The 288358-nt window shown below is 42.0% G+C and overlaps 2 protein-coding genes across 3 annotated transcripts; one reads left to right on the top strand and one right to left on the bottom strand.

The window, feature by feature from the left end:
* Positions 1-24991: 24991 nt before the first annotated feature.
* LOC147612519 (trihelix transcription factor GT-2-like) lies at positions 24992-29474 on the bottom strand. Its single transcript, XM_086783154.1, has 2 exons — positions 28255-29474; positions 24992-27175 (listed from the first exon to the last, which is right to left on the bottom strand). The coding sequence occupies exons 1-2, from the start codon at positions 29019-29021 to the stop codon at positions 25624-25626; spliced, it is 2319 nt and encodes a 772-aa protein (XP_086639280.1). The 5' UTR covers positions 29022-29474; the 3' UTR covers positions 24992-25623.
* A 133716-nt stretch (positions 29475-163190) lies between these two features.
* On the top strand, positions 163191-272566 carry LOC147612518 (importin beta-like SAD2). 2 transcript variants are annotated; one of them, XM_086783152.1, is made up of 22 exons: positions 163191-163478; positions 164127-164259; positions 164357-164438; positions 205286-205444; positions 218612-218774; positions 219049-219233; positions 219378-219551; positions 219817-219962; positions 220107-220230; positions 220405-220585; positions 220725-220884; positions 221094-221135; positions 221236-221354; positions 222604-222802; positions 222887-223018; positions 224571-224674; positions 224770-224949; positions 260806-260945; positions 268596-268744; positions 268901-269052; positions 269137-269263; positions 271950-272566. In XM_086783152.1, exons 1-22 carry the CDS (start codon positions 163389-163391, stop codon positions 272111-272113), a joined length of 3105 nt encoding a protein of 1034 aa, XP_086639278.1. In that variant the 5' UTR covers positions 163191-163388; the 3' UTR covers positions 272114-272566. The 2 variants fall into 2 exon arrangements, with proteins under 2 accessions (XP_086639278.1, XP_086639279.1); XM_086783153.1 differs by having other exon boundaries at positions 163291-163478; positions 163570-164259.
* The last annotated feature ends 15792 nt before the right edge of the window (positions 272567-288358 follow it).

The following is a 288358-nucleotide window of genomic DNA, read 5'->3' as shown; positions in this document are numbered from 1 at the left end:
GTGATGAAAAGGAGCCAATGATTATTGAAGAAAACACTCGGGGGGGTCACTCGTATAAATATATAAGTATCACGTGGGTTCAACAGAAGGACATTTTAAATATTTAAAACTTACAGAAATATATTTATAGAGGGGATTTATTTATTGTATTTTTTAAAAAAAATTACAGATTTGAATAGGAAAGGATACATTATATTCACTAAAAAATTCACAGATAAGGGACTTTTTAAATAGGCCTTGAACGCACGTGATATAGAGGATTTACATATAGTGACCCCCCCGAGAGAAAACACCACCCCACAATAAGACCATGGATATAAAGCATGGCACAAAGGAGCCAAAAGGTGATATATTAGTTGTCAATCAGTGTGATAGGCTCTATGATTGTACACATATAGGATACATAAACACCTAAGGAGGCTTGAGGAACCTTAGGAAGATGAACAATACAAGCACTGAAGCTCGAAAGATGTAGATAAAGCAAGAGATACATAATGGGACTAGAGAGAAGTTGAGTATAAATGATTACTTGGTGAAGGTTAAAGGGCTTATAGAAGCCTTTTCTTCTATTGGATATGATGATGATATTGTATCGATGACCTTGAATGGTTTTAGCAAGGTATACAACCAGTTTCATACCTCTTTTAGAGATTGAGAGTACTTTCTTGATTTTCAGGAACTAATTGCTCTTCTCATATGTGAGGAGATGAATCTTGGGGGAGGTCCTCTAGAAATTCACATGAGGAGGATTTCTACTCAAATACAGGTAGATGTAGAATGTTATAGAGAGGACATGGTGTGGTCAAATTAAAAATCAAATCCAAAGGCAACAACAACAAAATCAATCTCATACTAGTGGAAAAGGCCACACTAGAGGTAGGGGGAGCTAGAGAAGCCGAGATGGTTGTCAAAGAAATAAAAATGCAAATAGCATGGAGTGCTATTACTATGAAAAACTAGGGTACATTACAATGGAGAGCTATAAAAAGTAGAATGATATCAAAAGCGAAAAGTTACAACAAGGCAACTATGAAGTAAACAAGGTGATAAGATAAAATTGAGCTGATCTTTATGATGCAGCATGATGTGCAGTTTCATGATAGGAGATGTGTCAAGATCGAGAGATATTTGGGTTTTGATGGCTCTAACTACATGACCAACCATCCACCCCATTGAGCATGTTGGTAAAGCGCCATTGTCTATGCAAAAAAAAATTGGTTGAGTAGGGAGGTTCAATCCTAACCACTAACATAAAGAGATAAGAGTATAAACTCAATGGAAACTACTCTCGTAGTATAACACATAAAGGTCATTCCATAGTGTAAACCCAACTACATGGGCTAGTGCTATAACTATGATATAACTGTAGTACATCAAAGTGGCTATCACACAACCATAATTGTAGTACAAAAGTGTCTATCACACAGCCAATAAACCACTCGCAGCATATCACCCATAATCTCACCAACCATTCTAGTAGCGGAAGTGTGGAAGTTATCACCTAGGCAGGTAATCAATGTCCACAACACTAATTGAGCTCGATATCTCTATAATGAGCCCATGGATACAGTAGTTATTATTTATTTTGATAACATGAGCATTATACAATTAGTAGCTAGTAACCTAGTGTATCATGATAGGATAAAGCACATTGAGGTGCATTATCATTTTGTACATCATGATTTTGTTAGGGTAGCACAGGTAAAGTGGAGTTGGTATATTTGAGCACCACACAGAGGATCAGGTATGTGACATCTTCATTGAGAAATTAGATATAGAGAATCTCCTTAGGTTCAGGAGCTTACTTGGAATACAAGGTATGGAGTTGAGCTTAAGGGGAAATGTTGAGATATTAAGCTCAACTAGTACGAATATGGATAATATTATGCCAAGATGACATGTGAGGATGACATCTACACAGTTATGAAACTCGCATGGTTGGTGAGACTACGGATGATATGCGGCTAATGGTTTACAAGATTTATGATAGCCACTTCAGTTTACTAGAGTTATGGCATAGTTGTAGTGTGCCAACTCATAGTCAACCAAGTTCACACTATGGATCGACCTTGTATGTTATTTATAGTAGGATAGTACTTTCCCATATAGTATATACTCTTGTCTTTATGTTATGGTTGTAGAGAATAGAAGAAAATTCAGGTGTCCATCTCTCTTGTGTGCTTGTCTACTCTCTGTTGTGTGTGTGTGTGTGTGTGTGTGTGTGTGTGTGTGTGTGTGTGTGTGTTTTCTTGTAAGGCGCTCAAGCTCACCTTCTTCCTGTATTCTTGTGTGCTTGTCTACTCTCTTTTGTTTGTGTGTGTGTGTATTCTTGTAAGGAGCTCAAGCTCACCCTCTCCCTATAGTATTTTCCCACTTTAATGTGAAAAATTACTAAGGTGGTATTTGGCCATTTACAAAATTGCTATTTAGTAATCACAAGGAAAAGGAATAGACTAGGGAAGCTTATTGTGTTCCTATCGGCATCTTATTTTCGTTGTCTCTTTGAAAGTCCTTATGCATAAAAGGTTGTTCAATTGAAACTATATAATGTAGGTCAATTTAGTGTAGAAAAGACGAGGATGGAACAACTTGTCTTATCCTCACTTACATCATTAAAAGGTTGTTCAATTGAAACTATATAATGTAGGTCAATTTAGTGTAGAAAAGACGAGGATGGAACAACTTGTCTTATCCTCACTGACATCATTAAATATCTTAGACAATTTAGGTTGTAGATCAAGTATTATGAGATGCTTTTATGCACGATGATTCAAGGTCCATAATATGTAACTGCATTGAAAGGCATAATTTTTATACACTCCATGACAAATTCTATGGAAATGTGCTTTTTGTACGTAGGAAGCTTTTTTATCTTCATCACTGGAAATGTGTAGAATCTAACTTAAATGTAGAGGTACTTTGTGTTAAATTTTGGTGATTTTTATTTGCAAGTATCTTTTAAAATTTAATTTTTTTCTTAATCTAGCACTAGTCTATTTTTCTTAGATAGTGAATGGCATCAAATAGGGTCTATTGAAAGACAATTCATAGGGTTCATGTTATTTGAGATTAGTACTAAATATTCAAAGCAAAAATTGGCTATAATGGCTATAACATTTTCCATATAAAGGACTTTTCTTTTCGTAGTTCTTGATAACAACAATTAGTAAACATTGATGTATTCTTGCATTTTAGTGATAGATAATGCTATTCTTTTTATCTTGATTCTTTCTTAATCATTGAACCACGATTTTTTTAAATGATTTTTACAATAACTTTAAGGTAAAAAAATAACTTTCAAGATAATAGAAACATTTAATTTAGTGAGTTGTACCTAGTCTTTCATGTGATGTGTAGATGCTTTTAAGAAACAACTTCTTCATCATTTTTTGGAGTGGAGCTTTATTTATACTAGCTATCACTCTTGGTAGAAAAAAAGAAGAGATAACTTTGGTTTGGGGATTATTTTGATATCTCTAAACTTGAGGCGTATGGATGGCCTTTAGGCCTTTAGCTCCCACAACTAAGTGAATTTATCTCAAAAGTCTTCCTTGCTAGATTATGGCAAACATATGGTAATTGTGTTTAATTATAGCTCATATATAATGAAATCTTGAATAAGGAAGACCACAAGGATGCCATATTATTACAATGTGGCCTAATTGATTATTAAAAAGTTAACTTTATTTAGGTTTTACATTTTCAAAGTCTAGGTGGCCATTCAATAGAGGTAATTAGATTAGAGATCTTGTATAAATAATTTGTTTTTTTATGTAAGCATTATTTTTCTTCTTGTGTGTGGTATGACAATTTTATTTGTTTATTCCATAAAAATAGTTAAGAATATTAGGTGGTGTAATTATTTAGCCTATTAAAAGTATCAATCAAAATAAGAAAATGAAAGGGATGTATTCACAATATGGTGGTAATAAAAAGTTTGTAGCTCAGCACTAAAGTGCACAAGTGTGAACACATTGATGAGGGTTCAAATCCCATCCTTCTCGCTTTTGTAAGAAGGGTGGACACCTTGACTAAGGTATATAAAAATCAATTACCCCACTCAAAAGCTAACTCATACTCTTAGAAACGATTCATGGAACCCTATTAATAATTACCAAATTAAAAGAAGATGTACATATTGTTGTTACGATGTAGATGTTTTTTTCTTGACACATTATGATATGGTGGCTTGTGATAAAATAATGTTTGCTTTTTCTATCTATCTTCTAACATTACAAAGACTATCTTTCTATGCATATACACCTTTCATATGGATTTAAATTTACTAAGAAAGAGAGGAGCCCATAAAGTTTTGTATAAATATCATATCTCCTATGTGTGGGGACCTATACCATAGTGAGTTTGACATATGGAAAGCTTGTAAACTATTCCTAATTTTTTATGTGAGGGAAAATATGCCATAATGAGTGTGACATTTGGCAAGCTTTTGAATTATTCCTATGAGAGAGAGAGAGAGAGAGAGAGAGAGAGAGAGAGAGAGAGAGAGAGACTATTGCAACATGAAATGAAAATTGGAGGTAAGAAGATGTACTTATATTTTAACAAAACTAATAGTAAAGAGACATACTCCAATGCAATGTCCTAGCTCCTATCCATTAAACTTTTTTAAAAATGTGAGAGGGTACTAAAGTTGCATGCCATCACGTCCGTTTACGAGAGTAGGTAGATTGGAACCCAGCACCTCCATGTAGGGAGGTGTGGGCACTACCACTCGGCTATAACCCAAGAGGTGAGGAGAAAATTATTGTGTGGAAAGTGAATACAAGGGTGAAGCTACAAGCCCGGCATGCACTAAAAAATATGACTATTTTCTTTTGAGACCAATAGTTACACATAAGAGAGAATTGTGCCTTTATATACATAGTTATACATAGTTATAAATAGGTTCTTCAAATTGTGCCTTTATATATCCCTTCATAAGAGAGAAGTGTCTTCACACGTTTGAAAAAATATATGCACGGATTTATTGAATAGCATGGATTAATTAGTGTCTCTAATTTGTTTTTTTTTTAGTTAAAACAACGGAATATATTAAAAAAATGATGATACAAGATCCCATGATACAAAAATGATTAATTAGTGTCTCTAATTTGATGAAAATGCTATTAGCAACTCTCAACATCGAGGGTTCCAAATTCAAGGCATCGTTATTATAGTGCACATGGATGGTGGACTTGCTCCCCTTATATCATAGCCATGTGGCATGGAAACGAGAGAGAAACAAATGTGGTAAAGTTAATGTTTGTCTATTAAAGATAAGGCAGCCGTGCGAGGGTGTAAAGAGGCTTACTAAAGAGGGGTCGGTTTCATGCGAGAGGGGGTCCTCGAAAACGAGGACGTGTGAAAAGGTTAACCAACTGTGGGGCATATCTGTGTGTTGGGGCTTGGAGTGTAACGGCTGCCCCACTTCGTCCCCACCAAAGTGTGCAGCTCGTCCATCTATATCAAAAATCATCTCCATAATGATCTCTCCCAAGCGTGCGCTCCACACGTGCTCATGCCAGCCATTCAACTTACTCCTTCGTAGGTTCAACCTTACCATCATAAAAGTTTGGAAAAAACGTAGGAATTAGCCATCAAGGTTTCATTTCTAGTTAGGAATTTGCTCCAAATATGCCAACAAGCATGCCCTCTTACTCTAGTGGGACATCTACCCTAAATGTTTTTATAAATTTCAATGGATAAAATGACTTCAAGACAAATTTGTGGTTTCTAAGCTCAGACTCTTGTCGTAACTTGCAACCCAATGGTTGGCGAGATGAGACTTGATCATGCCAAGTAGTGGGAATGCAATTGTTTTGCACCACAAACTAAATGTGTGAGGGTTTTCCTTCAATGAACTTCACAAAAAGTGAAGGTAGATGCTAGAGAGAGGTGAAAAACTAAGAAAGAATGTGAAAACCTTATTATTATAAGTAGACAATAGTGTTCATACACCATAAATGACCATCAAAGTGGGCTACAAAATTAATGGAGAAGGTCATGAAGGGTAGGTTCGATGTCTTTGTACAACCTTCAAGAGGACGTAATGTCTGTACATATATTTTAAGATCCCCTAAAAGCATGATGGTAATGACAAGTGCACATGCTATTTCCTTGATTATTCAAGGTTTTAGGTTGTCCGATTTTCCTCTGCAAAACTATCCTTGCTCTTCACCATGCCCATTCAAATCTTGTCATGGTAATGTGAGAATGAAAAGGAGGTACATTGATATAAATTACTTATGATATACACTAGTATAGAAAAGGAGGTACATTGATATAAATTACTTATGCCATACACTAGTATAGACAAGGAATTCCCTTCAACTTACAAATTTTATATTTATGTTAATAGTGGAGAGTGTAATGCAAGAGGGAGGAAGGTGGAGATCATTATGTAAGGTGGGGTTCACTATGTAAAATTCTAACATAGGAGGGAGGAAGGCGAGGTTTCTATGTAAAATTCTAATGTAGGAGGGAGGAAGGCGAGGTTCACAATGTAAAAGTCTGATAAAGCATCTTACTTATGTATTTTCATAATTTTGATACCCCTTATGCAAATTTTGAGATGATAAAAGTACCCCTTATGACTCAAGAAAAAAGGTAAGCTACTTCTATTAAGCTCACATGATATTACATTTAGTGCACAATCTTTCCTCTTCCCACCCCCACCCCCACCCCCTGCCTCTGCCCCTTGCCCCCTCTCCTCCTTCCCCTCCTCCTTGAGTGTTTGTATTAGTAGTGAAGCTTAGAGCGGCACTATAGTGGTTGTTAGTAATGTGCATTTATGCATTCACAAAGGTGATTTTTGATATTAGGGAGTATTTTTGATATTGTACCACAAAGTGAATGTGTGAGGGTTTTCCTTCAATAAACTTTATGAAAAGTGAAGGTAGATGGTAGAGAGAGGTGAAAAACTAAGAAAGAATGTGAAAACCTTATTATAAGCAGACAATAGTGTTCATACACCATAAATGACCATTAAATTCGGCTACAAAATTAATGGAGAAGGTCATGAAGGGTAGATTCGATGTCTTTGTATAGCCTTCAAGAGGACGTAATGTGTGTACATATATTTTAAGATCCCCAAAAAGCATGATGGTAATGAAAAGTGCACATGCTATGTCCTTGATTCAAGGTTTCAGGTTGTCCAATTGTCCTCTGCAAAACTATCCTTGATCTCCACCATTCCCATTCAAATCTTGTCATGGTAATGCTCTAGTAATGTGAGGATGAAAAGGAGATACATTTATATAAATTACTTATGATATACACTAGTATAGAAAAGGAGGTACGTTGATATAAATTATTTATGACATACACTAGTATAGACAAGGAATTCCATTCAACTTACAAATTTTATATTTATGTTAATAGTGGAGAGTACTGCAAGAGGGAGGAAGGTGGAGATCATTATGTAAGGTGGGGTTCACTATATAAAAGTCTAACACAAGAGGGAGGAAGGCAAGGTCACTATGTAAAAGGCTAATGCAGGAGGGAGGAAGGTGAGGTTCACAATGTAAAAGCCCGATAAAGCATGTGCATTCAAGGGGAAATTAAAAAATCCCTTACCTATGTATTTTCATCATTTAGATACCCCTTATGCAAATTTTGAGATAATAAAAGAACCCTTATGAAAGGGTTTTCTAAGACTCAAGAAAAAAGGTAAGCTACTTTTATTAATCTCACATGATATTACATTTAGTGCACAATCTTTCCTCTTCCCACCCCACCCCCACCCCCTCCCCCACATCTACCTCCACTCCCTGCCCCTGCCCCTGCTCCTCCTTCCCCTCCTCCTTGAGTATTTGTATTAGTAGTGAATCTTAGAGCCCCACTATGGGTGGTTGTTACAATACATGTGCATTTATGCATTCACAAGTGGATTTTTGATATTACGGAGTATTTATGCCAAAAATGTGTAGACTCATGTATATCACATTCATTTTATGTGGTGTATATTACGGTTTGTCTGTTCGTCCCTCTGTGGTTAATTGGGGACGCCTAATTACCACTATGTTAGCATGGCACTTGGGTGATTCCGAATATTCCCTATATAGGACATATGAGTTTAAGGATGGCTAGAACTAAGTGTTGGATTTAATGCTTATGTTGTTCTATTGTGTAATTTTATCATGTGTTGCTAATGTGTAATGTGTTTGAATGGACAACTTGTACGAGCTTTGTGCCCATAAGCCGATATGGCTACGACATGATGGCGGTGATTTAGCGTTAGTAATTATCGAAAAGGTTCTCATTTTTGGTATTTTGGTCGTAGTATTTTCTACGAGATATTTTGTACTATTGTTGGCCGCCCACTTTTGTTATACTTGGGCGTGGCGTGGACCTATTTATTTTGTTGCACGTGAATAAGCCCTTGGGATTCTTTATGTATTTTTCCTTTAGTGGTTTATATAGGAACTTGGAAGGATTTATCTAAGCTTTTGATAAAAGAAACTCCGATTTTTGTAAAGGGCAAGCCCATGCACACACTCATACAAACCCTAGAAGAGAACAGACACTGGGTGAGAGGCTGAAAATTCTTCTTCTCCTTCACACAACAAAAGAGGTCTACACAGAAGATAAAGTGACCAACGCAGATACTAGAGTATATACAAGCGGTCCATAATGTGAACACGCTAAGTGGAGTGGATAGGTGTGTCCAGTTGTAGAATCTCTGGCAAAGATATGTCAGTGCCAGCTACCAAACTCGCCACAGTGATGTAAATGTCAAACGGTCATGCAGGCGCCTCGTGAGTGTCAACTCATGTTGAGGTTGATATCTCAACACCCCCCCTCGCAAGCTCAACTCCATCTCGTGAACTCCAAGCATACCTCAAAATCTATGGAGCTTCTCAGCTCCCAAGGCCTTCGTGAATATGTCAGTGACCTGATCATGTGTGCTGATGTAGACCAAGTCGATATTGCCTACCAAAACTCTCTCTCTAATAACTCGTAATGTACCTTAATGTGTTTCATCCATGCATGGAAGACTAAGTTCTTGTCCAACTATATACTGCTAAGATTGTCATAATATATGACAACCTTTCTCTCCACATGCAACCCCAAAATTAACAAGTGGTTTGCGTAACCAAGCTACCTCACACGCTGCCACTACAACTCTTCTCTATACTCTGCCTCTGTACTTGACAAGGCAACTGTGGGCTGCTTCTTGCTACTCCATGTCACAGTAGCACTCCCCAATGAAAACATAAATCCACTCGTAGATCTCCTATCTAAGATGCTACCTGTCCAATCTACATCTATGTACCCATATAGCTCTAATGGTAAACTTGTTGCATAAAACAATGCATAATCAACAGTGGCCCTCAAATACCAAAGTGTACATCACACACTGTCAAGATGTGGTTTGCATGAAACCTGCATAAACTAGATCTCTAAGCAAACAGTGTAGCTCAAATCTGGCCTGCTGATCATGACATAGATCAAACTCCTCACCATCGTCCTATACATAGTGGGGTCCTCCAACACATAACTTGCATCCGTACTAAGCTTGCCATTTTGATCCAATGGCACTGAAATTGGCTTACAACCAACTATCACATACTTGGATAACATGGCCCAAAAAGTAGCGCATATCTCCCAAATCCTTCATCTCAAACTTCCTTTTGAGAAGACCTTTCACATGGTAAATCTCTTCCAAGCTATCACCCCCAACAATAAGATCATCTACATATATGGTGATGCCCTCTTGTGCACATACAAAGAGTGATTTGCATCTACCATATGAAAACCAATAGTGACAAAGATACTTAACAACCTTGTCATGCCATGCTCGTGGAGCTTATTTCAGCCCATACAAGGCCTTACAAAGTATACATACATACTCTGGGTAACCTATATCCTCAAAACCAGGTGGCTGATCCATATACACTTCTTTTGGCCACATGAAAGAACGCATTTTTTACATCCATCTAATGTAAAAACCAGCGTTTAGCTACTGCAGCCCCCGCAATCACAGCTCTCTTAATAAGATAGGCCTCGTGGTGTATACAAGACCAAAAAAGATTTAAGATCTTTTAAAGGACAAAACTTAAAGAAATTGGGATAGATATCTTTTAAAAGATTTAAGATCTTTTAAAGCATAAAACTTAAAGAAATTGGGATAGAGAACAACACTATATTACTAATGTTTATGACACATGCGAGAACTAAACTCTTGTTCTCTTATGAAGGTAGAAAATGTATTCCAAAAAAAATGTAAGGTGAAATACACATAGAAGGTAGAAAAGTAGTGCAAATTTCTATACAAACAACCTTCGTAAAACCATTCTCTTGGAAGCCCTCCACGGTTGGCACATGGTAGAGGTTAATTCATATAATCATTCTATGTCCAGCAATGAATAATGAAAATCACATGGGACCTGCAGTCATGTCTCACCTTTGGGGTTTATTAAAAGTTGTCTAGGCACCTATTTGGGTCTCATAATCCAAGGTTTGGGTGCTTTGAGAAAAAAGCCTACCTTGTGCATCGTCTAATATGGTGTGGTTTGGGCCTCTTTGAGAAAATAGCCTACCTTGTGCATTGTCTAATATGGTGTGGTGGATATTATTCAAAATATGGCTAGGGAGGATCATGGCAAACTAATAGCTTTACAGTTGATTTTTAAAAAAAATATTAACATAAGGTATGGTCAAAATAATAATCATAAGTTTAAAGAAACAATTATAAAATTGCAAATCTCTCACACAAACACCCGAGCTCCACAGAAGACCAAGTGAGCAAGAAAGACTGTGATTTTATAGCTCAAAAGAGCATCTCATGCATAATCTCCGAGAAGGGGCTCACTTAAAAAAATGTATGATATCACCCGAGTTCCATGGGATACTCACGGGAGACCTATTTCAAAGTAGGCCAGTTACAAATTTACATTTACAATAGATTGTCCTTTTTATTAGTTGGTATTTGAAAGAATGTATATATGCAGGAACTATTATGTATATTCGCAAAACCATATACTTATTTTTTAGTACCTTCCACACATAGATGGTATGGGGGTTTTCTTAAGGGTTAGGCCCTTAGATATGTAGCATGCCACCTACACTTATCCATATTGCCAACCAATGTGAAGCACCATATGGCTATAATATTGTTTCATATATATCATCCATGACTTAGAGAATCAACACCATATGGTTATGATATTGTTCCATATATTGTATCATCCATGACTTAGAGAATCAACACCATATGGTTATGATATTGTTCCATATACTGTATCATCCATGACTTAGAGAATCAACACCATATGACTATGATATTAACATGCTCCTCCTCAATTACACGATGTATATTCATACTTTCCTTTTGTGGAAAAGTTCCTTGAAGCTTGATGAGTGCCTATGCCTGTACTCCACAGTTCGGGTTGAATGTTATCTTTGAACACCCTCATTAATAAAGTGACACCCTTATACCCAAGGTAAGATAAAATTTTAGACAGAGGATTTGTTCCATGTCCTTACATAAGTCACTTGCTCTATGAGCACCAGGACATGCATACACTCCCCACCCAAGGTGAGACTATCAAAAAAATCAAGCTAGGATTTACTTTAAGATAAGAGCAATTGGAGAGCAGGCATAGGCCGCGAGACAACCAGCTACACGAGCGGTGCGGTGGTGCTGGGTGGCGAGACCGACTGTGAGCAAACGGTCAGCACCATCCGGGGCAGCTCAGGCTGAGAGCGGGGGATTCCAGGCGGCGGTATGTGGCGCGCAGCATGGATTAGCGGAGCACTGATCGGCGTCACAGTAAGAAGCAAGAGGCTCAGGGACGGGCAATTCAAAGCATCATCGACGGCTATAGCTGTTAGTTGAAGCATCCACACGGTGGCACGGGCACTGGAAGGCAGAAGCATGGGCGCATCGAGCACAGGACTGTTCCCACTGTGGGTGGTCCTTCCCGGTACCAGGAGGCTCACGCGGTAGTGAATGGTAGATCTCTGGCATCCACGGCGACAACGCCATCATTTTAGTGTCTATCGTTGCATGCCGCAGAGGAGGAGATCGGACAAATCTGGGCGAGGGCGATCGAGTGTTTTGAGCGGTAATCGAGTGATACGAGGAAAGAAGTCCGAAAAAAAAAAAAGATACAGAAGAGGTACGTCTGAAGAAGAGAAGGTAGAATGAAGAGAAGTGGAGGGATGAAAGAAGAGAAAGTAAGAAGCAAGAAGAGGGGAAGAAGAAGAAAGTAAAGGCAGCATGAAAGTAAGAGGCTAGAAGAGGGGAAGAAGATGGCAGGGAGTAAAGAAGAGTATAGCCGCGCAAGGATGAGACAGAGTAGTGAGAGAGGGCATGCATGCGCATGGTGGCATGGCTATAGTCGCACATATAGGATTTCAAATCCCATGCGTGGTGCCGCTACATATCTCATCTTCTCCTTCTAAGGAGGTTACAGCTTGATTATTGTTGTTTGCTGCAAACCCTAGCCATGGTACCCTACTCCCTTGGCCCTTGCTATGATTCCCTTCTCCTTTGCTATGATGCCCTTGTCCTTGCCCTTCTCACAAGCTTTCTTCTCCTCTCCTCTTTTCACAACCATAAGCCCTCTCCTCCTTGCAAGCCAAAAGCCCTCCTCACTAAGCCTCTCCACTCCTCACACAAGGAAAAGGCCTCTCCCCACAAGCCTCACAAGCAAGCCTCTCCTTCCAAGGAAGGTAAGGTCTTCCATTACTCTATGCATGTTTTTTTTTTAATCTATTGGATTGAATGCATGCATAACAAAATATATCACCTAATTCTTACGAATCTCTTCTCTTGTGGCTACGTTAAGAGAATTCATTCTTTGGCTACTTGAAGCTCTCTCAAGCAACAGTGTCTTCGTGCAAGCATTAGAGGTAAGCACCTTTCTTTCATTCATGTTTTCATAACACCTCCTGGTGTCGGGGATTTCTTTTTCTTTTAGTAACTTTTTGTTTGAAGCTTATGCATGCATGCTTTAACAGGAGGATTACGTTACCTGAGCGGGATTTTCCGAGCGAAGGGAAAGTCTAGCGAAACCCGTCAAACAACCTCCACGCAGAAAATAATAGCATCACATCCTAAACAAGCATTTTCCATCATGATATTTCATTCTAGTTGGCACATGGCACCGTCTGCCCCACCAACTGCTTGATACAACTCCAAAGAGTAGCATTACATTCTAAACAAGCACATGCCAGCACGAAATTGCATTATAGTTAAAAACAATAGTATTAAATCCTATCAAAACCATGGCCACTACAAAAAAAGAGTAACTTAAAGATTCTTTACTCTAGCGATCAAAGTGCGCCCAAGTAAAGGCTAATTAGAAAAAGAACCATCGTTAATGAAATCAAAAGGCCAAATCGATTATGTTGCCACATGGCATCGTCTGCCACTAAGTGCTTGAAATAACTCCACCTTAGTTAGTGCTGCTGCCTAGTGCATGAAATCGTGAGCTACTGAACCCAATCCGTGCAAGTAAACAAACTACAAGTGCTTGCATGGTATGTATACCAGGTGCTTGCTCTCCCGTTTTTGAAAACATTCACTTGTGCAATACAAAAAGTCTTTTATTTGATACCGAGTAGCTCACACCCAATGCTCTCGACCCCTCAGTACTAGTGAAGAAGATGTGGAATTCATTGCACAATATGCCTCATAAACAACATGTGCAACCAAGGTCCTTTTCTTCTCTACACTCTTATGAAACTCGTTAGTCAGTCGGGCTCTCCACTTAACAATCTTGCCATCCCTGTATTTTGGATAAAAATCACTTGTAATGTTTACTGCATTTGCGCCGCTGGCTTGAGCTGTTTGCAGAGATGGTCCTCCACCTTGAAGCATAAATCCATTTGTTAGGAGCATTTGCACCTCCACAACCTGTAGACATGTCCCCTCGTCCACTGGCCATACCCCAGGAGCCGGACTAGGTGTGCCAATCACATGGATTTCATTAATATCCCAAGAGTGAGTGGGAGCCGAGTTACAAAACCATACAAACCCCCTACTACACCGCCGGGGTATTTTCATCTTCCCCACTATAGCAGGAACCAGATATCCATTGGTGGCCTGATGTACCCACATCTGCTCATGGAATTATCGGCGTCCCGAGTTACCCATATCAACATAGAGAGTCATCAACGTCTCGATGAGTCACATATGTCCATCCGTAAACCATCAGGTTGACTATATAAATCACCTAAAGTATGAAACTAGAGAAAGAAATGCCAACAAAGGAAAAATCCATATCAACATAGAGAGTCATCAACGTCTCGATGAGTCACATATGTCCATCCGTAAACCATCAGGTTGACTATATAAATCACCTAAAGTACGGAACTAGAGAAAGAAATGCCAACAAAGGAAAAATCTAAATTTTCTTAATCCGAACACAACAAGATAAACTCGTTGAACTCTAAAGAAAGAGATTTCAACAAGTGAAAATGCCGACAAGATTACACTCATCAGTACATGCAGGCTAAGATAAAAGAAGTTTATTTAGAGAATGCCCACACAATAACTTTAAATGAATTCAGAAAATGAGATTGTCTTTGAATGTTGAGGTCAACATGCTAAGTGATGTTAGCAAAGTAACAATCTTGAGCCCAAATTATCCCATAAGATAATATATGTGAGGGATCGCTAGAGTCCCATACCACCATGATATCACCCATACATACCTTACCAATTTGAAACTCTCTAGTATGCCGTCTAGGAAATATGAATAAAATCCTATATAAAAGGAATAAGATGGCCTTATCCTAGACTTTCACATACTAAAACCTGTCTCTATATACCTGAGACCATATCAAGGAATAACTCTTTTCGAGTACATCATTAGAAAATAAATTGAATTATTGGCGCCTTTCTAATGATAACTACCCAATAAACACAATAAAGCTAGGGTAAAAAAATAACTCACCTAGATACATAAACAACTAGGTATCTGAGTTGGAATATGTACAAGAGTACAAGGAATATACTCCAAAATTACGTGCAAAAAAAACGAAGGCAAATGCTACCTTCAAAGCACATGAAATTTATCCAAAAGATCAAAAGATCCTTATAAAACCATGGATAAAAGCATAGAAGCTCCTCGAGTCCATGAAAACCATAGTTGATCATAAGAATCAATGCATGCCATCTAATGGACATTAATCATGCCAAAAGAAGCATTAAAATTGGTGGCCAACTCATCAATCCGGAGTATATGAACGTGGTGCCATTCAAGCAAAACTCCAAAATAAGCAAGTGAAACACATATGTATAGCACTCATTAAAAACCCCTAGACACAAGTGATCTAGGCAGAACCTAATGAGTCCATTCAAAACTTTGAAAAACATCCAATAAAATCCACCAAAATAAACAGATCAACTAACCCATGATAGATTTTGTCTTAGACTTAAGAAATTAAGCATAGACCACACTTAAACAAGTGCAAAATAAATTATCATGGAAAAATGTCAAAGGTGAGACACACTTTGAACGTAGATTCTAGCCATCAAAAGTATGGAACATGTTCAAAAAGAATGGCTAAGCAATGGTAAAAAATCATGAAAACATAGTAATTATAATTAAAATTAATAGCTCAAATAGCTATTTGATAGATTATATAGCTATTAAAGCCCTTAAAGTTATTAAATCTTTTAAAGCTTATATTAAATAGCTATATAATAGCTTTAAAAGCTTAAAAATCTTTTAATAGCTATTCAAGCTTAAAATCTTAAATAGCTTAAATAGCAAATAAAGATATTCAAGCTTGAATAGCCAATAAATCTTGAATAGCCAGGCCCTACGTTTAAAAAAAAATGAAGTCTCCTAAAAATTTGAAAAAAAACAAACCCTTTTGCCCTAAACATTTTTTTTTTGGTTCACACTGTCTCCTCCTACGGTCGCTATGCCCCGCCTCCTCGTGGCCCCCTCAGGTAAGTTCGAGTAGCTCCCTCTATTTGTTTTTTGCTAGCTGCAAGAGGCCACGCCAGCGCGGCCTCCCCGGAGTAAGGAAAAATCACATTTCGAAAATCATTTATATCTAATTTGATCAATGAACGTTTCGATGTATTTAAAATTTATGTTATGTGTAGGAGGCTGTGCCGGCGCGGCCTCCTAAGAGATGGGGAAAAAAAAGAAGAAGCAATAATATCATCTCTAATACAAGGTAACATAATCGATTAAACATGTTGTGGTCGACCAAGCTCGTGTGCATAAAGGTCTGGTTTTGCCTATGCGCAGGAGGCTACGCTGGCGCGGCAGGCTAGAGCCTTACGGAATCTCCCATAATGGACGGGCATATGTGCGTGGGTTTTGTGTCCGCTCTTGTACTATAGTGCGAGCTCCCTTGTGGGCATATAGACCTGCGTACTAGCTGGCCAGCGTAGATAAAATAATATTTGATTTTGCTCATTTTCTAAATATTATTTGATTTTTCCACCCAAATACGCGCTAAATTCTTCTCCCAATATATTTATGAGATGGATGTTTTAGAGTTAAAGCTGGCTCAATATCTTTAGAAAGAACTCGGAATCCTGCTACTTTGAGAAGCTGAGAGCCAGTTCACCGAAACCCTGTGCAAATTTTATATATAATAGACCCACTGTAAGATACTGGTAAATAAAACCTTTTTGAAATGTCAAAAATCCCAGACCCCCCCCCCCCCCCCCCCCCCAACAACAACTGCATAAGCCGAATCGCCTTCGTTGGCATGGTTTACCACCGGCAGACAAGATCCTACATCCTTTTGAATGCCGCGCCACCTCCTGAGAGAGGTGAAAAAAATGATTTCCCTCTCTTTAGAGCTAATGGAACTAATTAATATTGGGAGGGTTGGTTTTGTAATCCAAGGGCTAGGATAGCATTTCAGCTTTGATTCTTTTGTTTTTCCCTAACCTTAATTTCTTCGAGATATTGAATCTTAGGATTTTTTATACTTGTTCCAAAACTACTGCTCTACCTTGCACCTCTCTATGGAGCAATGAAGCCTAATCAATCTTAGATGTTGTAGATTTAAGTCCAAATCATCATGCACAACACTAGATATTTTCTTAGGATAAAACTTAAAATATTTACACATAAGTCCAACTATATAAGTGCTACCTTTGGGATTTTGTAATTAGCCAAAGCTATCGGAATGCTTTGATGTTTATTTACATTCCAATTTTGAATTCAACAAGTTTTTTATATTTGAATTGTTTCTATCATCTAGGGGAGGTAGAGGCAAGAGTGGCAGAAAGGGAAGAGGAGCAAGGAATTTTGAACAAGATCAGTTACCCTCAGAGAGTTTGGAGGATATTAGTAGAGTGGTTGAGAAAGATTTCCAAGATGGACATGATGTGGATGAAGAGGTTGATAGTCATAGTAATGTTGATCGTTTTGTTATAGGTGTAGCAGTCATGAGATGGATGATGAGCTTGCACCAAAAGAGGGTAATATGCAAATTGTTCCTTATGTAATGAGATCTGAGGTTCCTCTTCCTCAAGATGATGACAAGGATGAGAACAAAATTTATATGGACAAGGGGAAAGATATAATGCAGAAGATCAAGCTTTTCAGTTTTTTTCAATGTCCAATGGTTCCACTATGGAGGCTTATTTGTGAACTATGCATATATTTAGAAGTTTACTCAATGAATCTAAAATGGTTGTCTTTGAGTATATGTATAAGGTGTGACCTTGTGTCTCATAACATATGGATGGGATTACTTTTGAAAAAAGTTCATTTTGGGATCTTGGTCACCAATGAGAAATTTTATTTTGTTTCTAGTTCGAAGACACATTCTTTGATTTTGGGACAACCTTGCGAGATGAGATAGTGAATTGTGCAAACATTGTGCTACAAATCACGAGGACTACTTAAAGATAGGAGATTGATAGCACAGATTAGAAGGAAATACACTAAGGGTGCAGAGCCATGGTACCCTCTTACTCGCAGATACCTTGGAAAGGTTGTAAACAATGTGAGTCATTACTATGATGCATGCTTTATTAATGTGGTACGGTTTTCTTCTTTGTTGCATGCTTAAATCTTCGTTGATATTTAAGGTTCAAATCTCGCAATCATTAAACAAGAAGCTCGACCAAGCAAGATTGACATTGTCTAATGATGAGGTCAATAAATTAGAGGAGAAGAAGACAGAGGAATTGGCCTCAAGATATGGTGATAGAATTGGGAAGGTAAAGAAAAGTTGTCACTACCTTTTTGGAGAGTTTTCAAGGAAAGCATGATTAATGTGTGGTGTTTTGTGTATTGTTTGCAAACCTTTAAAACAGAGGATGACTTTTGAGCAGGGGCTTTTTTTCGTGTGTCCATGTGCCATGTTTTTTGTTTGTTTTAGATTCTCAATATAGTTGACCCCAAGCATGGTGATGAGTGGAGTGCCAAAGTATTATCTCTGCAATGGGGAGCAAATAGCTATGCCACATTGGAGAAGTTAAACCTGCTTGCCTTGTGTGATGTTCCCATTGGGTCTAAAATCTATTGGTTGTCTTTGTTGGAGGCAAACAAGACCACTAAAATTATGTTTGACTTTTTTCAAAGAGATCACATATATAGACAGTAAGTTGTAGCCTTCTTTTGCTTTTTAGCTTGGCTCATGGCTTACCTATTATATTAGATCAATCCATTTTCTTTTCACAAGTTCTCATTTTGAGATGTGGGTTGTGTATATATTTGTTTTTGTTGTGTAGTTGGCTTCGGAGAGAAGTGACTCTGGAGAAAATATTGCATAGAGCTGAAGAGCTATTAAGAGATTTTCACGAAGCTCTTGGTGGTGTTGTGGTCCCCGAAGATTGTTTGTCGTGAAACTACTATGAAGAGGTGAAGATTGAGAAGAGGAAACACTTGTTTCCATTGGAGACTCGCGGCGGGGAGATAAAGGACAGAAAGGGTGATGCGATTGCTCTGACCAAGCTTGATTTGATCCAGATGGCAGCCCAGAGAATAGTCTACAGGTAACATCTTGTGTGCGTATAGTATTTTTGGTGAATGCAATGGAGTCTTTTCTTATTCTAAGTCTATTGCCATAATTGGAAGAAACCAAATGTGATTTGTGTGCATGTAAATACATGAAGATACTTTGTTTTCTTGTTGAAAGACAAGGGTCATTTTCACACTATGCCAGTTAGAGCAAAGCAACGGTTGATGATTGCAAATGCTGCCACTAGTATGTAACCTCCACCTATGCATGGACTCCTGAAGTGGGAGATCAAAAATTGTCCATGGTGGATAGACCTAGAGAGGGGTCACGTGTTGGACAGGGAGAAGGAGCTCGAACTCCATGCAGAGGTTTTGAAAGAGCAACCTAGGATCATTATGGGGAGAAAAATGAATCAATGGATCGAGGTAAGAAAAGCATGGTTTCCTTTAATGGTACTTTGTGGGTATTGCTTGACTAAAACCTCTAACTTAGTTCTCTAAAGTTCGTGGTGGACAAGGAATGCAAAAACATGGTGATACGGTCAATGAGGACGATGATGCTGGGGGGGATCTGAAAACACAGCATCCAAACATTCAGTGTCATTTATGGATTGTCAACTTTTGTTTATTATTTCTTGCAGCCATCACTAATTCAAAAAATATATTTTGGGTTTAGGTGTGGGTGAGGTTCAATGGTGTTAATATAGACAAGGTCATTTCAAAGCGAGGTTTAGGTGTGGGTGAGGTTCAATGGTGTTAATATAGACAAGGTCATTTCAAAGCGAACGACCACTTATGTATATATCAATTAGACCGTACACTTGGAGAGGATTTCTTGGGGGATCCCATGTGCTTGGCTCTAGTTGGTGACTACATATCTATTGGCAGGGATTTTTTGCAAGAATGAAAAATCCAACATACACAAGTATTCATGAGCATATGCAGTGGTGTCTGTCTCGCAGGGTCGACAGTTTATTAAAAAGGTGAGGTCCGTGCCTTGGGCAACAAGTTTGGGTTTTTGAACCTCCCTTTTGGAGGTGTTCTACCTGGTGCCATGTCTAGGCCTCCTTGACACTATCACAGAGGACCATGTGCGATATGGAGTTTCATTGGCTACCTCGACACTCTCTAATTCAGGGTGGTGGTGCTGATTATGGCATCCATGGGATTCTACCTTTCTACTTGGTTTGAGTGGTTTGAGTTGTTTGATTTGGAAAGGGTTTTAATGCAATGATCGGTTTTGCAATGGGTTATAGGGGAGACTATTGGTTGGGTTGATCGGTATTGCCATATATCAGATCTAGAGATATGGCGGTGGATTATTGTCCTGCATCACTCTCCATATGGTCACCATGAGTGTGGTAGATTCTAGACAGAGGTACTACTGTGAGTTTCTCCTGCAACTCTATGTGCAATGAGGCATTTTATTTTGTTTGAGCGTTTGTCTTTATTGATTTGCAGTGCACTTCGTCTATTGTGTTTGTGGTTCGTAGACAAGTGATGGTGCCTCCTTTGTTTTTCTTGAAGAGTTCGCCACTCTTTGAGGCTCTACATATGCGTCCTTTGGATTTAGTGGCTTGCCACCATTTGCTTGAGATTTCACGCAGTAGAGTTCCTGTTGCCGGGGAGGATATTCGTGGAGCCTTGGAGAGGAGTGTTGCATTTATGGCTTGCTTTCTTGAGTTATTATGCCGTCATGATGGTATTTGCCCTGAGTTGGGATATGGTATCGCCCCTATTCTCAAGGCATGTTTGAGGACAAGCCGTGTGTCTGCCTCGATGGATAGTGATGATAGACTTATTGCATCATATGTGTTGCCCCTTCTACTTGCTAGGAAGCGAGGAAGGCATGCAGAGGCTAGTGGTTCACAGGCTGGTGATGATGAGATTGACACACATGCGGGAGATAATCCGTACCATCTGCACCTTTTTCTTAGTTTTTGTGGGGTGACTTTTTGTTTGGATTTTCCACCTTTTTCTTAGTTGCAGGTTGTGGATTTCACATCAAGTTTGCATTGTGGTTTCAATGACTATGGATATGTTACGATTCTGGTTGTAGATTCCTATGATTTTTTTCACTTAATGATCAGCATAATTGTGCTGTTATAGCCTTATAATGATGCCAAGATGCTAGTTAAATATGACTACATAGGGATAATGGATTGGTCGTACCTCTATTAAGTTGTGGGACTGGAATGTTCTAACTTGTTTGTGATGCCGTGAACCTATTTTTATTTTGATTTCGATGTGAAGTCAACTTCCCCAATATGCGGAGGAGATGGCAAGGACAATGGTTGGCGACCCAAGATTTGAGACGAAACATAAGGAGCGATGCCACGTCGGCCATTTGTTGATGATGAGTGAGAATCTGCATGATTGCCTACCATTGATTTTTTGGACATTGCCATCCATTGTTTTGCCAGCTACTTCAAAGGTTTCCCCAAAGGTTTCATGTGATTGTTTCTGTTCATGAGCCTTCACGGCCATTTTTTAAGCTGCTCAATTGTATGGAAAACTCACTTACAATTGTACATGTGTTTGTTCATTCTCTCTTCATGTAGTATGTGTCCATTAATTTCGGATGTCACGAATTGATTTTGGATGTCATGAATTGATTTCGGATGAAAAAATTCACAAATTTATTTTGGATGAAAGAACCACTTCTCAATTCCCCTTTCTTTTTGGGGTCTCCTTTGCCACGCTCCGCTCGATATTTTTTTTCGCTTGGAAGGACTCGCTCGGAGGATGGTAGAACCTGCTTTAATAAACCATGCATCCATAAGCCTTTATTAAGCTTTATGCATGGACTTATGCATAAGCTTTATACATGAGCTTATACAAAGGCTTTATGCATAAAGCCTAAAAACCTATGCATTAAGCTTAATGCTTTAAGCTTATGCAATCTTAATGCATTAAGCTTATGTATAGTTTTATGCTTTAAGCCTATGCATTAAGCTTGTGCTGCATAGGCAGCATTGGAAGCTACCGGCATGTGGCTTATTCACAAGTCTCATTCATGTGGCTTATTCATAAGCCTCATGCATAAAGCTTATGCATGAGCCTCATGCAAGAGGCTTATGCATATGGCCTAATACATATGGCTAATGCATAAGGGTCATGCATAAGGCTAATGCATAAGTCTCAACCACGAATTGGAAGCTACCAACATACATTGGTAGCTCTCGGTATGCCTAGGTAGCTACCAGCATGCCTAGGAAGCACCCGACATGCATTGGAAGCTACCGGCATGCCTAGGTAGCACCCAGCATGCATTGGTAACTACTGGCATGCCTAGGAAGCACCCAACATACCTAGGTAGCTACCGGCATGCCTAGGTAGCACCCGGCATGCATTGAAAGCTACCGGTATGCCGGGTGCTACCAACCTACATTGGAAGCTACCGACATGCCTAAGTAGCACCCAACATGCATTGGAAGATACTGGCAAGCCTAGGTGGCACCCAGTATACCCAGCATGCATTGGAAGCTACCGGCATGCCTAGGTAGCTACTGGTCACCTACATTGGAAGCTACCAGCATGCCTAGGTAGCACCTAACATGCATTGGAAGCTACCGGCATGCCTAGGTAGCTTCATGCATAAAACTTATGTATAAGCCTCATGTATAAAGCTTATGCATAAAGCTCATGCATAAGCCTTATAAGCCCGATATAGTCTTATGCATAAGCTTATTCATAAGCCTCATACATAAATCTTCTACATATGGCCTTATGCATAAGTTCTCATGCATGAGAAAGGCTTATGCATAAGCCTCATGCATAAAGCTTATGCATATGGGTAATGCATAAGTTCTCATGCATGTAGCTAAGGCATATGGCCATCTCTCTTGAGAGAAGCATAGCTCTCAAAAGGCTATCCATAGAGCTCTCAAAAGGCTATCCATAGAGCATGGAAAAAATGACAAACCCTAATCTTAAAAGCCCTAAAACTTATAAGCTCTATAACATGTAAAAGCATAAGAGAAGAAACATACAAGAAAGAGATCTCTTACCTTATGAGGCTTGTATGCGTTGAAAACCTACAAAATCAAACCAAACTAAGAACATACAAGTAAGAGATACCTTGTGAGGCTTGTATGTACTGAAAACCTACAAAATCAAAAAGTATTAAGAAAAATCAAGATCTCTGACCATTGGAGGCTTTAATGGAGAGCTCTTAAATTAGGGAAAAAGAAGAAAGAAAAGTACTCTTGATCGTTAAGCTTCAATAAGAAGGAAAAAAGAAGAAAAGAAAAACTTAAAAGAGAGAAAAGAGAAGGGAAATACTCACAAGAAAGCTTTCATGGAAAGAGAAGGGAGATACTCACAAGAAAGCTTTCATGGAAAGCTTGTTTGCGTAGGAGATAAGGGAAAAGAGTAGACATACCTTGCTTGAGCTTGAGGAGGATAGGGTAAGAGAGGTAGAAGTGATAGATTAGACATAAACCTGTAAAAAACTCAGAGCACCAAGTTAATTGCATTCAAAAGATAAAAACTACGCGACAGCAAAAAAACATGATATTTTTACAGTATAGTAGCGTTTTTTCACTGCAAAGTAGCTGAGCAGTGATTTTTCACTGCACAACTGGTATTTCGCCTGCTAAGCAATGATTTTTCACTGCACAACTCGTATTTCGCTATTGAGCAGCGAGAAATCACTGCTCAACAGCTTTAAAACCCCCGATAGTTTCCTTTTGAAAACGCTACTAAAAACCTTGCTGTGCTACGATGTGTTGTAGTGATTGTGGTGGACGAAAGTCTGGTCTACGGTATGAGCCAATGCATGGATTACCTTAAAAGGCGCATGTATATGTGATGTTCTTATCAATAACCAAACCCTTAAATAAAAAACCTCATGAAGAGCCCCTCATGTTTTTCTCTCAAACAAAGTGAAGAAAACAAAAATAAGAGTTGAAGAAAGCATATTTTTCACATGGAGGACACCTTCAACCTCCTCATAGCCTAGATACAACACCTACATTACTCATAAGGACTTTACATTTGAACACAAAAATATATTGTAATACATTGGTACTCACAATAGCTAGCACTTTTACCAACCCTCATCATCGCGACAACCATTTATGTACATCTATGGGATGGGGGCCATGCTAGGTAAAACCGTGGTCCATGGTATGACCAATGGCTTGGTCCATGATTCGACCCATCGACCTATCACCTGGATCCTCTTTGAATGTTTAGGAACCTCTAAAGATCTCCAAAGGAAACAATTCCTTTGGATCTTCATTGGACCATTTTCCTCTTCTTTGACAACCTCCATTATTATAACAAAAACCTCACCACACTAAGATGCAATAAGAAACAAAGAAGTAGCGCATTCTTCTAGTTCATGGGACTAGAAATCATACCTTGTCGTGCCAAACAATTCTAGACCATGTGGCCTTAGTGTAGGAATCCCCAAAGAACACCACATGTCGTCTATGTTCATTGAGGCCCAAACAACTCACAACCCAAGAGATGGGGCCTCACATCAAGAATTTTCTTGCCCACATTACACCACATGCATGAGAAGAATGCAGGGGAGAGGGTGAGCTTGAGCTTCTTGCAAGTAAACACACACACACACACACACAAGAATAGACAAGCATACAAGAGATATGGATAGTTGAATTTTCTTCTATATTCTTCTCTTCTCTATAACCATAACATAAAGATAAGAGTGGTAGTGGCTCTTCCTTTTGTTGAAGAAAGCACCATTTATAAGCTCTACATGCATGTAGAGCGCTCTGGTAAGTCACTTAAGTCTTGCCTTTTGGGGTTATGGCACAACGATAGTGGCCCATCCCTTTGTTGAAGAAGGCACCATTTGTAATGCCTGCTTAACTTTTGTAACATCCTCTAAGAGGGATTCGATTCGATCCTAGTGGCACATAATTTAAGTAGTAACACTCACAACATTTCAAAAGAAAAGTCACTTATGATGACACTTGTTTTTTTTTTTTTGATGCAATGGCATTTGGGCTACGCGCGCGCGCGCGCATTACAATATCAACACATGCTCAAGCCTGCAACCTCGCGATCAAACCTGTGGGAAGCCAAAGCAAATTGTTGGCTGCATGCAGCATGTAAATATGCCATTTATTTTGCAGGGGTTCTCCGCCTGCCGGGTTTTTTCAAAACCTTATTGGACAAAACAAAGTACATCATTAACTGTACGCCAGAAGCTTTAATGAATAATCACTCAAATATTTAACTGCATGCTACGTGCAAGAAGCTTATCATCTATAAGAAGCTTAACACCTTAATAACCTCCGGTACTAATCTACAGCGTGCAATGCATGGAACAACCAGTATATCCGATAATTTTTCGCCCTAACCTAGTTATCCTATTGATATACCTAGATGAGATATACATTTGCTACACACCAACCCTGTACTATACACATCTGCATGCAGTCGTCTACTACTACATCCTAGCTTTGTAATATTTCTCTGACTCATGGTGGGGTGCAATAGCTTTGCTGAAGGCCCTTGTAATGTTCATTGGTTTCACCAATATGAGTTATCCTCTGTGTTTTAGTCCATTACTACTGCAGCTTCAATGCACACTTCTTACTGCTGTTAACTTCTTCATCAATGGCCAACTTGCATAACCTGTTGATGGGATTAAGGTTTTGAGACTGAGCTTGTTCTTGTGCTTGCCCGCTGCTTAGTAGCCCCTGATCAGCTTTTTGAAATATTATTTCCCTCCAAAATGACAGAGAAAGACTTAAGTGGTAGCTGGATGATTGGCACTTGCAGAATCAATAGTGGGTTGGCTTTCTTTGGATGGCATAGCCTTCTTAACGCTTGCATTATTATCCAGATTATCAGAACTCATAAACAAGTGCATTGCAGCATCATTGCTAACACTAGTTGTACTGGGAACTGTGCTGAGAGTGGTGGCGGCGGCGGCGGCGATCTGTGTGGGATTCAATCCTGGGCCTTCAATTTCTCCTGCTGGCAAGTTCTCTGAATCACCTTCTTGTGCCTGCCCACTATCCTCCCTAGTGTTGCTTGTATTTCCTTGCTCCAGCACATCCTCAGACTGTTCTTCCCCTTTCTCTGTCATCATTAGCTGCTTGGTACTCATACTGGAGCCACCACCACCAAGGAGCCCTTCCTTGTACAGGGCATTAAGATGATGGAAATAAGGGCATGTTTTTGCATTCTCAGGCCTCTTCTTGTTGCTCTCTTTGGCCTTCTTGAAGTACTTGTTGATGTTCTCCCACTTCTCCTTGCATCGTTTCGCCGTTCGACTAAAGCCCTGGGAGGACATGCCTGCAGAGATTTCTTCCCACAAGACAGCTTTGGATCCGGGCTCATGAAATTTCTGATCAAGGCTGGTCCTAAGCTTAATCAAGCCCAAAACCTCGGGCTTTGGCCATCTTTTACTGGTGGGATCATACATCTCCTTATCATGGGGGTAGTCATCATGGATGTAGTCAGCAGGGATGATGGCAGAAGAGGGCTGGTCGTTGGAATGCAAGGCAATAAGTGGCAGAGTGAGGGTCTGGCCAGTTACTTTCTGCAAGAAGGCGACGAGGGATGAGTCACGAGACGCTGACAGCGCTCTCTCCTGGGCCCTCAGGTCATGCTCCCTGTTGAGCCTGGCCATCTCCTGCCTCTTCCAAGCCTCCTCTCTTATCATCCTGTCCCGATCCCTTCTCTCCAGAGCTTCTAGAAACTTGTCCTGCATCTGCTCCTGCTTATCCAGAACTTTCTTCATCACTTTCTCAAAGAAAACAAAGTACTTCTTCATTGATTTCCTCTTCCTTTTCCTGCTTGTTGGATTCTCGGTGTCATCAAACTCATCATCTTCTGATGATTCAAAGGAGAAATTAAGCCCACTGCTGTTATCTGAATCATGTTTGAGAGACTCCACTCTCTCCAAGGTCCTTGCTATATGTGCTGTGGTAGCAGCAGCTGTTACTGCTGCTGCTGTAGTATTACCAGTAGAAGGGAAAGCTGGTGATCTGTTATTATTTCTTGCTGCAGCAATCAAACCTAAGCCAGCACCACCATCATCACCATTAATATTTGCTGCAGTTAATAGGACAGCAGGGGTAGCATCATTAAGGCTCTTATGGCTAAGGTTAATTGTATTATTGCTGTCTCCAGTTTTACCATACAAGGCCTCCAGCTGACTGAAAAATCTGTAATTTTTTCCATCCTGTCTTCCAGCCTTGCCATCTTTGGTTCTCTTGTAATATTTGTGCACATTTTCGAATTTCTCCTTGCACTTCTTCGCGCTTCTGTGGTAACCCATTTCCGCCAGCTTCCTGATTCAAAAAGAAAAAGGCATAAAATAGCTTTTAAGGATTAAAACAACAAGAGTAATTAATATTTCGTGAAGGTAATTAACCATCCTAATTACTTCGGCGGGTCAGCGACCACCTTAACCACGTTAATTTGATCACAGTTAATGATCTTCAAATTACACCAATAATCTGCATTTCCGTAAAATGGTTAGCGTCAAACTCGCATCAGATTAAGATGCAAGAACTGAACGAAGGAAAATCAATCAAGAAGTGAGCAAGCTTTCACGTCATTGCAGTTAGCTTGTTAAGGATTGATGATGGGAAAGAGTTTACCATAATTAACCCTTAATGCGTCGATTAACAGAAATCTCTGTGTTTGGGTGCCATTAAGAGTGTAAATTACTAGATTTATTTTGTCGGTGGATCGCATCAAGGAAGGAATAGCTGAATTTGACAGGCTAGTAATACAGAATGACAATAGTAAATAATGATGATGAGAATAAATCGGAGGTCATAGTCTCAATTCTTATGTACTTGGAGACAACAGCAGCTGCTGAACTAATGCACTAACCCTAATGATAAATTGAGCTCTCGATTACGAGCATTGATCTACCTCCGTGAATCATAGTAAATGAGTCAAATCAAATGCGTGACGTGATGTACTTCTGATTGATAAAAGGCAGTGTAATAAAGGTTAAAATTTCAAAGCTTTTCTTGACTAATTATTGGAAATTACTGTTAGGGTTATTAACGTAATCATTCGTAAATCAAACATTAACGGTCCAGTGATGAGTAACTAATTGCTAATTAACTGACTAATTTTCTGCTTGTGAAGGAACGGCTCCTGAATACTTTCATTAACTATCATTAACAAAGAATGAACCCAGAAAACGTAATTATAGGATCGTAAAGCTCAGTACACTAATTAATTGATATATTAGCAACTCTAGATCTATATCATGTGTTATGCGATCTACAATCAATTATGAGCAATTATATAGTGGATTGCAATCTAGGGTTAGTCAGGAAAAAATGTTAATAGGTCAAAGGGACCTTAGGATTTGATGTGCCGAAGAGGAGACCTTGGTAGAAATTAATACCTTGAGATTTCTTCCCATAGTGGGCCTTTGAGGTTGGAGTCACGGAAGACTGCATCCATGTCTGACCGGATCTTTAAGAGGGCAAAGGCCTCTTGCCTTGGCCATCTGTTTCCTGCACCCCCTTTCTCTCCTCCTTCACCTAGCATATCTTGCTCTTCCCCATCAAGAGACTCCTCTCTCGTCATTAAACCCTTGTTTAAGCCAGGATTAAGAGCTTGAGGAGGGCTAGAATCAGGTTCCAAAGATGTCTGTTGCTGCAACATAGTTGATTGTTGATGTACTTGATTCCTTTGTTGCACATGATCTCCTTGTTGTTGTTGTTGCTGCTGCTGCTGATGATGATAGTTGTCAGCTTGTACTTGTTGCTGTCCTGATTGCAATGCCTGAGATTGCTGCAGTTGATGCTGCGGCAAAGGTGGCGCCTTCAGTGCATTCATACTCATGCCAAACCCATGCTGGGTTTGCTGATGAGACTGAATGAATTGAGACTGCTGCTGTTGATGCTGTGACAAAACCTGTTGTTGTAGGTGAGAGTGGTTAAGTTGCTGCTGATGATGGTTTTGCTGTTGCTGCTGCTGTGGTTGAGAGTGCGGTGAATGAGAAAGAGACAGACCCTGGCCATGTCCATGTCCATGGCTGTGGCCGGAAGACGGCGAGAGAGACATCTCATGAGAGAGATTGAACATATGTCCATGGGAGGGTGCAGCCCTAGTACTCACATACTGGGCTACATCAGCAGGTACCCCATATTGCCCAGTTGCTTGCATACTTGGAAAAGGAGGGGTTAAGGCTGGCACTAGTTAATCAATTCAAATAAATACCACCAGACTAAGCAAAAAAAACTTTGAAACAGGATGCTACATGTTGGAGCTGGATAAGCTGAGCATTTTCTGAGATGCTGCCCAACCACCAGTGTGAAAGGTGAAGGCTAATGGTGGAATAGGGTATGGTGGGGGAAGTGGTTAGAAAGACCAAAAAGGAAAAGCAAGGTGGGAGGGGTTACTTGCTCAAAGTGGCTAGGAAAGGGAGGAACTGTGCCTGGTGTGGAGAAAAAAGGTTAAGGAATTCCTTGGAGAGGTGATTGTTTTTTGTGATTATTGATCAGAGGGGTGGAAAGGAGATAACAAGGGGTGTTGTGTACTGGGCATATGAAAGGGAGGACAGGAAGCTATTCACTAGCGGGGGGGGTGGGTGTGTGTGTGTGTGTGTGTGTGTGTGTGTAAGTAGTACCTGTGATTATACTATGACTGCAAAATTTGTATTGTGTAGGTTTAAGAAGAAAAGTGAGAAAGAAGAAGCAAAAGCTATGTTGTGGTGGAGGTGATGAAAGAGAGGGGTAGAGAGAGGACAATGACTACTACCGAATGATTCCTTGTTCTTGGGAAATGAGATTTGATTGCAAATTGGCAAAACATAGGCGATGCACACACACACACACACACACAGAGATCATCAGGTAAGAAAAAGGAAGAAAGATGATTGTAGAGAAAGTTTTAATTGATTGGAAAAGCTCAGAAAACAAGGCGTTTAGAAGAAAGAGGAGAAGGTCATACTACTAGACAGATTTTAGATCAATTGGAGTTGACTCTCTCTCTCTCTCTCTCTCTCTCTCTCTCAGAGCTTCGTGAGAGGAACTCTTCTACACGTTGATAGAAAAAATCAAGGTTTATCTTCCATTTCCTATTTGATATTTTAAAGCCACATATTCAAAGTGGGCTCAAGTGAATATATATATTTATATAGCTTTGAATTAAAAATGAAGCTTCTTTTTCCACCTTTCCATATTTGTTTTTTTCCCCCCTTTGTCTTGGGCTTTTGATGAAGGACAGAAAATTGTATATATTGTGCTTTTTTTAACCTCTTTTCTCCTTCCGTGTCTAATTATATTTTTGAGATTAAATCATAGGATTAATTTATACAGGCGTGCAGGCTTCATTAATCACTTTTTGGAAGTTCTCTCTCGAGTCGACCGGGTGTGTGGGGTTGGTCGACAAGAACGAAGACCGCTTTGATGAAGATGACCAATTGGCAATGACCATGCTTCCCCTCAAGGGGTAAAATTCAAAGCATAGCCTTGTTACTCGTTAATGTTACCCTTTACTCCATCAATGATGACTTTCATGGTAGAGCATGATTTTAAAATTTACACCATCCTCTCCCTCTCCCCCTCTCGCTCTCTCTTCCCCTAGTGACTTCGTCTATCACAATCTAGGTTGCTTTTTGACGGGCGTCAGGCCCGTTTTTGGGCATTTTCGTCGTAAAATACAACCACTTATTTTGAGTGACCTGTAGAAAAAAAAGGATAAATCGTCATAAAAATGGACATTATTTCTACAAAGCCCGTCATTTTGAAGGGTGACCCAAGCCGTCAAAAATCATCCTTGAGATTCACAATGATCTTACACCATCTCCTCTCTCTATCTCTATCTCTATCACAATTATTTTACTCCATCCCCTCTCCCTATCTATCACAATTATTTTACACCATCCTCTCTCTCTCCTCTCTCTCTCTCTCTCTCTCTCTCTCTCACACACACACACACACACATAGTGACTAGTCCTAAAGTGTTAAAAATAGTATTTTTTCCACCCAATGAAACAATGAAGCGGTACTTACCTCGGCCAATTCCTCCTCCACAAACCTACACATCAATTAGTTTACAACTAAATCTCTCAACATTATCTGCTAATTTCAAGGCAAAGAAAAATTTCATTCCTTTTTTTCCAACTTCAGCAGCTATTCTCAAGGTTTGATGAAAAAAGTGACAAGGAGTTAAAGACAACTTGAAAATCAAAGTCATAAAGAGTTAAAGACTACGTGAAGATCAAAGTGCAAGTTTACTATATAAGGGTTTAGATTAGAACAAAGCAAAGATTGATACATAACCTTTTAACACCATCGATATTTGAACCACCCCTTTCAACGACTAATTCAAATACCACCACACCGCCTCTGATGGGCCACAGTAGGAATTTATCAAATCATTAGAAAAATTTGTTAGCCGTGAACAATACACTAAAGGACTTATTTAAAAAAAGTAAGCATTAGCCTACCACTTAAGTAGATCTTGTAAAGATAGGTAAGTGCCCAACTAATAGACAAAAAGAGTTTTCTTCTCTTTAATTGACGGTAGCTAGTATATACCATAGCTCATCATTTCTACTCCAAAAATAAAAGTATCCATAATTCACCTAGTGACTAGCCAATGCTTTAAAAGGCAATAAATATTTTACAAATAGACTTATATTATTACTAATCTTTACTATGTTGAAGAGTTATTTGAAGTTCGACCTCCATGTAGCAAACGTTCCAATCATTATAACTCATTGCTCTCACCCTTCACTCAAGCCATAGTAATTCTTAATTCTTCTCTCACAATTTTTGCAACGTTGTGCAACTATTTGTGATACAAAATGCATCCAAAGCACCAATCGCAAGCTGTGTGCAAACATATTAGAGATTGTTTGGATAGGGTTTCTAGCTCTCAAAAGAGAGTAAAACTGAGTTAATACACCTAAGTCTGAGGCCTCTCAAAACAAGTAATGCACCTAAGTCTGAGGCCTCTCAAAACAAGTAATGCATCCCACACTAGCCACAACTTGAAAAAACAATTTGTGAATGTAGTGAATTTACTGCTCTTTTTAATTGTTAGTTTTTGAAAATATGTTGGAATATGCAATGAAGCATCTTGTTAATATCATTATGGATAGCTCTTTCTCTTTTTCAAGTAGCAGAAACAGAAACGCCAATGACAAAGTAAGACTTAAAAGTTGCAACTTCCTAGGTTCCCCATTATTGTTTTCTTCTAGGCTCACTTTCTACTTTCTAGGTAGCAACACCACCCATGGGTCATGCACATTGTTGTGAGAGAGAGAGAGAGAAAGAAAAGTGGGGTGTGGAAAGGCTAGGCTAACAAGTAGTTTTCATCACTCCCAATTACTTTTCGAGCTTCAAAGTTGCAAATATACCATGGTCAAAGCATTGGTTAAAAAATTTGTTGCAAATATACTATAGTCAAAACATTGGTGTTAAATTTTTTTTTTTAATAGACAAGAAGTGAGAGAAAAGACTCTTGATGGGTTTGTTTTTGGAAGGGCCAAGGATGAAAACAAGAACAAGTAAGGAAAACACTATTTGTCGTAAACGATTGATTTCCCCAAGGTAGGCCTTTTTCTCCCCTTTCAAAACACGGCTCCACCCTACTACAGTTAGATGTAATGCTAATGGAAGAAAGATTATTGGATACAACACAATGCTAGTAAACAATAATTTTCCCACAACTAGTCAAAAGCAAAGGATAAACCTTCATCTTGGCCCTTGTCTTATCTCAAAAATCTACACATCAACTTCTTTTTATAACTAAAATGTCAAAAATCTACACATCAACCTCTTTTTATAACTTAAATTGTCATGGAATGGAGCCATTAATTTTTCCAAGGCTAACCCATTTTTTTTCCATCTCTCAACCCCAAAATTACACTAAACGACATGTAATAGAAAAATCTATTCAAAGCTAGGTTTGTAACTAAAATTGCCAAAATATCATCCATCAATTTCAACCAAAAACTTACCATGAAAAATACACTAAAGGACGGCTTTTTTTTTATAAGGTTGATACATACAAAACAAATGGCAATTCATTGTAATTGATAACTATCGTGAGGACCTAAATAATTTTAGGGTATTTTTTTAGAGTTTTCTTGGCTCTAGTGATTTACAATATTTGATTTTCTTCTTTCTACCGGGTCTTTTTTTTTGACAGTATGTTTTATTTCCTGCCATATGATTCGATTCCGTTTCTACTAGCTTGATTGAACTTGAGCCACTTGAATTGATCGATTTTTTTTTAAGTCCTTTTTAAAATTATTGGATAATGGACTATGGATCAATCCTCATCATGGAGTCATGCTAGGTTTTTTAAAATATGGAAATTGTTATATTTTAGTTTGCAGTGGGCCTTTTATTCTATTTATTTACTATTTTATTTAATAGAGTAGCTGGGTCAACAGCACACATAGGGTTAGGCACCTATGATTGCAGGCTGTGGTGTGTTTTGCCGGCCCGTTAACCGAGGGCATATTATTAAATTTCCTTTTAAAAAAAAAACTTTGCTGGTAGATTCACAAAAAAAAATTACAGGTGTAAAACTCGTCACCCTACGTACATTAAATATGCATGCATGCACGTGGGGTGGTGAATTTTCTAATTGATAACGGTTGCCACCCAAACTACTTTTAATTCTTTTTATTATATTATTTAAGTGGGGGCCATTCCACACTACCTCTCTTTGACAAAGGTACTGCAATCTTTTTCACCGCCCAGTTTTCCCGTCTTTAATTAAAACCCTCAAAAAAAAATATACTTTTCTTTTTTGGGAATAACCTAAAAATATTCCACCTTTCTTCTCCATTTCAGAATAACTAAAATTGAAAGTGTCGATAATTTAGTTGCTTTTTGACAGGACTCTGTTTTGTGCATTTTGGTGGTAAAATACTTACAAAATTTTAAAAACATGCCCTTCAAAAACTACACGAGAATTTTAAAAAAAATTGTTATATTTCACCAAACCTTTCAATACTAAAATTAAAAAAATATAGCTTCAAAAATTATACTAAATTTTTTTAAAAGAACTTGCTCTATTTTATCAAACCCATCAATTTTGAAAGGCAACTATGCGCCAGTGTTCAAATAATTCAGTTTGTAATGTAATTTTACCGGTTGAAATTTAAAAATCTCAGTTAAAATTTGATTAAAATTTACACATTTGAGTTATAAATGAGGACATTTGTACGATTTTCAAGTCTAAATCCGGGTTAAGTCTTCATTACCTTTAATTTTAAAGGTTGAAGAAAACAATTTTTTAGAGCACTGGGTAAATAAGCTCTGTACAATTTTAAAAAACGATAAATAGCTACGTTTCTGCTCAATTATTTCCTTTTCTTGAGTTTTTAGTCATCAATTCTAGTCATTGTTGCTATCCAATTATATCCTGTGTGTTGATTAATCTTTTCAATCCTTTGATTTTCTTTTCCATTTCATCTTTTTCTTTGAGGGATCTATGTTGCGTAGAGCTCGGGATTTATTTCTGGTTAATTTTCGTTTTACTGGGATTTCTGGCACAGCGACGAGGATGCCCATAATGATGAAGAGGGTAAAGACATGGAAGCCAATGGGAAACTAGCTACATGCGCCACTTTTTGGTTGTTTTCCCCATCATCATGGGCGCCCAGAACTAACTGATTGTGGCACCTTTGATAACGTGTTCACATGCGCACGGAAATGTGATTGCTCTCCTCATCCTGTCTCTCTCCACCTAGAGTTCATGTCGCCTTTACTCAAGGTTGGTCTACTATGGCATCACACACTTTTGTTTTCTATGCACAAGACATATATTACCTTGGCCCATTGATTTGGAGGGTTTGAATTAAAACGCCTCGGGCTACCCAAGATATTTGTATGGCATGCATTGTTGTGATAAAACCTTCTCATCCATATTCATCAATTACACTCAACAAGCCTAATAAAGTGCCCTCCTCCCCCCCCACCTCTCCCCAAGCCAAAAAAAAAACACGTGCATGTGGGCACACACACACACACATAAAAAAGAAAGATGAGCATTGATTTCCTACCTACTACTACCTATTGGATGTTGCACCCAACCAAGAGTGTCATAAGAAAGTCTTAAATGGATGGAGAGAGAGAGAGAGAGAGAGAGAGAGAGAGATGCCTGAATTTTGGATGTTGCACCCAACCAAGAGTGTCATAAGAAAGTCTTAAATGGATGGAGAGAGAGAGAGAGAGAGAGAGAGAGAGAGAGAGAGAGAGAGAGAGTGTCATAAGAAAGTCTTAAATGGATGGAGAGAGAGAGAGAGAGAGATGCCTGAATTTTGATATCTTGTGATAGATAACCGGAGCTCTTGAGATTTTGTATGATAGTGCTCTTAAGATTTAGACATTTTTAGCTACAGAGGATGCAATTTTTTCCAGAAGATTTTTGGGTTATAGGAATCCACATGGACATGGACAATAAGAGGTTGATGCCATGTGTTGGGTGAGCTTAGTGCCATGTGGATGCCATTCAAAGTGTGGAGGACATAAATATGGCAAAGCTCCCAAGGGAGCTTTGTCACCAACAAAGTTCTTGCTTATGCCAACACTACCAAAATTGGCAGATCTAGGTTTTCCCCTTCAAAACAATGCCCATTTACTAGATTTCCTCATTTGAAATACTCAAAGATGCTCTTATTTTAATTCTACAGACAAGGGCTTCATTAAATAAATCTTTTAACAGAACCCCATTGTGGGAACTCCCCTATAAGAGCCACCATCTCAACATAACGGTACAACCAAGGGCTTCGTTAAATGAAGCTTTTAAAGAAGCCCCATTGTGGGAGCTCCCCTATATGGGCCACTATCTTAACATGGGTGCTAGATGAGTTTTGATCAATCTTCATTTCACTTCACTTGCCTGAAATGATTGGTAACCTTAGCACATTTATCACCACATCTATATCTAGTGTGAAGTATATACTTCTTGTTTAGTATTCCATAACTTACCGATGTGGGTGACCTTTTATAGATGCTACCCTATTGTATGTAACAAAAATAATTTTCAGCTAAATGGATTTGCTTTTTTTCCCAGCCCTCCAAGGCCAATCTTTTGCATGTATGGTAACACTCAAAAGTCTTAAAGATGGAGTAGCAAACTATTATATGGTAGCCACACGCTACTCCTTGTTGCCATTATCCTTTATGAATGTGTGGAAGAATTAGGCTCTTAGGATAACACCCATTAGTGGCCCAGCTAGGATTGAGGTTTTGTAAAACGTCTTCTCATACAACTCATATGGCACTACAAATGCTGACCACTTCTTTATTCGTGTTCTCTCCTCTATCTCAGAGGTGTGGCTTGAGGAGGAGACCATATTACTCTAGTTCTCCTTGCTTGTTACTTTTAAGCCCTTAAGGAATTTAATTTTCCTCGCTTGTTGCTTTAACCCCTTAAATAATCTAGTATAATCACACTTGTATAATCACACTGCTCAAGGTTTGTGTGATAAAATTGGTAATGTGTAGGTCACCAAAATGTGAAGAAAAGTATCCCTTCTTTTTTTTTAACGAGGTTGTGATAGAAAGTGATCATGGGCTTGGTGATGGACAAGACGGTGTGAAACTTTTGCTTGTTATGTGTATGGAAGTTTTAGGATAAATTTTTTTCTAGTTTTGTTCCTTTTTTATTTTCACTATTAAAAAATGGGTGTTGGCCTTCATATAGATGCTATTAGATTACTACATTGTAGTAATTAGTCATATTTCTTTTTTATTACCTAGTTTATAGTGATTGATTACTATAATCATTGTGTGCTTCAAAAAACTACTACATACATAATAATAATGATAACTATAATGTAGCAGTGACTTGTGACTACTATAGCCATAGTTGTCGTAATTATATTCGGCATTTTTAATTACAACTATAGCCATAGTTGTAGCAATTACATTAGGCATTTTTAAAAATTTCACCCTAAGTTTATTACTACATTATAGTAATTACCTTAGGCATTTTTTATTCCTATAATGTAGTAATTCATTACCACATTGTAGGAATTACCTTAGACATTTTTAAAAACTTGCATCCGTAAGGTAATTACTACATTAGTCATACCTAAGGCAGCTAACTCATTAGTTCATATAACACACATGTCTCATCGTAATTGTTAGTAGGCAAGGGCTTGTAATCAAAAACAAATTGTTGCTAATTTAACAGAGTACTTTAATGACAATGGAATCAAATTACTTGGAAGGTTTGAAAATGAGGAAGAGCATAGAGAATTCCATGTTAGAACCCACTTAGATGTGAGCAACAGAGCAACTGCCAATGCTACAATACTTCAAGAACCTATCAATGAATGTCAAACTTTTCAGGAACATAGAGATATGGCATGAGGCCCTGTTCCTTTTGATTTTAATGAGCTACCTATAGATGAGACCGCTCCTATTGATAATTTTCAATCTATTTGTTGTGCTGTTGGCAATGTGAAAGGTATTAAATCTGAATGTCACTCTATAAGGTGTGTGTTTTCATTTCCTCGAGATGTTAAGCACCGGTATATTCTAGAGATTGTACTCTTCACTCGTTAGGAGCCCTTTCTTATAAGTGCCATTTTTGTGGTGCTCTAATTTGGAAATGTGAGGCGTCAAGAAAGCTTGGACAATATGTGGGCAAATACTGTTGTGCAAGTGGAAAATTTTCTTTACTGCCTTTAGTAAACCCTCCTCCTACATTGATTGGGTTGTTACTTGATAATGATAATGCAAGTAAAGAATACAGGAAGAATATGCGCTCTTATAACAATGCCTTGGCATTCATTTCACCGAGTGCTCACTTGGATAATCAGTTCACTAGGGGGGAGGAGTATTTAATTTTTGAATCCATGGAACTACTTATCATCATGTTGATTCTATAATACCTAATGAAATAGGAGATGCAGCTCCCAAATTTGCCCAATTATATGTATATGATACGAAACATGAATTGGAGAATAGACTTCATCGGATGCCTTCTTTAAATCATAACGTGTTTGAAAGGTTGCAAACAATGATGTATGAACATACGCCTATGCATGTTAATCCTATTTTGGATTAACAAACATGATCCTCCAATTGAGAACATTAATAAGTGTCATGAAACAGCACTATAAAAGTTGTACATTATGAGATATTGACCACCCAAGGCCTAGTAAGTAAGTTTTGGGCACCCAAGTGTGAATAAGGACCAAATGTATATAAGGCATTTTCGCATTAATGAGAAGACACAATACCCTTTGTGCTATATAGAGCTCTCCCTTGTGTCTTGAGAGAGAGAGAGAGAGAGAGAGAGAGCATTCTAGCATTGTTGTTCTTTTATGCTTGTGTGAGAGAGTGAGAGAGATAGTGATTGCCTTATGCGGCGACGGACTAAAAACCAATAGCCGTATATTTAAAACTGTTATAGGCAAATTCCATCATTGGAAGATATTTTTCCCAATATGATGATTTTCTAAAGACATATGCAAGAAGCATATACTCTACAATCTGATTCATACACTCTGTTTGTCCATCAGACTCTACGGATGATCAGAGCAATTCACATTCAAAGTAACTTCCTTGTTGTAAACCATTCGGCATAAAGTAGGAAAACATGGCATTATAACAGCAGAAACCAGGGATTCATCGACACCCCGACATACCCACATCTACATATGGAATAATCGACGTCTCGAGTTACCCATATCAACATACAGAGTCATCAGCGTCTCGATGAGTCACATATGTCCATCTGTAAACAATCAAGTTGACTATATAAATCACCTAAAGTACGGAACTAGAGAAAGAAATGCCAACAAAGGAACAACCCAAATTTCCTTATCCGAACACAACAAGATAAACTTGTTTGAACTCTAAAGAAAGAGATTTCAACAAGTGAAAATACAGACGAGATTACCCTCATCAAAACATGTAAGCTATAGATAAAAGAAGTTTATCTAGAAAATGCCCACAATATAACTTCTAGTGAATTTAGAAAATGAGATTGTCTTTGAATGTTGAGGACAACATGCTACGTGATGTAAGCAAAGCAACAATCTTGAGCCCAAATTATCCCATAAGATAATATATGTGAGGGATCACTAGCGCCCCATACCACCATGATACCACCCATACATACCTTAACAATTTGAAACTCCCTAGTATGCCATCTAGTAAATATGAATAAAATCCTGTATAAAAGGAATAAGATGGCCTTATCCATACTTTCACATACTAAACCTGTCTCTATATACTTGAGACTACATCAAGGAATAACTCCTTCTGAGTACATCATTAGAAAAGAAATTGAATTATTGCCACCTTTCTAATGATAACTACCCAAAACACAATAAAGTTAGGGTAGAAAAATAACTCACCTAGATATATAAGCAACTAGGTATCCGAGTTGGAATATGTACAAGAGTATAAGAAATATACTCCAAAATTATGTGTAAAAAACAAAGGCAAATGCTACCTTCAAAGCACATGTAATTATTCAAAAGATCCTTATAAAACCATGGATAAAAGCATAGAAGCTCCTCGAATCCATAAAGACCATAGTTGATCATAAAAATCAATGCATACCATCTAATGGACATTAATCATGCCAAAAGAAGCATTAAAATTGGTGGCCAACTCATCAATCCGGAGTATATGAACATTGTGTCGTTCAAGCAAAACTCCAAACATGTGTGTAGCACTCAATAAAAAACCCCTAGACACAAGTGATCCAGGCAGAACCTAAGTAATGAGTCCATATAAAACTTGAAAAACATCCAATAAAATCCACCAAAACAAACCGATCAACTAACCCATGATAGAATTTGTCTTAGGCTTAAGAAATTAAGCACAATCCACACTTAAATAAGTGCAAAATAAATTATCATGGTAAAGTGTCAAAGGTGAAACACACTTTGAACGCAAATTATAGCCATCAAAAGAAATTAAGGAACATGTCCAAAAAGAATGGCTAAACAATGGTAAAAAATCATGAATACATTGTTTAGAATTAATCCAAACATAAATATCTATTAATACGAGATATAATCGTATTAATAATATGCGAATAACCCGCATCTATCTAATGTCAGCACGAGAAAACGTACTTCAACATTAAATAACCCTCGAAAATATTAAATCCTCGAGAAAAAGAATTATCATGATTTTTTTTCTAATTTTTTCTAATTTTATAGGGTCTCAAAATATGATAATTTTGAATTCCACCAAACCTATCTTATGGCATTCCAAACATATATTTTTTCAAAAAAATTTAGCAATTTAATTTGCCAAAATACCATTGATATTTTAAAAATACCAATTTTTAGGATTTTTAAAAATAATTTCAGAATATTCCTAATTTTTCCTGAGAATCCCATCATTCACGAAATTTCCAATTCCGCCCGACAATTCTCAAATCCAATGAAAAATTTTAATTTTAATGGATTTTTTAATTTTTTGGGTCAAAAAATATATTTTAAAGGAATTTGAATGGTCACGAGCATCCGAATGGACACACCACATGCCAAACACCAACCCCACATTTTCCAAAATTTTAAAATAACCTTTGTCTAATTTTCCACTAATTTTCAAGAATTTTTTGAAATTTCTAAATTACCACGAACGCATTTAGAATACGAACGGTCAAAAAATTTTGGAATTCCAACGGCTTTCCCGGAATACAAAAAGCCAAAAGTTTTGGGAAAATGAAAAGACAAAAAAAAAATCGGAATGTGAAAGGTCAAAAGTTTCCGGAATACGGAAGGTCAAAAGTTTTTCCGGAATTCGAAAAGCCAAAAGGTTTCGGGAAAACGGAAAGCCAAAGGTTTTCCGGAAGATGAAAAGCCAAAAAGTTTCAAGAAGAAATTTTCAAAAAAAAATCAGAGAATTTTATCTCAAATCCCATAATTTCTCACTATTTTTCAGGCTTTTTTCAAGATTTTTTTGAAATATTATCAAAAGCTTTTTTAATATAAAAAACTTATTTTTTTAAAAAAAATAAAAAAAGCTTAATTAAGCTTTTGTGGGTTTTGATTTTTTTAAGGGGGGGTAAATTTTTCGCCAGCGGGCGGCTGCAGCGCAGCCCCCCCCCTCCCCCGTGTTCCGTGTTGCACCTGATGGAGGTGATGGAGACGGAATTCTCCCTCTCCCCTCTCTCCTTTCTTTCTCCATCCAAAATACAATCCTCCTCTCCTATCTCTCCTCTGTTAACCACAGGGAGATTAACTTTAATCTTTGATTAAAGTTTTTAATTAAACAATACTTAAAAATTCTAAAAAATTAGTGAAAAAAGAAGTTTATCTAGAAAATGCCCACAATATAACTTCTAGTGAATTTAGAAAATGAGATTGTCTTTGAATGTTGAGGACAACATGCTAAGTGATGTAAGGAAAGCAATAATCTTGAGCCCAAATTATCCCATAAGATAATATATGTGAGGGATCACTAGCATCCCATACCACTCTGATACCAGTGTTAAAACCCTAAGACCCCCAAGCCCAAGGGATGCACACATGAATTATAAATGAAATACATTATACCTCTACCTTGATGTCCCATACCATCAAGAGGTATAACTCCAATCCAATAGCATGTAGCTATAGTGTAAAATGGTAGATGAGTAGATATGGACCTCTACACAAGAGACCATAGCATAAACCTCCAAGCCTCCAAGCCCCCTTGAGTGTGCATTGAGATCATTCGCACACCTGACGGTATTTGGTTGTCGCGCAGAGACAAAATGTATTGGACATGTCCACAGTTAAGAGCAAGGCCATTACTCTATTGTGCCCACTATGTAAAGTTAGAAAATCATGACACTTCAATGTACAGATATCTAAGATTTCAAAATGTTGCACAACTACCGGCACTTAGAGCTCCATTGGCTTTACATGCGCCACCTGTACAAATCACCCCGCTACTGTTGCACAACCCAACTCTTCCTACTTACCTAGGGGGATATTCCAGGTACAAGATGCTTCACCTATGCCACCACCATTTCTACCATCACAGCCACCATAGGCAAAAATCAATCAAGTATTGATTGAAGAGCCATCAGAAGATGTTGATATTGTATGGGAAATAGAACTTAGCAGAGAGTACTATAAGGAAACGGTGGAGGTTACGCAAGAATATTACGTCCTACTGAATAACATGCCAGTACCTGTGTTTCAAACCACGATACAATGGAAGCGCAAGGATATGAACTCGAACCTGAGAAGAAGACTGCTACAATGTTTTGGCTGCGGAGGGCTGCATTGAGTCGCCGAGTGCCCAAACAAGAATATGGTTCATACACACCAACCCCAACAAGTGGCGCCTACACCCAATGACATGCTAGTACTCACCTGTACTAAATGTGGGATTGATAATTTAACCAAAGATTGTCCATACCGCCTAAGTGGTTCGACTTCTACTGCCAATCATCAGGCCACCACCTGGACCATTAGTGTATAGCCTGGGAATATCACACCACTCAACGTCTTAACAAGAGCTCAAGCTCAATTAGGAGACAAGGGAAAGAACCGAGCGGATGCAACTGTTTCCAGAACTACCCGCAGGAGAAGAGTGAAAGAAGTGGTCAAGGGTGACACAAGGGTCACAATTCAAGATGGATCCGAAGAAGATACAATCGACACTGGATCCACCCAATCGAAGGAAGAAGGGGGTCAAAGGATCAATCACGAGGGGTCGGACCAAGAAGAGTAAAGGGAGCAACCAACAACTCCTAAAGGGGTCGGTGAATACCCCAATGCTGAGACGAGGAAATAAGAAAGCTCGAAGACACCACGGCCTTAGTCGAAGAGTGCCAACGGCTTCATGAAGCTAAGCTAAGTGCCAACCAGGTCAAGGATAGAGCCACCTGGGAGAAAATTTACCTCTCTGGCTGTCTTAAAGTTCGTTGGAAACTGCAAGAATAAAGTTAGTTCAGGAGGATATTATTGCACGGAAGATTGTTTGGAGGGAATTAGAACCTTCATCTCCAATTTCAAAAGACAAATACAAGCCTTCTCTCACCATAGCCAGTCATATTCTCTCACCATAGCCAGTCATATTCTTTCACTCTGCATCATATAGTATACTTACTCTTTCCTAGAATACTCCAATGGAGAACAACCATGTACACACTCATTCTATTGAAGAGTCTAATCATGAAAGCATTAAGAGAAAGTACCATCTACACATTAATCTAGATAGTGCGTATGCGCCCATTCAAAAACGCAGAAGTGGACAACTATTTGCTCTCATCATATGTTAAAGATCATATGAGGTTGTCAGGGAAGCAACACATAGACCTTTGGTGTGATGGCTCCATCTATCCTATTGACCTCCGTACTTCTTCACATCCTCCCTTTTCAAATCCCATAACTCTCTTATGTTTTGCAGGTGATGGCGCCACAGGCTTACTAGGATATTGCAAGTCAATTTCTTACATGCAAGAAAGAGAAAGGCATTATTCACAACACTTAACAAATGAGCTTCTTGGCTTGTCTGGTGAATGCAAGACACAGAAAGTAAGATTGGAAGAACAAGAATGTCAAATCAATAAACTAAGAAGTGACCTCCGCAAATATAGAGAAAAAGATACAATCATTGGACAGTGCATACGTCAAAGAAAGCTCAAAAACGTCGAGAACCTGAGGCTCGGTTCTGGAGGCCTGAAGAAGAGAATCCAAGCCATAAGGTAAGATTGCACTGAATGCATTTCCATTCATATGTCTTTTGTGTTAGCATTTAATATTATTTTATTTGCTGGGCTTCTTTGGGATTTACATGTTCTCTACATTAGTAATGAGTAGTGCTGTATTTGTAGAGTTGTCATACATCTTGACAAAGAGAATATCAATCCCAATCTTAATCCAGCAAAGCAACTAAAACCATTCGTGACATCAAGAATGGCAAGAGAAATGATAAAAGAGAAGAAGTTCAAGGTGGTTCAACGAGATATAGTGGATGAATTTGTAACCAACAATATAGTTTCAATTGCGGATATTCAATCCACCATGGATTCAAGTGGAGTTAGTCGTAAGGGTTATAGTGCCATCCAAAAGTCAGTGTCACCTTCAAAAGTTTGGAGACATAGGGAGGAATTAAACACAGAACAGCTTCACTATGTTGGTCACTCATACCACATTGTAGGAGAGTTTAAGGGAGAAGGTGGTAGCATATTCTACAATGAACACAATAATATATTCATGGACCTGGAGCTCTTGCAAAAGAGAATGGTGGAGTTCTATGATATTACATTTGAGGAGATAGGAGGTGTACTTCAGTTTGTCATCAACCTTGATGAGTGCAAGATTATCAAGGAGAAAAAGATGGAAAGGGTCACAATAACACTTATGAATAGGGCTCTTTGTAATTGCAGTAAGGATGATCCAAATATTTTAGTGTGTAGTCCGAGACGAACATCTGGTGTGGCTAACACAAACCTACAAAGTTAGGAAAGCAATATACAACAACCTACACAAGTCGAATCGAATACCAATAGTGGAAAAAGCTTCATAATGCAGTGAAAGACCATGAAGGTGCTTCAAGGAATGTCAAAGCAGATGTTTGGCATTCAATTGATACTCTGTTCCAAATGTGTGAGAAAGTCAACTACTCCTCCCAGCAAGACAAAAAGAGCTTTCAAGATAACTTACAAGCGTTCAAACAAGCATTCAGAGCTGCTTGGACTAACACCAACATTACACACTACATGGTATGTTTCTATCTTACTGTTGTTTCCTAGCCCTCGATACTAACTTACATTGTATGTTTTCTTATGCAGCATATTCTCTACAACCACATGCCTTACTTTATCAACAAGTACAGAGATCCTAGCATTTGGAACACACAAGGACTCGAGAAATCACACTATATGGCTCGAAATGCATATTTCAGGCACACACAACATGGTGGTGGAAAAAGTAAGGCAAACAACCTAGAAGAAGTGTTCCAATGGTTCTATAGAAGGATACTACAGCAACTACATAAAAAAGAAACCTTGAGGTCATGCAAACTGATGCAGACACTCAGACATATGAAAAGGAAGAGATTGAAGTGTTCCGAAGCATTTAAAAACTCAGATGCCATAGAAGCACAAAACAAATGGAGAGAACAAAATATTTTTGTTAATAAATGTTGGATGACAGATAGATGTAACACATAAGTCTTTTACAATGTATCTTTCCATTCTAATAACTTTGGCAATTCTAGTGAATCTGGCTTTCGTTTATACCTTAGCAAACGTGTTTGCCATACTCTTCTAGTTCCTCTGGGTTCTCTATGCCTAGAGAGAATGCTACTGCAACATATGTATGAAAGTAACCCCTTCGGTTTGCTGGCATAACCAGGGTAGCATCCAAAAATTTCTAAGGCAGTAGACTTCTCTATTAAAATAATCTTCTCATAACTTTTAGGAATAATCATTGCACCTAGGAACAGGGACAATGTCTTGAATACAAAATTTGCAACTTTCCCTTCCTAGCTCATGGCATTGTGGTAGATTATAATCTTTGCCTTGGACAATTTGCTTAGGTAGTGAGACAGAGCTATGTCTCGGCCACAGTACTCTCTTTTATGCCGCTGCAAGAATTCGTCTTTGACTTCAAATGTACTCTGCAAAACAAAATAATTAAGGAAACATAAGTCTACATATCTCATTCACACACACATACACAAAGAGAGAGAGAGAGAGAGAGAGAGAGAGAGAGAGAGAGAGAGAGAGAGAGAACCCAAGTCTCATCTGTCATGAACAGTTGGTCTTGCCAAAGGTTAATAGAACTTTAAGTATCTTCATCCACTCCTTTGTGGAGTAGTAGAACTTTTAGTATCTTCATCCACTCCTTTGTGGAGTCATTCAACTTATCAAAGCCATATTTGGCCTGCAGCTCCATGAAGGTTTTATCATCTGGCACAAATCCATCCTCTTTGAACTTCTGTGCTTTGCCCAAACATATACTGAGACACTCTTTACTATTGTAATTTTCCTCCAATGCTAAGTCATCGCTATCATCTTCCGAGACAAAACCACTACCCTCTTCTTGAAAATTGGCAATAGCACATAAAGCAAAATCTTCCCTAAGACTGGAAAATATTCTGAATGTCAGACAACAGTACATAACGTTTGTTATCAACAACAAATTTTGGTAGCACTGGCAATACTAGACCACACTGGTCCACTTTGGAGAGATTTACATCCAGAGGTCTCTGTATTGTTGATGTCTTAAGAGCAACAATATCCATCGACTTCGCCTCCTCTTCCTCCTGTACTAACTCAATCTCTTCCTCAAGTTCTGCCTCCCCTCAGAAGGTAACTTATCTTCTAGGGGAATTTCATCTTGAATAGTATCTTCATACGATAGTTCTTCACCCCTTTCAGGAAGCTCTTTATAGAGGCATTGCAAGTAGCAAAGGAATCCAAATGGCTCATACAACAGCCTGCAGCAACTTAAGTGCAAGGTACACCAAGAAGGCTTGTAGGAAGATGGGAGTTCCTGGTACTTCTTATATAGAAAACTGTTTGCCTTCTTGCTTAGTGCACAATCCAGCAAGTGCACATAAGCTAGATTGTTTAGCAGCAGCCTACCTTTGGATACTAATTTTTCGAAACTGTCCTTGTGTTTCAACAGGTACTCTGCATGTTGATCCAAAATTGACTCTACTTGCAAAGGCTTATTAAACATCTCAGCAATAATGTGAAAGTCGTCGGCAGCTCCCGCATTACAGACAAAATCAAAAAGTTTCTCATCAATTAGAGCAAGATCATTGCTCTCAAAAATTTCCTCCTTCTTTTCCTTCATGTCAGTGCTAAGACGCTCCTTCTTCTTCTACTTCTTCCTCTTTGGCATCTCTTCCTTAGCCTCCATTGAGAAATCAAAATCCCTCTTAAACAGAGACACTCTGGAGCAAGTCGCTTAGAAAGGGACACCAAAATAAGAACACCTACTTTCTCCTGTTCATCTGCCTCCATATCCTGGTCTTCTAAATGGGGTTCCTCATCACTATGATCCTTTACAAAGTAAAGGAGGTAGCTTGATTCTGTCGGTTCCACCGTTGGAAACCCTTGATCTTCTGTCTGTTCTCTCACAAGCTGTGGCTCATCTATCCTTGCCATAACCTTTGCAAGGTCATCAGTTGTCGTTGTGAAGTCAATAGATCTTTTCTTTGTGCTCATCAATAGCCTTGCAGACTTCATCTACATGTCGCTCCTACCTGCACAGCACTAAACTCAGAATCTAACATAGTGACTCCCCACTTAAGCTTTCTTTTTTCTGATTAAGACATTGGCATGAATTAGAAAAGGAGAGAAACCCCTTCTTGTATTTGTGCAATTTGGCGCGATAAATCAACTCCATTACCCCCTAAAAGAGCCATATCGCGCCAAAATGCACAAAATTCTCTCTCTCTCTCTCGTTATGGGTGTACTGTGTGTGTGTCTATGTTGTATATGGTTCTCTCTGTGTGTGTGTGTATGTGTGTGTGTGTGTGTGTGTGTGTGTGTGTGTGTGTGTGTGTGTGTGTGTGTGTATTTGTGGATGTGATATAAGTGTATATGTATGTGTTTGTATGTGTGTGCAATTTGGTGCAATAAAGCACCTCCATTACCCTTACAAGAGCCATATCACGCCAAACTGCACAAACTTCTCTCTCTCTCTCTCTCTCTCTCTCTCTCTCTCTCTCTCTCTCTCTCTCTCTTTGTGAGTGTACTATATGTGTGTGTCTGTGTTGTATATGGTTCTCTCTATGTGTGTGTGTGTGTGTGTGTGTGTGTGAGAGAGAGAGAGAGACAGACAGACAGAAATAGATTGTGTGTCTGTTCCTGCATGTCTGTGTGTCCGTGTGCGTGTGTGTGTGTGTGTGTGTGTGCGAAAGATTGTGTCTGTCTGTGCATGCATGTCTGTGTGTCTGCGTATGTGTGTGTGTGTGTGTGTGTGTGTGTGTGAGAGAGAGAGAGAGAGAGAGAGAGAGAGAGAGGAGCAAGCAAACTTACCTGTTGCCATTGCTTTCTGGTTACGTGGGCATGGATGTTGGATTCTCTCTCTGTTTGTGGGTTCTTGAAAAGAGTGGATGCTCTCTCTCTCTCTCTCTCTCTCTCTCTCTCTCTCTCTCTCTCTCTCTCTCTCTCTCTCTCTCTGTCAAATACAAGAATCGTTAATAGTGGCGTGGGGATTAAATAACTTTATACAAGCCCGTGTGTGTAGTAATAATGGACACGTGTGATGTTGACAATTGACACGTGGGATTTGTGAATATTAAAAATGACTCTTTTTTTATTCTATTTGTAACGGTGCACCTTAGAGAGATAGAGAGATCCATCAAGCAACGACAGCGATCCATCAAGCCATCAATAGTTTTGGTATGTGTTTCCCTTGCACACACTTATGCACACACACACACACACACACTCATGTAGGAACACATAGAGACACACACACACTCATGCACACACACACTCATGCACGCACATAATGCGACACACACACACACACACACACACAAGGAGAAACACATACAACACATACATACACATCCAATAATGCTACAGAGAGAGAGAGAGAGAGAGAGAGAGAGAGAGAGAGAGCGCATCGTTTTTGTGATTTGGAATGATAAGGCACTTTGAAGCCAAACTGAAGAGCTCTATCGCACCAAACCGCACACACATATACACTTACATGACATCCACAAATATACACACACACACACACAAAGGGAGATAGAGGGAGAGAGAGAGAGAGAGAGAGAGAGAGAGAGAGAGAGAGAGAGGTATTTTTGCGGTTTGGCGCGATATGGCGCTTGCATGTCTAACGCAAGTTTGATATCGCTCCAAACTGCACTTATTATTATAGAGGCCTCGCTGGTGCGGTCTAACACAGGACATACAGAAACACACACACACACACACACACACACACACACACACACACAAGCACACACACAGAGAGAGAGAGAGAGAGAGAGAGAGAGAGAGAGAGAGAGAGAGAGAGATTGTGTTATGTCTCTTTCTACCAAGCTAATTGGTAGATCATGGAGAACAAAGTGTTGAAATTTGAGCATTGTGATGAGCTATGGTGGATCAAACACTAGAATCAACATCATTAACAAAGTGATTAGCAAATAATTAAGATATAATTAGTAGATAATTAACAAATAGATTAATGTAGGCATGGATACTCAAAAACCAGCAAATTCTCATTAGGGCAATGCCTCAATTTATAGAGTTTACATCAAGCATCAAATCCCACTGATTTCTCCATGATTCACTCCACCTCTTTTCCCTGATTCTCTCCACCTCTTCACTTTTCCCAGAATATCTCCCACAATATCTCCACACTTCCTAAATCTTCTCATGCTATCCTTTATTCTCTCCCAGTAGATTCTTCTCACCTTTTCACAGGTTCTTTCACATTTACTCATTCTCTTTTACAGCCTCTAACCAAGGGCTTGTTCCTGCACACACCCTATTCACTTGTATTTTCAACACCTCCCCTCAAGTGAATACTCCTAGTACACCTAGACCCTATACCAAGTTTGCCTCCCCTTACTTGATAGTCCGCGACTAGTGTCTACACCTCCCCTCAAGTTTTCTTAGCACACCTGGACCCTGTATCAAGTTTCTTTCTTACTTGACAGTCCATCACCAGTGCCTCAAGTCCCTTACTTGATAGTCCGCGACTAGTGTCTACACCTCCCCTCAAGTTATCTTAGCACACCTGGACCCTGTATCAAGTTTCTTTCTTACTTGACAGTCCGTCACCAGTGCCTCAAGTCCCTAAACTACATAGCTCACCTGGACCCTGTATCAAGTTTCTTTCTTTCTTACTCAAGTCCCTAAACTACATAGTCCTTGACACTCTCTCTCTCTATGTGTCCAATGCTACTATAAGTGCCCGTGACCTTGACTAAAGTGCTCACACATACATCTATCTATCGCGTGGCCTACATCATCGGTGGCTCAGAGGTGGTTTTACTTTGTTGGGACAGGTTACATTGGGTTGTGGGGTCTCTCTCTCTCTCTCTCAGAGATTTTCACATGGCTCCTCACTCTTTGGAGCCTCACATCTCTTTTCTTCAGTCTTCTTGTCGTGGCAGCATCTCTCCATGCGTCCGTCTCTTCTTTCAGTCTTCTTGGGGCAGCTTCTCTTCTTGTGTGGCAGCTTCTCTTCTCGTGTCCATGTCTTCCTTCAATTCTTCCTTTAGATCTTCTTGGTGTGGATCTGCTTCTTGGAAAGAGATTCTTCTTCTTTCATGGCTGGGGCCATGAGCTTGTCCGTCAGGTCTTTTTGCTCCATGTGAGCAACATGTTTCAATGTTTTGCTGACAGTTTCTTTGGGCTTTAGATGTTCATCTTGTATCATTATGCAATGCAAACCCAAATTTATGCTGGAGGGCTTACCTCTTGCCTTATTCTGGGCAAGGGCAGTGTGTGATCCCATATTTACACTGATGCAATGTGCCAAATACATAATGCGTATAGCATCCATTCTCATGCACATTCCAAAATGCAACTCTGGCTGTGAATAATCTTGAATTTTAGTGAGATTTACAGGCATTAACCAAGGGTTAAATGCAAAATGATGATTATCACAATTTTCTCGGAAATTACATTAAAGGGTAACCAATTTGTACGGGATGGTTGGAGTATCAAACCATCTCCGATTTACAATCTGAAGTTATAGGGATCTGTATCAGATACCTAATGGTTAAATTTGAACCCTCAATTGCACCAAAATATAGTGATTAGTACTGATTAATCACTGATTAGTAAATTAATCCACTGTTTTGTGTGCAAAAAACAGAGTATGCGGGGAGTCCAGATCTGGTGCCTTAGACTTCAAATGAGCTCAAATGCTTTCAAAGCCATCAATAGCAATGAGTCTAGTAGAGGATTAAGCCAATAAACACAAGATTTGACCAAATATTGAAAGCTTAATCTTTGTTTTACCAAAGTCACCTGCAGATTTGATGAAGAGCTTGGATCTCACTATAGACTTGATGAAACTAAATTCTGTCTTCACCAGCTTGTAGAGCATGCTTGAAAACACCTTGGGCTAAGAGGAATTAGAGACCTTTGATCTATGGAAGTAGTAATGTCAAAAACAGCTCAGAAAAAAGGCGCCAACAAAATCGTCGATTTCTCCCTCATCGCTTGGCGGTTTGCGCTTCTGTTTGGATAGGCTTGAAGAGCTATGGGTTGGCTACCATGTGCTAGAAGGGTTTGCCTTAATTTTATGTGTGCAAGGTGAATGAGATCCTCCACTGGCTGGGTGTGAAGAGGTGAAGTGAAAAATAACTAAAATTTTGATTATTTTCTAATTATCTACTAATCTTGATTAATTAAATAATGGGCTCATAAACCTGATGGATTCTAGGCATGGCTCTGATACCATGTTGAAATTTGAGCATTTAATGTAGGCATGGATACTCAAAAACCAGCAAATTCTCATTAGGGCAATGCCTCAATTTATAGAGTTTACATCAAGCATCAAATCCCACTGAATTCTCCATGATTCACTCCACCTCTTTTCCTTGATTCTCTCCACCTCTGCACTTTTCCCAGAATATCTCCCAGAATATCTCCACACTTCCTAAATCTTCTCATGCTACCCTTTATTCTCTCCCAGTAGATTCTTCTCACCTTTTCACAGGTTCTTTCACATTTACTCATTCTCTTTTACAGCCTCTAACCAAGGGCTTGTTCCCGCACACACCCTATTCACTTGTATTTTCAACACACAGGCCACTGCAAGGAGACAGGGTAAGGGGCCTGGATTGGCCACAAAGGCTGCCTCTCAGAAGAAGCCAAGGAAAGGAAAACCCAGACCAAGGAGATTTTTACATTCTGAGAGAGATCAGGAAGGCGCAGAATTGTGTAGAGTTGTGTTCCCAAGCTCCCTTTCCAGAGGGTGTGCAGGTCTATATGTGAGAACTAGAGCCTATCCGTAAGGTGGAAGAGGAAAGCCTTGCTCTATCTATAGGAGGCTGCTGAAGACTTTCTCATAGAGTACTTCAATGACCTATGTGTTGTGTGTGCCCATGCACATAGGATGACTATAATGCCCAAGGATAGTGAGACACTGAAGAGGCTTAGGTGGAGGTATGAGAAGCTTCTACACCTTGCAGAGCTTATAGACCTAAAGATGAAAAACATCCTCATGATTCCACTAGCAAGAGCTCCTCAGGATAAAATAAAAATTGTAGAGATTACACATGATATTAACACAAGAGCCGGGGCAAAACAAGAGGTCAGACGGGAGGAAGAGCAGAAGGCAAGAAAAGATAAGAATCAACAAGTAAAAACAAACCACCAAAGAATCTCCAAGAATAGTACATCAAAGAAACAAAAGAGTTGGAGTCAGTCAACCTAGAGATAGTACATCAAAGAAACAGAAGAGTTGGAGTCAATCAACTTGGAGATACTAAGGAGCTTGCAGAGGGGCATTTTTGTCTTCGTGAATATGGAAGATGGGAGCGAGAGCTCTCTCTTGACATCGTGGATGTCATAACTTTGATGGATAGGACATCACAGATCACAGATTGCATACCTACCCTATACGTCTGTTTAAAGAAAAGGACTCCTTGAGTAGGGATTACAACTTGTTCATCATCAAGAATATGATCGAGACTGGGTACACAAGGTTTTAACAAACTTACATAAAATACATTGTGTATTTGATATGGGCTGGGAGTTGGAGTTTATAGGCACTTTTACCTAGACACTTGATAACTGTATAGGGACCACAATACCTTGGGCTAAGCTTCTTATATTTCCCAAGTGATAGAGAACTTCATATGGGTCGCACTCTTAGAAGAACTTTGTCTCCTTCCTTGAAGATCCTTTCAGACCTCTTGGTGTCAGCATAATGCTTTTGTCGATCTTGGGCAGCTTTAATATCCTTTTGGATTACCTTGGTTTGTTCCTCCATCTCTTCGAGCATTTTCCTGGATGCCTCAACTCTTATGGTCGGATCAGAGAAATTTAGAGGAGACAAGCATTCTTGCCCATAGAGTGCTTTGAATGGTGGCATTCCTATGCTCTGATAATAATAAGATGCATTGTAAGCAAATTCTACCAGAGGAAGGTATTGAATCCACCTTCTTGGTTCCCATCCACAATATGCTCTGAGAATGTCTTCAATTACTTGATTGACTCTCTCAGTCTAGCCATCGGTCTCTGAATGATAAGCTATGCTAAAGCAAAGTTGAGTTCCCAGGGCTTGAAATAAGGACTCCCAGAACTTTGAAGTGAAGTTAGAATCCCGGTCACTTACTATCCTTTTTGGGAGACCATAAAGTTTGAGGACATCCTTGATGAATATTCGAGCAATATCAGAAGCTTTGAAGGTCTTCTTTGCTGGTATAAGGTGAGCTACTTTGGTAAGTAAGTCCACTACTACCAGAATGGAGTCATATCTTCCTTGAACAGTGGGGAGACTTGTGTGACAAAATCCATACTAATGCACTCCCACTTCATTTGGGGAATATCCAAGGGTTGAAGTTTCCCAAGCATCTTGACTCTTTCAACATTGATCCTTTGGCTTAAGAGACATTGCTTCAAGTACCAAAGGACATCATTTTTCAAGCCTGCCTAATGAAAGCTCCTTCTTATGGCATTTAATATTTTTGCATAGCCTGGGTGTCCTACAGCAGGACTATCATGAGCTTCATGGAGGATTAGTTTCTTTAAAGCAGGATCCTTAGGGATACATAGCCTATGAATGAAGTAGAGGCTTCCTTCATGAGTGGAGTATCCCTTGATTAGATTCTTCTCTTTCTCTGAATTTCCCCCTTCTTCTACTAACTTCATCATCCTCTGATAATCTGGATCATGAGATGAGACTTCTTCCACCTTGACCAGTATGGGATTATTTGGCATCGAAATTGCACTCACGAAAGATTTGCAGCTAAGTGCATCTGCTACCACATTATCTTTCCCAAGGTGGAATTTGATGTCGAAGTCATATTCTTGTAGAATTTTAATCCATCTCCTTTGCCGTATGTTGAGGTTATGCTGGGTGAAGATCCACTTCAGACTTTTGTGGTCAGTTACAAGCTGGAATTTGCCCCCCAAGAGATAATGTCTCCATAATTTGAGGCAATGAACAACTGCTAAGAGCTCCAAATCATGAGTGGCATAATTTGCTTCATATTGCTTCAGCTTTTGCGGGAAGTATAAGCGATTGGTCTTCCTTCTTGGCCTAAGACACCACCAAGTGCTAGACTACTGGCATCAATAACCACTTCAAATTCCTTGGTGAAATCAGGAAGTTTCAGGACTGGGGCAGAAGTAATAATGACCTTGAGCTAATCAAAACTGTTTTGATGGATTGGCAGCCACACTATTTTTTTGCAATCCTTCTTAAGAAGATCCGTCAAAGGTGTAGCTACCAAGGCATAATCTTTGATAAAATCCTATACCATCCCATGATTCCCAAAAACCCACGAACTTCACGAGCTGATTTAGGGGGTGGCCACTCCAGAATATCTTTGACCTTGGCAGGGTCTACTGAAATGCCATCTTTGGAGACGATGAACCCAAGATACTCAATTTGATGAGTAAAGAAGGTACATTTGCTCTTCTTGGCATAGAGTTTGTGTCTGCGCAACAATTGCAGAACTCAACGCACATGCTCCTCATGCTCTTCCATTGATTTGGAGTAGATTACGATGTCATCAAAAAAAACAAGCACAAATTCATCCAAGTAAGGACGAAATATATCTTGCATTAGGCGGTTGAAGGTTACAGGAGCATTGGTTAACCCGAATGACATTATAGTAAACTCATAGTGGCCATAACGGGTATTGAAGGCTGTCTTGGGTATATCTACTTCCTTGACTTTGATCTGATAGTAACCAGACCTCAAATCTATTTTTGAGAAGACTTTGGCCCCATGAAGCCTGTCAAGAAGTTTGTCACTGCTGCGAGGGATAGGATACTTATTCTTGACAGTGACTTGATTTAGTCCTCGATAATCTATGCAGAGGCGAAGAGTTTCGTCCTTCTTTTTTTGGAAAAGAACAGGTGCCCCCCAAGGAGAGCTATTGGGGCGTACGAATCCTTGTTAAAATTACAGCAATGTGATGAGCTATGGTGGATCAAATGCTAGAATCAACATCATTAACAAAGTGATTAGATGATAATTAAGATGTAAGTAATTAACTAATAGCTTAATGTAGGCATGGATAATCAAAAACCAGCAAATTCTCATTAGGCCAATGCCTCAATTTATAGAGTTTACATCCAAGCATCTAATCCCACTGATTTCACTCCACAAATTTTGGTTGATTCTCTCCCAGAATATCTCCACACTTCCTAAATCTTCTCATGCTACCCTTTATTCTCTCCCAGTAGATTCTTCTCACCTTTTCACAAGTTCTCTCACATTTATACATTCTCTTTTACAACCTCTAACCAAGGGCTTGTTCCCGTATACACCCTATTCACTTGTATATTTCAACACCTCCCCTCAAGTGAATACTCCTAGCACACCTGGACCCTATACCAAGTTTCCCTCTTACTTGATAGTCCACAACCAGTGCCTCAAGTCCCTAAACTCATAGTCCTTGACACACTCTCTCTCTATGTGTCCAAGGCTAGTACAAGTGCCCGCGACCTTGACTAAAGTGTTCACACATACATCTACCACGTGGCCTACATCATCGGTGCCTCAGAGGTGGTTTTACTTTGTTGGGGCAGGTTACATTGGGTTGTGGGGTCTCTCTCTCTCTCTCTCTCTCTCTCTCTCTCTCTCTCTCTCTCTCTGAAAAGATGATCCGACTCCACTTCCTTTTTGGAGCCTCCATGAAGTTTGCCGATGTCATTCCTTCTCCACTGTGTAGCAGTCTCTTGCCATGTGTCCTGGATTTCCACAGTTGTGGCAAGTGAAGGTCCTTCCTCCTACTCTGCCTCTTCCTCGTCCTCGAGAGAATCCTCCTCAGGTGAAGAATGCTTTTTCTTCTCCTGCTATTGAGTTGAGCCATTTCTTCTCTTTGCCTCTCTTCTCTTGCTCTAGTAGAGCTTTTTCTATCTCGTGTAGCTTCAATTCAAGTACATTCTTTAGTGTTGCTACAATATTTTCATATTCACCTTTGTCCACACTCTTCAGAAGCACTGCTAGTGCCTCATCATCTTCTACCTTTTTGCCAATAGCTATCAGTTGTTGCTTAATGCTTTTATATCTATTCAAGTGTGTGATTAAAGGTTCACTTTCCTTCATATCCAATTTGTAGAATTGCATTAACAAATTTATCTTTGAATTTTTAGCTTGTGTGCCAAATAATTTATTGAGTTCATTCCATGCATCTTTTGCCCATTGTATCCCTGTGATGTGATGAATGATTTCATCATTTAAACTGAGTGCAATAAGTCCCAATGCTTTTTCATTCCTGCTCTTCCACTCATTTTCCTCTCTCACCTCTGGGCATTCATCTCTTCGCTCAACTAGCCCCCACAGATTTTTCCTCATGAGCAGATACATGGTTTTTGTCTGCGATGTGTAAAACTGCTCCCCATTAAATTTGGCTATTTCTTGTGCTGTACTCATGATGATGTGAAGGGGGTCTTACCTCTTAATCCAATTTCAAGATTCAAGGGTAGTGTCTACCCTTTTACAACTCAATCTGGTGTTTAAGAGATAATTACAACAAATTTATCAGCATAAAATCACCAGAAATTACATTAAATCAAGGGTAACCAATTTGTACGGAATGGTTGGAGTATCAAACCAACTCCGAATTGTAATCTGATGTTATAGGGATCTGTATCAGATACCTAATGGTTAATTTGAACCCTCAATTGCACCAAAATATAGTGATTAGTACTGATTAATCATTAATTAGCAAATTAATCCTTTATTTTGTGTGTAGAAAACAGAGTATATGGGGAGCCCAGATCTGAGGCCTTAGAGTTCAAATGAGCTCAAATCCTTTCAAGGCCATCAATAGCAATTAGTCTAGTAGAAGATTAAGCCAAGAAACACAAGATTTGACCAAACATTGAATGCTTAATCTCTGTTTTACCAAAGTCACCTGCAGATTTGATGAAGAGCTTGGATCTCACTGTAGACTTGATCAAATCAATTTTTGACTCCAACTTGTAGAGCATGCTTGAAAACACCTGGGGCTAAGAGAAATTAGACCCATTTGATTTGATGAAGTAGAGATCACTGATTTGCTGTAGAAAAACAACGCTTGAAAAAAATGCAATTTCTCCTAGATGCACGGGCGGTTTGCGCTTCTGATTCGACAAGCTGGAGCACAAATGAGTTGGCTATGTTGGGCTAGAAGGGTTTGGGCAATGGTTGAGCCTACAAGGAGAGGGAGCTCCTCCACTGGCTAGGGGTACAGAAAGCTTCTTGAAAATAACTTAAAAAATTTGATTATTTTTTAATTACCTACTAATCTTGATTAACTAGATAATGGGCTCATAAACTTGATGGATTCTAGGCTAGGCTCTGATACCATGTTAAAATTACAGTAATGTGATGAGCTATGGTGGATCAAATGCTAGAATCAACATCATTAACAAAGTGATTAGATGATAATTAAGATGTGATTAGTGATTAGTTAACTAATAGCTTAATGTAGGCATGGATAATCAAAAACCAGCAAATTCTCATTAGGCCAATGCCTCAATTTATAGAGTTTACATCCAAGCATCTAATCCCACTGATTTCTCCTTGATTCACTCCACCTCTTTTGCTTGATTCTCTCCACCTCTCCCAGAATATCTCCACACTTCCTAAATCTTCTCATGCTACACTTTATTCTCTCCCAGTAGATTCTTCTCACCTTTTCACAGGTTCTCTCACATTTACACATTCTCTTTTACAGCCTCTAACCAAGGGCTTGTTCCCGCACACACCTATTCTCTTTTACAGCCTCTAACCAAGGGCTTGTTCCCACACACATCCTATTCACTTGTATGTTTCAACAATCCTTGCTCAATGAGTTGGGTAAGTTGCTCTTTAAGTTTAATGGCTTCAGGAAGGGACATTTTATAGGGCGTTTTTTAGACGGGTTGAGCTCCAGGGATCACCTCGATTTCATGATCGACTTCTCGAGGAGGCGGTAGCCCTGTAAGCTCATCAGGGAAGATGTTAGAGAATTCTTGGAGCCAAGAGGGTTCTGTCTCCTTACTAGGTTCAATGGCTTTGTTGAGCTTGACTAAGAAAACTAACTTACTGACCCTTACGTGTTCCCTTGAGAAGATGTTTTGCTTTGACTACCCTAGATTTAGGTTTTGCTGTTATCCCCTGAACAGATATTACTTGGCCATGCTCATTTTCAAAAGTGATACTCCCTTGGTTACAATGAAATCTAGCTTTGTTTGCAATTAACCAATCTATCCCAAGGATTTCATCATAAATTCCTAATGGCAAGACTCAAAGTGGCCATGAGTTCCAGCTCAAAATCAAGGTTTCCTATAGAGTGGCGAGATACTACTTCTTTCCCACTTGCTGACTCTATAGTTATTCTTCTAGCTATTTTTTGACCCAAGTTTAATTTTTGCAAACACCTAGGAGAAAGAAATGAATGGATACTGCCACAATCAAAAGCTGGAATGGCTTACCGTGATGAGTGGCTAGGGTTTGGATTACACCAAATTGTTTATTTGGACCTTGGTGTTCTACTGCCGCATGGACGGTGGCACACTCTTCTTCAGCCATTTCCAAGGTCGGTTCTTCACTTGCCATTTCCAAGGTCGGTTCTTCACTTATAATACAGGCGGTCCTAGCAACTGCTCCTCTACTACGGCCTCTGCCACGCCCACCGCCTCTTGCACCTTGGTGGATAGGGGTTCCACAGCCTTGATTTCCTCTGCCACCTTGGGGAAATGATGTTGCCATCTTGGGACAGTTGGCCCTAAAGTGTCCCGACTCATTGCACTCAAAACACAGAGGGCCTTCTCTGGAAGAAGCAACATACGAGCGGGGGACAAAAGAGTTACTTTGTCGCCCTCTGTTGTAGTAGGGGAAATTCTATTGGGGTTTCTTATAGGGTTGATCTTTAAGATTTGCCTCAGGGTAAGATCTCTTTTGAGGCTAAGATTTGTCAGTCCTCATTTCTTTCACAAGGGGCTTTGCTCATATGAGAGCATCCTGTAATGTGCTTCAAGGCGAGAATCTAAGGGTTCATTTAACCCTTAGCAGAAACGAGCCACTTGCTGGGAAGTAGTCATAGCTGGGGCATACTTTCGAAGAGTGATAAATTTGGAATAGTAGTCCACAAGATTTAAGCTGCACTGCCTAAGACTAAAAAACTCATTCATCTTTATGGATTCATGGGATGGGGGAAGATATCTTTCCTTCACGGCCTGCTTGATGTTTTCCCACGTTTGAGAATGCTCAGTGACTCCCTTGTCATGGCACCACTATTTCCACCAGAGTTTAGCATCTCCGATGAGGCAAAACTGTGCAAGCATAGACTGATTTGCTACTCCAATACCGACGACGACAGAGAAATAATCATCCATCGCTTCAATCCAGACTTCAGCATCCTTCTCAATCTTTGAACCTTCTCCTTTAAAGGAGGGAGGTTGCATTTGCTTGAGCAAGAGCTTCTTCTCCTGGATATCAGTGTAAAGTGCATTGGAAAGTGGAGGCTGATCATCCTGGATATCAGTGTAAAGTGCATTGGGAAGTGGAGGCTGATCATCCTGGCCATCATTGTAAAAACAATTTTAAGATTGCAAGATTCACACTTACACAACACTTATTTTGGAGAGTAAAACATTGAAATTATTTTATTTCCAAATATTTACAAGGACGATTTTTATTACAAATATCTGAGACTAATATAATTAGTCTTATTTGCCATCAAGGGAAATTCCTAAGCTTGACTATGACATAAGGGTAGAGCGGTCCACATAGGTGAAATATGGGGGTTCCGCTGTAGTTTCTAAGACTCTAAAAACTAATGGTAAGGGTAGTAGACTCTGGATTGGGGTAGGTCCCAACACAGGTACTCTATTAGTAGGTAAGATTTGCATCACTTGGTCATACGCCCAGCGATTCTGAGGTATGCGAATCCCATCTATAGTCACAGAGGTGTCGGCCCGGGGGGTACCGAGACGAACCAAAATAAACGGATCATCTTCAACTTTTTAATCCAACGAATCCGCTTTAGGTCGGTGGTAAGGTTCCCTATTCAATCTGCTCGGATGAAGAAATATCTCGGCCCATGACTCCAGAAATCTCTGCCCCATCCTCTTTCAATACATCTTCTCTAGTATCTGCACCATGGTGTCACGGAACTCAAAATTTGAGGAGTGACTAGCAGTCTCGAAGATGCATTGGAAAACTAGAAACTTTGAGTAGGCATCTTCCTCTTCCTACAATCATTCAAACATCAATTCAACTTGTTTTTTTAGTAGGATATTTTTATTAATTAGCATTATGTTAGGTAAAACATTCATTGTAAAACAGTCCTTAAATGGCAATTCCTAGGAGCTAAGATCAGCTCTGAGACCAATTGTAAGATTCCCCCCTTCTAAAATAGGGGAAACACTTAAGATAGTCCACTAAGTCTTAACTTAGAGAAAATCTCCTATTTATCGACACCTTGACCATGTAGAGATTCAAGGATACGATTCATAGGTAAGACCTAGTCCTATCCCGCAAGGGGAACATGATCTTCTAAAAATCAAATCACCCATAAGGTAATTGATCATAAATTGGGCACCTACTAGACTTGATTTCTAGAGGCAACACTTTTTTCCTCATCCATGATGCAAGGCACAGCCACTGGCCTAGTCTTCTAGAATAGAGTTGCCCAAGAACCTATTTATCTAGCGTAGGGCTTTCACTTAATCTGTTGGAAAGCTACCCGACTAATCGGGTCCACCCGTCTCCCGGAGGATGGTGCCGTCTCGGGGCATTCCATCCTCCCACTTTTCACCCTACTCACGCGTCAATTTATTTTCTAATTAATCCTACCACACTGTTTGACATAAATAAACATGTTCCTTAATTAAGGTCCTTTTCACAAGGTTTGTTAAAACAGTCTTTTTCCACAATACAATAATGCTAAAGACAAGATATATAAAAAAAGTTTATACATGAATCAATTTCATACAAGCCAAACCAGCTCTCTTATTCTTTTCCTTTATACTGCCGATGATCTAGAATTCGGCCTTCCAACCTCTACATGCTGGGCAAAACCCTACGGGACCATACACCTCATCCTCGGCCGTGTGGCGCGACGAGGACTCAAGCCGGCCTGTCGTCCTCTCAAGCTCCATCGCTCGATCCTCCCGTCCCTCAGAGGGATGTCTACACACTAGGGTGGGCTTATTCACCGCACTAGCCTGGGCCCTCAGAACTAGACAGCATCATCATCTCTCGCCTCAATCGACGAACCTTATTCTCCCAATGGTATGAGGGATACCTTGGGCCATTCCCTGGCTTTGCTAACGACGCCGCTCGGCTACACAAGCATGGAACGGAGTTAGCGTCGAAGCCAGGAAAAACTTACACTCTTTAAAGATAACAATTTTCAATACAATTCATTGAATACATCATCACTCAATTCATAACTTCATACAATTTTGTCATTATTTTAGAAGAAAAATATACACATTTATTGACACTAATATTTTTAAAAAAAACTCTTCTTTAAAAGATGACCAAGCTAACCTGGCCACCATTTCCTTGAGGAGCTTGTAAAGGGAGGGTTGATCGGGAGCATCTTCCCTAATCTCGTTGTTGCACGCTCCTCCCGATGTAATATTCTGACATTTCTGGGAAGGGGCCATCTTGGAAGTCATCTTGTAGGGCTCGTTGTCGCGATCGAAACGCTCCAGTCAGATCTCAATTCTGAGATCGTTTGCTCATCGTATGAGCAAAAGACCACAGCACATGAACCCTCTCTAAGGCTAAAACCTCTTGCTAAAGTCCATGCAAATGGGGGGGGAGGGGGAATTGTGAGATGTCCTTAACACAAAAACGTTTTGCTGAAGGGGAGAAGGGTTGCTGTACCAGCAAAGACTGTAGATCTATGGCCTACATGGCTCAGGAGGAAAGATACGGTGTCGGTTAATAGGGAAAGGAGTGGTACGCATGTACCTTATCTGGTCAACATGGGTGTCCACGGTAGCGGTACGTGTGGACTACACAGTGGGTGACCATCCTTTGGTTCTTGTGTGGCCATCGTACGGGCACCTTGGTAAGTGTGTACGGTCCAAATTTTGGGGCGGGGTTCCCAAATTTGGGACACCAACCTCGATTTGTGTGTCGGACCGCCCTGAGGGGTGATTTTTTTTTTTTGTCCGAGATGTTCTCCTGGTCGTTGGGGTGCAGACCATTCATCAATCGGACACCCGATCGTGCATTTATTAAGGTTTAAAGGTCGTCGTTTTTAACTAAAAATGACTGAAATTTGCGTATAAGCTTGATCCGGTGTCCGTTTTGGATACTGTAAAATCCTATATTAGGGTAAAATCGCATGCAAATTCTAAACTTGGGCTCAAAATTTGAAGATTCTAAGTAAAAATGACTCATTTAATAAAATCATTGATTTTTATACCATAAAAACTCATAAACTTATCTATTACATGGACATTTCTTTATTAGTGAAGATGGGTATGTTACAGTGATGGATGCGTCACTAGACTAATAGGTCCAACAAAATGCAATCCTCCATTTTTTGAAAGGTTGTCTTACAATGACAGGGGTGAGTGGCATCCTGTCCCTTTGTTTACGGGGTAGAAAATTGCTGACATTCTTTGCACCTTTTGACAAACTCTATGGCATCCCCAAATAACGTAGGCCACCATAGTCCTGCTTGAAGCACCTTGCGAGCCATAGTCTCTCCAACAAAATGTCCTCCGGCTATCCCTCAAGGGGTTCACCTTAAAAAATGTTAGTGTACCACATGAGTTCAACCAAGAGGGATTTTTTAATTAGATACATTGAGAAAAATTAACACGATTACATTAACAAGAGGGGTTTTTTAATTCAACTTTAGAAAAAAATCATGTTCATAAGTAAAGAGGGGTTGTTTTATTAGGAAAAAAATTTTAGTTAAGGGGTTTTTTAAATACCTCTTGAACGCATGTGATACCTAGGGTTTTCTAGTGTAGTACACCCCCTGAGGGCTATCCCCGAATGTGCTTCATCCAATATCGTGAGACAAACTCATCTTCTCTCACGCATCTCCTTAGGACATTGTCCTACCTAGCTTGTATAGTTTTCCCACAATTAATTGATAAGGTGCAGCAAGCTTAATAAGCTACCGCATTTTATTTTTGTTCAAGGGTTGTTCTTGCGAAAAACCATAAGCTAGAAAATTGGATATTTCCTAGCTCCATTCAGGAACCATGTCCAATTTGAACAAACAAGCATCAAGGAGGTCATCATCAACACCAGTTAGCCGGTTCCTCATTTGGAATTCTCGACATATGATCAGCCAACACATGCTGTGTCCCCTTTCTCACCGTAACTATGAAGTCAAATTCTCATAGTAATAGTAACCAGCATCATGTGATTCTTCTCGTGGTGCAAGGCTTGTTCACCAAATATAATAGGGCCTGATGGTCCATGAAGAACACAAATTTGTTGGCCAATAGGTAATATTGATACTTCTTGATTGCATAACCCATGGCCAACCCTTCTCGCTCTATGGTAGTATAATTCACCTCTACATCATTCAATTGGCATATCGCAGACTGGGTTGTCCAATTTGAACTCACCAGGCTGTGCCTATACGCATCCAATAGCAAAGTTCGATTCATCCATATGCACATGAAATATAAGGTCCCAATTAGGTGGTCTTAGAATTGGCACGCTAGCCAGTGCTTGCTTCAATCTATCATATGCTTCCTGGTATTCTTTAGTCCATTCAAAGACAATGAGTAGCTTATGTAATGTCATGACAATTTCAGCATAGAAGATTATGAAGTGGCAGTAATACCCAACGTGGCCCAAAAATCTTTTCACACCTTTGTAATTAGTGGGTGGTGGCAGTTCCAAGATCAACCTGACCTTGCTGTCATCTGTGGGTATACTGTTCTTAGAGACAATGTGTCCCAATATCACACTATGTTTGACCCAAAATTCGCACTTTAAAGGATTTAAGGATATACGATACAATCAACATCTCTCATCAAACACCTTCCTTAAGCAAGCCAGATGGTCTGTCCACCATCGAGAGTGTGCACACAGATCATCGATGAATACCTCCAGCCACTTCTACAAGTAGTCTTTGAAGGCTGTGTACATTAATCGCTCGAATGTTGCTGGGGCATTGGTGAGACCGAAAGGCATGAATTTGTAAGCAAACGTCCCCCACATTGTATTGAAGGTTGTCTTATGCTGGTCTTCGGGTGCTATAGACACCTTATTGTAGCCTGAGAATCTATCCAAGAAGCTGTAAGCTTCTTAGCTACTCTCTCCAAAACGTGTTCCATATAAGGCAATGGATAACGGTCCTTCTTAGTAGCTGTGTTTACCTTTTTAAGATTGACACATACCCTAAGTTTTCCATTCTTCTTTGGCACTATTACAATTGGTGACAACCAATCTGTATGTTCTATCTCATAGATGAAATCCACAGCACAATGAGCTTATCGATTTCCTCCTTTACAATTTTCACATATTATTTAGGATTCATCTGGTATGGTTTTTGCCTGGTTGGTCTTAATCCTTCCATGATTGAGATCGTATGTTGCACCACCTCAGGTGGTACACCCTTCATCTCTTTTTATAGTTCCAAGTGAAACAATCCTTAAACTCCTTAAGGAGAGTAACGAGTTCGTTTTCTTCAACCGGAGTCAAGTCCTTATAGCGATATAAACATGTTTGGTTTCCTCCCTTGGTTTCGCAATATCAACTTCCTTGACTTCAGCTGGGCTCTCGTATGATGTGGACAACCCATCTTCTTTAATTCTTTTTGCCGTTAGTGAGACCACCTTTCATTCATCAATTGTGTAGGTTTTGAAATGGTCTAATACTCAAAGCAGGTCTAGTTTATCCTAATTCTCACTTTTTGTTTTAGCCATAACTTTCCTGGCCTCTCGTTTAGCTTCTGCCAAAGCTTTGTTTCATTTTTGGCACGCAGCTTTTGTAAGCTTAGGCATTTCTAGTTCTTGAAGGATGACTTCCTCCCTATGTTTACCTTCAAGTGATATCTTACTCAATTCCTCACCCCAATCCTTAGAAAACTCGTGCGTATACCTTAGTGGCTTTGAGGTATCTCAGCCACCACTGGGTATCCGTGGGTTTTCTTTGTAGTAGGAAATTTTGTCGAGCGATATATCATTTCTTCTTTCGCCATCTTCTAAGGCGTTGTGGGCATTGGTATGGCCCTGTGATCCAGTCCCTTCTATGCTAGAGACCTCATTTTCTGATTTCTCATCAATGGTTTGCCAATTGACCATACAGACAGAGGTAGTGGGAATAGTTCCAGATTTCACATATTGGGTTCCTCGGGGTTGCATCACATCTATGGTAGCTATGTTGAAATATATAAGTGAATAGGGTGTGTGCGGGAACAAGCCCTTGGCTAGAGGCTATAAAAGAGAATCTGTAAATGTGAGAGAACCTGTGAAAAGGTGAGAAGAATCTACTGGGAGAGAATAAAGGGTAGTATGAGGATATTTAAGAGGTGTGGAGATATTTTGGGAGAGGTGGAGAGAATCAAGCAAAAGAGGTGGAGTGAATCAAGGAGAAATCAATGGAATTAGATGCTTGGATGAAAACTCTATAAATTGAGGCATTGGCATAATGAGAATTTGCTGGTTTTTTATTATCCATGCCTACATTAAGCTATTAGTTAATTGCTCACTAATTACGTCTTAATTATTATCTAATCTCTTTGTTAAAATGATGTTGATTCTAGCATCATTTGATCCACCATAGCTCATCACATTGGTGTAATTTTAACATGGTATCAAAGCCTAGCCTAGAATCCATCAATTTGTGATCCCATTATCTTGCTAATCACCTAGCTAATTAGGATTAGTAGATAATTAGTATTTTTACCTCTTTTCAACTAGCCCATTGTACCCCCAGCCAGTGGAGGGGCTTGATCTTCCTCCAGGAGCAACATTAGCTCAAGCCCTTCTAGGCATACATAGCTAACATCCTTGTGCTCTAGTGCGTTCCAAACAGAATCGCAAACCGCCAAGCGTAGCTACCAATTTTTGCTAAATCACTGGTGCCTTTTTTCTAAAGAAGATTTGATATCTCTACTGCTCCACATCAAATTTCTCTAACTCCTCTTAGCCCTAGGGGTTTCAAGGGTGCTCTACAAGCTAGTGAAGTCAGAATTTGATTTGATCAAGTCTACAGTGAGATCCAAGCTCTTCATCAAATCTGCAGGTGACTTTGGTAAAACAGAGATTAAGCATTCAATGTTTGGTCAAATCTTGTGTTTCTTGGCTTAAACCTCTACTAGACTAATTGCTATTGATGGCCTTGAAAGCATTTGAGCTCATTTGAACTCTAAGGCCTCACATTTGGACTCCCTGCATACTCTGTTTGTTGCACACAAAATAGAGGATTAATTTGCTTATCAATGATTAATCAGTGCTAATCACTATTTTTTGGTGCAATTGAGGGTTCAAACTAACCATTAGGTATCTGATACAGATCCCTATAACTTCAGATTGTAATTCAAAAATGGTCTTGTACTCCAACCATTCCGTACAAATTGGTTACCCTTGATTTAATGTAATTTTTGGTAAAATTATGCTGATAAATTTGTGGTAATCATCATTTTGCATTTAACCCTTGGTTAATGCCTGCAAATCACACTCAAATTCAAGATTATTCATAGCCAGAGTTGCATTTGGGAATGTGCATAAGAATGAATGCTATATGCATTATGTATTGGGCACATTACATTAGTGTAAAAATGAGATCAGACAACACTGCCCTTGTCCAGAATAAGACGAGGTAAGACCTCCCACATAGATTTGGGTTTGCATTGCATAATGACACAAGATAAACATCAAAAGCCCAAAAGAACTGTCAACAAAACATTAAAACATGTTGCTCACATGGAGCAAGAACTGATGGTCAAGCTCATGGCCCCAGCCACCATGAAATAAGAAGGACATCTCTTTCCAAGAGGAGGATCCACAACGAGAAGAAGAGCTAGACAAAGTATTGAAGGAAGACATGGACGCGTGAAGAGAAGCTATCACAATATCCATCCCTAGGGAATGAATGGATGAACTCATCGTGCGCATATTCCTCAAACATTCTTGACATCGGGTTTCCTTGAGATCCCTCTTCTGTCTCTTCTGGAATTGGAGTCGGTCCAATTCCCTTTCCCTTGTTGGTTTGTTTCTTGGATACATTGTATCCCTGACCCAATTAGCCCTTAACTTGGCTTCGTGAGGTCATTGACACTCTTCTACTAGGGCCCTGTCTTCTTCGAGCTTCCTTATCTCCTCTTTGGCATTTGGGTATTCACCAATTCCTTTAGGGGTTGACGGTCTTTCCCCTTGCATCTCTTGGTTAGGCTCTTTTGGTTTGACCGCCACCTTGATCCCTTTCTTCTATTTATTGGGTGGATCCGATGTCGATTGGATCTTCTTCAGATCCATCTTGGATTGTGACCCTCGTGTCACCCTTACCCACTTTTTTCACCCTCCTTCTCCTGCCAGTTCTAGAAGTGGTTGCATCTGCATGGTTCTTCCCTTTGTCCCCCAATTAGGCCAAGGCTCGTGTCAGGACATTGAGTGGTGTGATGTTTCCAGGTTGCACACCTAGTTAGAAGTAGAAGTCGAACCACTCGCGCAGTATGGAAAATCTTTGATCAAATGATCAATCCCACATTTAGTACAAGTAAGTACTTGCATGTCATTGGGGGTGTAGTCAATTGTTGAGGTTGGTGCTTATGAATCACATTCTTGTTTGGACATTCAGCAATTCGATGTGGTCTACCGCCCCCGCAACCAAAACATTATAGCGATCCTCTCCTCATGTTTGAATTTATGTCCTTACCCTCTCATCATGTTTGAATTTATGTCCTTACCCTTCCATTGTACCGTGGCTTGAAACACAGGTACTATCGTGTTATTTTGTAAGACAGAATTCTGGTGAAATTTCCGTAGCTTCCTCATAGTACTCACCCACTAAGTTCTACTTCACGCACCATATCCATATCTTGTGATGGCTTTTCAACAATCAATACTTGGTTGATTTTATCCTATGGTGGTTGTGGTGGTAGAATAGGTGGCGGCAGAGGTGAAGTGTCCTGTACCTGAAATATCCCTCTAGGTAAATAGGAAGAGTTTGGTTGTCCTGCAAGCAGCTGTGCAGTGATTGTGGCACAGGTGGTGCTGGTAAAGCCAATAGAGCTCTAGGTTCCACAACTATGCTACTGTTTGGAATCTTGGATATCTGCACATGGAGGTGTCATGATTCCCTAATTTACACAGTGTGCACAATAGAGTAATGGCCTTGCTCTTAACTGTGGGCATTTGGTGGTAGCGTGATTCAATTTGTACACACAGAGCACCACACCAATTCTCTACGAGGGTAAAGATGGGTATGCCCATGCCCAGATGTTTCTCTTCCATCCTTTACCTTAGATTTTTCCAGTATTGCATTACTGAGTTCATCCATAGTCATGTTCCCGACTTGCTTGCTTCGAGTTAGCTCCTTGGTTCTCGTCATGGTCTCTACTTGGAGTAATTGGTTTTGTTAATTTGCATGGTACACAGCTAGATCAATGCATTCTAGCTCTACCACATGGTAGAGCTAGACCTCAAATGCAATTCTAGATCCACCACATGGTAGAGCTAGACCTCAAAGCATTCTAGCTCTACGATGTGGCCTAGGTAGAATACAGTCCTACCTCATGGTAGAGCTAGATCAAATGCAATTCTAGCTCCTTGGATCTTGTCATGTGAAGTAGGTCTCTTCTTGGAGTAATTAGTTTTGTTGATGTGTATGGAACACAGCTACATCGATGCATTCTTGCTCTACCACAAAGCTTTCTACCTCTACGACTCTAGCTCCACCACATGGTAGAGCTAGACCTCAAAGCTTTCTACCTCTACGACTCTAGCTCCACCACATGGTAGAGCTAGACCTCAAATGCAATTCTAGCTCCACCACATGGTAGAACTAGACCTCAAAGCATTCTATCTCTACAATGTGGTTTAGGTAGAATACAGCTCTACCACAGTTACATTCAACCTCAGCCACTTACATTCAACCTCAGCCGGTTACATTCGTTGAAGTCTAGCTCTACCACATGGTAGAGCTAGAAGAATGCAATTCTAGCTCCACCACAGGGTAGAGCTGGACCTCAAAGCATTCTAGCTCTACGATGTGGTCTAGGTAGAATACAGCTCTACCACGTGGTAGACCTAGATCCAATGCAATAATTCTAGCTCGTTGGTTATTCTCATATGAAGTAGGTCTCTTCTTGGAGTAATTGGTTTTGTTGATGTGTATGGAACATAGCTAGATCGATGCATTCTTGCTCTACCACATGGTAGAGCTAGACCTCAAAGCTTTCTACATCTACGACTCTTGCTCCACCACATGGTAGAGCTAGACCTCAAAGCATTCTATCTCTACAATGTGCTTTAGGTAGAATACAGCTCTACCACAGTTACATTCAACCTCAGCCGGTTACAAGCAATTCTAGCTCCACCACATGGTAGAGCTAGACCTCAAAGCATTCTATCTCTACAACGTGGTTTAGGTAGAATACAGCTCTACCACAGTTACATTCAACCTCAACCGGTTACATTCATTGAAGTCTAGCTCTACCACATGGTAGAGCTAGAAGAATGTATTTTAGCTCTACCACATGGTAGAGCTAGATTTCATAGCATTCTGGTCAATACATTCATTAATCTTGCTCTGCCACCTGGTAGAGATAATATCCATTGAAAAACCAGCACTAGAATACTTTGAAGTCCAGCTAGAATGCATTTATCTAGCTCTACCATGTGGTAGAGCAAGACTAATAAATGTATTGAGAGCTCCAAGATGGAGTAATTGAGATAGAATGCTTTGAGTTCTAGCTTTACCATGTGGTGGAGCTAGAATTGCACTTGAGGTCTAGCTCTACCATGTGGTGGAGCTAGAATTGTAGAGGTAGAAAGCTTTGAGGTCTAGCTCTACCATGTGGTGGAGCTAGAATTGTAGAGGTAGAAAGCTTTGAGGTCTAGCTCTACCACAGTTACATTCAACCTCAGCCGGTTACATTCTTTGAAGTCTAGCTCTACCACATGGTAGAGCTAGAAGAATTCATTCTAGCTCCACCACATGGTAGAGCTGGACCTCAAAGCATTCTAGCTCTACGATTCTAGCTCCACCACATGGTAGAGCTAGACCTCAAATGCAATTCTAACTCCACCACATTATAGAGGTAGACCTCAAAGCATTCTATCTCAGTCGGTACATTCATTGAAGTCTAGCTCTACCACATGGTGGTAGAGCTAGAAGAATGCATTCTAGCTCCACCACATGGTGGAGCTGGACCTCAAGCATTCTAACTCTACAATGTGGTCTAGGCAGAATACAGCTCTACCACGTGGTAGAGCTAGATCAAATGCAATTCTAGCTCCTTGATTCTTATCATGAGAGGTAGGTCTCTTCTTGGAGGAATTGGTTTTGTTGATGTGTATGGAACACAGCTAGATCGATGCATTCTTGCTCTACCACATGGTAGATCTAGCCCTCAAAGCTTTCTACCATGTGATAGAGCTAGATCAAATGCAATTCTAGCTCCTTGGTTTTGTTGATGTGTATGGAACACAGCTAGATCGATGCATTTTTGCTCTACCACATGGTAGAGCTAGACCTCAAAGTTTTCTACCTCTACGATTCTAGCTCCACCACATGGTAGAGCTAGACCTCAAATGCAATTCTAACTCCACCACATTGTAGAATGCTTTAAAGTCCAGCTAGAATGCATTTATCTAGCTCTACCATGTGGTAGAGCAAGACTAATAAATGTATAATTGAGAGCTCCAAGATGGAGTAATTAAGATAGAATTCCTTGAGGTCTAGCTCTACCATGTGGTGGAGCTAGAATTTCAGTTGAGGTCTAGCTCTACCATGTGGTGGAGCTAGAATCGTAGAGGTAGAAAGCTTTGAGGTCTAGCTCTATCACAGTTACATTCAACCTCATCCGGTTACATTCATTGAAGTCTAGATCTACCACATGGTAGAGCTAGAAGAATACATTCTAGCTCCACCACATGGTAGAGCTGGACCTGAAAGCATTCTAGCTCTACGATGTAGTCTAGATAGAATACAGCTCTACCACATGGTAGAGCTAGACCTCAAATGCAATTCTAGCTCCACCACATGGTAGAGCTAGACCTCAAAGCAGTCTAGCTCTACGATGTGGTCTAGGTTGGATACAGCTCTACCACGTGGTAGAGCTGGACCTCAAATGCAATTATAGCTCCTTGGTTCTTGTCATGTGAAGATGGTCTCTTCTTGGAGTAATTGGTTTTGTTGATGTGTATGGAACGCTAGATCGATGCATTCTTGCTCTACCACAAGGTAGAGCTAGACCTCAAAGCTTTCTGCCTCTACGATTCTCGCTCAACCACATGGTAGAGCTAGACATGGTAGAGCTAGACCTCAAAGCTTTCTACATCTACGATTCTAGCTCCACCACATGGTAGAGCTAGACCTCAAATGCAATAATAGCTCCACCACATGGTAGAGCTAGACCTCAAAGCATTCTGTCTCTATAATGTGGTTTAGGTAGAATACAGCTCTACCACGGTTACATTCAACCTCAGCCGGTACATTCATTGAAGACTAGCTCTACCACATGGTAGAGCTAGAAGAATGCATTCTAGCTCCACCACATGGTGGAGCTGGACCTAAAGCATTCTAGCTCTACGATGTGGTCTAGGCAGAATACAGCTCTACCACGTGGTAGAGCTAGATCAAATGCAATTCTAGCTCCTTGATTCTTGTCATGAGAAGTAGGTCTCTTCTTGGAGTAATTGGTTTTGTTGATGTGTATGGAACACAGCTACATGGTAGATCTAGCCCTCAAAGCTTTCTACCACGTGGTAGAGCTAGATCAAATGTAATTCTAGCTCCTTGGTTATTGTAATGTGAAGTAGGTCTCTTTTTGGAGTAATTGGTTTTGTTGATGTGTATGGAACACAGCTAGATGGATGCATTCTTGCTCTACCACATGGTAGAGCTAGACCTCAAAGCTTTCTACCTCTACGACTCTAGCTCCACCACATGGTAGAGCTAGACCTCAAATGCAATTCTAGCTCCACCACATGGTAGAGCTAGACCTCAAAGCCTTCTATCTCTACAGTAAGGTTTAGGTAGAATGCAGCTCTACCACAATTACATTCAAGCTCAGCCGGTTACATTCATTGAAGTCTAGCTCTACCACATGGTAGAGCTAGAAGAATGCATTCTAGCTCCACCACATGGTAGAGCTAGATTTCAAAGCATTCTGGTCTCAATTCATTTATTAATCTTGCTCTGCCACCTGGTAGAGATAATATCCATTGAAAAACTAGCACTAGAATACTTTAAAGTCCAGCTAGAATGCATTTATCTAGCTCTACCATGTGGTAGAGCAAGACTAATAAATGTATAATTGAGAGCTCCAAGATGGAGTAATTAAGATAGAATTCCTTGAGGTCTAGCTCTACCATGTGGTGGAGCTAGAATTTCAGTTGAGGTCTAGCTCTACCATGTGGTGGAGCTAGAATCGTAGAGGTAGAAAGCTTTGAGGTCTAGCTCTACAACAGTTACATTCAACCTCATCCAGTTACATTCATTGAAGTCTAGATCTACCACATGGTAGAGCTAGAAGAATGCATTCTAGCTCCACCACATGGTAGAGCTGGACTTCAAAGCATTCTAGCTCTACGATGTAGTCTAGATAGAATACAGCTCTACCACATGGTAGAGCTAGACCTCAAATGCAATTCTAGCTCCACCACATGGTAGAGCTAGACCTCAAAGCAGTCTAGCTCTACGATGTGGTCTAGGTTGGATACAGCTCTACCACGTGGTAGAGCTGGACCTCAAATGCAATTATAGCTCCTTGGTTCTTGTCATGTGAAGTAGGTCTCTTCTTGGAGTAATTGATTTTGTTGATGTGTATGGAACACAGCTAGATCGATGCATTCTTGCTCTACCACAAGGTAGAGCTAGACCTCAAAGCTTTCTACCTCTACGATTCTAGCTCCACCACATGGTAGAGCTAGACATGGTAGAGCTAGACCTCAAAGCTTTCTACATCTACGATTCTAGCTCCACCACATGGTAGAGCTAGACCTCAAATGCAATAATAGCTCCACCACATGGTAGAGACCTCAAAGCATTCTATCTCTATAATGTGGTTTACCACAGTTACATTCAACCTCAGCCGGCCGGTACATTCATTGAAGTCTAGCTCTACCACATGGTGGTAGAGCTAGAAGAATGCATTCTAGCTCCACCACATGGTGGAACTGGACCTAAAGCATTCTAGCTCTACGAGGTGGTCTAGGTAGAATACAGCTCTACCACGTGGTAGAGCTAGATCAAATGCAATTCTAGCTCCTTGATTCTTGTCATGAGAAGTAGGTCTCTTCTTGGAGTAATTGGTTTTGTTGATGTGTATGGAACACAGCTAGATCGATGCATTCTTGCTCTGCTACATGGTAGATCTAGCCCTCAAAGCTTTCTACCTCTACGATTCTAGCTCTACCACATGGTAGAGCTAGACCTCAAATGCAATTCTAGCTCCACCACATAGTAGAGCTAGACCTCAAAGCATTCTATCTCTACAGTAAGGTTTAGGTAGAATGCAGCTCTACCACAATTACATTCAAGCTCAGCCGGTTACATTCATTGAAGTCTAGCTCTACCACATGGTAGAGCTAGAAGAATGCATTCTAGCTCCACCACATGGTAGAGCTAGACGAATGCATTCTAGTCCTACGATGTGGTCTACGTAGAATACAGCTCTACCACATGGTAGAGCTAGATCAAATGCAATTCTAGCTCCTTGGTTATTGTAATGTGAAGTAGGTCTCTTTTTGGAGTAATTGGTTTTGTTGATGTGTATGGAACACAGTTAGATGGATGCATTCTTGCTCTACCACATGGTAGAGCTAGACCTCAAAGCTTTCTACCTCTATGACTCTAGCTCCACCACATGGTAGAGCTAGACCTGAAATGCAATTCTAGCTCCAGCACATGGTAGAGCTAGACCTCAAAGCATTCTATCTCTACAATGTGGTTTAGGTAGAATACAGCTCTACCACAGTTACATTCAACCTCAGCCGGTTACATTCATTGAAGTCTAGCTCTACCACATGGTAGAGCTATAAGAATGCATTCTAGCTCCACCACATGGTAGAGCTAGATTTCAAAGCATTCTGGTCAATACATTTATTAATCTTGCTCTGCCACCTGGTAGAGATAATATCCATTGAAAAACCAGCACTAGAATACTTTAAAGTCTAGCTAGAATGCATTTATCTAGCTCTACCATGTGGTAGAGCAAGACTAATAAATATATAATTGAGAGCTCCAAGATGGAGTAATTAAGATAGAATTCCTTGAGGTCTAGCTCTACCATGTGGTGGAGCTAGAATTTCAGTTGAGGTCTAGCTCTACCATGTGGTGGAGCTAGAATCGTAGAGGTAGAAAGCTTTGAGGTCTAGCTCTACCACAGTTACATTCAACCTCATCCGGTTACATTCATTGAAGTCTAGATCTACCACATGGTAGAGCTAGAAGAATGCATTCTAGCTCCACCACATGGTAGAGCTGGACTTCAAAGCATTCTAGCTCTACGATGTAGTCTAGATAGAATACAGCTCTACCACATGGTAGAGCTAGACCTCAAATGCAATTCTAGCTCCACCACATGGTAGAGCTAGACCTCAAAGCAGTCTAGCTCTACGTGTGGTCTAGGTTGGATACAGCTCTACCACGTGGTAGAGCTGGACCTCAAATTCAATTATAGCTCCTTGGTCCTTGTCATGTGAAGTAGGTCTCTTCTTGGAGTAATTGGTTTTGTTGATGTGTATGGAACACAGCTAGATCGATGCATTCTTGCTCTACCACAAGGTTGAGCTAGACCTCAAAGCTTTCTACCTCTACGATTCTAGCTCCACCACATGGTAGAGCTAGACATGGTAGAGCTAGACCTCAAAGCTTTCTACATCTACGATTCTAGCTCCACCACATGGTAGAGCTAGACCTCAAATGCAATAATAGCTCCACCACATGGTAGAGCTAGACCTCAAAGCATTCTATCTCTATAATGTGGTTTACCACAGTTACATTCAACCTCAGGCGCCGGTACATTCATTGAAGTCTAGCTCTACCACATGGTAGAGCTAGAAGAATGCATTCTAGCTCCACCACATGGTGGAGCTGGACCTAAAGCATTCTAGCTCTACGATGTGGTCTAGGCAGAATACAGCTCTACCACGTGGTAGAGCTAGATCAAATGCAATTCTAGCTCCTTGATTCTTGTCATGAGAAGTAGGTCTCTTCTTGGAGTAATTGGTTTTGTTGATGTGTATGGAACACAGCTAAATCGATGCATTCTTGCTCTACTACATGGTAGATCTAGCCCTCAAAGCTTTCTACCTCTACGATTCTAGCTCTACCACATGGTAGAGCTAGACCTCAAATGCAATTCCAGCTCCACCACATGGTAGAGCTAGACCTCAAAGCATCCTATCTCTACAGTAAGGTTTAGGTAGAATGCAGCTCTACCACAGTTACATTCAAGCTCAGCCGGTTACATTCATTAAAGTCTAGCTCTACCACATGGTAGAGCTAGAAGAATGGATTCTAGCTCCACCACATGGTAGAGCTACATTTCAAAGCATTCTAGTCAATACATTTATTAATCTTGCTCTGCCACCCGGTAGAGATAATATCCATTGAAAAACACTAGAATACTTTGAAGTCCAGCTAGAATGGATTTATCTAGCTCTACCATGTGGTAGAGCAAGACTAACAAATGTATTGAGATCTCCAAGACGGAAATACTCTTCATCTCCTCCACAGTGTTTTCATGGATATATATTGTGATTTTTGAATATGATATTGTAAGTTTTTTTTTAAAGTGTAAGAATACAATAACTATAATTAACAATTGTGGTTTTTGTTGTAGGTGAAAGATGTCTCAGAAAAGAAAAGTGGTGGAAGTTCCGGACAGTGTTAACTTTGCCTCTGCGGATCAACGACGACAGTGGTACTTAGATATTTGGGGTCTTCAGGGTTCACAATTTAACAAAATTCATCTATTTGTTGCTAGTGATGTGGGCGTGGATACTTTTGAGGATCTAGGACCAATGACTCTATCTTATATTTCTGTAGTTGATTCTCATCCCGATATTGAATGCATAAATATTGGGGTACCTGGGATCCATGAGTATCAACTAGATCCCAAGGCATTCATTATTGAACGAATAGTAAGAGATAAACAAGATACTATGTTCTCTCGAGGGTGGAAGTTAGATTGTGCAAGTCAAGAAATAACTCTTGAAGAGTTGCAAGCTTCCATTGCTTATTGTGTGAAAGGCAAACAAAAAAAAGAGAAAACGCCCTCTAAAAATCCAGTTCAAAAAAAGGCAAAAAGCAGTACAGGTATTATGGATGTAGATGAAGCAGTTCTTAAATCTACAATAGAGAAAACAGGCTTGGAAAATTCAACAAAAATAAGATTTGTGGATCCCAAAGTTTTGGAAAATGAGGTGCAAAAGGCACAAAAGAGTGATACAGGGGGTATGGAAAAATACTCTAAGTATTTTCCATTCAAGTATAAAGAGTATGAGATCCCTGTAGATCAATGCTGGCTAGCTCCTGATCACTATAACTCCCGTCAAATAGAACCTCACCGTGTGGATGAATGCGTGTTATTTTTTGGTGCAAGTGCAAACAGGCCAGGAGCGTGTGCATACTTGATGCCTGTAAAGAATGCTGGCAAGAAGAAAGGAATTCCAATGAAACTAAGTGAGGTAACAGAGGAGAAACTCACTGAGTATTCATATTGGATTATTGATGGCCAACATTCCATCTATGCTGCAAAATTCTTACGGTATCAAGAAATGGAAAAAGATGGTCGTGCTCAAGATCTGATACAAGTGTATGAAAAAAGGAAGGCTCGAATTGTTGTAGATCCAGAGCCACAAGTTGCGACGGCCATATCTGCTATAGCTAATGAAGAGGCCCAATCATTATATGTCAAACAACCATACTATGATGTCTTGCAGCACTTGAGGAGTCAGTGGATCTTCAATAATTCTCCGTCAAGGCCACCATCTGGAGTAACAGAGGGCTCATCATCTCGTGTAGACTGGGATGTATGTCCATATCCCTTGCTCTCTTGTAATTATAAGTTTTGAAAAAAATACTTGATTTTGATCTTTTTTTCTTTTATTTCTTTGCAGAAATTTTTACGAATGGCTAGAATTACGGTGGGAGCATCCTTCATTTCAAAGCAGTCTCACATGGTCATTTACTCTGATGAAGTTTTCAAAGGCTGGCTTGAAATCATGGAGAAGCAAAACAAGAAACCAACTGCCACAGTTTTCAGATGTCTTGCTGGGCTAGATGAATAAGAAGTCAAACAAATACAATCAGAAATCAGGTCTGGAAAAATTGTTCTTTCAAAGGGTACTAAGGATGTAGATGTGATTGACATGCCAGAGCGTATCAAGCAGCTCAAGCAAGATAAAATTATTCAAGATGCATTGCTTGTAGAGTTCAACACTCTGAACAAGGACAAACAATGTAAAGATTGGTCAGAATTGACTATCACCTATAGCATCAATGAGGTTGTATACTCAGTTCTTTTGAAGTTATGTGATGTGTATATAAAGTCAAAGCTACAGGTTGGATCAAAGAAGATTGATTTTCCAGTAGAAGCAAGGCAATATGTGGAGTGGAATATCAGCCTTAGCAAAGAAAGTTCAACCTTGTCCTTGGATCTTCCTTGGTGTATTTATGCTGTGAGTCTTCCATTCGACGGGAGTTACTACTTGAAGCGCCACCTCAACAATCCAATTTCCATTGGGTTATGTGTTCTGGATAACACTGAAGATTTGGGAAGAAATATGCATTGGGATGTGGAATCATTTTGCAATCTTTTGAATGGCATTATGATTATTACAGCAGCTGGTAGATCTTTGCCATCCCAATATGTGTTGCTTACCTTTCTAAATATTACAGATTTTATTCACTTGCAAAATGCTTTAAAAAATTTGAGTGGCATAGCAAAGGAACAGTATAATGGGGCATTGCATTTTCGACGTGACAACCGATGCATTGGTGCAATAGAGTTCTTCACATCCTTAGTGTTTTTCAGCAAGGGAGATGCCTTTCAAGGACTAGCAGATGTTCCTGATCCAGGTACACAAGCGACAATATTGGATACTGGACTTCTCGATATAGATAATGAAGATGTTAAAACTATCCCAGACATTGAGTTTCTAAGAATCAAGAAGAATCTTTTGATCAAGCAATGTATTCGAAAGTATTGCAGAGAAGGCTGCAAGCTTGTTGATCTTTTCAGTAATGGCTACATCATCGAGCTAGGGCTAGCACTAAATAAGGAAGTGATTTGCCTAGTGGAGAGTATTGAAGATCAAAGAAAGATGGGAACAAGGCTTCTTGACTTTGCAAAGTCAAGAAATGAGCAACCAGTACCGCCTATTTCTAACAATCCAAGGAATACCACGGAAAGATCGAGCCATGGTGAAGTTCGTTCAGCTCGAGATTTTTTGGATTTTGAAGACAGTATGTAACTTCTTAATGGGCTTTCCTTGTATCTTCAATACTTTGATTTGGTGATGTTTTGACTTGTTATATCCTTGGTTCATTTTTTAGTAGTATTTTTGTAGCTCTCTCCAAATTGGGCTTTGGAATCTAGAATCACCAAGTTATGGATCCTAACATGTTCATTGACAAATTCACTTTTTACATAACCAATTGGTGAATTTGGAAAGCCTACTTAGTGGTCGCACAATGGCCAGTTGGTGAATCTGAAAATCTTGCTTATAAATCTAAGATGATAGAGCTAGAGATCCTCTCATTTACTTCAATCCTATCCTGTGGTAGATCTAGATTTCAATAGGTCTACAATTTGGTGGAGCTAGCTACCTCTTCAAAGTGGTGGACCAAGAATCCATTAAAGTCTAGCTACCTCTTCAAAGTGGTGGAGCTAGGCCAATGCACCCCCCCCAAAGATAGTTTTTGCAGAGCATCCATTTAAGTCTAGCTCTACCATATGGTTGAGCTAGGCCAATGCATTTCTAGCTCCACCAGAGCTAGTTCAAATGCAATTCTAGCTCCTTGGTTCTTGTCACGTGCGATGAGCTAGAACCCATTGAACTCTAGACCTAGAACCTATGGAAGTCTACTAGCTCCACCCATAAAGAAGCTATCTTGATCCCCAACTCAACCACGTGGTAAAGCAAGACTTATAAATTTCAGCTCTACCATATGGAAAATCAAAAACATCTAAAATTTTAGCTTTACCATATAGTTGAGTGGTTTTGTGTTTCTCACCTCCACCTACTCTTGGAGCTCAAGAGTGGATCAAGAGTGGATCTCAAGGGCTACTTCCAACAAGAGCTCCCTTGCAAACTGGCTCTACCAAACGGTAGAGCTAGAATAATGGGTGTATTTGGAAATCCATTTTAAACCCTCCAATTCTAGAGTGAGCAACTAGAATTTATAATTGGTATCCAAACATGATTTTCTTTTAGATTACACCAATAAACATGTGTTAAGAGTGAGTGTTACAATTGTAAATTCTTTTAGTTTGAAAGATTGTTGAGTCAATGTTACTTTTTTTTCTTTTAGATCCCGAAATTGAGATAGTAGCACCAAGTGAAGTAGCTACGGCGGAATGCCACAATCAAACTGTGGATGAGAGCTTCTCCCACACATTCAGTGATGTCCATCCAGAAGGTTTAAAGACAAATGCTGACAATGAGATTGGGGTACCTAAATCTCCAACAAATGAAGCAATGGGTGAGAGTTTCCAGCCTGAAGAAGAAGTACCAAGAAGTGCCGACACTGCTATCTCCAAGAAATCTGTGTTGACAATTGTGTTGGACCTGAATGGTCTACTACTGAAACGTTGTCAACAACAACCATCTTCAATACATGAAACTATTCAAATGGATTCAAAACGATATATTGTACTAAGGCCAGGATGTATCCAATTCTTGAAGATTTTATTAAAAAATATTAATGTTGGGATCTGGTCAACAGCGACAGAGAGTAATGTTCTTCAAATATTGAGAACATTACAAGACAGAGCAGGAGAGATATTGCCTTTTTTTGTAGTTTGGGCTCAAGAGGCTTGCGAGAAGGATAAAAGTGGTAAAATAGCCAGACCTGATAATCCAACAGTTCAGGCAATGTTCAAGCCATTGTCAAAAATTGCTTCATGTTTTGATTGTGATGCTCGTAGAACGGTTCTTATTGATGACTCTCCATACAAGGGATGTGCTTCTCCTGATAATAATTGTATATATCCTGCAAAGTTTGATGAAGAAAGGATGGTCGACAATATTCTCATTGATGAGCTGCTCCCTTACTTATTACAGCTTGATGAGAGTGAAGATGTGCGTGAGATCATTGGCTCTAATCGCTACGGACAACCTCCAGTATCCAATGAAAATGAATACAGAGGTGTGGTAGATTTTTGGAGAAAGCGCAATTTAAATTGGTCACAGAAGACAATCTACACTGATAGGCTACCACTATCAGAGATTATACAAAAGTATGTCAACAATCAAGAGGTATTAGGGAGACAATATGAAAACAAAAGAGAAGAGATAATAGAAATTATGGCAAAAGAACGAGTCAGTATTGCTAGCATGAGGGGACCACAAGTGATTTCTCTAGCTAGAAAATTGGGTTCTACCACAACACAGTTGAAGGCAGCCAATGCAAGGGCTTTCATAAACAAGGTGTTAAATGAGTACAATCTTCTCCAACGTGATAGAAATAACTAAGGTACTATCCAACATAAATGATAATTATAACTAAATACATGATTTTATACAACAATTGTGTATTCACAATGAAGAAACTTAATTTATGATGGTTTCTTGCAGATTTATTTCAAGGATATTGTTCCAAGGAGTATTCACTTAAAGAAGCCATTTGTCACCAAGGATTGTATTTTTTTTGGAGGAATTTTATCTTTTTGCAATCATGAATTGACAAGAAATTTTGTCTTGTTTTTAAAGTAGTGGCAAATGTATTACTCTTCAAATAATTTTATAAATGTTGGAGTGCACTCTACTATAAGGGGCCTCCTAATTTGAAAATGCATGGAAGCTTGATCTTTGTCTTATGATTTTAATTCCTACATATATGGACTATGGTAGAGCTAGATCAATGCCTTCTAGCTCCACCTCATGGTAGAGCTAGACTTCAAAGCATTCTACCTCCACGACATGGTAGAGCTAGACTTGAAAGCGTTCTAGCTCTACCATATGGTAGAGCTAGATCAAAGCATTCTACCTCCACGACATGGTAGAGCTAGACTTGAAAGCGTTCTAGCTCTACCATATGGTAGAGCTAGATCAATGCATTCTAGCTCTTCCACGTCACCACACATGGTTGAGTTGGACTTCCAACCATTCTAGTTCTACCATGGGGTCTATCTAAAATATTTTGATACAGCTCTACCACGTGCTAGAGCTGGACTTCAAATATTATTTCTAATTTTGCCATGGGATCGAGCTAGAATACTTTGATATAGCTCTATCACATGGTAGAACTAGATTTAAAAATATTCTAGCCCTACCACATGGTTGAGCTAGAACAGTGCATTCTAGCTCTACCACGTGGTTGATCTAGATCAATGCATTCTAATTTCACCACATTTTGATACCTGCTAGCACATTTTGTCGCGTCTTTTTAGAATAAAATGGAAAGAGTCTTTGCATCTTGAGTCATTTTCTAATGCAACTAAAGTCAACATTTTAGAACAGTATATAGTTTAATGTTAGCGTGCATAGTCACATTTGTTTTGTAATTGTTTAAAATCTATCTTTGCATAAAAGTAGTTGTAACATGCCTTCCCCCACATGCACACCTTTATCATTAAGCATGCTCATTTTTTTCCAGGTCATGTGATTGATTCTAATTGGCAGAGGCGACTTCTTCGTCACAGAGCATTAGTACGTCACATGTCCAAGAAAATCCAGAGTGTACGAAGACAGTTGGTTCAGCGCCGTCTTGATCGTCTACGGGAAATTGATGCAAGGTTGCGCTTTGTGCATCCCTCCGAGGGGGTTATCATACTGACATGGTATTCGTCAGACCCAATATGCGTACCCCTACGCAAAGAGGATGATAGGAGGGCTATTATTCTAAACCTTAACGGTTTGTTGTGCCATGTTGTCGAAACCCAATATGATGAGAAGGATCCTCCTTATAGCAACGAGTTGGTAAAATATCCAATTAACCAATATCGTTATGTCCTATGTCACAAGGATGCACATGAGTTCTTAGATTGGTGTATTCAATTCTTTTATGTTTTTATTTGGAGCGCATGTAGGAGAACTAAGCTCTCTGGAATAATTGACACAGTATTTCCACAACAAAAGCCCAAGTTTGCAGGTGTTCTCTCACAAGAGCATTGTTCAAAATCCACATGGGTTGTGCAGAATAGACAAGTTTTCTTTAAAAAGCTTGAGACCTTTTGGGGTCTCCATCCTTTGTACAACAAGAAAAATACATTGATAATTGATGATAGCTACTATAAGGTGTTTAAGAATGAACGAGGAACCTGGTTAATAGTCCGAGAATTATACCATCAACCTTCCAAGGAAAGGTATAGTTTTTTGACAGAAGATTTAAGAAATTGGTTGTTTTTATGGCTACAGAATGAAGATCGGCAAGAGTATACATGGGATAATGCCTTTGAAGAAAAACCTAACCAATTCTCAGATGATGTGATGAAGAAATGGCTTGAAGAAGAGAAATTGAAAGTAGAGAATAGGAAAAAGGCAGAGGTGTGGAAGCAACAGCAGGAGGTTGATGCTGAGGCAGAGAGACAGGAACAACTTGAAATTCAAAGAAAGCAAAGAGAGGAGGCTGAAGCTGAGGCAGAGAGGCAAGCAGAGAGTACAAATCAAGCAAAGCAACAAGAGGAGGCATCATGAAAGTAATACACCACCATGAAGCTCATTTTGTTTGTCCCTAATATAATCAAATGTAGAGGATACAAGTATTTTGGCCTTTTTTTAATGTAATAAAAAGCCATATATTGAAATATGATATTGTAATCAGGCCTCTTATGGAGCATACTGTTCAAATGTTTGCCTTTGCAAAGCATTGAACAAATTCTAGCACAAGCAATAAATTCATGTTCATTTACAATGTCTTATTATAATTGAGTCATAAATGGAGTGCATCCTTCTCTAAGGGGACTCCTTTTATCCTTTTATCTTTTGGTCAAAGTTTGCAAATTATTATTTTTTTAGTAAGAGTAGGTGAAGACTTTTAACTATCATTTTGACAAAGGTCATCCTACTGCAAGGAGACTCTTTCTATCTTTAGTAATGTTAATTTATAGTAGTTGTGTATATAAGGAAACTTTCACCATGTCAAATTATAAATTCTTGTTTCAAATTATTTAGTCTTTGTTCATTACAATGCAGTCATAAAATTGGAGAGTGCATCCTACTCTAAGGGGACTCTCAATATACAATCTCTTGTATCAATGTTTTTACTTGGGAGTCTAGATTGAACAAATGGTAGATCTTGGTTCTTTCAATGCGTTCTTGCTCCACGTTGGTAGAGCTAGCATTCTATGTCTATATCTACCATGTGGTGGAGCTACCATCCATTGAAGTCTAGCTGTATAATTTCATGGAGCTAGCTAGCTCCACCATGTGGTGTCTTATTGAGCTCTAGCTCCACCATGTGGTGGAGGTAGCAGCCATGGTCTCTTCATGGAATTTTGGCCTTACCAGATGGTGGAGCTAGTATCCATGTGTGGTAGACCTAAACCTTTGGAAGTCATAAAATACGACTAGAATTTTGAGTCTAGATCTACCGTTTGGTGGAGCTTGCATCCACTGAAGTCTAGCTCTATAATGTCCAAGTGGTGGAACAGGATCTAGAATGGATAAGTCATGGATCAAGAAATCCTTTTCAGCTCTATAACAGACAAGTGCTAGATCTAAAGTGAAGAGATAAAGTGATTGATGTTGGACTGCTAGCCCATGCTAGCTAGACACCTCAATATGAGCAACAAGTCAAATATCTCGCTACATTGTCCATTTCAGATAAATAACTACACGAGTTTTCTTCAAAAAAGTTCATTTCTTTTGGGGTCTCCATGTTTTGTACAACAACAAGAATACATTGAAACTCGATGATAGCTACTACAATGTGTTCAACAATCAAGATGATAATCAAGATAATAATTGAGAGAATAATCTAAGTGTGTAATCTTGTGAGTACACAAAATGAACATGCCAATACACCCCCATGACACTAGTACATTTTGTTACTCCCTTTTGTAATTGAATGTAAATGGTCTTTGTAAATGGTCTCTATTATAATAAAATATAAAGGGTCTTTGTAATCTGGCCATCTTCGCGAGCGTGCTGTTCAATTGTGTGCCTTTTGCAAGGCATTGAACATATTTTAACACAAAAAAATAAATTCAGTTTCATTTACAATGTTTTATTATAATGGAGTCGTAGATGGAGTGCATCCTACTTTAAGGAGACTCCTTTTATCTATTGACAAAGTGCATCATACTTTAAGGGGACTCTTTAGTAGAATAAGCTTCATCAAAATGAAATCTTTTAACCGTAATTTTGACAAAGTGCATCCTACTCAAGGAGACTCTTTCTATCTTTAATAATGTTAATCTGTAGCGATTGTATATATAAGTATAATACCTTCACCACCTCAATTTATAAAATCTTGTTCATTTTGTCTTGTTCATTACAATGAAGCTTTAAAATTGGAGAGTGCATCCTACTCTAAGGGGACTCTCAAAATGCAATCTCTTGTATCAATGTTTGTAATTGGGGGTCTAGATCAATCAAATGTTATATCTTGGTTTCTTATGGACTGTAGAATGGCCAAGTGGTGGATCTAAAAATCTTTAAATGCTCCTCAATGTGTTGTAGCTCCACATGGTAGAGCTAGCTCAAAATTCTAGCTCTACCATGTGGTGGAGCTAGAACCCCTTAAAATCAAAATTACACCCCCATGATACTAGCACATTTTGTTACTTCATTTTATAATTGAATGTAAATGGTCTTTGAATATGGTCTCTAGTATAATAAAATATAGAGGATCTTTGTAATTTGGCCAACTTTGGGAGCAGACTGTTCAATTGTGTATCTTTGCAATGCATTGAACAAATTTTAACACAATAAATAAATTCATAGATGGAGTGCATCCTGGTCTAAGGAGACTCCTCTTATGCATCCACAGTGCATCCTACTTTAAGGGGACTCCTTTTATCCAGCTATCTTTTGGTTGTTAATGCAAAAGTTTTATTATTTCTTTAGTAGAATTAGCTTCATCAAAATGAAAATTTATAATCGTAATTTTCACAAAGTGCATCCTACTCCAAGGAGACTCTTTCTATCCTTAATAATGATAATTTGTAGTGGTTGTGTATATAAGGATACCTTCAAGTGGTGGATCTGAAAAATCTTGAAACCTAAGTTTCTATTTCTAAGATCAAGCTAGGTTCGATCTAGTAGCACTTCATAAAGCAAACCATTTTTAAATTTTTTATACTAGGTTGAAGAAGGTAGATTCTAGATTAAATGCATACAATTTTTCAATGTGGGAATGGGATTTTTCCCACTTTACCTAATACGGTCTTTCTATGAAACAAATACCAAGGCACGTAAGATACAGTTGAAGAATGAACTTCATACTGTGGAGAAAAAGAGCATGTCTGTAAATGACTATGTGTTGAAGATAAAGGGTATTGTGGAATCCCTTGCATCTATTGGTGTGTCAGTAGATGATGATGATAAGGTGGAAGTCTGTCTACGTGGTCTCGGGCCACAATACAAGGCGTTCAAGACGTCTATTCAAACTCGCGAATACAGTAGATGATGATGATAAGGTGGAAGTCTGTCTACGTGGTCTCGGGCCACAATACAAGGCGTTCAAGACGTCTATTCAAACTCGCGAATACATTCCCAACTTTACAGATTTGGTGTCTATGCTGATTATAGAAGAGAAGAGCTTGGGTGAAGACCAACAGTCTTCACAAAACAAAAATAGTTCAGAGCAACATGCCTTCTACACAAGAAGAAGACAAATAGAGGAGGCCGTGGACGCGGTAAAGGAGGTGGCCAAACAGGTAATCAGAATTATGGCTAGCAGCACCAATAACAATAGTCCCAGAATTCACAACAACAACACACAGGTGGAAGAGGCCAATTCAGAGACAGGGGGAGTCAAAGAGGCCGTGGAAATCGGCAAAGGCAGTATAATGATGCACGTGGATGCTTTTATTGTGGTAAGCCTGGACATGTGTAGGCAGAGTGTTATAAGAAGTAGGCCGACATGCAAAATGGGAAATTGCAGCAAAACAACTATGCATCCTCGAGCAGAAACAATGAGGATAATGAAAGGTTGTGTGTTATGCAGCATGTCATGAATGCCATGTCTGAAAATGTTGAAGCAACACAAAAGGATGATGTATGGTATGTTGATTCAGGTGCTTTGAACCACATGACATCATGGGGAGTGGTTCAAGGAGATGAAAAACCCAGAAAGACTAGGTTTTGTGGAAACAGGGGATGACACTGCTCATCCAATTGCCCATGTTGGAGATGTGCCATTGTCTATGCAGGATGGCAAAGTGAAGTACCTTGCAGATGTACTTCCATTTAAGTTGGCCAGATGATTGAGCAAGGTTTGCAGGTTCGGTTTAATCCTGATGGTTGTTATATTGAAGACTTTAAAGACAAGTGCAGGTTGGTTGCAAAAGGCAACAGAGGAGGCAGAATGTTTACGTTTAATGTAAACATACCTGAAGTGAGTGCTGCGATGTTTGCAAATGTTCTGGAATTGTTGCAGACATAGACATTTGGCATAAAAGGATTGGACATGTGAATGTGCAGAGATTGAAGTCTATGCAAACTAAACGAATTGTCACAGGGCTGCCAAAAAGTGGAAGATATGTAGAGAATATGTGAAGCATGCCAATTTGGGAAGCAAACAAAGCATGTATTTCCACATAACAAATATGTGAGCAGAAATGCACTAGATGTTGTGCATTCAGATGTATGGGGTCCTACGAAGACCATATCTATGGGAGACTGCAGGTATTATGTGACGTTTATTGATGACCACACAAGGAAAGTGTGGGTATACTTCATGAAGGAGAAGGGTGAGGTGTTCACTCACTTTCAGAATTTTAGAGTTATGGCTGAAAAGCAAACAGGAAAATATGTAAAGTGCCTATGGGAGACTGCAGGTATTATGTGACGTTTATTGATGACCACACAAGGAAAGTGTGGGTATACTTCATGAAGGAGAAGGGTGAGGTGTTCACTCACTTTCAGAATTTTAGAGTTATGGCTGAAAAGCAAACAGGAAAATATGTAAAGTGCCTAACAAATATGTGAGCAGAAATGCACTAGATGTTGTGCATTCAGATGTATGGGGTCCTACGAAGACCATATCTATGGGAGACTGCAGGTATTATGTGACGTTTATTGATGACCACACAAGGAAAGTGTGGGTATACTTCATGAAGGAGAAGGGTGAGGTGTTCACTCACTTTCAGAATTTTAGAGTTATGGCTGAAAAGCAAACAGGAAAATATGTAAAGTGCCTAAGGTCAGATGGAGGGGGAGAGTACTTCTCCAATGAGTTCTCTGAATTTTCGAAAAAGAATGGTATTCGGAGACAGTTCACATGTAGATACACTCCGCAGCAAAATGGAGTTGCTGAGCGAAAAAACAGGCACATTGCTGAGATTGTGTGAGCATTGATGGAAGAGAAGAATATGCCGCATAGCTATTGGGCTGAGGCTATTTCTACAGAGCAGTTTACATCATGAACAAGACACCAACTGCAGCCATACATGATGTAACTCTAGAGGAGAGATTTACTGGCAGAAAACCTGATTTGTCTCATCTGAAAGTTTTTGGATGCATTGGATATGTGCATGTGCCAAATGAGCTGAGAACTAAGCTGGATCCAAATTTAGCTGAAAAATGTGTGTTTATTGGATATTCCCTTGAGCAAAAGGGATACAGGTGTTATAACCCTGCTACACGTGAGTTGAGGGTAAGCAGGGATGTTGTTTTTGATGAGAGCAGAAAAATAAGCTATTGGGGCTGGTGTGAGTGTAAGTGTGGTTGCACAGAATGCAAGTCAGCAATCACAATCTTTGAGTGGACCAGGAGATTCCTCTTCTAGTGGGTCTGTTGATAGACCATGGAGTGGCAGTCTACGTCATAATACCAGTCCTGCAAATGTGGTTAGTACATCACATAAAGGAAAAGAGAAAGTGGTTGAGCCCCTTGGTATGCCTGACATTTTTGCAGGGCATTCTCATGTTAATGGAGAGTCTAGTGGCTCAGAGATGAGCCTTGATGAGGAGCTTGGGATCCCAGCTATGAGAACACCTGGTGTAAAGAAGGCTATGGAAGTCATGAATGCAAAGCTACGAAGATGTGGGAGAGTGAAGAATCCTGTGCAGAGGTTTACCTATGATGGTTATGTGGCACATCACTATGCATATATGGCAAAGGTTGTGCAGGTTGTAGAACCCACATGCATTGATGAGGCTGTTGGAAATGTGTGTTGGGAGAAAGCTAAGGATGAGAAGATGGATGCACTATATGGAAATGAGACTTGGGATTTAGTGCACTTGCCTGAAGGCAAGAAAGCCATTAGATGCAAGTGGGCATACAAAGTAAAACATAACAGTGATGGAAGCATAAACAAGTACAAGGCTAGATTGGTAGCCAAAGGATATGCGCAGACATATGGCATTCATTATGAGAAAACTTTCAGCCCAGTTGCCAAGATGGCAACAGTGAGAGTTGTGATACCAGTGGCTGCGTCAAAGCAATGGTCTTTACATCAGATGGATGTAAAGAATGCATTCTTGCATGGGGATTTGCAAGAAGAGGTGTATATGTTGCAACCACCTGGTTATGAGGATGTGGGTCACCCTGAGCATGTTTGCAGGTTGAAGAAAGCCTTGTATGGCTTAAAACAAGCACCAAGATTTCTGAATATCTTGTCACTATTGGCTTTCATGTAGCCAATGCAGATTTCTCGCTGTATGTGAGACATGGTGATAGAGCAGTTGTGCTTGTTGTCATCTATGTAGATGACTTGATCATTATGGGGGACCATGATGCAGAGATCTTTGATGTAAAGATCTTGCTAAGATAGAAATTTGAGATGAAGGATCTGGGGGAGCTCAGATATTTCTTGGGCATTGAGGTGATTAGGTCACCACATGGTATTGGATTACTGGAGAGATAGTATGGCTTGGACATGTTGTCCAAGTATGGTATGACAAGCTATAAGCCTATCTCAGCGCCATAGGATCAGAATGGCAAGTTGAGTGCAGATTCAGGAGTCTAGATTTTGGAGGACCCTACTATGTATAGGCGCATAGTAGGAAGCTTAATCTATATGACGATCACCAGACCAGATTTGAGCTATGCTGTTGGGTTGGTGAGTCAGTTTATGTAGGTTCCACGGAAACCGCATTTGGATGCATTGAGATGCATACTGAGGTATGTGAGGTCTACTTTGCATTGTGGACTATTCTATGAGACTGGGACAGAGATTGTGTACATGGGTACACAGATGCTGATTGGGCTAGTAGTATATCAGATAGGAGATCTACTAGTGGATTCATGTTTTCTTTGGGGAGTGCTGCTGTGACTTGGAGTAGCAAGAAGCAGCCTACGGTTGCTCTATCCAGTACAGAGGCCAAGTACAGAGGAGCTGCTATGGCAGCATGTGAGGTAGCTTGGTTGAGAAAGCTACTTGCAGATTTGGGTCTATCAGTGGATAGACAAGTTGTCATTTTCTGTGACAACATTAGCAGTATACACTTGGCCAGGAATCTTGTTTTTCATGCTCGTATGAAGCATATAGAGATCCACTACCATTTTGTTAGAGAGAAGGTCTTGGCAAGAGATCTTGACCTTGTTTATGTCAGCACAGAGGATCAGGTAGCTGACATCTTCACCAAAGCATTGGGTAAAGAGAAGCTCCGCAGATTCAGGGCTTCGCTTGGTGTACATGAGATGGAGTTGAGCTTGAGGGGGAGTTTTGAGATATTGAGCTCATCTAGTGAGGCGGTGGACACTGATGACCCACCTGGGGGATAGGCCCCACAGTTACACCACTGGCATGGTTAGTGAGATCATGGGTGATATGCGGCTAGTGGGATGATAGGCTGTGTGACAGCCACTCTAGAGACTGGCATAGTTATAGTACCAGCTCATTTAGTTGGGTTCACAGTATAGAGAACCCTTGTATGTATTGGTTGAGTACCTTTCATATTATGTGTACTCTTATCTTGTATATGGTGTGTTGAGTGTTGAGTGAAGAAGGAGAAGATTTTCAGCCTCTCACCTTGTGTGTTCTCTATTAGGGTTTTGTGAGTGTGTGTGTGTGCTTGCAAGAGCTCAAGCTCTCTTCCCCCCTGCATCTTTTCACTAACCACTGTAGTGATGGAATCCAATTAAGAATTTGGTTAGGTTTTATCCCGGGTACCAGGGAAAAGAGTTCCCAAGCCCCCTAGCCGGATATTCATGCAAACTTAAAACTAATCACACCACTTACACACCCAATATGAAATTGCCTTTTTCTCAGCATGAGCTATCTTTAAAACAATCATTTAATGAAACCATTGTAAATGATCACAATCCTCAAAATCTCCGGTTGTATCCTTATTTCCAATCATTCCTTCATCAGTGTACCTATGGCATCATTGGCAAGCAGAACGCTCACCACCTATTCACTCAGGGGCCTTTTTGTCGATAGTTCCTAGCTCATAGTAACCAGCAATATATTCACATATCAAAATGGAATCTCCGTTGAAGATCAGCAAGATCAACCAACAAATCCATATAAAAGAGCCATGGACTCATCCGTTGAGGACCAGCAAGGTCAACCAACCAGCCGAATTCAGAAAACAACTCTTACTCCTTGTTTCAAAATCTTTCCCGACATACGTGTGGGTATCTTTGGCGACCCAGAGCCCAAGCAGCGTATGGTCAGCACCCTCTAGGATCCTTCGCAAGTCACCTAGCGCTTCACTCATAGGCCGCTTCCTTGGTCCCTCATCCACTGTACCGGAAGCTCACCATTTAAATCAAACCGAGGCTGGTCAAGACCTCCGCCGACCTTGCTACGCGAGACATTTTCTGTTGACTCTCTGTCATCAACAGTTGCAACTTTAACAGATAGGTCTCCCCACGACCTCATTCACAAGATGGTCAAAATGCTTCCCCAGCATTCTTGACATAAAATAGTCCTTTAAAACAGATTTCACATACAAATACAGTTCCAACAATATTTCCATTTTTTCTCATCACTCCACATCCTTTCACATTAGTCCCCATCTTTTCTCATCTTCCCACATTTTTTTTTCATTGATCCCTATCACATCACATCATTCGGACCACATTAAATCACATCCAATCGCATCATCCACACATCAGTCCACATCATCCATACATCCATCCACATCATCCACACCAATCCACATTATCCATACATCCATTCACGTCAATCCACATTATTCACACATCAATCCATATGATTCATACATCCATCCACATCAATCCACATTATCCACTCATCCATCCACATCAATCCACATTATCCACTCATCCATCCACATCAATCCACATTACCCACACATGAATCCACATTCATTTCATAAGTATTCCCATTCTCATTTAATCACATCTTTTTCTATCTCATCACTTATTTCCTCATTTATCCTCATCAAATCACATCTACTTGTTGCATCTACCCATAAATCTCATCAGATCACATCTACTTGCATCTACCCATACATCTCATCACTTCACATACACTAACATCTATCCAGTTTACATCGCATCTTATCACATCCATTTCACATCACACCTCATTCACTCACATCCCGATTCACATGCTAACACATTCATTCACGTCCCTTATTGTTCATTCACATCGCGATTCACATGTTATCACATTCATTCACATCCTATATCATTCATTTACATCCTGATTCACATGACATCACATCTCATCTATTTATTCACATTTATCTAATTTGCATCCATATCATCACATCTATTTACCTTTCATTCTCATCACTTCTATTCTCATCACATCAATCCATCCATTTATTCCCATCTATCTAACTCGCATTACATCTCATCACATCTATTCACCTCACATTCTCATCACTTCTATTCTCATTGCATCCATCCATCCATTCATTCCCATCTATCTGATTTGCATTACATCTCGTCACATCTATTCACCTCACATTCTCATCATTCCTAATCTCATCGCATCCATCCATCCATTCTTTCCCATCTATTTGATTCGCATCCCATTTCATCACATCTATTTACCTCTCATTCTCATCACTTCTATTCTCATCACATCCATCCATCCATTCATTCCCATCTATCTAATTCGCATCACATCTCATCACATCTATTTACCTCTCATTCTCATCACATCCATCCTTTCATTCATTCCCATCTATCTGATTCGTATCCCATCTCATCACATCTATTTACCTCTCATTCTCATCACTTCTATTCTCATCACATCCATCCATCCATTCATTCCCATATATATGATTCGCATCCCATCTCAACACATCTATTTACCTCTCATTCTCATTCTCATCACATCCATCCATCCATTCATTTCGATCTATCTGATTCTCATCCCATCTCATCACATCTATTTACCTTTCATTCTCATCACTTCTTTTCTCATCACATCCATCCTCTATTCATTCTCATCTATCTGATTCATATCACATCTATTTATAGAATGTAAGAGAATTCTTTTTTTTGATATAAATATTCTTTACGCATCTATTTATGCATAAGAACAACTTCAGTGGAAAATAACACTTTTATAAAAATCCGTTTATGCATCTATTTATGCATAAATTCAATTTTAAGGAGAATAACACTTTCGAAATAAAATTAAAACTTTTTTGCATCTCTCTATGCATAAATTCAATTTTAATGAGAATAAATCTTTTGAAATAAAAATAAATTTCTTTATGCATCTTTCCATGCATAAAATCAAAATTTATGAGAAAAACTCTATTGAAATGAAAATAAATTTCTTTATGCATCTTTCTATGCATAAAATCAAAATTGATGAGAATAACTCTTTTGAAATAAAAATAAATTTCTTTACGCATCTTTCTATGCGGGTGTATGCATAAATAGGTGGACTTAATACCTATGTCCGGGACACTGATAGTAACCATCTAATACCAAGCAAAAAGTGGGTTGTTTAAAAAAAGAAAAAGAAAAAGAACCGTTTTTCGGTTATGGTCAACCACTCCCCACGTCCTCTCTCTCTCTCTCTCTCTCTCTCTCTCTCTCTCTCTCTCTCTTTGCTGTGAACAAGCTTCCATGGTGACTTCATGTTTGTGTGTGTGTCTTGTGATTGATGGTAAGGCTTACCCTCTATAGCAAAATCTCTCTCTCTCTCTCTCTCTCTCTCTCTCTCTCTCTCTCTCTCTCTCTCTCTCTCTCTCTCTCTGTGCCGTGAACAACCTTCGATGGCGACTTCATATGTGTGTGTGTGTGTGTGTGTGTCTTGTGATTGCTGGTGGTAAGCCTTCCCCTCTATAGAAGAATCTCTCTCTCTCTCTCTCTCTCTCTCTCTCTCTCTTTGCTTTGAACAAGCCTCCACGGTGACTTGACGTTTGTGTGTGTTTTTGCATTGCAGGTTTCCTGGATTTCTTAACATTATATTAGCATCTGAGGGTCTATCTGTCTCTCTTAAGAGCCTCATGCTATTCACAAAGTGAGCACATTCGACTTGTTAAACTGATCAAAAGGAGTTTTTTCAACATGGAAATAGTTCCGATTGCACAAGCAGAAGATGTTCAAAGCAGCTTATGTACATGTGCTGGCTCCTTCAAGTGTGCACCATGCAAATCAAAATTAATCAGGGAGTACAAAATAGGCCGGAAGCATGCTTATTGTGAGAAGTTAAAGTCAAGGAAGTCACCAATGAAACAAGTCAGGCTCAGCATCACAAAACAAAAGATGATTACTTCAAAAGTGATTAAGTGTTTCATGGAATACACACAGGGTCTTGACAATAAAGCAAAGGGTGAGATCGTCAGAAGTATACTCAACCATCGAGCTTTAAGAGATGTACAATTTAATTGTGCATCTCTTAATTGTCACAAAGATGAGGAATCCACACAGGATTATAAGTTCTTGCTCCATGGATTACACAATACCCTCAAGGATGTCAAAAGACCAAAAAGCTCTAGGGAATTGTTTGTTAAACGGGCAAGTATCATGATGGTCATGAATTCCACAAGTAGAAAACCAAATATAGCAGTTGCATCAAGGCTACTTGGAGTTCATCGAAGGAATTTTTATGCAGCTAGATCTCAAATGAAGCAACATGACTCACAGCTGCCATTGCATTTGTGTGAGTGACAACGACAACTTAGAAGTATAATCACAGAGGAAGTGAAAGATTTAGTCATTACATATTGGAAAAACAATACACGTGTGTCGCCGAAAAAAGGACGTATGTCGAAAGCGTGTTGGACGAAAGCTATATGAGAAGTTTCTAGAAAATGCAAAACAAATAGAGATGCAGTGCGTGCTCAGGTGGATTTTGTGAAAGACATGCAGGCAACAAGGAACAAAGTGTTCCTATCCTTGCCAACACCTAAATTACCATCTGCAGATCTGGGCTTATCGGATGCGCACAATATTTGTTTTGCTTGTGGATTGGTCATGTATGATGCAGATGGTCTTTGCATGTTTATACTTCCTTGTGGTCATGCTTATCATATTTATTGTTTTGCTCACCTTGCTACAAGCAAAGAGATTTGCATGGCTATGGGATGCACGCAAATGATCTCGCGTGCTACAAGGTCTTTGGTGATGCTTGGCCACATTGATGCCCCCGGATATGCAAGGGAGTCACGAAGCACAGTACCCTCTGCAAGTGCTACCTGCTTGATACCATATCACTATCTTCTACTATCTTGGTGCTACCTAGGTGCTTGTAGCCTACTACCAAGTGCTACCAAGGTCCTCTTGCTAGGTACTGGTATAGTGGTATACTTTCGAAGCTCATTAATTGTGCATCTTGAGCAATATGGTCATGCCACATCATAAGATACCATATCACTATCTTCTGCTATCTTGGTGCTACCTAGGTGCTTGTAGCCTACTACCAAGTGCTACCAAGGTCCTCCTGCTAGGTACTAGTATAGTGGTATACTTTCGAAGCTCATTAATTGTGCATCTTGAGCAATATGGTCATGCCACATCATAAGACCCATAGTGTAAAAGAATACCTTGACATGTATGGAATGTGCCAGTAAGATTTACCATGTACCACGATTTGAGCATCCCTAAGAAAGATCAGGCAAGTTTAATTATCATTCACAGATGCCGCCCACAAGCTTGGTGTGGCTCTTGGTAATGCTTGCCTACAAACAGATTAGCATGAGTAGACGAGGATCCAAAAAAAATAAGTATGTCCAAAAGAAACAGCTTGAATTATTTTCAGCAAGCTATACATCAAAGGGAGTGCTATTGTAAATAGCCTCATATGCTTCTGGGGAAATAAAAAATCTCATCCCACATCCTTGAACCTTCTCCATTGGGAACTTGATGGATCTTACAAGGTGGGATGGCAAAATAGCTTCAGGCTTGCGCCGTAATAGCTTATACTCATAGGGATTTCCTTTCGCTTGTTTGTAGCATATTCCCTTGATAATAAATGAACCAGCAAGGCAAACATTCCCCCAGCCATTTGTTAGCTTAGTATCAGATTTTTGCTTTTGAGCTGTGCATTTCAAGACATTAAAATCTGCAAGCTCCTCATTGTCATGAGGAGCTATGACAGCAAAATTGTCACCAATGCAAAGTGCATCACTCAAAACATCATGGTGTCCTTCGTATGCAAAATCTTCAACTTCATTAGCATCTCTGACATCTTCTGAAGGTTCAAGGGTAACATACTCCCACTTCTTGACATGTGACTTCCTAGAGCACCTCCTCCAAAGGCCTTGCATACAAGAATTGCAAAAGCATGATAGTTGCCTGCATCTGAGAGCTTTTCCATTTGTTAAAGAGTAACCTGAGACACAATGTATCCCAGGAGCGCCATCCACAGATTTGCAGTCCCACTTCTTGCTTCTATCCACGTCGCCTTCCTTAATTTCCCAAAACACCTTGGTAACTGGTCTTACTTTGGTGGATGCATATGTGGCAGCAGCGCCATCACACATGGTTTCTCTTAAAAAGACAACCACATCCTCTGCACATTGTAATTTTCTATCGTTTGGCTTAAGTTGCTCTTCTTGAGTCAAATGTCTTTTGATAACAGCACCTGCACCATCATGTTCACCCTTCCCATGACCAGATCCCAAGAAATGATGTGTCATCTTTAACCATGTGAGAGTCCCATACCGGGCAACCGTAAGTAGAAAGGCCTCTTTGCCTTAAACTGTGAGGCTGCCCCATCTGACCACACCCAATGCTCCTTGAGGGATAAGCCTAGCTCTTTCAACCATCCATGATGGAGCATGAAGCAATGTTGAACAAAAAGAGTATAATGAGTTTTATCATCAGAAATGTAAAAATGATAATACTTTTGAAGACTTCCTGCAATCTGCACATATGTGATATGGACAAATATTGTAACTTGGCAAGAAAACCAATGCCTTGATTGAATCTCATTTTGTTCTTTGAATGTATAATTTTCAGCAAAGTCTTCAATTAAAACAACCACATCGTCAGGAAATACACGTAGGTCTACACTCTTTAAATTGCTCAACTTGCCATCTGTAGATAAAGTTGTGCTTTATGAACTTTTGTAAGTGATCCCTAAAAGAGGTCAAATAGTTCCCCAGGTTGCATCTCCTTGTGGGAGAGAACTTTTCTTTTCTTTTTCTTGCCAGAATCTGTTTCACCAACTTGAATGTCTTCAAAAATCTTCACCTTTATTGTGCGTACGCTACTTGATTCCTCCATAGGACACGTCGATAGCTTCTTTGAGGGTCCACAAGATGGGCACTCTCCCATCAAACACTTCAAAGCAAAGAAGTCTGAATTGCTAGGCTTCAAACACAATACGGTCGGCTGATATATATCCGTTATCTGTTACACTCTCATTTATCTATTGCATTAACGCACGCTCGCTCGCTTCCTGATCATCGCCGCATGCATACAGGGACTTGGCACAAAACTCTCTCACAGGGCCCATTCCCATGGAGCTCGACAGTCTGAGCAGCATGCTGGGCGTTTCTCTCCAATTTAACCAGCTCTCCGGCACCATACCAGCAGAGCTTGGACCGCCCTATGTAGATGACCTGATCATTACGGGGGACCATGATGCAGAGATCTTTGATGGAAAGATCTTGCTTAGACAGAAGTTTGACATGAAGGATCTAGGGGAGCTCAGATCTTTCTTGGGCATTGAGGTGATTAGGTATATATATGTATATATTTACACACACACACACACACACACACACACACACACACACACACACACACACACATATACATATATATACATATATACAAGGGATCCTTCCGAAGCATATAAATTCTTGAGCTTCTCCTATATTTTTTCCACTGGATGAGTTATTAACATTATAATATATCAACAAGTTCATTTACTATAAAACATTCAACACAAAAAACCATTAATGTCATTATCATGCTTCATCACATTCACCATCACATCATCTACATCACGCCTTACCACACACATACTACCTCACCCTATATGACATAGAAGGAAAAAGGAAACACTATATAGGACATAAAAGATGAGACAATGCCAGAGCATATTGGGCATAAAAGGGGAGAGAGAGAGAGAGAGAGAGAGAGAGAGAGAATATATTCACATAATGAAATATGTGAGGCCATGCATAACAAAATATGATATATATATTCACATATAACAAAACATGCCAAGGCCATGCAAATGGCTAACTATGCATTGTTGGGCTATGCATAAGTCTCGCTATGCATTGTGAGGCTATGTGTTGACCGACATTATCACGATATGCACGATATGTATGCATAATCAAACTTATGCAATTTTGGGGGCTTATGTATTGTCGAGATTATATTATGCATTGCTAGGTTGTGCATAAGCTCGATTATGCTTACCAACAAATTGTGGGTAATTAAACTTGACAGCTTCTGGGCTTGCAAGATTATGGGCTTACCAACTTACTAACTAGCTTGTGGAAATTTGGGCTTACCAACTTGTGGGCTTGATGGCATATGGGCTTCCTAGCTTGCTAGCTTACGGGCTTGCCAACTTTAAGGGCTTGTGGAATTGTAGACTTGCCATCTTGTGGAATTATGAGCTTGCAAGCTTATTGGCTTATGGGATTGTGGGCATATGCGGGCTTTTCTCAGCTTGCAAAATGTGAGCTTGCATGCTTACATACTCATAGGCTTGTAGCTTTTATATTTGCACACTTTGTAGAGCATATTGGCTTACTAGTTTATGGGCTTGCTAGGTTGCCAACTCGCATGCTTATCAGCGTGCACATGCACAGATGTACTCACGGGCTTGCAAGCTTACCATTTTATGAGTAGCTTGTGGACCTTCCTGTCTATAGGTTCATGGGCTTATAGGCTCATGGCTACACCATTTTCAGGGACATATTCATCACATAGGTGATGTTTATACCATGCATGAGTCTTGTAGAGGCTTATGTGATGATTCTCACTTGGTATGATTATTATTGTTTAAATGTAATTGTTTTGTTTTCAATAGAGTTTTATATATTTTTTTGCTCGTAGTTTTTTTTAAAAATGTAAAGGTCACATAGGCTAGATCGCCTAATTATTATGCCTCCAACTCCAAATCCTCTCATGATAAGCAAAGGAGGAAACTTTCTACTAAAGGATGTGAACACATCACTCCACTGCCACACAATTGTTTTGACTCAAGATGGATGTGGTGTTATAACCAAGACTTTTTGGAGAGACGACTGGAGACTATGAGAAACCCCTTTATTTGGCATCTTTGATGTGGTCTTATGATCTTAGATCGGTTGTGGTGCTTAGATTGGATAGGATCTTCCATTTGATTAGAAGGAGTTCAATCATTGGGAACCATTGCACGATTTTTTATGATGACCATGCTAGTAGTTCCCTTAGCTTCCATTTATTGTTTATGATGATAGTGCCTCTTTAATGGGTCTTACCTAGTTATAATGCTAGATGATGACCATGCAAGTAGTTCCCTTAGCTTCCATTTATTGTTTATGATGCTAGTTCCTCTTTGGGTCTTACCCAGTTATAATTATAGATGATGATTTACCATGTGAACACTAGTTAGACTAATAATGCAAATTTATGCTTAGTATAGGAGTTTTTAATCATTAGTTTGAGGCATTTAATCTTGGCACTTTAAAATGCCCAGTCTGATTCCATAAAATTGGCCGCACTGGTGGATGCCTCACATAAAGGCAAAGAGAAAGTGGTTGAGCCCCTTAGTATGCCTGACATTTTTGCAGGTCATTCTCATGTTGATGGAGAGTCTAGTGGCTCAGAGATGAGCCTTGATGAGGATCTTGGGATACCAGCTATGAGAACACCTGGTGTAAAGAAGGCTATGGAAGCCATGAATGCAAAACTGTGAAGATTTGGGAGAGTGAAGAATCATGTGCAGAGGTTTACCTATGATGGTTATGTGGCACATCACTATGCATACATGGCAAAAGTTGTACAGGTTGTAGACCCATATGCATTGATGAGGCTGTTGGAAATGTTTGTTGGGATAAAGCTATGGATGAGGAGATGGATGCACTATATGGAAATGAGACTTGGGATTTAGTGCAATTGCCTGAAGGCAAGAAAGCCATTGGATGCAAGTGGGTGTACAAAGTAAAACAACATAACAGTGATGGAAGCATAAGCAGGTACAAGGCTATATTGGTAGCCAAAGGATATGCGTAGACATATGGCATTGATTATGAGGAAACTTTCAGCCCAATTGCCAAGATGGCAACAGTGAGAGTTGTGATAGCAGTGGCTGCGTCAAAGCAATGGTCTTTACATCAGATGGATGTAAAGAAAGCATTCTTGCATGGGGATTTGCAGGAAGAGGTGTATATGTTATAGCCACCTGGTTATGAGGATGTGAGTCACCCCGAGCATGTTTGCAAGTTGAAGAAAGCCTTGTATGGCTTAAAACAAGCACCAAGAACATGGCCTGACAAGATTTTTGAATATCTTGTCACTATTGGCTTTCATGTAGCGAATGTAGATTTCTCGCTATATGTGAGACACAATGAGACAGAGGGGTTGTGCTTGTTGTCTAAGGCTTAAGTAAGTTTGTGTGTGAGCTGTGCATTTTTCTCCAACACCACAAATGTTACATTGACATATATACTCTTTTCCATGCACACCTAGACTAGCTTGGCGTAAATGGTTGATAGCATCTCGTAAGAATGACATCTGGACATGTGTGATGCAACAACAAGTGTACCGATCTCGAAGCTTGCGTACAAAATAAGACTTCAGCTTTTCAAATGCTCTTTGGTGAATCTGTACCTCTGGATGACTCTGTTTGAAAGCAAGAAAGAATTCTATCTACAATAAATCAGGACAATAAATCAGCCTATGAACAACATATATAGCTTATAGAAGTTAAAGAATTAGAACTAACTTGGTAATTTAGAAATTTTTCATGCCAGAAATGAACAATAGCTTTTAGGTTAAAGGTTTGGAACAATAGCTGTTGTGTTAAGATTGGTGGCTATTTGGTAGAGTGGGCACCACCAAGTAGATAAGGTAGCAACCATGTTAAGAGTGGAAGTTACTAGGTGAACAATGGTGGCTTTTAGGGACAGAAAGGTAACTACCAGCTTTGGAACAGTAGCTGCCATGTTAACAGTGGTAGCTACCTATTAAGAGTGAAAGCCACCACGTAGGTAAGGTAGCAATCATGTTAAGAGTGGAAGCTACTAGGTTGACAATAGTGGCTTTTAAAGACAGAAAGGTAACTACCAGGTTTAGAACAGTAGCTACCATGTTAACAATGGTAGCTACCTGTATAGAGTGAGAGCCACCAGCTAGGTAAGGTAGCAACCATGTTAAGAGTGGAAGCTACCAGGTTGACAATGGTGGCTTTTAAAGACAGAAAGGTAACTACCAGGTTTGGAATAGTAGCTGCCATGTTAACAGTGGTAGCTACCTGTATAGAGTGAGAGCCACCAGTTAGGTAAGGTAGCAACCACGTTAAGAGTGGAAGCTACCATGTTGACAATGGTGGCTTTTAAAGACAGAAAAGTAACTACCAGCTTTGGAAGAGTAGCTGCCATGTTAACAGTGGTAGCTACCTATATAGAGTGAGAGCCACCAGCTAGGTAAGGTAGCAACCATGTTAAGACTGGAAGTTACCAGGTTGACAATGGTGGCTTTTAAAGGCAGAAAGGTAACTACCAGGTTTGGAACAGTAGCTGCCATGTTCACAATGGTAGCTACCTATATAGAGTGAAAGCCAGTAGGTAGGTAAGGTAGCAACCATCTTAAGAGTGGAAGCTACTAGGTTGACAATGGTGGCTTTTAGGGATAGAAAGGTAACTACCAGCTTTGGAACAGTAGCTGCAATGTTAACAGTGGTGGCTACCACCACTCTTAGCATAGTACCTATCATCAAGATACCACCTGAATCACTCCCAGCCTCATGCCTATGAGCTCCAAGCTTGGTAACTGAGCTCCAAGCCTGGGAGCCACCACTCTTAGCATAGTACCTACCATGAAGATACCACTCTTATTAGCTCCCAGGCTTGGAGTTCATTGGTATGATAGAAATCCTAACTTGATGCTTCTAGCTGCTAGCCTAATAACATATCAGCTTGAGCAAAACCTTTGCTACCAATCTGTGAGCCTACCACCACCTTGGTGGCTTCCTTTGCTAGCCACCTTTATGAGGATGAAACTGTAATTGAAAGTGGTAGCTATTTATCTACAAGGGTTACCATGGTAGACTAGTATTACACACTATGAAGCTGGTGCCTAACTTCAGCCCTGCACTACCGACCAATGTACAACCAAGAGGTAATTAGGGACATTTTAAAAGTATGGCATAACAAGGAAGACAAACTTGAGTTTGTTCAAGCAGATATTGTCCCATAACATTAAAAATACATTCTACATTGCTAAAAAAGGTGGGACGTGGCAAGAAGCATATGTTGTTTACAGGTATGGCATGGAGGCATGGGATGGAATCCTCTCCTAAGGGTGCAAAAAAGTAATGCAAGTGTGTTTAGAAAGGTAGTATGCTAGACACTCTTTGATAATACCATTCTTGACAATTCGGATCTAGAATTGGTGTGTTGGTGTCACGTCAACTGAGATCCATTGCGCAAGGCTTATACATTAGACAAAGGAGTTCTAAAAACCTTGTGCTTTCATGCATTCTCTTTGTATTATTGTGTGCTCAACTCTTCATCTTTTTTAGGGTTTTTTTATGAAATATGTGGTATGCATATGTTGTATGTGTTAGTATGGTTTTAATATTTACTATACTTGTGGGAGTAATATTTTCCCAATAGGCTCCCACTTTGCGTGAACATAAGTTGTCATGGAGAAAAAAAAAATTTAGGGATACAAATGTAGAAGTTGGTTGTACACTCCCCTTTCTGCTTCTCATCATCGATGGACTTCTCGAAGGGTGATGCAAGCCTTTTGAAGTAAATTTGTGAGGATGATGTAGGTTGGCACAATAGTAGTTGACATCTAGTTGTAATGGTGGCAAAGGATTCTCATAAGACCTAATTAGGACTATGGGTTCTTCTTTTGGAGGAGATGTGGGTTCATCATACAAAACCTATGGAGATAAGGGTCAACTTGCTACATGTGAAGCCTCTCTTAGTGAAGAACAAGTTCTGCTGAAGTGGAATCATCCTTTTCTCCCCCTTCCCAAGGTAGATTCCAATGTTTGAATGGATTTGGGAATCGAAGCTTTTTGAGAGATGGATGGTAAGGGTTCAACATGATCTTATTTCCCTTTTCTGAGTTTGGGTGGATGGATTTACAAGTTGTTGGTAAGGCTTGTGTAGTAACTAGCTTCTCTTTGTATAAGATTCCTCCCCTAGCCCCTCAAGATGTCCAGTTTCTCCCCCTGTAATCAATCCCCTTTTCAGAATAATAACAGATCTTGTTTCTATATGTTTTGGCTTAGAGAGAGGTAATTCAGTTTCTAGATATCTTTGGATGGAAAACTATCCCTTCTTATTAAAATGATTTCCCCTAGAACATAAATTCAAAAGAACTTTCCAGTGTACAATTGGAATAAATTAAAAATAGGTAAAAAGGACCTTAGCCTGAGGGTCCAGATTTTTTGAAATTTTTGGATTAAAGTTCCTATGGACATTTAAGATTAATCCAAATGTAGGGAGGAGATAAATTGAAGAATAAAAGAGAAATCTCCCAAAAATGAGTAAATACTCACATAAGATGAAGAGTTGACTAAGGACAAGGTTATTAGTTAAAAAAGAAGAGATATTTAGAGGAAATGATGCATTTTTGACACCTCAATGTGGGGAATTTCCCTCATGAAGGAGGTGCCTATTTCACATGTGTAGATGAGTTTTAAACTCACAAATAATGAGATATTATCATCTCTCCTCTCTCCTGGTTCAACTAGAACCAAAAAGTAAGCTAAACTGACCTAAAAATGGTCAAAAAAAGTGACCAAACTCATCTGGAAAATTCTAGAATTAGTTTGCTTGGTTAGAGGCTCACTTTTTCCTATAAATAGAAGCCTCCCCATTTGTAAAGGTTAATAGTGTTTTATGCACTGTTACTCTACTCCTCCCAAAGTAAAAAAACATTGAATTCATTGATAATTCACTTGTTTTTTACTATTTCCTCTACAAAGAATTGGTGGCCACTCTTGATCCAAGCAAGAGTAGAACCCTCAATCCCTCAATCCAAAGGATATCTCACAAAACTCCATGTAAGTTAGAAATTCTACTTTTTTCTAATTCTATTCTATGGTTTTATGATTTCTTGCTTCTTTTCAATTGAAATTGGATGTTATGCCTTGATGTTTCGGCTTCCCCCTTCTCTTCATTGAATTTAGCCCTTTTTTAACCAATATGTGTAATCAAATAAATAGAGTTAAACTTTCTGTATTGTTTTCTCTTTAAAAAAATGGGAATTGATTAAATTAGAGTGCTAAATTCATCTTGGGGTAAATTCTAAGTAGATTTAGAGTGTAAAAATTGAAAAATGTTTCGCCATACAAAGGAGGTTATGGAAAAATTCTCTTAAATTTTGTGGAAATAAGTTTTATCTTTATGTTATTCAAAAAGAGTAATCCCCTCCATTTGTGTATTCTAAAAGTGTTATTTTAATTCTATGCATAGAAAGATGCATATTGGAAATAATTTTTATTTTAAAAGCATTATTTTCATTAGAATTAATTTCTATGGATAGAAAGATGCATATTCGAAATATTTTTATTATAAAAGCGTTATTTTCATTAGAATTACTTTCTATGTATATTGGAAATTCTTTTTATTATAAAAGTATTGTTTTCATTTAATTTTGATTTTATGCATAGAAATATGCATAAAGGAATTTATTTTTATTTCAAAAGAGTTATTCTCATTAATTTTGATTTTATGCATAGAAAGATGCATAAATGAATTTATTTTTATTTCAAAAGAGTTATTCTCATTAATTTTGATTTTATGATTTTATGCATAGAACGATGCATAAATGAATTTATTTTTATTTCAAAAGAGTTATTCTCATTAATTTTGATTTTATGCATAGAAGGATACATAAAGGAATTTATTTTTATTTCAAAAGAGTTGTTCTCATTAATTTTGATTTTATGCATAGAAAGATGCATAAAGAATTTTTTTTTATTTCGAAAGTCTTATTTTCCTTAAATTTGAATTTATGCATAAATAGATGTATAAAAGGATTTTTATAAAAGTGTTATTCCCACTAAAGTTGATTTTTACAAAAGAATGAGTGAATGGATGAGATGTCATGTGAATAAGGATGTAAATGAATGATATGGGATGGATGTGGATGTATGTGAAAGGATAGATGTGGATGTATGTGAAGAATGGATGTGGATGTATGTAAAGAATAGAAGTGGATGTTTTTGAAAGAATGGATGTAGATGTATGTATGTGAAAGGATGGATGTAGATGTAGGTGAAAGGATAGATGTGGATGTGTATGTGATAAGTATGGATGTGGATGTATGTGGAAGAATATATATGGATGCGCATGTGATGAATATGAACGAGAATAGAGGCGATGAGATGTGATGTAAATTGGATAGATATGAATGATAAGGGATGTGAATGAATGATATGGGATGTGAATGAATGTGATGGCATGTGAGTCAGGATGTGAATGAATGATAAGGGATGTGACTGAATGTGATAGGCTGTGAACTGGGATATGAATGAATGTGATGGCATGTTAGTTAGGATGTGAATGAATGTGATAGCCTGTGAATCAGGATGTGAATGAATGATAAGGGATGTGAATGGATATGATGTCATGTTAATCGGGATATGAATGAATGATATAGGATGTGAATAGATGTGATGGGATGTGAATCAGGATAGATGTGAATGAATGTAATGTGGTCTGAATAAGATGTGATGTGAGTGAATGTGATGTGGTCTGAATGAGATGTGACGTGAGTGAATGTGATGTGGTCTAAAAATGAGATGTGACATGAGTGAATGTGATGTGGTCTGAATGCAATGTGATGTGAGTGAATGTGCTGTGGTCTGAATGGATGAGATGTGAATGAATGTGATGTGATGCGATGTGGATGGGTAAATGCAAGTGGATGAGATCTGATAAGGATATTTGAGGAAAGAAGTGATAAGATGAAAAATGATGTGATTGGATGAGAATGGGAATTCATATGAAATGAATGTGGATTAAGTAATGTTGATTAATGCGGAAAGACAAGAGTTCGTTATAGAAATTATATTTATGACCTGTTTTTAAATGACTGTTTTATGTCAAGAATGCTAGGGAAGCATTTTGACCGTCTTGTGAATGAGGCCGTGGAGACCTAGCTGATAAAATTGCAACAGCTGCTGATGGAGAGTCAACACAGAATGTCTTACATAGCAAGGTTGGCCGAGGTCTTGACCAGCCTTGGTTGGATTTAAATGGTGAGCTTCCAGTACGGTGGATGAGGGACCAAGGAAGCGGCCTATGAGTGAAGCGCTAGGTGACCTGTGAAGGATCCTAGAGGGTGCTGACCATAAGGTGCTCGGGCTCTGGGTCACCGAAGATACCCACAAGTACGTCGGGGAAGATATTGAATAAGGAGTAAGAGTTGTTTTTTGAATTCGGGCATGGATCTGGTTAATTGACCTTGCTGGTCCTCAACAACGGATGAGTCCATGGCTCTTTTATATGGATCCGTTGGTTGATCTTGCTGATCTTCAATGGAGATTCCATTTTGATATGTGAATATATTGCCAGTTACTATGAGCTAGGAACTATCGAAAAGGCCCATGAGTGGACAGGTGGTGAGCGTTTTGGTTGCCAATGGTGCCATAGGTACACCTGAAGGAACAAAGATTTAACCAGAGATTTTGATGGATTATGATCAGTGACACAATGGTTTCATTAAATGATTGTTTTTAAAGATAGCTGATTGTGTGAAAAAGGCAATTTCATATTGGGTGTGTAAGTGGTGTGAATAGTTTTAAGTTTGCACCAAATTCCTAATTGGATCCCATTACTACAATGGTTAGGCGGTTGGCTAACCCATGGGGCTGAAACCTAACCAAATTCCTAATTGGATCCCATCAATACAATGGTTGGCTAACCCATGGGACTAGATGGGGTTAGGCTGGACTGATGGATCCCTAAAATGAGACTCAATTCTATTATGGTACGATAGATAAAGTAAATCTCGGATAAAAATTGTTCTATGGAAAAGAATCAACGGCTGTGCCTCTCAATGAGGAAAAAAGTATTGGTCTCTATGATCCAAGTGCAATCTTTTCCTTGATTTGACTTTGACACTACGGGTTTGGTCAGATTAGTTCAGTTAGTTAAGGCTTTTGACTATGTTAGAGAAAAGTTATCTTGGAGGATTTGCCCGTGCTTTCCGGGCAAGGGAAGTTTTTTCGGGTTCGGTTTTGGAAGAACCGATGGATTAGACTCTTGTCCGGATATCCGTGGGGGTGAGGTCCCGAGTGTGGGACCCAACCCCATGCAAGAAGTGCTACTTCCACTACTAGCACCCCTGAATTCTTTGCACAGTGGGGACAGGGATCTTACACTTTGGATTATTAGGGTCTGCTTTGGTACTTGTTGCAAAGAAGCCTTAAGCTTGAAGAGATGAATGGGAACCCACCTTGAAGTAAACTGTCACGTAGGCTGTAACGCCTGACCGACGGCGGCAGACCGGATGGCCATGTCCGGGGTTCAGTGGGAGAGGACGCCCATGCGGAGTCATGGGCGGCCAGGCTAGTGTGGACGGCAGGCCACACACTATATAGCCTGGGGGATGAGGGGCAATCCTTATTCTTCCTCTATGGGCTGGGTGGTGAGCCAGAGGCCGTCCCCTCTTGTGGTAATGCCCGTAGCGGCGTTACGGATATCTAACACTGGTATCAGAGCGTGGTTCGATGGGGGTCATCAGGGTCCGCGCGTGACCGGAGGACCGGAGCCCACTCAATGGTTTTCAACCATTCATCTCCTCATCCTTATCTCCACAATGGAGTGTGTGGAGGGAGGAGGCCAAGAGATTTTTGAAGGGAAGAACTCTCTCTCTCTCTCTCTCTCTCTCTCTCTCTCTCTCTCTCTCTCTCTCTCTCTCTCTCTCTCTCTCCCTGTCACACACAGCAAGCAAATTGATGGTAAGCATCTTGTTTTTTTTTTTCCGTTAAGCTTGTCTGCGAAACAATTTGTCGGTCGTTTGAGGGGGGGGCAAAGAGCCACCCGTAGACTGTGTGTGGGGGTGGGAGGGCGAAGAGCCACCCGTAGATTGTGTGTGGGGATGGGGGGCGAAGACCAGCTAGCCCCACGACAGTTTGTGGCAATGCAGCTCGTGTAAAGGAGGCGGCAATGCAACTGTGTGTCTGAGGGGGGCGAAAACCAACGAAGAGTCCTTGCGTGTCCTTGCGTGTGCGCCGTCTGAGGGGGTGAAGATCACCCATGTGCCGTTTGAAGAGGGCGAAGAGTCCTTGCGTGTCCTTGCGTGTGCGCCATCTGAGGGGGGTGAAGAGAGCCCATGTGCCGTCTGAAGAGCCTAGGCGGCCAGCCCACGCGGCCAGCCAGGCCAGCCAGTCCAGGCGGCGGCCAACCAGGCGGCGGCGGCCAGCCAACGAACGACGGCCAGCCACCAGGGGGGGCGGCGGCCAGCCAGCAATGGCCAACTGGGCGGCGACCCAGAGCACAGGCAGCCAACCAGCGCATCAAACGGCCACGAGAGGAGAAGAAAAAGTTAAAAAATAAAAAATAAAAAAATCATTTATATATATATATATATATTAATTATTCATTTTTAATTTATTAAAAATGAAACTAAATTCAAACGAATCCTCTCTCGGTTGGGGAGGAGGGATAATCCCGGGGGAAGGGATAATCCGAGTTTTTCAAGCACAACTTCCCGAGCGAATTAAATTTTTTATGAGTTGCAGGCATTTTTTCTCGTGGATCGAAGCATCCCGGACTAGCGACGCTTGTAGAGGCTCGCAGGAAACACAAATCAACAGGCGACCGTAAAGGGGGGTGACTATTCTCTCTCCACCACTGCTCATTTTATTAGCGTTTTTTTTAGTAATTTTCGAGTTCTCGCATTGTTTTTGGCAAGAATTAAAGATGTCTGCTAGGTGTAGTGTGTCCCCACCGCCTTCTACTTCTCTAGGTTTTTCCGGTCTCTTGTCCTCGGTCACGGGTTTGACCCCGACCGAATTGTCAGGCGTACACGCCTCCAGAGTGCGCTCGTCGATCACGCGTGATCCGCCAACGCCCTCCTCGACTATTGACCCCGCCTTAGGACCCAGTGAGCCTGCAGGACCCAGTGGCCGCATTAGGAGATGACCCCTTTCTGGCCGATGAGCCAGAGGACATGAACACCGACGTCGCCGAGGGGACCGAGGAGGACCTCTTGGAGTACGACGATGATGATTATGACCTATTGGACCCTGCTGATGTCCTGACAGAGACGGAGCTCTCTAGTGGACTATTTAAATATCTTAATGCCAAACTAAACAATATGGGTAGAGTCCAGGCTGATTTAGTCACGATGCTACAGAGCATCTCCACACGGTTAGATGCACTGACAGCCGCCTCGGCTAGTACTCCGACTCCTCGTGGTAGCCGAGCTCCTACGGCACGGGTGAGCATCGCCTCGCCAGTGGTTGCAGGAGTACAGGCCGATGCGCCTGCGGGAGTACAGGCCTACTAGCGACAGCTTCGTCATTATTAAAAGACTTAAAGCCGCCTAGTTTTGGTGGCGTGAGAAGAAGGAGAGAAACAAGGACTCGGTCAATATGTTTCTAGCGAAGTGGTCAGATTTGCATGCGCTGCGACAACAGCCTAGCCGTATACAGCCCGTAGAGGCTAGCCTCTCATTAACCGGCAAAGCGTACAAGTGGTGGATGAGTTTGACAACTCGTCCTGCCACTTGGACGGAGTTTGAAACGATGTTTCGAAAAGAATTTTTGCCGGTTAATGAGGCAGAGAGAAGCTGGGAGTTATGGGATAAGTGCTCGATGGAGAACAAATCCCTAACTCAGTACATCTCAGACTATAGGAAGATAGTACTCAAGCTAAAGGGAATCAATGCATTCCACACATTGCGAGGCTTTAAGAGAGGCCTCAAAGATGATTACCTTGAGTACATAGAGCCCTTACAGCCTAGAGACTTAGCAGAGGCAATTAAATATGCGCAGATATTTGATGACATCAAGCGCCGTAGTGCGCGTGGTGGTTCTAGTAGGGCCGAGGGTAGTGAAAAGAGGAGGTCATGCCTTAAAAGAAAAGAGTTCCGCAGTGATAAACAAGGGGATAGGACGGACCAGGAAGGACAGGGTGGTCATTGGTCTAAAAAACCGCGACCATCCAAGAAGAAAAGAGACAGCGAAATCCAAAAGAAAGAGCAGTATATTAAAGCGCGAAAGGAAAATCGCTGCTTTAATTGCAATGAAGTAGGGCACACAAAGGCTGAGTGTCCAAAGCCTAAAGCCAGCACGAGTGGTAACGAGCCCAAAAAAGATGGTAAACCTTCTAGGCAGTTGCATACAGTGCAGAGACTCCCTCTCAGTTTCGCAGAGTTCAGAGAGGTGACAGTGTGTCATTGTGATGAGCATCACGCTTGTTCAGTGACACCAACGATGTGGCAGCCTACTGTAGGTCCACATGACATGGTGCGCATGTATGGCACCATAGGTGGCCGTAGAGTCAGTTTTTATTGATGATGGAGCTAGTCACAACTTCTTGAACTACTCGTTAGTCAAGAAGTTGGGGTTGACTGAGACCCGGAGTGATCATGAGTATACTGTTGGCCTAGCCAACGAATATAACAAAACGGTATGGAATACCGTAGTATTGGGGGTCCCATTATCTATGCAGGACTACGAGGCTCCCCTTGACTTTCAGGTCATGCACTTAGCCAGAGCAGACGTATATCTAGGCAGGGAGTGGCTATATGGCTTGGGCCCTAGTCTAGCTCAGAATTACTTACATAATACGCTATGTTTTGAGCACGGAGGTAGAGTCATTACCCTGTACGGCGACCGTACTATCCCTGCCACACCACTTATTTCCTCCATGGAACTGTGTACAGCGGTTCGCAAAGACCAGATAGCAGAGGTATATGCTTGTTACCCTCTTTTGAATTCTGTTTCCGTAGATGAAACGATAAATGATGTTTGCGTAGACAAACAAGGAAAACAAGATAGCCTTGGACGAGACCCACTGTTTGAAAACCCTGTTTGGCATGCATGTGATTCAAACAAGAAAAAATCCAAGGTGAATGAGACATTAAAGAAAAAGTACGTAGATACTTTAATGAATTTATTAGAGGAATTTCAGGATGTTTTTCTTGATGATTTACCAGATGGTTTACCACCATCTAGAGAAGTAGACCATGGCATCGAAGTTATGCCAGGATCAAAACCTATAAGCAAACCTGCTTATAGGTTAAGCCACTCCGAGGCACAGGAGGTGGAAAAACAATTGACGGAATGTTTGAACAAAGGCTTCATTCGGCCTAGTTCAAGTCCGAGGCTTTGCCTATTCTTCTAGTAAAGAAGAAAGATGGATCTATGCGGATGTGCATAGACTATAGGGCTCTTAATCAGATAACGATTAAGAACAAATATGCAATGCCACGCATGGATGAGTTGTTTGATCAACTCTATGGATCGAGATACTTTACAAAAATAGACCTGAGATCTGGGTATCATCAGGTTAGAATAAAAGCAAAAGATGTTGCGAAGACAGCATTTAGGACCCGTTTCAGGCATTTTGAGTTTTTGGTTATGCCATTTGGGCTAACCAATGCTCCAGCGACGTTTATGATGCTGACAGTATTTTATGTCCATATCTAGGAAAATTCGTAGTAGTTTTCCTATATGATATTCTTGTGTACAGTAAGACACAGAAAGAACACATAGAGTATTTGCGTCTAGTGCAGGGATTTCATTAACGTCTTCACAATTTCGTGATCACGTTAACAAAACCTATTGTTAACATATTAAAACTTGTGATCACATTGTATATTCACATGACCTGAGAAATGACCTGCCGGAACCCACTATTCCAGTAACACCTCCAGGCTTCTATCATTCCCGGCAGGCCCGCCGGTGTACAGAGTTTTCCCGGCGGGCCCGCCGGGAAAGGTAAAAGCCCGGCGGGCCCGCCGAGGAAAACAAAAAACACCGGCGGGGTATTATTCTGTATATAAACACTGCCCGACACCCGTCGTACAACTTTTGGGAAGATAGTCCTTGTTTTGGGGGCGTGATATCTCTCCTCAAAGTACTTGTAGAGCTCTCGAGTTGCTAGAAGTGTCCTCTTGGGAAGAACATCCTTATTTTAGGGGCTGTCGTCTTTCCTTGTAGGCACTCCTAAGGCTATTGGGCCACTCGTCCTTAGTTCTTTGAACTGGGGGCAGGGTGTGGTTCGTAGCTAATACTTGCGGAGATTTAGGGACAAATTTGGAGTCATTCAGCTTTGCATTTGAGCCACGTACGTAATCTACCTCATTCTGCTTTATGAATGGTTTGATGGAGCCAAGAGTCCTGCTTAGGGGCTTGTATTGGTTCTTGATACTTTATATAGTTTAGAGTAGACAAGGGTCTATTGTCCTATACTAGAGTATTGGGCAAGCATAGATCTTTGATTTTTTTTGTGAATGTTAGAGAAGGTCTATTGTCCTATACTAGAGTATTGGGCAAGCATAGATCTTTGATTGTGTAAAGTATCCTTAATTGGGTACAAAAGGCATCCTTCATTGGGGGTGCAATGTGCATGATAGTTTCGAAGTAGTTTTGTAGTAAGACCTTGCAAGATAGTTTGAAATAGTTTTGTGTTATGTGATGATCTTTTGTATTTGTCAAGATAGTTTCGAAGTACTTTGTCTGCAGAATTATGTTTTGTTATACGTGAGTGATTTGTTGTTTTTTCATTTGTGTATTCATTGTTATATGGTTGGTTGAATAGGTTATTTGTTGAGATGGAGGACAATGTTGGATCCAGTGATACCTCCAATAGAGTCCAAATTTCAAATAGCAGGAAAAAAAAGGCACCTGGGATAGAGTGGCAATATGCAATTAACGTTGGTGATCGATTCATAGATTGGGAGTGTAAGCTATGCCATGCAGTAAAATCAGGTGGGGCGCCTCGACTAAGAGAACACTTTTTAGGCGGACCGAAGAAAAAGTCATGTACCCACCCCTCTGCACCTATCGTGGCCAAACGCATAAGAGAAGAAATTCAAAAGAAAGATTCAAGAAAACATGACACTCCTACCGTTAATGTATCAAGGCAGCAAGAACACTGTTGTTCTAATCATCAAACTCCCGCTACATCGCCTACTTGTACCCCGAACGGCAATATGCAGCCAGAAAGTAATCTACCCAGTGCATCTTCTTGCAAGCAAAACTTTGACGTAGGAAATATACCCATGCGTCAAACTTCATTGCAAGAAAGCCTACGTCAAGGTCGACTCGATGATGCACAACTCGTCCTTGCTGAAGCGATTTACTTTTCTGGGAGTGCTATGATGATGGTGGACAGTGAGCATTGGAAGAGAGCATGGAAGAAAATTGGTGAGTTTGGACCAGGGTTTTCACCGCCTACGTACCATGCTATGCGAAATGATCTATTAGAGAAATGTTATGCGCAGGTAAAAGAACGTGTACAAAGAATAATTCTTAGCAATATAGAGCTTTCTGGATGTAGTATAGTAAGTGATGGATGGTCTAATGTGCAAAGAAAACCATTAATTAATGTAATGGTTATTTCACCTAGAGGTGAGACTTTCATCCGTGCCGTGGATTCAGCTGGTTCAATCAAAACTGGGACTTACATTGCTCAAGTCATTAGCTCTGTGATAGAGGAAGTGGGTGCCAAAAATGTAGTCCAAGTCGTCATGGACAATGCAAAAAATTGTAAAAATGCATCCAGAATCCTACAGCGACAATATCCACATATTTTTCCGGTAGGCTGTAATACTCATAGTTTGAATCTTGTATTAAAAGATTGGTATAAATCTGATGATACCAAATGGTTTGCCTCAATCGTCGACACTGCTCGCCAGCTTGTGAAATTCATGCTCAAGAGACAGAGAGTTTTGGATATGTTTCGACCTCGCATGTCAATTATGTTAAAGCTTCCAGCGGAGACTAGGTTTTGCACTCACTTTTACACTTTTGAGTCTCTTCTTAGAAATAAAGATGCAGTTTGTGAAACATTTACATGCATGGCATTTCATGACTGGGAGAACACTCAACTTGAAAAAGTGAAAGAGAAAATCAAAGTCTTGAAGGGAGCGCTTACGAGAAGAATTGGTGGAACAGTGTGATGGATGCATACCATGTAATGATGCCTGTTATGTATGCTGTACGAAGCCTTGATCAAAGAGCGCCTAATCTCGGAAAAGCATGGATGCAATGGTGGACTGTCCAGCGGAGTTTAGAGTGTCCTGAGAAATTAGAGCATTCAGTGGTGGAAAAGCAATGGCGTGTACCATTCTCTAGTAGACAAAGAAAAGTTCTGTTGAAGTACTTTCATGCTAGATGGATTGGAGCGCATTCACCACTGCACAGTGCTGCTTACATGTTAGATCCTGAATATTGGAATATGGATTTGATGTCCAACGTTGAGGTGGTGCAAGATTTTTATAAAGTGGTAAACACTTTCTATAATAATGATGATGATCGTGTACAGTGCATAAAGGAGATGACCTCATTTCGGTTGAAAGAGGGTTTATTTTCCAACTCCCTTGTTCAACAAATGGCTAAAGAGCAACCTGCATGGAAGTGGTGGATGATGAATGGTGGTGAGCATTATGCTTTATTGCGCAACCTTGCGATGAAGGTTCTAAGTCAGTGCTCTTCAAACTCGGGCTCAGAAAGAAATTGGAGCATGTATAAATATATTCATAGTACTATTCGCAATCGACTTCTTGCAGATCGAGCAGATAAACTTGTTTACATGTACTGCAATGAAAAGATCTTGCAAGACATCGAAAGCGAAGAGTATGAAGAAGATATGCCCAGATGGATGTACAATTGTGAAGATGTAGTAGTCGAGAACTTTGATGTTGGACGTACGTTGTGCACCACTCTTGAGATAGAAGACAATTTAGACATTGACTTAGATGAGCTTAATTTAGCAGACGAGAGAGTAAACGGTGAAAGAATTTTGGAGCAAGATACTGACATAGAGGAAGAAGTCACTTCATTAATTTAATAAAAAGTACTTGTACAAATGATCATATTTGGAGAAATTATCAATACAAAAGTAGAATTTGTTTTTCTTAGCTCTCATCTTGAAATAAATTGCGAATTGCACTAGGAGTTGCATCTAAAGGTCCTGGTGGTTTATATTCGCTAGCCATGCCGAACACTGTATAAATACCTTGATTTATTGGGACATTGCACAATGCACATGTGGAAGTATTTTGCATTTGTCTCACTAAACATATTAAGTGGTAGTAGTGTCCACATGGTAGTATATACTGGCCGCTCCACCCATCGAATACTTTGTAGCATACAGGACATTGGGGGGTGGAGGAACTTGTAGCCTCAGCAGAAACTCCCACAAGATCAGGATGTATCAAAAAATGAGAGATGTGGTTTCCTTGGCGCACAGGAGCAATACGTGAAGAGATGCTCTGCACGTCTTGGCTGATCTTTGTTAGCTGCTCTTGAATCCCTCTATTGGCCGGGGGAGGAGTTGACGCTTGAGTTAATCGGTCAGCTTCTTTCTCCTTCTCTGCTAGCTGTGCTCCTAAGCTTTCTTTGACCTGGTTTAACTCCAGTCCGGCGCCCTCCACCATGAGAGCAAGTTCTTCTCTTGTGAATGTCACTGTCTCTTCACGTATGTCGTGGGTGTTGACAGTGGCCTCTCTGGAGGCGAAGTCCACTGGAGTTTCCAGGATAAAGTGAGCATATAGCATTTTAGCAAAATACAGTGGAGCGTCGGCGTTATGGAGAGGACGGCCGTACACCTCCAAGAAAATGCGCTCGGCATTAGTTTTGATATCGTTGTGAGTGCAGCGAGAAATCTTCCATCTTCCCTTCTTAATCTCGCCATCTGGACATGGCCATATTTCCTTTATCATCTCTGTGGTTACCCGTTTGTTTATGTCTTTCCATTGGGCATAAGTTGGATTTGTCCACTTCGATAATCTGCACGCTGTTCTTGTTGCTTCGCGGGCTGTCAGGCCATGTGCAAGGGCCTTCATTCGCTCGTATGCCTTCTTGGCTAACTCCTGATGCTCGTTCGCTTGCGCCTGCTCCATATCTGCATGAACGTAAACGACTTTAGGATTTTAATGAACTGTAAAGATCAACGTAAGATAAATTGACCATTACTCTCAAAATCTTGAAGTCAAACACAACGAGAGGAGATATGTATTGCAAAGACTCGATGAGAAATATCCACTTGACTCCAAAAACACTTTAAACAATGCTCGCATATCAAATTTTGAAGAGAAAACATAAACTTAAACACCACAAGAGGAGAGAGATATTGCAAAGACTCAATGAAGAGAGAAACAAAATTTTGAAACAGTGGACACATCAAATTTTGAAGAGAGAAACAAAATTTTGAAACATTGGACACATCAAATTTTCAAATTCCTGAAACTTCATCTCTTGATACTGTATCATTACAAAGTCGGGGTGAATGCCACCGATAGCTCTACAAGAGGACGTTGTGCCCTCGTAGGGTCAGTATTTAGTGATCTAAAAAATTCAACTACTTGCAAAATTGATTTTCGCTCATCGCGATTAGGCAGAAACATCCAAGTTTTGACTCTATGAATAATAGTATCCATGGTAACTTTGTCATGGGAACTATTATCCATCCACAACTCTTGCACTTTCTTCCAAAAGTCATATAAAGTTTGTAATAAATATCCCAAGGCAAAAACATCAGATGCAGGAGTGTATGCATCTGCCAAAAATGGATCATAAAGCTCTGGGGCTATCCACGGCCGTTTATTTCGCTCTCTGTCTGCGTAGGAGACTGCCTGTGCCACCTTCTCTGGGTTCTTGTCTGCTTCAAAAACAAAATTGAGAGACACCCGTTTTTTGGGCGCTCTCAGCAGCAACCCCCAATTGATAATACCTATGCGTGGCTTTAGCTCTTTTGTATAATCCAACACTACATTAAAAGAATGTAGGTCGGTATGTACAATACCTGCCATATGTGCTGCCGCTAGACCTTCCACTAGGGCATGCATAATATGTGGCATGTTTATTACTACCTCTTTTATTTTTGAGAGTTCTAGGTGACTCAAAGGGATATTATCAGGCGGGGGTTGTCTCCATCCTCGATCCAAACGAAAAATCGCTCTGGTGAACTCACTGAATCTGAAGGCAACCTTCAGAAGAGTATCACTGTGAGGTCCCTGTTCCCACCGAGCATTTGATAGATTAAACCCTAGGTCCAAATGCATGAAGAATAATTTTATGAGTGTTGTGAGATTGTGCCATATGTAACAGTGATTATGGTAACAAAAGATAAAGATAAAGAGACAGCTAAGTCAAATCAACATAGTCTTCTAGATACCGATACATATATATCTCAAGATATTCCTAGAGTATCTAGTGAGAGATACCAGTCTACTTATATACGTGATACTTTTCCAAATTAGAATTTTAAAAGGGAAATCCTTATTAGTAGGTTCTCAAGTAGAAGGATTTTATTTAGAGGATTTCTAAGATGTTGTAAATAAACATTCAAGTGTTTTGGCATGGTTCTATAAAGACTTAAAAGGAGTTAATCTATCAACATTATATTGACTTAGATCCTGAAGCAAGACCTGTTTGTCAACGAATAGATGAACGAACCCAATGTATGTAGAGCTTGTTAAAGCTGAAGCTCTTACGTGCAAGGTTTATCTATCATGTAGCTTATAAGTGAATGGGTTTCAACTACTGTGATAGTCCCTAAAAAGAACAAAAGGATATGCATCTGTGTGGAATACCGGCAATTGAACAATAAGGCAAAGAAGGATCATTTTTCTTTGTCATTTAGTGACAAGTCCTAGATAAAGTAGCTAGTCATGAGCTATATTACTTTATAGATGGCTTTAGTGGATATAACCAAGTGTTAATCCATCTTGAGGATCAACCTAAAAATGTCAAATTTGAGGGATTCTTGTGTGTGTGTGTGTGTGTGTGTGTGTGTGTGTGTGTGTGTGTGTGTGTGTGTGTGTGTGTGTGTTGTTGAAAAAGGAACTGATTTGCAGCCCTTGAACCACAAAATTAGCCCATTGAAGGAGTGCATGCTAGGAGACGCTATGTGTGTGTGTATGTGTTCTGTGCATTGGCAATTTTAGCACACAAAAGCTATCAACAACAAGCTGCACATTTCAACAAAAGGAGAGCCATAGTTGTGTGTGTGTACTGCTCTGTGAAAAGGCATCAGTAGGAGAGCACCCAATTACCATCGGGTTGAGAGAAAGAACATAATTTGGGGGAGGTTCCCATAGAACTTAACCTTGCACATTGATTGTTTTTCTTTTTAAAAAAAAGTATTTGGGGAGGTTCCCATAGAACCTAACCTCGCACATACTTTAAATGTGTGTGTGGGGGTGTAAGTGAGACACACACACGGTGACATAAGCATAGCACATGTAGCCATGTGTGGACAGTTTTGGGAGTCAGTTCCCATGCCATGAGTGCATAGCCACACAATGTATGTTTCGAACAAAAGCTCTTCTGGGTGCATTGGTAATTACCTCCAGTTTTCTAGTTCATGTGTGCGAAGTCACACACAAATCTAGGCACACAAAGGATGTTAGCTTCCATTATTGGGATAATGCATATCAATCCATTGCCCATTTTTGTCTTGCATTTTTGGGTCGTGATGTTGTAGCCTAGCCCGTAGAGGCTTAGTGAATGTTGCACTTAACAAAGTCAAGTAGGAGAGTCTGACGGTGCTTGTATGGTCCTAGATTCATTTTTGGGTCATGATGTTGTAGCCTAGCCCGTAGAGGCTTAGTGAATGTTGCACTTAACAAAGTCAAGCAAGAGAGTCTGACAGTGCTCGTATGGTCCTAGATTCATGAGACGATCTCTTGGATGAGGACATACTAAACAACCTAAATGTTGTGCTACTTAAAAACCAAAGCGTATTATGCAAGTGCTCGTGCATGGTCCGTAGAGATTAACCGTTCTAAGATTTGTAGTGATCTTAGAGTGAGGTCCGTATTTGTAGTGATCTTTCAATTTAGAGTTTACTACGGAGCTACTCTACCCACCTTTGGAGTATGTCATTTCTCCTTTCGTTTGATAAGATGGGAGTGTCCATGTAAGGTCTTGCTCTAAAAGCTACCTTGTGGCTAGTCTTTAGACCTTCCCTTGTTACTTCATACTCTGGCGGCTTGATCAGCAGTTTATGTAATGGGTCATTGGGACATTGTCGGATAATTCTCATAAATACTCCAGATTGAGTATCTGAGGCTATGGAACTTGATATAGTTCTTAAAGTTATAGCCGTGCTAAACTTTGGAGAACAGACTCTGCATGGTTTGTCTAGTGCAAACACTCATGGTATGTAGACATCCATATGCTTGAGATTTTGTTTCTCAAGGAGAGGAAAAGAGTCTACTTATGTGTCACAGTAAGCTTCATGCTCATTTGATGGTATGGGACATCAAATGTTCATGAAGGTCATGGTGGTCTTGGTGGTATGGGACACCAAGGCTTATATGCATAGGTTGACCCTTTGATTGTTTATATGCTTGTTCCGTAGTAATCAAGTGTTGGTATACTTGTTCCGTAGTGTGATCAAGTGTTTGGACAAGATTGAGCTTTGAAACTCACTTGATAACCTTTGTTGGGGGAAGAAATCCAATGATAGAGTTCAGAGAAGCTCTAGGTAGCATAGCCATGATCAAATACTATTGCTGGCAGAGTGGTTTCTAGTTTGAGAATGCTATAGATCCATTGCTGAGCAGGGAGACTAGTATTGTCGAATGATTCTTATATGTGGGGGATGCCTTACATATATTCAAGGAGTGTAATCTCGCCTATATCCAACACTGGTGGCTACTACCGTACAAATCATGGAAGTATGGAATGACTTTCATAAATTAAAAAAGTAAATTCTTAGTTTTCTTGGACTATTTAGTATTGTATTGTCCTTATAGAACCTACTAGCTACAAGGCACTGGGAAATGAGTGGATCATTACTAGTATGTGATGGAGTTACTACACCTGGTTAAATTGATAAGTACTTCACTCCAAATGAGCATGGTTATTTTTTGGTCATTATATCCAACATAGTTTTATAAACCATGACTATGTTTGTTACAAAGAATTCTAAGACGGGGAGCTTAGCGGAGTATTCTAACATGTCTGGCGAGTTTAGGACTGAACACGGTGGTTCAGAAGTAAACTCAAGGTTTGAAGCTAATCTGAAGAGATTAGAGGTAAACCACACTAAATTTGGCATTAATCTGGAGTGATTACACAAATCTTGATCTTGATGCTAGTATGGAATGCATAGTAGTTATCTTAATCATTTTTTATACTTTGGCATGGTATTGTTAAATATGCGCGCACTTTCCAACTATCATCGCCTTCCTCATTAGAAAGGTGTGCTAATCCAGAGTGATTAGTCGAGGTTTTACGAGAAGAAGAGTGAGCGCTGATCCGGAGCGATCTGACGAATCTTTTGGGTTATGCACTGAGATGGAGCACTCTCAGGGGTAGACCTTCATGCTCGCTTAGCCTTGTGTCAAATGGGGGTGATAAATTTATCAGAAGAAAGTGATAGATTCATTTAACCGATATAGGTGTTGACTTCTAAACGAGCTCAAATTTTATGGAAAGTCACAAACCTTAGGTTCTTGTTATTCTAGATAAAGCCCTAACCTTGTCAATTTGGTACTAAACGAAATTGGTAAGAGTGTTTAGTGTGTAGTTGGGTATGTGTGAAATTGTTTTCATGCTATGCTCAGGTATGGTAGATGGCCATGAGGTGGTACCACAAAGTTTTGAGCAACTTCTTAAAGAACTTTACTATTTGTATTCACACTTAAGCCGAGTCTAAGGCATCTATCACTGCCTAGTGGGACTTATATTTAGATATTAAACTGTAGAGTTCAAAGATTGGCATAATTATTGATTAGATGTTGGATCAACAATAATTTGATGCTGGAATGTCCTATACTTTGTGCCGTAGTGCCAAACATTTTGAGTCAATCTAGATAAGCACTTCATAGAGTAAGTGGCTCAAGCGTCTTGTTAAAGACGGCTCTATAAATATCCCAACTTAAGAAGGGTATATTCATGGGTACAAAGTTATTGTTAGAGGAGTACGGAGTTACTTTTACTGTTAGAGGAGTACGGAGTTACTCAACCAAATCGAGGGAAAGATTTGGTGTTTTGCTAGACAGGGTAAAGTGGATGTTGTTCCTCTTTACTTCGCTAGGGAAAAGAATAATCATACACATTTGTGTTTTGTAATATGTTTATAAAGTGCATACATGACCCATTATTTTTTGTTGTCATCGGTTACAGTTGGGTAGTATATTGCCACCTATAGGTAGGTAGTGTATTGCCACTATAATGAGGAAGCAACAAAGATTTGTTATATGCCAGACTACATATTAATATTGAACACAAATTGGATGTTATGTTATTCATGGCAAAGCAGTCTCAAAGCACAGAGATTGATTTTGTTTGTCTATCAGTGTAAGGTGTGTTGAAAGCATACCTAATCCACATATCATAGCATATGTATATACAGACTGGGTAAGAGATAAAGAGTTTCTCATTTATTACTTTATAGTAAATCATTTCCCATAGTTAAAATGGATTATGATATTGTTTCACATTAGTAGAGGTGTCCAATGAGACCACACTTGTAGAGGTGTGTCTAGATGGTGCTATTAACTTTTGGTCAAAGAAGTGAAGGGGAAATTCTAGAAACAGCCACCTTGTTGAAAACCCTTCATAATCTTTCAACACACAACACATGCTTGGAAATCCTTAAACTAACCATAAAAGTTCTTTGAGAAAACATTATATGGATGTGAAAAACCAGACTAGTTTTTCTTATTAATATGACTACCTCTAAAAAGAGAGCAAATGCCCAAAACCACTCATTTAATGACCCCCAAAGCTTAAATTTGGAGTTTTGACCACCTAGTTTTTGGTGTGAAAATCTCTGATTTTCATGCCTCTGAAAAACCAATGATTGGGTTTTCATGCCAACCTACCATGATCCAAACTTATCAAAAAAGGGTTGTACACATAACTTCTCTAACACTCTTACTAACATCATATTTGCAAGAGTAGGCATGTGGATAGGTATGTATCTACTCGTGGGCTGGGAATGATACTCTTATTAGTTCACGTTACACTTGATTTTCTAGTAGTGTGTAGACACTATACATCACATAGATACTATCTATGTGAAAATCATCTTCATTGTTTGCAAGATGTGTAAACAATTCTTGGAAGAACGCAAGAACTTTTAGAGAGAGGAAAGTGTAGCTTTCCTTAAACTCTGTGGTCAATTGAACTTTACCACATTAATTATAGAACAAATTTCTAAAGACTTGTATAATAGTTACGCAAATTTGTTGAATTAAAGTCCATGTGGTTTCCAACCACAAGAGGAAAACATCTTTGAAGGTAGACTATGCAAAGGAATTCCTTGAATGTCGAAGCACATTCATTTATGAGGTTCTTGAGGATTTGAGAACTTTTGGTGTATACTAAAGGAATTATATTATTCGATGCCTTAGTAGCAATTTGTGTTTTATTGACATCTAACATAGTTGCCACTTTGGTTTGATGTTCCAGATGAAACACGAGTGTTACATGTTTCCTTGGTCGTAGTACTTAAGGAAAATATGTGATGTGTGTCTTGCTTTCCTTGTCGTAGTACTTAGGAAAGTTACAGGCGTATATGACCATATGGTCTACACATAGACACTTCTTTACAACTTTCTAAGCTGTTTCACAGGCGAAAACTCTTCTTGAAGGGAAAAGTAAAATGGTCAACACTTGACCAACTAATAAGATGTGAAAACATATGAGTTTGAAAGGTTCTTTATCAAACACCTCTACAAACTATATGGCCTACCCACAGATATAGTATTGGGTAGAGATGGAAAGTTTAATAGTCATCTTTGAAAGAAAATCTTCAAAGATTAAATATCACTCTAAGTAAGAGTGAGATTAACCATCCGTAGATAGATGGTGGTCAAACTAAAAACCCAACGAGGTTCTAAAGCATATTCTTGTGCATAGATGAATAACCTAGTGGAGAGGAGTACCTCTAACATTTGGAATCTATTTTTTTGTTGTTCATGACTAGATTTTCTCCATTTATGTTGTTTTATGGACTCTAGTCTAGATCTCATATGGCTGTAGAGCTATGCAAAGAGAAGCATCAACAAGTTGGTAGCATAGCATGGTAGTGTAGGCTACAAATACCCAGTATCATAGTCTACAAATGTTTAGTAGCATAGTCTACAAATGGTTAGTAGCGTAGTCTACAAACTTGAGTTGCCGGAGAGTTCTCGAGTACACCTAGTTTTTCATGTCAATGGCATGTGAAAACAATGTATCACCAAGACAACATAGTTTGTCTTGAAGTTGTAGTTGAGCCCTTGGAGTTACCTCACTTCCACATGAACCAAGGAGAATTCTTAGGTTTAAAGACCGGAACATGAGGTGTACTATGTACCAACAATGAGAAATTGTTAAGTGGAAGGATAGGTTAGAAAAGGTATCAAGTGAGAAGAACAACTATATATGCTTACCGACAACTTTCCCTAGTTTGTTTTCACGGATGAAAACTCTTTAGAGGGGGGATAATGTCACGTAGCTTGTAACAGCACATGGGAGCTCGACCAGATGCGGAGTCCGTATGCCAGAGCATAGACGGCGGGTGCATTCCGGGTCTAGGGGTGAGGGCACCCAAGTTGGAGCACTTGGGCGGTTGGGCAGGCTTATAGGCACCTATAAGTGCCCACCAAGAGTGCGATGTTATCCACATTCTCCTATATGGTTGGGTGGTGACTAGAGATCCTTGCCCTCTTTGGCTATGGTGGCAACTATGGAAATATAACAGAATCGTAGATTTATGTCCAATGTAGACCTTCCCGCAGCAGGAAGCCCATCTTTACTTGGAGTCATGTGCTTAGAAGCACCATTGTTTACTATCCATTCCCTAGATTCTATAGCTCAGATTACCATCTCATTATCACTCATGGCTTCATCCGAATCTTCTAGATACACAAACGTAGGCAACTACGCTACCGATCCAGTCTTCTTCTGAGATTTTTTGTGAGGGCACTATCTCTAATAATGGCCTTTCTCTCTCCACTGATTGTTCTTGCAGGTTCTTTCCTTCTTCAAAGCATCACGCTTTGTATCAGCATCAGACTATTGTGAGTTGGAATCCTTCTCCTCCTTGACTTGATGAGCCTTCCATTTGCCCTTGTTACTATGGTTATGGTTACATCTCGATGGTTTCCTTGTAAGGGCTTCCAAGATCACGGGAATAAGCTCCTCCCAAGTAATGGCAATGGAAGAATAGAACCCACCAGACTTCTATGGTAAATGGGACAACAATGTGATGGCCATATCCTCGAATGAGATATCCTTCCCAACCTGAGGCACCTCCTACTACAAACCTTGCGACTTATTGACGTGATCATTTATTAATGCAGACTTCACTGGATCAAGATTCCGCATCTGCACCTCCAAGGATGCTCTCTTCATTGGGGTCGTCCAATTATACATTTGCTCCAGATGAATCCAAATGCTCCTTGCCACCACAGACATATGCTTAATGTGTCCAATTACCTAGGGAGTAAAATTCAAGAAGATGAACGATTGAATTTGTGCATTGAGCCGATCCAGAAACCTACCTCTCTTTTTCTTCTACTCTTCTTGGGGCTAGAAGAATTCTAACTTCGTATGGATTTTGTCTTGGAACATCCTTATGTACCATCAAGACCAATTCATAAGTCTCCAACACAGACTCCGTCATGACTTTCCAGATGCCAAAATTATTTCCATCAAGCTGCCGATCAGTTGGGGTTGTCTCAGTAGAGTAGGTAAGAACTCCTACAACTCCATCTCCTTGCCTTATTCAGACATTGTTTCTTATTAGTTGTGTGAAAAGGATTGATTGGCGATTAAAACAATCACCAATACCAATCTTCATATATCCAATTGCTTACCGATCTCCGATCTTGATCTGCCAATCACTAAACTTCAATCTGCCAACTAATTTGCTGGTTCACTTATTCAACACCAAAATGCAACTTATTCTCATCTCTTGTGCTTCAAGCTTCAATTACGGCAATTAGAGAAACTCTCGGCTCTGATACCATGTCAGAATGGGCAACAAAAAAATGATGATAGAAGAAGCAAATGCAAAACACATGAGAGAGAGAGAATGACAATGCTAATCAATAACTCAAGAATCTACTGAGTACAAAGCCATACAGCCCAAGCAAGGGGGCAAGGAGGACCCGTGGGTATGGGCTCACAATGACACACACAACATCTACAACCATACACAACACAATACACAACAACGATAACAAAATGACAAGGGGAGGGTGCTCCTATATACACAACAACGATCACAAAATGACAAGGGGAGGGTGCTCCTATATACTTACCATGAATGTGAGTCGGCACCTCCACAACTACTCGACACAAGACAAACTAACATGGGAAAATGACTACTTGGCTAGACACAAAAAAAGGCTCCCCGGACATACAAAATGGGGACCTAAAGTCAATGACATAGACATAGATCTGACATGCTAATAAGCTTGGTGAGGATAAGTGTAGCCAACTCAATAGGGGATAGGGCAGCACACCCATTGTTGTTGTCAGAAGTAAACTTGGCCTTTATAAGGAATTATTGCATAAAACTGCTAGTAGGAAATAATAAACTGTAGAGTTGCCCTTGCAAAGTCACTTCTTGCATTGATGAATCTTGAGCATAAAGATCGTCCAATTTGGACCAAACTTGATGTGCAGTGCAAGATTTGCACGGCCAATGAGACCTCCTTCATGGTGGCCCACACAAGCAAGCACTGAGTATGCTTTTGAATCATGATCTTCCTAGTCTTTTAATTCTGCAACGAATTCATCCTCCTGAACGTGGGTCCAATGCCTCAAGTTTTGAGGATGCTCGGGCTTCTTCTCACTACCCTGAACAGTCTCCCACAAACCCTTATGGATGAACCAGATCTGCATATTCAGCTTCTTAGCATAGTTGGTTCCGTCAAACTTGTCCTCCTTATTCATATAGGGGGTGCCATATCCACAACAATAAAGTATGCCACAAAAACATAAATCTCAGCACTACTCCAAGAATCCTCTTAAGCACTTTCTAGTGGAGCTTTCCAACAGAGCAAAGCATGAGGACCAATTAGCCCCCTCTCAAATCTAAGAAAGAAAGAGGCTAGATAGTAGCAAAATAGTCCACCAAAATACACTGATAAAAACACCCAACCAGAGGGAGGGGAAGCCAGGGAAGAAGTAGGGTGTCAGATTGCACCACACGACATGAATAAACCACCTCTAGAAGCTATCCTAACTATAAAACAATAGCCACACTACACCAACCACCATCGGGACTTGCACCTTGTCGCCTTACAAGGGTTGGATGGGGCAAGAGAACCTCCAAGAGAAAAAAAGCTAATGTGAAGAGGCTGAAAATATAGATTCATTAGAAAACACAGCTAATAGATGAGAAAACATAGCCACCTCTTGAAGAAGCCATAAATGCAAGAGAGAGAAGGGGATGAAAACGCAGATAGGCAACCAGGACCTAGTCGTCTAATACCATGTTGGAGCATGAACAGGTGAAAGCATAGATAAGAAAAGAGAGAGAGAGAGAGAGAGAGAGAGAGAGAGAGAGAGAGAGAGAGAGAGAGAGAGAGAGAGAGAGAGAGAAAGAAATTGTTAAAAAGATCACCTTTATTAATCAAAAGACTTTTACAATGGTAATAGCCAACAAAAGAGCATTATAATATGTAGGGATTGGATACAATAATAACGCTGAGGGAGGCCCTTATATAGGGAGGCAAGGAAGCTGGCCGACTGCACACAAAGCTACCCAACTGGCCTAAATGAAAAGAAAAATACATAAAATCCCAATAAAGGCACAGTTCCCAAAACACTAAGATGCACAATATTCTAATAGTTTATACGACCCCCATTATGAGGAGTAGCCATGTTTGATGAGCAACTCGGGTGTTTGTGCTGACATTCTTATGTTCACACGAAAAGGTGGCCTAAGAGGCCAAAAGGTTTAGAGATGGCTTAGATTAGATTTAGCACATTGTTAAATAGGCTATATAGTACACTAGACCATTATCTCATACCACTCCACACATGAAGAAGGTAGTTGTAGGGCTCAAAGGGGGGGCAAGATGAGCTTGGATGGCCCTGGGAGGTAGTAGCAACAACTATGACTATATCACATCTTTTTTATAAGTTGAGTTTATGCCACAGACGATGGCAAAGACTATGACTATAGCTCTAGGAGGTGTTAAATAGGCTATATGGTACACTAGACCATTATCTCATACCACTTCACACATGAAGAAGGTAGTTGTAGGGCTCAAAGGGGGGGCAAGATGAGCTTGGATGGCCCTGGGAGGTGGTAGCGACAACTATGACTATATCACATCTTTTTTATAAGTTGAGTCTACACCACAGACGATGGCAAAGACTATGACTATGGCTCTAGGAGGTGGTAGCAACTATGACTATATACATCTTTTTTATAAGATGAGCCTACACCACGAACGATGGCATAGAAAATGACTACATGCCTACATGGTTTTGTCGTAGCCTCAACTTGCATACAAGCCTATAAAGATACATGGCTAGCCTCTTCTCCACACAATTCATTAGTCATCAGTGTGAGTTTACTCCCTAGCTTCTACTAGCATACAACCACTGTCTAAGAAATTCTAGAACATTCAATAAAGCTCCCTTCACAAGAGCACACGGGTGTGAGGCTTTGCCATCTTTTATATTACTTTAGTAATATTATATTCTTCTCTATCTCCATTATTGTGCAATATTGCCATGTTTTGTATCACTGTAGTAATATTGTGTTCTTCTCTATCTCTATTATTGTCCAATTTGAGTTTTAAAGCTTTGTGATGTGAAATATCCTACTTCTTTGTGAGTTTTATTTTGTATTTAATCTTACATAATATTAGAGCTCCGGCTCGATACAAAGCTTTTTTTCTAATTACTATCTAGTAGTTCCTTAGAGAAATGGCATCTTTCACAAGACTCCTTCACAACCATTTGGTGCTGATGGAAAGCTTAATGGAGTCAACTATCCTCTCTAGAAGTTCAAGCTTAAGGCTATTATTTCCTCCTATGAGCTTTGGGACCCGATCATTAGTGTTGATGTTCACCTACCACCAACAAGGGATGTAAACAATAACTCTGTACCTCCTGATATACCGACCTTATCCAATCTTGGAGACGAAGGGATTTAGACGATCTCTATGCTATCATTAAGCTAGAACATGTTGTGTGGACCATGGTTTAGTATATCTCCATGGTTGGCAAAAGCATGGACCTTGTTGTTGCAAAGTAGCCATTACAATATTATAAATCCCTCAAGGACTTAAAATCTCAAAAATCGGCTTCAACAAGAGAAGTGAATGAAGATGAAATGGTGGAGGTATTTCTAATTAGAATCAAAGATCTCTGTAACCACATGGTTACAATTGGCATGAGTGTGATCGGCATCATGAGTGTGAATATGGTGTCAAGCTTACTCCTCTCACATTCAAGGAGTTTAGGTCATTGCTTTAAAATAAGGAGATGAGGATGCAAAATTGTAATGGTGGGGTGACCAAGCTTTCTCTGCTAACGCAAAGAAGAAGGGTCAATAGGATGGATGGATCACCACAACTATCCTCTCAAAGAAGAAGGGTCAATAGGATGGATGGATCACCACAACTATCCTCTCAAAGTTAAGCTTAAGGCTATTCTTTCCTCCTATGGGCTCTAGGACACCGTCATTGGTGTTAATGTGTTCACCTATCACCAAGGGATATAGATGGCAACCTGTACCACCTGCTACTATTGACCTTGTCCAAGCATGAAGACTAAGGCATTGAGATGATCTTTATGCTATCATCTCTCACGAGCATGGAAGATAGTGTGGTGACCATGATTCAACATATCACCATAGGTGGCAGAAGCATGGGCCTTATTGTAAAGCTAGTACAAGACCACAAATCCATCAAGGATTTAGAATCTCAAAAAGCATCTTCAACAAGAGAAGTTAAAATGAAGGTGAAACAATGTAGGTGTTTCTCACAAGAATCAGTGTTTCTCACCAAAATCAAGGATCTCAAATCAAATGGCTATAATCGGCATCAATGTGCTCTCCCTTGATTTTGCTCATGGTGGTGAAGGGTGTTACCACCTATGTATGATAGTTTTATTGCATCTTTAAATGTTCGTGTCAGACCTACTCCTCTCACATCAATCTATGTGGAAAGATTGTACTTGGAGGTTCTTCCTAATTTTCACATTGATAGATGATTATATTAGGAAGATTTTGGTGCATTTTCTTAAGCAAAAGTTTGAGGTTTTTGGAAAGTTCTAAGGAATGGCTTACATTGGTTGAATCTTAGATAGGAGTAAAATTGAAGTAGTTTAGAACAGACCAGGAGGAGAATTCATGCTTGATGAATTCTTAGGTTTCTACAAAGAAACTGGCATAAAGATGTAGATGACTACTACTATGCTCACACTTTGTAGAAAAATGGTATTACAAAGCCTAAGAATCATGCTATTATTGAGATGGCAAGAATCTTGCTAAATCCTTTGGGTTAAGGTAGTTAACATGACTATGTACATTCTTAACAAGAGTGCAACAAACATATCAAAGATGACTCCATTTTAGGCCTACTGTAGTAAGAAACCTTCAACTACACATTGAAAGTTTTGGGGTGTGGATGCTATATATATATGTTCCAAATGCTCAAAGGACTAAGTTAAATACATGACTATGTACATTCTTAACAAGAGTGCAACAAACATATCAAAGATGACTCCATTTTAGGCCTACGGTAGTAAGAAACCTTGAACTACACATTGAAAGTTTTTGGGGTGTGAATGCTATATATATATGTTCCAAATGCTCAAAGGACTAAGTTAAATTCTAAAATCTAGAAATGCATCTTCTTGGGTTATCGCATGAGTCAAAGGGATATTGGCTCTATGAACCTCAAGTAAAGAAGATCATAGTGAGTCATGATATGATATTCTAAGAACAACCACATCAAATGGAGGAGGAGCTTCGTTCTTCTTCAACATGTAATAGGGAAATCACCAAAGCAGCACAACCTCCACATGCAACATGGGCAACCCACCCCATTTCCTATGGTTCTGGATTTTGAAGATGAAGAATAAGAGCATGATGTGCCGTAAAACGGTATCCCTAAGTGGAAATTTTGGATGGAGCAGAACCTCTGGCCATCGAGGATATGCCTTAAGATGTTCATGGAATGTTCATAGATCTAGAACGTTAGAGGAGAAAAATAGAGCTCTAGAGAATCTTGTCATTTTTCTCTTATGAAAGAGATACTCAAGATTCATGAGATTATCACCTTTGTTAAAGCATAAGGAGATTCAACATGGATGGCAACCATGTAAGAAAAATATGACTCCAGCCTGAAAAACCACACTTTAGACCTCCTAAATCGTCCTCCAAGAGGTAAGGTAATTGACACTAAGTGGGTTTACAAAGTAAAATACAGATATCTTGATACTTTAGACAAGTACAAGCAAGTATAAGCAAGTACAAGCATGGTTGGACATCACCAAAGGTTTTGCAAGCTTTGACTTTCACAAAAACTTTTGTTCCTAAAGCCCAAAGCTAACCACAATCCACACCGTTCTTGCATTGGTAGTGCAAGGGGGATGTCTTGTTCTCTAAATGTATGTGATAATTACTTTTCTCAATATATGTGGAAAGCCAGTTGGGTTCATGCTTTCTAATTCCAATTTTCAATTCCAAAAGCAAAGTTTATAGTTTACGTAAGGCACTCTATGAGTTGAAAAACACACCCCACAAGAAAGATACCATAGGATTAATGCTTGCTTTGTGTGGCCTCTTATGCAGTCCTTTAAATCCAAATCTATATGTATTTCTAATTCCAATTTCCAATTCCAAAATCAAAGTTCATAGTTTACGTAAGGCACTCTATAAGTTGAAAAAAACACCCCACAAGAAAGATACCATAGGATTAATGCTTACTTTGTGTGGTCTCTTATGCAGTCCTTCAAATCCAAATCTGTATGTATTTTGTGAGAAGAGGAAGTATATGGTCATTGTTCTCTATGTAGATGACCTCATCTTGCCAGAAGGTCTTGAAAAAGATCTCACAAACACAATAGATGCTTAGTATACATTTTGAGATGACAGATCTTGGTCTCATGCATTATTGTTTTAAAGATTAAGATCTAGAAAAATCTATATAACATTTTCATCCCTTAGGAGAAATATGTAAGTGAGATATTCAAGGTATTTGGCATGACCAAATGTAAGATAATTGGTACCACAGTGGAGGTTGATCTAAAGTTGTCCCATTGCCACTGTCAAAGATGCCTTAGACCTAAATGAGAAATATGTAAGTGAGATATTCAAGGTACTTGGCATGAACAAATGTAAGACAGTTGGTACCACAATGGAGGTTGATCTAAAGTTGTCCCATTGCCACTGTCAAAGATGCCATAGACCTTGTGAATGAGACCTTATATAGGAAATTGGTTGGTTAGTGTTATCTTCTTGTATAATACTAGACCGTACATCAATTTAATGTTAGTGTTTGAGCAAGTTCTCCAAATTCTCCAATAAGCCCCGAGAGAATCATAGGAAAGCATGTATGTGGGGTGTTATAATACATCCAAGTTACTCAGAAATACGGCATCATGTATGTTTGCAGTAGGCAAGACCCTCAATGGCTATTGTGACTGAGATTAGGAGGGTGATTTGAACACCAGGAACTTAGTTAATAGGGTATTGTTTTTCTCTTGGTTCGAGATACATTTCTTGGATCAATAGTCCACTATTGCACTCTCTTTGATAGAGGTTGAGTACAAAGCTTCATTGTGGCTAAGGAGGATTCTACACGATATGGGAGTGGTGTAGAAGGAGTTTACAATGCTGTAGTGTGACAACCAGAGTTGCATGACCATTACTCAAAATCTTGTGTTTACGCTGGCACGAAACACAAAATCTTGTGTTTCATGCTAGCATCACTTTATGTGCAAAGCTCGTCATGTTCAAGGAGAGGTCAAGATAGTCTACTCCCCAATGACATTTTTTATGAGAAAGATTCATTATCACTTTATGTGCAAGCTCATCATGTTTAAGGAGAGGTCAAGATAGTCTACTCCCCAATGACATTTTCGATGAGAAGATGAGGGTGTAGGGTCGCAAATGGTAGAAACCAGGATTTCTCCACTAATATAAACAAGAACGGTAAGGATTTTAACTCTTTAAAAATCAAAAGAGTTAATCAAAAGAAACCAGGATTTCTCCACTAATATAAACAAGAACGGTAAGGATTTTAACTCTTTAAATCAAAAGAAAAAGGTTGAATACTTTTATCGTTACAAGAAAGGGAGCATAGCCGAAGAATATAGAAAGAGGCAAGCAAATGCCAAGAATTGCGCTCTAAAGACCAAGGAAGAATCCAATCATGCTATAAAAATAGAGTTGTTTACTAACATTAAAGAAGTGTACAATGAGAGCTAATATTGCAGACATGTGATATGATTCTTGAACCATCAACAGTGGGACCTCTAGGCACATGACTAGTCATCGCAAAGGATTGTTATTCATCCCTAAGGCGTATGGAAGATGACATCATGATGATAGTGGGCAATGATGCAAAGTGCCCACCAATAAAATGTTCGGGTACTATTTCACTTATGTTTAAAGAAGGTTTTACAAAAAGTCTTTCAAATGTTCTTTGGGTTTTGGATATAAAGAGAAACCTCCTTTCTATCTCGACCATCATGGATCGTGACTTGTGGGTCCAATTTGACAAGTATGGTGCAATCATTCTTGATGGAGATGATAAGGTCATTGCAAAGGACATTTGGAGGAACAACTTGTATGAGCTTTGGACATTTCCAATCCAGACCGACTTGAGTGGTTGTCATCATCTGGTGGTCAAACCCAACACTTCAATGGTTCCATGCTATCCGATTGTGCCCAATACAATCTACAAGAGCCATCTTAGTTAGCTTCTTGATGTATCTAGACTAGAGTTTAGATAACATTCAAGCTATGTTGACGAGATGAGAGATAGAAGCACGAAACATACATTAACATTTCACAGATCTTGGGCATAGAGAGAGAGAGAGTCCATGAGCATGAATATTATATAAAATGCCCAAGAGGATTAGTACACAAAGCAACACAATAAAATACTCACTCTCCAGATCATAAACATGCCATATAGTGCAAGGAACTTCTAGTTTTCATTCATACCAAGTAAGCCTAAGAGGATTGGTACAAGAAGCAACATAGTAAAACACTCACTCCCCATATCATAAACATGCCATATAGTACAAGGAACTTCTAGATTTCATTCATACCAAACCAAGTAAGCCTATCTATTCAATATAAATGTCATTTAGGCTAAAACTTCCACATTGTCACTTGGATGCATTCTCTCTTTCACTACTTCTCACGTCCCCATACATAGATGGACTCAACTAAGTCCTATGTTGGCCCCCAAGATAGTTACATAGATGGACTCAACCAAGTCCTACATTGGCCCCCAAGGTAGTTACAAAGAGAAAACTATTATCCCAGTAGGATCTCTTGATCATGATGGGCCATCATGGCATCACTAGAGACCATTAGTGTTGACTTGGCATACCATTGGGGTGGTGAACCGTAGAGCCAGTTCACCACTACACACTTGAGGGACAAAGCCCATGCTTTGCATTTTTTACATGTTCCTAGGTTGGGAGGCCTTTTCGGATATTGTTATGCTATATCCCAGCCTAGGTGGCTAGGGTCCTCCTGATTGTTGCCTCCAGACACGAATTGCATTTTTGTGGTTGGACTATATCTAGAGCCATACATCCTTTGCCTTTTCCTTAGCACTTGTCTACTATGATGGCCTTGGTGAATTGTCCTTCACCTTTTTTCTTAGCTCCTTCAGGGTATCTTTATACTTTTCTTGCTGCTCCTTGAACTCTTTGATCAATCCATCCAGGCCTTTTATATGTGCCTGGAGTGCTTGTTCTTTGTTTGATTTCTCTTCCAACAACTGCATGGTAGTGGCCATGACATGCTCTCACAGCAGCAACTCGTTCTTAGGTATATTATCCATTGGTGTGTTTGTCTTTCTAAGGTGTCTTTTCCTACTATATAGCTACCCCTGCCGTTTGCTTTTAAGCTCTTCAATTTTCTTTTCCATTCTTCCACTTCTCTTTGCAACAACTGCCTTTTCAGCTCCTTAAGACCATGTGGATTTTTTGTGTCAGACACTCCTTGAAAGTTGGATGCCTGATTTTCTCTTAAGCATTCCCCACCTCCAAATTCACGGGTTGCGGCATTTCCTACTGTCCTTTGTCCTAGTTTGGATTCCTATCATCTTTCTTGAAAATTACCAGCTCTCTACAGGTGGGGGTGGTGGGTGCTTCCAACATGGCTTTTAGCTCGTCGAAGTATTCCTCCCACACTACTTTAAGTTCTTTTGGCACATGATCCTCCCATTCTTCCATCTTGATGGCATCGAGCTCATACACTACTAGGGTGGTCTCTACATCAAATACCACCAATCTACCCTCCACTTGGGCTAGCTTGACTTGTTCTTTGTTGTCTCTCTCTTGTATGCTTCGGCACTGCTAAATGCGCTTTCATTATATTTTATCTACTCTTTTTGGCCTCTTTTACTTTGGTGGTGGCATCAGCTAGGCCATCCTTGATGATTCAAGTTTCCTGCTCCTACTTGGCCATAGTTTCCTTGAGGTTGGCTAACTCTTTGGTTATGTTCTTGTTTGTTTCCTGTAATCTTGATGATTCAAGTTTCCTGCTCCTACTTGGCCATAGTTTCCTTGAGGTTGGCTAACTCTTTGGTTATGTTCTTGTTTGTTTCCTGTAATCTTGCCACTTGTTCTTTGAGTTTTTGACCTTTTGCTATAACTCAATCTTTATCATCAATAACTCTTGTTGGGCTCTCCCGAAGCTCCCTATCCCTCTACTTCTATAGGCTCATCCTAAGGTTCTAAATTTTTCTTGGGCCCTCTGCAATGTACTTCTATAAGTAACCAAGCACCTTTTGCATCCATCTAGCCTCTAATGCTTGGAAATAATGAAGTTCTAGTGGGTGTTACAAGACTACCTCAGAAGTTGTATATGCCAGGAGAGAGATACCTTGAATAGGGCTTCTAGAGACGAGGGTTGTCCCCAATTATTTGTTGGACTTCTTGACCCATTTGACCCATGGCAAGGATATCTTGTATAGTTTTTTATGTCGTAGTTACCTCCCTCTCCTATAGTCTCTACTACTATCGTTTACTACCTCTGTGCTAGGCAACCCGGTCTTTTTATCTCCAAAGTTAAACTTCTTTTTTTTGTGAGGCTCTAGATCCCATGGATTATGTCTTTTATGGGACTATCCTTAGGGATGGCAAAGGGGGGGATTCCCACCATAATGATGGTGAGACCGGAGCTATTACCACTTACTACCACTATGGGTTCTGGTTGGGTATTCTTCAAGCTGTTTTACTCCTCTTCTCCTTGGATCTAGCTTCCTTCTCCAATGTTTTCTTAATGTTCTTAGTATGGAACGGGGGTATCATGTTTGTCATGTTGCCCTTATTGGGCCCCTGTTGAGCGTTTTTAGATGTGCCCCTATCTATGTCTTGTTGCTCCTCAAGTTGGCCATATCCTCCTTAAGATTGTTGTAGAGAGCTTATGTCCATGAAATCTTGGCCCCTAATTCTGTTGCATAGATGATCCCATAATTCCTCTAGGACATACAATAAGGCTTGTGCACTAGTTGATCATCCCCACCACCACCACAAAGCACCCGTACTTTTGCTTGTCTTCATCTAGATTTCATGTGATCTTGTATTCCTTTATTGTTTTTAGATCCCTAAAGTGCCTTATTAAGTCCCTTTCCTCTATCGTCGGGTATGTCTATCATGCCCTCTATAGGCAGCTTGAATATTTTTTGCCGCATAATATGGGACTATTTTGTTGGAAGGTAGCTTGATGGTTTTCCTCTTTTGCAACCTCTCCACCTTTTAATTAACATGGAGACTAATTTATAGCTCTCCCCATGGCAGTTTCGAAAACTCCTTCAAGCCAACTTTCTCCAACCACCACTCCTCATGCCTTTTTGTTCACAAGGTTAGAATGCTTTATAGAAATATTCCTAAAAAATCACTACCACATCTTCCGAGAGTAATAGAACGCTTGGCTTACAAAGGTAGACTATCTATCCACCCAAAATCCATGCAGCTCATGGCATGCTAACACTAGCACCTTTCTTTGTTTCCTAACTTCCTCTCTCCTCACACTACTTTCCCAAGTAGGATCACCAAAACTATCACCGTCTGGTCAAACCAAACACTTCAGTGGTTTTGGGCCACTCAGCCGCAAAACCATCAACACATAGCCGTGCTATCCAAATGTGCTCAATGCAATAAGGTGGTGGATTTTCGAAATTGCCACCATCTCATCAAACTTGATAGTTTAGTGGTTCTGGACCACTCTATCGCTCGCATCATCGGTATCATGTAGCCATGCTATCCGAATGTGCTAATGCAATAAGGTGCTAGATATCACCACACCAATCTACATGAGCCATCCAATCAGCTTCCTGATGTCCGGACTAGAGTGTAAACTATATCCGGCATGTGCTACTACAAGATGAGAGTTGGAAGCACGAAACATACATTGACATTCCACCACTCTTGAGAGCACAGAGAGAGAGAGAGAGAGAGAGAGAGAGAGAGAGAGAGAGAGATTCCATAAGTATGAATATTACAAAAAATGCCCAAGAGCCTCAGTACAAGATGCAACATAGTAAACTACTCACTCTCCAGATCATAGAGACATGTCAGACAGTATAAGGAATTTCTGGATTTCATTCATACCAAACTAACTAAGCATGTTTGCTCAATACAAATGCAAGACTGTGTCATCTAGACTAAACTTTCCACACTCTCTCTTTCACTACTGCTCCTATCCCCATACATAGATGGACTTAACTAGGTACGACCCGTTGGCCCCCAAGATAGTTACAAAGATAAAAACTATTATCTTGGGGGCAAGAGCTCTTGATCGTGATGGGCCATTACGGCATCACTCACAACTTGGCATTTATGAACTCAAAGATGTAAAAAGGTAAGCAAGTTGAGTATTTGCCCCCAATTTTTGATAGTCTAGATGTATGTGAAGCTTGCATGATAGGTAAGCAGCACAGAAAACCCCCACAAGAGGCCAATTTTAGGGCCAAGGCTCCTCTCTTTGGCTCATACATGATACTCTCTCTTGAACAATGAGTAAAATTGCACTTGGAGGTTCTTCCTTTTTTTTGCATTGGTAGTATTATTATAGTAGGAAGAGTTTGGTGTATTTTCTTAAATAAAAGGCTCAGGCTTTTGGAAAGTTTAAGGAATGGCTTTCATTGGTTGAAATTGAGATAGAAAATGGTTTAGAGAAAATCGAGGAAGAGAATTCATGTCTAATGAATTCTTAGGTTTCTGCAAAGAAAGAGACATAAAAAGTGGCAGCTCAGTACGACCTCACACTCTGTAGAAAAATGGTGTTGCAGAGCACAAGAATCGTGCTATTGTTGAGATGGCAAGAAGTATGCTTAGTGCCATGAATCTACCTAAATACTTATGGGTTGAGGCAATTAACATGCATGGTTGTGTATATTATTAATATGAGTGCAACAAAGGTTGTCAAAGGAATGACTCCATTACAAGCCTCTACTCGGGTAAGAAACATTCATTTGCAAACTTGGAAGTTTTGGGTATAAATATTATGTGCATGTTGCTCAGAGGAACAAATTGAATGCCAAAATATAGATATACATCTTCTTGGGTTATAGCATGGAGTCAAACGGATATCGAAAAGGATATTGGCTCTACAACCCTCAGGCAAAGAAGATCATAGTGAGGTATGATGTGATTCTAGAAACAACCATGTCGGATGGAGGAGGAGCTTCATTCTTCTTCATCATGCAATAAGGCAATCACCAAAGCAACATAAACTCCACATGCAGCATGGGCTTCCTTGCATTCTGATGAGTAGCCCGCCCCATTTCAAAGTCCATGTCCATTTCCTATGGACATGGACTTTGAAGATGGAGAATAAGAGCATTATGTGCCACAAAAAGGTAAGCCATTCCCTTAGTTATACATGTAACTTTTTGATGGAGCAAAACCTCTAGCCATCCAAGATACGCCTCAAGATGTTTATAGATCCAAAAGGCTAGAGGAGCATAATAAGGCTCAAGAGAATCTTGTGAATTTTTATTAAATTCAACAATTTTGTGTTAGATGTATGTAAGGTGCAAAGTGCAATGGTTATGTTCTATAACATGGCATTTCAAGAATGTGGTGGTACACTAAAGTTTGTATTAAAACTTGATAAATGCGAGATTGTCAAACCAAAGTGGATGGTAGCCATGTAAGTGGAATATGACCCCATCCTAAAAAACCACACACTTGGGACATTGTAGATCATCCTCCAAGACGTAAGGTGATTGACACTAGGTGGGTTTACAAAGTAAAATACAAATCTTAGGGTACTTTGGAAAAGCACAAGGCATAAGATTCCCAAATACACATGTGCACCCCTCCTATACACATTAGAATTAGAAAGAGAAATATGATATTAGAAAATATTAAGCAATAAATAAATAAGTTATTTCAAGTAAATTAAGTAATTTTTTTAATTTCTCAATCTTGTCATGATGGTCCGATGGTGATCAAACTTTGTAATTATGTGTGGGGTACCCCTCCCTACACACTTGTAAAGTTTGGTCACACCATTAGACATCATTCGAATGAGATATGGTGCTCCATCTCACGTTTTCTACATAGTTTACTATTCCAAGAGGGCCCAAACACATAAAACTTGGGTTTTCTTGATCCTGTCATATCTAAGCGTTTGATGGTGGTTGAACTTTGCAAGTATATGTGGGGTATCCCTCCCCACACACTTGCAAAGTTTGGTAATAAACATCGGATATCGTTCGAGCGAGATATGGTCATATCGTTCAGGCAAGATATGGTCCTTCATCTCACATTTCCTATGTTTCATGCTATGAGTTTCTCCAAGAGGATCCAAAAGCACAAAATTTGGGTTTTTTAATCCTATCATGTCCGAATGATGTTCAATGTAGCGATACTAAACTTTATAAGTGTGTGTGGGGTACCTCTCCCCACACACTTGCAAAGTTTGTTCACCATTAATGGACATCATTCGGGCAAGATATGGTTCTCCATCTCACATTTTCTACGTGGGTTTCTCAAAGAGGGCCCAAATGCATAAAATTTGGGTTTTCTCAATCCCATTGTGCCTGAACGACGTGCAAGGTGACCTAACTTTACAAGTGTGTGTGGGGTAACCCTTCCCACACTTGCAAGGTTTGGTCACCATTGGATGTCATTCTTTATGCAAGTCATAGTGCTCAATCTCACGTTTTCTATGCGGATTTCTCAAAGAGGGCCAAAATGCAAGGACAACATAATAGCCGAAGTGCAAATACATAAATTAAGAACATCAACTAGAATGCAACGATTCTCAAAATGAAGATATAAAATATAAACATCAACTAACTACATGATAATTTGAGCCAACCTAGCTATTCAAGGTTTAATCATTGTCTCAATAAATCTAAGTACAATGTAAGTGAGCTAACCCATCTAGTCTGATTTTAGTCACCATCAATAAATCTAAGTACAATGTAGCTATTCAAGGTTTAATCATTGTCTCAATAAATCTAAGTACAATGTGAGTGAGCTAACCCATCTAGTTTGATTTTAATCACCATCAATAAATCTAAGTATAATGTAAGTGAGCTAACCTAGTAGTCTGAGTTTAGTCACTATCAATAAATCTAAGTACAATGTAAGTGAGCTAACCTAGCTAGTCAGAGTTTAGTCACTCTCAATAATACTAAGTACAATGTAAGTGACCTAACCTAGCTAGTTAGAGTTTAGTCACTCTCAATATATCCAAGTACAATGTAAGTGAGCTAACCTAGCTAGTCAAAGTTTAGTCACTATCAATAGGTACCCAATCAATATTATTGTCCCCCTTATTAGTGGTCAATGTGCACGTCGAGGAGCCTATGCCAGCTACCGCTAGGGTAAGCAAATATCTATGAGTAGGTCTACCTTAAAGGTAGGATCATGGGCTAGTGGTGGTGTAGTTAGGGGCTCATGACTCCTAAGCTAATATAGCAATTAGTTATGGTTCGTGCCTACCACTCTGCACATGTAAATCCTCTGATGTAAGGACACATGCTGCTCATATAAAGCAACACTCCAACCACCATCATGGCCCGAGGTGCCACTAGAACCAACACCACACCCACGCACTCGTGTGTGCAGTAATCCTCCTTTCTTGAAGGACTCTTTGGTAGGCATAAAACTTATATTATGCACTCAACTCAATCTCCGGAGGCACCTCGGGCTTTTGTACTATGTCCTCGGTAGTAGTATCAACTCCTATTGATGTAAAATCAAGAGGCCTACCAGTCCTAGTATCAACGCAAGTGAAGCCTGGTGGAGGTCAGGAGGTCATCAATGCCAAAAACTATGTACGTCACCAAGTCGAATATTTCTCACTAAGAGGGACATGCTCACAAACCTGGAAATATGTCAAGCCATGTGATACTGGAGCAATACAACGATGATGTGATATCCACTAATCTACATAAATTTCATCGTGAAGGCTAAGATGAGATAAGAGCATCATCTCCAAGCTCGATACGATATGTAAAGTAGACGGTGTATCTCTAGCACTCTTAGGGATAGCTGATAACTCAGGGTCTATCTTTGCAAGGGCCACAATAGATTTACGACCCTCCTCGCATGACTCCGTGCTAGCCCCTAATCCTAACACAAGCGAGCAAGTGCCAATGTGAAAGATCCAATGTGATTAGTGTTAAGAAATCACTAACTAGCACTAATTAAGCGTTAAAGAACCACTAATACTAGATTCAAACACCAATATTAGCACTTTCAATCCAAGAGAGAACACGAAGGAAGAGTGAAAAAGTGAAAATGATGGAAGAGAATGAGGGCAAAAAAGGCCTTTTATAATCTGGATTAAGCTCATGTGACATAACTTTTAAGATTAGCAAAATAAACGGCTTAGATTGGCAAAATGAACGGCTCTAATTAGTTGGAAATATCTCGATTGAGGTATATGGATGACTCTCATTCCAACCATGTATCTTGATTGAGATACATGAACGGTTGAGATCCCATCCACATATCTCAATCAAAATACATGAACAACTGAGATCACATCAATGTAAATTGATCAAGATATCCAAAAGGTAGAGATCCCATTTCCATATCTCGTTCCAGATATATGGATGGTAGAGATTGCAATTGGGTATCTTGATCGCAATTGTGTATATCTGGACGGTTGAGATTGTAATTGTGTATATCTGGACGATTGAGATTGTAATTGTTTATCTTGATGGCAATTATGTATATTTGGACGGTTGAGATTGCAATTGAGTAACTCGAGATTGCAATTTTATATTTGGACAGTTGAGATTGCAATTGAGTATCTCAATCAAGATATATTAATAGCTAGGATCCCATGTTGGTATCTCGATTTAGATACATGGTCGCTATTAATTTTTAATACAAAAAGATAAGAAATTTATAATTTATGAGCATTTGAATATTATACCTTCTAAATTTGAGCTTGAGGGTACTTTGCAATGGGCAAAAGTTTTAGCCTCTCCCTTCTTCAAAAACCCACAAATTTCTTTCAAAGTTCCAAGGTCGTTAAAAACTCCAAATTCCCACCTCTTACACCTCAATTGACTACTTTAACCCTTGATAATGTTACCTTTGAGTATTACACTGAAATCCGAGCAAAATGTACTCTTTAGCTTAATAGAAAATACTCTTTTAGGAGGGGGGCTTTTGATAATTGAATTCTTTTACTTCTTTTGGAAAAAAATCCTAATATATCTTTATTGTTTTCTTCCTCTATTTTTAACCTCAATGTGTAGGGGGGGATTGTACACAAGTGCATATAGAAATCTTGAACTTAATTTTTGCACATGGTAGCTTAACTACTTTTATTTTCTAATTTCTCAATTTCTTAATCTTCCAAATCTCTCATTAAAAAGGCTCATCTTATTAAATTATCATATTCTCTCACTAGGAATATACATCAGAATCTATTTTTTCACATATATCAAGATAAGGGAAGAGGGATCTTACATTTTGACTTGGATATAGAGGGAGGGTGCTCAATGTGGCATGGCTCATCCTCCTCCTCTTTAGGTTCAGGTGTGTGGACTCTTAGGTTCCCAGTCATCTAGTCGGCGGATAAGTCTCTCCAAAGTTCAGAATTTTCTTATAAAAGAGAACTACTGGGACTCGAACCTCTAAGAGTGACTGTTGGAATCATGGACGCTCAAAGTACACAAAGAATCTTATAGTTCAGGTTACAATGACATGTTAATGATGAGAAATTAGCTTAATGATAAAAGTTTAACATAAACAAAGCATACTGAGTAGAATGAGAGAGATGATTTCTATTAGATGTGTGCCTCTTATATAGGCCGAGGACAATATGATTAGGCCAATGCTAATCAAGCTTAAATGCTAATAAAGTTCCATGATTCTCTTCCAAATTCTCTCCATGATTCTCTCCCTTCAATCTCTCCATGATTATAATCTCCACATACCCTAGATTCTAGCTTCCAAAGTCAACAAAAGAGGCTGCTTTTAATGCTCCTGGCTCCTAGTACACCTCTTGGATTCTTTCACCCCTTGTGACAACGTACATGACCCCAACCTAGAACTCACTCTACGCCTCATGTGAGGCCTCAACAGTATTGTCTTCACCTTCTTCTTGATTGTCTTCTTCCACGAGGTTGGCAGAGATCCTCTTCTTGATTCCTTGCCATTTGCTATGCTCTGCAAACCCTTCCTCATAAAAGTGACCTTGACCTTAGTTTGCTAAGTATGAAATGAGCAGTCTTTCTTCAAGTTTGTCTATTTTAGTGGAGGTGGCCATGTGCAAATGTGAGGGAAGGTCTAACCTTCGAGTAGTTATCCTAAAGACAATGTCTAATCCCTTTACAAATGGATTTAATTAGTGATGAGCACAATGATTAAACAATGAATGTCAAACACACTCTCAAAAGCATAAAACACTGAATAGACTGATTTGGAATGAGTGTTTGAGGCACCAAATCAAAGGGCTTTTGCAATGTGAAGTAATATGGGGCTGTTAGTAGGTGCCTAATGTCAAGGTTGAACCACCAATTGCACCAACAAGTAACTGAGATTAGGTTTAATTAAACCTTGATCATCAAGGTTAGCTCACTATTAATAATGCAAAAAATAGAGCATTGTTGGAGCATTAAATTGATGGGGTTATGCTATGATTAAGCTCAAATACTCTTAGGCCTTTGAGGAGAAGTGTATTAGCTCTGGTGTGAACCCAAAATTGATGGCATTAAGAAAATTTAGCATGGGTTAAAAGCTTCATTACCAAAACAAGTCTCTATTTTGTGGAGAGAGTTCACAGTAGCTGTTCTTGTCATTTTTTTAAGAAATATGATGTTGTAGGCGTGTCGAGCACCCCAAAAAACCCCTTGTGGCTATGAAGAATCAGCCTATTTTGCCAGATGATGACGGGATCCAGCTTTTTGTCAAGAAAAATAGCACCGTTTTCTACGAGATTTTTAGGTGATGGAGAGCGAATCCCGCTGGGTCCTTTGAGGTGCTGTAGGAGCTTTGAAAGAGCTTCCTTTTGATGTAAAAACCTTGGCATAAGGTTCTCTATAGAGTGAGAATCAACAGCTCCATTGAAGTGGGTATGGAGAGAAGAGAGAAAAAAATGGATTATAGATTAATTAAGATTAAGCAAAGGTGATTAGATATTAATGTAAGCATGGCTAATGGATCAAAAAGGCTTTGATACCAAATGTTGGAATCATGGAGGCTCAAAGTACACAAAGAAGCTCATAGTTTATGTGCCAATTACATGCTAATGATGAGAGATTAGCTTAATGATAAAAAGTTTAACATAAACAAGGCATAATGAGTAGAATGAGAGAGATGATTTCTATTAGATGTGTGCCTCTTATATAGGTTGAGTATAAGATGATTAGGTCAATGCTAATCAAGCTTAAATGCTAATAAAGTTCCATGATTCTCTCCCTAGAATCTCTCCATGATTGTAGCCTCCACATGCCTTAAATGCTAATAAAGTTCCATGATTCTCTCCCTAGAATCTCTCCATGATTGTAGCCTCCACATGCCTTGGATTCTAGCTTCCAAAGTCAACAAAGAAGGCTGCTTTTAATGCTCCTAGCTCCTAGTACACCACATGGATTCTTTCACTTTTATTAGCACAGTGTACAACTACTACGAGATTTTAACCTTTGACAAATGACCTAAGGCTTAAATTCTACATTCATAAATTCCAAGTACATTAATTTGTCCAATAGTGACAACACTTTTAATGGTGGTAATTGTACACAATAAGCTTGTAGTCAAAAATCATGGATACGATTTCAAATCATATCCACAGTTTTGATCACATTGAAAGATAGCAATGCCTTAAATCACTGAAAGTTGCTTTAGCAATGCTTCTCTTGCTGTTAGATATTCCATTCTATGTTGCTCGAGGATACTTGAGACACTCGTACCATGCTAGTATTTTTTATCATGGGTGACACCACATTAATATGCATTTGGGACCACGCTAGAGTTATTGATATTACAGGTGATTTACCGTGTTAAATATCAAGCTAGTGTATTATTGGTGTTATGTGTTTGTGCTTATGAGTGCAATCATGTTGGGATTAATTGTTGAAGACTCAAATTAAATGTGCTAAAAAATGTGAGTAATAGGTTAACCAGTGTGAGGGTACCGATTAAGGTATCCCAAGGATATCAGTCTAAGCATGGTGTGTATCATCATGTCACATGGAATATCTATGGTAATGCGCCAATTCTCATATTTAACTAACGTCATAATTTAGCTTGGTTGGGCACATTGTATTTATAATGGCAATTAATATTTCATGGTTAGCACATCGTAGATGTGTAGGAGACTAGTATATTTATTGTAAAGGTAGTACACAAGGCACTAAGGTTTATTTTTGTAAAGGCAGTACTCAAGGCGCTAAGGTTTAGTTTTGGAAAAAAAGGACCCAAATTTGGATGAAGCAAGCTTTTATTGGCTCCATGGGTCTATTTTTTAAATAAAAAGATATAAATACTCCCGATGGGGAGGGGAGCCACCATCTGGAGGGGGCTGATTGGACCCGTTGCTGTGTTGTGAGTTTTCTTCTTTGTTTTGGCTCTTCAATTTCTATTTGTTGTTGTACATGAAGGTCGAGCCTAGTCATAGTGCTATCAAAGTGTGGCTATGCTCATGGGAAGAGCAGACACATAAGAGTTTGTTTGCCTTTTGAGACAAGAAGCATGATGGAAAGCAGTGAAGCCTCATCACATATCGTCTTCATTGTGCCCATTGCTACTTGTACGTGCACAGCTTGTAGCTTCGTAATTGCTAGAGATCACAAAAACTTTGCTTCTTGTTTTTCTCCATCATTCAGGCTAATACATCCCTATTTGAACATCTCCATCTCCAGCTTCTTCTTCTACATCAGCACAGTAGAGCAAACATATAGTTTCACAATGAAAACCGAACCATAACCTAAAGGCTTAGCCTGACCTTAACCCTTACCCCAACCTTCATACATATACATGCATAGATTCTCTAAAGCAAAACCCTAGCTTCATTAAGTGATGCCTAAGCGTTTCCAACTGAGCAGGAGATAACCCTGACCTCTTCCGTGACATCCAGGCACACAAGACTAGAGGTGTGTGACTAGGGTTCCAGGGATTTTGCTTTTAAGCTCTTCAATTTTCCTTTCCATTCTTCCACTTCTCTTTCAATTTTCCTTTCCATTCTTCCACTTCTCTTTGCAACAACAACTGCCTTTTCAGCTCCTTAAGACCATTTGGATTTTTTGTGTCAGACACTCCTTGAAAGTTGGATGCCTGATTTTCTCTTAAGCATTCCCCACCTCCGAATTCACGGGTTGCGGCATGTCCTACTGTCCTTTGTCCTAGTTTGGATTCCTATCATCTTTCTTGAAAATTACCAGCTCTCTACAGGTGGGGGTGGTGGGTGCTTCCAACATGGCTTTTAGCTTGTCGAAGTATTCCTCCCACACTACTTTAAGTTCTTTTGGCACATGATCCTCCCATTCTTCCATCTTGATGGCATCGAGCTCATACACTACTAGGGTGGTCTCTACATCAAATACCACCAATCTACCCTCCACTTGGGCCAGCTTGACTTGTTCTTTGTTGTCTCTCTCTTGTATGCTTCGGCACTGCTAAATGCGCTTTCATTATATTTTATCTACTCTTTTTGGCCTCTTTTACTTTGGTGGTGGCATCAGCTAGGCCATCCTTGATGATTCAAGTTTCCTGCTCCTACTTGGCCATAGTTTCCTTGAGGTTGGCTAACTCTTTGGTTATGTTCTTGTTTGTTTCCTGTAATCTTGCCACTTGTTCTTTGAGTTTTTGACCTTTTGCTATAACTCAGTCTTTATCATCAATAACTCTTGTTGGGCTCTCCCGAAGCTCCCTATCCCTCTACTTCTATAGGCTCATCCTAAGGTTCTAAATTTTTCTTGGGCCCTCTGCAATGTACTTCTATAAGTAACCAAGCACCTTTTGCATCCATCTAGCCTCTAATGCTTGGAAATAATGAAGTTCTAGTGGGTGTTACAAGACTACCTCAGAAGTTGTATATGCCAGGAGAGAGATACCTTGAATAGGGCTTCTAGAGACGAGGGTTGTCCCCAATTATTTGTTGGACTTCTTGACCCATTTGACCCATGGCAAGGATATCTTGTATAGTTTTTTATGTCGTAGTTACCTCCCTCTCCTATAGTCTCTACTACTATCGTTTACTACCTCTGTGCTAGGCAACCCGATCTTTTTATCTCCAAAGTTAAACTTCTTTTTTTTGTGAGGCTCTAGATCCCGTGGATTCTGTCTTTTATGGGACTATCCTTAGGGATGGCAAAGGGGGGGATTCCCACCATAATGATGGTGAGACCGGAGCTATTACCACTTACTACCACTATGGGTTCTGATTGGGTATTCTTCAAGCTGTTTTACTCCTCTTCTCCTTGGATCTAGCTTCCTTCTCCAATGTTTTCTTAATGTTCTTAGTATGGAACGGGGGTATCATGTTTGTCATGTTGCCCTTATTGGGCCCCTGTTGAGCATTTTTAGATGTGCCCCTATCTATGTCTTGTTGCTCCTCAAGTTGGCCATCTCCTCCTTAAAATTGTTGTAGAGAGCTTATCTCCATGAAATCTTGGCCCCTAATTCTGTTGCATAGATGATCCCATAATTCCTCTAGGACATACAATAAGGCTTGTGCACTAGTTGATCATCCCCACCACCACCACAAAGCACCCGTGCTTTTGCTTGTCTTCATCTAGATTTCATGTGATCTTGTATTCCTTTATTGTTTTTAGATCCCTAAAGTGCCTTATTAAGTCCCTTTCCTCTGTCATCGGGTATGTCTATCATGCCCTCTGTAGGCAGCTTGAATATTTTTTGCCGCATAATATGGGACTATTTTGTTGGAAGGTAGCTTGATGGTTTTCCTCTTTTGCAACCTCTCCACCTTTTAATTAACATGGAGACTAATTTATAGCTCTCCCCATGGCAGTTTCAAAAACTCCTTCAGGCCAACTTTCTCCAACCACCACTCCTCATGCCTTTTTGTTCACAAGGTTAGAATGCTTTATAGAAATATTCCTGAAAAATCACTACCACATCTTCCGAGAGTAATAGAACGCTTGGCTTACAAAGGTAGACTATCTATCCACCCAAAATCCATGCAGCTCATGGCATGCTAACACTAGCACCTTTCTTTGTTTCCTAACTTCCTCTCTCCTCACACTACTTTCCCAAGTAGGATCACCAAAACTATCACCGTCTGGTCAAACCAAACACTTCAGTGGTTTTGGGCCACTCAGCCGCAAAACCATCAACACATAGCCGTGCTATCCAAATGTGCTCAATGCAATAAGGTGGTGGATTTTCGAAATTGCCACCATCTCATCAAACTTGATAGTTTAGTGGTTCTGGACCACTCTATCGCTCGCATCATCGGTATCATGTAGCCATGCTATCCGAATGTGCTAATGCAATAAGGTGCTAGATATCACCACAACAATCTACATGAGCCATCCAATCAGCTTCCTGATGTCCGGACTAGAGTGTAAACTATATCCGGTATGTGCTGCTGCTGCACGAAACATACATTGACATTCCACCACTCTTGAGCAAAGAGAGAGCGAGAGAGAGAGAGAGAGAGAGAGAGAGAGAGAGAGAGAGAGAGAGGGATTCCATAAGTATGAATATTACAAAAAATGCCCAAGAGCCTCAGTACAAGATGCAACATAGTAAACTACTCACTCTCCAGATCATAGAGACATGTCAGACAGTATAAGGAATTTCTGGATTTCATTCATACCAAACTAACTAAGCATGTCTGCTCAATACAAATGCAAGACTGTGTCATCTAGACTAAACTTTCCACACTCTCTCTTTCACTACTGCTCCTATCCCCATACATAGATGGACTTAACTAGGTACGACCCGTTGGCCCCCAAGATAGTTACAAAGATAAAAACTATTATCTTGGGGGCAAGAGCTCTTGATCGTGATGGGCCATTACGACATCACTCACAACTTGGCATTTATGAACTCAAAGATGTAAAAAGGTAAGCAAGTTGAGTATTTGCCCCCAATTTTTGATAGTCTAGATGTATCATGATACTCTCTCTTGAACAATGAGTAAAATTGCACTTGGAGGTTCTTCCTTTTTTTTTTGCATTGGTAGTATTATTATAGTAGGAAGAGTTTGGTGTATTTTCTTAAATAAAAGGCTCAGGCTTTTGGAAAGTTTAAGGAATGGCTTTCATTGGTTGAAATTGAGATAGAAAATGGTTTAGAGAAAACCGAGGAGGAGAATTCATGTCTAATGAATTCTTAGGTTTCTGCAAAGAAAGAGACATAAAAAGTGGCAACTCAGTACGACCTCACACTCTGTAGAAAAATGGTGTTGCAGAGCACAAGAATCGTGATATTGTTGAGATGGCAAGAAGTATGCTTAGTGGCATGAATCTACCTAAATACTTATGGGTTGAGGCAATTAACATGCATGGTTGTGTATATTATTAATATGAGTGCAACAAAGGTCGTCAAAGGAATGACTCCATTACAAGCCTCTACTCGGGTAAGAAACATTCATTTGCAAACTTGGAAGTTTTGGGTATAAATATTATGTGCATGTTGCTCAGAGGAACAAATTGAATGCCAAAATCTAGATATACATCTTCTTGGGTTATAGCATGGAGTCAAACGGATATCGAAAGGGATATTGGCTCTACAACCCTCAGGCAAAGAAGATCATAGTGAGGTATGATGTGATATTCTAGAAACAACCATGTCGGATGGAGGAGGAGCTTCATTCTTCTTCATCATGCAACAAGGAAATCACCAAAGCAACATAAACTCCACATGCAGCATGGGCTTCCTTGCATTCTGATGAGTAGCCCGCCCCATTTCAAAGTCCATGTCCATTTCCTATGGACATGGACTTTGAAGATGGAGAATAAGAGCATTATGTGCCACAAAAAGGTAAGCCATTCCCTTAGTTATACATGTAACTTTTTGATGGAGCAAAACCTCTAGCCATCCAAGATACGCCTTAAGATGTTTATAGATCCAAAAGGCTAGAGGAGCATAATAAGGCTCAAGAGAATCTTGTGAATTTTTATTAAATTCAACAATTTTGTGTTAGATGTATGTAAGGTGCAAAGTGCAATGGTTATGTTCTATAACATGGCATTTCAAGAATGTGGTGGTACACTAAAGTTTGTATTAAAACTTGATAAATGCGAGATTGTCAAACCAAAGTGGATGGTAGCCATGTAAGTGGAATATGACCCCATCCTAAAAAACCACACACTTGGGACCTTGTAGATCATCCTCCAAGACGTAAGGTGATTGACACTAGGTGGGTTTACAAAGTAAAATACAAATCTTAGGGTACTTTGGAAAAGCACAAGGCATAAGATTCCCAAATACACATGTGCACCCCTCCTATACACATTAGAATTAGAAAGAGAAATATGATATTAGAAAATATTAAGCAATAAATAAATAAGTTATTTTAAGTAAATTAAGTAATTTTTTTAATTTCTCAATTTTGTCATGATGGTCCGATTGTGATCAAACTTTGTAATTATGTGTGGGGTACCCCTCCCTACACACTTGTAAAGTTTGGTCACACCATTTCATTCGAATGAGATATGGTGCTCCATCTCACGTTTTCTACATAGTTTACTATTCCAAGAGGGCCCAAACACATAAAACTTGGGTTTTCTTGATCCTGTCATGTCTAAGCAACATTTGATGGTGGTTGAACTTTGCAAGTATATGTGGGGTATCCCTCCCCACACACTTGCAAAGTTTGGTAATAAACATCGGATATCGTTCGAGCGAGATATGGTCATATCGTTCGGGCAAGATATGGTCCGCCATCTCACATTCCAAAAGCACAAAATTTGGGTTTTTTAATCCTATCATGTCCGAATGATGTTCAATGTAGCGATACTAAACTTTGTAAGTGTGTGTGGGGTACCCCTCCCCACACACTTGCAAAGTTTGTTCACCATTAATGGACATCGTTCGGGCAAGATATGGTTCTCCATCTCACATTTTCTACGTGGGTTTCTCAAAGAGGGCCCAAATGCATAAAATTTGGGTTTTCTCAATCCCATTGTGCCTGAACGACGTGCAAGGTGACCTAACTTTACAAGTGTGTGTGGGGTAACCCTTCCCACACTTGCAAGGTTTGGTCACCATTGGATGTCATTCTTTATGCAAGTCATAGTGCTCAATCTCACGTTTTCTATGCGGATTTCTCAAAGAGGGCCAAAATGCAAGGACAACATAATAGCCGAAGTGCAAATACATAAATTAAGAACATCAACTAGAATGCAACGATTCTCAAAATGAAGACATAAAATATAAACATCAACTAACTACATGATAATTTGAGCCAACCTAGCTATTCAAGGTTTAATCATTGTCTCAATAAATCTAAGTACAATGTAAGTGAGCTAACCCATCTAGTCTGATTTTAGTCACCATCAATAAATCTAAGTACAATGTAGCTATTCAAGGTTTAATCATTGTCTCAATAAATCTAAGTACAATGTGAGTGAGCTAACCCATCTAGTTTGATTTTAGTCACCATCAATAAATCTAAGTATAATGTAAGTGAGCTAACCTAGTAGTCTGAGTTTAGTCACTATCAATAAATCTAAGTACAATGTAAGTGAGCTAACCTAGCTAGTCAGAGTTTAGTCACTATCAATAAATCTAAGTACAATGTAAGTGACCTAACCTATCTAGTTAGAGTTTAGTCACTATATCAATATATCCAAGTACAATGTAAGTGAGCTAACCTAGCTAGTCAAAGTTTAGTCACTATCAACAGGTACCCAAGCAATATTATTGTCCCCCTTATTAGTGGTCAATGTGCACGTCGAGGAGGCTGTGCCAGCTACCGCTAGGGTAAGCAAATATCTATGAGTAGGTCTACCTTAAAGGTAGGATCGTGGGCTAGTGGTGGTGTAGTTAGGGGCTCATGACTCCTAAGCTAATATAGCGATTAGTTATGGTTCGTGCCTACCACTCTGCACATGTAAATCCTCTACTGTAAGGACACACGCTGCTCATATAAAGCAACACTCCTACCACCATCATGGCCCGAGGTGCCACTAGAACCAACACCACACCCACGCACTCGTGTGTGCAGTAATCCTCCTTTCTTGAAGGACTCTTTGGTAGGCATAAGACTTATATTATGCACTCAACTCAATCTCCGGAGGCACCTCGGGCTTTTGTACTATGTCCTCGATAGCATCATTCCTATTGATGTAAAATCAAGAGGCCTACCAGTCCTAGCATCAACGCAAGTGAAGCCTGGTGGTAGGCCTCTTGATTTTACATCAACTCCTATTGATGTAAAATCAAGAGGCCTACCAGTCCTAGCATCAACGCAAGTGAAGCCTGGTGGAGGTCATCAATGCCAAAAACTCTGTACGTCACCAAGTCGAATATTTCTCACTGAGAGGGACGTGCCGAGAAATATACTAGCTCTTAAGACTAAAGCAAGACAAACAAAATGTTTGCATCCAAGAGCATATCCATTAGTTACATCCATTTTCTCAAGACATTGAGTATAGTAAGCCTTGGAAAAAAGAAGTGGTGGTGCATCTTGAGAGATAGGTCATCGAAAAACCTCCATACAAGATATGATATAAAGGTAGGTTTACGACAGTGTCATGTTAGAGGACCTACATAACTCATAAACATGCAAAATCAACTTCACTCTATGCTAGACAATCCTCTCCATAATCATGTACTGCTCTACCTGCATTCTTCAGCTCTGCCCTAGCTTGTTAAAGTTGTGTCTCCATCTCATGTGAACTACTTTCTCAAAAGTAAAGGACATATAAAACTTAATTATTCTCTCTAACTATTAGGTACAACTTAAGAAATTCATAAGTTTAGACCTTAATTATAAATCTTTTAATTATAAAGAGAGAGACGTGCCATATGGACATCAATGTCTCTCACACCCAACGCTCTGTAGTGGTTGCGTCTACCGTTTGCAATGCTTCTCTAAGATGGTTAATCTTTACTCTCACCTCTTACAACTCTTGTATGAGTCTCTTGCAGATGTGGGACCCTACGCAAATAATCAACCACTAGTAGTTTAAATAATATAGAAAAGTAGATATAAAGATGTAAATAAAAAAATAGTAAACTAAAGAAAACTATGAAAAATCTATAGAAACAATGAATATGTATAAATACCACAACATTTGTCAGTATTGATCGTGAACAAAAAGATGTGCTCTCAGTGGTACTACGCATGTCGATCCCCACTTGAGTGTCTAGTGCCTCGATTAGTAGACAAGGGTACAAATGGTGGGTTTACATTAGCAACTGCACGTAGGACTAGTGGAGCCACCTCCCTTGGTCCTAGATGACCTTGACTAACACCACCACCTTAACTGAAGTCAACCTACCTTCCCAAGACAAACTTTGCATACAATGGCTTTGCAAAATAGATGGAATCTGGCAGTTATTTAACATCCTCCCATATGTGACAACATATCAACTATAAATATGTGTCACCATACAAGGATGTGGACACCGTGAAATAGTAAGGGGCTTTCCTACCCCAGGCCACATCCCACAGCTATGAAGAAAAAGGCCCAAGCCTACTCTATCTCTGATAGGGCCAAGCTCACAAACCTGGAAATATGTCAAGCCATGTGATACTGGAGCAATACAACGATGATGTGATATCCACTAATCTACATAAATTTCATCGTGAAGGCTAAGATGAGACGAGAGCATCATCTCCAAGCTCGATACGATATGTAAAGTAGACGGTGTATCTCTAGCACTCTTAGGGATAGCTGATAACTCAGGGTCTATCTCTGCAAGGGCCACAATAGATTTACAACCCTCCTCGCATGACTCCATGCTAGCCCCTAATCCTAACACAAGCGAGCAAGTGCCAATGTGAAAGATCCAATGTGATTAGTGTTAAGAAATCACTAACTAGCACTAATAAAGCGTTAAAGAACCACTAATACTGGATTCAAACACCAATATTAGCTCTTTCAATCCAAGAGAGAACATGAAGGAAGAGTGAAAAAGTGAAAATGATGGAAGAGAATGAGGGCAAAAAAGGCCTTTTATAATCTGGATTAAGCTCATGTGACATAACTTTTAAGATTAGCAAAATAAACGGCTTAGATTGGCAAAATGAACGGCTCTAATTAGTTGGAAATATCTCGATTGAGGTATATGGATGACTCTCATTCCAACCATGTATCTTGATTGAGATACATGAACGGTTGAGATCCCATCCACATATCTCAATCAAAATACATGAACAACTGAGATCACATCAATGTAAATTGATCAAGATATCCAAAAGGTAGAGATCCCATTTCCATATCTCATTCCAGATATATGGATGGTAGAGATTGCAATTGGGTATCTTGATCGCAATTGTGTATATCTGGACGGTTGAGATTGTAATTGTGTATCTTGATGGCAATTATGTATATTTGGATGGTTGAGATTGCAATTGAGTAACTCGAGATTGCAGTTATGTATATTTGGACAGCTGAGATTGCAATTGAGTATCTCAATCAAGATATATTAATAGCTAGGATCCCATGTTGGTATCTCAATTGAGATACATGGTCGCTGTCATGCGGGGCATGGTTGCATTGCATGGCATTGCAGTACATAGTTAATCTACATCCGAGTGACAATTAAATTGAGATCCCTTGTGGCATTGACATGGATCCCAATTGACTAGTTATCTCAATCGAGATTCCCAATTGGCAGTGATGTGTTGTAATGACATGAATCTTGATCAAGATATGTGAACCCTCCTAAGGCTATTGGCATGGCAATGCTTGGGATATTGATCGAGATATTGGGCTATTAGCTCGGGAGGCATGTGTCATGCTATGAGTGTTGTTTATATCTTGATCGAGATATGTCGCCCGCGACTTTACTCGCTTGCATTGATGTCCTATTTCCCTTGAGAATGAATGAAAGTGATCATCCTTACCATGCATCTACCCCACTTCCACTCTAATCAATGGATCGAACCAACTCAATGGTATTACACAATCTTATCTCTAAGGTGTCTTACATGGACTCATCCCTATGTTTTGATGATGAGATGCATGATAGGCAAATTCTATGAGATGTGAATAATTCATCCATCTCTTGGGTTCCCGTCAAGGTTCCCATCAATAGAATGTTCAAAGAATGTCTTTGATTACATCGTTCACTCTCTCTATCTGGCCATTAATTTTTGGATGATAGGTAGTACTAAGATCTAGAGAGGTTTCCATAGCTTCAAAGAATGCAGTCAAAAAGTGGAATGCGAATTTAGCATCTCGATCATTGACTCCTTCTAGGCAATCCATGAAGTCTTAATATCTCCTTTAAAAGGAATTTAGCAACATCAAGAGCAGTATAAGTCTTTTTCACTAGAATCAAATAAGTGAGTTTTTTCAAATAATCTACCCTGACTAAGATGAAATCAAGAGCAATATCAATCTTTTTCACTAGAATCAAATGAGTGACTTTTTTCAAATAATCTACTATGACTAAGATGAAATCATATCTTGCATTAACCAAAGGTACTCTAATAATGAAAGCCATGCTTATGCACTCCCATTTCATATGTGGAATGTCTAAAGGATGCAATTTTCCAGGCATTTTCCTTTTAACCTTAGTCTTCTACTATACTAGGCACTTAGGAACATGCTATACTACATCCTTTTTTAAGTCTAGGCTAAAAGAAACTCTTCTTTATAGCCATGAAATTCTTCACATAGTCAGGGTGTCCTATTATAGGGCCCATCCTTTATACCTTGCTTTTGAGGTACAACTCTACACTTGATTAAAATACTCACAATCTCTTGATTTATGGGTTAATCAAGACTTTCTCTCTCTAAAAATATGGCTTTCTTGGGAGAGATTGAATTAATCTAACCATATTTGATACTCTCTCTAACTCTTTGGTTTGAACTTACAAGGAATTTCTAATTAAACCCTAATCTTATTTTCTCTCTCTCGGCCTAACCCTAAATTCAAAACATTATAATTACTCATTATTTATCCTAAGAACTAATCTAGATTTGGGCTTATGTCAAATTAAGGTATTTAGATTGATTTTCTCTCTCTATAAATAGATTTGGCCTAAGGTTTTTCCAAAATTTGATAAATTAATAAATTATCATATGGTTGGAAAAAGATTATCCCAAGATCTATGTTTCTAAGGTCCAAGATGTTAAAAAAGGGTTTCACAATTTACTAAGGTTCTGCTAAGTTTTGGGCATTAATTAAGGCAAAAAGGGATAAAGGCTAGGTCTTAGAGGTCTCTGGTCTAGGAAAATGTGCAGCAATTATTTAATTATATTTTTAATTTAACACGGTCAAAATTGTGCCTAGATAGACATCCATTGTCTATAGTCTACCTAGATCACCATTTAAGCTCCTTTGCTGCTCTTCTACATGCACGAGTGGCATTAGTTTGTGACTTTGGTTTGTAATAATAATTCAGCATTCTCTCTTGAGTAAGTTCCTTTGTTTTATGATCATTTTGTAACTTGGTTTGCAACAATAATTCAGTATTATTCTCCATCTTTCTTGGAGTAAGTTCCTTTGTTTTATGATCATTTTTTTGTGATAACATTTTTCTTACACATAATTATACTTATTAATCAAGACCACACAATGAGCATGGGATTACATCAATGAGAGAGCTATATAGGATGCTAAAATATCTCCAAGATTCACTCCCTAAACTACTTTAATGTCATTCTTTGCCTCGAGAGGTTTATTCCAGAGAAATCAATATATCATGTGCATGAATTTAAATCAAAATTATTAATTTTTAATACAAAAAGATAAGAAATTTATAATTTATGAGCATTTGAATATTATACCTTCTAAATTTTTAATACAAAAAGATAAGAAATTTATAATTTATGAGCATTTGAATATTATACCTTCTAAATTTGAGCTTGAGGGTACTTTGCAATGGGCAAAAGTTTTAGCCTCTCCCTTCTTCAAAAACCCACAAATTTCTTTCAAAGTTCCAAGGTCGTTAAAAACTCCAAATTCCCACCTCTTACACCTCAATTGACTACTTTAACCCTTGATAATGTTACCTTTGAGTATTACACTTAAATCCGAGCAAAATGTACTCTTTAGCTTAATAGAAAAAACTCTTTTAGGAGGGGGGGCTTTTGATAATTGAATTCTTTTACTTCTTTTGGAAAAAAATCCTAATATATCTTTATTGTTTTCTTCCTCTATTTTTAACCTCAATGTGTAGGGGGGGATGGTACACAAGTGCATATAGAAATCTTGAACTTAATTTTTACACATGGTGGCTTAACTACTTTTATTTTCTAATTTCTCAATTTCTTAATCTTCCAAATCTCTCATTAAAAAGGCTCATCTTATTAAATTATCATATTCTCTCACTAGGAATATACATCAGAATCTATTTTTTCACATATATCAAGATAAGAGAAGAGGGATCTTACATTTGGCCTTGGATATAGAGGGAGGGTGCTCAATGTGGCATGGCTCATCCTCCTCCTCTTTAGGTTCAGGTGTGTGGACTCTTAGGTTCCCAGTCATCTAGTCGGATAAGTCTCTCCAAAGTTGAGAATTTTCTTATAAAAGAGAACTACTGGGACTCGAACCTCTAAGAGTGACTGTTGGAATCATGGACGCTCAAAGTACACAAAGAATCTTATAGTTTAGGTGACAATGACATGTTAATGATGAGAGATTAGCTTAATGACAAAAGTTTAACATAAACAAGGCATACTGAGTAGAATGAGAGAGATGATTTCTATTAGATGTGTGCCTCTTATATAGGCCGAGTACAATATGATTAGGCCAATGCTAATCAAGCTTAAATGCTAATAAAGTTCCATGATTCTCTTCCAAATTCTCTCCATGATTCTCTCCCTGCAATCTCTCCATGATTATAATCTCCACATACCCTAGATTCTAGCTTCCAAAGTCAACAAAAGAGGCTGCTTTTAATGCTCCTAGCTCCTAGTACACCTCATGGATTCTTTCACCTTTACTGGCATAGTTTACAACTACTACAAGATTTTAACCTTTGATAAATTACCTAAGGCTTATGATCTACATTCATAAATTCCAAGTACATCAATTTCTCCAATAATCCCCCCTTCAAATTGATGATCCCAAACCCTAGCAGTAGTCCATGGGATGCTTCATGACTTGTCCACCCCTTGTGTGACAACGTACATGACCCCAACCTAGAACTCACTCTACGCCTCATGTGAGGCCTCAACAGTATTGTCTTCACCTTCTTCTTGATTGTCTTCTTCCACGAGGTTGGCGGAGATCCTCTTCTTGATTCCTTGCCATTTGCTCATAAGAGTGAACTTGACCTTAGTTTGCCAAGTATGAAACGAGCAGTCTTCAAGTTTGTCTATTTTAGTGGAGGTGGCCATGTGCAAATGTGAGGGAAGGTCTAACCTTCGACCTAACGACAATGTCTAATCCCTTTACAAATGGATTTAATTAGTGATGAGCACAATGATTAAACAATGAATGTCAAACACACTCTCAAAAGCATAAAACACTGAATAGACTGATTTGGAATGAGTGTTTGAGGCACCAAATCAAAGGGCTTTTGCAATGTGAAGTGATATGGGGCTGTTAGTAGATGCCTAATGTCAAGGTTGAACCACCAATTGCACCAACAAGTAACTGAGATTAGGTTTAATTAAACCTTGATCATCAAGGTTAGCTCACTATTAATAATGCAAAAAATAGAGCATTGTTGGAGCATTAAATTGATGGGGTTATGCTATGATTAAGCTCCAATACTCAAGCTCCAATACTCTTAGGCCTTTGAGGAGAAGTGTATTAGCTCTGGTGTGAACCCAAAATTGATGGCATTAAGAAAATTTAGCATGGGTTAAAAGCTTCATTACCAAAACAAGTCTCTATTTTGTGGAGAGAGTTCACAGTAGCTGTTCTTGTCATTTTTTTAAGAAATATGATGTTGTAGGCGTGTTGAGCACCCCAAAAAACCCCTTGTGGCTATGAAGAATCAGCCTATTTTGCCAGATGATGACGGGATCCAGCTTTTTGTCAAAAAAAAATAGCACCGTTTTCTACGAGATTTTTAGGTGATGGAGAGCGAATCCCGCTGGGTCCTTTGAGGTGCTGTAGGAGCTTTGAAAGAGCTTCCTTTTGATGTAAAATCCTTGGCATAAGGTTCTCTATAGAGTGAGAATCAACAGCTCCATTGAAGTGGGTATGGAGAGAAGAGAGAAAAAATGGATTATAGATTAATTAAGATTAAGCAAAGGTGATTAGATATTAATGTAAGCATGGCTAATGGATCAAAAAGGCTTTGATACCAAATGTTGGAATCATTGAGGCTCAAAGTACACAAAGAAGCTCATAGTTTATGTGCCAATTACATGCTAATGATGAGAGATTAGCTTAATGATAAAAAGTTTAACATAAACAAGGCATAATGAGTAGAATGAGAGAGATGATTTCTATTAGATGTGTGCCTCTTATATAGGTTGAGTATAAGATGATTAGGTCAATGCTAATCAAGCTTAAATGCTAATAAAGTTCCATGATTCTCTCCCTAGAATCTCTCCATGATTGTAGCCTCCACATGCCTTAAATGCTAATAAAGTTCCATGATTCTCTCCCTAGAATCTCTCCATGATTGTAGCCTCCACATGCCTTGGATTCTAGCTTCCAAAGTCAACAAAGAAGGCTACTTTTAATGCTCCTAGCTCCTAGTACACCACATGGATTCTTTCACTTTTATTAGCACAGTGTACAACTACTACGAGATTTTAACCTTTGACAAATGACCTAAGGCTTAAATTCTACATTCATAAATTCCAAGTACATTAATTTGTCCAATAGTGACAACACTTTTAATGGTGGTAATTGTAACACAATAAGCTTGTAGTCAAAAATCATGGATACGATTTCAAATCATATCCACAGTTTTGATCAGATTGAAAGATAGCAATGCCTTAAATCACTGAAAGTTGCTTTAGCAATGCTTCTCTTGCTGTTAGATATTCCATTCTATGTTGCTCGAGGATACTTGAGACACTCGTACCATGTTAGTAGTTGGTATCATGGGTGACACCACATTAATATGCATTTGGGACCATGCTAGAGTTATTGATATTACAGGTGATTTACCGTGTTAAATATTAAGCTAGTGTATTATTGGTGTTATGTGTTTGTGCTTATGAGTGCAATTATGTTGGGATTAATTGTTGAAGACTCAAATTAAATGTGCTAAAAAATGTGAGTAATAGGTTAACCAGTGTGAGGGTACCGATTAAGGTATCCCAAGGATATCAGTCTAAGCATGGTGTGTATCATCATGTCACATGGAATATCTATGGTAATGTGCCAATTCTCATATTTAACTAACGTCATAATTTAGCTTGGTTGGGCACATTGTATTTATAATGGCAATTAATGTTTCATGGTTAGCACATCGTAGATGTGTAGGAGTCTAGTATATTTATTGTAAAGGTAGTACACAAGGCACTAAGGTTTATTTTTGTAAAGGCAGTACTCAAGGCTCTAAGGTTTAGTTTTGGAAAAAAAGGACCCAAATTTGGATGAAGCAAGCTATTATTGGCTCCATGGGTCTATTTTTTAAATAAAAAGATATAAATACTCCCGATGGGGAGGGGAGCCACCATCTGGAGGGGGCTGATTGGACCCGTTGCTGTGTTGTGAGTTTTCTTCTTTGTTTTGGCTCTTCAATTTCTATTTGTTGTTGTACATGAAGGTCGAGCCTAGTCATAGTGGTATCAAAGTGTGGCTATGCTCATGGGAAGAGCAGACACATAAGAGTTTGTTTGCTTTTTGAGACAAGAAGCATGATGGAAAGCAGTGAAACCTCATCACATATCGTCTTCATTGTGCCCATTGCTACTTGTACGTGCACAGCTTGTAGCTTCGTAATTGCTAGAGATCACAAAAACTTTGCTTCTTGTTTTTCTCCATCGTTCAGGGCTAATACATCCCTATTTGAACATCTCCATCTCCAGCTTCTTCTTCTACATCAGCACAGTAGAGCAAACATATAGTTTCACAATGAAACCCTAAGCATAACCTAAAGGCTTAGCCTTACCTTTACCCTTACCCCAACCTTCATACATATACATGCATAGATTCTCTAAAGCAAAACCCTAAGCATAACCTAAAGGCTTAGCCTTACCTTTACCCTTACCCCAACCTTCATACATATACATGCATAGATTCTCTAAAGCAAAACCCTAGCTTCATTAAGTGATGCCTAAGACTGAGCAGGAGATAACCCTGACCTCTTCCACAACATCCAGGCACATAAGACTAGAGGTGTGTGACTAGGGTTCCAGGGATTTTGATTTTGTGGATTTTGATAATGATGATATGTAGATAAATTCCTTTAGGACATGCAACAAATTACACCCCAAAAAAACTATGAGAACTTGAATGTTGCATATCAAGAGCTAGGACGTAGAACGCTTGCAAAGTAAGAAAAGAACTTTTGCACTAGTCTCCTTTGAACTAAAGAAGAACATAAGTTTTGAACTAAAGAAGAGTATAAGTTTTGAATGGTGCAAGAGGGTATTTTCCAGGTCTCAAGGCACAAAGAAGTCCATGGGATGGGCTTAATAGTCTTACATAAGACATGTGCAAATTAGTACTATGTGTGTTAAAAAACAATCTTCTAGTGGTTGATGGGTTTCAAGGGGACATGGTGTGCAATACCTTGGGATGTAGTCTCTTTATACTATACCAAGATCACCTTAGATAAAAACATAATCACCAATGTAGTTGAGAACTTGGACTAAGCGACGATAAATAATTAGACCCCCATAGGTTAAAAAAATTAAATTCATGCTCTCCAATAGATGAAAAGTCCTATTATAGATACGATAGCATGTAAAATGGTATGCATAGTTTTATTTAAATAAAAAAATCTTTTGAGATTATTACTTATTAGTCAGTTACATCAAATAAAAAAGTAAAGATTGCATTCTTTAGAATCAAATATCTCTGTAGCATTAGAGTCGTCAAGTCCTTTAACCTTTTCACTCTTAGACTATTACGAGGAGAAAGGAGATTTCTTAACAAAACCCTTGTTAAGGGTGGGTATTAATGTGGATGATTCAAGCATATGGGTGCCGCCACCACACTTAGGGAACAAGAAGGTTTCACACTACAGATTCAACACATCTAAGATGGATTGGGCATCTATATCAACTAGAAACCGCTTCCCAATGATAAATGAGTGGAAACAGGCTACATGACAAGTAGCCTATTTGGCCTTGTGTCCATCGATTAGTGGGTGATAAGTAACACTAGTAGAAGCCTATGAGATGACACTAGGGTATGCCCATGATGTGTGTAGGCTTAATACTTTGTAGAAAAGAAAGGGTAGAGAGCTAGACTAAGGTATAAGTGTGTGTTGGGTGTAGGACAAGTATGAAATGCCCATCACTTAGCTTATCCATTTGTATATAAGTCACTTTCTTTATTAGACAATATTTTGTAGAAAATAAATGGTAAAGAGCCAAACTATGGTGGGTGTAGGACAAGTATGAAATGCCCATTAATTATCTTATCCATTTCAATTTCTCTTTTGGACCACACATTGTGTATATAAAACAATGAACTAACCTCTTGCTAATCCTTCATGCTATGCTCTACTGTGGTGAATATTCTTTGTGATTATGTGTTCCATTGCAAGCATGCATGTCTTTGCTTTGTTGTAAGCTTGGTTATGTGGCCACACAGCACTTGCATGAGCTAGAGCCATGTGGCACTTGCACTTGCACAAGACAATGCCACATGGCACTTGCACGATCCAATGACACATGACATTTGTACAAGCCAATGATATGTGGTACTTACACAAGCCAATAATGCCACATGGCATTCGCACAAGAAATGCCACACGTACTTGACTCTGAACTGTGAGTCAAAGTCATCCATCCTTGAACATCAAGTGAGTACCGAGTCCTAGTCCCAAAATTCTTATAGGGTATGTACATTAGGTAGGAGAAGAGGGTGTGAATTAGTAGGAGTAGGTATCATCATGTTCTTGTCAGTGTCCACGATAAATTGGCACTGGTGATAGCTAGAAGTGGGAGGAACATGTCATCCTAGCACCCACTTGGATGTCTTAGGCCTTGTCCATTTGCACCACAATAGTGTGTAGTCGCCTCGTGACTAGTGATTACAAATTGTAAGAAATATATTTGTGCACTTGTAATGATCGGGTTAACAATCATGTCACTAAAAACTACCCTCCATGTGGGAAGCTTCATTCTGTGAGTCTTTAGACCTCATTTCTTAGTCAAAGGTAAAGTCTTCCATTTAATGTGGTGACGATGGTTTTAAAAGAACCCAAACTTAGCTTCGATTTTTGTCTCACAAAAAAGCACTCTAGCTAGTTTCCTACATAAGGCGACCAGGGGTTAAGTCAACCCAGGTTTAAAAATACCCGGTTAACCAACCAGGGTTAGGTTTACCCGTATACACCCTCGTGTGTCTGCTGCTGCCATGAGCTGCTGCAGGTCACCATAGACAGCCGGTTCATCGAGCTCATAATATTTTCTTGCTGATATCTTCCCTCATCTCACCGCATCTTCTGGTTCGTGCTTCGGCATTGATTTTGCGCAGCAGATATGGACCTTCCCACTCTCGCCTCCGTCTTGCAGCTCGCCCTCAGCCCCAATTCGGAAGAGAGAAAGCTTGGCGAAACGCGGCTTAATCAGGTTTTCCTCTGAGCTCATCATCTCTGTGTTTTTTAAAACCTTTGAAGCTCAACTTAGGGTTACCTCAGTGTTGGAAGCTCGCCCTGTGCAGAGGATCCTTCTGTCTGATTTTCCATCAGCATCAGAGATGTGATTCTACCAATCCAATCTCCTTGACTAGCAAATTATTCTTCAATATGCGTTCTTGAAGAAATTGTAAATTTTCATTAATCTGGCATGGATCTCATCACCACACCTTCATTCTACGTTCTCCAGGAAGCTCTGGTACCAGTGTCTTTTTCTTTTTGTAGTGTTTAGGGATAAACAGCGATTGCGTCCAGAGGGTGTAGCTAGCAGGGTTCCAACGTGGGTCCTTACCCTGGTAGGCAAATGCACTCACCTGTAGCCTACAGGCCCAGCTATCTGGGTTCCAACCTGGGTCCTTATCCTGGAAGGTGAGTGCATTCACCTGTAGGCTACAGGCCCGTGGACTTATTTCTGCAAAAGTCTAATGTTTTGATCGGCTCAGAAGACGGATTATGGTACTTTCGTTGCTAGATCACATGTATTCCACACAAGCATTCGTTGGTGAAAGATGGTTATGCATTTGCTACTCCATTGGGTGTGACTGGTTTTCTGTGCTAAGCTTCTGGAGTCGGTTTCTTTCAGTGTCAGCATGCACCTGGGCATCTCGTAGGTCTGCTGCAAATTGTTGTGACCACCAGTGTGGACATTTCCGTACGCCAAGTTGCAAGCATACAATTCAAGAATTTTATTGGAAGACACTGGTCAAGTGACACACGTAACTAGATACTTTACCCTTGAGGGCTTTGGATGCTGGTTTTAATCAAGTGTTGGAACAGAGCTTGCATTTATTTATTTGTTTTTTCCTGTTATAGTCGTTCAAATCTCTCACAGTGACAGGAGTGCAGTTCGTGAAAACCTTCTAGAGGCACTTGTGCATGCCCCTCCCATAATCAGGTATGTTATGCCTTATTGAACCTTGCTAATAGGAACTATGCTAAACTTGCTACTTTGTGTTTGGTCGTCATCATGTTGAACGATTATCATCACTCGCTTTAGAGTGTGTTGCTATATTTTTTTGGAAATGGGAAGAGAGAAAGAAAGAAAGATTTTATTAACGTCTACCAACAACGAGAGAGAGAGAGAGAGAGAGAGAGAGAGAGAGAGAGAGAGAGAGAGATTAATGTCTTCAAAAGATCCAGAGGATCCATGAGGCCAGAAAGGTACTACAATGTATTCATGATGAACACTGAACCATGGAAAAGGAAAAACTGTACAAAACTAGCTACATAAGCTAAAGTATCCATGTGATGCTTCATGATGACAATGGTCATACAGAGATACCATCCTCCGCTTGGATAGAATGTGAAGCAGCCAGTCTCTGTGATGGGAGCTTGCTATGTCATTGAAGGATATCCTAGAACTGCAGCGGCCTGAGGCCTCTGAGAATTAGGGTGTTTGGCTCTCAGAAGGAATTGCGCACTCACTAGTGACACCCTTGTGTATGTGGGCTAGAGGATCATGTGTCCTTGTAGGCCATCGTGGACTTGGTTGGTCCTGCTGCTCCTATTGGGCCACTATAGTCGGTGGTGGTGACTTAAAGAAATCTGTGATGGAGGTTTGGGAGGCGCCTTGCTCGCCTTGTCTCTCGGAGAGTTGCCTGAGCGACGGTGAATGACCAGTAAATAAATGCCTGAACATTGTTGGCCCTCATGCTGCATGACCCATGAGGGGGGCCGAATCTGTCTTGGAAGAGAATGAAATCTCGCTTGGATCTCATAGTAGGGTGGGCATTTGAATAAATAACGCTTCTCGTTCTCCACCTCACCGATGGTGCATACTGTGCATATACGTGCATCTCGTGGGATGCCCTTGGCTCTGCCAGACTCAGCTCTATGGTGATGAGAAGATACCCTCAGCTGGCCAATGACTATCCACATGGCATGTGACATGTGCATCTGTAAGTACACTGGGCCCTCAATGAAACCATCCTCAAAAAGTAAAAAAATGCTTTGGGGGATGCTCATGTCCCGTTTGTGTGGAGCTTTAGTAGGTCCAACTGAATTAGATGGTTCTCTAACCGTGAGAGATCTAGAAACGAATGATCTAGGCTGTAATGAAAGGGAGAGAGGTGGTCCACTTGGAGCCAGGCTGGAGGCCATGTCCATCAAACCAATCAGTCACATGAGAATACCACTACCTGCCATGTCCAAAGTTATTGCATCGACGACTCAAGGGCCAATCTCGGGAGGCGCTCACTGTCAAGTGTTTATACATGATAAATATAAGAAATGGCTTGAAAGAGTGCATTTATGACCAAAGGGGCAGCTCCACACTTTGCTAGCACAACCTCCTGTGGCATAGATAAGAGCATTGTAGCATACGCCAAGCTAGGATCGTGTGAAACAACGAGGCCTCCTTTGAACCTGAGTTTAGTGAGTCTTTAGCAATCCTTTAAACAACATACACGAATCTGAAAGATGTAGTTGAGACGACACCTGATGGGGTCCCAAATTACCCACTGAAGGGCCCCCTCTGCAAGCAAGAGCATTTACTTTATTACTTCTTTTGGAGAACTGAATACAAGCTGAAGTGTGTCCACAAGACTGAGTGGACAAACTGATTGACTGACTGCCAAACGCAAGGACAAAGCGACCAAATGTTGGGCAGAATTGTGCGTAAGCTGTAGGTGACTGTGAAGCTATCTTTGAAGAGGATACACTGGCAAGGTTGCCCCCTCCTTGGGGCTAGCCTTAGGGCTGGCCCTTGCTATACAAGTGTAACTAAATGCTTTTAATGACTTCCACTCCTAAGATTGACATCTACATGCACCTACATGATGATCACTTGTTGAATTCTCCAAAGTGGGTTAAGAGGACTAACCTGACACTGACGTGATACCTCTATGGCTGGTAGACTGACCTACGTAGCTCATGCCTGACATGTCCTAGACTCGGGCTCACAAAGGGGTCACGGCATACGACAAAATATCCTAAAAAGGTACTACTTCTATACATGATTCTTGCACTTTTGATGATCAGCCAGTTTGTCATTGTGTAGTGCATGGGTGCACGTGACAAGCATCACCTGGAGTCTCTCTATGCTCTTTCGGGTTTCCTCGCTGAGATGTCCCTTATAGTCTGTACTCCATGGTATGCATTGTTTGGCAGATGCATTCAGGGGGGGATTCTACTTGCCCACATGCAGTTGGTGATGCCTCAGGGTCACTTACGCTTGTTGACCCTTATGCTGGTCTATGCTAGACGCTTTCTCTCATGTGATGTCTACTGGAGATGCCTTTTATGCTGTTTTCCCTTGCAGCAGAATTGTTTCTACAGTGTTGACATTGTCACTTTCTCACATGTGATGTTTACTGGGAGTGCCTTTTACACACTTGGCCAGTGTTGGCTTGCTCTCATGGTTTTGACATGTCACATGTATATTATTCATTGTGGGATTATGCATCTTTACACTTGCCATACATGCCACTGATCATGGCATTGCTAAGAGTTTACATATTCTCTCATAGCATTGGCTGATGCCCGCCTCGAGCCCCCACCCTGTTACGACCCTGTGTTTTTCTCTGGACAAGTTGCAGATGTGCACGGGGACATGGTGGACAGTGTGAATGGCATCAGGTGGGAGTGAAGATGGAAGCCCATGTGTGGATAACCCTATGTGTGAAAGAGGGCAAAGAGACATTAATTAAAAAGGTTTTATAACCTTTGGTGGCCATAAAGTTAATGTTTTTAAGGTTTCAAAACCTTAGGAGGCCACTAAGCAATATTTAGAGGTTACTCCACTTTTGGAGGCGCTGGTCTCTCTCTTGCTTCTCTCTCTTGCTTTTGGGGAGGCGTGCAACTTCTCATGCGTGGCAAGGAGGAGAAGTGGGTCGACTGCATGTTTGCTGCAGGTACAGGCTGCGCATATCAGGCTGCTGCTGGTACAGGCGGCGCAGGCAGGTCTGTACGACTGTACGGACAGCTGTACGGACAGCTGTACGGACAGGACAGAAACTGGCGCTGGACAGTTCTGCTACAGGCGGCGCTGGCCAGATTTGGTTGTGCAGGTACAGGCGCATACAGGCAGGTGTACGACTGCAAGTACAGTTGTACGATTGCAGGTACAGCTGTACGACTGCATGCACAGGTGTACGGACAGGTACAGCTGGTACAAGCGGCTGCTGTACGACAGCTAATACAGGTGGCAGTTGCACACTATTGGGTACGGGTGGCTGCTGATGTTGACCTGTTCGGAAAGGTGGCTGCAGGCGTGTGCTTTTTGGAGGACACTGTGTTTCTACAGAAAGCTAGTGCTGTTTTTCCATGAACATAGACATCATGACGATGGCGTTCATCAGATGGAACTTTCAGCCTTTCTGTGCTTTGATTCAGGACTGCTTTGGGACAGTCTATGGGCTGTTTTTGTGTGGCTGCAAATTCAGCTATGTGCTTGGGTTTTTGGCTGCAAGTACAAGGTATTGTGGTTATGTTTCTTGGCATGGGAGTGATGCAAGCTCGCATGGCTGCGTGCTCATGGAGCAGATTGTTTTCTCTTGCTAGAAAGGAACAGTGGGAACTACAGCTATGGGCATCTCTATGTTGCCAGATGTTTCATGAGGGAACAGGTAACTAGATGTATGCCGTTGTTGGCGAAGAAACATGTTTTTGGGTTTCTCCAGGAGATAGGTCACATGCAGGCAGAAGGTACAGGAGTGGACACATGTTTGGTACAGCCTTGCTATTGATAGGACAGGGGGACAGGGAATCCATACAGAGATGGATAGTACCCTTGGATGGTAGAGAGGGTTTGTACAGGTGTGTCAACTGTATGGTATGCTGGCTGTGATGCGAGTTCTCTTTTGAGAGACAGTTTGGGAGTCTGTGTTGTGATACAGGAGCACTGGATGTGTCAGGGTGTGATGCTGTTCATAGTGTGAGAGGCTATGGATGGATGTGGCAGCCTTGATCATGGGAGAAAGCTTCTGTATGCAGACTCTATGTGAAGGGACTTTTGATATGAACAATGGCTGGACTTGTTTGTGGATACCGTGTGGACAAGAAGCCAGATGCAGGTTCTTTGCAGGCTTCAGGGGTTCCATTTTGACGGCTGAATTACCAGCCTTATATTGTAATCAAAGCTCTTATAATCAATTAAAGAAATACCGCAAGGGGCGCCACTGCGATTTGGGGCCAATCGGTGTCCGTGTACTATTTGCAGGAGCACTCTAGCTCCCCCTGTTTGTTTTCCTTTTCTAGGTCCTCAATGGTGTTGAAGTGTTTTATGTGCAAATGTTTGTTCCACCACCCTTTGGTATATCAGAGGCCGGTTTACAAGGTTCCGTTGCCGGGACACATCGTCGACTTTCTCAAGGAGGCGAGTCCGTGGTTGCTTTGGTTGGGACAATCGCCAACTTTCCTAAGGGGGCGAGCTCGTGGTTGTCTCATGAGAGTCACATCAAAAGCTTCAACATGAGGAAAGTGAAAAGGAAGTGCAGGACACAGTACAGGATTTTGTGTCTTTGCCTATATGAGGTGAAGAGCAAGAGTTGAAGATGAAGTTCAGGAGAAAAGACACCAAGGACAAGAAGTAGTCGGCCAGGAACAAGAAGTAGTTGAAGTGTCATGGTGCAGGAGATGCGTTGAAGGCTATGGCTTTCGACAGTTTGTCACCGGTGGTATCTTCATAGAGGCTTCATGGGTTCGGAAGACAGTTTCTTTGTGGTGATCTACTATGCTTCATTGAGGACTTGTGGTTACCACTTGGGTGGAGTGCAAGCAGGTTTTGGGTGCCTGAGGATGTATCAGATGAGGCTCAGACGGAAGCAGAGGAACTTGACGAGGTTCTTATTCCCGAGCAGATACTGGCACATTAGGTACAGGGTAAAGTTTCCCGTCGCTATCCTGTGAAGTTCAAGAGCTGTTCACTGATGGATACGAAGTGGATGGAGGAGGTTCACTGATGGATGCGAAGTGGATGGAGGAGGGTGACTTAGCAGATTCACCTCAGGAGTTGCAGCTTTATCTTGATGCCTATGAGTTGGAGTCGACTCTTGTTACGGCTCGTTCAGGTTCAGCAGAGCATGGGTCTGGAGCATTGCCTGATGCTCAAGAGGGGGGTAGCACCTCCGCTCCCTTGTTGTTACAGACAGGCTCATTTGTTATCTAGGAGTCGCTTGGTGACATCTTTGTATTCACCCGAAGGTACTGAGGCTGACAGTACATCTGCTTATGGGACTTCTATGATATTGTGTACTAGTCACAGGAGATGGTGGTTGAGTAAGGTTCACAGTCGCGCGCACCTGGAACTATAACTGCAACTATGGATAACTCTATGGAGGCCAACATAAGTCTTGCGAGCAGTCCTAGAGTTGGTTTGGTTCATGGAAATATGGATCGAACTCTGTTTGTGCATGTATGCATACACTTTTTTGAGGTAGAGGTATTTTTGTATTCTGGTGCCATTGGATCCTGGTACCATTGAGAATACATTGGGAAATACTCTGCATTGTGTCATGTGCTGCATGTACGTTGGTATGATACATCAAGTGCTTTATTATGTTCATGGATGCACCATTGGGTGTAACTCCTGCGGGATGGCCATGAGACATATGTGGGAAAGTACTTACTGGATGTAGTGTTTGGATGCATTGAGTGCTTTCATATGCCCATGTTTTACCTTCAGTCGTGGGTCCTGCGGGATGCCCATGGGCGTAAGGCTTGCGAGCAGCCCTTAGACTGTTACTTTGGAGTAGGTAGAGCATTTTGAGGAGCATATTGTTTGCGAATGCATATGTGTGTCATGCATATGTGTGCCATATGTAGAATGATGCATAGTTTTGTTTTTGGCTAACACAGTTAACGTGTTTCCATTTGGTTTTAGACTTTTGCTGTAGGTTCTGAAGGAACAAGCAAGAGGACAGTGTGGCTTATTGTGCAGGATGATTATTTTATCACCCAGATGCATTGGAAGGCCATTGTTTTTGTCATATGGGGTGTCTTTGCTCATGAGATGCTTTACTGTGCCATTGAGTGCAATCAAAGACGCTTGCCATTTTTCAAGAGGGGGGTATGTTACGACCCTGTGTTTTTCTCTGGACAAGTTGCAGATGTGCACGGGGACATGGTGGACAGTGTGAATGGCATCAGGTGGGAGTGAAGATGGAAGCCCATGTGTGGATAACCCTATGTGTGAAAGAGGGCAAAGAGACATTAATTAAAAAGGTTTTATAACCTTTGGTGGCCATAAAGTTAATGTTTTTAAGGTTTCAAAACCTTAGGAGGCCACTAAGCAATATTTAGAGGTTACTCCACTTTTGGAGGCGCTGGTCTCTCTCTTGCTTCTCTCTCTTGCTTTTGGGGAGGCGTGCAACTTCTCATGCGTGGCAAGGAGGAGAAGTGGGTCGACTGCATGTTTGCTGCAGGTACAAGCTGCGCATATCAGGCTGCTGCTGGTACAGGCGGCGCAGGCAGGTCTGTACGACTGTACGGACAGCTGCACGGACAGCTGTACGGACAGGACAGAAACTGGCGCTGGACAGTTCTGCTACAGGCGGCGCTGGCCAGATTTGGTTGTGCAGGTACAGGCGCATACAGGCAGGTGTACGACTGCAAGTACAGTTGTACGATTGCAGGTACAGCTGTACGACTGCATGCACAGGTGTACGGACAGGTACAGCTGGTACAAGCGGCTGCTGTACGACAGCTAATACAGGTGGCAGTTGCACACTATTGGGTACGGGTGGCTGCTGATGTTGACCTGTTCGGAAAGGTGGCTGCAGGCGTGTGCTTTTTGGAGGACACTGTGTTTCTACAGAAAGCTAGTGCTGTTTTTCCATGAACATAGACATCATGACGATGGCGTTCATCAGATGGAACTTTCAGCCTTTCTGTGCTTTGATTCAGGACTGTTTTGGGACAGTCTATGGGCTGTTTTTGTGTGGCTGCAAATTCAGCTATGTGCTTGGGTTTTTGGCTGCAAGTACAAGGTATTGTGGTTATGTTTCTTGGCATGGGAGTGATGCAAGCTCGCATGGCTGCGTGCTCATGGAGCAGATTGTTTTCTCTTGCTAGAAAGGAACAGTGGGAACTACAGCTATGGGCATCTCTATGTTGCCAGATGTTTCATGAGGGAACAGGTAACTAGATGTATGCCGTTGTTGGCGAAGAAACATGTTTTTGGGTTTCTCCAGGAGATAGGTCACATGCAGGCAGAAGGTACAGGAGTGGACACATGTTTGGTACAGCCTTGCTATTGATAGGACAGGGGGACAGGGAATCCATACAGAGATGGATAGTACCCTTGGATGGTAGAGAGGGTTTGTACAGGTGTGTCAACTGTATGGTATGCTGGCTGTGATGCGAGTTCTCTTTTGAGAGACAGTTTGGGAGTCTGTGTTGTGATACAGGAGCACTGGATGTGTCAGGGTGTGATGCTGTTCATAGTGTGAGAGGCTATGGATGGATGTGGCAGCCTTGATCATGGGAGAAAGCTTCTGTATGCAGACTCTATGTGAAGGGACTTTTGATATGAACAATGGCTGGACTTGTTTGTGGATACCGTGTGGACAAGAATTCAGATGCAGGTTCTTTGCAGGCTTCAGGGGTTCCATTTTGACGGCTGAATTACCAGCCTTATATTGTAATCAAAGCTCTTATAATCAATTAAAGAAATACCGCAAGGGGCGCCACTGCGATTTGGGGCCAATCGGTGTCCGTGTACTATTTGCAGGAGCACTCTAGCTCTCCCTGTTTGTTTTCCTTTTCTAGGTCCTCAATGGTGTTGAAGTGTTTTATGTGCAAATGTTTGTTCCACCGCCCTTTGGTATATCAGAGGCCGGTTTACACACTCTCTCTCCCCATTTTCAGCTTTTCCCATTGCTGAATTTTTACTTATATCAGTCCGACCATTGCTGATTTTTCCTCATCGGATCCTCCATTGATGAGTATCACTTATGCAGCTTACACTGCATGTCTCACAGGCATGACTTCTAGATCGTGTTGCCTTTACACATGCGTATATCTGCTACCTCTTCTTATGCTTATCACTGGTACAGTTACAGAGCATTGATGTGGATTACATGCAGTTCAGCTTGGCATTTGGTAATTGCCTTCAGGGGGGTATTATGCGATGCCTCTTGATTTGATGCAGTTGATGTCCACATGATCTTTGCCATGCATTTCTGGTGATGCATTTATGTACTCATGTGCTCTAGCATTAGCACTATGACATTAGGGATTCTCCTTTTCCCCGTCATATAGTGCTTGCTTTTTCCATTGGCACTGCAGTTCACTCTTACTGTGGAGCATAGTGCAGGGCAACATTCACAGCTTTATCACCCTGTTGCTACCCGACACAGTTTTTTTCCCCGTGTGAACACACTTATGTGTGTTGGGCACTTTGCCCTAGGCCTTTTAGTACTCACTTGTACTTTCATTTCATATCATTATTGAGTACACCTTTTCCAGCACTCTCACGTTTCTCTGTGCTTGAGGTTGTGTGTGTGTGTGTGTGTGTGTGTGCAGGCTAGCTGAAACCGATCCCGTCAAGTGGGTATAGACTCCGTTGGACACCCACACGCGTAATAGCACAACTTAAATATCACAATATAAATGGACAACTCAATAACAACTGAAAACTGAAATGAAATGAAATGTTGATCAATGGACACCAGCACTGGGGCCGGAACGAGCCGACCCCCCCTCAATATATGATATATTATTGGGAGTATTTAAGTGATACAATGCTCCATGGGTTCAATGAACCAGATGATGTCCATGTACAACTGAGATGAATACAGTTACCAAACAAGAGACTTGAAGTAGAGAGCGATCCACTTGAAGAAGTCTAATCTCTACGGTCGTGTGCCTTCACTGGAATCCGCAGAGCGCCCCACTCGTGTTCCAAGACCACGCACAAACAGGCGCTCCCGTACTAACGCCTGGCTCTCCCGATCTCGGCACCCATGGACCGTGGTTCTCCAGAAGCTTGGACTACTCGGCACCGAACGGGTGTTAGCAGCAGAGAGTATCCCTTGTAAGATTTACACCAAAGACCTTTGCTTAAATCTCAATCCACTTACCTTGTAAAATAATGGATATGGCCTTCAGAAGTACTAGGCACCCACGTGTGAAAGGAGAAGTCTCTATTATTGCTGTTGCTGCCAGCCTGCAAGTGAGAGAGTCGCCTGTAACTCGCTAGTGGGAGAACAAGTATCAGAGGCGCTTGAGTGCAGCTGCATAGGGGCTAGAGAAGGACACCTGGGCACAGCCGCCTACGGGCAAAATAAGGAGGGCATGTGCGCAGCCGTCTGCAAGCAAGAGAGGGTGGCGCCTGGGCGCAGCCGCCTGTGGGCAAGTGACAGAGGAGACCTGTGCGCAGCCGTCTGTGGGTAGCCAGATGAAGAGGTCGCCTATGCGCAGCCGTCTAGTTACAGTCGCCAGGCAAAGCAAGAGAGATGGAATCTACGCAGCCGCCTGCAAGTTGTACAGCCGCTTGTAAAGGGAGAGGGATGGGAGGACCTGCGCACAGTCACCTGCAAGGCAAGAGGACAGCCGCCTGCAGAGCTAGATGAAGAGAGACCTGTGCACAAGAGTAAGCAGAGTTGCTTGTGGACCAGCGTTGAATCAAAACTTGGGTGCAACCGTCTTGTGGGTAAACGATGGAGAGGTCGCCTGGCGGCCAGATGAGAGAGAAGGTGGCCATGCATAGCCGCTTTTATGCAAGAGAAGTATTACCCCTGATTTGCATGGAGGGGTACATGACCAACAGCTGGCCGGCCCATCTTGATTGCATGGAAGCGGCCAGCTCCAACGTTCCCAAGGGGGGTGGGTAAGTGGCCATGCACCCACCCCCCCACACAAGATTAAGGGAGGAGTTCTCTCCCCACCATGGCCCATTCGTGGGTGCCCAAAATGGGTGCCCACCCTTCTAAAGGTACCATGAGATATTGGGAAAGGTGCCTACTCATTAATGAATGTGAAACGGTCTCTTCCGAAGCCTAGCTTTCTCAAATTTCAGCAAAACCCAATCACCTTCTTTGACTTGCATGTCCCTTCTATGCTTGTCCGCAGCCATTTATGCTTATCTTGTGACCTTTCAATGGCTATCCGTACATGTGCAAAGGTTACATCCAAGTCACGAACATACTCATCAGCTGCAAAAATCTCATCCTTTGTATGAAGGATGGGTGGCAAAACCACTCTGCCATAAATAATCTCAAACGGGGCCTTTCCCGTGGAGGCATGGACCGTATTGTTGTAGGCAAACTCAACAAGTGGAAGATATTTCTCCCATGCAGTCTTTTGATCTGCCACATAACACTTCAACAAACCCAACACGGCTGAATTTGCAGCTTCACTCTGGCCATCCGTTTGGGGATGATAAGCTGATGAAAACTCAAGTTTAGTGCCCATGTTATCAAATAAAGCCCTTCAGAAGAGGCTCGTAGTCTTGGGATCTCTATCCCCAACAATGGACTTAGCATACCATGATGCTTGAAAATGTTAGCAAGAAAAAGCTTCACCATATGATCAACTTTAATGGTTTTCTTGACAGGCAAGAAATGAGCTTGCTTGTTAAACCTGTCCACAATGGTCCAAATAGCATCATTCCCATGCTGGGATCTAGGCAAGTCCATAATAAAGTCCATAGTAATACTATCCCATGGCTGGGAGGGAATAGGCAATGGTTGAAGCAAACCTGGAGGCTTTTGCCTTTCAAATTTCACCTTTTGACAAGTAAGACATGCACGTACATATGCCTCAATGTCTTTACGCATGCTTGGCCAAAAGAAATATCTCTCAATCATGCGTGTAGTAGGCATGATACCTCTATGACCAGCATAAGGTGGAGCGTGACATTCCTCCATAACCTTTGGACGCATATCCTTCACTACACATAAGCAATTATCCTTCATAAGATAACCCTCTTTGATCACATAAGAGGCATGTGAGTGACCAGCCATCAAATCAGTCTATATATGGCAAAAATCAGCATCCAAACGATACAAATCTCGCATAGCAGATAAGTCCCCATGAGAGGCCACTGAAACTGCAGCCACATAAGGTCTCCTGGATAATGCATCTGCCACCACATTTTTCTTTCCCGGAGTATGCACAATCTAAAAATGAAACATGGACAGAAAGTTTGCCATTCTCATCTGCTTCTTTGAAAGCTTTGTTTGAGATAGAAAGTATCTCAAGCTTTGATGATCTGTCTTGACTACAAATTCAGCCCCAAGAAGATAATGTTTCCATATCTTTAAGGCATGAATTACAGCCAAGAGCTCTTTCTCATAGATATTCATATGAAGCTCAGCATCATGCAAACGACGGCTCTCATATGTAATTGCATGCTCTTCTTGATTTAGGACAGCCCCTATCCAATCGCCACAAGCATCACATTCCACTATGAATGACCTTTGCAAGTCGAGAACAATCAATACGGGTCCACATATGATAGCATGCTTGAGTTGCAAGAAGGCATCCTGCTCCTTTGGAGTCCATTTGAAAGTGGTTTTCTTCTTTGTGAGATCATGTAGAGGGGTGGCTATCATAGCAAAATGCCTTATGAAACGCCTATAGTATGAACATAATCCCAGAAAACTACGTACTTGATGTACATTTTGCAACTCTGGCCAATTTCGAATGGTTTCTATCTTTGCAGGATCCATTGTTACTCCATCCTTAGATACAATGTGACCCAAATAATGTATCTCTGAAAGAAAGAACTCACTTTTCTTGGCATTAATGAAAAGTTTATGCTTCCGCAACTCTTCGAACACTGTGACCAAATGAGTTCTATGTTCCTGCTCATTCTTGGAGAAAACCAAGATGTCATCAAAGAATACACCTGTGAATTTGCGATGGGGTCGGAATATCCTATCCATCATACGATTGAATGTGGCGGGAGCATTGGTGAGACCAAAAGGCATTACCAAAAATTCATATAATCCAAAAGTTGTCCTGAATGCAGTTTTGTGGACATCTTGTGCCACCACTCGTATTTGGTGATAACCACTCTTCAAATCAAGACAGCTGAAAAAAGCCGAGCCATCAAGCTTATCCAAAATGTCATCAATACGCGGGATTGGGAATCTATTCTTGACGGTGAGCTTATTTAAAGCTCTATAATCCACACACATGCGGAATGACCCGTCTTTCTTTTGAACAAGAAGCACGAGAGAGCAATAAGGTGAGGAACTTGGCTGAACCAAACCTTTCTCTAAAAGCTCATTTACCTGCTTCATGATCTCTTGTTGTTGTGCGGCACTCACACGGTATGCGGGTTTGTTAGGTGGAGAACTGCCTCGCATAAGATCTATGCGATGATCCTCGGGCCTTTGAGGAGGTAATTCACCTGGCAATGCATCAGTAAAACAATCGTTGAATGCATGAAGAAAATTCAGCCTATCGTGAATCAAAGCATCCACATTTTGATGACTTGGGTCAATGCTATCACGAACAAAAACCAAGTATGCAGAAAGACTCTTTTTCATTGCTTTATTAATCTAGATGTGAGATACAAGTGGGATAGAATCCCCTTCCTTGCCGGCATCAATGATATGCATGCGGCCTCTATGCATAAAAGAAATCATGTTTGTCTTGTACTCTTTGCGGGACTCAAGCCTATGATGCCATGGCTTGCCAAGCAAGGCATCACATCCATTAAGTGGTGCAACTAAGAAATGCTCATGATCAAGGTAACCCTGGATATGTATGCGCAACTTCCTTATTAGTGGGGTAACTTGCACCTCTTTACTAACAAAGGCAGCTTCTGCTTCAATTTGAGGTCCCATGTTCTCAACCTCAATACCCAAGGCAGCTGCCATCTGAATAGAGATGAAGTTATCGGTTGCACAATCATCAAACATAAATAAGGCGGGCTGATCCTTGATTTGACCCCATGCTTTGCATACCATCCACTCTTTTGCATCATGTTTTGTGTTTCCCTGCACATCGGGAACTGCATGCACATTAGCCTTGGTTTGCTTGTCCTCATGCCTTGGTTTGCGGTCAGGGCATTGTCTAAACATGTGCTCTTTGCTGCCACAAGAAAAACATTTCCCCTCCTTGGCATATTGCTCCCTTTGCTCGGGGATCAAGCCAAATTTGTTCTTCTTTGGCCCATGATCTTTAGATGAGGTATTTTCAGCTTTACCTCCCTTCTGGATCTCCCGGAAGCTCTTTTTAGGTGGCTGTCCACCTTTTTGCAGATTTGGGATAGCCTTATCTTTGCTCTTTGAACCCCCTTGATCTTGCTTAATTTTGAGCACCAATTGCTCGGTAGCAAGAGTAGAGGCTATAAGCTGTTGCAAAGTGTGTTTCGGGTGCAATTCAATGCCCGAACGATAAGTTGGTTGCAATCCGGAGCGAAACTTCCTCTTTCTTTCATCCTCAGTGATTTGCATAAAAGGAGTCACCTCAAGCAACACTTTCCAAAACTTATTAACATACTGTTGCACACTTTCATTATCTCTTTGCTCAAGTCTATCCCACTTTTGGGTGAGAGTTTGCTCCGCATTAGGTGGAAAGAACTAGGCATAAAATTTGTCCTTAAACTTTTTCCAAGTGCAAATGGAATCTTTGGTGGTCTTTTCAGTGATCCACCAATGAGCGGCGGTCCCCTTGAAGAACATGCTAGCATGGTGTACTTTAGACTTCTCAGTGAAGTCCTCATCACTAAAAGCAATATCAAACTGTGCCACAAATGCTAACACCTTGGAAGCATCATGCTCTCCATGAAAAACATCAAACTTAACGGACTTGTCACCTGCTTTGAATTCCTTGAGCTTTCTGGCATGAGGCTCACGGTCTTCTCTTTTTCTTTTCCCCTTATCCAACGGGGCAGCCCTTTCTGCATGGGCTCCATGGGCCATCATGGAGGTTTCATGAAGCACGGTGGCATGTGCTCCACGAACCTGAAAATCAGATGCATGTGACCTTCCTGCATAAGGCAATGTCTCTCCGTGAGACAACTCAGTAGGCAAAGCTCTTCTAGTGGCAGACCTGTCACCCCCTTCATGGGATACATGCCTTGAATGCATGTGACCATCATGCCCTCCATGAGCACTAGCATACATATACCTGTCACCCTTTGTGCCTTGTGGAGAAGATGCATGACGAGAGGTGGCTGTCACCTCTTCCCTTTGCATTAATGACCTCAACCTTTGAGATGCGGGATCTCCCTGCTTCAAGCGAGGTGGATTTTTGAATTTCAGCTCTCCATCTTCCCCCTCTTTGATGTCACCTTTGCGGAGGAGGTAGGAAAGTGCCAACTCTCTTGGCTTCTTACCCACTTCTCGTGCCATGGACTCAAAAGTCATGTCCACCATTGCATCGGCTTTCCTTGCTTCAATGGCACTTTGCACATGGGGACCTTCATGCAAGAATTTCAGCTCTTGCTCTTTTGCCTGCAAAAGCTTTCTCATATGCTCCAATTCAGCCCTCAATGCATTAGGCTTCTCTTCTTGCATAATTGTCTTTCCACCAGACGGTTGTCCCCTCAAATCACTATCATTCACCCTCTCAAGGGGCTTGTGCCTCCCCTGCAAAGCATCAGAACCACGCGAGGCACTTGATTGGTCCCTCGAATTAGGCACTTCAAAAGGGTTGCCTTGGCTATCCATTGTGTTAAATGTGCTAGAAGCGGGGTGTCCAAAACACAGGTTCGTTTTCCCACTAAGAAGAGGGAAATAACTGTGCTCTAATACCAATGAAACCGATTCTGTCAAGTGGGAATAGACTCCGTTGAACACCCACACGCGTAATAGCACAACTTAAATATCACAATATAAATGGACAACTCAATAACAACAGAAAACTGAAATGAAATGAAATGTTGATCAGTGGACACTAGCACTGGGGCCGGAACGGGCCGACCCCTCCCTCAATATATGATATATTATTGGGAGTATTTAAGTGATACAATGCTCCATGGGTTCAATGAACCAGATGATGTCCATGTACAACTGAGATGAATACAGTTACCAAACAAGAGACGTTCGAAGGAGAGCGATCCACTTGAAGAAGTCTAATCTCTACGGTCCTGTGCCTTCACTGGAATCCGCAGAGAGCACCCCACTCGTGTTCCAGGACCACGCACAAACAGGCGCTCCCGTACTAACGCCCGGCTCTCCCGATCTCGGCACCCATGGACCGTGGTTCTCCAGAAGCTTGGACTACTCGGCACCGAACGGGTGTTAGCAGCAGAGAGTATCCCTTGTAAGATTTACACCAAAGACCTTTGCTTAAATCTCAATCCACTTACCTTGTAAAATAATGGATATGGCCTTCAGAAGTACTAGGCACCCACGTGTGAAAGGAGAAGTCTCTATTATTGCTGTTGCTGCCAGACTGCAAGTGAGAGAGTCGCCTGTAACTCGCTAGTGGGAGAACAAGTATCAGAGGCGCTTGAGTGCAGCTGCATAGGGGCTAGAGAAGGACACCTGGGCACAGCCGCCTACGGGCAAAATAAGGAGGGCCTGTGCGCAGCCGTCTGCAAGCAAGAGAGGGTGGCGCAGCCGCGTGTGGGCAAGCGACAGAGGAGACCTGTGCGCAGCCGTCTCTGGGTAGCCAGATGAAGAGGTCGCCTATGCGCAGCCGTCTAGTTGCAGTCGCCAGGCAAAGCAAGAGAGATGGAATCTACGCAGCCGCCTGCAAGTTGTACAGCCGCCTGTAAAGCGAGAGGGATGGGAGGACTTGCACACAGTCACCTGCAAGGCAAGAGGACAGCCGCCTGCAGAGCAAGATGAAGAGAGAACTGTGCGCAAGAGTAAGCAGAGTCGCCTGTGGACCAGCGTCGAATCAAAACTTGGGTGCAGCCGTCTTGTGGGTAAACGATGGAGAGGTCGCCTGGCGGCCAGATGAGAGAGAAGGTGGCCATGCATAGCTGCTTTTATGCAAGAGAAGTACTACCCCTGATTTGCATGGAGGGGCACACGACCAATAGATGGCCGGCCCACCTTGATTGCATGGAAGCGGCCAGCTCCAACGTTCCCAAGGGGGGTGGGTAGGTGGCCATGCACCCACCCCCACACACAAGATTAAGGGAGGAGTTCTCTCCCCACCATGGCCCATTCGTGGGTGCCCACCCTTCTAAAGGTACCATGAGATATTGGGAAAGGTGCCCACTCATTAATGAGTGTGAAACTGCAACCTTATGAAAACAAAGGTTTAAAAGAATGCTATGAAATAAACAAATGTAATACACTTACCACCTGTTCACACGCAACAAAACTCGTCAGAAGACAGAGCAAACTTCACGACTCACTGGTAGGCGTCCCCGCTCAGTAAGTGGCACGTCAAACAACCAAACACAAGAATACAAGTCACGCGAAGACAGTTCCAGGCATGCAAAACATGAATGCATGTGCAAACAGTATCATGGACATATCTCCCGTTCATGGAACAAGTACTAAACATTTCTGTCGGGCACAATGATGGCACGACAGAAAACATAAATCCCAGTCTTCCTATGGAGTGACAGTCCCATAGGTAAGACACAGATCCAGGCACGAGCCTCCCTATGGAGTGACAGTCCCATAGACAAGACACGGCACAAATACTGGTTCTTTCATGGCGTGACAATCCCATGGATAGAACACAGTCCAGGTCATACACGGGTGGCACCAGTCTGGCTCCCGTCCATACGACACCATCCTGCTAACACACGGGTGGCACCAGTCTGGCTCTCGTCCATGTTATGCAAAATACTGGCCCCTTTACATGAGACACCGGCCTGGCCTCAAGTGAACGAGACAAATTTGGAGATGAACCAAATGGTCGGCCAATTGGTGACACTAGCTTTCCTCCTACCCAACAGCTTTAACCAACTGATGTGAAACACATTGTGCATAGTCCAACTCGGAGGTAGCTTTAACTGCATAGACACCTCATTAATCTTCTTTTGGATGGAAAAAGGTTCGAAGCTCTTGAAAGACAACTTTGGGCATCGCTTGCCTACCTGCTTCAACCTTTGCTTCATAATCCGAAGATAAACCCAATCCCCTTCCGAAAACTTCATATCCCTTCGGTCTTTATTGGCCTGTCGAGTGGTAGGCCTCTTGCGCTTTAGCCAATCTGTCTTTTACTGACTCTAAAATCTCCTGGTAAGACTCCATCACTCTGTTCGCTTCAGGTACTGAAGACGAGGTCTTGGTCAACAATGACTGGAAAGGTCTTCCGAATGCTGCCTCATATGGAGTCCTGCCAATAGCTGAAGAAAATGAATCATTCAAAACAGCTTGAACAAAAGGCATATAAGTGTCAGAATATGCAGCGGAGATGATGACCAAATCTGGGAACACAAGAGCAAAAACGCAGGCAGAAAAAACAGCACAAAAAGAGAGAGATGTAGGCGTGTAACTCTGCTCTGATATACACAAGAAGATCCCGAATATGATACAAATGAGGTATGGGGGCTGAGGACATATATATACCTCCCATAGAGGGCAGTCGGCCAGCTACAGAAAAACCCACGACTGCTGAATATGTCCCACGACTGCATAAATGCAGTCGGCCAGCAAAACAGGTGCCCACGACTGATCAAATCCAGTCGGCCAGCAGCCCTGAAGCCCACGACTGATGAAGATCAAGTCGGCCAGCACTGGGGTGCTCCTGGCATCATCTGGCAGCCCTCCCAAGCCTCAGAAAAATGGGAAAAAATAGGGGAAAAATGCGGAGAGTGGGGAAAAATGGGAAAACACCTCATAAGGGCGGGCACACCCACAACAAAGGCCCTGGTGTATAAAACTGGACAAGAGATGACTTCTAACACCCCCTCTCAGCTCCTGGCTGTGTGACCAACCACTGGGAGCTGGGGTGCCGCCTGAGCAAATCCTGAGAGCGACTTCGTGAAGAGGTCCACCGTACTGTCCTCCGTCGAACAGAACTCCAGCAAGATGTCATCAGCAACAATCTGTTCACGAACAAAGTGCCTCTGGATGACCATGGGTTCCTCCAGTGGAAGCCCAAACCTGCAATGTAACCTCCTCCTGCTCCGTAAAACTGCTCCTGGGCCATAAGTAGATCCCCTCGTGTCCGAATCTCCTCCCCAAACCGAGTCACTCCAACCGCGGAGTCGAACTCCATCCAACAATCCCCCTCCTGTGTACAAGAGTCCATGATCCTTCGCATGTCGCAGAAACCACAGGAAACGCAATCCTGCCTCACAAAGAGACATCTGCAACCAAGAGCTCAACTGCCTCATCAGGAAGCTCCCGTCCAATCCGGTGTCCATCAACCAGATCCATGAACCATACAGCTTCTGAGTCACAGAGACATCACACTGCTCACAAGGATCAACACCTGTTACGGTGCACAAGCAAGTCCTGGAAACCTTCTGAAGACCACGAAAGGCCTTCTGAAACCTGTCAACCACCCCCTCTGAATCCGGAACCACAAAGCCTGGAGAAACCACCTCCTTCTGCAAGCAAACACCTGTCACCTGCCTGGCTTTCCGAAAGGTCCCCGTGGAAAGAACATCCTCAACTACTGGAAGTTCTATGTCCCGAACACTACGAGACATCAGAGCATAAGTGACCTGTTCAGCTTCCTCTGACTCACGAACACAAGAACTACCAACCTCAGTACTGGAAAGTTCCTGCCAACTGCTGCCATCTACTGGTAAGCTATCCCCCACCTGGTCTCGGAAAGCCTGTACCTGCAGCGTATCCACACCTGAGTAGCTATTACCACACTGCCACTCATCACAATCTTGAGGACCTGGGAGAGAGAGTGCTGAAAGCCTGTAGACTCCATTCTCCACTCCACCTTCCCAAACCACTTGGCCTGTTGCTTTGTCCCGGAGAGCAACAAAATGCTCATCAAACTCCACCCGTACGCCAGTCTTGCAAACCTGATGCACTGACAACAGATGAAAACCAAGTGCCGGAACATACAACACCTGGGAGGAATGCTTCCCCCCTCTGCCATCGGGAACTATCTCCATCCTGCCCTCACTGTGAACTGGGATAGTGGACGTATCCCCAGTAAGAATATGACCAGAAACCATGCAGAGATCCTGTAAACCGGAACGGGAAGGAGTCATGTGCCTGGAAGCACCACTATCGAGAATCCACTCCCGAGTATCCATTGCGGAGAGTCCTCCAATCTCCTCCCTGCCTGAAGAAAATGAAACATCGGTGTCCATCACCTCCAGGTGCACAAAAGCCGGAGTCTTCGTGATTGCTGAGGAGTCTTCACCCTTCTCGGTCTTCCGCTTGGGACACTGCCTCCAGTAGTGGCCTTTCTCGCCACAATCATTACAGGTCCTCTCTGCCTTAAGCTTCTCGCGGTCAGCGTCGGACTTCTTCTCAGAAGACTTCTCCGATGAAGCCTTCCCCTTGCCCGAGTTACGGCCTTTCGACCGTTGGCCAGTAAAGGCCTCCGAACCTCCACCCTGAGGAGGGTTCGTGAATCGTTCCTCCTGGTCCAAGACCATTGGCACAAGCTCCTCCCACGTGATGGTGCTGAGCCTGCCACTGGTAATCAAAGAGGAGTAAAATGCTGAGTACGAAGAGGGCAAATGTGACAGCAACGTGATGGCCATGTCCTCTGACGATATCTCCTTCCCAGCCTGGAGAACTTCCTGCTGAAGAGCCTGCAGCTTGTTAATATGCTCCCGCATCGTCGGCGACTTTGCAGGGCTCATAACCCGCGTCTGTACTTCCAAGGAAATCCTCTTCATGGGCGATACCCTGTTGTAAAGTGAGGCCAAATGCTGCCATATACCTCTGGCCAGCGTCATATGCTTTATATGATTAATTACCTGTGGTGTGCAGTTGAGGAAAATAAACGAACGGACCCTGGCGTTGACGCGATCCCACATCTGCGTCTGGGCCTCCCGGTCCTTTCGGGTTGACGGTAACTCCCCTTCCTCTACTTCCGGCCGTGGAACACCAACAACGACGAAATCGGCGAGATCGTAGGACTCCAGAACGGATTCCATCATCACCTTCCATATGCCGTAGTTGCTCCCGTCCAACTGACGGTCCACCGGGAACGTGGGGAGTGTCGGGATCTTCACATGTCTCTCGGCCATCTCAAACAGATCTGCCATAGCGGGGATGTACTCTGAAAAGGGTGGGTGGGTGGGAACAAAGAAGAACTGATACCTGCAAGTGGCTGTCCAGCAAATCAGCCCGCCTTCCTCTTGCTTCTCCTCTTCCCGAACAGTCCAAAACAGTCCACCAATCAGCCACAAAACAGTCCCCCTCTTGCTCACACAAATCCCAAGACCTATCTAGAGCCTAGGCTCTGATACCATGTCAGAATATGCAGCGGAGATGATGACCAAATCTGGGAACACAAGAGCAAAAACGCAGGCAGAAAAAACAGCACAAAAAGAGAGAGATGTAGGCGTGTAACTCTGCTCTGATATACACAAGAAGATCCCGAATATGATACAAATGAGGTATGGGGGCTGAGGACATATATATACCTCCCATAGAGGGCAGTCGGCCAGCTACAGAAAAACCCACGACTGCTGAATATGTCCCACGACTGCATAAATGCAGTCGGCCAGCAAAACAGGTGCCCACGACTGATCAAATCCAGTCGGCCAGCAGCCCTGAAGCCCACGACTGATGAAGATCAAGTCGGCCAGCACTGGGGTGCTCCTGGCATCATCTGGCAGCCCTCCCAAGCCTCAGAAAAATGGGAAAAAATAGGGGAAAAATGCGGAGAGTGGGGAAAAATGGGAAAACACCTCATAAGGGCGGGCACACCCACAACAAAGGCCCTGGTGTATAAAACTGGACAGGAGATGACTTCTAACAATAAGATCCCTACTTACCTTGCGGATCGTGGACAACACACTTCAGTACATCAAACTTTCAAAGGCCAACTGGTTGTATATCTTTGTCTGGCCGTCCGTATGTGGGTGGAATGCACTGGAAAAATTCAATTTAGTACCAAAGTTATCAAACAATGCCTTCAAAAATGACTGGTAAACTTGGTATCTCGGTCTGACACTATGGTCCTAGGAATCCCGCCAATCGGGTAGCAAGGCCAAATGAACAATTGGGCAACATCCTCGGCGGTCACATTGGCCCTGCAAGGAATAAGCATAACAAATTTGCTAAATCTATCAACAATAGTTAAGCATTGCGTATTACGCGTACTTGGACTGGGAGGCAAATTCATGACAAAGTTCATTGAAATATCTTGGAAAGGACCCTCAGGAATTGGCAAATGCTGTAACAACCCTATCTTCTTTCCACGAGGAGCTTTCACCTTTTGACAAATATCACAGCGTTGTACATATGTAAACACATCTCGCCTCATCTTTGGCCAATAATATTGCCGTTCTAATTTCTCCAGAGTCGAATTCGTGCCTCTATGACCACCAGTAATGGCGTCATGGGCATCATGGAGAAGAGCTTCCCTGAATGACCTCATGACACATAGCCGGCCTTTGTAGAAAAGCCAACCATCGCGTATCAGAAAGTGGCATGGTCTTGTGTCATCCAATGCGTGTTCCCACTATGTACCGAATTCCTCGGAATCCGCGTACGTGTGCTTCATGTCATCTAGTCCTGTACCAACAAGATCGAGTCTAGTAGTTTGAATCGAAGTTACTTGTCCCTTCCTACTCAAAGCATCGGCCACTGGATTGGCCTTTCCTGGAAGGTACTCAATCACACCACTAAATTGCTGGAATATTTGGCTCCAGCGGTGTTGTCGATCACTCCATTGTGCACTTGGCATTGTCTGAATCCAGCGTAATACATGATGGTTGGTGCGAACCTCAAAGTCACGGCCATACAGAAAATGTTTCCAATGTTTCAAGGCCTGTATAACTGCTAGGAGTTCACGATCGTAGACTGAGTAGTTTTTCTCTGTGGGCAATAACTTACGAGACATGTAAGCTACTGGATGACCATTCTGTTGTAACACACCTCCAATTGCGATGTTACTCGCATCGGTGATCACCTGAAATGGCTCGTCCCACGAGGCAAGTGTTAAACAAGGCGCTTCTGATAAAGCCACCTCGAGGTTCTTGAATGCCTCCAACGCTCGTGGAGTCATTCGAATCCGTGAGATCTGCCAAGAGGTCAGAAAACTTATCTATGTGGGTGGAGTATGCCTGGCATATACCCACAAAGAATCTGATGTTGTAGGCTGTCTGAGGTATTTCCCAATTGACAATCTCGGCCACGTTAGCCGGATCAAGTCGAATGCCTTTTGCACTAATTATGTATCCCAAGTAATGCACCTGGAACAGATAAAATTTCGACTTCTTTTCATTGACGTAGAGCTCGTTGCTTTCCAGCAGCTTAAGGACTTTCTCCACATCAATGTCATGCTGCTCAACCGTAGCTGAAAATACCAGTATGTCGTCCAAAAAAATGAACACACACTTTCCTATCAAATCTCGGAATACACGCATCACCATGCGGTTAAATGTAGCTGGGGCATTTGTCAAGCCAAATGGCATGACCACAAATTCATAGTGGGCTCATTCTGTACGGAAGGCTGTCTTGGGGATGTCCCCCTCCACAATCCTCACCTGGTGGTACCCACTCTTTAAATCAAGTTTCGAGAACACCTTTGCTCCATTCAGCCTCTCGAGAATATAATCTATTCGAGGCATCGGGAATCTACTCTTGATAGTCAGCTTGTTGAGTGCACGATAATCGACACACAAACGGGAAGACCCATCTTTCTTCTTGACAAATAAAATCGGTGCTGCAAATGGCGACACGCTTTGGCGGATGAAGCCAGATTGCAACAATTCTTGGAGTTGGCGGTCCAACTCCGATTCCATTGCCTTGGAAAGGCGATACGGAAACTTGCTCGGGGTTCCGAGCCTAGGAGGAGGTCAATCTTGTGGTCCTCCGGTCTGGACGGGGGGAGCTGAGGAGGGAGACTGTCCCGAAGAAAAATCTTATGGAACTTTTCATGGAGAGCCGAGTACTTCTCGGAAGCATTGGCCACCGTCTGGGCTGTCTGGATGTATATCATCGCACATTGTGCGCCTTTCCTGAATGCTCGCTTAGCCTGCAAGTGGCTTACGAGCGGAAAGTTCGGAATTCCTGGCTCACACTTAATGGTTGACACATTCCGATTGATCGGGAACGTGTGCTTGTCCCACTTGACATCAGGAAGAAACTTGTGAAACCTCTGAATGCCCAAAATTATGTCTTGCTCCTACAAGAGGGGCAACCATAAAATGACGCACAAATTCTATGCCCTGAATAACTAACTTAGCACCTAGAGCTTCATACTTGACGCTCGTTGTCATGCTTGTGCTAAAACCCTCAACCTGTTTGTCCACCGAAGTCAGGTCGAAATGGGCACGCCTAGCGGCCTGTTCCGTGACCACATCCTCCGTGCTGCCGCTGTCAAACAAGACGACGACTCTCTGGCCACCTATGTAGCCAAAGGACTTGAGCAATTCGTTGCGCTCATACTCCTGGTCATAGGCGCCCTTCTGCTTATCTTCGAGCTCCCGGCTAATAATTGCTCCAACTGAAGCATCGGGATTTGAAGAACTAGGGGAAGCCACTGGGGTCTGTGTGGGAGCCGAGCTCACCATGGAAGCTGTGGAGGCAGCGATGGCGGGCTTTGGAGGCTTCTTAGGACACTCCCGAGAAGTATGTCCTTTTGTATGACAAAAGAAACATCTACCCTCCTCCTTGTACTAGCACTTAACTTGCCACCTGTCTTGCCTGCCGTCGCCGCTTTCTGGTCTGGAGTAAGCTTAAATGCATTGTTTGAGTTCTTGGAGCCAGAGGCTCCCGGGCTCTATCCTGGGGAAGACCCCGTTTGGTTCTGGCCTTTGCCCCCCGAGGCGGTAGCCTTGGGAGAAGCCGGCTGGGAAATCTTGGGCTTGCCACCATTATACTTCATTTCTACACTCTACGCAAGCGAGAGTGCGTCTTCGAAGGTGGCTGGCCTAAACATACGCACCTCCCATTGGATTTGCGTGTCAAGGCCATACAAAAATTGCCCTTGTCCGAATCAGATAAGCCTAATTGCAAACATAAAGTCGAAATTCTATTGGCAAACTGAAGGACTGGTGCGCGTTCCGACGCGCTTCCCTAAACTTGTCTTCGAGTCGCTCAAGGTAGTGGGGCGGTAGAAACCGTTGCTTAAGGTCGCGGACACACTTGTTTCACACATAAGCTGCCATACCTAATCTGGTGTGGGCATGAGCCCACTGAGTCCACCAAGGAATGGCCTCACCTTCCAAGTACCAACTGGCTAAGATCACTCTATCAGTATCTGTCTTTCTAACTGCTTCAAAGTAAGCTTCAAACTGATGCAACCATGAATAGAGAGTTGTGGGATCGAGTTTAGCATTATACTAACTGAAGTTCATTTTCTCAAGAAAATGATTTGAGGGCGCCGCCGGTGTCAATATGGCATCCAAAGCTGCTAGGTAACGCTCGTGTTCCACACGTCGCATGGCTTCGTCTTCATATTGTCGGATCTCCAATGCACGCATCTGCAACTCAAGCAAAGAGCTCGGCTGCGGTCGTGACTCGGCGAGAGGGTCCCTGTGGTGTCGAGGATCTGGAATTTGGGATACGGAAGGAGAGGGAGGAGGAGATAGAAAACGCAACGCTGGAGAACGGGTACGTTCTTCCAGAGTCTCAATCTGGGCCTTTTGCTCTTCCAACTTGGTCGTTTGGACTGCGATTGCTCGCATCATCTGTTGGAACATCTCTGCAACACTCAAGCCGGGTGCCCTAGCTGGGCTGCCTGGTGCACTCTAGTCCCATGGTTCTTGGTCTCTCTCGTCGTCGAAGCTCGCCATTGTAGGAAAACGCACTTTCTTTCCGGAGCGTAATCTGACCATCCAATATGTGTGTGGGAGACGTCCGGAGGCTTCCGAAGGCTGAAAACCAACCGTCCTTCGAGGGACAGGAGTCACTCCGAAAGGGGTAGTCCACCGGCGTCTGAAAACATTGTTCCACATCCGTCCACATTACTTAATCTCTCTTTCTCTCTCTCTCTCTCTCTCTCTCTCTCTCTCTTTTTGGGAACGTTTTTAAATTAAGTTTTTTATTCATTAATTTTTTTAGCTATAATTATGGCATGTATATATAGTTTTTAAGCCTAGGAACCACATATTTCATGTATAAAAGTTAAACTTATGCATAAAAACTCAAGAGTGAACAATTTGAAGCCTATGGCTATCATAATTCATTAAATCATAATGATAATACATTCACATGGTCCCAAGGCCCCATGGGTCTGGTGGCGGCAATGCCAACTTTAATATTGACTTACCAATGACCATTCAACATTGAGCATTCTTGTTTTTTTTAAATCACATCCCAAAAAAAAAAAAAACTTTTTTTCAATTGCCTTTAAAAAATGCGTCCCAAAAACTGGGACGTTTTGAAGCATACACGTTTTTTATTTTTTCAAAAAAACGCGCTTTTTTGCAACTATGATGAATGAGTATATGTATAATGGTGAATGTAATCCAGTACAAGAGGGCCTCTGAGAGAGAGAGAGATGAATTGACTCTAAGTAGTAGACCAGCGATGAAGCAAGGACAAAGTCAGTGTGCAAGAGGCTCGCGTCGGTGATGAAGGCTCGCGTCGGGGACAGCGGTGGCACTCCGAGTGATGTAGAGGTCGAAGGCTGCAAACACAGGACTGCAGTAAACGCAAGGTGCTGCGCATAGGGTAGGACGGCAGGGTCGATGGTGTGGATGCAGAGCTGGGCATCTGCCAAAGTACTGCTGCGCAGGTGGTATAGCGCCGATTTATGATCAAGATGATTGTGTTGATGAGGGCGTCTGCTGTGTGCAGGGCGGCTTCAGATGTCGAATGATGAATGTTGGCAGCGTTGCCGGATGGTGTGTATGCTGGAGAGGAGGGGCAGCACGCTTTATATAGTGCTGCCCCCCCACTAATACCAGGTCGGCTGGCCCTGTTGGCCAGCCAGCCCGACCTGGTAAAAGGCCTTTTTTAGGCCTTTGTAAGGCCTAAAAAAATGAGGGCCATCTTGGGCCCTTGTTGAGGGCCTTTTTGGGACCTGTTTTGGGCCGCCCTTTTGGGCCTGTTTTGTCACACACCTTTCATAGGAACAACCTGATGCAAAACGCAAAGAAGAGGTGGAGAGAAGAAAGAGAGAGAGCTGTATTTTCAGTGTATACATATAGTACAAAAAGGTACATGATTCTAATTTTTGTCGCCTTTGGCCTTCGCAAAAAGAGTAACAAAAGCCTAGTCTAAGACTTGCCCCATGTGAGGGGTCAGATGATCAAAACAAATAAAGTGTCTTGGCTTATATAATCCCTAAATCTGCCAGTCGGCCATCTACTGTTGTCGGTCAGCTCAGTCCGCCATAATCCAGCATTTAACACTGCTGGCTCTTTCCACACATGTGAACCTAGATGACCAGCCGACAGGATATAGTATCCCCAAATGAGCTGCCGACTGCTGTCCAGCATCATTTGATACCTAATCAGGTTGCCTACTCCAAACCTTCAGCCTTGGAAGAGCACCGTGTCCACCATGTCCATGTGTGCACATGACATCCCCTCCTCCTAAACTTGATGACAGCCTTCATCCCTTTGTCCCTTCATGAAATCCCACACTGTTATCCTTCAATTGCTTAGCAACCCTTCTACTGAAAACCTTGCCTTGCCTCCAATTCCACCCCAAATCTAATGAAGATCTGAGCATCTGTTCCACTTTGTCCCCGTGCCTTCTTGCCATGTCCCTGAACACAAACATGAATCCTTCTTCTTGAAGACTCGTCCCAGGCATCCTTGGCTCCACCCCTTGGATGACCTTCATCCCTTGGAGTGCTCCATAAAAGCCTCTCGGGCAGCCCCAAATGGCTACCTCCCCTTGGTTTTGCCTGACACCAAGCTCCGGGGGGGCCTTGACCCAAGCTCCATTACTCTCCTTGTACTATGCACCTTCATCTGGGACACCATCAATGTTTAGCATTGCTGAACCAGCCCTAAACCCCTTTCATAGGAACAACCAGATGCAAAATGCAAAGAAGAGATGCAGAGAAGAGAGAGAGAGATAGTGTTACATGCACTGAGGTTGATCATGGTAGCGCACAACATGGCCTTCTTTATACCTTTATGTGGTGAGAATCTTTAGCATCCAATTCAGAGAGTAGAGAGAGAAGAGAAAGAGAGAGTGAAGTAGACGACACCTTATTGGGTCCCAAATACCCACTGAAGGGCCCCCCTTGCAAGCAGGAGTATTTGCTTATATTACTCTTTGGAGAATGATGTACAATGCTCGAGTAAACAAGCGATATGAATGCTGAACACAAGGACGAGGAAGACTATACGTTGGCTAAGTATCCACCAATCCAAGGCTCTGCTGAAGACTCTTCAAGCCACTGATGCAAGTCCACATAGCTGTAGGACTGCACATATGCTAGCTGAATGTTGAAGAGGATCTTCCTTGATAGCCTGGTGATGACTGGATGATCCGTTGCTGCTTGATCTTGCTAAATACCTGAATGAATAAATGATGACTAAAGTGATTGCTTTTAATTGTGGCTCTCCTACTTATACTACTCCCAATGAGCAGTCGGCCAGCTTATATCCAGGCGGCCAGTTCACTTTTGTCCCACGACTGTAAATTCAGCATTTAAAAGCCTGTGCTTTTCTTCATGGCTGGCTGGGCCGCCTGAATCTATAGGGGCTGGACACTGTTTTGCAGGCAGTCTGTGGGCTGGGCAGCCTGTATGGGCTGCCCCATACATGCCCTACAGCCATATAAATGCTTCATGTATTGTTGGCTGCCCTTGGCATATGCCCCTAGGGCTGTGTCCTTCAGCCTCTCCATGGCTGGTGGGTTCAGCCAGGGCCTTCCTGGCCCTCATGGGGGTGGTTTCACACCATCCCCATGCCCACACTAAGACTTGGGGTAGCCCTATGGGCTGGCCCCTATTCCTAAAAGCAAACCCTAACTATCTACACAATGATCTGGCATCCGGTACCATACCAGTAACCAGATACACAGAATCACTGACATCATTCCAGAGGGAGACTCACAGCGCGGACTGGCAGTCGCAAGGAAGCCGCATCTAATAGAGCAGGCCTAGGAGTAGCTTCCTTGTCTCCTCCGTAAGAAATAAAACAAGTAGCTCTAGATGCTTCTGCAGTGGTGGTGACTCCTTTGGCCGGAAGATAGGCTTTAGCAACTTCAACTCCTTCGGCTTCAGTGGCTCGATCCTTGATGAAATCTGCAAACATTTGAGCGTTTCTTTGGTCCTGTTCTCTCTTGGTTCTCCAAGAAAGAAATTCTTCGTCTTTGAGAGGTCGTCTGAACTATTGAAAGTCATGGTACTCTTCTGATGTCATGGCCGCGGTTTCATGATAAATAGATTGATGGTCTTAGGTCCCATTTTGAAGTTCTGTATTGGCCTCGTAGTTTTTCCCTTCATTAGGCCCTTGGTCTCCCTCTGTTTTTGACATGGCTCTGTCGCCCAAGAACGTTTCTTCAAGAGAAATCCTGCTTTGATACCACTGTAAGCCCAGCGGGGAGTGTAGTGATAGACTCAACCACGTATCCAAAAGATAATGATAGAAAGAGAGAGAGAGGGGAGAGAGAAGGAAATAGGGACAATGTCCAATGAATCCAAGTCCAAGTCCAAGTCCAAGTCCAAGTCCAAATCCAAGTCCAAATACAAGCCCAAGAATCACTCACTCATCCCATGAGTAATCTCCACAACTCCCATAGCCTTGTCGATGAAGAAAACCATGGAAAAGCTCTTTCTGGCAAGGAAACTGATGTAAAACCTGTTTTAATGGTTTTCAGGCGATAAAAACCTCCAAAACTTTTTAGGGCTAATTTTGTCCATTTTGCTATTGGCTGATAGGTTTTGCTGGCCAACCAAAAGTATAAAACTTGTATGATACTTCATGTTTTAAAAACGTTTGGCAACTATGTCATTCATACATTTCATGTTGTATTGATTTGCTATGATCTCTTGCACATTTGGTCCTTTTGTCCTTTTGGCCTCACATGGTATCAGAGCTATCGTGAGCAAAGGGATTGAAGACGTTGAGAGCACATAGCATGGATCGACTACCCGCGATTTCAGAGGACCGGCCTCACGAGAAGTTGATTCTCCTTACTTAGATCGAGACCACACGGAGGATGAGGCTTCTTACCCATTGGAGAGCCCCGTTCGAGGTCTTACATTGGGAGTCGACCAGCCTGTCGACACCTACTCACCTTCTACACCTTTGGCATCACGACATTCCTCTTCGAGCTTATCAGACTTTGCTTCCAGAAGGAGATACATGCCTACAGCCAGTGTGCCAGTATTGGACCCCATTATCCAGCCTTATCTGGAGAGCTCTACTGCGCAGTCTAGCCGACAGCCTAGACTTCGGTTTGGGTCATTTTATCAGGGATCACAGGTACCAACATGGTCATTCGGAGATCGATTGTCATCAACTTGGCCGGAGACCCTTTCAGGTTCGTACGTACCATTGAGTGCTTATGTGTCTAACACTACTTGGGTGTCCACCACTGCCACAATGCCACAGAAGTTCAGCATATGGTATCAACTACTACCCATGATCCCTGGAGAGATGTGAACTTGAATAGAGGAGGGTCTAGGAGCAGCATACGCTCTCAGACTAGTGGTATACAAGGAGGTAACACTGTTTTCTCTTCTGGTTCACCTTCTATTTCTGCACCTAGTGTGTTTTGGAACATTGCACTACCTCAAGCACAAACCCTCCCACCCAACCCATGTTTCTTCGTGCTGGTGTTGCCTTGGAGCCATTACCAACTGCACCTCCACACGGACGTGCGTATGGGTTTTACCCAACATAGGGATCTCTCGGCACTATGCCCAGTGGCATTGTGTCGCCACCTAGCGTTCTGGGGTATCAGGTAGTTTACCAATCCATCACAAACACTACACCCGTACCAGCTCATGTGCCTATCCAAGGATTTGTGCCTCAGCCAGGTATTCCACCTGCGCCGAGTGATGAGCCTTATATCCCATCTTATGGAGTACCCTCGCGAGGTCCTTCACGTGTGCCGGGTATTAGCGGTTATTCTGGAGTGACACCTAACCCTCTACCCTCCGGATATGGGTACCAGTCATCTTGGACCCCACCATCTCCTTCCCTCCATGCTTCTATGTCTAGAAATGTTTTTACAGACAAGACTTGTTTCAATGGGTCTAATTACACCACTTGGGCTAACCTTATGGAAGGGGTTTTCACTTCCTAAGGTTCTTGGAACCTGGTGAAGGGACTTGAACCGAAACCGCACCCCGTACTAGCACCTCCTGAAGTCATCAGCTATTGGGAAGCTAGGAATGCCACTGCCATAGTGGAGCTCATGCAGGGCCTTCTGCTGGAGCTTCATTTGTAGCTCCAACAGTTCCCCTATGTCTTTGACAGATGGGCACACCCTGCAGAGAGAGATGCAGCACGTGATCGCACGTGTCGCATTGATCTCGTGCATCAAATCCAAAAATCCACTATTAAAGAGGGGGATGATCTGAAAGTCAAGGTCGTTGAGTACCGGCGCCTTAACGCGGAGCACGCCACCATTGGCTTCACCAAGTCTCAGGAAGACCAGGTCATCCATCACATTATTGAACAAGTTGCCACCTAGTTTCTTTACTTTTAAGTTTTGTCACATAGACCATTAGTTTAGAACCTCTGCCTAACTTGTATGAGTGTGAGTGCCAACTTCTGGGCTTCGCTCAGTTGCATGACCAGTTTCACCCCAAGAAGAAGTCATCTTCCTCCTCTACCCAAGAGGGGGCCCTTGTTTCCAATACCACCTCTACCCACAAAGGCCAGCAAGGGAAGGGGAATAGCAACCCAGGGCAAGGCAAAACACAAGGCAACAACACTAATCCCAAAACCACTGCCTTGACACCCACTCTCTACTGGCAACATATTCCTAAAAAGAATAGATATTGCACTCATTGCAAGATGTTTGTACATGTTGATGATGAGTGTGGCATCAAAGCCAGGGCAAACAGAGGTACCAATCCCAACACCAAGAACTCAAATCGCCAAAACAACCAAGGTGGCAGCAATGTCCCAAATTGGTGGTCGAGAGGAGGTAATACTCCAGCACCTTCTCCACAAGGGAACCAGCAACAAGACACTGGTCCAAATTGGCCTAGGCCTTCTCAGTGGCGAATCATTGGTTAGGTTGCTCAAGGTCCACCTCCCCCAGCCAGCCTAGAAGGAATGTCTGATTGGTCATCTTACACCTCATCCCGGCCCCTTGGCCAATGTCACTCAGGCCACATTTGAGTTTGACTCTGGCCACTCTTGTGAAAGGAAGATGAAACATCGGGCGGCTAGACGAGGCTGTCAGCGTATGGAAGCTTCCGCCTTTGTTCAGATCTATCAGTTACCTAATGATCCATCTGTGCCAAACATCGAAGCCCACCCAACTCTTCCTTCTGGCCATCCGGTCACTTGGATAGTCGACAATGGAGCTACACACCATATGGCACGCAATGCCGACATTTTCATCTCTCAGTGTCTTGCTAAGGGTGAAGTTCAATGTGGCAACAATACATTGGTGTCCATCAATTGTGTTGGAACTTGGCACTGACACTACCACAGGCCCCAACCAGGCAACCTTGGACAATGTCTATCTTGTTCCTAACTTGGGCCTCAACTTACTTTTTTGTATCCCAACTGACCCAACTCGATGGTGGAGTTTACTTCAACAAGCTAGTTGTTGAGGTGATTGATGAGAGTACTGGTCTCGTTGTTGCCCGAGGTCAAGCATAGAAGGATGGCTTATACCGGATGTCTACTTTTCTATATGAGCCATCTTTCGAGGGTTTTGAGTTTCACCGGGCTCGTGCCTATGTGACTAGAGCTCCTTCGGACACGGATGGCACTATCGCTATGGGCACCTTCCCTATGACACGCTCTATGAGTTGTCTAGGGACCAGCTGGTTGAAGGCATACCCTGCCTCAATCTGACTAAGGATGTCTGCCAACCATGGCAAATGGGTAAGCAACATCGTACATCGTTCCCACAACATGCTACTCATCGTGCTCAGGGTATCCTCAAGTTGATTCACTTCGACTTGAGTGGGCAATGTCCAACCCCCTCCTTGAATGTGTCACTCTACTACATGCTGATTGTAGATGACTATTTGAAGTACATGTGGGTGTATTTCTTGAAGCATAAATCAGATGCTTTCCAATACTTTACCGCGTGGGTTCGGTTAGTCACTAACCAAATGGGCATCTCGATTGGGATTGCTCGCAGTGACAATGGTGGTGAGTTTATCTCCCATCAGTTCGCCGAGTTCTTGCAAGAGCAAGGCATTCAACGCCAGCTCACCTCCACCAACTCTCCCTTCCAAAATGGAGTGGTTGAGCGCAAGAACCGTACCGTTATGGATATGGCACACTCCATGCGCTTTGCAGTAGAGCTGCCTGAACGCCTTTGGTCGAAATCAGTCAACATTGTGGTGTGCCTTCTAAAGTGTTGCCCTACAGTTGCTGTCCCTCACAAGACTCCATTCCAGGTATTTTATGGCGAGAAACCGACTGTTTCCCATCTTTGTGTCTTGGGTGTTGTGCTTACACACACTCCGAATGACATGAGAGGCAAGCTTGAGCCAAGGGGCGAGTTACTCATTTTTGTGGACTACTCTTCTGAATCAAAGGCCTACAAAGTTTTTGATCCAAGATCGAACAAGGTCTTTGTTCGTCGAGACATTGTCTTTGATGAGTTGGACTTGCTTCGCCTTCTACTGTCCATACCACCCGATCAAGAATCTCCGACTGTGCCAAATGAACCCAATCAGTCGACTCTTACTCTGCCACTTGAGCAGCCTTCCTCCTCCCGACAGTCACCTAGGCACCCTTTATCCCGCTGGTACCAACAGACCATGCGGGATTCAGGCATGCTTCCTAACGATACCTCCTTGGATGGTCCTCATTGGTTCACCCAGCTCAATCCTCATGCCTCATTTGCCTTTGTGTTTTCCGCAGGCTATGTGGCGCATGATGAGCCAACATCGTGGAAAGAGGCAATCAAGTAGCTCACTAGGAAACTCATATGGCTCACTAACTCTAGACTTGACATTTCCTATTACACATCCATATTAAGTCAATATTTCAATGCTCCGAAGGAGCCACACTGGAGTTCAATGATGAGGGTTGTTTGCTATGTAGCGGGTACCTATATGTTCGGACCTCACTTCAGTCGTGGGTTCACCCTATGTGGTTACGCGGACTCCAATTGGGGCGGTGATATCGATTTGTACTCACTTGCATCTGGCCCTTTATCTTCGTCTAGCAAGAGGCAGGACACCGTTGTAGGTTTTGTAGCTGAGGCCGAATATTGGGCCCTCTATGACACCACCACTGAGGCTATGTCTCATCATCAGCGTCTTGAGGAGATGGTGTTCCCGTGGACAGTGCTACTACCATCTACGTCGACAGTCAGAGTGCGATTGCCCTCGCCGACGATTCTATTTATTCTAACCATGCATGTTGGTGTTCATTTTCACTTTACCAGGGAACAGGTTGAGCTTGGCACCATCAGGCTCTAGTACATTCCTACGGCGGACAACCATGCCAACATTCTTACCCAGTCTGTCAATCGGCCTATCCTTGAGCGTCTTCGCAAGCGGATTAGCATCCGTCCTCCACCATTACCCTCAGCATCTTGAGAGGGGACCATACTCATTAGTTATCTATCATTGTTGTAAAGGGCGCATGAGTAAGTGAAAACCCCGTGAGGGCACTGCTCATGTGAAAACCCACTGCATAGCATTTACCATCTTGCATACCCTTTGCATTGCATTTTGTTTTTTGTGTTTGGGACGCATGTGTGAATGAAAACCCATATAGGGATTCATGGATGTGAAAACCCCTTGCATTGTGGCATTGATCCATTACAGCCCAAATTCAAAAGACTCTAGAAAAGACGAAGAGACGAATGAATGATCTACACCTGCAACGTGCCAAATACTTCATCATGTTCCTCTTCACCCACTTTTCTTTTTTCATCTTCGCTCATGGTCCCCTTTTTGGCGTGAGAGGGGCTGTGTGACAAAAGAGGCCCAAAATAGGTCCCAAAAAGGCCCTCAACAAGGGCCCAAGATGGCCCTCATTAAAGGCCTTTTACCAAGTCGGCTTGGCTGGCTGATAGGGCCAGCCGACCTGGTATTAGTGGGGGGACAGCACTATATAAAGCGTGGTGCCCTTCCTCTCCAGCATACACACCGTCCGGTAACGTTGTGAACATTCATCACTCGACATCTGAAGCCGCCCTGCACATAGTAGCCGCCTTCATCAACACAATCATCTTGATCATCAATCGGCACTATACCACCTGCGCAACAGTACTCTGGTAGCTGCCCAGCTTTGCATCCACGCCATCCAAGCCGCCATCCTATCTTGTGCGCAACACCCTGCGTTTACTGCAGTCTTGCGTTTGCAGCCTTCGACCTCTTGTCACATGCATCCCGCACTTGGATGCCACGTAGACATATCTGTATAGAAGGTGCAGGACCTGGGATGGAAAACTAGTCCCATGTGAGCCTAGTTCGGGACGAGTCAGCCAGGGTTCCATTCCAGTCGTCCGAGGTCAGGTGTACATTGTCTTGCATGTGCGTCCAAGGTCAGGTGTGCATTGTCTTGCACATGAAACAGTGCCAGTCCGTGTTGTGAGTCTCCCTTTGGAACGATTTCAGTGGTTCTGTGTTACTGGATGCTAGGTCACTGTGTTGGCAGTTAGGGTTTGCATATAGGAAAGGGGCCAGCCCATAGGGCTACCCCAAGGACAGATATGGGCATGGGGGTGGTGTAGAACCATCCCCATAGGGGGCCAGGAAGGCCTTGGCTGTGTCCACCAGCCATGGGATGGCCATGGAAGGGCTGTAGGACAGCCCTAGGGCTCCTGGACAGGTAGCCCATAGGTTACACAGCCCCTAGGGGGACTGTAGGCCAGGTGTGGGGCAGCCCACACAGGCTGAATCAGAGGCGCATGGTGGCTAGCACTTAGTTATGTGACGCGCAGGAATTATTAGCATTTAATGCTGATTTTCTGGTCATGGAGTATTTTTCAGACAGCCGACTGGCTTCCCTGAAGGGTATAAATACCCATTGCATGGATCAGTTCATTTATCTCATAATTCACCAAGAGCTGAAGCTGATCAAAGGGCCAGGACAACCAAGGATAAGCTAACGCAGAAGGGGTGAAGGATTGAAGGTCGAGGGCAGAGATCTATCTCAGCCAAGAAGGTTCAGGTTTAGTCTTTTATTTCAGTTTTGCATCATTCTAATAAAAGCAAATACACCATTCGTGGTGGGGGCCCTACAGAGGGTATTCAGGACCCAATACTGTGTCCTCTTCTCCCTCTCTCTCTCTCTCTCTCTCTCTCTATTTTTCTGCACATCTACATTCAGTTTTGTGCGTTAATTTCGTCGCGACAAGTGTGCTGTTTTTCTGAGCACAATATTGACCTTCAATCCTTCACCCCTTGTGCGTTAGCTTATCCTTAACCTTCAATCCTTCACCCCTTCTGCTCCTTGGTTTTACCAAGGTTAACCGAGAGGTCCTGCTGAGTACAGAAGTCCTGTAAGGCAACCAACTGTCTCTGAAGCCCCTTGGCTGAATTAGAGAGGAGGATGATGTTATTTGCATAAAGTAGTATGGGGATCAGTATGCCTGCCAGATTGCCATTGTGGGACCAGCCCTGCCTAATCCATCAATGAAGCTCCAAATCTCATCAATGTAGAGGGCAAAAAGAGTGGGTGATAGAGGGCAGCTCTATTTCACCCCAATAGTGGAAATCTCTTGCAATGTACCTCTTAGGGCTCTCACTTGTCCGTGTTTGACGGACTCATAGAGAGCGATGATGCTCCAAACCATGTCAGATGGGACTTCTATCTCTTGTAGACAATGTAGGAGGCGGGCTCGGGGTATAGTATCAAAAGCTTTGCGGAAATCCACAAAGTAGCAGTAAATCCTCTGATGTCGTGCTTTACCCTCCTTGATGATGGCATAGAGGGTGAAGATGTGGTCAAGGGTAGAGTAGCTCCTCCGAAAGCTTGCCTGTCATGGGGCTGTGCATCCCTGTCTCTTTGCAAATGAATTGAGCTCTTCCTCTAGCACCGATCCATAGAGTATGGCCAATGTGTGGCCAATCATGATCGTCTTGTAATTGTTAAGATCAAGCGGACTCTGGCTTTGAGGATGGGGGTGATGGTGCTGGTGGACCAAGAGGGTGGAAATCCTTCACAAAGGGCTCTATTGAACATGTACGCTAGTAGGGGCAGCAGGGTACATCGGCATGCGAGATGTACTCGGCAGTGAATCCCTTATGATCCTGGGCTCACCCATTACATAGTCTACGAATGGCTTTGAGGACCATGCCCTTTGTGAAGAAGGTGGAGGTGGTGGGGCGGGGATCTGGTGGCGGGGGTAGGGGTGGCTGATGGGGGATATGATAGAGGGAGCATGCATAGGAGTGCCATGTGGTCAAGGTGTTGGAGGGGTCATCTGCACCTTGTGGACCTCTCCAGGACCATCTGCATCTTTACTGGACATCTACATATTTTTCTGGATTTTTCTGGCACTGTTCCAGGCATTTACATACCTTTTCTCCAGTCAGCTTGCCTTAAGCTAGCTGACTAGGTCCAGTAGGTGATATATAAGGATGGGGTCTGCCCTCAGTTGTATTATCTCATTTTCTGTTTAGTTTGGGATCTTGGCAGCACCTACGGTGTGCCTCATGCTGCCTACTCCTGTTTTGTAACCACCTTTTGGTCAATATCATTTCCTTCAGTTCGTGTGCATCCTGTATTTGTGAACTTCAGTTTTCTTTCACTGTTTGGCACTTTGTTATGGTATCAGAGCAGGTTCAGGACTGAGGATTTGGTGGACAGCACCTATACCTTTTACTTCTCAGAGGAGGTGGGCTGTGGACTCATCTACAGGGTGCATTTTTCTGAGAGAGCTGTGTTTTCTGCGTGGACAGCCTACAGGCTGCATTTTCACCAGATTACGGCGTTTTCAGCCCGGGCAACCTACTATGGGCTGCGTTTTCTTCTAGAGAGCCTCTTCCATCTTCTTTTTCCCAGCCTTTCTCTCCCTCTTGCTTCTGAACCCTCTCTCTTTCCTGCCTTTTGATATCTGCAGGCTGCGTTTTTTTAAACTTTAGAGGAGGATTTCTCATGGAGAGGATGGCTTCAAACACTTTCACCATTCCCTAGTCGGGGAAAGACTCCAAATTTGTAGCCAGCTGGGCACTGGCCAACAGTCCGCCACTCTCCGGAAGTAGGGTCGTCCGTGGCCAGGTCTTGATGCTCTGCTGCCGGAGAGCCTGCATGTCTCTCTTCCCCCTGGTGAGGATCTGAACGGGGACAAGGGGGGAACCACCAGAGGCGGTCTCCTGGATTGGCGCCGAGGGCAAACTCTAGCAAGGTGGCCCATATGCCTGCAAATGAAACATTGGCTTGGAAGGCCTGAGTACTCCACTTGTTGAAAGATGGGGTTGCCCCAAAGGCATGATATAGATATAACATGAGGCACCAACTCCGGTGAGGCAATACAAATGCAAAGGGATGGAATCACGGCTGACAAGGCAGCAGTGTGGGGGGGGGGATTCCATCACTCTCCCAATGGCTCCACTGATCATTGGGAGAAGAGGAAGGTATTCCTTCTTGAGGCCTGGGAAGCAAACTGTCACTGGGAAGCCCGACACGCTAGCTAGAGGATCGGATGCGGGGTTGAAGCCGTGTTGTCACCGTGCAAAGAAGGCTTGGGTCGTACGCCGTGCAACGGGGCTCAACTGCATGACTTGATGTGATGCCTTTGGCGAGTCGAGCTCAACCTGGTAGAAGCCACGCCCCAGAGGATGAATGTTTGTGATCTTTGCAGGCCCACTGGTAAAGCTTGCCTGCAAAAGATCTCTAAGTTGTCCATGTGGAGGGCGGCTACCGACAATCTTGCATACCAGAGGGGATTTCTCTCTTTGAACAGATTTTGGAGAGGTTTTGTATGAAGGACTTTCGCTCTTTATCTTGCCTTGTGGACCCAAATCAGAAGTTGAGTAAAAACGATGACTCTCCACTCTATCATGATCCTACTCAGTACAGAGAGCTCATCTGCTCTTATTCGTCCACCATTACTAGGCCTGATCTTGCTTACAACGTTAGTGTCCTAAATCACATACTTCACATTGGCAGGATGCTGTTCGTGTTCTCATATATATACACCTTGATACATGGGATTTCATATGGCTCTAGTCTTGATTTGGTTGGGTATTCAGATTCTGACTGGCCAGGTGATCTAGATACGTGGAGGTCTACTATGGGCTATTCTTACCTGGTACCGGACTTATTTCTTCGCAAACGAAGAGGCAGCCTATAGTTGCCGGTTCGTCAATAGAAGCGGAGTATCGTACTTATTTTGAGAAAGTCAAAGAGCTTTTGTGGCTTCATCAGTTGCTTGATCTCATCTTCATGTCCCTCCTCCGCTGCCTACCATTGTCTATACTCCAACAGTCAGAGTGCCATGGCTCTTACTTGGAACCCGGTCTTCCATTCGAAGTCCAAGCACATTGCCGTTCATTATCATATGGTTCGCGACTACTCGGCGCTCGGTACCCTAACACTGGAGTATTGTCCTACTAGGGACAATGTGGCGGACATCTTCACCAAGGGGCTTTCTGGACCAACTTTGGATCACTTACTTTCACGCGCCGGTATCGGTCCTCTTTAGTGGAGCTGAAGAGGAGGTGTTGGAGGGGTCATCTCCACCTTGTGGACCTCTCTAGGACCATCTGCATCTTTATTGGATATCTACATATTTTTCTAGATTTTTTGGGGATTTTTGTGGTAGTGTTCCAGGCATTTACATAACTTTTCTCCAGTCAGCTTGCCTTAAGCTGGCCGACTAGGTTGAGTAGGTGATATATAAGGATGGGCTCTACCCTCAGTTGTATTATCTCATTTTCCGCTTAGTTTGGGATCTTGGCAGCACCTACGGTGTGCCTCGTGCTGCCTACACCAGCTTTGTAATGACCTTTTGGTGAATATCATCTCCTTCAGTTCCTGTGCATCCTGTATTTGTGAACTTCAGTTTTCTTTCACTGTTTGGCACTTTGTTAGGGCAGGTGATAGGTGTGTGTGGGGGGGGGGGGGGGAGGGGGCGTTGTTCTCGGAGTTTACTCCAGACCTCTTTGCAGTTCGGCCCTAAGAAAAGTTGGTATAACTCATCCTCTTTCCAAGCGTAGAACTCCTGTTTCTTGCGTTGGGTGAGCCGTTGAGAAATCGGTTGCGCTTGGCGCTTCGTGATTTGCCCGATCCGTACTTCATGCTTAAGACGGGAGCATGTGGCTTGGCATTCGTCATCATACCAATAGGTCTGGGGCATGGAACCACAAGGTGGCCTGGCAGTAGACCGCCACGTGCAAATGAAAGAAGTGGTGGTGGATGTATGGAGTGTGGTGGAGAGCTGTGGTGTGAGGGTAGGTAGGGGGACATTAGGTTCCACATCGTGGAGTTGGTTGTAGATGTGGTTGGAGCAAACAATGTCAAGCTCGTAATCAAAATGGACCTTGGGTATAATGTGAGATGGGTGGTGGTGGCGGAGGGACGGGTGGTGTGCAGGTAAGAATGAAAGAGAGGTAGGCATGGTCAGCTTCAAAGGGGGAGAGAGAGAGAGAGAGAGTGAGAGTGAAGTGATAAGACTGAGAGAGAGACAATGATTGCATGACTCAATGATCACTTGATTAGATTGATGTATATGCTTCACCAAGTACAATGCTTTTATAGCCTAGAAGGCTCTTCTGGATGACATCATTGCTTATGTCAAACAGGTATAAAATATCTAGATATTATTGAACCACTATAAGAGTGGGTTCACACACTACTAGCACACTTAGCCTTCTAAGAGGCCGTTCTTCACACATAAGACTCCGAAATACCCAATATGGGCGTCCCCTGCCTGTGAAACTGGCACATCATAGCAGATAGTCACACGAAAACAAGTCATGCAAAATCAGTTTCAAGCAAGCAGAGATGCTTGCACATGCATTATGCAATGGATATATCTCCCATTCTTGGAGCGTGGAGAGAGAGAGAGAAAGAAAGAAAGAAAGAAAGAAAGATTTTATTAACATCCTCCAAAAGACCGAACTCGGCCTATGAGACAAATCAGTGTACCTGTGTGGGGTATCCTCTGTCATCCCAACAAAATGAAAAAGTACTGAACTAAAAAGCTGAATCTGGGTGTGCAATAAGTACAATGAGTGGGGGAGGGGATGGAGCGCTACTACTAGGAGAATGCAAAGCTATATGCATGGAGTATACAATCATGATATGCAACCTAGCTAGCTCCATCCTGTACCATACTGGGGGTATAAAATGGTATACATCAATGAAGGGGGTGTCCACAGCTCCCTGAAGAACATGCTTGGGTCTGCTCTGAAGCGGGCCAGTCGCTCCGCACCCTCTCTGTGAAACTGAGCTCTGATCTCTGTCATCTCTCTCTGGGCCTATGAGAGAGAGAGAGAGAGAGAGAGAGAGAGAGAGAGAGAGAGACCCAATGGGCCTATGAGCCCAAAGTGATACAAAAATGTCCATGGCATATCTTATCATGGAACGGAAAATAAAATAAAACAAATCAAAACTATCTCACTTGAGTGATACAAAACTGTCCATGGGGGGGGGAGAAATGAAATGAAATGTTATATTAACGTCTTCAAAAGGCCATAATGAGAGAGAGAGAGAGAGAGAGAGAGAGAGAGAGAGAGAGAGAGAGAGAGAGAGAGAGATTATTTAAGAAGGATTCAACCTTGATGATGATCATTGTTTTGGGTGTCTTATATGTGCAGGGTTCAGCTTGGTGATGGCTTGAAGACCGTCATAAACCATGATTATCCGGAGCAATGGCCATCTTTGCTCCCTAGCATCGATGCAAATCTCAAATCACAAGATCAACAACGAGTTTATGGCGCTTTATATGCATTAAGAATCCTCACGAGGAAATATGAGTAAGGCACATCAATGTCATGGCTAGTTTTGTTTGCTCTTTGATCTACCATGTAGAATCCTCCAAATCACTTTCTTCATTCTTATCTGGATGTACTAAAAGTGAGTATATTTCAAACACTTTCTTTTATAGTCTCTTCCATTGGGCTCTGATGAAGTCATGTTAACTCAACATATTGGTTTATGAAATGGAGGGGCTTTGTCATGATTTTTTTTTTCGGGCCTGCCTTTGTAAAGGGTGGGTCTAAGCGACACGCTCCTGAATTCACTGTTGTTTTTCCGCTAGATCTAGAAGTTTGGGCTCTCAATGGAGAAGATTTATAGTGCGAAGGCCTGTGAAAGAGAAAGAAAGAAAGAAAGCCCGTGTTAACCTCCGTAGAGCAAAGTCTACAGATCGTGTCCTCCCTATCAATACCTTCTGCTCTCTTTCTCTCCACTTGAAGGCGATGAGATGAGACTCGAATCTGCCCAATCACGATCTGCATGGAATGTGACATGTGCCTGTGTAAGTATCCTGGCCTGTGGATGAAGTTTGAACCCATCTGCTGTGACAGCAAGAGGTGGTCTCGGTATTGCAGGTGTAGCTTCGAGGCTTTAACCATGTAGTGTGAGTATGTAGGCTGAGGAGATCAGAAAGGATAACTGTGTTGACATCCTGATGAGTGAGGTGGAGGAAGGGGGAATCTAGACTGCATTGGATTTGTGGTAGGCAGTCTGTGTCACCTGCACATGTACTAAACTAGGGTGCCACGTGGCCATTCTAGCTAGCTAGTACACTTGGACTTATTTTGTGATGGGCGCTGCATTTTGTGAGCCCTTGTCCAGGGACATGTCACCAAGGCACCATCTAGGTCTAGGGCCGAGTCGGTGTCAGAGGAGTTCATTTGCAAGTCCTGCTGCACGAGTTAGATGTAACCCACTTGCAAGCTGTAATGATGTAGAGGTTTCCCAGGCATCTATTAGACTGCTGGTGGTCAGGTGCCTAGAACGATAGTGAGGTCATTTAGGAAAGTCAGTGTCTTATCTGTGTGAACGCCTTTTCCGTCCAAGATGACTCGCAAGGTAAAAGATGATCAGATGTGCTTTAAGGGCCCATCTGTCAAGGCAAAAGACAGCCTTTGCCAGAACATCACTAAAAAGGGGCAAAGGCTGGTCATTAATGGGCGCCTTATTTTAAAGGGAAAAACGTATCAAATATATTATTTGTCCAAATAGCCCAGTCGACGGCCTTCTGAGGACCGGTCGACCAGCACCTAGATCCCTAGAAAAAGGCGGATTGGCTGCCTAGCCATTCATTCAGCACCATCAACAAAGCGTTGAAGTTTCCAGCCATCTGGGCAAGAAGAGGAGCATAAATGCAAGGCAGAAGGGGTGTAGAAGCATATGAGTTTTCAGCCACCAGTGTCGGTGAAGAAAATGCAGGTCATCATCAGAAACCAGGTTGCCTATTTGTGTCATCAAGGAAAGAAGGGGATTCTATGTCGGGAAACCCCTAATTTCAGGCCAGTATCTGTTGGGACAGCAAACAATCTATTTCTTGTACTCTTGTAGCAATTCAAGCTAATACTCTCTTGGGGTTTGGGGGGTGGGGAGGAGGTTTTGGGAAGTGGGTGATTGGGACCCCATCATGTTTTTGTATATGCTTCTTGCTTCTCTCTCTCTCTCTTTCATAATCAGCAAATTGACGCACACCTTAATCACAATATAAAAGGTCCTACCAGGTCTCATGTAATGTAACATGCACCTGCCAATGAGGTGATAGCCCAAGTGGTGAAGGTGTTTGCCTAGGGCCAGGTGGTCCTAGGTTCAAAACCCCACAAGGTGTTTGCCTAGGACCAAGCGGTCCTGGGTTCAAAACTCCACAAGGTGCTTCCTTGGTGGTATTGCCTACGGGCAGATAAAAATGTGCCTACGGGCGGTGAAAAATGGTAACTATGAGAGGATATTGGGCCTAAGGCTAGTTGGGGAAAAAAATAAAGAATACTGTAACATGCACCTTATGCAGAAGCGTTTTAATGATAAGATCCCAATCCATCCTCTCAAGGGCCCCCACCTTATAGGTGTATATGCTTTATTACTTGCAAGAGAATGAAGTACAAAACCTAGCTTAAGCTGCCCTGGACCGAACTGGCCTAAACACACATACCTTTTAAAGATGTCACCTGAAAGCTGTGTGTTACTGATTGAAGACTGCTCGGGCTGAGCCTTTGCTGGTCGCCCCTCTATGGGATGCCTTCTGGACTGCTTTGATGGTGCCTTTTCCTCATGCATGGCTAAGATGATGGCTGCACCCTTCTACTGACCTGTTTCCAACAACCCCCCGCCCCCCCCTCCCCTCTTCTTGCTTGCGTTTGATGCTCTTTACTGTCCACACGGCTGAGAATGCAAATGCACAAGAGGGCTATGTCTAGATGACCTACATGGACCAGCCTTGGTCCTTTATATAGGGTATAGATGGCCTATTGAGGTTGGCCCAGGAGTGCATGGAAAAGGGTGCCTGCCCTTCCTACAATCCTAGCCTCCTAAAAGTGGGCACCTGCCCCAAGCCTCAGTTGGCCAACCATCTAGCGCCCACTTCACACCTGGGTGCCCATGGCCCATGGGCTGTCCACAACAGCATGGCCCCTCTTTTGGGCATTGTAGTCATGCCCGGACATACTTGACCCTAATCTTGACACTGACTTGACACTTAACTTGACCTTTCCAGATATCCGACCATGGGTCTAGTAAGTGTCTGGTCTGGCCTTTACAATCATTACATCTTGCAAGGAGGATTACTAAGACCTGTGTTACGGGCATGACTTGACTTACCCTAATTGACCTGGATGGTGCTTGGCGACAAGTCCCTAGACGAGGGCTCACAGCATGCTCTTGGCCTAATAGAAAAGGTGTCATAAATGTACTGACTATGCAGAATGTCCATGTGGCACCCTAGTACAGTAGGTGCACCTGACATGTAACCATGGTATCATACCTTAGGCTTAGAGCAAAGGCTGTGCTGAAGTTTTCTTTGTAGATGATTTACTTTGCTCTGGGCTAGAACTTGTAGGATCATCGCACAGAGGTCTTTGTGGATGGTTTACTTTGCTTTGGGCCAGAACCTGTGGTAGCATCCCATGAAGGGGGTGCTGAAATTTTTCTCTTGTGGGTGGTTTATCGTGCTTCGGGCAAGAACCTGTAAGAGCAACCCACTTGAAGCATAGTGGATGGTCTTACTTAGACTCATTGAGCCTCCTGCTATGGATACCTCGGTGGAGCAACACACCTTGGAAGATCACTCTACCATAGAGAGAGCACCCCAGATTCCCCAATTTGATATTCCTCAAGCTCATGTTGCACCCCAAGTACTCCTACTATGGCACTTTTGCAATCCATTGCTCAACAAAACCTCTCCCCCCCCCCCTCTCCCCCTCCCCCCCCCCTCCCGTGTCTCCCTTTCCTTCTTGGTAGGCTCTCCTCCGTTGTCTTCAAGCAGTTTTCTCAGTTCTTGCAGCTCTCTCCTATCGGCAAGTGTTAGCTTTTTCTGGTCTTCACCCTCAGGAGGACTCCATGGCAGCCGCTCTGTCAACCCCGACCGAGACCACCGTTACTTGCTTATCATTTTTTGAAGCGGACCTTCAGCTCCTTGCTACGACTGTTGCATCATTAGAGGCATCCACTTTGGTATGCAAGATTGTCGGTAGCTGTCCAGTGCGCGAACAACTCAGAGCACCACTCAAGCCATTTTGCAATAGTCGTTGCATTCTCGTGATGACTCGGAGGAACCCAGGCATTGAGGGCGATGGAAGCTGAAGATGGTTGCCTAGAACATGAACGCGAAGAACATTACCTAGAATATGAACACAAAGAACATGCTAAGAACGCGAAGAACAAGGAGTGCTTGAAGAAGAGTGCCTCCACGCATGTGACGTCACAACGGGGACGAGGATTGTCGTCAACAAGAACTTGTAGCCATCCTTAAACAAGCTTGGCCGTCATCAATATCGTCATCGTAGGCAATGACTCTTCCAGAGAAGCTCCTGTTCAGTAATTATGGTGGTAAGATGGATGCCAATGTTACATTCTTGGTTGCATCAATGTACTGCTTATTTTACAGTTGTACGGATGTCCGATCAAGACTCCATGCATCTTTTTGGAGATGCTAGTTTGTGGTGGCAGAATTGGATTGGTGGCCAGTCGGATGCTTTTTCCGATGAGGTTGCGTATATATGGTCAAATTTGAGGAGGCTTTGAAAGCCCATTTCTTTACCTCCTCAGTATATGGACGGATTGAAGGATGAGTTCCGGGGACTCAGATATGATTCCCAACCCACCCTTACCTTGTCCAAAAGGGTTATCGAGCTAGGTCTTCAATTGCAAAAGATTTATAAGGAACACTTAGGCACTTTCTTATAATGGTTGGACCGACAAATCCAGTGGGATGTCCAATGTCTTTTCCCTAAGGATTTTGCTTCCGTTGTCCGGATGGTTCAGAATATGGAGATGAAGTATAACCATGGCAAGCCTAAGACTACCCAAGGGTCAGTGGCAAAACCTACTCCTAGTGGGGGTAATGAACATAGCACCCAAGTGTCACGTGCACCCATGCACTGTGGTACACACTAATGTGACATTGACTTGACAGACCTCTATGGCTAGAAAACTGACCTAAGTAGCTCGTGCTTGACATGTCTCGGATTGGGGCTCACTATGGGGTCACGGCATACGACAAAATATCCTATCAAGGCACTACTTCTGTACATGTTTCTTGCACTGTTGATGAGCCAGTGTGTCACCCCTCTTAACCCACTTTGGAGAATTCAGCAAGTAGTCCTCATGTAGGTACATGTAGATGCCAGCCTTGGGAGTAGAATGCATCAGAAGCATGTTAATTGCATCCATATAGTAGGAGCCAGCCCTAAGGCCAGCCCCAAGGCCAACCCAAGGAGGGAAAAACCTTGCGATGGGTGATAATCACCATCAGCCAGTAGTAAGACCCAGTTGGCAGTCTTATATGGGCCTTGGGCAGTAGTCGGCAGTAGGCAGAGGCAGATGACAGTCGGCCAGCAGCCAGACACTCCACACATAACAGAAAACAGCATTAAATATTTAATGCTTATTTTATCCCTGGACATATAAAAGGATGGGGCCTGCCATGGTCCAAAATCATCAGATAAATCTCAAGTTTACATTCTCAATCAAGCATGTGTGCTTAGGCAGTCTGCCTTTGCATACTTCAGCATCCTTTGTGCTCTCAAGCGAAGCTTAGTCTCTTTGCAGATTTCTCAGCGCACCATCCCTCAGTCTCGGGCCGGTGTATTCTCTCTGAAGATAGCTTCATAGTTGCCTACAGCTTATGCATAGTTCTGCCCAGTGTTTGTTCACTTTGTCCTTGTGTTTGGCGGTCAATCAGTTAGTTTGTCCGCTTAGCCTTGTGGAAATAGTTTAGCTTGAATTCAGTTCTCTAGAAGAAAGAAAGCAAATACTCTTGCTTGCGTGCGGGGTGGGGGGGCTTCAATGGGTAATTGGGACCCCATATGGTGTTGTCTTGACTACTGTTTCAGTTCATGTACACCACGTGTCTTTCCAGCCACTGTCTCTTGGAATATGCCAGCTCCATCCACAAGGAGGCACTGGAAAAAACTGTAGTCGGCTGGTTGTCCCAACACCCTGGGGGGCTGTTGGCGACGGGAGGGAGAGTGCGGACCGCAGAGGTAGCGATGGTCATCTCTATGGGCTCCAAAAAATGATGAATCAACCGGTAGACAGAGTTCGCCAGCTGTCGCTACTCTAGATTAGGTGCAGCCGGAGGGCGGTGGGAGTGCACTAGAGAGGCTTTTTTTTTTTGGGGGGGGGGGGGTGGGGGTATCGCTGGAGCAGAGGGAGCTGGAGGGGGGAAAGTCGGAGCAGACGACAGGGGAGGGGGGGTGGGGGAGGGATGGGAGGAGAAGGATTCGCTTGCGAAGGGAAGGGGGGGGGGGGGGGGGGGGAGGTTGCGAGGCTGGGCCTATTGCACGCCCCAGAGAATCAATGATCCCCATGGGATGCTGTAAACTTGAAGGGTGGTCTCGACGAGGTAACGGTCTCCAGAAGGGGGGCCCCGAGGTAACGGTCTCCAAAAGGGGGGCCCGCTCCTGGGAATGGGTTCCTCGAAGGCACATAGGGGGCCCATCACCATTGGGGGGCGTTGCTGAGATAAATGCTCAAAACGATTCTTTGACACAATCGTATCCTCCTAGATCTTGCTAGCATGATGTGCTTGCCGACGCCGCTCGGCTCTCGAGGTCGACTGGTGGTCCTGCCTCGGGCCATCGGTCTGCCACTCCTGCGCCGGCCTCAGCTGGGGCTTGGTGCTTTGGTACATGGGGGCCTATGTCCTGCCTACCTCCCTGGGAAGGGTCCAAACTGGGCCCGAGGGGGGGTGGGGGAACATCAAGAGGCGGTCTCCTGGATTGCCGACGAGGGCAGACTTTAGTGAGGGTATCCCAGCTAGTGACAAATGAAACATTGGTCTGGGAGGCCAGAGTACTCAATTGTGTGCAAAATCTGATCTCCGTGCAAACTAGGTAATGAAATGGTGTGAGACACGGAGTCTCGAGAGGCGATGCTGATACGAAGGGATGGAATCCCAGCCGTCGTCCATGCAAGAACCGAAGCGGCGGTGGAAGGGGTTGGGGATCCATCACCCTCTTGATAGCACCACTTATCATCGGGAGGAGAAGAAGGTATTCCTTCCTAAGACTAGGAAAGCAGACTGTCATAAGAAAGCTTGAGACACCAGGCAAAGGGTCGGACGCCGGGTCGAAGCCGTGCTGCCACGTCGCAAAGAAGGCTTGGGTGTACAAAGTGCAACGGGGCTCTCCTGCATAACTCTGTCTGAAGCTGGAGGTGAATCGAACTCAACTTGGTAGTAGCCATGCCCCAGAGGATGAATGTCAGTGATCTTTCTAGGCACGTTGAAAAGGGTTGCTTGCAACAAATCCTTGAACTGTCCGTGTGCCAGGTGGCTACCCACAATCTTGCATACCAAGGTGGAGGCCTCGAGAGAGGCAAGTGTCGAAGCGAGGAGGTGGAGATCCTCTTCGGAAAAAGAGAGGCAAGTGATAGCGGCCATGGTCAAGGATGACGGAGTGGTTGCCATGGAGTCCTCTAGGGGGGTTCAAGACCAGAAGATGCCGAAAATTGCCACGGGAAAAAAAAAAACCCGAGAGCGATAAACACCGGGATTGGAAAATAAGCATGGAGGGGAGGCGTGAAGAGGGTAAGGCGGGGAAGCAAGGTTTAAGGCGAGGGAGGCAAGGAGGAAGGGGGGGGGTTGGGGAGGGCAGGGTTTAAGGCTGTGGAGGCGAGGGAGGCAAGGGGGGGCTAAGGCAGAAAAGGGTGGGCGGGGGATGACAGCCCTGTGAAGAAGAGGCGAGGCGAAGGGGAGGGGCGCTGGAGAGGCTAGGGCATGGGGGAGGATGGGGCTAGGATTGCAGGCGGATGGGAGGGGGAGGGGCGGAAGGGTGAGCGGGGGGCGTGGGCTGTAGGTGGCATGGGAGGATGGGGCGTGGGCTGTAGACAATAGAGGGGGAGGCGGAAGGGAGGACGGGGGCGAGGGTTCTAGGGTTAGTGGGAGAAAGTGAAGGGGGAGGGGGAGTTGCACACAGCCTCAAGGGGGAAGAGGTGAAGGCGGCAGGGGGTGGGGGTCGAATAGAGGTAGGAGGGTAATGGTGAGGTGGGGTGCTAGGTGCAGAGGGGGGAGAGCTGTAGCTTCAAGTCTGTGTTTTTGTTTCTTATGATGTTCTAGTTTCTATGTTTTATGCAAAGTGATTATGGCAGTATGTCAAGGTTGTGGCCACGTTTCATGTTTAAATGCTAAGTAAGCATTTGATGGTATCTAAAAGTGTGTTTAAGTCCTTAGTCCCCGAGGCAAGCGAGTTACACTTTTTGCTGAATTCCAGAAGTTATTTTTACAAGACTACTTACCTCCTTGATTACCACTGGAGTGAATGGACGATCATTACATTGATCTCCTCCCAAGCTTGGAGCCTACGAGCAAGTTTTCCTATCACCTCAATAAATCCATGGAGGCAGAGTTGGATTGCCTGTTGGATGAGTTGCTATGGTTTAGGTTCATGTGACATGTGTCGCGAAAGCATGTTATTGATTCACACTAAGCAAAGAAGAATAACGCTAATCCTAGGTTTAGCAAAGACACAGAAGAGAAGGAGAGATAGACCTAATCTATTGATTCACACTAAGCAAAGAAGAATAACGCTAATCCTATGTTTAGCAAAGACACAGAAGAGAAGGAGAGATAGACCTAATCTATTGCATATTGCAAAAACATGCTATATATACAATATTCTTGCTAATTCACAGCTTCATGCAAATGATCTTGCTGATTCTCAGCTTCATGATGCATACCAAAGATCCCTGTAGCCCTCTACTTGCAATCAGACAAGATAAGCTCTTGCTGATCCACCACTGTGTTCTTGTTGCCTTTGACAAATGGATCCTCTTGATCTTTAAATGATGATCCTAACGAATGCCTAACGATCCTATTTATGGGAAAAAGATAGCAATTCGTAATTGAGTCGGTTTTGCATATTTTTCCGACAAAACATTGACCAAAAAGTCATATTCAGTGTCCAAACTATGCCCAAAAGGTATCCCAATCAGTGGGCTATGTCTTGGGCACTTCTGGGAGCCGGTAGGGTTGCAAAATCTGCCCCTAAATCTGCCCATATATTTGCTAATGAGAATATACATGTCTATGAGCATCGGATTAACGGATGCACATGAGAGTGCATTTGACCTAGTGTCTCCCCGTTCGGAGGTCTCATCTTCTTCGTTAAGAAGAAGATGGACCGGCTTGCCTGTGTGTCGATTACCATCCCCTCAATAAGCTTACAATCAAGAATAGGTTTTCCATGGCCCACATTGAGTATATCCTTGATGAACGCTTGAATAGTGCTAAAATATCCTCTAAGATACATCTAAAGAGTGGGTACCACCAGGTCTGAATCTTCAAGGGGGACGTTCCCAAGATAGCTTTTTGCACGAAACCTCCCCATTATCAGTTCTTAGTGATGCCTTTTGGGTTGACCAATGCACTTGCCACGTTCAATCGTATGATCATGGATGCCTTTTAAAACTTGATTGGCCGATGTGTTTTCATTTTTCTTGATGACATTTTTGGTTTCTCAGCTATCGAGGAACATTATGAGTTCGTGAGTTATCGGACATCAATGAACTATTTATCAATGCCAAGAATTCTTTTTTTATTGAGTGAGGTTCACTACCTTGGCTATATCATTACTTCAGAAGGCATTAATTTGAATCCAACCAAAGTCCAAGAAGTGCTCGATTGGGATCTTCTGATCACAACATACAAATGTCCGTTCCTTCATTGATATATGCCAGACTTACCGCTTCCATATTGACGAGTTCTGCAAGATTTCAGATCCTCTTACAGATTTGTCGAAAGAAGTTAAAACACAAAGGCAAATGATCCGGATGACTTGCACTGTGATGACCACGTTTCATGCTCCCAAGAAGGTCCCCTTTGAGGCCCCTTGCCTGAAGTTAGCCCCTTGGGACGATGGATGTAGTGATCATTACGGATGCCAGTAACCATGCTATTGGCACTGTTTTGCAGCAAGATGGCCATCCCGTAGCCTACACGAGCCGCAAACTGAATGCGGTGGAAAGGAATCTATTAGACCGCCTTGAAGGGATATGTCGCGACTTGCTAGGCACCATCTAGGTGTAGGGTCTAGTCATTGTCAAAGTTTGTGTGCAAGTCCCGCACAAGGTAGATGTAACCCACTTGCAAAGCTGTAATGATGTAGAGGTGTCCTAGGCATCTATTAGACTGTTGATCCGGTGCCTGGAACATTGGTTACGCCATTTAGGAAAGTCAGTGTCTACTTGTGTGAAAGCCTTTGCCGTCCAAGGTGACTAGCAAGGTAAAGGATGATCAAATGTGCTTCTAAGGGGCCATGGGCCAAGGCAAAGGGCAGCCTATGGGTGCCCAGGACACCAATAAATGGGCAAAGGCTGGTCATTATTTGTCCAAAAAGTTCAGTCTGCCTGTGGAGGACTAGCCGACCAGCACCTAGACTACTATAAAAAGGTGGATTGGCTGCCATGGCTGAGCACGAGCACCATTAAGCTGAGATTTAGAGATCTTTACTTTGGGTTTTATTTTGTATTTGAACATTCAGTTGTAACATGATTATACATGGAATATTCAGTAGGATTTAGTTCTATCTTGTCAGTGTGCTTGTGTTTGTGATTTTGGTGATTTCTTTTCTCTCTCATACCTCTTGCACATAAGCCCGAGTAGTCCAGAGTAGGGAGCCTGCAAAGTTTTCTTTTCATTCATCCCATGTGCATTATCTGCCTGATAGGGATAGCGCCCTTACAATCAGGATTGCACAAGGTAGGGTTTGAGGCATTTTTGGGTTTCTTACTGCTTTCTAGTTTCTAGTTGTTCATCATGGAAGCAGAGACGATAGCGGCTTTGATTTCCTGCATGATGGCGGAACAAACAAAGCGCTTGGAGGCCTGTATGGTGTCACAAACAGACCAAATAGAGCACCTCAAGGCTTGCAAGGGTGGATCTCCATCTCTTGCCCCTGAGATTTGGCATCTACATTCAAGGACTGCCTCCAAGCACGAGGAGCAGCCAGCTCCCACTGTGCAACTCATTGAGCAACTGGTCGAGCATCACTTCCAATCCAACAGGCGTCACCAGGAGCATCCTGCATGTTGGCACGAGAGCTGTTGTTCTCTGCCACTTGGAGCATCCTGTATGTCAGCATGAGAGTTGTTCTTCTCATTGGAGTCACCATTCTGAGAGCTGTTGCTGGACAGTTTCAGTGCAGCTTCACCGGCTTGCTGTCGGGAATTACTGGAATCCTGAACTCTTCCTCCATGCCTCGTGGGGAGCAAACTCAGCTTTTGATCCCAAGTTTCTTCTTCCAGGCCTCGTGTGAAGCCTTCCAGGTTCAACGAGATGGATGACGAAGTTATCGCCTGCACACTCTTCTGGGGTGTGACGTGGACATGCTTCTACCTATTGGCCAGCTGTGAACACGCTTAGTTGGACATTATCATTAGGATTGGTGGGGCTGGTAGGCAACTTACCAACATTAGACACTATAACTAGGAGCCTAGGCCCTTAGTCATATTCATTCATTGATCATTCATTGATCATCCATTGATCAATCAAGCATCATTGAGTCATTGAGAGCTCAGGAGCTAAGCTACCATTGAGTCTCTCTTGTTCATCATTGTACATATTGCATGATAAGTAATATAAGGTAGATTAGGTCATCTTCTCTATTGTGTATTGAGAACGAAGAAGCAGTTTGTTGCATGGGTTCAAGTCTCTGATTAGACGCTAATTGCAATCAATCTATCATAAACACTTTTCTGCAAGCAGCCATGTTACAGAAGTTGTCACCAATTGGACCTATGCATGCCCTAGTATGGTGCACGTGTGTCTCCTTTAAAAAATCTCAATCAATCATATATCATCATAATATAATTAAAAAATACCATATATTTGGTTGATTATTCTATGTATAAACAATTGATCTCTTTTTTTTTAAAATACAGAAGGGAAAATTGACATAATAAGAATTTAGTTATTTTTTCGTGATTAAGTTCATGGTAGCTAACAAATAAATTACTGCGGGAATTTTGTAATGAGCAGGACATCCAAGTACTATGGCCTTGTGGGCCTAATCAATGCAAGTGTGCTAGGAGGCTACATGACATCTTCGCATTACCCAACAAACACCAACCAGTGGTCTCATAGGCCCATTGGGTCTTTAGTAAATGCTTAAAATATCTGTCTTTCTTTCTTTCTACAATAACAATCCTCACATTCTCATGCATAGCTTTTTGTCACACCTTGGTTGGGGTAGCCTTTGCACTGATGGTGCTCTAGTTGTTGCTGTCCATGTTACTGGTAGAAGCCCCCCCCCCGTAAAAAGCTGGCCAGTGGAGCCTTTTCTGAGGGCTCATTTTGCTGCAACAGTTGTGCCTTTCTCTGTTGAATAGAAAAGCAAGCTCTTCTCAGCCGTTACTCCCTTGCAATGTAACTTCTCTCCTCCAAGAAAGGAACGAAGCTCTCCCTTCATGCTTTCTCCTGCAGAGTTAAAGACAAACTTTATCAACTCTTCATCCCTGAGCAAGAATCGAGCTCTCCTCCTTCCCCCGTGCAATGAAAACACGACCTCCTCCATTGATGCAGCATTCTCATAAGAAAAATGAAGCAAAGGCCCACTCTCAAACTTGTCCAAAAAAAAACAGCTCGCTTTCTTGTAGCTTCTTCATCAATGAAGAACTCACGACGTTCCTCCCTACTTCATGCTGCAATTCAAGGAATGACCTCTAGCTTCACTTTCAGGCAAAATGGGATCAAATAGCTCTCCCTCATGCGAGCAGAAACCCCCACGCTCTCCATGAAGATGACCATCCTCTACACCAGAAGACAACTTTACAATTCCTGACCCTCTCTCAAAGAGCAAGAACTCTCCTTTATGAAAATCATGAATGTTCACCATCAATTTTACCCTCCTTTTTTTGAAGACCAGGCACGGGCTCTTGGCAATCACCTTTTCCTTGCCTCCATGTACACCACCCTTTTTGCTCTATCCTCGTGCACATCGCCCTGTTGTTTGCACATCCTGCACCACTGAATCCCACACTCTATGTGCACCATACATTTCGAAAGCGTGTTGTGATTATCCCTTACAATTATCATCCCATTTATTTATCCCATAAAGGGGCATTCCCATGCTACACACTCCAAACGATAAACCATCTCAAACCACTCTAGACGACTCCAAACGATGAGCCACTTCAAACCATTCTAGACTATGCAAACCGACTTCACAACGATAAGCCATCTGGCCCACTGGAGTCGTGCCGCCATAAGACACCATATTGGCTGTAAAACTCTGACTAAAAAACATCAAGAACAAGGAACTAAAAGTGTCAGTCTGCCCAAGAAGATGGCACCTTGCCTAGCAGTTTTTGCTCTCACAATATGTAGTACCAAACTATTTAGGAAACTGTATTGATATGCATTTTATCTCAATTATTAATGTTTTTATGAATTTAAAAATCAAGAATAATTCAATATCGAAGGCAGGCCTATTGAGAAATCTTTTTTTTCCACATTCCTGCAGGTTCAAAGATGAGGAGGAAAGGACTCCTGTGTATCAGATTATTGAGACTACCTTCTCAACCTTGCTTGGAATTCTCAAATATCTCCTCTCCATGCTGAACCCACCCATTGAGGTGGCAGATTTGATCAAGCTCACATGCAAAATTTTCTGGTCATCAGTTTATGTACGTGAATTCTCATGTTGCTCTAATTGAAGTGCTAACGCATACTGGGGGTCAAACATTAGGGCAGCTTGAAGCAAGTTTGTGGCTATCAGTCCCCAATGTAGTAGACATAATGAAGGGACTTTGGCTACCCCCAAGGGAGTCCCTAAGTTTTGGGCCCAAAATCCTTGTGTGGATTTGATTTTTATCACCTTTTGCATTCAAATCAGCCACCACAAAAACAAGTAGTGTATACCAAAGATTCTCATTGTGTACTCTGAATTCTTATTTTCAGCTTGAGATTCCTAAACAGCTACATGATCCAAATGTGTTCACTGCCTGGATGGCTTGCTTTCACAACATTCTTGAGAGGCCGGTACCACTTGAAGGTCAGCCAATTGATCCAGAACAGCGGAAGGTGTGGGGCTGGTGGAAAGTGAAGAAGTGGACCATCCATATCATGAATCGCTTATATAACAGGTCAGTTCATGCATTTCAATGTGGCCATATGTACTGCTGTAGCTATTCTGCACTTCCCCACTATAGAAAATTTTCTATCAATGAGATGATACATACCATGATGACTTCGCCTTTACTTAAGGTTCAGCTATGGATCTTCTGCAGGTTTGGAGACCCAAAGATGTCAAAGCCTGAAAACAAAGCATTTGCTCAAATGTTCCAAAAGCAGTTTGCTGCACAGTTTCTAGAGTCTCACTTGACGCTTTTAAGCGTCATACAGCAAGGTGGATACTTGCCAGATCGGGTTATAAACCTTGTGTTGCAATATGTTAGCACCAGGTGTGTTCTTATCTCGTTCTTAGTGTTAAAAGGTTTTGTTTTTTTACACATACAGCCTGCGTTTTGTAGACAGAGAGGCTGTGGACAGGCTCAATTGACTGTTTATGAGTACCTGTGCCCTGCCCACTAATGTCAGAAATTTCTGATAGCTGGAACTGGTGGGGTTGAATTTGTAAAGCCCCTTAGTTTTCTATTAGCACGTCAGTAGATTTTGACCTGTGCACCTGGGATGAAAGTTTTTTGGGTTTTTTTTCATGGGTTTCAGCATTTCTAAGTCAGCAACATACCAGCTATTGAAGCCTCGTCTGGATGCTGTTCTTTTTGAGATTATCTTTCCTCTCATGTGTTTTAATGATGTTGACGATAAGCTGTGGCGTGAGGATCCTCATGAATATGTCAGAAAAGGTTATGGTAAGCAAACCATCTCTGCTTGCCACTCTGAATTTCATGTTCTTTTCACTCTTCATTCCATTTTTATTTACGTCTTTGGTTGCAATTTCAAATGTGGATGGAGAGTGTTTTCTGTGTTCTAAATCCGTTAGTGAAGTGCATCAGACATCATCGAAGACATGTATAGTCCTCGAACAGCAGCAATAAACTTCATAACAGAGCTCTTCAGGAAAAGAGGGAAAGAGAACCTGCAAAAGTTCTTGGCCTTCATAGTGGATGTCTTTCGAAGGTGAGTGCTTCCAATTCATTCCTTTTTTGGCCCTTTGAAATCTACTTGACCTACTCAATGACTACAGACATGGTACTTTATGGCACTAGTCTCATTAAGAAGACTGGGTATATGAAAGGGTAGTTCCTCTCAAGAGTACTCTTAACTGGTGTTTCAACCAATTGGTGAGTGCAGGTACGATGAAGCTCCCAATGGACAGAAGCCTTACAGACAGAAGGATGGTGCTCTCCTGGCAGTTGGTGCACTAAGTGATAAGCTCAAGCAAACCGAGCCATACAAATCACAGTTAGAACAAATGCTTGTGCAGCATGTCTACCCCGAGTTTAGTAGCCCCATTGGCCATCTAAGAGCAAAAGTGCGTGCTTGACTATATCATTTTTAGTAACCTCGTATGTGTACACATTAACTGTTAGTCCTGTAAAAACATTGGATATTTTTTAGATCTTTAACTGTCCACTGCATGTTTCTTTTATTGTGTCTTTGCAAGAGTGCAGGCAGCATGGGTGTCGGGCCAGTATGCAAGCACTGCTTTTGCAGACCAACGAAATTTTAGCTCAGCCATGCATAGCATTGTGGCGGCATTGAAAGACCCCGAGCTACCAGTTCGAGTGGATTCAGTTGTTGCACTCCGGTCGTTTGTGGAAGCTTGCAAAGGTATAGCTATGGTAGTAGTGTTACATGCAGTTGTTTATCATTTGAAGTTACATTGATGTACTGTCCTGAGGCTAAAGGATTTGGCGATTCTAGGGGTAGGATAGTAAAAAGAATCATAACCAGCTTGCAACTTAATTGCAGCCCACATGTGGGCTAGTTGCTTTCGCATCACCCTCTGATCAGGACATTGGTCATGTTTTTGTAAGCAGATTTGAATGAACTTCGTCCAATTTTACCACAGCTACTTGATGGTATGGTGCTTGTTTTGTTTGCTGGTTTTGAGACCTTTGCCTGCATCTCTCTTTCATTGAGAGACGGTTCACATAAGCTATATGATTGTGCTTATTGCAGAGTTTTTCAAACTTATGAACGAAGTTGAAAATGAAGACCTGGTCTTTACTTTGGAGACAATTGTTGATAAGTTTGGTGAAGAGATGGCACCTTATGCACTTGGTCTTTGCCAAAATTTGGTATGTACTATGTTCATACATGTTTGCCCAGAAAAGAGTACAAAGTAGGACTGCCTGCTGGGCAGATGTGTGTGAAGGTGGCGGAAATAAAAATCGGAAAGGCAGATGGGAAGGGGTCGATGAGCAAAGTAGGCGTTTAAACATCTTTTTCTCATTAACTTCATGTAGTGTTTCTTGCACGTCTGTATAGAGTGGAAGAGGGTACAGTTCTGTGTATAAATAATAAAATCTGCTAGACACAGTAATCAAGCAATTCAAAAAAGCATTGAAGCTGACACAGGTCCTCACTGGAGTCTCGGATTTTATCGTGATGAAGATGTTAAATAGTGGAAATCCTTTCAAACCAGTGACCATAGCGAGTTAAGTGTAGGCTTTTATGAACCTGGAGTGATGGATGATGGGAAAACGAGGGATTTGGGACTTCTTTGAAACATGGTTCTATGGAATGTATTCCAATGGAAACTTGTAGGATACCCAACTTAGAGCTAGTTTGGGAAAATCAGCTACCTGGTTGTCCGGATGCCCAGTGTAGGTCTTGCTTGGTATGCCCATCTATCAAGATGCCCAGCTGGCCGGGTAAGGAGGGTGTGGAATCTGGATGCCCAACTGCCTGGGTATGGACACTGGATACCCACGAGGCAAGAAATTAAATACTGTGCAGAATACCCACTCAGCTGGGTCGAGAGAGGCAAACATTTCTAGAAAATTGTGTCAAAATCAAAATGGAGGAGTGAAGATTTATGCTGGAATCTGCAATTCAGGAGTGGGGTCTAATTGCATGAAATAGCAAAAATATATGAAACCAGTGTGGCAATAAATTTTTTGTTCAGATGACATTTTGAGGTGTCTCCAGTCACAGGGAATGGGCATTTTTAGACTCGGGAATGTTGGGGATGGCAGCATCTTCCCATTCCCATTCCCATCCCATGTCACTCTATAGTCACAGGGAATGGCCATTCTCAATCTTTTCCGTCCCCGTTCCCCGTCCCCATTTCTCGTCCAATGTGACTATGCAAGTTGAAAAACCAACATGCACCTCACTTGCACATTGCCAGCTCTTTTGTTTTGCCATGCTGTGCATGTTTCTCCAGGTTTGATATTTTGTGCTTATGGATGAAAGGTTTTTGAAATCATATATCTGGGTATGCTATCACATAAATATTATGCAGAGAGCAGCTGGGTATGCTTTTTGATCTATATTTCAAAGGTTAAGCATACACATCCTAATAATTTTCACTAGCTCTCGTAGGCTTCATCTTTTTGGAAGTTCATTCGATCTTCTGAAGGAGAGGAGGAGGAGGATGATTCAGGAGCATTGGCTGCTGTTGGCTGCCTTCGAGCAATCAGCACCATTCTCGAGTCAGTAAGCAGACTGCCAGATTTATTTCCTCAGGTGGAACCTATATTGCTTCCAATTGTGCAGCACATGTTGTCAACAGATGGGCAGGGTAGGTTTATTTTTTTCTTCACTTCATGAGTATATTTGCTCACCGTAAGTTGTGGCAACATTCCTGAGTTGGGTCTTTGCTCAGATATCTTTGAGGAGCTTCTGGAAATAGTATCATACTTGACTTATTTCTCCCCAACTATATCACTAAACATGTGGAGTTTGTGGCCGCTTATGGTTTCAGCCTTAGATGAATGGGCTATCGACTTTTTTGAAAGTAAGTTTTTCCCAACGGTGTTTAAGATCCATAGTTGTCCTATGTTTGAAGCCTGTTAAATTCTCTTTCTGTCTCTGAGGTTTTTCTTGCAATGTTCTGTAAACAGTATCTAATGGTGTCCTCATAATGTTAGGCAGCAGTACAACAGAAACACTGTTGCAAATCTTGTCTGTAGGGGTTCTCTCAAGTTATGATTCCTGTGTGCTTTATTTATCATGTTTTGTATGTTTGAACTCATCAATCATGATGGAAATTAAAAACCCGGTTCAACCTTAAATTTCACCTCAATTTGCTCCTAGCTGCTTGTATATGGTTGCAAGATCCTGGGACCAATCTTAACGAAAGTTCATCTTAGCCGGTGATCGTAACTTGCTCCTAGTGAAGCTGCTCATATACGGTTGCAAGATTGTGGGACCAATCTTAGCCTGAGGTGCTCCTAGTGAAGTTACACTCATAGACGGTTGCAAGATGGTGGCACCAATCTTAGCCTGGGGTGTTCCTAGTGAAGCTGCTTATGTATGGTTGCAAGATTGTAGGATCAATTTCAGCCCATGTTTCTCTTATATGGCTCCAAGATTGGGGGACCAGTCTTAGTCCGTGATCACGAGGTGCTTCTTGTGAAGCTGCTCATGTATGGGTGCAAGATGGTGGGATCAGTCTTAGCAAAAGCACATCTGCAACCCTTTCCGATGGTCATTTGTTTCTTTGAGAGGATGAAACGATTGGTGCAGTGTTCGAGCCTCGTTGATATTTTCATATACACACGAGTGCAACAGACCTGTGGCGGTTCATGGATGGTGTAACCCATGGCATAATCCATGCTTTCAAGGCTTATATAAATACAATTTTTACTCTCTTTATTTTGTACTCGACTTCTTTTATTTAAGAGGTATGTTTTTAGAAGATAGCATATAACCTGAATTATTGGGCATTTGGTTGTCGTTTGAGCGGCACGGACTCAAAGGCTGGCATGAGATTTGATTTGGGTAGGTTTTTAAAGTTTGCATCATCATTCCATTCCATTCCAGTCTATCTTTCCTTGCCCATTTATTTTAAGCCCACATTGTTATGTGCCTAAAGGACATAACTAGGCTGGCTTTTACTTATGAGGTTACACATATACTTATTGGGCTCATTGTAAAGTGACTGAATACTGCTTTTATTAGCTGTTACTTTGAATATTGACTACATAAATGAGTGTATTGCTCATAATCAGGCATCTCCAGTTGGGAGGAATCCCATTAGATTAGGATTGAGATCAGGTCATGACTCAGCTCTAGTTGGAAACCTGGACACTTAAATATTGGGCTCCAGTTGTATAAGACACTGGGTTTTGCGGTGAGCTTGGTAGCAACCCCTTAGGTTGGCCTTCATGCATACATTGTGCATGATGGTTTTTGAGGGCTTTCATGGACTAAGGTGAGCCCTACAGATGCCGGCTTCAGTTGCTCCTTGCTTTTGTTGGAATCTACATATTTTCAAATGGTATATACTAATAGTGAGTGCTATGCATTTTTTTTGGAAAGTAATCTATATTGTGCTTGTTTTGCAGACATTCTTGTTCCCTTAGACAACTATATATCCAGGAGTACTGAGCATTTTCTTTCCTGTAAAGAACCAGACTATCAGCAAAGCCTTTTCAAGATCATTTCTCGGGTACACAATTGTGTTTCTTAGAAATCAGTTTATGGCACTATTTCCTTGCTCAATTCAATCTTTAAAAAATGTGTAAATCTTTGTCCCTTGTCTAGGTATTTGCAGAACCCAATTTCGAAGATGGTGATATAGAGCCTGCACCAAAACTCATTGAAGCAGTGCTGCAGAATTGCAAGGGAAGAGTGGATGAATGGGTTGAACCGTATTTGAGAATAACCATTGATAGATTACGGAGGACCAAAAAGAATAGTTTAAAAGATTTGCTGATTGAAGTGGTTAGTTGCTCTTAATCCCTTAGTCTAATGTGTCAGTGTGGTCTCTTCCAAGTGTTTCGTCAATCTGTTTGGCTATTGTTACATGAAAATTTTGTTTGAGTCTTTTTGGGGTGTTTTAGTGCATTGCAATGTCTGTAAGTTTCAGGCTTTATATGGTATGTGCTGTGTTTACTTTTTTTTTTTTTTTTTGGTGGTGGGGGGTTTGAGTGGTATATCTGTTTTAAAGTTTGTAAAGCTGGGTGGTCATGGTTACACGGAAAGGCCTACAGGCTGAAAGGTCGCACCTTGTATGGAGGGCACAATTGTGAAGAGTATTGATGCTTTTGCAGGGCGGATGTTCTTGGGGAATGTACTTCATGTTGGAATCTGCAGGTTAGGGTTAGCAGCAGCAAGAACTCACAGCGGAGCTCAAATAGCGTGAGAGTGAGAGGCACACAACTCGTTGATGATTACCAAGTAGAATGAGTGGTACGAGGTACAAAGGATAAGTATACCCCAAATAATAGTGTTAGGTTTTTTACATGCACGGGGAAAAAACCTCTTAAAGAGGGAAAAGTGTCCCGGCTAGTCCTAGAGTGTCACACACCACTGCCAATTACATAGATGTCTACAACCCCCCCCTAACCCCCCCCCCCCCCCCGCCCGCCGGCGGAGTGATGCTGTGAACATGTATAGGGATCCAGAAGATCAATCCCTAGAAGGCAATATGCTTAGAGCTTTGCGGAAAGCTTCAAGCTTTTCACAAGGAAGAGCCTTTGGGAATAGATCTGCCACATTGTCATGTGTAGAGACATAAACCAAGCTGATTGCTCTTGCGTGGAGCTTCTCCCTGACATAATGATAATACACCTCAATGTGCTTCGTGGGAGCATGAAACACTAGGTTCCTACTCTGAGAGTCAGTGTAGATGTGAGTGGAGGACTGTTGTCCAACACTAAGATATGCCAAAAGGCGTCTTAGTCATACACACTCAATGGTAGCAATAAATGTTGCCTTGTAGCTAGATGTGGCCATTGTGTTGGCTGTTTCTTGTTGAGCCATGATATGCTTGAACCACCAAGAAAGAAACAAAATCTGCTAGCATTCGGGCTTGCGAGTAGAATGCTATCAACGTACAACACGATGATCATCAAATCCTCTTTCGTCTTTTGGACATAGAGGGTGCTCTTTGTGGGTCTATTACAATATCCAAGTGCTGTGATACACATGATGGTGGTCATACGAGATGTGGGTGTCTCATCATAATCTATGCCCTTTTGCTGTGCATAAGTCTTTTCCACAAGTATGGCTTTGTAGCGATCAATGGTGCCGTCAGACTTTCGTTTGGTCTCATAGACCCACTTTGTACCACTAGCCTTCTTTCGGCAAGTCGATTAATGTTCCTGCGGCATGGCGTGCTCAGGGTTGTTAGAGGCGTTTGGTACCAGGCGGGTATGGTATGCGCCCCAAAAGACTCATATTTTTTAGAGACATTAGAGGCTTGTTATATATATTGTGTATTACTTTTGGTACTATGTATATATTATGTGTATTACTTTTGGTCTCATAGGCTCCTGGAGCCTTCCATAAACGTTAATGTAACTCTCTCTCTCTCTCTCTCTCTCTCTCTCTCTTTGGTCTCATAGGTCACTTTGGCCTTTTGAAGATGTTAATATAACATTTCATTTTATTTCTCTCTCTCTCTCTCTCTCTCTCTCTCTCTCTCTCTCTCTCTCTCATATAACTAACATATATATATATATATATATATATATATGGAAGGCTCCAGGGACCTATGAGACCAAAAGTAATACAATGGTACCATGGATATACTGAGCCATGGAAACTGAAAGAAAAAGTAGAAATGAAAACATCTGACAGTACATGTGATGAGAGAGAGAGAGAGAGAGAGAGAGAGAGAGAGAGAGAGAGAGAGAGAGAGAAATGAAATGAAATGATATATTAACGTCCTCAAAAGGCCAAAATGACCTATGAGACCAAAAAGGTTACAACAATTGGTGGATCTAATACAATGTCTGTGTACGAAAAGCTAAAACAACTAAACAACTAATTGAAACTGAAACAAAAACTATGAGGAAAAGTAAGGTACTAGGAGCTCCTAATCGATAACGTCTAGGAAGGAAAACTCCAGCAACAAAGGTAAGCATCATATACATCACTATCCAAAGATGTCTCTCATCGGTCGATGGCGGATATCCTCAATGTCCTCCATGGTGAGTAGTCTGACTGGATGTCTCCCATGCCGTGCTAGTATGGTCCTGATCCTCTGTTGTAGTCTCCGCCGGTGTCGAGATGGGCCTCTCATCTTGGGGCGCCTGGAGCGCACCAGCTCTATAGCCCGATCAATCAGTGTACCTCTGGTGCGGCTATACTCTGGGGCTAGCTGCAATGCCTGCTGGCCTGACTGCAAAATCTCTGGCTGAAAGAAGTCTGTAATCTGCCTCTGTAGGTGTCTCTCCCTCTCTGATCCCCTCCCTCTCAAGAGACCCTCTCTATGACTACGCAACTCCAGCAAGTATAATCCGAGGCATCTCTGATCCTGGTATCTCATGACTCTAGAAAGTGGTCCGAAACGGTAGTGAAAACGGCCTCGTATCTCATAATATACTGGACAGTGACATAAGTAATGTAACTCTGTCTCTGGCTCCATCTGGCACAATTGACAAATCCTGGCCTCAGTTGGTACTCCTCTGAATCTGCCAGTCTCAATCTCTAGCTGGTGTGAGGATGTGCGCATCTGACCAATAGCACACCGTACCCCATGAGAAAGATGAGTATCCATGTAGCTGGGTCTAATCACAAACCCATCCTCCGTGAGCTGGAGAAGATGATCTCTATAGAAAGCCATCTTCGTACCAAGCTCGTGTGTTGGCTGTATCCATGTGCTCCTAGTGTCCAACTGAGTCAAGTCCTGCCTCATAAGTCTGGTAATCTCTCCCCGTGTGAGAGAGAGGGAGGGTGCATCCAGGGAGTACTGAAATGGAGGTAGCCTGTCCATACTAAAGCCATACAGTTGGAACCAAGCTGTCATCTGTGCATACCAACAAGATCCGTCTCAACTGTCGTGAAGACTCCAAGGCTAAGCGAGCATATTTGTCTCTAGGGAGAGCCCAAGGGCTATGTATACAGGAGACTGATTGAGTGAGTGCCTCTACTACCAATGGGGGGGCAGCCATCTCTGCACGGATAATATCATGTGGTACGGAGGCCTTGGCCCTAATCATCCGGGAAATCATAGAAACCAAGGGCCTCTCCATACATCTCCATCCATCAGTGCTACCAGCTCGGCTGTGGTGATCCACTGAGGGTCCCCATATCTCGACTTCATACAGCATGGCTGAAGTGACCAAAGTGTCAAAGAGCTAGAGCTTTGTTCGAGGTTTCTGAAACTGAACCTGCGAACACATCCTCTCTAGTCTCCCCAATGCTGCATAAGCTCTGGTCAATCTGGTCTCCGCTCCTCTCCTCAAGGAAAATAGGGGCAACTAAAAACCACACCAAGGTAAGTATATGCATCTGTATACTCCACTGTCTACTGACCATATGTAAAGGTGGGTACTGACCTCCTAACCCACTGTGCTGTGGTGTTAAACACCATCACCTTGGTTTTACCAAGGTTAACAGACAATCCACTGTCCTGTGCAAACGTGTGCAATGCATCCAAATGACGCTGCATCCCGTCTGCAGAATCTGAGATAAGCACAATATCATGAGCATACAATAACAGCGGAATCCATGTCCTTGCTAGCTATGCTCCTCTGTCACCCTCCCGCTCTACATAGTCCAAAACCTCATCCACATACATCCCAAATAAGGTGGGAGAAAGGGGGCAGCCTTGTTTCACCCCAATAGTGGAGTGAACCATCTCAGATATACCCTGAGTAGTACGTACCTGCCCCACAATTGTCTTGTATAAAGCCATGATTCCCCAAATCAGCTCTGTGGGTTGGGCACTCCCATCTCCTGTAGTCTGCGCATCTGTCTGGCTCTCGGTACCGTGTCAAAAGCTTTGCGGAAATCCACAAATCAACAATAAATCCTCCTGCCATATAATCTGCCCTCCTCAATAATAGCTCTGAGTGTCAAGATATGGTCAAGAGTGGAGAAACCTCTCCTGAACCCTGCCTGCCCTGATGCACGTATGACCTCTCTCTCTGCCCATCTACTCAACTCCTGCTTAAGAATAGATGCATATACTAGCCAATGTGTGACCAATCATGATGGTACGATAATTCCCAAGAAGCATGGGATCCCCTGACTTGAAGATAGGCACAATCGTGGACATATTCCAAGTCTCAGGAAAACCCTCACACATGGCTCGGTTAAACATCATAGCAATAAGCTCTGCAAGCATATCTCTGGCATGAAGAAAGTGCTCTGCTCCACCAAACCATCATGATCATATGCTCTCCCAGTCCTCATCCTGTCAATAGCTTTCCTTACCATCTCAGCAGTAAAGAAAGCACATGTCTCTTGGCATGGCTCCGATGGGTCTGGTAGGGGCGGCTGTCCTGGTGCTGTGTACAGGGATGCTGCATACTCACCCCAAATCTCTATGGAGGTAATGGCTGGTGATGGTGAATGCTCATGGAAGTCTCCATGCCTCGCGTGAGTCCTGACTCATAAATAACTGATACAAATCCCTCTGTAAGTGAGCAAGATAAGCCCTCTTCTTCCGTTGCACTAGGCGCCGGAAGGTAATCCGTGACTGTCTGTGAGTGGTAACACCCATGAGCACCTCTCTCTGTAATCTGATCCTCATCTCTCTGCACTCCTCATCATACCAGCTGTTCTGGGGCATGTTCCGAGAGAGAGAGAGAGATATATTAAGTGTCTACTAAAGACCCAATGGGCCTATAGGCTATGAGACCAAAGTGGTACAATAATGTCCATGGCATATCTCATCATGGAATGGAAAATAAAACAGAATGAGAACATAAATATAGCTATCTCACTGGGGCGATACAAAACTGTCCATGGAAACTCGTCATGGAATACTAAAAACATAAAAACATGGGAGCAACATCAGCTCCGAATAGATGGTATACCACTCTCCAAAATGTCAAGCATGGGGTTGATGAGTATGGCTGAGAGGTCTCCCTTAGCTATGTCACGTGGAAAGGTAGCTCGATGGCGGTGGAGCATGTCCTGGATCTGGAGCTGATGAGTTGATCGTGGCCGACGGGGGGGGTCGAGGGCGTCAGGCACGCTGGAGTGCAGAGGCTCGGTCCGAGGTAACTCCTCTCGGGCGAGGTAGGTCCAGAGCAGCTTGTGGAGGGTCCACAAGATCCACTATGTCGGTGTCCTCCACCTCGTGGGTCCGGAAGAAACTGGTGATGGTTGGTTGCCGAGGGAGGGGGCGGGTGGCTGGGGCTTGTGTGTCTGAAGAAGGTGTCCCTGTGTTTGCGGAACTCAAGCAGGAAGAGGCCCAGGCAACGCTGGTCCTGGAAGTCAATGATCCTGGAGAGTGGACCGAATCCATCACGAAATAGACAGTGAAACCTTCCGTGGATCTCATAGTATACTGGGGAGCGGCATATGTAATGCTCCTCCGTCTCTACCTCTGTGTGGGATAGTCGGCAGATCATCTCCTCTCTGGGTGTCCGTACGAGCTTCCCGGCTCTGAAGATGTGCTTAGCTCTACTTGTCTCCACTCTGAGGCGGTGGGAAGAAACCCGTATCTGGCCAATCGCAATCCGCATGGCATGGGACATGTGAACACTCAAGTAGCCCGGCTGTTGGATGAATCCATACTCAGTGAGTGTGAGGAAGTGGTCTCCGTAAAAGTGCATCTTCGTGGGGAGGTCCGGGGGTGTGATCCATGTGCGATGTGTGTAGAGGCTAAGAGAGAGAGAGATTAACGTTTACAAAGGCCAAAGTGGCCTATGAGATCCGTCTCGGAAGAGGCAATGAAAGCGTCCTCGAATCTCATAGTACATTGGGCACCGACATATGTAGTGCTCCTTAGTCTCTGGCTCCAGCTGACAGAGTTGGCAAATCCGATCCTCAGGGGGAAGGGAGACGGCTCCATATCGATCGGTCTCTATCCTTAGCTGATGTGAAGACGTTCGGATTTGGCCAATAGCACATCTAACATGAGAGGTTTATGTCCATGTACCTCGGGCGGACAACAAAACCATCAGGGGAAAAGTGGAGAAGATGCTCTCAGTAGAAAGCCATCTTTGTCCCTGGTTGCACGGCCGGTGTGATCCATGTGCATGATCCATGTGCGTGATGTGTACCTGAATGATATCCATCCTGATGATCTTGTTGAGCTCACTCCAGCTCAACTCCAGAAGGGGGAGTCCAGGCTGTACTGTAAAGGTGGAAGGCGGTCCATATGCATACCATGTAGCTGTAACCATGTGCTAGTAGTCTGGGCATTCCAGCTCTCCGTGTCGCCTTGTGATGGGAGTTGTCTGGACGACTCTAGTGTGAGTCTAGAGTATCTGTGCCTGGAGAGGCTCCATAGTCTATGTATGAAAGTGACCGTCTGGAAGAGGGCCTCGGCTACGATCGGTGGGGCTCCCATCTCTGCCCGGACTATCTCATGTGGTACTGATGATTTACTCCTGATCATGCAGGAGATCATCATCACTAGTGGTCTCTCCATCTTCTCCCACCCATCATAAAACTCCCCTCCACTCGAGGTTGGCTGCTTTGCTGTAGATCCACTCCTCCGCCTGTTATATATTATATATATATATATATATATATATATAGAGAGAGAGAGAGAGAGAGAGAGAGAGAGAGAGCTGTATTAATGTCTACAAAAGGCCAAAATGACCTATGAGACCAAAAGGTTACATCATGTCCATGAAATACATCATCGTGGGTACTAAAAATAAAAATCAAAGAAAGTAACAAGGGTTGAAATGTGAGATTTGATCCCAAAACAAAAAGTGTCCGGCTCTTATATCACCCTGAAATATCCCGCATAGGACGCTGTAACGTGGCACCCAATGTAGCAAAGCTGGGCCAGCGGGAGAAAGTCTTGTGGTGGTGGGAGATGATGGCTTTGATCCTCCTGTAGTGACGCAGGCATGGGCGGGGACCATGAGGTGGAGGGCGCTGGGCTCTGCATATCTCAGTGGCTCTGTCTAGTGTCACTTCTCTCGGCCGAGCTCTTGCATTAGCCTGAAGGTTAGGTGTAGTGGGTGAATCTGCCCTCGCTACTTTGGATTGGAAGAGAGAAAGAGAATGTCACCATTTGGCCACCCAGTTGGTCCACCCGTGCTTTCTCATCATGTATGTACATTGGACTGGTGTCCATGGCAGTTGTATATGCCGGGGATTTATGCCACTCATGTGATACTGTGGAATTGGCTCTCTGTCGGGACTTGTGCCTTTGTGTACATGCCCGGAAATGCCTGGTGGATTGGTGTTCCATTGGGTTTGGTACCTCGTGTACTTGCCTGGAGCACGTCTATTTTGGTATAGTCTCATGAACGGGGATTGTCCATACCAATGTTGCATTGCATAGCATCTTTATGTGCTTACTTGCAATTGAAATTGTAGGTTGTTTTCATGCTTGCTTGACCAATCTGTAGTTTTGGGTAAGGGGATGCCCTCCCGTGAACCGTGTGTGTGAATCTGTTTGCTAACATGGTTATGTAGCATGTGACAGGTGGTAAGTATTGGTCATAAACCTAGCCTTAGGAATTAGCACTAATTTATAAGTGAGTGTGTACACACTTCATTAAGTTTTGGGCGACCAAAACTCAGTAATAAATTATGACCAGCCCTGTGTTCACACACACTGATGTCCCGAGGTGGACAAAACCCAATGCCCACTGCCTAGACCTTATCCCCTTTCTACAAAGGGAGTAACCAGCCATGTGTCCGTTCTAGCTTGCACCATGAAGCACCTACTTGACACCTAGAGTGGCCAACTCACCACCTCATTCTTCCCTCTCTCTCTAGAAGTAGGCACCTCCTTCGTGAGGCCTCTTTGGCTGTATTTTTTGCACTCTCTCCTTCCCAACTCCATATCCAAGCTTGCTAGGGTGTTTTTCCAACTTCCAAGAGTGTTTCCAGGTGCTGTACACTCTCCAAGAGTGTTTCCAGGTGTTGTTGTATATGCCAAGGATTGATGCCACTCATGTGATACTGTGGAATTGGCTTTTTGTCGGGACTTGTGCCTTTGTGTACATGCCCGGAAATGCCTGGTGGATTGGTGTTCCATTGGGTTTGGTACCTTGTGTACTTGCCTGGAGCACGTCTATTTTGGTATAGTCTCATGAACGGGGATTGTCCATACCAATGCTGCATTGCATAGCATCTTTATGTGCTTGCTTGCAATTGAAATTGCAGGTTGTTTTCATGCTTGCTTGACCAATCTGTAGTTCTAGGTAAGGGGACGCCCGCCCGTGAACCGTGTGTGTGAAACTGTCTGCTGACATGGTTATGTAGCATGTGACAGGTGGTAAGTATTGGTCATAAACCTAGCCTTAGGAATTAGCACTAATTTATAAGTGAGTGTGTACACACTCCATTAAGTTTTGGGCGACCAAAACTCACTTATAAATTATGACCAGTCCTGTGTTCACACACACTGATGTCCCGAGGTGTACAAAACCCAATGCCCACCGCCTAGACCTTATCCCCTTTCTACAAAGGGAGGAACCAGCCATGTGTCCGTTGTTCTAGCTTGCACCACGAAGCACCTACTTGACACCTAGAGTGGACAACTCACCACCTCATTCTTCCCTCTCTCTCTAGAAGTAGGCACCTCCTTCGTGAGGCCTCTTTGGCTGTATTTTTTGCACTCTCTCCTTCCCAACTCCATATCCAAGCTTGCTAGGGTGTTTTTCCAACTTCCAAGAGTGTTTCCAAGTGCTGTACACTCTCCTACACACTCCCAACGATTGAAATTCAGCAAAACAGCTCTTATTTTTGCTGTAATTTTTAGTCTTTTTGCTGAAAACCCTAATTTCAGCCTTCCTTTCTCAAGTTGAACCATAGGGGAAGCTTTCCCAGGGTTTCCTTCATCCTCTTGAGGACTTTTGTCATGAAGGATTGTGACAATGAAGATTTCAACACTCCAAGCACTTCCATTGCGCAGACTTACACTATCATCGACTCTACTTGCAATTGGTAAGCTTTTATGCTTAAATATGGAAGCAAGTAGTAGGAGGGAGGAACCGGACTCCAATATCACATACCCTGTGTAGTGTTCTCTTGTCCTATGTGCTCTCTTGCAGATTGTTGCTACCACGTGTTGGTGGAACAATAGAGAGCAGATGTAGAGAACATGGGCACTTGAGAGGGTAGTGTGGGTTGCAAGTCTACACTGACAACCACATTGTTTGCAATAGTGTATTCATATGCATTTGGTCAGAAATGTCCATTACACTATGTACTTGATTCTCCCAATATCAATATACTCTATTTGAGGGAGGGGCCGGCCGTTCCGGCTCATTGTGCGTGTCTTGTCAGTTTAGCAAATTACTTCTTGTATTGAGCATGCTCTCCATTAAATCTTGGTGTATTTAAGTGTATTGATTAGCATTCTGTTCAACCGAGAGAGAGAGAGAGAGAGAGAGAGAGAGAGAGAGAGAGAGAGAGAGCTGTATTAACGTCTACTAGAGGCCGAACTCGACCTATGAGACAAATCAATGTACAACCGTCAATGTCTTCTATATGCCCAGAAAAAAAGGGACAAAATGAACATGAAATAAACTATGAAAGTACTGAGCTAGTGGGGGGGTGTGATGGATTGAGCACTATTGCTAGAGGCTTAGTATGCAACCTATATGCGTAGGGTATACAATAATGCAATGCAGATTTGTCTAGCTCCAACCAGTACCATAATGGGGGTGTAATATGTGATACCTAGGCGATGGCGAGGCAAAAATACCTCTAAGCATGGTCTCCGGGTGTGAGTGTAAGTGAGCTAGCCGCTCCTGGATATGATGGTGGTGTATCTCTCTCTAATGACACTATATGCTCTGCATCTGCATACATAATGCTCCTTACTCTCAACCTCCTCCTAGCATAGTCTGCATATCCTCTCTGCTTTGAGGATCCGTGCTGCCCTACCTGCCTCAAATTCAAGCTCGTGTGATGACACTCTGAGCTGGCCAATCGCCACTTGGGCACTGTGAGGCATGTACACATCCATGTATCCACGTCTCTGTATGAATCCATCCACTGAGATACGCTTTAACTGATTTCTGTAGTATAGCATCTTCGGCGGTAGAGGCTGACTGGGTGTAATCCAAGTCTTTTGAGTGTATCGCTGCCATAAATCTTGCCGAAGGACTCTGTTCCTCTCACTGTGAGAGAGCTAGATGTGTGGTGCATGTATATCATACTGGAAAGGTGGTAGGTGATCTATGTCGAGACCATGCCGAGTGAGCCATTGTATCATCTGTGAATACCATGATCTCCTATCTCCACTCTCTGCGAGTTGCCTGGACGCCTCAAAAGCTCTATGTGAGAGTCGATCTGATGGCATATCTGTGATCCTCTATATGAAGCAGATCGTCTGGAAGAGGGCCTCTACTAGCATAGGAGGTGCAACAAACTCCGTTCGGACAATGTCATGTGGGACGGAGGGTTTGCTGCGGATCATCCGTGAGAGCATGAGAATCTGAGGTCTCTCTATATGAGACCATGTGGAGGTGGCGAGCCCAAGTGCCCATATTGCTGCAACACATCAAAGTAGGGGTGACTAGTGTGTCAAACAACCACCCCTTCGTGCGGGGCTCCTGGAAGTGTGCCCGGTGACATTGTCTCTCTAGCATGGCCAGAGCTGCATATCCTCGTGTGGGTCTATCCTTGGCTGCCTGTGCCATAGTAAATCTTCCCGGCGGAGTCGTAAATGCAATCCCTAGGTACACATATGAGTCTACCACCTCTAGCTGTCCTCCTGCTATAGTGTGAAGATGGCCTGTCGTCGAACCAGCCTTGAGGTGTGGAAAATCATGCCCTTGGTTTTCCCAAGGTTCACTGTAAGCCCCCTCTGTGTGCAGAAGTCATCGAGTGCATGGAGATGGTGCTGTAGTCCCATCCGTGACTCAGAGACCAGAATAATATCATCTGCATATAGCATAATGTGGATTGTGGTACTTGAGATCTCTACCCCGTCCCCACCACTGTGACCAATAAAGTCAGCCACCTCATCGATGTATAGCCCAAATAGTGTAGGAGAGAGTGGACATCCTTGCTTCACACCTATGGTGCTAGCAATAACATCCGATAGCCCCCCGGGGCATCATATGCGCCCGAGGACCTGTGGGGTCTCCATTGACCCCATGATGTAGTCCGCTGTGCTACCCCCCCTTGATTGTGGAAAGCATGTCAGTGCTCCTCAATCGTGCCACTCTCATCCCGTTATAAATAACGAGATGGTGTTGGGCTCCCAGCTCAAGTAAGTGATGACCATATCTGGTGTTATCCGGCCCCATGTCCTCTGACACCTTGCAAGCTCCCGTGTCCTCCACCTGTAACTCGCGGCGGGTGCCCGAGGGACTAGGGCCTTTGACACACTTGTTGATACCATCAATGCATATTAAAACATTTAACATGGCCACAGCCTTAACACATATCCATCATCACTTTGCATAAAACATAAAGCTGGACAAAACATCCACAAATGCTGAAAATGGAGCTTGCACGTGTGACACCGCATAGAGGCCGGAATGGGCCGACCCCCCCCCCCCCCCCCTTGGAGTATTTTATTACCCAAGGAGAATAATATCATGTACAAGCTTTGAGGGCCTTACTCTCCCCACGGGAGATGCTGGATTATCCATATACAAATGCCATAACACAGCCCAACACGAGGCAACCAAGCCGGAACATAGGTTGTAGAAATGCCGAGCCAACAATATAATCCATATACCTCCCTGTGGGTACTGATTCTTCCCCAAAAACCACGGGTCTTCATGCAATAGAGCTGGTACAGCAAGTACAACTCTCCATTCAGCCGGTACAGCAGGTACGATGGCTGGTACAGCAAGTACAAAAGCTGGTACAGCCGGTACGGTGGTTGGTACGGCAGGTACAGTAAGTACAGAAGCTGGTACAGCTGGTACAATGGGTGGTACAGCAAGTACAAAAGTTGGTACAGCCAGTACAAGGGCTGGTACAGCAAGTACAGTGGCTGGTACAGCCGGTACGGTGGCTGGTACAGCAGGTACATCAAGTGCAGAAGTTGGTACAGCTGGTACAATGGGTGGTATAGCAAGTACAGAAGTTGGTACAGCTAGTACAAGGGCTGGTACAACAGGTACAGTGGTACAGCCGGTACGGTGGCTGGTACAGCAGGTACAGAAGCTTCAGTATTTCTTCGCGATGGAAGCCTCCAAAACAGTCCCCAACAACCGGTATTCTTCATGGGCAGCCTTCAAAAGAGAGAGAGAAAGAGAGTAGCCTTCATTAGGGCAGCCTTCAACGGTGGTAGAGGCTAGTGTGCAGCAAGAGAGCCTTTTTAATGAAGAGAGAGGGCTCCAATTTATAGATTTGGGCCTCCCATGAGCTAAAATGGCAAGAGAAGGCTACGATGACAAGTGGAGAGCCACACAATAGCTGAAGTGACAAGTGTGAGGCCACTTGTCTCACTTTGGTCCACCTCCTTGCCACATGTCCCAATCTAAGAGATGGGTCCTTCCATAAACTTTATCTCTAAAAATATCCCAACTGGTAGACATTCTGTCATAGGCACTTTGTCAACTCTTGGTATCTGCTCAATTCCAGATGTAATGACGCGAACAGAATTTCCATCGGAGTCGGGCCAAAAATAGCAACTCTCCTAAATTTTAGGATTGTGGTCCTTTGTATTCTAGGATAATCCCCCATTCCCAAAGCTTGTACTTTCCAAATATTTAAACATCCTGGAGTCCACCAGACCCCTTTCAGACTCGGAAATGTCCAGGCTGGTGACACCACCTCTAGTGTGTGCATCACCTCGGGGTGCTCAAAATCATAAATGAGAGAGAGAGTTGTATTAATGTCTTCAAAAGGCCAAAATGACCTATGAGACCAAAAAGTTACATCATGTCTATGGAATACATCATCATGGTACTGAAACTAAAACTAAAAGAAAATATCCGTGAAAAAAACAAAGCCTCAAGTTCTTGCATCAGCCAAGAATATCTAGGGCATTGCAACATGTTACCCAATGTAGTGAGGCTGACAGAGCGAGAGAAAGTCTCGCGGTGGTGGGAAATGATGGCTATGAACCTCTTGAGGTGACGTGAGCGTGGGTGGCGGCCACTATGTCGAGGGCGTTGGGCTCTGCGTAGCTCGGTGGCTCTGTCTAATGCCACTCCTCTCGTATGCATGATTGAGAGTGTTATCTTTCAAATAAGCATGATTAAATACTAAAAAAAGTGAGTAGATAATAGATTCATGATTCATCGTTGAATAGGGCACATCAAAAAGATTCATACATGCCACATGGTCAAAAAGATTCATCGCCCAAGGACCAGGCTCCATACATCACTCAGAGTCCGAACTATCGCATCTACCACTAGCAGCCTCACTCATCACTACTAGGGGAAGGCTCCTCACTAGATTCAGAATGAAAATCCCCATCTGAGATGAGATTGCCATCATCATCATACTTGGGGCTTTGAACATCTACATCCTCAAGGGCTGCATCCTGATAAGGTGGTGTGTCCTCATCCGCAACATAAGTAGAAGAGCTAGCATAGCCTTGTCGATGATATGTCTAGATGAGTGGTCGAGCTCCTCCCCGTCTAATTTCGTAGCCTCGGCTTGGCACACTAATGCCTCCTTTGCTCATAATGGTGGAATGGGAACCACTAGCAGCAAGGCGCTCACGACTTGGAGTATGGGTGATGTGAATATCGATCTCCTCTAGTTCTCTATGGAGCTCAACAAACTCTTTTGGTGGGAGACATTTGGGTATGCGCTCTCAAGCCTCCAAAAGGTGGCTTTGAGATCCTAGCTCAGGATTGCTCTTCAAGTGCATGTGAGAGGAACTAGAGTTCCTACTCACTTGTACACATGAAGTTACGTAATCGCTTGAGCACGCAACAGTTAGAGCGGCTAGTGTATTGCCGCGCTAACTTGCGCATGGTGCGCGCAATGCAAAAGATGGAATCGACGAGATAGGTATAAGTTACAACTTATAAGTTATAAGTTATAAGCATTCAAATTTCAAACTTCAATGTTTATTGAAATTTGGAACCAAATTCTAATACATTGCTTGTCACTTGATCATTGTACAATGTAGGTGAATGTGGATGCATTCAAGCTCATAGGGGGCACTCTTGCGAGTGTAAACAAAGTGCAGGATGAGGAAGAGGAGAGGATCTATGCAGAGATCTATCGAGAGCTCGAGTCGTTTGATCGACGACCTACTCGCACTCGTCGTGGGCGTGGAGGTAGTGGCAGAGGAGTGTAAGTAGGAAGCCGTGGATGCACGGTTCGTGGTGCTTCGAGGGACATAGTGCATACCTGTGTGCGGCGTGGATCGGGTAGCTCCACACTCGCTCTTGCAGATGAGGATGCTCCCTTTGGCTTCTCACATGAGCTTAGAGAGCCCGAGTTCGATGATGAGGGCAACCTTCTTAGCGATGGTGAGTTCGGTGACGCCACTGATGTGTCCTCTTCTCATGAGGATGATTTCAGCGAGAGCTCTGATAGTGATGCCTTTGTCTAGTCTCTCCTTGGGCCTTGGCTCTAGCCTCTCTTTTTGTACTCACGCCTAGCGCGCATGATCGCATCGCACCTCTATACTTTATGTACTTTTGTTTGTCACTTCAAACTTGTTTAGTTGTTTTTAATGATATTTTGGTTTGAAACAACTTCTCTAGACTCTACCCTTCCAAATTGAAAATGTCTATGTTTGTAGGTGTTCTTTAATAAAAAAAATGTATTTTATCGTACGGTATCCCAAAATTTCATATCGTACCGAAAATTCCCGTACGGTATCGTATTTTCGTACCGTGACAACTATGAATCCAGGAACATGTCCAAATTCACCTTTTAGGAACGTGCATGTTATATACTCATGGTAGTCAACCCACAAGACTATATAACTATCAACTCCATTATGCGTAGTATGGACTAGATAATACGACATCCCCACTAACGTCATCAGTGCCCAATATGATGCCTCTCCTCTTTCGATCACTCCATCCATCGGAAAGGATGCTACATCCATACTTGGCCCATCCCAAACGAATGGGCTGAAGTGATCCACCAATCCTATCCTTCTCCTCGGCGAGCTTCTTCGTCCTCATCTCGGCGTAGCTCACTCCCGTCCATCCCTCGCATGGACCGACAACAGAAATGGCCTTGACCATCCTCTTCCATTGCGGGGTTTGAAGAACATGAAAAGAGAGATTTTCACTCGATGATGGTGCGTGCAATCTCGATCTGTGCGACTTGTTGCCGCCCTTTGATATAGGCCTTCGTGTTTTGAGTGGCATGTTAAGTGGGTGGTACAAGCCCTATTGCACTGGCATCGTTGGAGGGATGTCATGGTCAGCTTGACCCTGATCCTTTCCCGATATTGACACTTGCACTACCAAATGCCGAATAGGCATGAGTGTCTCTTCCTTGAGATCTTGTTGTCAAAGAGGTTGGCTTGCCCTTGTGTTCTCCGCTTGCAAAAGAGAGTTCTCCCTAATCACCTCATTGGCAATGCCTTGTGGAATGGATTGACATCCGAAGATTCTACCTTCTCCCAACTTTGCGATGTGATGAAGTAGTCGAGTGATGGTGCTATTCCCTTCAAAGCCATAGTACCGGCATTTCCAACGCTTTCCTCCCAAACTGGCGGTGGAGGGTTCAAGTAGAATGGATTGACATCGGAAGATTCTACCTTCTCCCAACTTTGCAATGTGATGAAGTAGTCGAGTGATGGTGCTATTCCCTTCAAAGCCGTAATACTAGCATTTCCAATGCTATCCCCCAAACTGGTAGTGGAGGGTTCAAGCACTGTGGTGAACTGATCCCATGCGGGATTGGCAGGCTTAGGCACGATGGATTATGGAAGGGAGAGAGAGAGTGTGTGTATGAGAAGAAGAAGAAGAAGAAGAAGAAGATTATATTATCGTCCACAGGGAGTCAAATATGACCCATGGGACCAACAAACAAGTATAAGACAGAAAAAGAGTCTCCTTCTGTTACTATGAAGGCTAAAACTAGCAAGCTAGTGTGTGGCATAATGTGACTCAAGCTCCTCTCTATGTTTGAAGAGTCTAGTGATGAATGCCCCCAAAACAGTGGGTGTGGTTGTAAGCAATACTTGTGGGAGAAAGAAAGATATATTAAGCGTCTACTAAAGACCCAATGGGCCTATGAGATCAAAGTGATACAATAATGTCCATGGCATATCTCATCATGGAATGGAAAATAAAACAGAAAGGAAACATAAACATAGCTATCTCACTGGGGTGATACAAAACTGTCCATGGAAACTCATCATGGAATACTAAGAACATAGAAACATGGGAGCAACATCAGCTCCGAGTAGATGGTATACCACTCTCCAAAATATCAAGCATGGGGCCAATGAGTGGCCGAGAGGTCTCCCTCAGCTATGTCACGTGGAAAGGTAGCTCGATGGCGGTGGAGCATGTCTTGGATCTGCAGCTAATGAGGTGATCGTGGCCGACGGGGGGGTCGAGGGCGTCGGGCACGTTGGTGTGCAGAGGCTCTGTCCGAGGTAACTCCTCTTGGGCGAGGTAGGTCCAACGCAGCTCGTGGAGGGTCCACAAGATCCACTATGTCAGTGTCCACCTCCTCCGAGAAACTAGTGATGGTTGGCTGGTGAGGGAGGGTGCGGGGTGGCTGGGGCCGAAGCTCTCTCAAGAAGGTGGTGTCCCTATGTTTGCGGAGCTCAAGCAGGAGAGAGAGAGTGTGTGAGAGAGAGTAAGTGGGTATCACGTGTTTGTGGGCTACCCGGTGTGTGTGTGTGAGAGACTCCCTGCTGCCGCTGCGATTGCCCTCTAGGGCTTCTAGCTCTGCGTTGTCCTCGCCTCAGGTCTGCAGCAGCCCTCCTGTGACCTCCTGGGGGTCCCCTTTGTGCGCGCGGGTTCTTTTTCTTCCCGCCTGCCACCCTGTTTTCTCCTCTCCTCATCGGCGATCTGTGCCTCCTCCTCTTCTCTTCCGTGCCTGTGTGTGCGCGCGCGCGCAGGTGTGTGTTTGTGTGTACAAGCCAGCCTGTGTACAGCTGTCTGTGTGTGTCTGTGTTGTTTGCTGGTCAGGGCTTTCTTCATGGAGCCTGTGAAGACTTTTCAAAGAGGCAACCTCAAGCGTCGTTAGGTTTTGGCTGATGATGCGCCTATTCGCTGTGTGAATCCCGAATTACAGCCTTTTGCTGACACATTACAAGAAGGGTTTTCTGAAACTCAGCAAGCTTGGGATGGGCCAGAGCCGGCTTTTCATGTTTCTATTCTGGGACAGGTCTTCTATGCTCCAGCATTGAGTTTGGCACAGAAAGCGGTTGTGCTGTTCTTTCCAGGCCGCATGCCTGATGCGGGGGATGTTGCACAGTGGATTAAGTCTTTACTTAAAGATGCTTTGTTGTAGGCTGTTACAAAGCTGCCCGTGGTTTTTATGAGGTTATCTTTACTGAGCCACAATATAAGCAAATGCTTTTGGAGAAATCTCCCTTGTTTTATGGTCGCCAGTTGGTGCATGTTTTTCCTTGGATGCCAACCAAGGATTATCAAAATCTTATCAGACACAAATGCCCGGTTTGGATGGAGGTGTTGGACTTGCCTTTGTATTGCAGACCTGACGTGCATTACCATTCTTAGTTGAAGCATTGGGGAAAGTTGTATGTCCACCTTGTTGGAATGGCAATGTTAGTCGTTTTTGTGTGCTGTGGGACACAGACAAACCCACTCATCCCCATGTGGCATTTCAGATTGATATGCCTGGTATGCCCTCTCGGGAGGTCTTTTTTAAACTCAAATGGAGAAATTTTGTAGGCTTTTGCTTTGAGTGTGGAAAGCTTGGTCATATGTAATCTGATTGTCCCCAAGTTTTGTTTAAGCCTCCACCTGCTGCCGTTCAACTGGTATACCCTCCTCTTTCCAGGCCCTCTTTTGCACCTAAGTCTCATCCCTCGGCTGCTTCGCCACCCACAACAACTGAGAAAGGGAAAGCTAAAGTGTCTACTCCGCTAGTCAAGACTTGGGACAAGGGGAATGGTGCAATTAAGGCTCTGCTGCTTTGTTGGATTGGCAACTGCCAAAGAAGCCACTTAAAGCCAGGCAAGTGGTCAACAAGAATTAGACCGAAACTCCTACTACATCCGAGTCTATGCCTGAAGATGGATTTGGGGTGGGGTGACTTTGGCAGCAGTGGTTTGAGGAGCTGATTCCTTGCATCCATTTTCAAGTACTAATGTTTCTGCTGACGCCCCTACTTCTGACTTTCCGGAGCTTGCTAATGTTGATGAGGAGTTAGTCATGGCCCAGCCTAGTGCAACCCTGTAGGTTGAAAGGTGAGTGATGGCACTTTCTTGCAGTTTGTACATATGTATATACCGCTCAATTGCATTACGTACAATGTTCAGGGCCTCTGCCATGTAAATAAACGGAGGCTAAGTGTGGAACTACATTAATAGTAGTAAGTTGCATATAGTGTGTTTGCAGGAGCACAATCAACACTCCTTGGTTGGCCGTGAAGGAGATTTTGTTGGGTTTTGAATTTTCTGTGGTGGTTCTTCTGCTTTCTCAGGTGTTGCTATTCTTGTACATCATGAGTTGTTGCCACATGTTGCGTACAATGATCCCCAGGGCTGTTTCCTTGTCATTCAATGTATGCTCAATGGGGCGATTTATGAGTTTGCCTCGGTTTATGCCTCGCAAACTTCTGCTACGTGAGTTGAAATGTGGCACCGTTTGATAGCCTACCCTTGGATGGGACATGCTTTTCTTTGTGGGGAATTTAATAATGCACCTGATCCGGGGGACAATAGTACGCATCGGTCTCATATGCTCTTAAGGGAACGTCACTCTTGGGGTCGTATGCTTGATTCCTTGCACGCATGTGATTCATGGCTCCATCTTATGCCGGGTCGCACTGGCTATACTTTCCATCACAATGCTCTCACTAGCTATTGGGCTCGATTGGACCAATGGTACATGTTGAATGTAGTGCAGTTTGATGTTTTTACATGTGCAATGAGCTTGGATTTCTCGATGCCCTTGTCGGATCACTTCCCGCTCTATATGACGTTGCATTTTGGTCTCCCACTACGGGATGTGCCACTGCCTTGCAAGAGGCTATTGTTGGTTAATAATAGTTATCTCAAGCATCAGTGCTTCGAGTTCGTGGTACATGGACTCGTTGATCGCCTTGTTTTGCATGTTGCATTTTGGTCTCCCACCGTAGAATGTGCCACTGCCTTGCAAGAGGCTCTTGCTGGTTAATAATAGTTATGCATTAGTACTTCCAGTTCATGGTACATGGACTCGTTGATCGCCTTGTTTTGCATGTTTCTGTCGATGCCCAGTGGGCATGGGATTGTTTTTCCATGGGCATACAGGATGTAATCCAAGACTATGGCAAATGCTACGTGGGAGGCTTACGAACTCGGGTAAAGTGTCAACTACAGTAGCTTACAGATCTTAGTCAGCAACATGCCCTTTCTGCTGCCGAGCAATCCTGCCTTCAATCCGCGCTTGGTTGACAATGATAAACGTAAAATCCACAAATGGCAAGTCCGTTCTCGTCATAAAGCATTGCAGGATAAGGGCTACTCCTCTAAGGTTTTTTTCAAAAGCCAAATGCAATTATGTTTGCATGCCAAAGATGCATGGGGGCTTGAACATCCTTAACATACATGTTCATGTGCTTGCTCGCAAGGCCATGCTCTTGCCTACTTTCTTGGAACAGCGTCAGCCCTGGACACTCATGCTTTCTCACTTGTTTGCCTCTCTCAAGACAACAACATTTGGGCATTGGACACGAGCTATCCCGGATGTTATTTTCGGGCATTTTTAAGGCCGCATTCTTGGCTCTCCTTTTCTTACCCGTTTGCTTTTTGATTGGCAGCAGCTTTTGGCACATTTATCTTTGTTTGGCCGCCCTACGGATCCGAGCCACTCGCTTTGTTAGCATTGTCTACACTGGAGTCGCGTTTTTGATTCCCCTTTGGCACTTTCTCGGTCGCATAAGGCTTATTTTCTGCATCCCTTGGGCATTTCTCTGGTTGATGATGTAGTGGGTGACAGTGGCTGTACACTCTCTTTCCCACAGGCCGAGACACGGTTTCATCTGGGGATGCATCATTGGCCCATATGGCATGCTATCGCTGAGTTGCTACAGCCTTTCCAGCCGGTGCCTTGCCTGTTTTCTCCTCTTCCACTGCTTGATTGGACATTTAATTGGGGGCTACCAAGTTGTTCCACTTTCACTTTTGCCAATCTCTCTACCAAAAAGCCTACCGTCTTCTTCTTTCGCAACCATGGATTCAGGAGCATGGCAATTGTTTCCGGCATTTGGATAGGCCGCTTGGGTGTGGTGGAAAACATGTCCTTATCGTATATGGAAAAATAAGCTTCCCCTCAAGTAGCGGGTCTTTCTGTGGCGATGTCTGGTGGGAGCCCTCCCAGTGGGTGTCCTTCTGGCTTCTCGACATATTGTTTCCTCGGTTTGCCCTACTTGTTCGCATCCGCTCGAGATTTCGTGGCTCATTCGACAACTCTTCTCCATGCCCGGTTTCCCAGCCTTTCCTTTGGCAAGCACTTTTGGCTGTTGTTCGGTAGCTATCCCTCTATCCCTGATTATGCTCTTGTTTTTTCGTGGTGTCGTTATTGGGCCTTATGGCGTTTATACCATGCTTGCAACACTTAGTTGTTTGGGCACACTTCGGTGGATGTCTTCGCCTTTTTCAGAATCTCCTTGCTCCAGTCTCTCCAAGATGCCCACTTTCTTGGAGAGCTTTCCACGGCCTAGTTGGACGTGTTTTATCATTGTTTCTAGTTTTCTGTAGTAGCTACTCAATGTTGGGAGAGCTGTGAATGTACATTTGATTTATAATGAAACAATGGTTTTGTTACAGGACTGAGTATTTTACCTCTTCTTCTTAAGCATTGTGATTATGTTTAATCATGTTTAGCGTTCACTGATCATGTTTAATCATGTATATGCATGTGTAAAACACACGTGTGGACGTAGATACATGTTTGGTGTGTGTGTGTTCATGTGTGTGCATGATCATATGTATGTGCATGTGCATGTTTTTAGTCTTTCTCTTAACTTGTTGTAGGAGCAGTATAGCTGAGGCATCTTGTGGGTCAGCCCAGTCAACAGAGCTGACCTGGCACTGCCACGTGGCGTAGGTGCAGGTGAGATGCAAAGTTTGATGCAGGGATTATTGGAACTCACAAAGTGGACTCACGTTTTCCACAAAACTTCAAAGCTGATTCTAAACCACGGAAGCAGGGGTTTGAGAAGAAAGCCAAGCCTCAACATTCTGCTCCCATCTACCCAAATTTTCAGCCATACTCCGATTCTTCTTCTTCTTTTCCCCCACCTACCCATGGAAACCCTTTTAATACTTCTCATCCTGGTTATTTTGGCGGAGGCTCTGTCTTTCATTCCATGACGGGTCCTTACCTCAAAGGACGAATGAAGAATAGAAAGAACTTATAGCTGCCAACAAATGTTTCTCTTGTGGAGAAGAGGGACATTGGTACTATAGGTGTCCGAAGAGAGCACTTAAAAATGCAGATGACTCACAGGAAGAGCCTAAAGCAAAGAAACAGAAACTGTCTGCTGGACTAGTACCTGACTTGATAGGGTTGAACCGAGAGAATGCATCTTCAGAGTTGTGCAGAGCATGGGGAAGACTTCGAGATCAAGAGGTTTTGATCTTTTTCAATCCTGGGGCTCGTGCAAACTTCATCACCCCCCAGCTTGCAGCAAAGTTGGGCATCAAACCAGAGAAGATGGGTGTGTTGCATGAGGCTACCTTGGCTTGTCTTGGACATTCGGTTGAGGTTACTCCGATCATTGTGAAATTGCGTCTCAGTGTGCAGACTTACACGGATAGAGAGGATGATTTCTACATTATGCCTTTGGAGGCTTGTCATGTTTTGCTGGGTATGCCTTGGTGCCATAAAGTTAAAGCGGTAGTAGATACTTTCAATAGGAAAATCTCTCACTCACAAGAATAAGGAACACACTCTTGATGTAAAGCTTAAAGGAGAATCTATTCCTGTTGTATCGGTCTCGGCCATTTCTCGTTTAATAAAGAACATCTTTCTGTTTACTTAGTGTTTGTTAAAGAGAATCAGGATACCACAGATTCTAACATGTCTGAGTTGGACAAGGAAAGATTGGACTTTCTCAAAAGTTTTTAAGATTGTTTTTCAGAGGCCGAGGGGAGTTGCCATCTGCTAGGCCTTAGGACCATGGGATTGATTTGATTCCTGGAAGTTCACCACCGAATTAGCCACCCTATAGGGTGAGTGCAGCCCAACAAGAAGAGATTATGAGCCAAGTGGGTGATCTGTTGGACAAAGGGTTGATTCAGCTAAGCTCTTCGCCCTATTGTTCACCAGTGCTTTTGGTACAAAAGAAAGATGGTTCTTGGCGGATGTGCATTTATTACAGGGCATTGGATAAGATTACCATCAAGAACAGATTCCCTATACCACGAATTGATGATATCTTGGATCGGTTACAAGGAGCAGCTTACTTCAGTCGCATTGATCTGAAGAGTGGATACCATCAAATTCGCATCAGGCCAGAAGATGTGCACAAGACAGCTTTCAGAACAATTTTTGGACTTTATGAGTTTTTGGTCATGCCTTTTGGTCTTACGAATGCTCTAGTGACTTTTAACAGGATGATGGATCCGATTTTTCATGCTTTTGAGGGCACCTTCTTTGATGATATGATTGTGTTTTCTCGTTCAGAGAAGGAGCATCAGGAGCATTTGACCAAAGTCTTTGAGGAACTTAGAAAGCATAGGTTGGTTGTCAATGGAAAGAAGAGTGAATTTTTCATGCATGAGATTCACTTTCTTGGGCACATAGTGTCTAAGTATGGATCAGGGTGGATCCAGCGAAAATTGAAGCGATAAAGAATTGGCCGGATTTGCATACTATACATGATGTGAGAAGTTTCTTAGGACTTTGTTCATATTACAGAAGGTTTATCCCATTCTTTGCAGACATTGCTTCACCTTTACATCACCTGACCAAAAAGAATGTAAAATTTCGATGGACAGAGAAGGAAGTGGAAGCTTTCAATAAGCTTAAGGAAAAGCTAACCATTGGTCCAGTTTTGGTTCTACCAGATCTATATAATGTGTATAAAGGACTTTAGCCTAAGGGTCTAGATTTTCAGAAATTTTTGGATTATGGTACAATTAAGGTTTCTATGGGCCAATAGGATCAATCCAAGTGTGGAGAGGAGATAAATCCAATGAATAAAAGAAAATACCAAAAATTGAGTAAATGTCCACATAAGATGAAGAGTTGACTGAGTACAAGGTTTATTAGTTAAAAACTATGAGATATTACTAAGAAAATGAGATATTTTGGTATAATAATACATTTTTGACACCTTGGTAAGGAGGGGGGGAGACTTCAAGGAGGCGCCTATTTCACACTTGTGGTGAAGTTTTTAATTCAATAAAATTGTGATATTTTTCTCTCTCCTCTCTTGGATCAAACCAAATCAAAAGGGAGCCAAACTAGGTCCAAATCTTGTCCAAATTCAGTCAAACTGAACATGAAAAATTCTAGAACCTAGTTGGACTTGGTTAGAGGCCTCTCTCATCTATAAATAGATCCTTAGTCTTTTGTAAAAAAATCTGTAAACTATACCATGTCAGTATTACATTAAAATAATGATATTTTTTATTATCTCTTAAAAATCCTTTACTTTTGGAGAGAGTGGAGCCTCTCTCTCTCTCTCTCTTCAACTATCCTTGGAGCTTTCCTTTCAACACACTAACCAATTGATTGGTTGGGGGTTTCTTCTAAGATAGAGAAGCAAGCAAAAACAGAGGTAAAGTGTAATTTTATGGTTTTTCTCTACTATTCTCAATGTTTTTCACTTCTCAATCCCTCTCAAGCTTGAGAAGCTTTTAATTAAGTGGTTATAATGCAAATCAAGCTTTTCTTAAGAGTTATAATGAATAATTAAGAAAAGTTTACATTTATGCTTAATTGGGATGCTTTTTATGTTTCTGTCTCTCCCCCAAAGAATGGTCATTCCTATGACTAATTCTCTATTCAATTGATGCTTCTCAACATGGAGAAATTCTGAGTTCACAAATCAAACTCTAGGCTTGTGAAGCTAGGGGTTCAGAAAATGGATTTTTATACTTATATGCTAGTAAATTATGGTAATCTTATGAGTTAAATCCATAAATTGAATTTAAGGTTAAAAGATAGTTATACTATCATAATTACATTACTAACTCTTATTCTTTTCAAAAATATTAAAAATTATCAGTAATAGTAGTGGAGTTATGGTAAAATTTTTAAGAAATTGATACATAATTCATTTTTATGCATAACGTGAAAAGAGGACGTTCTATCATATTCTAGGATAGAATATCCTAGGCTAAAAGAATGATTTTCATCACATTTAATGGAAAACTAAATTTTAAGGTTTATGCTTAATTAAATAATTAAGAAAAGAGAAAATTATGATAATTTTATTTATATAATAAAAGAAAAATTTTCATGACTTTTAAAATTCAATCATTTAAATAAGAAAAGTGGAATTCTCAGCATATTGGAATTAATAGATATTTTATTTAAATTCAAAGAGAAATTTTAGATAAATTTATTTTATACATGAGAAATATTTAAATGATAAAAGAGGAATTTTCATGACATTTGGAATTCAATCATTTAAATAGTAAAAGTGAAATTCTTAGCATATTAGAATTAATGGATATTTTATTTTAGATAAATTTATTTTATGAGAAATATTTAAATGATCATGATATTTAAAATTTAATGTTTTAAATAGTAAAAGTGAAATTCTTAGCATATTGAATTAATGGATATTTTTATTAAAAAAAAGAGATATTTTAGATAAATTTATTTGATAATAAAAGAGGAATTTCCATGACATTTAGAATTCAAGTAATTAAATGTAAAAAGAGAAATTCCCATGATATTTGAGATCCAAGAAATTAAATGAAAAAAAAGAAATTTTTTTTGTATAATTCAATTTATGAATATTTATCAAAAGTAAAAATATGGGTAGAATTTATTTTTGTGAATCCCTCGAATTTTTTTATTCAAAAGAGGAATATTGAATATAATTCATTTGAGAAATTGAGAAAGAATATGGAAATAGTCGTCGAGAAAAAGAACCTTTATCTAAGACAAACAATTGACAGAAATTTAAAAAACGTCGGATTATCCGTATCGAAGTAGGAAAAGCTACTAAATGGGAATAAGATGTGAATGGGATGCGATAGGATGTGAATGGATGCGATAAGATGTGAATGGAATGTGAATAGATGTGAATGGATGCGATAGATGTGAATGGGATGTGAATGAATACGATAAGATGTGAATAGGATGCGATAAGACGTGAATGGGATGTGAATAGATGTGATAAGATGTAAATGGGATGCGATAGGATGTGAATGGGATGTGATAGGATGTGGTGTGATGAAAATGAATGTGGATGAGATGTGAAGTAAATAGATGTGGATGTGAATGATGAGATGAGAGGATATGTGAAAGCGTGAGATGGGAAGTAAATGGATGTGGATGTGTATGTGAAAGAATGTGATGTAAATGGATGTGGATGAGAAAGTGATATAGATGTGGATGAGATGTGATGTGATGTAAGGAGATGTGGATGTGAATGTGATGTGGATGTGAATGTGATGTGGATGTGGATGAGATGTGATGTAATGTAAAGAGATGTGGATGTGAATGTGATGTGGATGTGGATGAGATGTGATGTAATGTAAAGAGATGTGGATGCGAATGTGATGTGGATGTGGATGAGATGTAATGTGATGAGATGTGATGTGATGTGATGTGATTTGATGTAAAGAGATGTGGATGAAATGTGATGTGATGTGAATATATGTGGATGTGAAGTGATAGAGATGTGAATGTATGGATAGATGTGGATAGTCGTGCATGTGAATGATTGGATGGATGTGGATGAATGAGATGGGATGTGTATGAATGAGATATGATGTGAATGTGATGTAAAGTGGATAGAATGAATGAGATATGATATGGACGTGATGAAATATGGATAGAATGTATGTGATAGAATGGGGATACAATGAATGTGAATGGATCTGATGTGATGTGATGTGAGTCGGGATAAGTGTGAATGGGTGAGATGTGATGTGAAATGAATGTGATGTGATATGATGTAAATTGGGATAGATGTGAATGGATAATATGTGATGTCAATCGCGATAGATGTGAATGAATGAGATGTGATGTGAAATGAATGTGATGTGATATGATGTAAATTGGGATAGATATGAATGGATGATATGTGATGTGAATCGGGATAGATGTGAATGAATGAGATGTGAGGTGAAATAGATGTGATGTGATGTGGATCGAGGTAGATATGAATGGATGAGATGTGAATGAATGTGATGTGATGAGATATGGATATGGGTAGATGCGAGTGGATGAGATGTGATGAGTATAAATTTGGAAAGATGTGATAAGATGAAAAATGATGTGATTGGATGAGAATGGATGAAGGACGATGGGAATACATATGATTGGACTTGGATTAAGTAATGTGGATTGATGTGGAACAATGTGGAAAGACGAGAGTTCGTTATAGAAACTGTATTTATGACCTGTTTTTAAATGACTGTTTTATGTTAAGAATGCCGGGGAAGCATTTTGATCGTCTTGTGAATGAGGTCGTGGAAACCTAAGTAATAAAGTTGCAACAGCTGACGGAGAGTCAATGATGGACATCTCGCGTAGCAAGGTCGGTCGAGGTCTTGACCAGCCTTGGTTCGATTTAAATGGTGAGCTTCCGGTACGGTGGATGAGGAACCAAGGAAGCGGCCTATGAGTGAAGTGCTAGGTGACCTGCGAAGGATCCTAGAGGGTGCTGACCATACCGTGCTTGGGCTCTGGGTCGCCGAAGATACCCACGCGTGCGTCGAGTAAGATAATGGAACATGGAGTTAGAGTTGTTTTTTGAACTCAGGCATGGATATGGTTGATTGACCCTATGGTCCTCAACGGATAAGTCTATGGCTCTATTATATGGATATGTTGGTTAATCTTGCCGATCTTCAACGCAGAGTCCATCTGGAATTTTTATAAGTGAATATATTTCCGGGTATTATGACCTAGGAACTATTGAAAACGCTTCAATCGGATATTTTGGAGAATTATGATGATTAGTGATACTATGGTTTCATTAAAAGATTGTTTTAAAGACAGCTGAATCTGTGAAAAAGACAATTTCATATTGGGTGTGTAAGTGGTGTGACTAGCTTGAAATTTGCATGAAGATCCGGCTAGGGGGACCTGGGAACTCTTTTCCCTAGTACCCGGGACAAAAGCTAACCAAATTCCTAAATGGATCCCATCACTACAGTGGTTGGGCAGTTGGCTAACCCACCACGAGACTGGATGGAGTTAGGGTGGACTGATGGATCCCTAAAATGAGACTCAATTCTGTTATGGTATGATAGATGAAGTAAATCCCGAATAGTCCTTGTTCTATGGAAAAGAATCAACGGCTGTGCCTCTCGATGAGGAAAAAAGCGTTGGTCTCTATGATCCAAGTGCAAGTCTTTTCCTTGATCTGACCATGTGACTTACGGGTTCGGTCGGATCAGTTTGGTTAGTGATGACCTTGACTACGTTAGAATAAAAATATCCTGGAGGAATCGCCCGTGCTTTTTGGGCGAGGGAAGTTTTTTCCGGATTCGGTTTTGGAAGAACCAAGGGATTAGTCTCTTGTCCGGATATCCGTGGGCGAGGCCCCAAGTGAGAGGCTCTGTCCGGCGCAAGAAGTGCTACTTCCGCTGCTGGCACCTCCGATTTCGTTGCGCGAAGGGGGCAGGGATCTTTCATCCCATGTACCGTTTCTGTCAATGGAGTCCAACCAACTCCGAACGCATGGCTGCCACCCAATGGTCATCCTCCAATGCATCAACATGAGAAATGGGTTCCTCATTTACAAGCGGTGGCAACAAGAGCTGTATCCACATGATGTGAAGATGCATGGCGAGAAGCAGTACATGTACGACCTGGCATAAATGTAGACTGTTTGCTATCACGCAAAGTGTCAACCAGCCATCTAGGAATAGTTTTTGACTTTCTAGTATCTGTATCTTCCTCTGCCAATGCATCACCCAAGGTATCCTGATCAATTTGAGGCATTTCAGGATCAATTTGGGGCAAGTTCAGTTGTTGATTTTACTGGTTTTCAGCAGGCATAGGTGGCTGTAAATGAGCTGAAACTTACTCTACATTGTCCACATTTGAATTGAATAAAGGCAACAAAGTATCAAAGACATCTTCCGGCGCAATAGACGGCTGTTTGGTACATGAGACAAGTGGTTGAGAGGCATATTTGTCAAAGATAACATCTCTTGACACAATGATCTTGCCTGTATTAGGCACATAGAGTCTGTATCCTTTACTCTCAGTACTATAACCAATGAAAACACATTTGATTGCCTATGCATCAAGCTTATGTCTTTGTTGTGTGGGCACATGCATATATGCCAAACACCCAAAGACTCATATGAGTCACCACTGGAATCCTGCCATTCCATGCCTCATAGGTAGTCATAGATTTCAAGGTTTAATGGGGCAACGATTAAGCACATAATTGGCACACATAACCGCCTCAAGCCAAAACTTACTGGGCAGATCCTTGCTTTTGAGCATGCAACATGCCATCTCCATAAGTGTACGATTATTGCTCTCTGCAACTCCATTTTGCTGAGGAGTATAGGGGGTAGTACACTGATGAGAAATACCATGTAACTGCATGTAAGATGTGAACTCATTTGACAAATATTCCCTCCCTCGATCTGTACGCAATGTGACAAGCTTGTGTCCATGGGACGAAAGTCTCTGAAAGCTGCAAAGGCACCTGACTTCATTTTTAAACCATACACCCAACGAAACCGAGTGTAGTCATCAATGAACGTGATGAAGTACAAGTGTCCTCCAAAAGATGGAGCCCTCATAGGGCCACAAAGATTACTATGAACAAGCTGTAATGGTCGGACAACCCTGATAGCCCCATCTTTAAGAAAGGAATTCCTGTGCATCTTTCCAAGGATGCATCCCTCATATACATGCTTGAAGAGAACCTGCATAGGAGGAAGCTCATGCACCATACCTTGCTTCTGCAAGCGTACAAGAGATGGGAAGTTCAAGTGACCAAACCGAGCATGCCATAACTCGGTGTCACTCAACACACGGGAGGTGGAGGCAATCATAGCATCATGAGAATAAGTACTCCTGTCATACATATCAAGCTTATACAAGCCATTGCATAATGTCCCAGAAAGCATAAGAGAAGCTGAATCTCTGCTGTCATACACTGAGCAACAATGATCAGAAAACTGAACCTTAAACCCAGATAATGCAAGGGCTGAAACAGAAATGAGATTCTTCTTATTGCCTGGTACATATAAAGTGTCACAAAGAGTAAAGCTATCCCCATTACATGCTGTTAGCTCCACATTGCCAATGCCTTTAATGGAGTAAGAGGCATCATTGGCACACATAACTATGCCGCCTGGAGGTGAATCGTGCAAATTGGCAAATAGATCTCTGCAAGAAGTGATGTGCTTAGAAGCACCACTGTCAAAGTATCAATCTCCAATTGAGATAGATATACAAGAAGCAGGCAAACTGCATGTAACCACTAATGCATATCCCTCATGAGCAAAGTTTGTCTCTTCTTTAGTGTCCACAGTAGCAGCCAAACCTTGCTGCTTCTTTTTCTTTTCACTCTCAATGCGCTTCCTACATTCCTCAATATAAGATGGCCAGGTTTTCTACAATAGTTGCATCTCTTCTTTCTCTTGTTGTCACCCTCTTTAGACGAGGTAGAATCTGAATGGGCATGTGGTTTGCCCTTAGGTTTACCACTAGATGAAGCTCAGATTTACCTTTGTTTCGATCAAAGGCACCAAATGCCTGATCACCAGAAAGCGTAGTGGTCCTATTAGAACGAGACTGCTTCTCCTACAATAAGAGAGTCACCAACTCATCAAAGGTATACAAGTTTGGATTACCCTTCATGAGTAGACGAAGAGTAGTAGCAAAACCCTGATAGGATTCTGGCAAACCCTGAAGCACTGTAGATACAAGTGAACCATCTGGAATGACCTCATCAATATTGATGAGCTGCTCTCGCAAATCCTTGATGCGGGTAAGGAACTTGTTCATCGAATCACCCTCATCCATATGCTCAGACTCAATCTTCTTGCGAAGATAGGCAACACGGGACTCAGTGCGAACCTGATACAAAGAAGCAAGTACATCCCATGCACCCTTAGAAGAAGTGCATGAACGAATGTACGCTATAACCTGCCTTCTGCATTGAAGGGCAATCAAAGCATGTGCCTGAGCATCCTTGGCATCCCATCTGAGCTGTTCTGGAGTGGGTGGCAAAGGTGCAGAAGATGTAGCACCACCTGAAGATACATCATCACCTGCATCAATGGTTCTGAAGTACTTACTGCTCGTGCAGGAGCAATGGGCCTAACATCAGCCCCTGATACATAAACCCACAAATTCTTTGCAACAAGTACATGTGTTATCATGTATGCCCACATAGGATAGTTGGTGCCATCCAACTTATCCTCAATGGAAAGCATACCAAATAAATCACCACTGTTCCCAGACATGGCGGTCACAAGTGTGTTCAAACAAGTAGTAATGTTGCAATAACGCTGTAACTCCCAAAAAATTTGGGGGAAATGCCCCAATGTCAACTGAATCTGCCTGTAACACTGAGATTGCCTGCAAATGCTGTAAAGAACCTGCAAATTGTGTCACCAAATTTCAGTGCAATTACGTACCGAATCAGGCAAAATCAGTGCCAATGTATGTCAATTTTGCAATTTTGAGCTCAAGGATGAAAAGCTCCATAATTAATGCACCTAATTTGCTAATAGTTGTTAGCAATTTCTGAAATTTTAAAAGAAATTAACAAAATAGCAAATTGGTTACTGTTTACTGTTGGCACTGAGTTCGAGGAGAGGGGAGGCGTACAACACAGGTCAAGGCAGCATCACATTTGGGCGTCGTATGATGCAGGGCGTCAGATCTGGATGGTGTACGATGCAGGTACAGGCGGCGCAGGACCGTGCAGGCGACGGATCTGGCATTGGTGGGAAGCGGCGGCGGCGGCGGCGGTGCGCACAGGCATAGATCTGGTTGGCGGTGTTGGCAACAGCAGCTCAGATCAGAGCGATAGCAGCGAACAGGGGCGGTGGCGAATCCGAAGGCGCAGGATCTGAGGGGCGGCGGCAGTGAACAAGGGCAGCGGATCTGTAGGCGCAAGAAAGGGCGGCGGCAGTGAACAAGGGCGGCGGATTTGTAGGCGCAGGACAGGGCGGCGGGGCATAGCTGAGGGTGGGGCAGCTAAGGGCGGCGGCGGCTTGCAGCAGCTGAGGGTGGCTCAGGGCAAAACCCTAACCCTAAACCGCAAAGCCCTTTTTCAGCAAAACCCTAATTCTAACCTGCAAACCCTAATGCAGCAAAACCCTAACCCCAACTTGCTCTGATACCAATGTTGGGTATGAGTGAAGAAGCCTGCACACAGACACACACACTCACCAAATGCAAGAGAGCAGAATCTATGAAGCTCAAGAGTGCAGGAAAAGATGTACTCAATAATAAATTGAAAGAACAATCTGAGTACATAAAGTAGCCTAGGGCAAGGTGTCCAACACACATAAGTGTGTTCACATGGGGAAAAAACCTGTGTCCAGTCACAGGGAAAAAGTGCCCGTGAGTAAGCTGTGTTGACACTTGAACTAGCCGGGAGTGGTCATGACCAACAGTTTTGTGTCAAGAACTGTGCATGAAACTGCCTCTTAAAATCAGTCCATGAAAAAGCTGCAGTGCCATCCAACATTTGGCTATCCACCAATCACTGGCTGTATCTTTCAAGTGCATACCCACATGTCATAGCTTAGACTTCTTTGTGAAATCTCCATCACAAAAGGCTATCTCAAATTGCCTGACAAATGAAAGAGACGTCATAGTATCCATCTTTCCATGGAAATTTTCAAACTTAATATCCTAATCTCCCGATTTGAATTCTCGGGTCTTCTTCCTACTGCGTGACCTGTCAGGGGAATCAAATCTGTCTCTCTTACTCCGGGAATGAGAAGAGCCTTCATGTTTGGAGTATTCTCGTTTCTGAGAGGCATGACGAGAATGAGAGGAGGCATCATCAGACTCCTTAGAGTTTGCATGAGTGGCATGATGAGACACATCCTTCTTCATCTCTCCTTTTTCCTGCAAGTAAGACATAGCCAATTCTTTGGGATTCGGATATCCCAACTGGGCAGCTATGGCCGCGAAAACCTTGCCATCTATATTGCTCTTTCTTTTAGACTGCAAAACCCTTTGTACATCGGGATCTTCCTATATGGCGCCCAGTGTTGCAGCCTCGTCACGATATCACCTAACCTGGCGCCTTAGAGTTTCCAACTTAGACAATACATCCGTAAGTGGTGCGGCAAGTGGTGTGTTATGTACATACCTAACCACATCATCTTGCATCTACCTATCGGGTGTATTCATCACATGCTCATCATCACTCACATGTTCAGCCTTGATTGCAAGCCACAAATTTATGTCAACATCTTTTGTGCCCGGAACGCTCTATGTGCTACCCTCAACAAGAGGATTTCCCACAGACTACAGAACCAAGGCTCTGATACCACTACCACAAATACGGAAGCGTGCACACAAAAAATCTTATCGCATGCGGCATACATAACATTATGGCATAATACATAGGCATCTTACAATACATAATCATTGAAATCAGTGAAACAGCAATATGAGAAACCTGCACAAGACAACACTAGGGGCTGAAGTTGGGCCAGTCCCCCGTGAGGTATCTTTATTACCAACAGAGTGTTCCAGTACAAGAGAACGGATGCCAGAGAGTAAACACTACAAATTGGCACCAGATACATCCAAAATATGATGAAAACAAATAAAACAGTTGCTTGAGACGTCAATCTCAGCCTTCCAAGAGTTCCTCGGGCACAGCCATACTGTAGTATGTGATCACACCCTCTAGGAGAAGAACTGTCCCGAATAACCAGCCATGAAAATCCTAGCTCTGGCCACCCGAAGGTTCCACCCTTAGAGCCACATGCTTCTCGTAGGTTTAGATACTGTTTACCTTCGAATTTGTTGCGGAGAACCTTGCTGAATTGGACTGAACAACACTGTTTTCAGCCCTCAAACATGCTGTACAGGTCATCCCAAGAGATGAGATGGTTGCCCTGTTGTTTGCCTTGAACCGACAGTCTTTGGAGCACAAACACAGCCCTGAAATCTGCTGTACAGCAGTCGACCAGCCGTGTAGGGGAGCCAAAAGCAGGAGAGAGAGAGAGAGAGAGAGGAATCGCTTCTGTCTCAGGTAGCCATGGAAGCAAGCAATCAGCTTTTTATCCACCCTGGAAGGAGTTGACCAGCTCCTTAGGGGCTGTCTAGCATGTCCAACTGACACAAACCCTAGAGTGTGTCACTCCAAAAATAGCTGGAAAGGGGCGCTTGGTTGCTTTTGGCTTCTCCACCCCAGAATAGCAACTCGTGGAGCTATTATTGCATGATGGGCTGCCCACCTTGAGTAATGGCCAAGTTTTATTAAAAACTGGTCCACTTGATGTGAACACTTTATAAACTGTGTGCCCAAACTTAAGTGTATGTGAACACTTTATAATTTGTCTGCCCAAATTTAAGTGTATGTGAACATCTCCACTCATAAACCTCAGTATAATAAAATATAAGCTGAAAATTGAGTTTTGGGGTCGCTTACCACCTGCAAGGCACATAAGACCATTGCCTCAGTCCCAAACAAGTGTGTACACACGCGTCCACAGGGTTTCCAGGCGTCCTTGAAGCCCATGGACAATCACAAGCAAAAATACCAGGCATTGTCCAAGCAGTTAAGACAAGTCATTCATGCATGTCAAAACACACACAAATGCTTTATGCATAATATTTTGGATTCCATCTCCCAACTTATTCATCTTGTACAGAACCCGTCTCGAGCACTGCCCATATAGGTATAAAGAATGCTCACCAGGGTGTTCACCCTTCCATGAGACTTCATCATCATGCTAGGAACTCTCACGAGGGTATCTACCCTTGCATGAAGCCCTTCCACATGTACTGAGCCATGCCAGAAACTCAGAGTAGGATATCAGTCCTTCCATGGAGCCCTTCCACTTGTAACAAATCATGCTAGGAGCTTACACCAGGATCTCAATCCTTCCATGGAGTTCTTCCACATGTAACAAACCATACCGATTGTGGATGCCTCGAATGCCTCTAACAGTTTGAGACGTGTCTCGTAACAATTATGGGTGTGCTTAAGGCCATACAAAGCTTTCCATAACTTGGGCACTTTGGTCTCTTGACTCTTTTGAACAAAACCATGAGGCTGAGATACATAGACCTCCTCATGCAAATCACCGTTTAAGAAGGCGGTTTTGATGGCCAACTGATGCACTTTTCAACCATGATGTGCTGCCATAGCACCACATACTAAGAAGAATTTCAAAGTAGCGTCCACTTTCGGTAGCAACACTTTGACTTTTGGTATTAGCACAAAAAGATCATCATTGGATGCATGCCATGCGGCAGGAATATGAATTTATTTTGAAAAATAGCACTTGGTATTTAGTTGACTTGCCTTTCGGCGGCAAGAAGGCTAGTGGTACGAAGTGAGTCTATAAGGTCAAACAGAAGTCTGATGGCAGCATTCATTGCTACAAAGCCATACTTGTGGCGAAGGGTTATGCACAACAAAAGGGTATAGATTGTGATGAGACCTTTGCACCCACATCTCAGATGACCGGTGGTAAGTAAGAAACTTTGTAAATGGTGTATTGGATTGGTTTCTGGTGTGATGGATCTTCAGATATGATATTGAAATTGGCACAAACTAAATCTTACACATCTAGTAGACTAGTTGCCTCTAGGTGCCCATAGGTGACCGGCATTGCCCACGGAGAGTTGAGACTTGGAAGAGTGAGAGGTGGTGAGGGAGGAGTACTTGAAGTGATCGGTGGTTGTGGATCTTCTCTTCATATTAGGGAGGAGTACTTGAAGGAATCTGTGCTTGTGGATCTTCTCTTCATATTTAGAGGTCTGATTTTCAAACTTGTTTTTGTTTGGTCTGTGCTTTGACTTGAATCCAAAATGAACATAAAGTGTTTTAAAAAAAACCAATTAACCTTTTCGTCTAGGATATAAAATTCTAGTTCGCAACCCTAAAATTGCTGTCACGCATTGGCCTTGTCCTCTTATCAAATAGATCTCACAAGTGGCAAACACTCCCTTAGTTTACCCTGTACACGGCCTTAATTCATTTGCTGAATAGAGAGAACATCTTGAATCCATTTTAGTTAGGTAACCAGTTATAAGCAGCTAGTTTAAGTTTGTGCGAGGGGTCTTGTTTTGCCTGAAATCTCCTCCTTCAATTTTAAAGGTCTTGCCTTGCAAAAGGCAGGTGTTCTGCATTTTGTTGGCTTCTTAATTGTCATGCTGCTGTTCTAAAGAAATGTGCAGCAAAGAAAGAGGTGGGTTAATGATATAATATCATTATCACATGTGGGTGTTGTTATCAAGGTTTTTAAATGTTATTTCTTGTCTTTGATTTTTTGTAGAAATGATAACTGATAGAGGGTACTGTTCTTGATAGGTTGCAAATGCACTCTACTACAACACAGGGCTAGTGTTAAGCATTCTACAGAAAATGGGAGTCACAGCTGAGATTTTTCAGGCTTGGTTAAATCTTCTTTATGAGACAAAGAAAAGTGGCCAGCCTGTTCATTTCCGAAGGTAATTGCTCAATGAGGTTATCTTGTTATTCTATATGTTTATATGTGTGTGTGTGTGCGCTAACGTGCGGGATTGTCTAGTTGAGACTTCTATTAAGGATGAAAAAAGCATACAACAATCATGGCTATAAGCCGGAATAGAATAGAATCACCCCCATAGTAAGGTGATCTCAGCCACTGAGGAGCATCATGGTGCCATGAAAGACCGGTGGGACTAGAGGAAAAGAAAATGCCATGGTCCCACTCTTGCATAAATACAACGCGCTTTGCCTGCGTGGAGCGAGAGGACCCCTGAATACGAGCCCAAGTAGCCATGAGATTATGGATGATATCACCCCATATAGTGCTGATGCACTAAGATATCTAGCTCTCCAAATCTGCCATGTTGTAATACTGGCAACAATCTCTCAATTTGTGTCAATCCTCTATCTGGGGGGGGTGTATAATGTGAGTGAGGGACATTCTGCAAAAAACCATGCTGGCAATACTATGAAATAGCAGTGTCTATCATTGCCCTTATAGAAAAGCTGCGTACCAGATTGGGAAAGCCAAGCAACTGCCCCCCCAAGTAACATACATGGCACATCCACTCAATTTGCCTATAAGTTAGACTATAGAACCCCGAATGCGTTGTGCAGTGCTGCATCCCCATAAACAATGCTGTACAGTCTCAAAAATTGTTGCATATCTCGGGCAGGCAGATGCTACACTGAAAACTGATCTCCACTGATTGGTGGGGAGACCACCATGTGGAAATAACCAAAAGAAATGAGAGATCTGGCTCCTTCTGTATGAATGTCAAAGCCTTTGCCAATATCTGTGCTGTATCATTGGAGTGATCATAACTCTCCCAATGAGGCCTAAGAGTAGGGATCCTATGCATCTATCGAGTGATGAGGAGCTTGGCATTCCGGATCGTGAAACTGAAAAGGGGAAGGCTTTTCAATGGATCGGAGGCATCAATCCACTCCCACTCACCTGGATCCCACTGAAGATATTTGATAGGACTGTCATCACACAACCACAAATACCAAGAGCCATGAGTCACTGTTTGTTGAGGAGAAGGATCAATGAACCAGTGCTTCCCTGAATGACCAACAATCCTCATTGGACTAAGCCTGGTGTTTGGGATGATCCCCTCCATGCTACATCTCCTCAATCTCCTTCTAGGTGTGATAGAATAGATGATGCAATCTGTAGCCTCTTGGTCCGGAAGAGCAATGACGTGCAAAGGTACACCTATCCTAGAAAAGACTCCCAGCCATCTCGGATGACAGTCTCCATTAAAGATCCTAGAGAGCCACTCATGCGGTATAGCTGCATCAATTTGATCAATACATATGCGAGAGCCCCTAAGATGATGAATGGATGTAGCTCTCTGATCCACCGGAAGACTCTTGAAGATCTTCCAAGCAAGAACTGTATATGCACATCTCTCCCATCCTGACCATTGCATGTAATGAGATGCACCAAGTGGCCGAGTGGCCTCATCCCTAATGAACTCGTTCCACATAATAGGTTGTTGGTCAACCTCATCCAAAGACCTAGGAAGCCTTTGTCACATGAAAGGTCTCGTGTTTCTCCATGCTCTGATAATGACTACAATAAGAGGGGAAGATAGTGTCCTGATATTTTTTTTTTCCCGAGAAAAGATCCTTTCATCAGTTATATAAAAACGCCCGTAGGGCTACAAAAGATCTCTCCTGCTCATAAGAGAAACAGAGCAGTGAATACTGCATGGCAGCCCGGGAGACTCTCCCTAGGTGCTGCAAAATACAAGCATCAGTACAAAGGACTAGTGTCCTGATATTTGCCTCCATGAACAAAAACTATGTGCTGGGCAGCCAATCTCTCCCGACACGGGGTGTACATCCGGAAATCTGAGAAAGAAAAAAGTCCTTCCAAGGCTCAGTGCCTGGTAGGAAACCTCTAACCACGAGTTTGCAAAGCAACGCCCTACATTGAACATCCGGATCAATAATATTCAGCCCCCCCTCTTGTCTGGGCTATTGTAAGCCAAGCTACCTTGGCATGTGTGTCTATGGTGCCATCCAAACCCGACTAAAGAAAAGTGCGGATCAACCTCCGCAACTGACCTGTGCATGCACGAGAGAAGCACCAACAAGAGGCAATAAACCAAGCCAAGGTAAGCAATACATGATTAGCCACCAATGCTCTAGAGGCTAAATCCAATCTCCTAGAGCTCCTATGAAGAAGCTTCTTCCGAATACTCGTAAGTACCGGAGCAAACTGCTCTGCAAGAGAAATATAAACTCCAACCTGGCATCCTAAGTATCTAGCAGTGCATCCTTTGCAGATCCAAGTAAAACCAAGCTCTGCACCCCAAGCAACTCTCGGTGAGTCACTAATCCAAAAACCAACAGATTTGTGCCAATGAATGAGGGCCATTGCTGCCAAACAAAACTCTTCCAGTGCCACCCGGAAGGAACATAAACATATGTGTGAGGCCTCCAAGAACATGGTTGTGTCCTTAACTAACTCGGAGTCAACCAACTCTTCCTGACTACGAAGAGACAACCTCTATTGAGAAATAGCAGCAGTGGAGCGGAGGAAGATGCTCATGGCCTATGCGACTATGATATATAATAATGGGGCGAAAGGGCATCCTTGCTGTACTAAGCGAGAGATTTGAAACCGCTCTCCTCTATCACTACAAGCTCGTGGCCTTAGTGGCCTAAGCAATTGTGCCCCACGTAACAATACGGGCAAGGGCTTGATCCATAGTGAAAATGCGTAGGATCCGTTGCCAAAACCTGTTGTGCCTCGGGCAATCCCAAAGACAATGACACTGAGACTCTTGGGGATGGTCACACCTTTGACATAGTCGGGATTTCTTCTTGGCACTGAGCCTTGGAAGGATTTTCTTCTGCAGCAGCCGATTATGAGGTGCATTGTGATTACGGGAGGTGATTGGATTTACAGCCCACGTTTTATCTTCTCTGATGCAGAATACTGACCATCTTCTTCGCCCTTGGTGAGATCTTTTCTGCGAGCTTGGGATTGCATGAGGAGCTTCTCTTGGTTCATATTCCTCCGCGGTCAATTGAGGAGGCTTAAAGGCGGCCCATTGTGTGGAATGACTTGATCTTGGATGAATTTGGTAGACCTTGGAGTAGCCAGATATAACCAGTGGGCTGCCTGGGTGACTCTTCCCCCCCGTAGCGGTTCGATTGGAAGAGGCTCATGAGTCTCACGGAGGATGAGAGGATGCTTGGTGTTGAAATTAGGGCATTGTGATGAGCTATGATGGATCAAACATTAGAATCAACATCATTAACAAAGTGATTAGCAAATAATTAAGACGTAATTAGTGGGTAATTAACAAATAGATTATTGTAGGCATGGATACTCAAAAACCAGCAAATTCTCATTAGGGCAATGCCTCAATTTATAGAGTTTACATCAAGCATCAAATCCCACTGATTTCTCCTTGATTCACTCCACCTCTTTTCCCTGATTCTCTCCACCTCTTCACTTTTCCCAGAATATCTCCACACTTCCCAGAATATCTCCACACTTCCTAAATCTTCTCATGCTACCCTTTATTCTCTCCCAGTAGATTCTTCTCACCTTTTCACAGGTTCTTTTACATTTACTCATTCTCTTTTACAGCCTCTAACCAAGGGCTTGTTCCCGCACACACCCTATTCACTTGTATTTTTAACACCTCCCCTCAAGTGAATAATCCTAGTACACCTAGACCCTATACCAAGTTTGACTCCCCTTACTTGATAGTCCGCGACTAGTGCCTAGCACATCTCCCCTCAAGTTAACTTAGCACACCTGGACCCTGTACCAAGTTTCTCTCTTACTTGATAGCCCGTGACCAGTGCCTCAAGTCCCTAAACTACATAGTCCTTGACACTCTCTCTCTCTATGTGTCCAAGGCTACTATAAGTGCCCGCGACCTTGACTAAAGTGCTCACATATACATCTACCACGTGGCCTACATCATCGGTGGCTCAGAGGTGGTTTTACTTTGTTGGGGCAGGTTACATTGGGTTGTGGGGTCTCTCTCTCTCTCTCTCTCTCTCTCTCTCTCACAGAGATTTTCACATGGCTCCTCACTCTTTGGAGCCTCACATCTTTTCTTGTCTTCAGTCTTCTTATCGTGGCAGCTTCTCTTCTCATGTCCATGTCTTCCTTCAATGCTTCCTTTAGATCTTCTTGGTGTGGATCTTCCTCTTGGAAGGAGATGTTCTTCTTCTTTCATGATTGGGGCCATGAGCTTGTCCGTCAGGTCTTCTTGCTCCATGTGAGCAACATGTTTCAATGTTTTGCTGACAGTTCCTTTGGGCTTTTGATGTTCATCTTGTGTCATTATGCAACGCAAATCCAAATTTATGCGGGAGGTCTTACCTCTTGCCTTATTCTGGATAAGGGCAGTGTCTGATCCCATTTTTACACTAATGCAATGTGCCCAATACATAATGCGTATAGCATTCATTCTCATGCACATTCCCAAATGCAACTCTGGCTGTGAATAATCTTGAATTTGAGTAAGATTTACAGGCATTAACCAAGGGTTAAATGCAAGATGATGATTATCACAAATTTATCAGCACAATTTTCCTAGAAATTACATTAAATCAAGGATAACCAATTTGTACGGAATGGTTGGAGTATCAAACCAACTCCGAATTGCAATCTGAAGTTATAGGGATCTGTATCAGATACCTAATGGTTAATTTGAATCCTCAATTGTATCAAAATACAGTGATTAGCATTGATTAATCATTGATTAGCAAATTAATCCACTGTTTTGTGTGCAGAAAACAGAGTATGCGGGGAGTCCAGATGTGGTGCCTTAGACTTCAAATGAGCTCAAATGGCTTTCAAAGCCATCAATAGCAATGACTCTAGTAGAGGATTAAGCCAATAAACACAAGATTTGACCAAATATTGAAAGCTTAATCTCTGTTTTACCAAAGTCACCTGCAGATTTAATGAAGAGCTTGGATCTCATTGTAGACTTGATGAAACTGAATTCTGTCTTCACTAGCTTGTAGAGCATGCTTGAAAACCCCTGGGGCTAAGAGGAATTAGACCCATTGTAGCTGAGCAAGACATCATCTCCATTCTTCTGCAGAAAAACGGCGCTAGGAAATCGGCGAAAATCGGCGCTTCTACTCGACGGTTTGCGCATCTGTTTCAGCTGGCTGAAGGAGCACTGAGTTGGCTAGTTGTGGCTAGAAGGGTTTGGCCTAATGTGATGTGTGCAAGGAGAGGGAGCTCCTCCACTGGCTGGGGGTGCAGAGCCTAGTTGAAAAAAGAGGAAAAATTATAATTTTCTACTAATCCTAATTAGCAAAATAATTAGCAAGATAATGGGCTCACAAATTGATGGATTGTAGGCATGGCTCTGATACCATGTTGAAATTAGGGCATTGTGATGAGCTATGGTGGATCAAACACTAGAATCAACATCATTAACAAAGTGATTAGCAAATAATTAAGACGTAATTAGTGGGTAATTAACAAATAGATTAATGTAGGCATAGATCAAGGAGGGTCTTACCAGAGGATTCTTACAGTCATATGAGAAGGAGCGGTACTTCAAAGAGAACCTTTGTTTTTTCTACCACCACACGGGACATGCAGAGAAGGATTGTTCCAAATGGAAAGGGGAAAAAGACAAACAACAAACCTCCATAGTGGCTACCGCCACAACTATACCACCCCCGCCCTCAACCATCAATGCTATTCAGCTCTTGCCCGCTTTGAATATAGTATCCGTAGTGGTATTTGATTATATTCAAGAGGGCGGAGTTAAGGAGCTTCAAAAAGGTCTCATCAGAGCTTATGGCACAGCGAAGGGGCAACAATTTGTCATTCTCTTCGACATGGGCAGTTCCGAAGATGCCATCTCCCTGCTCTTGGTGACCAAGATGAGATGTGTCCTAGTGCCTCATCATTTGGATGTAAATGGGTTCAATCCCGGCTTGCGTACCCGTATCTCCCAGAAAGCTCAATAGTTCACCTTCATAGTCGACAAGGCCCAGTTTCAGAGGGATTTCACTGTCTTGCCCCTCCTCAGGTGCGACATGATCCTAGGGATTCAGTGGTTTTGCGAGTATGCACCCATTCCTGATTGGAGATAGGACACCTTCACGATCGTCGAAGGTTTACTTGAGCCTACTATTATCCGCGGGGATCCGAGCATTCAGGTATTCCGTGTATTTCCCACCTCGAGGCTAGTAGAGCTATTAGAAAGGAGGTAGAGTGTGCGATGATCTATGTCCGCCCACAGTAGATATCGGCATCCACCGCTACTCCATTAGAGTCACTGATGACAGGACTCCTCCAGCAGTTTCAGGACATCATGTTGTGGGATGATCTCCCACCCGGACCCCCACATCTCGTCCTGAAGACCATTGTATCGATTTGGTAACTGGAGCTGAGCCACCCAAAAAGTTTCCGTATTGTCTTTCCAAGGTGCTGGAGCCTGGAAGTTGAGTTGGAGACGCAACTCGCACAGGTACTTAGGTTTGGTTTCATCATGTCTTCATCCTCATCTTTTGTGCAGAAGAAAGATAAGACCACATGTCTTTGTGTGGATTATTGAGCCTTGAACAAGTTGACAATCAAGAACAAGTTCCCCATGCCAAGGATAGAGTACATCCTCGAAAGACTCAATGGTGCTAAGTACTTCACAAAGATGGACCTCAAAAGTGGCTATCATCTAGTTAGAATTCCTGTCTTCTCAAGCATTGGGACTAGCTGAAAAGGTTGCATCATTTCCAAAAGTGCCTCTCTAGATTGGCCTGTGATTAATCCCCAAATTACATTGCCTGATGGTTTGTGGAAAAGTGAAAACATAACCATTTTCATCCACGATGTTACGTGCCTGGCTTCACCTGCTCTATGTAATCAAATAAAAGAATGGCCTTCCTTGCCAATATATGATAATGAATATTAAGAACATCGATCCCACCATGAATTTTGGGCAAACATATGAGCTCTTGCCTCAACAAACGTAGCCCTTTTCTATCCGCTTGGTTTTCCATAGGCATTCCATTGCTTTAGACATGAAATTGTCAATTTGTCTATGCGACCAAGGTAGTAGCGGAATATAATGGTGCACATATGCCATTATAAATGACTGCACTATTCGCAATCGCACATGTAGAGTCCACATAGATAATTTCCAATATTCAAATTTATAGTGCAATTTGCCAATCACCCATTGAATCTCATCCTTCAAGGACAACTCTCAACCAATTGGGTAACCCAAATGCCTGACTATCTCATTAGATGGCAAGATCTGACCCGGCCAGAAAATGTGATGCCAGTCAAAAACTTTCAAAGGGAGCAACTTGGAATTTTAAAAAATAACATGCAATATTGCAGCCAAATGATAGAGAGACAATGCTTTGATGAGAGCCCTTACATCAGCCTCCGTATTCTTGGACACACACACACACACACACACACACAATGTATATCTATATATATTTACACACCCACACACCCACACACTTGTGCTAAATGTGTTTTCAAGTAGCAGCTGAAATTAAAAAAGGGCATTTGTTTTTGGCCTGGGTTGTTTTACATAATTCCTGATATATTGTGCTGATTAATTGGTTGCTTGCTTTATTTAATTTTTTGAGAATGGAATACATTTTTGTAGGGAGCATGATAAGAAGGTGTGCATTTTGGGCCTGGTATCTTTGTTACCACTGCCAGCTGAGCTTATGCCACAAGAAGTGCAGTCAGGCCTCGATCAGATTTTCAAAGCTGTGCTTAAATTGCTTGTCACCTACAAGGAACAATTAGAAGGTACGTTAGAAGGGAGAGTGTCAAGCATGTTGCTTAGTGTTAGGAAGTTCAGCTCTGTTCTTGGAGCCGAAAAGAGTATTTGGAGGCTTAGTGTAACTTCTTGCCCTTGTGCATGACTTCTGGGATCTACTTATTTCTGTGATTCTTGTGTCGTAGAGGCAGCAAAGAAAGGTGATGACACTGAGGATGATGGGGAAGTTGAAGGCTTGGCATCCGATGAGGATGATAACTGGGATAAAGAGCTAGGGGAAGATGATGAGGATGGTGATGAGGCAGACAATCAGAAGCTTCAGAAGCTAGCCGCACAGGTTTGCCATTTGCAGGGTGCTCTGTTTACTTCTTAACTTATATGTATCACAACATCATTCCTTGAATGTCATGTTAAATGCCAGGCAAGTGCATTCCATAGGCAAGCTGAAGATGAGGATGATAGCGATGACGATTTCACAGATGATGATGAGTTTCAGTCACCCATTGATAATGTTGATCCTTTCATCCTTTTTGCTGACGTAATGAAAGGTATGTCCAGCGTTGTACTACCTGTTCTTTGTGACATAGATGTTATATGTGATATTTTATATTAAGTGCAGTCAGTGTCCAAGTTCCATTAGAGGGCAGTGCCAAAACTTTGAAAGCATGCCTTTACCTTACTTGCACACTACGATTGGACTGATGAAACACACGTCCTATTGCGTCAAATCGATTCGCCTTCTCCAACCAAGAGTCACACCTTCATGAAAATATTGTGGTGTGAGGTCCTTCATGTGGAGCCCTAGTGTTGGATGTAAGTCCTCTGCCATTGGCCAGTCAAGATAACATCTTCACGAGTACTGGGCAGACCAACATTCATTGGTTCCTTTTTTGGCATGCTAGGGGTAATCTTGTCTCCAAACTTACAGCCAAACCCTTTTGCCCTCATCCGCAGCGGTTCAACCTCCAAATTAAACAAATGAGGGAATACAAAATTCAGGCTCCCTTTTGCATGCCAGGCATGCTAAACTTGGTCTGGCCGCTCTATGTGTGGAGTTTATTGTCACCATTCCCATTCCTTTTGAAAGGTGTGAGTGTAACCTCTCAGATTTGGGTGAGGCTTCTACCTTTAGAAAATCCATCGAAATACGAGCTATTTAATCAGCCAACCATGGTTTGAAGGGATTACTGCCCTCCTACCTTGGATAGGGTACCTATATTGCAGACCCGAATACTCCACACATAAGCTACCATAGAACATCTCGATCGATGTCGTGCTTATTTAGAACATCTTGATCTAGCATGGAAGCTTTTTTGTCTTATCATGCAACCAAAAACATGCACGACTGGGCATAGATTACTTAAGGTCTGCTGTGAAGAAGACTAGAAGTAAACAGACCACCACAAGCCCGCCCCCCCCCCCCCCCCCCTATTTTTCCTCTCTCCCCCTTCCCTCTTCCTGCCGGTCACTGCAGTTTCTCGAATTGATCACACCTATGGGATGCATCCCAACTTCCCAAGCAGCAGACCAGCATGCTGTTATCGTCAAAGTAGCATGTGGGGTGGCTTTTTTGGTGAGCAGGGGTGCATCATGGACATTCAGCTCGTTGGGCGTGGATATGTTAAGGACCAAGGTCAAGTTTGACTATGTTGCAATGGCTCTGAGGGTGCTCCAGTGTAGTCATCGGAGTCTCCATTGGGTTTCTTTCTTATTCCACCTTGACAACACAGTTTTTTGCAAACCATGATGAGCTGCTTTCTGAGATTGAATTCCCTACCAGGGGTTGCTTGTCACCGTTCACGAGTTGCTCTTGTGTGGCTACATGGGCAAGGTGGTTGAAGATTCCAAGACGGCTGCCTCCTCCTTGGCACTTGCAACCATGAAATCTTCCTCTTTCTCAAACCCAAGCTCTCTTACACTGATTCATCCATTGCCATTCTGTTGGGATGTTTTGACAAATATTCCTACACCAGATCTCCTTGCCACTGCTTGACGGCTTCACCTTTATGTTGTGGCAGAGTTCTGACTTGCTTGATGGCTCCACCTCCATGGAAAGTAGGATCCTAATGCTTTCCTTCATTGTTTGCAAACCCAAGCTCCTCCTACATTGGATCTCCTTGTTACTTTGCCAAGAATGTGTGTGTTATCCATTGCCCTTGCTGTCGGAGTGCCATTGCCGGGTTTCCATCTGCTGTAGGAGGGTGCCCCTATGGTTGCTGCCGCCTCTGGGCTGATTGGGATAAGGGATGTGTTTGTTCGCTCAAGCGACTACCGTGCCAGCAATGCTAAAAAAGAGAGGGTTTTTGGGGGGTAGGTGGAAGGGGGAGACTTTAGTGGGCCTCTCTCTCCTGATCCTTCTGCTGGTCAGGTCCTCGAAGAGAGGGCACTAGCTATTAGCGTAGTTAACACATGGCCAGCCAATTCTCCAGCAAGGAGAAAGGCATGATTACATTATCAAGTGACCACGTTTTAGCCTGTATTCTCGCGCGAATCCTTCCCCAAGGCTTCGGGGCTTGCTTCCTGTGCAATCAAGTCCTGCTGCTTGACCAAGATCCTGTTCCAAGCACCATGACTAGGTTCCAGGTGCCATAGCTCTGGTGCTGGATAAATCTCTTATTTCCAAAGCTTGTACCTTTTTTGGTCTTTTGAGCATCGTGGTGTCCTCCAGATACTGTCCAGGCGTGAAAAAATATCCAAGCTGGCTACACCTGGACTGGGTGGGCTGCAAAATGCATCAAATGCACTACCCTCTTGGTCGCCATCTACTCGTCCTCCGGCCCTCGTTTGTGCGCAGTGTGCACTTAACCAGCATCTCATCGTGTTCGGTTCCAGTCTGTTCAATCTCATAGGTGAGGGCCTCCATGCGGCTGCAGGGTACACCTGCATCTACTCTTCATACAAACCCTTACCTACAGTCATAGTCACTCATTGAAGAACCTTTTCAACGGTCCCAGACTACCCTCATGTCGTTAAGGCACATGCATTTGAGGAAGGATGCAGGTTCGATGCTAGTTGCATGAGTGATGTGGTGCTCACTGGTAACTCTTTAGCTGTCTCCTAAAGCGGCATGCTCTATACAATTCTGTGGGTTATTCAATTATCAAATCATCACATGCTATGATCTCAACTAAGAGAAAATGTGATGGTCATCAATGTAGTTTGGCTATCATACTGGCATCTCATTCTTGTCTTCAATCTCTAGCAATTTATACATCGATAAATGTCTTCTTGCAGGCATGTCAACAGCTGATCCTATAAGGTTTCAAGCCTTCACACAGTCTCTAGATTTTCAGCATCAGGCTATGGCACATGGCCTCGCACAGCATGCTGAAGAAAGGAGAAAAGCAGTTGAGAAAGAACTGGCTGAGAAAAGTGCAATGTCTCATTTACAGCAATGATGGGTCAGTGGCAAGAAGCTTCACATGTAAATGGTTTTTTATGAGATGGGTATTCTTTCATTTAGTATTCATTGCTTCAATGAAAGGTTTTGTTTTACTCTCACGAGCCTTCCAGGGGAACGTGTCAACTCTACAGGTTGTTGGTTGAGTCCCTTATTTTTGCACCAAGTGATTGCATGTCACTGCTGCTCCCCATAGGTAGCAGCAATAGTTACCGGCTTTTGTATCTGAGAATGGTAGTTGCCTACCATATTCTATGAGTTGTATTATTAAAAGAGGTCAATAGTTTTCTTTGTTATGATGGGCTTTTGTTCTTTTGGGTTTGGCTCAGGTTTTTTTTTTTCATCTTTTGATCAACACTTACTGCAGTCATGGAACATGTATTTCCTTTTGGTCTCATAGACCTTTGGGTCTTTGATAGATGTGAATAAATCTTTCTTTTCTGATACATATGTCCCTCTCTCTCTCTCTCTCTCTCTCTCTCTCTCTCTCTCTCTGATATGGATTAGTATTTTTTCAGTTGAGTTTTTACCATGGACTTCATATAAACTTACTACCTAATTTGGCATCTTCATTAATGTCCCATGCCATGCACAAATTAGGATTCTTTTAAAAGCATAAAAGCCTTGTTGTTGTAAAGTTGACACGCTTGCATGCTAGGAACATTCGAAAAAAACCATATAAGATATTAAATTAAAGGTAAAGCTAGAACTCATGCCACTATACATGAAACCAAGGTAGGAACCAAGCCACCATACATGAAATTAGAATGCTTGGTAAGTTGAGCTCATAATTTCTCGTGTTGAATTTAAATGTACATCATGCGCAAATTTGAGAAATAACAAAATACCTTAACATGTTGGCATGGATGCAATGCAAGCCTAAGCATGTTTTGCACTAATTATTTCTCATTTTTATTGTTGCTTTGGAAAACCAAAGATAATGCATTAGCTTGCTCAATGGTGGTGGCAATGATGTTGATCTAAGGATATGCATAGTGATTGGTCAACGATTCATTCTCAATGGTGGCAATGATGTTGATCTAAAGATGCGTAGTAACGATTCATTCTCAATGTTGTTACAAAGAAAGGGGCTAAACTTTTTGAAACAATATTGCTTTGATATAAATCAAAGTGTGCAAGTCACTAACAAGTGAACGAGTTATTCTTAGTGTTACAAAGGAACAAACATTGACAATTTTATGCAATGGGAAAGGACTACATTAAAGGAAATTATTTTTGATTGCTCATTAGAATAAAAAACAAGGAACCCATTAGAAAAAATTTAGAGTGAGTTCTGGTTATGTATGCATATGCTCAAGGGTCGGTGGAAGCCAATGGACGGTCGTTAATGCACACATAATTAAGTATGTCCATTAGTGTAGGCATGTTGATATGAAATCATAAAATTTTGTGTCTCAATCTTCATTCTTATGCTATTTTTGAATGCATCAGATGTTAAAGAAAGGTAACAAGTGAAAATATGGATATTCACTTTGGCATCATGGAAATAAGAGTTTCAAGAGCTATGGATTGCAAGGTCTTTAAATGTATAAAAAAGTTCAAGCCAATTAGTGGAACAAAAGTTCACATTGTATAGTATAATAACACGGACATGTCACATATACTATCTGAGATTGTTTTTGGTTTTGGTACTATCTTGTTTTCTTTGTTGTGATCTTACTAATTTGATCACTCATGAAACAGAGAGGAGAGTGGAATAGGCTAAGCTTGGTGTCCACAAGAGATTAGGTGAGCATGATCAAACACCTTTGAAACCACTTCTTATCTCAAAGTTGCCATACGACTTCCCAAAGTGCTCACATCACTACTCTTCCCAAAGTTTTTCTTCGTGTGTACCAAGGGTGGATGGGACTCGAACCTGTGTTCGGGGAGTAAAGTCAATACCTTATCCATTTGGCGCCACCTCCTACCCTTTCCAAACTTGCTAGGTTACTTTACATAACCAACGCACTAGCCACATTTCAAAGACTTATGAATATTGTTTTTAAAGACTTCTTAAGAAAGTTTTTCGAAGTTTTCTTGACGATTTGTATATTTATTTCTTGGAGAGAGCACCTAGCATGCCTAAAGAGGGTGTTTGAAAGGTGTCGATTTTATCGTATATCTTTAAACCTTCACAAATGCCAATATTGGGTGAAACACGGAAGTTATTCTTTGGCATTTAGTGTCCAAAAATGGGATTTCTGTTGATGTGTCACATCACTTCCCAAAATTAGCACAAGTTGTCATATCACTTCCCAAAGTGGCCACGTCATTTGATATCCCAAAATAGGCACATCACTTACCATTCTAAAATGTTCATGGATATTTCTTCTCCTATGAAAGGGGTCGTTCAGATTAGAGGTTAGACGTGGATGGTATGGGAAGATGACGTGGATTGTTTGGCACTCTGGTCTTAGCATTTGAAGAAGTTTTGTGAAGTCATCTACTAGAGGCGAGCTAGACCATCCTTTATTTTTAAAACGATTCTACACCCTCGTTTATAATGCAAGAGAGGTAGGGCATCATGTTGAAAGGAATTGAAATCCATCAACTTGCAAAGGCTTCCTATGACTAGTCTCTTTGTTTATTCTTGATGCACTTGTAAGTACGTTACGCATGATAGAGGATACACAATAAATTTTTTTAAGCCTTTGCATAGGCGATTCTTAGTTTACTTAGCTTATTTAGTGATCCCACTGCTTTAATTTGCTTTGATTATGTAGCCATCTATTGCACCACATGTGTAATGGAGACACTACAGTGATCACAACAATTGTTTTGGCAAGAGATAGTATTCTTTGATTGCTTTTCTCAATTGTCACATTGAAGTAGCCTTATGCTCAACGAAATGTGCAAGAGAAAGCTCACCAAGAATAAATGGAGGATGCAAGGAACCATCTAACCATGCTAGTCAAGCCAAACAATATAATAAGAAGAGGATCCCAAGTGTGCTGTCCTAGTCTCCCTTATTCTTTTACACACTCTAGCTTCTACCAAACAAGAGGCAAGCATTAGAATCAAGCAAGCAAGAGAAGAGAGGAGAAGAGCTTGCAAGATAGAATTCAAATTGGGAAAATTCTTCTCGATTGATTTACAAAAAGGAGTTATGTACATGGATCTAGTTTTAGACTTGCTTGGGTAAGACTTTGAAATAGTCTTAAGCTCTTGGTATTGATTTACAAAATTGAGTTATGAACATGGATCTAGTTTTAGACTTCCTTGGTTAAGACTTTGAAATAGTCTCAAGCTTTTGGAATTATACCCTTTCTAATAACTTCCTCATTGTCCATTAAAGCTCATGCATTGGCGGCTTATGACTTCATAACGTTGTGTAATTTACAAACGAGTGGGATTACATTACAAGAAGGGAAAAATACAAAGGAGATGGTTATTGTGATTTACGAGTATGTTAACCCATGTGACTAACATGCCCCCCTTCCTAATGGTGATGGAGTCCCTTGGATCATGTGCTACCGGTGGGGCTTAGAATCTCAAGAAGCTTGGGAATGCTCATTGGGCATGTGAGAGGGATTGGGATTGGATAATGATGATGACAATACTAATTGAAATTGGCCTTGGATTTTTTAATTTTTGTATATCTCTAAATAACTCTCCATGATTGGTCATGTGGTTAGAAGTACTCAAATTAATCTACCGTACACCTCCAAGGTTCCGTGTACCTACAGTTATGGAACGAAGTATATGGTGTATCACAAAAAGCTGCTCACTTCTAGCTTTGGCTTACTTGCTTGAAGATGCATAGTTTCCTTGTTACTATAACTTACCACTTTTAATAATGTCATACTTTTTATAGCAATCTTGGGTTACCCCCATTGTGATAGTGTCTAAGAAACCTAGCAAGATTAGAGGTTGCACTTTCACTATCACAATAGGACCTGAAATGGCCTCTAGTTCGAATTCTAAAATCATTGAGGTCTTCCTTACCCACGTACTATAATGTCCCTTTTCTTCACTATAAAAGGGTGGATCAAGATGTGGCAGTGTACCTGTTGAGAAATGTAATGCCATGAAGCACAAGGTAGGTAGGGAGTGAGTCACATGAGCAAGAGAAGAAGCATGCATATTAGAAAAGGATAGACTAAGGGTACATTAGCAAAGGTTGATTTGTATGATCATTTGTAAAAGGTGAAGTCAAAGGTCAAAAAGGTAGCACATGGAAAGTGCAAGGGAGCACATGTAGTGTGAGCATTAATGAATGCAAGGTTGGCACTAGGATGCACATAGAGCATGGATTGGAGCCCTTCCCAAGGCTATACATATGGGTATATGAATTCTGATTATTGCTAGGAGATTATTGAGTTTATGATCTTATTATTGTGATTGCTTAATCTCTAGTATAATCTTGTATTAGTATTTCTCTTAAACTTCATCATGAATTCAATCACTTGCTATGAGCCTCCCTAGATCCATGCTTTTTAACATAGTATCAGAGCCTGGGCGGGATAGCTCATTAGCAAGTGGTTAAGAATATTACGGTTTCTAGGAGTTATTATTTTCATTTGATTGGTTTGATTAGGTAGCTATTTTGAATAGGATTCCTCACAGCTTTCTCTTCTTATTTCCATTGAGATTAGAGAAAGCAAAGGCTTCCAACTATTGCGCTTCCTTCTTAGCTAGGGTTGAGCACCAAGGCAGTTATTACAACCACACATATCAACATTAGGTCTAACTGCAGCAAACAAAGATAGAAGGAGGGCCTCCAACTAGCACAAAGAGCCAAAGAAAAGGCCTATGTGGCAGATACCTTGTAGAGCAGCACCAAAAGCTGCAACAAACAAGTCTTGTCACCTGCGCATCTCTTCAAAGAGAAGAGGCTGTCTCTAAAACGAAACAACAATACAGCCGGTGCATAAGAGTTGGAGGAGAGACTGAGTGCTACAGCCAACATTGGGCACTAGGCGAAGGAGAAACCAGCAAAATGAGGCATAAGAAGCGCTAACGTAAGATATTAGAGAGAGCAGAGAATATGGAGATATGGAAGGTAGCCTGGCTGCTCAGAATGGAGACAAGACTCCAGGCCAAGTACAAGCATTCTTTCTACATCATGAAGTGTATCCTTGCTCTCCACATGTTATGATTGCTTCCAGTTTCAATGGTGACAAAGATTCCACCATGCTATTGCGTCTTTTCGAGGTAGGTTACATTGCTGTGCCAAGGCCAAACGACGCCTCAGGCCCAGTTCACAGTGAAGCGGTGGAAAACACACTTAAAAATGAGCAATTCCAGGTGGAAAAGTTAAAAAATGCACACTTCCGCCACCCGAGTGTTCACACAGAGGGCGGAAGGAAGACTGCACTAATTTTCTTCCGCCGCCCAGTGTGAACCTTTCGGGCGGCGGAAGAAAGAATAAAACAAAAACATGGAAAGTAGAGCCAAGAGTTGATTGGTGCCAACATGGCACTTTTTGCCAAGTTGGAGGGTGGAAGAAGTTTGTTCCAAGGGGGGGGGGGGTTGGAACAAAACTCCCTTTTTTCTTCCACGATGTGGCACCTCTCAACCTTCTCTTCCGCCGCTCTATGTGAACACTAATGTCCATATGGCAACTTTTTGTTGGCTTCTACACTTTTTAAATTCCTTCCGCCGCCTTATGTGAACTGGGCCTCAGTAATGGAGGAAAAAACAAAATACGAGAAGCAAAGACTGGAGAGAGTAGTGTGCAGCACAGTTTGCATGAAAGTGAACGTGATGGCGAGGGCGGAAGAAGAAAGATGAAGCGTCGGCAACATGAACACGACGACCACAAATCTGTAGCCGGGCCTCGCGCATGAGATTCTTGGTGATAAGGTTTTCAATAGCCTTTTCTTTTTTAAAAATAAATGGTATAAAAAGTCTTGGAGTTCACATAGCCATGAGCATTTATAGCATTCATGCATCATTAAAAGGAGTTTCAATTGAAAAGTTTCCATCAAGAAAAAGTCTTTTTTGAAGAAGAAGAAGCAAAGGACCAAGCACAAGAATCAAAGGCCATAATCAACAAAGTTATCATCATGATAAATTGTCTTCACAAAAATATGTGATCTTTGTAAATGCCACCGATATGAGCAGGCAAATTCATGACCAAAAATCTGAAAATAATGTAACCCTTGATAAAACGTGGCCAAATGAGTGCGCAAAAATTCCTCACTACACCCAAGCCAATATTATAAAGGCCACCAAATGAGTAGGCCAAAAATCATTTGTTATGTGTATCTACTCGACCACTTGAGAGTAGCCAATTGAGCACCCATGATTGTTGTAACCCTACTCTTAGAAGAGACCTCTAGACCTCAAAGATAGGTCACGTCTCTATCAAGGGGAAGACCTCACTCTTAGAGATGACCTCTAGGCCTCAAAGATAGGTTAAGTCACCATCAAGGTGAGGTGAAAATATGTTGTAAAACCTCGCATCCAGCCACCTTGAGTAGCCCAAAGATTTGGCCACCAAGGGGGGGTGTTGAGAAATGTGGTGCCATGAAAGCACAAAAGAAAGGTAGGGAGTGAGCCACATGAGCAAGAGAAGAAGCATACACATTAGAAAAGGATAGACTAAGGGTGTATTGGCAAAGGTTGATTTGTATGGTCATTTGTAAAAGGTGAAGTCAAAGGTCAAAAAGGTAGCCCATGGAAAGTGCAAGGGAGCACATGTAGTGTGAGCATTAATGAATGCATGGTTGGCACTAGGGGATTGGAACCCTTCCCAAGGCTATAAGTATGGGTGTATGAAGCTTGATTATTGCAAGGAGATTATTGAGTTCATGTTCTTATTATTGTGATTGCTTAACCTCTAGTATAATCTTGTATTAGTATTTCTCTTAAACTTCATCATGAATTTAATCACTTACTATGAGCCTCTATAGATCCATGCTTTTTAACATACCTATCGTGCTTGCCTATCCTACTGCTATTGTCTAGCAACCTACCGTAGATATTTGCTTTCAAATCAAAGGAAAAGAAATGGATTTACCCTTTGCTTCAACGAAAGGGTGGCTCAAGATGTGACAATGCACCTTACTGTCATGCGTGCCTGTGCTATTGTGAAAGGGGGGCTCAAGATGTGAATGGACGACTCATAATATAATTTCCCTTTGCTTGGGTAGCTCAAGATGTGATAATGTACCTTACTGGTCATGCCTACCTACTGCTATTAGCTACTTGTTTTTAAAGATGTGACAATGCACCTTACTATCGTTGTCCCTTCTTGCTATTGTACACATTTGCTTTCAAATCAAAGGGAAAGAGATGGAGTTACCATTAATCATGTATACCGCTTCCTTTGCTTGTCACTATCTTGCCTCTTGCTTACCTCTTGAGCTCTTCACTTAAACTGGTGCTCTAATACCTTGAAAAGAATAAAGGGGAGAGGGTGAGCTTGAGATCCTTACAAGTAAACACACACACACACACACACACACACACACACGAGTAGACAAGCACACAAGAGAGATGGATGGCTGAAGTTTCTTCTCTTCTCTACAAGCATAACATAAACATAAGAGTACATGCTATAAGGGAAAGTACTCTCCTACTAGAACCTACGAATGGTTTGTCCATAAGGTAAACCTGTCTACATGAGCTTGTAGTATAACTATGCCATAACTCTCGAAAACCAAAATGGCTATCACACAACCTGTAAACCACTAGTGGGATATCACCCATAATCTCACCAACCATGCTAGTGACATAAGTGTGGAGCTATCATCCTAGCATGTCACCCACATCTGCATAATATCTCAACATTTATTAGATAGAATATATCAAATGGATATCCCCCATTGTGATAGTTCCTAAGAAAAATGCAAAGATCAAAGTTTGCATTAATCTCAAGAAGAAGGTTGATGTGGCCACTATAAAGGACTATTATTTGTTGTTGTTGCTACTATAAAGGACTACTATAAATTTTAATGTGGCCACTACAAAGGACTACTATCCGTTCATGGAACATGTGCTTGATTGAGTAGAAAGCAAGGAAGCCTTCTTAGATAGTTTTTCAGACTATAAGCAAGTTTACTTAGACTAGCTATAAAAGGTTAACATAAGACATCATTTTCATAGCATGGGCACATATGCATATATGGTTGTATGCCTTTTGGCTTATCCAATGCATTAATCTCAATAATAACAAGGTTAATGTGGTCGCTATAAAGGAATATTATTCGTTTATGGAACATCTTCTTGAGTGAGGAAAGCAAGGAAGCCTACAACTTCTTGGATGGATTTTTGGGCTATAACCAAGTGGGAAATAGACCTATTGAAAGGTCAACATAAGACATCATTTTCAATAGTATGGGATACATATGCATACATGGTTATATGCCTTTTGGCTTATCAAATGCCCCCATAACTTTTCAGAGATTGATGTTGTACATGGCCTATAAGGAGTATATTTGGAAATATTTTCTTGATTGGAGAATGGTACTTTGGTGTTGAGGTTGTGCAAGATATGGGATCCTCGTCTGTCATCATCAGAACAATTACCTATCTCAAGGAGGCGAGTTGCAAGGTCATGGTTCATGAGTCCTAGTCAATTTGGCAATGATTATGCCCCATCCATCATTGTCCAAGAAGCACTTCTTCATGCATGGTGCCCGTAAGCATGACATAGAGCTTCCCTTCCATGGGGTTATTCCCATTGTGGAACATGGTAATAATAACGAATGAACCTATGCATGTGGTTTTTAACACATTTACTCCTTCCACTTGCAATTTTGTGGATGTCAATAAACGTTGCTATAGTGCACACCATGTCTCATGGGACATCAAGTTGTAATGGCTAGCACACCCATGTGACAAGTGCTAGCTTTTATTTTAGCCTAGTTTCTATAGTCATGCCCAGTTTGATCCTGGTAGGCTTCACCTCCTAATCTTCTTCTTCTAGGTCAAAATTATTTCTTAGGCCATGTTACTGGTGGAGATGTGGTGATTGTGCAACTTGTATGGCCTAGCGTTAGCTTCTCAACTGAGCCTCTTGTTTGTTGCTCTCTTATATTTTTTCCTCTTATTTTTGGTGAAAGGCCTTCAAAGCATTTATAGTTAGAGGGCCATAGTAGCATCTAAGTTTGCTATCGTTGAAGAATATTTTCATCTCCCCATCAAGTGTTTTGATATGTGTGGATCCTTAAGGTGTGAGTTTGCTACTCATCACTAGGAATGGTCCCATTACCTTATACTTTAACTTGCGCTTTTGGTTCTTTGTGCCATACATAAGAACCATATCCATGAATTGGATTTCTTTTTCCTTGAGCTTTTCATCAAACCATTGCTTGTGTATTAGCTTTTCGACGATCATTTCATAGATTGTACGTAGTCTGGCTTCTCCTAAGTGTTTAATCTACATGGGCATGACGACATATGTTTCGCATGTCAAGTTGAAGGGTGTAGTGTGGTTGGCCACCTTTTAGGCAATTCTATAAGCCCAAAGAGCAGCTGGCCATTGGCTTGGGGGTAATAGGGTGAGGATTTGGAGTGTACTATCATGAATTCACTCAACAGGAACTTGATTACATCATTGATGAAATATGTCCCTTTGTCACTTACTAGTCAAGAAAACACCCAAATCTACTAATTATATTCTGGTTAAGGATTTTGGCTGTTGCTTTGGAATTAGCCTTTATGGTAGAATAGGCCTCTACCCATTTGGTATAGCCATCCTAGTGGCAATGATAAATTGTGCTTAAGTGCCTTGAAGAGCTAGACTAATTGGTCCAACAAAGTTGATACCCCATTTCTTAAATGGTTATGGAGACACTACAGGGTGTAGAGGCATTTTGTCATAGTTGTGAACCCTAGCGAATCACTGACATTCATCATGCAACCTTTTACAAATTTAGTTGCATCTCTAAACAATGTAGGACACTAAAAGCTTGCTAATAGAGAACTTTCTTTTTACGGTGGTGTGCTATTGCCAAGAAATGTCCGCCAACCACACGAGATTGGGCTTGCTCACGGACATCAATGTATTCAAATTCTTGAGGACATTATGATTCCTTCTTGGCTTAGCTTTGTAATGTATATCTGTTTTGGATTTTGTTAGGTCACACTATGTTGACCTCCTTAACTTCAGCCTGTCCATCTCATAAGACATTCCATGCTTCCTGTGAGGGGTTCTATTTTTGCCTTCTCAAAATCTAGAAAGCAATTCATCCACATTATACGTTTTGAAGTGCTCAGGTACCTAACTAAGATCTTTGACCATGCAAGTGCTCTCTTATAGAATATGCTTAGATTCTTTTTTAGCCTTTGCTGAGGATTTGTTCCTTTCTCTTCTTGGGAAAGAGAGTTTTATGGGTTCTTCCAAACCTGAGGGTTCATGTCTCTTTGTGGCCATTAACCTCATAGGAAATTTGGAAATATTGAGCTCCTTCTACCCATTGATGTTGAAGTCTATATGGGAGTCTATGGCCTCAATGTATGGAAGCTAATGATCTTAGTTTCCTCCCTAGAAGAGTCTTTAGTTTTTGGTCATTTTAGGCCCCAAACCACCATCTCCTGGTCATAGATATCACCTTTAAATCTTGGTGCATGTTACATTGCTATAGCATTCAACATATATATCAAGGTAATTTCGTTGCAGAAAACAGAGTATGCGGGGAGTCCAGATCTGGGGCCTTAGACTTCAAATGAGCTCAAATGCTTTCAAAGCCATCAATAGCAATGAGTCTAGTAGAGGATTAAGCCAAGAAATACAAGATTTGACCAAACATTGAATGCTTAATCTCTGCTTTACCAAAGTCACCTGCAGATTTGATGAAGAGCTTGGATCTCACTGTAGACTTGATCAAATTGAATTCTGAATTCACCAGCTTGTAGAGCATGCTTGAAAACCCCCAGGGCTAAGAGGAATTAGACCCATTTGATTGGATGAACACAAGATCTGTAACTTTTTTAAAAAAAACTGCGCTGGAAAAAAACGTGATTTCTTCTTTAATGCGCCAACGGTTTGCACTTGTGATTGGCTTGGCTGGAGCTCCTATGGGTTGGCTATGTATGGCTAGAAGCAATGGAGCTAAATTTATGTGTGCAAGGAGAGGAAGCTCCTCCACTGGACTGGGGCTACAGAGAATAGTTAAAAAAAGAGGGAAAATTTATAATTAGCTACTAATCCTAATTAGCAAAATGATTAGCAAAATAATGGGCTCACAAATTGATGGATTCTAGGCATGGATCTGATACCATGTTGAAATTAGAGCAATGTGATGAGCTATGGTGGATCAAATGCTAGAATCAATATCATTAACAAAGAGATTAGCAAATAATTAAGATGTGATTAGTGAGTAATTAACAAATAGCTTAATGTAGGCATGGATAATAAAAAATCAGCAAATTCTCATTAGGCCAATGTCTCAATTTATAGAGTTTACATCCAAGCATCTAATCCCACTGATTTCTCCTTGATTCACTCCACCTCTCCCAGAATATCTCCACCTCTTTTGCTTGATTCTCTCCACCTCTTCACTTTTCCCAGAATATCTCCACACTTCCTAAATCTTCTCATGCTACCCTTTATTCTCTCCCAGTAGATTCTTCTCACCTTTTCACAGGTTCTCTTACATTTACACATTCTCTTTTACAGCCTCTAACCAAGGGCTTGTTCCCGCACACACCCTATTCACTTGTATATTTCAACACCTCCCCTCAAGTGAATACTCCTATAACACCTAGACCCTATACCAAGTTTCCCTCTTACTTGATAGTCCGCCCGACCAGTGTCTAGCACACCTCCCCTCAAGTTAACTTAGCACACCTGGACCCTGTACCAAGTTTCCCTCTTACTTGATAGCCCGTGACCAGTGCCTCAAGTCCCTAAAGTCATAGTCCTTGACACTCTCTCTCTCTATGTGTCCAAGGCTACTATAAGTGCCCGGCGACCTTGACTAAAGTGCTCACACATACATCTATCTACCACGTGGTCTACATCATCGGGGTGGCTCAGAGGTGGTTTTACTTTGGGGCAGGTTACATTGGGTTGTGGGGTCTCTCTCTTTTCTCTCTATCAGAAAAGATGATCCAACTCCACTTCCTTTGGAGCCTCCATGAAGTTTGCCGATGTCATTCCTTCTCCACTGAGTTTGCTGTAGCAGTCTCTTGCCATGTGTCCTGGCTTTCAACAGTTGTGGCAAGTGAAGGTCCTTCCTCCTACTCTGCCTCTTCCTCGTCCTCGTCCTCGAGAGAATCCTCCTCGGGTGAAGAATGCTTTTTCTTCTCCTGCTATTGAGTTGAGCCATTTCTTCTCTTTGCCTCTTCTCTCTTGCTCTAGTAGAGCTCCTTCTATCTCATGTAGCTTCAATTCAGGTACATTCTTTAGTGTTGCTACAATGTTTTCATATTCACCTTTGTCCACACTCTTCTCAGAAGCACTGCTAGTGCCTCATCATCTTCTACCTTTTTGCCAATAGCTGCCAGCTGTTGCTTAATGCTTTTATATCTGTTCAAGTGTGTGATTAAAGGTTCACTTTCCTTCATATTCAATTTGTAGAATTGCATTAACAGATTTATCTTTGAATTTTTAGCTTGTGTGCCAAATAATTTATTTTCATCCCATGCATCTTTTGCCCATTATATCCCTGTGATGTGATGAATGATTTCATCATTTAAACTAAGTGTAATAAGTCCCAATGCTTTTTCATTCCTGCTCTTCCACTCATTTTCCCCTCTCACTTCTGGGCATTCATCTCATCCCTCCATGAGCAAATACATGCATGGTTTTTGTCTGCCATGTGTAAAACTGCTTCCCAATAAATTTGGCTATTTCTTGTGCTGTACTCATGATGATGTGAAGGGGGTCTTACCTCTTGATCCAATTTCAAGATTCAAGGGGAGTGTCTACCCTTTTACAACTCAATCTGGTGTTTAAGAGATGATTACAACAAATTTATTAGCATAAAATCACCAGAAATTACATTAAATCAAGGGTAACCAATTTTTTTGTACAGAATGGTTGGAGTATCAAACCAACTCCGAATTGCAATCTAAAGTTATAGGGATCTGTATCAAATACCTAATGGTTAATTTGAATCCTCAATTGCACCAAAATACAGTGATTAGCATTGATTAATCATTGATTAGCAAATTAATCCACTATTTTGTGTGCAGAAGATAGAGTATGCGGGGAGTCCAGATCTGGGGCCTTAGACTTCAAATGAGCTCAAATGCTTTCAAAGCCATCAATAGCAATGAGTCTAGTAGAGGATTAAGCTAAGAAATACAAGATTTGACCAGACATTGAATGCTTAATCTCTGTTTTACTTGTAGATTTGATGAAGAGCTTGTATCTCACTGTAGACTTGATCAAATTGAATTCTGACTTCACCAACTTGTAGAGCATGCTTGAAAACCCTCGGGGCTAAGAGGAATTAGACCCATTTGATTGGATGAACACAAGATCTGCAACTTTCTCAGAAAAAACTACGCTGGAAAAAAACGTGATTTCTTCTTGATGCGCCGACGGTTTGCACTTGTGATTGGCTTGGCTGGAGCTCCTATGGGTTGGCTATGTATGGCTAGAAGCAATGGAGCTAATTTTATGTGTGCAAGGAGAGGGAGCTCCTCCACTGGACTGGGGCTACAGAGAATAGTTAAAAAAAAGAGGAAAAATTTATAATTAGCTACTAATCGTAATTAGCAAAATGATTAGCAAAATAATGGGCTCACAAATTGATGGATTCTAGGCATGATGGCTCTGATACCATGTTAAAATTAGAGCAATGTGATGAACTATGGTGGATCAAATGCTAGAATCAACATCATTAACAAAGTGATTAGCAAATAATTAAGACGTGATTAGTGAGTAATTAACAAATAGCTTAATGTAGGCATGGATAATAAAAAATCAGCAAATTCTCATTAGGCCAATGCCTCAATTTATAGAGTTTACATCCAAGCATCTAATCCCACTGATTTCTCCTTGATTCACTCCACCTCTCCCAGAATATCTCCACCTCTTTTGCTTGATTCTCTCCACCTCTTCACTTTTCCCAGAATATCTCCACACTTCCTAAATCTTCTCATGTCAAGCTCTCTTCGCCCCTACATCTTTTCAGTCAAGAGTGGAAAAGAAAAATTAGAATATCACCCTAATCGTTCACGGTCACGATTCTGGTGATACAAACATCAAAATTGAAAGGAAAAAACAATGGAGCTTTCCTCCAAGGCCACTCCACTACACAACCACACAACAAAAACAACCAATTTCTCACAACTTTTCACTTCCACTCAAATCTTACCCATTCATTCCATACACAATGCACTACCAAAATGCAAAGACAATGATGAAACTTATGTAATGGGAGCTGAAACTCAAAGAAGATGAAGAAACAAAGGTGTTTCCCTGGCAGTGGCACCAAAAATGTTAGGGCACTTACCAATGCTTCGAGCTCGTGTTGCTTGAGGTCTCCCAGCTCACTTGAGAAGCTCCAATCAAGTTCCACCTCCACGCTGTCACCGTAGAGTCGCTCACACCACCACACAAGGCAATCACTCTCTCTCACTCCTCTATACAAGCATACAACATACAAGTATAGAGAAGGCACATGTGCTAGAATGCTCTCTCTCAAGACAAAAGCAAGAACTCTCAAAAGGGGGATTGTGTCCATTCATTATGAGAAAATGCCTTATATGCAATTGGCTCTTATTCACCTTCGGGCACCCTAAACTTACTTAACTAAGGTCTTGGGTGGCCAATATCTCATAATGTATAACTTTTATAGTGCTTTTGCATGACATTAATGTCCTCAAATGAAGGAGCATATTTGTTAATCCAAAATGGGATTAACAAATTGCATTAATCCGAGCCATGGAGACTCCTATAGTTAAAATATGGTCCTCTCTCAACTTTGGTATGACAATCCTTAATCCATGAACTAGCAAGTCTTCGTGAGATAACAGACTACAGTTCACGTCGTGAAGTAGCAGTCTGTGCTTCACGTCATGAAATAGAATATGTTTCATGCTGTGAACTATTTTACTATTATTTCATGAGATAAGATTTTTCGTTTCCTTGTGTTAGATGTGTCAGGATAAGACGCCCTAACTTTAGTAAGGTAATCCCAAAATTTTCAGCATTGATGGGGCGAATAGTGTTTCACGTTGTGAACTGTGTTTCATGCCGTGAAACACATTCCTGCACTTTTACGTCTTTAATAGTCGAGTCAACAAAATGATGTTTTGATTGAATTAGAGTGTGATTTCCCTACCCAAAAGATCCAGAAATGTTGTACCTAGAAATTGGAATGAAATGCAAGTCAACAACACAACCAATGGCTCCTTGTTGTTACATTTTTCGTGATTTTTTGGAAAAAACAGAACAAAGTGTGTCACCACTGCTAGCTCACGGTAGCAAAATTGATGACGAAAATAACAAAATTGAAAGGACATCCCAATGTAGCTTTCCTCTAGGCAATACCAAGTACTCACCCACACTTCCAAACACACAATTTTCCTCAGCTACTCTAATTTCTTCTCTTCCACACAAACCTTATCTACACAGTTTTTCACAATGCACCTTCGGGATGCAAAGGCAATAGTGAATCTTGCATAATGGGAGCTAGAGTTCTAAGAGGATGGAAGAAACAATGGTTGTATCCCTGACAACAGCGCCAAAAATGTTGTGGGGTGCCACACCTCCCAAAAATGTTGTGGGAACTCCACACATCCATAGTTGGAAGAAGCAATAGACAACAACTATCATTGGGTACTTATTACCAATGCTTCGAGCTCACATCCCTTGAGGCTCTCCAAGCTTGCGTTTAGAAGCTCCACTCCTCCCCAATCTCCACCTCCACGCTATCACCATGGAGTCGCTCACACCACAATACAAGCCTCTCTCTCCCACACACATACATAGAAGAGGAACATGCACTAGAGTACACACTCTCTCTCTCTCTCACATAAGACAAAGCAAGAGCTCTCATAGCACAAAGGGGGATTGTGTGTTTCCCACACACATACATAGAAGAGGAACATGCACTAGAGTACACACACTCTCTCTCTCTCACATAAGACAAAGCAAGAGCTCTCATAGCACAAAGGGGGATTGTGTGTTTCCATTATGAGAAAATGCCTTTTATACAATTGGCCCTTTTTATATTTGGGCGCCCAAAACTTACTAACTAAAGCCTTGGCTGGCCAGTATCTCATAATGTACAACCTTTATAGTGCCTTTACATAACACTTATTAATGTCCTCAATGGAGGAGCATCTTTGTTAATCCAAAATGGGATTAACAATCTCCCTCTACCCTTAGTGC

Source organism: Cibotium barometz, chromosome 45 (genome assembly GCF_041138505.1).
Source record: "Cibotium barometz isolate CiBa-2024 chromosome 45, ASM4113850v1, whole genome shotgun sequence".
NCBI classification, from domain to species: domain Eukaryota; kingdom Viridiplantae; phylum Streptophyta; class Polypodiopsida; order Cyatheales; family Cibotiaceae; genus Cibotium; species Cibotium barometz.
Note: the sequence above shows the minus strand (reverse complement) of the source record. Positions and strands in the feature narration are given on the sequence as shown.

Excerpts from the sequence above, each read along its gene's own strand:
- LOC147612519 (XM_086783154.1), bottom strand. The coding sequence starts at position 29,021 with ATGCAAGCAACTGGGCAATATGGGGTACCTGCTGATGTAGCCCAGTAT. Across the intron at positions 27,176-28,254 it reads CTATGGGAAGAAATCTCAAG|GAAGCTGGCGGAAATGGGTT; the intron begins GTATTAATTTCT and ends TTTTTGAATCAG.
- LOC147612518 (XM_086783152.1), top strand. The coding sequence starts at position 163,389 with ATGGACCTTCCCACTCTCGCCTCCGTCTTGCAGCTCGCCCTCAGCCCC. Across the intron at positions 219,234-219,377 it reads ATGAATCGCTTATATAACAG|GTTTGGAGACCCAAAGATGT; the intron begins GTCAGTTCATGC and ends GATCTTCTGCAG. Across the intron at positions 220,231-220,404 it reads ATAGTGGATGTCTTTCGAAG|GTACGATGAAGCTCCCAATG; the intron begins GTGAGTGCTTCC and ends TGGTGAGTGCAG.